The sequence below is a fragment of the Oryctolagus cuniculus genome, chromosome 16 (genome assembly GCF_051225735.1).
Source record: "Oryctolagus cuniculus isolate XC-2025 breed Fujian yellow rabbit chromosome 16, ASM5122573v1, whole genome shotgun sequence".
In the NCBI taxonomy this organism is placed as follows: domain Eukaryota; kingdom Metazoa; phylum Chordata; class Mammalia; order Lagomorpha; family Leporidae; genus Oryctolagus; species Oryctolagus cuniculus.
In genome coordinates, this window is record NC_142882.1 from 54,992,417 (window position 1) to 55,218,727 (window position 226,311).

Below are 226,311 nucleotides of genomic sequence, written 5' to 3' on the forward strand. Positions count from 1 at the left end.
AGCAGCTCCTGGCAAAGCTTATATTGAGTAAAATTTTTTTGTTTCATGACTGCCTTCACTCCACATACCATCACTCACAAATATACACAGCTGGTTTTTTTTTTACATAACTGTTTTATTACTCTAGTAGGTCAGATATTAAGATATTAATATATTAAAGACTGGAAATTTAGAATGTCAATTTTTAAATATTTTATTTATTTGAGAAAAAGAGAGAGAGTGCTCCTATACATTGGTTCACTCCCCAAATACCCACAAAAAGTAGGGAGAAGAGGTAAAACCAGGAGCCAGGACTCAATCCAGGGCTCCCAAGTGGATGGCCCAGACATAATTACTTGAGTCATCCCAATATTGGAGCCATCTCAGAGTGCATTAGCAGCAAGCTAGAATCTGGAGCCGGAGCCAGGTATCGAACTCAGGCTCTCTGATACAGGACACATGCATCTTTCTCCTCCCATCCACCACACACACACACACACACACACACACACACACACTTTATTTGAAAGGCAGAGACAGAGCGAGAGCGAGAGCAAGAGAGAGAGAGGGAGACCTTCCCTCTACTGCTTTCACTCCCCAAACACCTGCAATAGCTAGGGCTGGGCCAGGCAAAAGCCAAGAGCCCAGAACCCTATCCAGATCTCCCATGTGGGTTACAGGGACCCAAGTAATTTGAGCCATTATCCACTGCTTCCTCAGGTGTGCATTACCAGAAAGCTGGATCAGAAGTAGAGCAGGGACTCAACGCAGGGACTTCACGGTGGGACTCAAGCTTCCTGACGTGGACTGTCAATTTTTAAAATCCTAAAAGCAATAATTTTACCATAGAAATACAGGTGGATACCTTTAATATATTAGCAATTATACGGACAGATAACTTTTGGATTTTATCTCAAACACCAGTGACAGATCAATTAGGATTCATTGGGGCCAGGTGCTGTGGCTCAGCGGGTTAACGCCCTGGCCTGAAGCGCCGGCATCCCATATGGACGCCGGTTCGAGACCCAGCTGCTCCACTTCCAATCCAGCTCTCTGCTATGGCCTGGGAAAGAAGTAGAGAATGGCCCATTTCCTTGGGCCTCTGCACCCATGTGAGAGACCTGGAAGAATCTCCTGGCTCCTGGCTTCAGATCGGCACAGCTCCAGCTGTTGCAGCCAATTGAGGAGTGAACCAGTGGATGGAAGACCTCTCTCTCTCTCTCCCTCTCTCTCTCTCTCTGCCTCTCCTCTCTGTGTAACTCTGACTTTCAAATAAATCTTTAGAAAACACAGGATTCATTAATAAATTTGATAAAGCAAAGATTTCTGGGTAGTTTTTAAGCATAAAAGCTTTATAAGGCTCCCAGAAACGTATTAGTGCAATTGCAGGTACACACTGATTAGATCCATGTGCACTGAAACGTTTCCAATACATTGTCTAGCAGCACGTTGCAGGAGAATCCAAAATGAAGTGCAAACATGAGTTGCTTGAAGCACTAAAATGAATCACTGTTGTGGGCACTGACAGTCCAGTGATGGAAAAATTATTCCAAGGAGATATGCTTTATCTACACCTTACCTAACACACTTCTGATCTAACAAAAACTACATAAATTTTAAATAGTTTGAAATGCTTACAAAATTTAAAATAGACATTAACATTTTAGTTTCTTAGGTTGCATTTTAGTTTCATTTAACATTTTAGTTCTTAGGTTTTCTGCCACCATAATTTGGGGATAAGTAACTGTTCAACTTTCCTGTTTCTGGGCTAAACAACAAACAAAATGGTTCTGTGGTCTCAGGGGAATACAGCCAGTTCACAGAATTGTCTGCATTTACACAGGTCAGTAGATTTCTGTGTCTATAAAGGTTCTTAAAAATACACCAAAATACACCTAAGGAAAAAATCAGAACAAAAACAGTAGAAGATTTAAAATAATTTTAAGAGATAAGAAATAGCTCATGGGGTCTAGAGCATGGTATAGCAGGTAAAGAAAGCAGCCACCTGCAGTGCCAGCATCCCATATGAGTACTGGTTTGATTCCTGGCTGTTCCACTTTTGATCTTGCTCCCTGCTAATGTGCCTGGGAAAGCAGCAGAAGATGGCTCAACTGCTTGGGCTCCTACCACTCATGTGGGAGACATGCATGGAATTCTAGGCTGCTGGCTTCAACATGGCCCAGTCCCAGCTGTGGCAGCCATTTGAGGAGTGAACCAGGAGATGAAAATCTCAATTTCTCACTCTCTCTCTCTCTCTCTCTCATTCTACCTCTCAAATAAATAAATCTTCTTTAAGAATTATCACTTTTTTAACATAATAGAAGAATCCACTAACAATTTCTTTTAAAAGTTATCTCTTGGGCCGGCGCTGTGGCACAGTGGGCTAAGCCTCCGCCTGAAGTGCCAGCATTCCATATGGGTGCTGGTTTGAGTCCCAGCTGCTTCACTTCCAATCCCGCTCTCTGCTATGGCCCGGGAAAGCAGTAGAAGATGACCCAAGTGCTTGAGCCCCTGCACCAGCATGGGAAACCCAGAAGAAGCTCCTGGCTCCTGGCTCCTGGCTTCAGATTGGCTCAGCTCCAGCTGTTGCAGCCATATGGGGAGTGAACCAGCAGATGAAAGACCTTTCTCTCCTGTCTCTCCCTCTCTCTTACTGTAACTCTACCTCTCAAATAAATAAATAAAATACTTTTTTTAAAAAGTCACCCCTTAGTACATTTAAGATGTAACTTGATTTACAATTTTACAGTAACTATATTCCTTGTTTTGATTTGGTTTTGTTTTTTGGTCATCAAGGATGCAATGGTCAAACAAAGAATGGAGCCGTCTGGAACCTCAAGATTATCCACATTTTTATTCTACTGGCATCTTTGAAATGCAATGATCTGGTTAATGGTTCTCAGGTTAACATTTTGATCAAGTTCATATATACTTGCTTCATTACTTTACTATTGCCTGAAAGAGACAGGAAGCAAACTACAATTCACCCAAACAAAAAAAGATCACTGAAATTTAACAAATATCATGACATGTATGAACTACCACACTGGGCTCTATTGTACTTATAGTAAAAAGTTCAATATTAAATCATAAAAACAATTGTGGAGTTATCAACTAATCTTTCAGCTACTTACAATATATTATTAAAAAGCAATAATGCCAATACAACTTAAACTACATATGTTCAAAATGGATAAAAATTTCAGAGAACATATATACTACAATCAAGTTAAACATCTAATCTCTTGGTCTTTCAGTGACATTATCATAGCCAGGCGTTAACCATGAGTATGTCCTGAGTGCCAGGTACTTATCCTTACTACAATCTTATGTGATACTGTGATAATTTCTATTTTCATAAATTAAGAAACAGGTTTAAAGAGAAAATAAATTTCCCAAAGTTATGGTGTCAACCCAACCTTTAAACTAGGTATGTATGATACAACAATCTGTGCCCTCAACCACAACAGCACTATTTGTCCTTGAGATGATGAAATACAACATTTATCCTCTTTAAAGCCCTTGGAAATTTAATATGCAGATACTAGAAGTATATCTAACCTGCCTTGACTACTACTTGATATTATTTAAGATGCCAGGACAAAATACAGTAGCATAACAGGATACTTGAATTATAAGGAGGAAAATAATTAGATAATAAAAACGAGGCCGGCACTGTGACTCACTAGGCTAATCCTCTGCCTGCGGCGCCGGCACCCCAGGGTTCTAGTCCCGGTTGGGGTGCCAGTTCTGTCCCAGTTGCTCCTCTTCCAGTCCAGCTCTCTGCTGTGGCCCGGGAGTGCAGTGGAGGATGGCCCAAGTCCTTGGGCCCTGCACCCGCATGGGAGACCAGGAGGAAGCACCTGGCTCCTGGCTTCAGATTGGCGCAGCGCGCCAGCTGTAGCAGCCATTGGGGGGTGAACCAATGGAAAGGAAAACCTTTCTCTCTGTCTCTCTCTCTCACTGTCTAACTCTGCCTGTCAAAAAAATAAATAAATAAATAAATAAAGATAATAAAAACAGAGAAAAAAGGAAAGGCTAAGACCATACTAGCAATCAAATGAGTGCCAAAGGAAACTATCAAGAGAAATTGTAGCCCCACTACTATTAATCATAATAAGGAATAACTAATGGCTTCTAAGCACCTATAAATTAGGATTATATGTTTAGAAACAAAAGCAGCAATTCTCCAGGTTGACCTGTGAGGAAAGTTGATGCACATACCTGTTTTCTGAACCTCCTATCTCCTTCGACAATCTCTGATAAGTCTTATTTTTCTCATGACATTCAACATGTTTAGACAAATAAGTCAGTGATTCTCTAGATCTCTATTCCATATTTCAGACCCCCTCTCAAATAGCTTTGACTAATATTCTCAAAGCCCTTCGTGTTCAACAGACTTGATCTTTCTTATCTACTGTCCCATCTTCTTTACAGATGGTGTCACTTCTTTGAAAAAAGAACCCACTAAGCATCCGGGTTCACCTTCGGCATACTCATGAAGTCTGTCCCTGGTTCTCCATATTCCCTCCCAGTACTCAGTCTCCCTGCCCCACCCATCAAGCAGACCAACAGCCTCCAGCTGGGTCCTTCTCAGGCCCTTGCTCCCCAGAAGTGAAGCAGGCCTTATCTTTCTTCTCCACTTTCAGCTCTCCTCCCACATTTCTCATAAATCCTTATCTCTATTTGCTTAATTGTTAAACTAACATTTATAAGCTAATTAACAATACCAATCTGACAGGTATTTTCTTTGTCAAACCCAAACTTTATTCTTTATTTCTATGGTGGTTGTCTAACCCATTATCACTTCTACTAATCATACTAACCAAAGAGTCAAAGTAGTAAACCTGAGATATACCTACTAATCCTCAACTACCCATGTGTCTTTGTATTGGGATAGAAAGAGAATTTGGCCTGACTTCAGGAAAAATCCCATGGTCCACTGCCACAGGCAAGTGTGTTGGTTGTCTATGTAGGCACACATCTTTGACAAACTCCTCATATTCTTAAGACAGCATCAGGGCCGGCGCCGGGGCTCAATAGGCTAATCCTCCACCTGCAGCGCCACCACACCAGGTTCTAGTCCCGGTCGGGGTGCCGGATTCTGTCCCAGTTGCCCCTCTTCCAGGCCAGCTCTCTGCTATGGCCCGGGAGTGCAGTAGAGGACGGCCCAAGTCCTTGGGCCCTGCAACCTCATGGGAGACCAGGAGGAAGCACCTGGCTCCTGGCTTCAGATCAGCGCGGTGCACCGGCTGCAGCACGCCAGCTGTGGCGGCCATTGGAGGGTGAACCAACGGCATAAGGAAGACCTTTGTCTCTCTCTCTCTCTCACTGTCCACTCTGCCTGTTAAAAAAAAAAAAATACAGCATCGGGCCTGTATGGTGGCATAGTGGGTGAAGCTGCCACCTGCAGTGCCGCCATCCCATATGGGTGCTGGTTCAAGTTCTGGCTGCTCCACTTCTGATCCAGCTCTCTGCTTTGGCCTGGAAAAGCAGTAGAAGATGGCCCAAGTCCTTGGGCCCCTTCACCCACATGTGAAACCTGGAGGAAGCTCCTGGCTCCTGGCTTCGGATCAGCCCAGCCCAGTTGCAGCCATCTGGGGAGTGAATTAGCAGATGGAAGACCTTTTTCTCTTTCTCTCTCTGTCTCTGTCTCTGTCCCTGTCTCTGTCTGTCTGTCTGTCTCTCTCTCTCTCTCTGCCTGCCTCTCTATAATTCTGCCCTTCAAATAAATAAATAAATCTTAAAAAAAAATAAAAGACAGTATCAACCCTACCTCCAATTCTATTACCTAAAAAGGTATATGGCCAGCCCATAAATGGCCACATGGAAAAACTATATACCGAGTAGAAGCCAGAGAATATTTTCTAAACTTCTTGTCCATTCAGTACTATTACAAGAAACACAGGTAAAGTATGTACAACTCAGCTACTCTTACAATTTGGGGGCTAAAACACTTAATGTCTACAGACACCAAGTAAAGTATTTAAAGAACAGCAGGACTGGGAGGTAACAGAGGAGTATGGAATACAAACTGGAGACAGTGCATCTAAGGGGATGACAAGCAATGCAAACCCAGTGTTGCCAGATCATCAAGTCATTCCAGAGAACGCAGAAATCTGGGTTGGTACACATTTTCAAAGAAAAAAAAATACTGATTCAGCCAAACCAAGGTCAAATTTGGAAACTTGGCCTACCAATGTGAGACCCCTGCTTGAGATACTTTAAATGCTGTTTTAATTTTAAACCAATCCATCAGAGTCAAGAGAGTTGTATGTCTAGATTAGGAGTTAACAAACTTCAGTACAGAGTCAGATGGGCCACATTCTAGGCCCTGTGGAAACAGTCTCTGTCACAACAGCCAAGCATGTTAACAACGGGGACATGTTCTGAGAACGGCATCAGAAAGCAGTTTCACTGCTGTGTATGCGTCATACAGTGTACTTACCCAAACTAAGATGCTTACGAGTCCCTGGGCAATATAATCTGACGGGAGCCCCATCATATAATATGTGGTCCGTTATGTGGTACACAATTGTACTTAGTGCTGTGCTGTAGTAACAGCCATAGGTGATAATATGCAAACAAATGGGTATAGCTGTGTTACAATAAACAAAAATTTATAAAAATAGCAGGCCAGATTTTCCCCATAGGCCATAGATTGCCAAACCCTCCCTGATCTAGACTGTTATTCTGTCCCACATAAAATGACTCATTCTGAATGAACTGTTTGGCATTGTGCTACCTTCCTATGTGGACAGGTTCCAGGGAAGAACTCCAGTGTTACTGAATATGTGCTTGAGCATTTTGTTGACCACATTATGACATCCTTTTTTGAGCCCCTTTGGAAGAAATTTCACCAGATTCTAGTACTATTAAGAGATGCAGTTCTGTTGGATTTTATTTTTATATCAATATACACAATAAATCTTGCATCAGATCAATTTTCTCTCTTTGCATTGACTGATAGAAAGCTCAGAGCCAAATATTCATAAGTGGTTGAGCTCCTGCAAACGCCAGAGGATTTATGATATGCATTTGAGAGACAAATATTAATAGTACCTTCACTTTAGTTTTCCTCTCTATTCTCCCTCTCTTTGTCCTTGATTTCTCAAGTCAATTAACATACGTATCCTCTGTTAACTGCCCCAATTAATTCTTACAGAGCAATACAAGTTAGAAGAAACAATAATAATAGAAAGCAGGTCTATTCAAGACAAATTAAATTCAAATAATCTAAAACTCTATTATTTTGGCCTAATCTACACAATTCTATCTTTTCAAATAGGCGCTAAAAAGTAAATGTAGGGACAGGCTTTTGGCTGGCAGTTAAAACACCAGATAGGACTCCTGCATCTCATTTCAAAGCACGCAAGGTCCTTACCTGCCTCTTGCTCCTGGCTCCAGCTCTTTGCCAATGCAGACCCCAGGAGGCAGTGGTGGTGATGGCTCAAGTCACTGGATTCTCACCACCAGCCTCAGATACCTGCACCAGGTTTCCAGCTCCCATTTGTGGCCTCAGCCACACTTGAAGGCATCTGGGGAGTGAGTCAGCACATGGGAGAGTGCTCTCTTATGCTCTCTTTCTCCCTCAAATAAATAATTTTTTAAAATGAAAAGTATAGGGGCCAGCGCTGTGGCGCAACAGGTAAAGCCCTGGCCTGAAGTGCCAGCATCCCATACGGGCGCCAAGTCCTTAGGCCCCTGCACCCACGTGGGAGACCCTGAGGAAGCTCCTGGCTTCGGACCGGCGCAGCTCCAGCTGTTGCAGCCATCTGGGCAGTGAACCAGTGGATGGAAGACCTCTCTCTCTGTCTCTACCTTTCTCTGTAACTCTGTTTTTCAAATAAATAAAATAAATCTTTAAAATAAAATAAAATGAAAAATAAATAATTGGTTTTCCTATTTAGTCCTTTCTACCAAAACATTGCCAAAGAGAAAGAACAGAGACTGGCATTGTGGTGCAGAGGGTTAAGCCACCCTTTGGGACACCTGCATCTCTTAATGGTGTGCCTGGAGCACCTGGGATCAAGTCCCACCTACGATTCTTCCCATCCAACTTCATACTGTGCCTGGAAGGCAGCAGATGATTGTCCAAGTACCCATATGGGAAGCCAAGATGGAATCTCTGGCTCCCAGCTTTGGCCTAGCCCAGCTCTGGTTGTTATGGGCATTTGTGAAGAGAAGCAGCAGATGGAAGAGATATCTCTTGTTCTCTGTCTCTCCCTCTCATTTTGTCACTTAGCCTTTCAAACAAATAAGTAAATCTTTTTTAAAAGAAGACAGAAAGAATAAAATAGCTAAGCAGAAAATAGGTTTAAGGCCGGCGCCGCGGCTCACTAGGCTAATCCTCCGCCTTGCGGCACCGGCATACCGGGTTCTAGTCCCGGTCGGGGCACCAGATTCTGTCCCGGTTGCCCCTCTTCCAGGACAGCTCTCTGCTGTGGCCAGGGAATGCAGTGGAGGATGGCCCAAGTGCTTGGGCCCTGTACCCCATGGGAGATCAGGAGAAGCACCTGGCTCCTGCCATCGGATCAGCACGGTGCGCCGACCGCAGCGCACTGGCCACGGCGGCCATTGGAGGGTGAACCAACGGCAAAAGGAAGACCTTTCTCTCTGTCTCTCTCTCTCTCACTATCCACTCTGCCTGTCAAAAAAAAAAAAAAAAAAAGGTTTAAAAATTCAATAAAATCCCATCAAGGTGGCATGTACCAATGCCATCTCACTAGTCCCAGTGATCAATTTCTGTTCACAATTGATCATAATGATAGGACTAAGAACCAAAGGGATCACATAAACAAGACTAGTGTCTGCAAATACTAGCTGATAGAATAAAAAAGGGAGAGAATGGTCCAACATGGAAAGTGAGATACACAGCAGACCCATAGAATGGCAGATGTCCTAAACAGCACTCTGGCCTCATAATCAGCCCTTAAGGCATGTGGATCGGCTGAAATGCCCATGAGAGTATTTCAGGCATGGAAAGCCAAGACACTCTGGGGGCAAAAAAAAAACCTAAATGAAAGATCTCCACAACATCAAAGAAGGAGGTACCTTTCTCTGAAGGGAGGAGAGAACTTCCACTTTGACCATGGCCTTGTCTAAATATGATCAGAGTCAGTGAACACAGGGGGCTTCCATAGCCTTGGCAGCTCATGACAAGAGTCTAGGGTGATTACTGATGCCATAAACAAGAGTGTCAATTTGTTAAGTCAACAACAGGAGTCACTGTGCACTTACTCCTCATGTAGGATCTTTGTCCTTAGTGTGCTGTACATTGAGATTTAATGCTATAACTAGTACTCAAACAGTATTTTTCACTTTATGTTTCTGTGTGGGAGCAAACTGTTGAAATCTTTACTTAATGTATGCTAAACTGATCTTCTGTATATAAAGAGAATCAAAAATGAATCTTGACATGAATGGAAGGGGAGAGGGAGTGGATAAGGGGAGGGTTGCAGGTTGGAGGGACGTTATGGGGGGGAAGTCATTGTAACCAATATTCTGTACTTTGGAAATTTATATTCATTAAATAAAAGTTAAAAAAAATTCAATAAAATTTTCACTAAGTGAAAAATTACTATTTATTAAACATTCAAATATTTCAAATAAATATGAATTAACAGTCGATACAGTTAGCCTTATCAACATTTTTTTTTCATTCATTTCTTCTCTTTAAAAATCAGTTTAAAGGGGCTGGCACTGTGGTGCAGTAGGTTAATCCTCCGCCTGCAGTGCTGGATCCCATATGGGCGCCGGTTCTAGTCCGGGCTGCTCCTCTTCCAATCCAGCTCTCTGCTATGGCCTGGGAAAGCAGTAGAAGCAAGTCCTTGGGCTCCTGCACCCACATGGGAGACCAGGAAGAAGCACCTGGCTCCTGGCTTCATTTCAGCGCAGCTCTGGCCATTACATCCACTGGGGAATGAACCAACGGATGGAGGACCTTTCTGTCTCTCCCTCTCACTGTCCGTAACTTTACCTCTCAAATAAATAAATAAAAAAATCTTAAAAAATAAAAATCAGTTTTTTAAAAAAGATTTATTTATTTGAAAGTCAGAGTTACACAGAGAGAGGAGAAGCAAAAGAGAGAGAGAGAGGTCTTCCATCCAATGGTTCACTCCCCAGTTGGCGCAATGACTGGAGCTTTGCCGATTGGAAGCCAGGAGCTTCTTCCAGGTCTCCCACGTGGGTTCAGGGGCCCAAGGACTTGGGTCTTCTACTGCTATCCCAGGCCATAGCAGAGAGCGGGATCGGAAGTGGAGCAGCCAGGTCTCGAACCGGCGTCCATATGGATACCGACGCTTCAGGCTAGGGCATTAACCCGCTGTGCCACAGCGCCGGCCCCAAAAATCAGTTTAAAATTTAGGAGGCTAAATAATGATTGCAACTTATTGCTTGATGACAGTGTTTTTCTATAATGAACTGTATGTCTAAGACTGTTATCTATCCTAGTCATACATTTTCCCCTTCTCTCTATTCCTGCTTCTACACCATCTAAGTTCAACTGTACTTTCCCATACCCTGCTTTGTAGTGGGTATCTGTTTTTGCCTGCTCTCAATTGATTCTTCTTTCTTTAAGAAATTTTCCTTTGGAGAACGGCACACCCTCTCTCCCCCAGTCTCTATGTGGTTTAGGTGAGGCTGACCTCACCTCTCTCTCCCCATTCTTTCTTTTTTTTTTTTTTTAACACAGCAGGATGTGTTTTTGCTTAATTATTTATATTTTTTTGAAAGAGAGCAAGAGAGATCTTTCATCTTCTGGTTTGCTCCCCCAAATGCCTGCAACAGCCTGCGCTGAGCCATACTGAAGCCAGGAACTCCATCCAGGTCTCCCACCTGGATGGCAGGAACCCAAGTACTTGAGCCATCACCTGCTGCCTCCCAGAGTTTACATTAGCAGGAAGCTGGATGGGAAGGGGAGGCAGATTTGATACCAGACCCTCTGATATGGAATGTAGGTGGCGGCTTAACCTGCTCCTCTCTCCCCACTCATTTATGGGCACTGACCCACTTCTGGACAGTTGAAACAACACACATACACACACACACATGCACAGGGCAGAGTGACTGATTCCAAATAAGCACATGACCCAAGCCAAGGACTTCTACTGCGACTATGGAGAGATCCCTCTTTCCATGGGCTACTAGACCAGTAGAAAACATCTAAGAGCTGCTGGTGGCTGGTGGTCATCTGTGCCTCAGTTCTGTGGGCACAGTCTCTCCTAGAGGAAAGCAAACTGGGAGTGAGGATACTCTACAGTTCGAGCATCTTCGTAGATCCCAGTGGACATAAAGCAGGATGATAGCCCCCTCCTCTCATAGGTGAGTCAATTAATTCTCCTTTCAACTTCCTGCTTAAACCAGCTTGATTTGAGTTTCTTTTTCTGTCTCATTTGTTAAAAGGGTTCTGACCAATCCATCCCTTTACCATACTGTTTCACAAGTCTGAAGTACTATTACCTCCATGTTTAATATGTCTGAAGCCTTTTATTCTCCCAGATGTGACTCATCTCCACTGTGAAGTCCATCTTCATTCCAATTACAATTATCATCTTCTTTTTCCTTCTGTGTTTTTTGTAGTGGTGATTATACCCATCTGCCTTGAATTACAGTTGATATTTACATCCCTCTTTGCTCTATTAATTTATAAGGTCCTTAAAAAGGAAATGACCTATTGGCAGGCACCGTGGCTCAATAGGCTAATCCTCCACCTGCGGCACTACCACACCAGGTTCTAGTCCTGGTCGGGGTGCTGGATTCTTTCCCGGTTGCCCTTCTTCCAGGCCAGCTCTCTGCTGTGGCCAGGAAGTGCAGTGGAGGATGGCCCAAGTGCTTGGGCCCTGCACCCCACAGGACACCAGGAGAAGCACCTGGCTTTGGATCAGTGCGGTGCGCCGGCTGTAGCGCGCCAGCCGTGGCGGCCATTGGAGGGTGAACCAATGGCAAAGGAAGACCTTTCTCTCTGTCTCTCTCACTGTCCACTCTGCCTGTCAAAAAAAAAAAGGGGGGGGGGGGGGCAATGACATATCAATCATTTCCCCTCCCCAGTCTAACCTAATAGTAAAATCTGTTGAATTAAACTTTTATTCCATATAGCACTCTACCTAAAACATACATTGTTACCCTTTCTTACTACTTATTTTTAAAAATCAGTTCCTTACCTCCTATAAGACACATTTCCTTTTTACAAAGAAATCCTATTCTAAGCATATTAAAGGTTTATAGCACACATATATTCCAGGGCATAGATCCCAGGATACCAATACCAAACAAGTCCTATCCAACGATGGAAATATATGTATATTGCTTTTCCCCATGGTAAGATATATTGGTATTTTTGATAGTAAAATATTATGTTTATTAACCTCCTTTAGCATTAAAGAAAGTGATGAAAAACTCAGAGGTAGTATTGAAAAGTGAGGAGGGGCTTTTGGAGGGCTTTACACAGAAAGACACAAAAACACATCTCTGAGATGTGGTGTTGTTTCTGATAAAGTCTGTAAGCATGACATTAAATGTTTATGCTTCTTAGGCATGAGAAAGAAGGAGATGATATTTAAATTGCATTACCCTTTTCTCTAGACAGACCAAATGAAAAGCTTTGAGACTGTCCCTTTCATATGAAAATATAATTAAATATCTGATTATAACATCAGAACCTGAAACTATATTTAACAAGAAGTGTGGAATTAGAATCTCTCAAGTTTCTCTGTAGTGAAAATACACCTAATGTTTACATTAAAACATAACTAAGACTATGGAAGAAAATACAGAGAAAAATACAGGAATCCAAAGACAGACCCAGAAATCATTATAGTTTGGGACTACCATAGTAACCCCTCTCTGAGTCCAGATCAATGCTTCTATGTGTGGTAAAGGACCAGTCCCCAATACTATAAGGCATTTTTTAACAAACCAATATTTCATATAAAAAAAGAAAACCATCAAAAACAATAAACAAATTACTAGGAAAAAATGATCACATACTTGGATAAATTTATCCACATACTTGAATGGCAAATTGCTATAAGCATTTCAAAGTGCTTACTCTCAAATGTTGTACCTAGGTTGTCCCACACAGCCCAGTGACAAGCAGGTCACAGATCAGGACCAGTCTTCAGAGCACACCTGGGACAGCAATGCTGAGAACATTCATGCGACTTTCGGGGGACACAGGAAAAACACCAACAACATGGCCTTATAAGGAGAAGAAACCAATTCAAAGAAACAAACTAACTTCCTTTTTGAAAACTAAAGATAGGAAGCCAGATTTCCAAGATGATGATCCCAGCACCCCAAGTTCCACCACCACAGCTCTGCCTTTACAGAGCCCGGCTCCAGAAAGTTAACAAAATAATCAACGTAGAACATATGTTCTTAGAAGTAATTTACTAAAGTAAAAAAAGACATGACAGAAGAACCATGTGATTATATATTTATATGTGTAATGCAACGAACAAGATCATGATTACATCTCAAAGGCATGAATCATGTTGCTAGAAATCAGTTGTGCTATTATATGCCATCACACAAAGCAAGATTTTTTTTTTTTTACTTTATTTGAAAAGCAAAGAGAGAGAAAAAGGAAGGAATCTTCTATTAGCTGATTCGCCCCCTACAAATGCTCAGGCAGGGCTGGGCCAGGCTGAAACTGGGAGCCCAGAATTTCACTGAAGTCTCCTATTTGGGTGGGAGGGTCCCAAGCACTGGGACCATCACCTGCTGACACCCAGGGACTTGGCAGGAAGCTAGATCTGAACTGCACCACAAGGCCTACCCTGAGAATTTTTTTAATGTTTATTTATTTTTTTCTTCTACTTGAAAGGCAGAATGACACAGAAAAAGAGAGATATCTCCCATCAACTGGTTCACCTTCCAAATGCCTGCAACAATCAGGGTTGGGCCAAATGAAAGCCAGGATCCCAGAACTCCATTCAAGTCTCCCACATGGATGGCAGAGGCCCAAGTACTTCAGCTATCATCTGCTGCCTCCCAGGGCACATCAGAAGGAAGCCGGCTTGGAAGCTAAGTGTCCAGGACTCGAACTGGCAGCTTGATAAAGTTTGAGGGTGTCCCAAGTGGTGACTTTACCCTCTGTACCACAACACCCACCTCAAATACTATAGGATACAAGAGTTCACTGAGCTGAAAGACACAGCAAGAAAAACAGCTTTTGACATTTGCACAATTTTTTATATACACAACTATAAAAGTAGCCTATGATCTATTTTTTTAAGATTTATTTATTTATTTATTTGAAAGGTGGAGTTACAGGGAGAAGGGGGGAGAGACAAGAAAGATCTCCCAGCTGCTGGTTCACTCCCTAAATGGCCTCAATGGCCAGGGCTGGGCCATGTCAAAGCCAGGAGCCCAGAGCTTCTTCTAGGTCTCCCATGGGTGGAGAGGCCCAAAAACTTGGGTCATCTTCTGCTGCTTTCTCAGGCACATTAACAGAAACTGGATTGGAAGAGGAGCAGCCGAGACTTGAACCAATGACCAAATGGGATGCCAGCATCACAGGCAGTGTCTTTACCCTCTACACCACTACACTGGCCAACTATCTTTTAAATAGTGTATTAATCTCACAATTCCCTAGAGTAAAAGAATTCAGTATTTTGAAGAACCTCTTAGTCTCGAGTTAAGAACACTTCAGCAGCAAGCATTTAGCACAGCAGTTAAGACACTGCAGGGATGCCTGACCCCAAAGTGCTTGGGTTAGAGTACCGGCTCCGTTTCCTATTCCAGCTTCCTGCTAATGTGCATCTTGGGATAGTAGTTGGGTCCCTGCCACCCAAGTGGGAAGCCCAGATTGACTGGCTTCGGGCTTCAGCCTGACCCAAATCATGCTGCTGCAGATATCTGAGGAGTAAAACAATTAATGAAAGATCTCCCTTAGTCTGTCTCTGTGTCTCTCTTTTGACTTTCATACAAAATGAAGATAAATAAATATTTTATTTAAAATTTTTGTACTTCAAAGATACTATTAAGAAAGAGAGAGGGGCTGGTGCTGTGGCGTAGTGGGCTAGGCCTCTGCCTGTAGTGCTGGCATCCCATATAGGCACCTGGCTGCTCCTCTTCCAGTCCAGCTCTCTGCAATGGCCTCCGGAAAGCAGTAGATGACCCAAGTGCTTGGGCCTTGCATCTGCAAGGGAGACTCAGAAGAAGTTCCTGATTCCTGGCTTTGGATTGGCCCAGCTCCAGCCTTTGCAGCCATTTGGGGAGTGAACCAGCAGATGGAAGACCTCACTGTCTCTGTCTCTCCCTCTCTCCATCTGTAACTCTGCCTCTCAAATAAATAAATAAACCTTTAAAAAAAAAGACTCATGGAAGAAAGAGAAATAACAACCTACAGATTTGTGGAAAATATTTATAAATCATATAAATCATTATAAATCTGATAAAGGACTAGGATCTGGAATATGATAGGTCTTCAAAATGTTCATGGAAAATGCATAGTATAAAAAATCTTTACAGATTTCAAAATTTTTCTCCAAAAAATTTTTTTTAAATTCATATTTATGAACTTTTAAAAGATGTCTTCTACATAAATAAGTCAGAATGTAAAAATAAAAAAGCAACCCAACTGAAAATTTTTAAAGGGATTTGTTTAAATTTTTATTTATTAATTTCAAAGGCAGAGAGTCAGAGAGAAAGAGAAGAAACAGAGAGAGACAGAGACAGAGATCATTCATCTGCTGTCCATGACATAAATATCTGCAACAGCTGGGACCAGGCCAAGCCCCACGGGTGGCAACGACATAAACACTGCTGCCTCCCAGGATGTGCATTAGCCGGAAGCTGGAACGGGAGCAGAGATGGGACTTGAATACAGGCACTTCAATATAGGATGCAGGCATCACACACAGCATCTTTGTTTGCTTATTTGTTTTAAATATTTTTTACATTTATTTCAAAAGGAGAGAGAAAGAAATCTTCCATCTACTGATTTTTTCCCCAAATGCCTGCAACAGCTTGAGCTACTTCACCCATGACCTACAGTCAGACCTCCCATTCAAAGGGAAAGTCTTCCAGGACAACAGAAGTATCAAAGCCCAGGAATCCCACACAAACTATTCTGCTCAACCAAGTCCTTCGCTCATTAACATGAATCACTAACCAAAGCTCACCGTATTTCTGAAGAAATGACACAAGGGAAAAGAATCAGTGAAGAGGCAGGATGTCTACATCCCACATCCAGAGTGTCTGGGTGCATTCAATTCTCAGCTCCAGCTCCTGGTTCCAGCTTCCTGATAATGTGCATCCTGGAAGGAGGCAGGTAATGGCCCAAGTGCTTAGGTCTCTGCCACATATGGGAGATCCACACTGCGTTCCCCACTCCTGGTTTCAGCCTGGCCTAACCCTGGCTGTTGGAGGCATTTGGGGAGTGAACCAGCAGATGGAAGGTCTCTGTCTCTGTCTTCAAAACAAATATTAAGGAAGGAAGAAGGATGGTCATTTAGTATAAATTCACAAGTAACCATGCTGTGCAATAACCAAAACATCTTCACCACTAACCTGGTGCTGACATCTAAAGATCTTCAAGGGGCCGACTCTGTGCTCAGTAGGTTAATCCTCCGCCTGCAGTGCTGGCATCCCATATGGGCACCAGTTCTAGTCCCGGCCACCCCTCTTCTAATCCAGCTCTCTTCTATGGCCTGGGAAAGCAGTGGAGGATGGCCCAAGTGCTTGGGCCCCTGCACTTGCATGGGAGACTGGGAAGAAGCACCTGGCTCCTGGCTTCGGATCAGCCCAGCTCCAGCCATTGCGGCCATTTGGGGAGTGAACCAACGGAAGGAAGACCTTTCTCTCTGTCTCTCTCTCTCACTGTCTGTAACTCTACCTCTCAAATAAATAAATAAAATCCTTAAAAAAAAAAAAAAAGATCTTCAAGTGATGCTTGGCCTTCCTTAAGACAATGCCCCATGAACATGCAAATATTCCTAGGAGAAATTTTTCAGATTCCCCCATCCCTGTACTTAATGCAGAGTTTTATTTGAAAGGGAAGAAACTGTGGAAAGAGGTTCAAAAATCTGACAATGGCCCACAAACAGCAGCCTTGAGAAAGGAGACATGTACTTCAAGAAAGTCACAGCCTAATGGTCCCAACTGATGGTGAAATGGCACTGGAAGCAGAGGCAACTACACACAGGAAGTATTATGTTTTCCTATTTCAAGGCACTGCTTTGTATGACATCTGGTCACCCACATGTACATGCAGCCCCTCAAGTGCAACTGCCTGGTGTGGTTCACCTTCCTTTTCAGCTGCAAAGGTTGATATGATAAACGCCTCTCAAAAGGACCTTCTCCAGCTGTACTGCATACCTGGGGATCTTGCTACAATGCTGGTTCAGATTTTGGAGGTCTTTAGTGGACACAGAGATTCAGCTTCTCTACAAGCTCCTAGGTGATGCAGATACTGTTGCTTTGTTGGTCATACTTTCAGGAAGAAGAGGCTAAAAAATCCACCACTTTTCCCTGCAATATCCACTGCACTAACCCAGGCTCTCGGCTCTCGTCAATACCGCTGAACCAAAAGCAGCAGTATCTCAGCTGGAGTAGAGGGGGAAAAGCAGGGGTTTTGAAAGCAGAGCAGGATCCCTGGAGTCAGAGCCATGAATTCCAATTCCAGTTCTGCCACATAGTAGCAGTGTGACTGCATGACATCCGGCAATTACATCACCTCTCTATTCCTAGGTTTCTTCAATTATAAAATAGTGATAATAACATCTACTTCACAGATATGCTGTCAAGATTGAAAACAAATAATGCAGCAAAGCATTTAGCTTGCTGCCTCCTCTAGATGGTCTTTGCCTTAATTCAACCTACATTTAAGTGCCAGGACAATAGCCATCAAATCTATACTCATCCCATCCGTATATTGCTTCAGGGAGCTCTTAATGACCAACAAATCTAAAGTAAACTCTTGAACTTATCCTGGCATTCAGTTCCCACCTATGCTGTGCACCAACTCCAAGACCTCCTCCTCTCCTTCCTACTCAACGTTGACTTGTTATCCTATATAACCTGTCTTCTCCAGGAAAATCACCTCGTTACCACTAGGAAATTCACTGATTCTGAAATGAGTACACAAGCATTTAGTGTCTGGGGAATTTTCTGAGCAAATATTTGGTACAAATCCTTTGCTGCACAGACTAGAATTATTTATTTATTTATTTATTTATTTATTTTTTGACAGGCAGAGTGGACAATGAGAGAGAGAGAGACAGAGAAAAGGTCTTCCTTTGCCGTTGGTTCACCCTCCAATGGCCACCGCAGCCGGCACGCTGCGGCCGGCGCACCGCGCTGATCCAAAGCCAGGAGCCAGGTGTTTCTCCTGGTCTCCCATATGGGTGCAGGGCCCCAGCACTTGGGCCATCCTCCACTGCACTCCCGGGCCACAGCAGAGAGCTGGCCTGGAAGAGGGGCAACCGGGACAGAATCCGGCGCCCCGACTGGGACTAGAACCCCGGAATGCCAGCGCCGCAGGCGGAGGATTAGCCTAGTGAGTCACGGTGCTGGCCCACAGACTAGAATTTAAAAATCCAGAAAGGATTGTTTCCTTTGGCAACAAAACAATCACCACCGAATATGAAAAAAATGGTTTCTGGACTTCTACTCCAAGCATTCCTTCCAGCGTCTTTTCCCACTCTCTTTAGCAAGCTTCAAGACCCACAGAGAACTCAGATGAGGGTCTCTCCCTCAGAGAGAATCAAGACGGTAGAACAAGGAGGGCGCTTACTGCTTTAGTCTAGGGAAAGACAGTTTAAGAAAAAAAGTGTAGAGAGCGCAGTCTCAGGGAAGAGTTAGGGAGAAAACCAGAGGAAACTCCATGCAAATTAGAGGGACACTGTGGACCTATGTGGAGGGTGTGGACACTCACTCCGGACCCCAGCAGCCAAAAGCCTCAGCACCAGCTTTGGAGTGAGGTGAGACCAGACTGCAGCAGCCTAAGCCACTGGTGATAAAGCTGTGGGAACAGCCTGGTGGGAGTCTGGCTTGGAGTCCTGTGGGGAACCATGTACCTACCAATGGGGGGGGGGGGGGGCGCAACGGGGGCATGTTTCTCTCTCCTTAACCATCCAGCACCAGCATTCTCTAATTAGCCAAGAGAGAGGGCAGGCATCATTTTGGACATATGTAACAGCTGCACTAGCTCCTGTCTGAGCACCCAGCAACTAGCTAGAGAAGACACCTGAGTCTGGCTGGGAGAATTGACAAAGGGCTGGGTGCTCGTGACTGTGGGAGGCTTGTGTGCCAGAACTATGAAAACACTTGGCTGCATGGGAGGGGGTGTGGCTGGGACTTTGGGCAGTCACTGTGGGCAGCTCCACATGCTTGGGGCTCCCTGATTCCCTGGTGAGGGTCATTGCTGCAGGATTTGTGTACACACCGAGGACTGCATGGATCCTTTATGTGGTTCTTGCGGTAGCCTGGATGAAAAGTGTACCCACTAGGGCTAGTGCCCAGGTATTGGTCTCCTTATAGGAGAGGGTAAGCATGAGACTACACCACAGAACTGAACAAACTTTCCCCTCTGATAGAGAGAGAGAGAGATTTACCACGCCCAACTTGGGTGTTACCTTAGACACTCCCCTCACCCTGGAGCACTGAACAGAGCTCCCTGACCACACCCAGCACACGCCTCTGGGTATTTACTAAAAGATGGACACTGCACTAAACCACCCAGGCATAGCTCAAAGATAGAAGCCTTAAGGATCTCTGTGAGAGAGACCCCAGTAGAAAGATGTGGTCATCAAAGAAGGATGTTCTTTTCTCTAAAGGGAGGAGAGAACTTCCACTTTGCTTATGGCCTTGTCTAAATACTGACGGAGATTGTGGAGTCAAAAGGATCCCATGGCTTTGGCAGCTCATGTCAAGAGCCTCAGTGATCACTGACATCAAAAATAAGAGTGTTAATTGTTAAATTAACAACAGGAGTCACTGTGCACTAACTCCCCATGCAGGACCTCTGTCCTCAATGAGTTGTATTATGAGAATTAACTATAAAACATGTTCTCAAACAGTTTGTGTGTGTTCGAGACCTGGCTGCTCCACTTCCAATCCAAGCTCTCTGCTATGACCTGGGAAAGTAGTAGAAGATGGCTCAAGTCCTTGGGCCCCTGCACCCATGTGGGAGACCCAGAGGAAGCTCCTCACTCTTGGCTTCAAATCAGCACAGCTCTAGCCATTGCAGCCATCCGGGAGTGAATTAGAAGATGAAAGACCTCTCTCTCTCTCTTTGCCTCTCTTTCTCTCTGTGTAACTCTGACTTTCAAGTAAATAAATAAATCTTTACCAAAAAAAAATGGTGCTGGGAAAACTGGATATCCACATGCAGAAGCATGAAGCAAGACCCCTACCTTACACCTTATACAAAAATCCACTCAAAATGGATTAAAGACCTAAATCTATGACCTGATACCATCTAAGTATTAGAGGACATTGGGTAAACCCTGCAAGACATTGGCATAGGCAAAGATTTTTTGGAAAAGACCCCAGAGACACAGGCAATCAAAGCCAAAATTGACAAATGGGATTACCTCAAATTGAGAAGCTTCTGTACTGCAAAAGAAACACTCAAGAAAGTGAAGAGGCAACTGAGAGAATGGGAGAAATTATTTGCAAATTATGCAACTTATAAAGGATTAATAACCAGAATACATAAGAGATCAAGAAATTCAACAACAACAAAACAAACAACCCAGTTAAGAAATGAGCAAAGGACTTAAACAGGCATTTTTCAAAAGAGGAAATCCAAATGGCCAACAGACACATTAAAAAATGCTCATGAACACTTGCCGTCAGGAAAATTCAAATCAAAACCAATGAGTTTTCACCTCACCCCCATTAGAATGGCTTTCATACAGAAATCAACAAAAAACAAATGCTGGCCAGATGTGGGGAAAAAGGTACCCTAATCCACTGTTGGTGGGAATGTAAACTGTTACAGCCACTGTGGAAGACAGTTCAGAAATCTGAATACAGACCTACCATGTGACCCAATCATCCCAATCCTGGGAATTTACCCAAGGGAAATCAAAACAGCACGTGAGGCCAGCGCCGCAGCTCACTAGGCTAATCCTCCACCTTGCGGCGCCGGCACACCAGGTTCTAGTCCCGGTCGGGGTACCGGATTCTGTCCCGGTTGCCCCTTTTCCAGGCCAGCTCTCTGCTGTGGCCTGGGAGTGCAGTGGAGGATGGCCCAAGTACTTGGGCCCTGCACCCCATGGGAAACCAGGAGGAAGCACCTGGCTCCTGCCATCAGATCAGCGCGGTGTGCCAGCCGCAGGGCGCCGGCTGCGGCGGCTATTGGAGGGTGAACCAACAGCAAAGGAAGACCTTTCTCTCTGTCTCTCTCACTGTCCACTCTGCCTGTCAAAAAAAAAAAAAAAAAAAAAGCATGTGAAAGAATTATCTGTACCCCCATGTTTATTGCAACTCAATTCACAATAGCTAAGATATGGAATTGACCCAAATGCCTGACAACTGAAGACTGGATAAAGAAATTATGGAATATATACACCATGGAATACTAAACAGCAGTTAAAAAAATGAAATCACATCATTTGCAACAAAGTGGATGAAACTGGAAAACATCATACTTAGTGAAATAAGCCAGTCCCAAAGGGACAAATACCATATGTTCTCCCTGATCTGTGATAACTAATAGAGCACCTAAAAGATAATCTATAGAAGTGAAATTGACACTTCAAGATGCAATGACTTTGAACAGCCCTTGTTTCCACTGTTGAGGAAGTTTTTTTTTAATATACAATTTGTTGTATTCTTTACTTAGTATAGATTAGTTATGAGTATAAAGTTAATTGAAGATAGATCTTAGTAAAAAATAAGAATGGGGTTTGGGGGCCGGTGCTGTGGTGCAGCGGGTTAAGGCCGTGGCCGGAAGCGCTGGCATCCCATATGGGCGCCGGTTCTAGTCCCGGCTGTTCCCCTTCCAGTCCAGCTCTCTGCTGTGGCCTGGGACAGCAGAAGATGGCCCAAGTCCTTGGGCCCCTGCACCCGTGTGGGAGACCCAGAAGAAGCTCCTGGCTCCTGGCTTCAGATGGGTGCAGCTCCAGCCATTGCAGCCAATTGAGGAGTGAACCATTGGATGGAAGACTTCTCTCTCTCTGCCTCTCCTCTCTCTATGTGTAATTCTGACTTTCAAATAAATAAATAAATCTTTTTTAAAAATAAGAATGGGAATAGGAGGAGGAAGAGCAGTGGGAGTGTGGGTAGGAGGGCAGGTATGATGGGAAGAATTATTATATTCCTAAAGTTGTGTGTATAAAAAGCATGAAGTTTGTATTCCTTAAATAAAAGGTTTCTGGGGAAAACAAAAAGTCTCTCCCTCAACAACTTACCCTACAAGCTCTTAGAAATTTAGGCATAAAGTTTATGCTTTGGTTTATTCCACATGGGACTAAAACATATGACTGATTCAGTCAACAAATCAGAGAGTAAAAATCAATGAAACCAATTATTTGCCTTGGTATAGACCAAATCAATAAGACATTGCAACATACAGTATTTCTTATTTTTGGAATGTGCCTTACTCTAACTTAGATTGCTAGTTACTTTAGCTTAGGTGATTATCTTCTCTTTCCATCTAGATTACATGTTTCTTGAAAACAGGAACTTTATCTGATTCATCTTTGAATCACTCATTGCCCTATCCAAGAATCTTGCTCCCTCCTTTGAGTACTATAAAAATAAATGTTAATTTACTGGATTAAAGAGCATGTTTTTTCATAATGTTGGTTTTTCTTACCTCTACATTCTTATTTAGCCAATTTTTGTTACGGTCTTCTTTGCTTGCTAAATTATTCTGATATAGTCTCCCAATCAAAAGCAAAAATATTAGGAAGATGATCCTCAAAGGCTACATGTTTTCTCTTACTCTTACATACCTTTGCAACACAAAAATGTGTCACATGTGGATTTTGTATCACCAAGCACACAAAACATATCATGAGTTAAAAACATTTTCTGGCTGGTGCCGCGGCTCACTAGGCTAATCCTCTGCCTGCAGCGCCGGCACACCAGCTTCTGTCTCGGTTGCTCCTCTTCCAGTCCAACTCTCTGCTGTGGCCTGGGAGGGTAGTGAAGGATGGCCCAAGTGCTTGGGCCCTGCACCCACATGGGAGACCAGGAGGAAGCACCTGGCTCCTGACTTCAGATCGGCGCAATGCACAGGCCGTAGCGGCCATTTGGGGAATGAACCAACAGAAGGAAGACCTTTCTCTCTGTCTCTCTCTCTAACTCTGCCTGTCAAAAAAAAAAAAAAAAAAAACCTACTTTTTATCACTTCTCCAAACTATAATCCTCTCATTCCACCAAAATACTTGAAACTGTGCTAAATATAACAGCTTTGTTCTTATACTGCTAAAATACAAAGAAGCTAGATTTGGTATATTGAAATAACCAAAACAAAAACAAAAATGTAATATTAATATATGTTACATACACAAAAATATTTCTCAACTTGCAAATGAATCTAAATTCTTAGAATACAAAAATATAATTTAAATATCAACACCCACAATATAATCATAGAAAAATACTCTAAAAGGTTACTTATTCAAAAAATCTGTCTCTTATTTATTTATTTGAAAGGCAGAACACAGTTGGGGTGGAGAGAGACACAGAGAGAGAGAGATCTTCTACCTGCTGGTTCATTCCCCAAATGCCCAAAAGAGCCATGCTAGGCCAGGCTGAAGCCAGCAGCCAGGAATTCCATGGGAGGCAAGAACCCAAGTACTTGGGCCATCATCTGCTGCCTCCCAGGTACATTAGCAGGGAGCTGGATCAGAAGTGTGTGGGGTAGCCGAGACTCAAACCTGGCATGCCAATATGGGGTGCAAGCATCCCTAGCAACAGGTTAACCCACTGCACCACAATACCCACCCCTACCTAGTTTTAAAGTTGTTCACATTCTATTGATAACACAGAAAAAAAAAAAACAAAACAAAACAAAACAAATATCTATTCTTTGGCTTTTACAAGAAATGATTAGTGCTATGCTTTTTTTTTTGTGGCCCCAAAAAATCCTCAAAAGTTAAATTTATGTGTGTATATGTGTATGGGTTTACATCTAAGTCTGTTTTAGATGCACTGTGAGAGCTCATCATTTATAGGCATCCTGGGGACAGTCCTTTTCTAAGCAAGCTTTTAGAATAAGTGACTTACATGTCATAAAATGCCATATTATTATACACTGGATTTTCTTAAAGAATACCAAAAAAGACAAAACAACATTATTTAATGTTACAAATTATGATCAAAATAGCTTAGCCTTTTTCTAAATTCCCAGGCTGCAAAAAGTATTTCCATTCCTAAACAGGTTTTGTTTTGTTTTGTTTTGTTTTTTGCATTTTAAGCTTTTTATAGGAGAGAGAAAGTCCTATCTAAAGGACAGAGAGAAATCTGAGTTCATACAGAGTACCAGGAGCCAGCCACGTGGAGGAGCATCTAGGCCTGGAGGCATGGGCCAGGTGGCCCAAAGGTGATGCACTCCGGAGGCACAGGGCCTCATGGACCCACACCAGCAAAAGGCCAGAAAGGAAAGAAAAAAAGGGGGCTTGGCACACCGTGTCCCAGGCTTTTAATCCACTTCCAAAGGGGAGTGGTTAATTAACCTGATTGGCCGGTGGATGCACAGGTGTGGCCAGGTCACACAGAGGCGTGGTGAAACAAATATTTTTTACAAAACAAAAAACAAAATAACAATGTTCTAGTCAATGACCACAGCTCTCAATAACCTGTGCTGTCTGAACATTTTTTGTTAGGTAGATACCAGGGCAATAAACTGCTATTTTGTGTCTTCTACTTCACTTTAGCCTTCCTACATTCACACTCTAGAGGTTGCAGGTTCTTATCCACAAAGTGATTTTGGTCTAGGCTGAATGAGATTTGTGACAAATGTCCACAGGGACCCTTCGACCTATCATCGATGGGCAGAGCCAATAGATGTCTTCTCGCTTGCTGAATCCCTTCACCTCACCTCAGGGACTGCCCACAGTGCTGTATGGTCAGAATCTTTCTTTCACCAACGACAAAAATGAATGAAAAATTAATTTAGAATAGAAAAATGGGAACCCAAGTCATTATAAAGTGTCTAAAGGCTACTCTACAACTACTTCCTTAGTGGCCAAATATTTCAACACATGTACAATAACAGATTCCTCCTTAAGGTTTTAAGTCTCATTATCTCTAATTTTATCTTATTACTGACATGAACCATTTATATTAACATCCCAGTATACCCAGCTACACAATAACATAGGACTTCTAACGATGATCTACAATAGTCCAGAAACCAACATGATTTGTTTTTTTAATTTTCCTGAAAAAATAAGGCATAAAGCTTATAAAATGAACTTTCGATATATATCTCTTCTTAATATTACATCAAAATGAAACTCCAACACACATAAAATACAGACTCTTATGCATTTTCCTAAAAGGTAATTTAGCATGTCATTTTTTATATTTTTGATATTGGTCTTAAAATGTATTGTTCCTCAAAAAATAAATAAAGTATTTCCAAAAAGAGAGGAGCAAAAATTATAAAATCTGACATTTTTATGCTACAAGCTATACAAAAAAAATCTGCCACTGTTTCTGTTACAATCCTAGTCATCAATAAGGTACATTTTTTTCAATGTACCACTCAAAAATCAATTATATCAACTCTTTTGTATAGAGAAGCAGCACACCTTTCAGGCAACTAGTATTAATGAGTAGACATGACTATAGAATCTCCATCTGTTTCTCTGACAAAGCTGTGGCTACTCTAGTCTCTCATTGAAATTCCATTAATCTGGTGTACCAAGGTCCAATGCGAAAATCAAAACTCCATCTAACCCTTTATCAGCTCACAATAACCTACAAGTGAACTCTGCCTGTTAGCATGCAGCAAGTTATGATTTTGCTATCAATCAGGCAGTTGGCCAATAAAAAAAAAAAAAGCAGGCTGGAAACAGTGTTGTCTGGCAGGGTTTGGAGACTTTGTTTTTGTTTTCTGTTTTCATCTCCATTCAATTTCTATAGGGTGTCTGGACCTTGTGAGATTATGCATTATTCTCCTTGGCTGTGATTTAATTGCTACCAGCAATCAAGTCGAAGCCTCACTGAAGTGTGCTTGAATTTCATTAGAAGATATAACTTATGCTACTTTCCTACACTACCTAATAAACCATAAAGAAACCAAAACACATATGGCTTGAGGGAATAACTGGAAAATTAGGTGGCCATTTGGGAACTGAGTGAACTTTTGAACCAGAGGAACAGAGAAAAAGAAATATTGAAGGGAAAGACAGACTTAGAATGCACACAGAGATGTGCAGGTCTGACCTTTTCAATACCTTGAAAATTACATTAGCATTATGAAAAATACATATCATGTTTAGAGTTTATAATCCATCAAAGTTCAGATACTTTGTTAGTGCCTACCATAAGGTAAAAGTCAAAAGGACAAAACAACAATCTGATGTGACAAAAGCCCTTTTGGTGACCTGGGCTAATTTGGTTATACTTATTGTTAAATGCTTTATCCTTTTTATAATTAATACATCATTAGTCTGAGGCCACATAGTAAGAGAAAATTTATTCCACCAAAAAGAGAATACATACCAAATTTAAGTTGCAGATATGATGACTTGATACTTATTATAGAATGAAAGGTTCAAGTGAAAGTTTGAAAATTAATTTATAATATTATTAGAAGAAAATGCAAAACTATCAAAAATAATATGATTTATATATCAAAAAATGAATAAACTAAAAGTTAACCTTCCATCTACTTAACCATTGCTTAAATACTAATATGCACTAATATTTAATCAAAAATTGATGTTCTACATGTTATTTAATCCTGTATGATATTCCTGTAAATCTGGTTATGAAAACAGCTGATAAACTATTTACTCTTAAGCAAGAAAACACAATAATCATATCAATGCATGATTAACAACAATTTTTTTTCACAAATTACTAGAGGATTTCTGGCTCTCAAAGATATGTAAATGGCAAATTATTTTTAGGCTGTAATTTATAAAAGGATATACATAGTGCTACCCTGAAGATAAAAATATCTGTTATTTAGAGAAATATCTAGTATATATGTATGTGTATGTGTATATGGATATGGATATATTCTCTCAATATTTTGTTGAATATAAATATTATCTCTCTATGTGAATATGCACACATACACTCATTCAAATCTCACCAACATTTTAAAGAGGAGCAAAACAAATAATTGTAATATATCTGAAAAACAGTATAACTTAAATAATATTTTTTTGTTTCACCTGAAAATATTATTTTATTATTAGTAGAAATGCTTTTGAAGATGAGGTTAGACAGGGTTCTAACCTCATGTTCTGTTTTGGATAATAAGTGTGAGTGAGAAGAAATGTGCACCTCTTTAAAAGATAGAGAATATAAGAGAAAAAAGATCCCCTCCCTTAAAGATAGAAATTAAATATTTGCCAAAGTATAAAATTCAACATAAAATGGATATGATTATTGCGGCTACACATTGTACAAAGTTCTGGATATAGGAAAAAAAAGATTGTTTTGTTCTGAATCAGTGGTTAGAATGTTTATCACTTATGCATGTACTTGACTTATCCCTGTTCTGCAATAGACATAATTTTATACCTCATAAAAGCAATTTATGTTTCCAAAGGGAATAATCTGGATAACATAAAATGTGGAGTGCTCTGTTGCAGGAAGCATATTTTCATTCAGCAATTGTATTTAGAGATGGAACTGCACAGTTTGATCATCATATCGTGGCAGAAGGCATTATTCATTTCTGTGTCTATGTGAAACTTTCAGTGCCACAAATTAATATGCATGGCTAATTTATCGACACACATTCTTAATTTATAACTATGGATCACTCTTACAAGATTTCTATAATACAGCTGCACTCAACTGGCTATGACAGAGAAAGCATACACTCTGTTAAAATAAGTTTCACAACTTCGGTAGTGTTCAATAGTTTTTAGAAATTACTAAGAGATAAACAATCAACTGTATTGCTAATTCAGTTAACACAGAACACTGTAACATCACTGTATAATGTGGGGCATAAAGTGACAATCATAAAAATGAAAATGTGTATTAAAAGAAGCATTTGCTAAAACCCTGTCTCCATGTGAGAAGGCAATGTAGCAATAATTAATTTAATATTTTATGAACTCATTTTGTATGAGAGTTTTCAGAAAAAAACCCTTGTTCATTATTTATAGGATAAATAATACAACAAGCCATTAGGAAGCACAATAAAATTAAGCAAGAATCTGATAATATTAAATTAACCAACAAACTGTTACTAATAATATTCACACAATGACACAAGCCTTCTCCTAAAAATTCTGGTAAAGATTTGCTAGAGAAGCAACGAGGTACTTAGGAAAACCTCGCTGAAACCACTAGAGAGAGCTCTTCTGCTCTGTAACCAGTTCCGGTAAAGGTAAGTGATCAGAAGCCCCCGTGCTGCTAAGACCCCCGCGGTGCCTGGAGCGAGAGCGCCGGGACCCGGACGCACAGCCCGGGGAGAACTCACGTACCCTCCGAGGGGGCCTCGTCATCTTTATCGTACCGCTCCGAGGCCAAGGACGCGGTGTCTGGAGGCCGAGCTAAGGGCTCATCATACTCTTCCCCGTCGTCCTCGTCACCTGGGAAAGAAGCACAGAAACGCCTTTCACAACGCGGCTCTGACAGGACTGTGGCGGGAGGGCGAACTTGCCGAGGGAAACCTGTTGAACGAGGCAAAGCCAGGTCCTGGCTCAGTGCACAGCCTCTGGAACCGAGAGACAGAGCTTTCGAAGGTCCGAATACAGCTGTGACACAGAGAAAACAGTCTCGAGTTTATGATGGTCTCTACAAAGAGGGCAGAAAGTAACTGTGTGAGTGTCATAAAGAAAAAAAAAAAAACCCACAAAGTAACAGTAGAAATGTATAATATTATAGTAAAGTAGAAAGTATGGCAGAGAAAATAATTCAAGCACTTCAATTCTTATTCAATAATTTGCAAACTCATGATGAGAATATGATCATTTGAGGTCCTATGAACATTTCACGCTGCTATTAAAAATCACAGGGTTACATCAGAATAGATTTAAAATAGTTGCATTTTTGATAGTAGGAATCCACTGTGGGGGAAAAACTGCTTTAAAATTCCTATAATACTTTTAAATTCAAGCCAGGTGATTTATAAACGAAACATTATGTCCTGGCCAGTTTCCTACTTGATTTATAAATGCTAGGTTGGTTTGCTCACGTGTTTTCATTTGTTTGTTTTGGGTCATTAATTTTCATTATAGGAGCCAGCAACACGGTGTAGTCGGTAAAGCCACTGCCTGCAGCGCCAGCATCACATACGGGCGCCAGTTCAAGCCCCTGCTGCTCCTCTTCTGATCCGGCTCTCTGCTGATAGCCTGGGAAAGCAGCAGAAGATGGTTGAAGTGCTTGGGCTCCTGCAGCTGCATGGGAGACCTGGAAGACACTCCTGACACCTGGCTTCAGATTGGCCCATTTAGACTGAACCAGTGGATGGAAGATCTTTCTCTCTGTCTCTCCTTCTCTCTGTTTGTAAGTCCACCTCTCAAATAAATAAATAAAATAAAATTTTTAAAAATTTCATTATAACATCTTATGGTTTAGGTTTTTCTATATACTCCATTTAAATAATTTTTAAAATTTATTTAATTGTGTATTTATTTGAGACATAAAGAGGGAAGTAGCGCCAATCTTCTGGTTCACTCCCAAAATGACTGCAAGGATTGGAGCTGAGCCAAGGACAAAGCTTGGAACCAGGTCGCCCACATGGGTGGCAGGGACCCTTGTCACCTGAGTTATCCCTGCTGCCTCCAGGGTCTGCGTTAGCAAGAAGCTAGAGTCACAAGCCAGAGCTGGGAGTTAAACAGCGTGTGATGCAGCTGTCTTAACTGCATGCTCCAACAACTTCAACAACTTTTTTTTTTTTTTTTTTAGGAAAACATTGAATCAGGCTATTCATGAGCCCTGTTGTATACAAGTATAAGCACTCATTTTTAACCCAGATTCAACACGATGAAAAATGTTATGTTTCATACTCCATAAAGTATCAAATTGTTGACAATTCAAGAGATAAACCAGCCACCTCAAGAGTGAACCAAAACGCCTGGTGAAAATTCCTGCAGGGACCCCAGACTCCTATGGCATTACTTTTAGACATAGATCCTGGGCAGATCAAATTAAAGTTACCAAAAAGACACTCTCTGATGCCCATACGGGATGGGTGTCACCCTACATTTCACCACATTTTGGTACAGGAAATAGCCTCTTTTAAGACAACACTATTGAAATAATTTAAAAATTAAATATTCATTTCTGTTTCCTTAAATTTTGCTATTTCATGGGCAACTGTCACCTTAATCTGAAAAAGTAAAGACTGGGACATCTCATATTAAGGCAATCAGAGCAGAATATAGAGAAGGCTGCCTTGTTATCCTTAGGAATTATACATCTCTTTAAAAGAAAGGGAATATAAGAGAAAAAAGATCCCTTCCTTTAAAAATAGAAATTAAATGCCAAAGTATAAAATTCAACATAAAATGGATATGATTATTATTGCTACACACTGTACAAAGTTCTGGATATAGTAGCATTAACCAAACCAAAATTCCAAGGAACACGTACATATATTACTAATTCTTCAGATCTTATTTTTTTTCTTTTGAGATATGAGATGTTCAAAATATTGCTTTTGAGAGGCAAAGAGAGAAGAGCAAGAACAAGAGACAGAGCTCTCATCTATTGGTTCACTCCTCAAAAGCCCACAATAGCCAGGATTGAGAAAGGGCCAAGGGCCGGGAGCTAAGAACTCAACACCAGGTCTCCTGGGGTGGCAGGGACCCAAATACTTCAGCCATTACCTGCTGCCTCTGAGGGCTGGCACTGCTGGGAAGCTAGGACTGGGAGCTGGAGCCAGGAATTGAATCCAGATACTCCAATATGGGACCATGGGCATCCTAACTACTAGCTCACATGTCCATTTCCCAAAGTACTCTTCAGAACATCCAGTGATCTCTTACAATGTTTCTCTTAGGGAAAAAAAGAAATGTGTTGATTTGGAATAAAAGAAGGAACCTCATAAAGTGCTTACAAAAATATTGTGAACATATTACAACAGTTCATGAACTATGCAGTAGAGATCACAAAATTCTCATGACTCTTAGCTGATAGAATATCCTTAGATTCTTAATGAAGTAACAACTTCTACAGAGTGAAATTTCTAAAAAACAGTAAAATCAAAGAAATAATGAAAAGATTTGGAAAAATTTCAGATGGACAGGCTTAAATCTATTTAACACTATATGGAAATAAGCTGAAAAATTAAAAATATAAACATTTTGAAAATCAGAAGTGGCTTACTATCATTTGATAGATTCTAATATACATTTTCTGTGTATATACATCAACATACACACACATGTACACAAATGCCCTTACCAATATATTATATGTACCAAAAAGATGATTATTAAAGCTATAAACTCAGTGACACTTAATTAGAGTTAAAACTGGTCACTGACATGTTGAAGATTTCTATGGTTTGGGTTTCTTTTTAAATACTTTTCAGATTATATATTAAAGTGAAATTGTCTTCAACCTAACCATTCTAAGAACTGAAGCTAATTGCAAGTATTGTTTTTAAAAGTCGGTGTGAAGTTTGTATGTATCTAAGACAAAACAAATTAAGTACTGCTACTCCCCCCAATCCCAAGCTTCTTTCGCGTTCTTTCGCGTGAACTCAGAAAGTCAAGAATCTCCGTGGGTCTCCGAGCACATACTCCCTCTCTAACAGCTGCATTACGTGGAAAGGACACATTCTGTCTCAACACGGCCTTCTCCATCCCACGGTTGCTCAATGATGAGGCCTCTGTTCCTCCCCCTCATAACGAGCAAAAGCCGCTGTCTTAGAAAGAACTTCAACTGAACACAGGGGTCGCTGTTGAGTAGTGCAAAGCCTTTTTTTCTCCCCAGGGGCTGACTATTTGCAGCTATACCTGCAAAGACTTCTATAAATTAAAAGGTAAATGTTCAACTTGTGTTTATGTAATAGAAAACTGAACTCCAAATCAACAATGGGCATCAGGTAAATGTATCCAATACAATTTACAGACATAATTGAAAGCATTACAGACTAATCAGACATCTAAGAGAAAAGCATGCTCAAATGAAATGGCTACAGAATCATTAGTTGGCAGCCATTCTATTACAATCACACATAATGTCAGTGGTGCCCTGAGCCTGTGCCAATGACAACAGCATAAATTTTGCATCTCATTTCTGTGGTCATAAAATTAATGATCAGTTTAAAAATACTTCTTTGTAAAAGTTATTGCACAAAGAAAAGACATGAATGTGTCCCTGTTATGTACTCACAAGGATAATTATGGGGTTGTTGCTCGTTAATATGGCTTCCTGTTTCCCTAGAAAAGCATTTGATTTATCCCACAACTTTCAGAAGTTTAATTAATGATACAAAGTTAACAGTGTAAAAGACAATGGGCCAAGACTTCCCTGCCTATAATTTCAGTGGCAACTTTATATCACAGTAAAATCAAGGCTTAATAGTACCTCAGAAGCATACTTCTCTGAAAATCATTTTTAAATTTGTAATAGTGGGGTTCAAATCACTATGAGCCATTCTTTCTTATCTGGCTCATAATCAATTAACATTTTCCTAAATGCCTAGAGATGTGGCCCAACAGCAACTGAAGGGTCATGAGCACCATAACCAGTGAAGCTGACTGATCCAATCCACTGCTGGCCTTGTCAAACAGTCCTATTTTACATACGTCCTGGTAAACGTTCAACTAAATATTATACCTAAGATTTGGATGATAACTATTCCCTCTTACACATTGTGAAAGACAAATTTGGTGGGAAAATTTACTCAAGTGAGGCAAACTCAATTGTAATTCACTACTCAGTTCACTTGTTCAAACTAATTTCTCAAGTAATAATATACAGCTTCAATTATAGAATGAAGCATTTAACTTCTCATTTCTTAAGGGAGGTTAATTTTTAAGATTGTGAGGAATACAAGTCACTACAAACAAGATACTTCCCCCAATTCTTCTACAACGGGAAGGCTATTGATAGCAGACAAATCATAAAGACAATTTCTTGCATCAGACTGAGGCAGAGCTTTGAAAGGAGGCTATCATTGCTCAAGCACTGCTTCTGCAATACATTTCTCCCACAACCGGCCCCCCATGATCTCAAACATGCTTAACAAGTTTGTGCAAGGCCAGAGGTGGAAGGGAGTGGTGGAAGGAAAAAGTTGCAAGTTGATTGCTCAGAATTCACCATGGAGCTAACTTTCACAGGAAAATATATACATACTATGCTAGGAGCGATAAAGGAATAGAAATTGAACATGAACCAAACTTTTGATTTTTCTGTTATTCTTTAGGATTTCATTATGAGAAACTAAAGTGGATCCCAAACTGAATCCCTTCTTACCTAACCATCCTACTGTTTCAAACAAAAAATAGTTAGTTCATTAATAAACTTAAGAAATACTACAAATGAGAAGGTGAAAGGAAATCATTTTCTAAGTAACTGATGTATACTTAACAGTATCAATGGAGTCTTAAGGGTAAAATCTATGAAATAAAATTTTCTGTAACTAAAGGAAAAGATTTCAAAGTAGAAAATGAGTTATACAGCTGTAGCATCTACAGCAATATATTCACACCTTTCAAATTTACACATTTGAAAGACATTCTCTTGAAATACTTGTCTCATGTTAACGTGCAGAATCTTCTTTTAATAATTTACAATTTAATAATTTACAATTATTTAAAAACTAATAATGAAACAAGGTTAACCCAATCTTCCTGACAAAATTGAATCTAAGAATATGTATTAATAGAATGATTGACCTACTATGTGTCATACATGTAGTATTTTCATATTACCTTATTTCAGTCAATCAGTCTATAAAGAAAGGAAACATACCTAAATCATTATTGTAGTAAAATTAGACTAATATAAGGTCAAGATACAACTACAATATAAGAATCTGTTATCATGTACTGTATCATAGACTTTTCTAGTTAAAATTCCGTAAGTCTTTACTCCAATAGCAATATATTCTCACAGCAAAAATAATTACTTCAAATCACATTTAAGGGACTGGAGACCTTGTGATGTGACAGAGAGCAATTCCATAGTAATCACATAGCGCAGCTCTAGTGCATAGAGCCTACATGCTCCATGCATGCAGGAAGACACTTTACAGCAGTAGGCTATTTTGCAACCTGGAAACCAGGTTTAGATAGTTCCTCTGTCTTGTACAGCACTCTGAAGGATACAGGAAGGCGCTCTGAGATAAAATAAGCAATATTTCAAATGGATAACAGGGACTAGACCAAGCAAGAAGTGTTCTTGCCGATCAGATTCAAATATTTCCTAAATATAAAAAAAAAATTAAGAAATTTGGAAACCCAATTGAGCATTCTCCTAAAGTTCCAATTCATCAGACCTCCTCAATGAAGAATACAGACTGAGTACATAAGGAGATAAAAGAAGAACCTGAATAAATCATACAGAAATGAAAGGGGAAGTTTCAAAACAACAACTTTCTATGGAAATGAAAATAAATAACAAGTGGAAAATTAGCTTAATGGACATGTTTTAATATCTAGGAGCCACTGTAATAAAACAATTTTCTACCAACACAAACTATTCCAACCAAAAAAAGAAAGGTAGAAATGCAAAAAGGAAATCTAAGATCTCTGCAATGTTTCTACAGTCTTATCGATTCAGTTTAAGAACTGAAATACTTCAAACTGAAATTCTGCATTGTTGAATCTCAGGAGGGGTGATTATCTATGATGTTTGAGAGGATATGAGAGAGAAATATGAAAGGGTGATAGACAACTGTATATGTTAGAGAAATCAGTAACTGACATTAGAAATGAAAAACCTGAATTAACTTATTTTACTTAAGAACTCTACACCTGATCTCTTTCTCTCATAGCAATGGTATTAAAATGGTACTTAACCGTCATTTTAAAAAATAAGGGTATGTGCAATAAGTAGGAGCATAAATGTAAAAAGGAAGAAAACAGCTCTGTACACTTCATTGTTACCCTATAATGACGAGAGGGGAGAGAGACAGAAACAGAGAAATAAGAAAACAGCAAGAAGGAATTCTGCCCAGACCTCCTTGAAAGATAATCCAAAACCCTAAGGGGAACGAACTTGAAAGGGGTTGGGGCAGCTCCGCCAACACAGAACTGAATTTACTTGGTGCAGAGATCTGATACTAAAGCCCTGTTTTTAAAAGGAGATGTATCTTGAACATTTGCTTTCAACTCCTAAATCTGTACCCTCTACCATTCCTAACCAACTACACACATAGTCTTTTTAGAACAAAGCTGAGTATACTTTGAAGGTTCCATGGCATAAAATTACTCAGCTTCTCATATTTCTCCAAAGTATACATCTAATATATTCACAGGCTAACTTTTGAGCATGCACTCTTGATGAGTAGCTAACTCAATACAGCAGTATTGAACTACAAATGACTTATTCAGAGGAAAATGATTATGGGGACTCTCTGAATTCCATGTTATTTGAACTCTTATTCAAGGATCATTTTTCAATTTCTATCAAATACTGTATAAACCTCCATTCTCTATGGAGACAAATAATGTATCTCAGTAATGTAATTTTAATATCCACACACCTGAACAAGTTCTAAAACAGAATACCAAGGGGAAAGTCTCTTCACTATTACTGAACCATATGCAATTATACAATGACTTCATATTATCATGCTTTTTCAGTGTAAAAATTTTTAATGTGCAAATAATTAAGCCACAATGACAGTTCCATAAATAATCACTGCAACCAAATATGCCTTTTCAGAAGAGAGGCAGAATCTAGTGCCTAATATTCTTCCATAAACAGTGAACTATACAAAAGTTATCATAATTAAGACAGACAAGCTCATTTCTATATTCTACTAAGCAACATGATTAAACCCATAATTTAGGATTCACTGTACTTGTGGAGTGCCCTGCTCTTCTCTTTATTTAATAGTTTTAAAAATCTTAATATGGAAAAAAAAAAAACCCGATTCCTTTCAACCACACCAATCTCAATGATTAAATGTGAAAAGAAGCTGTGACTTCATTTTAACTGATTTTAGGTTTGTCTGACTAAGTACTTGGTTTACTGAAACTGTCACTAGCCTCTCACTTCTCAGTTGGCACAAGCAGGAGTTACTCTGTGGGGTCTGCTAACTCCACTTGGAGATGCCACACTGCTCCGCTAACCTAGATTCTAGCTCGCTGTCGGTTAACTGACCTCTGTGGTGACCCCGTAGCAGTGTCCACAAGCTGTCGGTCTCGACCTCTGACTGAGCATCATGGGAGCAAGGGCTGCACCCCGTCTCCCTCTCAGAACTGAGGGCACGAAGCAGCAGAGACTTCCTGCACCTCCCTGCTCTGGTTTGCAGTGGCTAAGCAGCTGTCCTTCAGATCTGAAGGAAGACAATCAGGCCACCAGCACTCTCATGCAGTTACCAAAAAACGGAACTGAATTCCCAGCCTTCAAAATGTCTATGGCACACACTGAATACAAATCAAACAAACCATAAGAAAAATTAAAACTAGTATTTGGAAAAGATTTTCTTCATCTTCTCAAACAACAATTTACACCTTTTAAAATTAAAAAAAAAAAAATCCTTCAAAAACATGACCTGTGAGCACCCGGCCACAAGCCCTCCCACTCCCACCGCTACAAAACCATTTCGGCAGGGTTCCATGGCACCAGCTGCCATCTCACCTCTGTGTCCTCTCCCTGCCTGTGCGTACACCTTCCCTAGCACATTGCTGCCATAACATATTCTAGGAAGCACACAACCTAAGAATGTTAAGTATAGAAGCTGCCTGCATTGCAAGGCTGTGCAGAGCAGATTCTGGGTACGCCTTTTAATTTTTTTCTCAGCAGGGGGAGCTAGCACTCTCATCTTGAAGGTCTAACTACATGGAAATTTAAATCTTGATTCCAAATATCAAATTTCAGGATATGTTAGATTATGCTACTGAAAATCTCACAGAGGAAAAAAGCTTTCAAGTTTAACAAACTTGAAAACTTACCTTTGTCCTGAGATTCCTGAAGATAGCTGCAAAATAAGGAACATAATATTTTAAAATGAGGTTGAAAAATCAAAAATAGACCTATCAGTGACAATAATTCAAGTCCAAAATCTAAATGATAAACATACATTGAGAGCAAAAACTATTTCTTGTCCTGAAATTACAATTCCAAAAGGCTTGGGAATTTATAATAAAACTATTTTAAAGAGGTAAGTATAGTAATAAGATGATGATATATTAATATATTTAATAACTACAACATACAATGCACTTATTCACTTAAAGTAGTAACAATAAAAAGGATTCTGTTGTTCCGGGTTTTGGACATTTTCCATATTTATTTTAAAATCCTCAATCTACCTATGGCTATTCACTTACACCAAATATCCCCCTCACATAATCAAAATAAATGGTAGGATATTGCCAGAATGCTAGAAAAATACATAATTAATAACTTTTACCAAAAAAAGGGAATTATAATAAGCATGTTTGTGTCTAAAAGCAGTGGAAATAATTTTTGTGCTTTAAAAAAAGGTGGTGTTTAAAAATAAATACCAGTTAAATTAGAACACAAAATACTTAACTCCATGATAACCAATTCCTTATTAAAATATTAATTACAAAGTTATTTCTAAGAAAGAAGTTAGTAATAAAAGGCAAGTGACTTACGTAGACTTTACATCTTTTATCTTCTTAATAAGGGAGTCTCTCTTTTCCTTTGCTTTCTTGGATAAATTTTCCCCTTTCAGTATGTCTGCTACAAATGTTTCAACATCTAAACCATGAAATATAAGAAACAGAATACAAATTATAGGAAAGAATCATTTTTTGTGAAGACAAATAGGACAATGATTGTTTCTACACATAAGTGTTAATATCTGCACCATTTGTTATAGTTATTTATCAATCCAAAGCATAACAGTTTAAGTATGTTTCAAATACTAAGTTGGACAAATCTATTTACCACTTAGCTAATAAAATTTGTATGCTCTACTTATGCTTAGCACAGCAAATGCTATTTGGATGTTGGCATCATTAAACCAGGAAGAAGCATACAAGTTTTAATAAACTATGGTGCCCCATAAAACAAATTAGCATACAAAAGCAAGCACCACACTTTAATGCAAGTATTGCTATCATTTCACAGCATCTTGTGAGTTCCTGTGTGAGCAAGTCATTCACAATATTATATCAATATAAGCTAATGTTTCTGGCAAGGCTCTGTTTTTTCCAGCGTAATCCATTTTCAGGTATACATAATGTTTAATGCTTTAAAGGAAAATACAAACCCCTTTTTTTCTAAGCAGCATTCTCAAACCAAGACCTCCTCCTCCATACCCACCCCAACCATCTGGGCACCCGTAAGTAAAACTGATAACCAGTTGTGTGGTTCTGCCAGCCCCTGCTTCCTGCCTTGGTCTCACCACCTGATGTGTGTCTTAAATAAAGGAAGGAAGGAGAAGAAAAACAGATTCCTCTACTATTTAAACTATAGGACCCAAGAAAAAGATTTCTATAGCCTCATATACCAACTCTCCATAGGCTCTTTTAAAAAATCTTAGTAAACTTCTAAAGTACTCTGATATCTGGTTCTCTCTTGCTTAAAATCCCAACAAATCCTTGCTGGCTTAATTTTTATAATAGCTCCATTTCTTATTGTTCATGAAATGCCATGCAACTTAAATTCCTTTTATTTTCAGAATTTCAAAGCTCATTTTGAAATATCTGATACAGGGGATACCATTAAGACATGTTCAAGTAGGCATGGCAATAGCCATCCATATCGCACAATGAAGAGATGGATGTATTTTTACTTTCTTTTTATTTAACTACTTGGTCTCTCCTAACTCTCTCTGATTAAAAGCCAGCATCAAAAGATAATATTGAAGTAATTCAGAGTAGTATAAGAGTCTCTCATCTGTACTTACAATTAACTATTTAAAACCTAGAATATGGGATAGAATTTTGGAATCGATTTTTTATTAAGAAGCATTTTGAGCCAGTGAAGAAAACTGATTAAACTGTTAAACATTCCCAATAAATGTGTAACGGTAATGCTTCACTAAATCAACGCAACAAGCAAAAGAATTAAAATTAAATTCTCTGATAATCTTTAAGAACAGCTTCTGATTTGAAATCCACCAATGACTAATGTGTTAGAAGTATCACTATGAAGTGAAAACAAAATGTCACAGCCTCTCCTTCCTTGAGTTGGCCGCATTCGGAAGAGGGACAGGGTCGCCATGCAGCACCCATGGTTCTAAAAGGAGTTCAGAACAATGCAGCGCATGCAGGGCGTGCTCTCCAGGTTTTGCACGCAGGGCAGCCAGCACCCTGGGGTGGGAAGTTCAGGGGCTCCCCTGAGGTGGTCCAGGCAGTGCACACGGGAGGAGGGGCACCCCGGCGCTCGCCCTCCGGACCCCAGTTCTCGGGAGCACGGCTGGCGCGAGGACGGGCGAGGGGCTGCCTCGCCTCGCGTCATCTTCACTCAACGTTTGCCTTGAGTATTTGATCGCCCTTCTACATTTTCATTATACAATCCAAGTTTAAACAAACAGGATCTATTTTCTATCTCCGGAAGCAATAACGGGACGAATTACAGCCCAAGAGTTATTTCTTTAAAAGGTCACAGCAGTTCTAGAGAAACTTCGGGAAACGAAAAAGGCTGCAACGCCCCGCACAGGTGTCCTCACACTCCCCAAAATTGTTTCCAAAACACCGACCCCGCAACTACCTTAGAATGAGCCGTTTGTGGAAAGTGGGGACCCCAGGAAGCCGCAGTCAGAGTGGGTAAGGACACAGAGTTGTACTTTCCCAGTAGTTTCTGAGATGTATTTATTCCCAAGCTTTTTCCAGAAAGGGGCTTAAGGCAACCGAAAGGATTTGATAGATAGTGGCTTCTTGTTAATTACCTCTCAAAGGACAAAGTAGATAGGAAACGCTTTGCCGGGTTTTGTTTTGTTTCGTGTTTTTGGCAAGTTTGGAACTTTAAACTGGAAGCGCTCCCTGCAATAATCTTCGTTGGTTGCCGTCAGGCTGCGTTAACATTTAAGCTCTGAAATCTGTTTGTTAAAAATCGACATCCGGCCCGTTGATTTTCTAGTCTTACGAAGCCGGCCCCTTCCAGGCTCAGGGGGGCCGGGAGGCGCGGTGGCCTCCGGCGGGTGCCTGCGCGACGGCCGAGCGAGCCGAGCGGTCACTCCGGCTGTGCCCGGGGATGCTCCGCTCTGCCCTCGGAACCCCGCGGTTCCCGTCCACCGAGCTGCGAGCTGTGAGCAACGCCGGGGTTTGGGGCAGCGCCCTCGCCAGACAAATGGGGCTGGATCTGTGGCTTTGTAGCTCAGAGCCAGGGTAATATTTCAAAAGCAGGCAATAAAAGTCTTGGGCGAATCAAGCTCTCGTCTGCCTGGATGGAAAAGAGATTTGAAGCTTTTTATTGTGCCCTAAATAGCCCTGCAAACGGTAAACTGGCAAGCGCGGGAGCCCTCTTCTACCTTCCTTGCGGGGTCGTGTCCCTCGGTTAATGTGTAGATCGCGCTGACTCCTGACGGCCCGTAAGTCGGGGAAACGCTCTAATGTGATTACAAGGAAAGGTCAGCCTGCCTCCCTCGCCTCTGGCCTGCTGAGTTACGATGCCTCTTCCCGGGGGGAGGGGTCCACTCACTCCCGCGCGCCCCCGGCCGGAGGAGAAAAGAGGAGAAGCCGGGGGGGGGGGGGGGGGGAACCTGGCCCGTAAGGCGCGGGAAAGGGGGGTGCCCTCGGTGCGTCGGGTCGCACGGGCACCCACCCCAGCCACGCACCCTACAAGTCTGCTGCCTTCTGCCTTCCACCGCAGCGTCACCCCGGCCTCCATCTCCCTCCGCCCCCCAAGTTATCATCAGGAAAAGTCGCAGTAGCCAAAGCAAACGCAATGTGGGGTTTTGCTCTTCCTACACCTGAACATGGTCAAGAATCCGCTTCCTCTCCCCGTCCGTCCGGCAGAGGATCAGGCAGGGAAGGCCTCGGAAAAGATGGGATTTACAGCGGCTCTGTAGATCATTGTTAAGTTGTGAAAACAAAAATTTAAACATGACATGTTCTGGGTCAGCAGTCCTTAAACCCTTTATGTTAGAAATCTCTTAATGGCCACCGAGCCCCCTGAGAGGCAAACATTTAACACCTGGTTTTCCCCTGGAGTGGGAGATTGGGGGTTGTACATATGGACCCCCCCAGAAAAATTGCCACCCGGTCCTCACCTAGGATCTCAAGTGGTTGGCACAGGTATGTATGTATCTAATTCACCCAGGCCACCTGCTCTCCACCAACTTTCATAGAGATCCCATGGTGCAAAGTGCAACCACACAAGGTCAGAACAACTTGTAAATCCTTGAAATGCAAAATAACTGTTGGCTTCTAGATACTGAGTATACAGCATATGTTCCCACTCTCCAAGAGAACTGAGGCTTCACCACTTGTCCTCACATCATCCCTCCCTAACAGCCTGGTGTAATACCTGTAGGACATGCAGGCTGGAGGTGCCAAACCGTCTTCCTGCCTACTCCCCCAACAACCCAGTACCCATCCACACACACACACACACACACACACAGCCTCTGGCCTGAATTACACAGTGGGAGGAGACAGGAATTGGGCTGAGTCTATCACCATTTGCTCATATCCGTAAAATAAGGGTAACACCAATCACACAGGACCCCAAATGGGTTTACTACCACATCTTGCTACTTTATGAACTATATCAGATTACACTTTGAATTCACTGAGATGTGCCGACAACAAGTTAAAGGCAGTACAGATCCCAGCCTAGAATTTAAGCCAAAGTCTGAGAGAGACAGTGAGAGAGAGACAGAGAGAGAGATGCCTTGTTTCTCTCCATTTAAATGGGGGAATGGTCTGACCAAACAGCTACTGTTCAAAACATGAAAATCAATTAAACTGGGCACATGTAGATCAATGGAATCAAATGCCCAAAGTTGGAAAATGGCTAGCTGAAGGGTTATTGATTGTTCTTATAAACATCTTTCCTAGCTCTTTTATAGGTTATGGTTAAAGTGTGGATTTTCCAATATGGAAAAGGAGATGTGAACAAGCACAGGAGTTCTCATACACAATGGGTAAAACACACCTGGTTCTTCAACCACCTGACGAAATTTTTTAAATTGGCTTCAGAGGCTAAGTGATTAATTTTGATAGAAAACTGGGCTGTTGAAAGATAAGGCTGAACATCTTTCAACCTCTAAAAGATGACTCTTGATAAATAGCATTTTACAATTATCAGAATCTTTTTACCATGCATTTTCAAAGAAGCCACAGTGAATAACACATTAGTCTGAGATTTACACTATATTCAACACTAGGCAGCATCTATTGTAATATGTTCAGAACTTGATTGAAAAAGAAATGTAAACTCAGTGGAATGAAAAAGATAGACTTGGCTTTAATTGAAAAAGACAAACTAAGTGAATAATGAGTATATAAAACCTAGCCTATGCCATTTTTATCACCCATATATGACACTTAATCTTAAATTTATGAGAGGCAACTGAACTGTGTTTCAAATCACCAGAGGCTTTTCCTACTGTGTTGTTTCTACCTTTTTTCCTAGTCATACTTCAATGCTAGTAACAGTAGAGATATACTCATCTGGAAAGTTCTCATATTCTACTCATTTTTTAGTACTGAAAGAATCCTCTTTTTAAAGCAAACAAATGATCAATATGGATTGAGTCCCTTTAAAAATTGTACATAGTATCAAGTGCCTAGTTTAGTAATAATCTTAGATGGAAACACTTCCGATGAAATCCAAGCCAAAAGATCCTATCTCAAGAAAAAGTAGGACATTGTATGCATAAGACAAGATAGGTAAATAATTTCCTGACACCATATCTTTAATGTACCTATATTATATGACCTATACAAAAAACTATAAACATCTACTCCCTTGATTCACAAATACATATTTCTGTTTATAGAAGTGAACAGCTTACGGGTGACATAGGCTGATTCCTTTTTGAGACTAAATGTTCTCCTATCAACTTTATGCTGATTAGTTATTGCTGCCAAAATGAGGCAACCTTGTTGATCTGTAGAATGATCCAAGTGCTACAAGAACTAGGTGACTATTGGTGACTCAGTAGGTGGCACTCTTCCCTTTATATACTCAGCAATGCCCCAGGAGGAAGTTACAGTACACTAGATACATCACAAATAATCCTCATAGGAAAAATAAAACCAAAATGTTGACCAAATTGTAAATGAAACTTTGGAAAGGTGAAAATCAAACTGTACTATATTCAGCATTGAAAAAATGTGGCCCTTATTTCAACTGAATTGCATTCTTTACCTAGTGCCCCTAAAGGGGTTATCGATTATAACATGTGAAGGTTAAAAATAAATATTCTGCAAATCCTCAATAGGAGAAAAATACAATAATTCTAATCAACATTGCCATGTGAACCGAATCTCAAGGTCACTTTGCAGAAACCAGGTAACCACTTCATTTACTATTTGTTGGGCTTGGTTCAGAGCACTGAGAAATACTACTTTCTTCTTCTAATACTGTTTTCATTTTCTAATTTAATAAAAAGAAAACAATATCCTCTTACAGCCTTAACATTTGTTGTGCTAAAATGAATGAATGACAATGAATTAGAATATCTGATTGCAAGCAGTTAACAAGCCAGTAAAGGGTAATCAAACAAATTAAGGCAGGTAGAGGACAATGGTTCTAGTTCTCTCCAACTTTCTTGCCTATCTGGAGGGAAAAACTCACATAAACTAAGACTGTTCTTGCAGTTTGTCCTAGACAAAACATATGAATAAGAAGATCAAATGGACAAGATTTGGGATTTTCTTTTGACTTTTACTATCCAGGTTAAACCAGTTTTTCCATTGCTTGGAGGAAATAAACAAAAATATCAAGTGTTGCCTGTAATACATATGGCATTCAAAATTTGCTTTACCAACAAAATTCTGTAAATCTTTTTCTATTTATGATACTGAAAGAATAACTCAACACTTTTTAATACAAATATAGGCCCTTAAGATTTAATGTACTGAATCTATAGAAACTATATAGCTACTATTTCAAGGACATCATTAAATGTGAGTTAAGAATTATAAGGTCTTTTTTTGCACTTCCTTAGAGAGTTTTCAAAATAAGGAAGAATGCGAGGGGCAATGCTGAAAAGTCAACCTAAAACTGCCACAATCAGAAAGAAAAATTATAATGAGAATACATTTGAGCACTTACTCCTATCAAACAGTTGAAATGTCTGTTAAACATTTCATTAAATATTCCCTATAATGCTGTGTGTCACATATAATGATTTGCATAACAGGCAAATAGAACACACAGAGAAATGTCTAAGCATCATTATTTTGACAGCCATTGGCTTTTGACTTTAGATTGTTTTTTCTTGAAAGCAAAGGACCGTAAGCTCCTTAAAGTTTTAGTTCCTTATCTTCTCTACCTCAGAGTTCCAACACAGAGCCTTGCACTCTCAGCGCACTCCACGGGTAACTACAACCACCACTCTCAGTATTTCCTTCTTGGTTTCAATGTGCTAGGCAGACCAGCAATATCCCCAAAATTCACGTTGTGGTTTTACAATTCTAAATCTAATCATGCACTATTACCCAATACTTTTGAAGGATGAAAATTATCATACACAATCCCGACAATATTTTTTTGGATAAAACATGTGAAATAACTGCTATGAGCATCTATCCATGCATCCTTTTGTACCTCAAAAAATTTTTAATTACCATCAAACATAAAATGTTAACAATTTGCTTTGAATAAATAAAAAACACTTGAAAAACACTGGCTAACATTTATAAATGTATGTATGACCCCCAACTCACATCCATACTTCTTGAAAGTAGCCTCTGAAAATTAAGTGTAGCCCCAATTTATAACCCCCAAAGTGTTAATGTTTTACTATTTGGTTTTAATACTTTTTGAATGTTAATAAGGAATTTGCTTTATTAATATGAAATATTGAAAATGTCAGTAAAATGTCTTTTAAAAAAGCTGATTTCAGACATTATACTTGTATATTATCTGACTCAAGTGAGAAGACAAGTTTATAGGAAGTAAGCATTGGTAGGTAAACATGTAACTGAGAGCTTTTTAATCGCACACATGGGGCCACCTGAAGTACCTGTGATCTATGGGAATCAGAGCAAAGGTCTCCTAACCACATTTCACACTACCTGGGAATGTATGATTAGGGGCCCAAATGGCACACTGACTGCTGTGGGAGCTGTGAGGTGAGGTTTTAAAAATTGCAACCATAGCCTGCATTTTATTTCTTAAGTTCAAATCTACGCACCTGGAATATCCTGAAAATGGTGATATTTATTTTTGGAATAATGATGAACACTTCTCTAGCCAGGTTTTTAAAACACTATCCTAAACAAACAATTTCAGAGTTGTGTAACATTAAAAATGTTAACTGCAGTAAAGCAAAGCTAGCAGTGAAACTTCCCTTGAATGGAGTAAAAACTGCCTTAAATCAATCTTCACAGTGTTTTCAATTTCCCTTAGGGGTACCCATTAATGACAAGCATTTCTTAGGGGGAAGGAGTATCCCACCACAAATGCATTCATCACACTGTATCGTGGTCATAAAACCTAAGTCTGCATTCAGACACTTAATATTTTTAAAATTCTATTTATGACGCTAACTACCAAAATAGTCTAACAGCCTATCAGGAGATTTGGTCTCACACAACGATGGCAGGCACTTACTGCTTCCAAAGTTATATTTTAGATGATTTTGGTTTTTCAAGAGTTAAGATAAGCAGGCTGTGACACAGGCATTTAAGAGAAACTCTTGTAAGCCACTTAATTTGAAAGATAGGTGTTTTAGAGGCAGGTGGAGTAAAAAAACGATCCATTGAGTTTCCAGAATCCTGAGATATACAACACAAAAGAAACGATGGCAAGAATTCCAGGGCTTCGGGACAGACGTGTTCCCCCCTAACAAGCGCAGCGGCACGCCGTCGCCCCGCCGCGAGAGGACGCAGAGCCCACGGCCAGCATCCCCCCGGGCCACACCTCTCAGCCTCAGACAAGTTCCCGTAAGTGGCCGTGCAGAACTGGAAAGGGGAAGACGCGGGTGCGAAGCCGGGCACTCCGCGCGACACAGGAAGCTGGACCGCGCACACAGCCTTCCTGTTTCGCTGCGGTGTGTCCCTGGGGCTGAAGACAAGTGGCCATCTGAGGACCAGGCCCCGCGCCACAGTGTTCGGGGTGCGTGGGGGGTGGGGGGCTCAACGTCCAGGAAAGCAGGGATCTGGGAAATAACCAACTTCCCCACCCCCTAACCCCAAACACCTGTGGCGCCGGCGTCGGCCTGCACCCCTACCCCTCCGCCTCGGCTGGCGCGGCCTTCCGCCCCCTCCCCAGGGCTCGCACGGGCATTCATTCACCATCATTCTCTCACGAACACGCACACAGAACCGTGCTAATCTCGTCAGTGTTGCTGATCCCGCATCGGCTCTCCTCACACGCTCCCCGCCTCCCGGTCCCGGTCCCGCCCCCGCCGGCCAGAAGACGCGGGAGCCGCGAGGAGGGGAGGATGCTGAACGCTTCTGTCCCCGCCGGCTCGCCGTCCCTCGCCCCCGCCCCGGCGGCGTGCCCGCCCCCTTCCCGCGCGTTACCTGCCAACAGGTTCCTAATCTCCTCAGGGAGGGGGTAGGGAGAGGCGGTGCTGCCGGGGTTGGGCATGTCAAGGAGCGCGGGGCGTGAGGGGAGAGGATCTGTGCTGACAGGGGGACTGAGGGGCTGCGATCTAGGCTCGGGCTGGCAGTCCCGGTAGGGACAGCGGAGTTACCAGACCGGACTCTGCCAAGGCCTGGGCTCACAACAAGGAAGTCACTGACTCTCCAGCCAGCGGCGGCTGGACTCTCGGCCCGGCCCCGCCCGGAAGATCGGGGCGGGGCGATGGGCGGGGGAAGAGGCGCGCCGGGCCCGCGGGATCCAACTGCGCATGTGTGTCCGGGGGTTTTCCTGGCCTGGAAAGAAAGCGCCTCTGGACAAGCCACGCCCACCGCTACTCTGGGAAGCGGGAGGAGGAGCGGCTGGTGGGAAGGGGGCGGGGTGGGTCTGAGTCACCTGATCTGGCGTCTGAAGCGCCTGGTCACCATTTTGGGTTCTGGCACCACCGTTTCTGCAGGATTGTAGAAAATAATGTATCCGTGTTGCTTGGAAGATTTCCGATGTTCTTGAAATGGCCAGCCCCGCTGAGGTTCAACACCTGTCCCGGTAACACACAGGGAGTTTCCAGCCGTCCTAAATGATCGTGCCGTCCTTTGTCTTGTTGAGTGAAGGTAACAGAGACCCAGCTTCCGCCAGTCGACCCTGAGACGCCAGTCCAGAGCCACTTTGGAAAGCGTTCTGATTGGCTCTTCCGTTACTTTTCTCCCTAATTCCTATTCTTGGAGTGACTGATTTCTCCCACTACGAAAGAAGAATGGGTAATTCGAGGCACTATCCTTTGAGGGCAGAGGAAAAAAGCAGAAAAACACAGATACACTGTTAATCTGCAGGTATCCAAAAAATCGCTGTGGTGATGAGTGAAATAAAATTATACAGTTGGCTCACTCGAACTTGACCATATAATCAACACTATCTTTGATTTCTAAATGTTCTTGAAGGTTTTTTGGCTCCTTTAATAGTGTGCCTCTCAACAATTGAAATCACTGAAACCCTAGTTAGCGCTTAACCATATTTGTCATCAAGTTAAATGAATACATTGGAGCCACCGAAAAGAGTAGAGACTCATACAGGAAGTCTTAAAAGCTTTCAGTGAGTGTCCATTGTGTATTTCTCTTACTAAAAATATGCTTGGACACAGTGCTCGCTGGGATGCCCCCAAGAGCACATCCGGTCTCTACTGGACAAAACCTGCCACAGAAGTGGCAGCTCGTCTACTTCAGCCTTTACCTGCATTTCCCTTGGTGGAGACAACAGCTCTTTCCTAGGTGCTGCTGCGATGTTTTGAACATTGTATCACGGCTGGTCAACATTACCTAAACTGGAGTTTGCATCACAGCCACAAACTACTGCGTCGCTGATCCTCAAATCTCAACCCCAGAAATTCGGATTCAGTGTATTTAGAGTGCGGCTTGAGAGTTTGCATGTTAAACAATCCCCACGGGTGGATGCAGGGCATCCTTCGACTTCATTGGAGAATCATTTCACTACTTCCCAGATCCTAGAGGGCACAAAATTTGCCATACCTTATCTTTCATCCCCAGCTGGAACTCTAAATTGAACATTGAACATAGAATAATGGCTTTATTAACATATAATGAAAAAAATTTAGTACTAGCAAAAGATTAAGTACTCAAATGCAGTGTAACATTTTTGTCTAATTAAGAGAGAACACCAAACCCTGTCAAAGAAAAATACACATTTTGGAGTCCACATCTTGCCTTGCAAAGTAAGACAAAAGCTTTGTGATTGAAGTAAGACAAACAAAGCAATAACAAAACCACTCCCAAAACACCTAGTCCCCAAAATAGAATCTGAAATTCTTAACTAGATTTAGAAATGTGACCAGTTATAGAAAGAGTGCTACGGATCAGAACTTTTTTTATGGAATCATTTTATAATATAGGTCTTCCAACTTCAAAGAATTGAAAACTATTACTTTTTTTTTTTTTTTTTGTCACAGGCAGAGTTAGACAGATTCTGTTGGTTCACTCCCCAAATGGCCGCTATGGCCGGCACGCTGTGCCGATCCAAAGCCAGGAGCCAGGTGTTTCCTCCTGGTCTCCCATGTGGGTGCAGGGTCCAAGCACTTGGGCCATCCTCCACTGCCTTCCAGGGCCACAGCAGAGAGCTGGACTGGAAGAGGAGCAACTGGGACAGAATCCGGCGCCGGCCAGAAACTATTACTCTTAGACTACAGAATTATTTGCCTACCTAAACAAGGAAGAAACTATTTCATGGATATCTTATAATAGTGAGGATTCTTCCTCCTATGTTACAGTTATCAAACATAATTCTTAGTCTTGTCATTTTTTTTATTAAACCAGGCCCCCAAATGTCCCAATCCTTTTTGCCTTCTGATAGAATTGACCATCTTTTTTTTTTTTTTTAATTCTTGTGCTTCATTTATTTATTTATACTCCACTCATTCCACAAAGAAATTGAGGTAATTTAACAGACAGCTTTTCTGGAGAGGATCAAATGGACAGTGTCTCTACTGCTCATTATGACAAGTCATTCTTGTTAGTGAGAGACAGGAAACTATTAAGATTGCCTTAAAATATATAGCCTTTAGTAGACAAAATGAAAAAAGCAACAACAGAAAATGGACTTTTTGTGTGAAACACATTCCCCCTATTTGGAAAACCATTCTCAGGCATAGGTCCATGATGGATTTGCTTGGGCAAAGCTTTGTATACTCTATCATTTTTACTGTTTATCGTAAAAGTTACAGGAATTGATTATAAGAGGAATAAAGAGCAACTAAAAGAAATATATTCTTATTTCTCTTGTTTCCAAAACAGTAACTAGGAAGGAAATCAAATCATACTTGACATTCTTTAGTAATATTAGGTAAGAAATAATAATAACAGATGAAACTTTAAATTTCAATCTCAAGGAGGTAGTAGCCTCCTTACCATTCTTCAAAAGAGGAGGCTAAACTCTGGGAATTTCATAATTTGTCTTCGCAAAGTAGATTTTCCAGCTGAAAGACGATACATATATATCCCTGTAACTGCAGCTCACTCACTTCTTCCTGTCCTTCAAAATTAGTCTTGGAGCACTGAATAAGTATTTGCCCACAGGCCTGGGTTTAAAAGGCTCTAAATGAGCGTTGAAGAAAGCAGTGAGCCAAAACACCCTTGACTTTCTCTTCTCTCTAATCTTCATTTTTGTTTGGTTTTCATAGGCTCATGGAAGAAAGATTATATTTCTGTTGAGGTATTTTTATTAGTTATCTATTGCTGCATAACAAAATTTAGCAGCTTCAAACACATAATCTCACATGGTTTCTGATGGTCAGAAATCCATCAGCACCTTAGCCAAATGGTTCTGCTTGGGGTCTCTCATGCGGCTGCAGGCTGACTGCAGGCTATAGGACGGCTCACAGCTGTCTGAATACTTGTCACGGCTGCAGGATCCGCTCTGAAGACGGCTCACCCACGAGACCGTTGGGCAAAAGCCTCAGTGCCTCACGACATGGACTTCTCTACAGGGCTGTGTGGCTGTCTTCAAGATAGGGTAACTGGCTTCTCCCAGAGCAAGTGATGCAAAAGATAGAGCAACCAATATAGATCTGTACTATAAAAAGTAAAGGACAGATTAAATAAAAGAAGCAATTGAAACCGCATTTACTTTTGCAGCTTAATCCATTACTTTTTTTTTTTTTTTTTTTTTTTGAGAGGCAGAGAGACATAGGCAGAGACAGAGAAAGATCCTATCCGCTGATTCACTCCCCAGATGCCCACAACAGCCAGGGCAGGGCTCAGCCAGGCTGACCCTAGGAATCAGGAATGAAATCCAGGTTCTCCCAGGTGGCTGGCGGGATTCAGTCTTTCAGGACTCAATCTGCTGCCCCCCAGCTTCAGTATTAGCACATGGCAGAGTCGAAGCCAAGACTTGAACGCAGACTCTCTGACACGGGATATGGGTGTTCCAGCTGCTCAGCTGAACACCCGCCCCTTTTAACTTCTTTTTATTTATTTATTTTTTAGAAACACATTTTTTAAGATTTATTTATTTATTCAAAAGTCAGTTACACAGAGAGAGAAGGAGAGGCATAGAGAGAGAGGTTTTCCATCTGCTGGTTCACTCTCCAGATGGCTGCAAAAGCCGGAACTCCGCCGATCCGAAGCCAGGAGCCAGGAGCTTCTTCCCAGTCTCCCCTGTGGGTGCAGGGTCCCAAGGACTTAGGCCATCTTCTACTGCTTTCCCAGGCTATAGCAGAGAGCTGGTTTGGAAGTGGAGCAGCCGGGTCTCAAACCGGCGCCCATATGGGATGCCAGCACTGCAAGTGGCAGCTTTACTCACTATGCCACAGCGCCAGCCCCTTAACTTCATTTTAATCTGTTGTCTTTCAAGTCATCTAGTAAGGGACCTTTTAGGAGTTCTTAGAGAGATTTGATTTTGTTTTCTAAACTCTTATCTCTCTGTTCATTTGACTCTTCCAGTGCTAGGAGATATGAATTGTACATTGTATGGCAGTCAATAAGGAAAAAATTACATTCTCCCTGGAGTTAACATAAAGTTATTTGCCCTTAAAAGATGTGACAATAAAACCCTTCAAGACCAAAAGGTTTGGATGGATGCAGCTCACACTTTGAGTTTTGAGGTCATAATTGTTACTAATCTTATTACTATAATTGATTAAGGTAGCAGGATAAGCAAACTCATTCTCTTTTGCTCTCCATCTTATTTGCTTAAACACAAACATACTCTGCCCTGCTCAATCTTTATTCTTTTTAATTTAGTTTTTATTTTTATTTGAAAATCAGAGAGAAATCGTGCATCAGCTGGTGAATTCCCCAAATGCCCGGAACAGCCAGGTCTGGGCCATAACAAAGACAGGAGTCAGGAACTTCATGTGGGTCTCCCACATTTCACAAGGACCCAAGTACTTGAGCCGTCACTGCTGCTTCCCAGAATGCATTAGCAGGAATCTGGGTGGGAAGTGGTGCAGCCAGGAGTCTAACAAGCCCTCCAATATAGGCTGCAATTGTTCCAAGAAGCAAGTTTACCATTGCACCAAAACCTCGCCCCTCAGTTATTTTAAAATAATAAGCAATATAATATGGACTGAATTGGAGTTATTAACAAGATGTTGTGTGTCTTTAGGGTTTTGTCAGTCGGGAATGCCATAGGATAACTGTCTGTCCCATTCCACGCTTGTCAGAGGGCTGGTCCCCTGCCAAGTCACCAACTCTCTTTAACTACATTTTCCTTTTCCAAACTCAATGCTCAGGGACCTCACCACTGTAAAGTCATCTTTGATGATAATCTGCTTCAACCTTATGTCCGAGGCATTAGTAACTGAGTTTCTCCTACCTAGTTCTCAGACCAGATCCTTACCTTGCCTATTTTTTTTTTTTTTAAGGTTTATTTGTTTATTTGAGAGACAGAGTTACAGAGAGTAGTCTTCTACCTGGTGGTTCATTCCTCAGATGGCCGCAATGGCCAGAGCTGGGCTAATCTGAAGCCAGGAGCCAGGAGCCAGGAGCTTCCTCCAGGTTCCCCATGCAGGTGCAGGGCCATCCTCCACTGCTTTCCCAGGTCATTAACAGGGAGCTAGATGGGATGTAGAGCAGTCAGGACTTGAACCTGTGTCCATATGGGATGCTGGTGCTGCAGACCAAGTCTTTTAAAAAAATTTAAATTTTTATTTATTTATTTATTTTTTGACAGGCAGAGTGGACAGTGAGAGAGAGAGACAGAGAGAAAGGTCTTCCTTTGCCATTGGTTCACCCTCCAATGGCCGCCGCGGCTGGCACGCTGCGGCCGGCGCACCGCGCTGATCTGAAGGCAGGAGCCAGGTGCTTCTCCTGGTCTCCCATGGTGTGCAGGGCCCAAGTACTTGGGCCATCCTCCACTGCACTCCTGGGCCACAGCAGAGAGCTGGCCTGGAAGAGGGGCAACCGGGACAGAATCCGGTGCCCCGACCGGGACTAGAACCTGGTGTGCCGGCGCCGCAAGGCGGAGGATTAGCCTACTGAGCCGCGGCGCCGGCTCAGACCAAGTCTTAACCTACTAGTCGGCTGTGCTGACCCCAACCTTGCTTGATTTTTGAAAAGGGACAAATCCGTCTCGATCTAGCCCTCTTGGACTGAACTATGGCTCTGCCTTACTATGACAGTCCTGATTAGGGTGATGTCATATTCTACCCGCATCTCCAGAAATGAGCTGGAACCAAATCCCTGTCTTGCCTTCTATTACTCACCTGGCTTGGTTCCCAAGGTGTTTATTTACTGCCCCTGTGCAAATTTATTTACTAGGAACATTCCAAGAAAATGTTTTTTCATTACTATCTGAAATTTAATGCAGATTCCCTCCTCTCCATGTGAACTGTTTAACTCCTTCTCTGTGGTGTGTGAGGTTACCTTGAACTGTGAACAGTGCATAAAAAGACAAAAAACTTGGAGCCAGCGCTGTGGTTCAATGGGTTAAGCTGCCAGTTGCAGTGCTGGTATCCCATATGGGTGCCAGTTCCAGTCCCAGCTGCTCCACTTCTGATCCAGCTCCTTGTTAATGGCCAGGGAAAGCAGAAGATTGTCCAAGTGTTGGGCTCCTGTACCTACGTGCATCTTTGTTTAGATGGCTTTAGATGCTTGGAATTAGGTACACTACAGCTTTTGATGACAGACAATTGTGGTGGTATTTGGGAATTTAAAACATCCCAAGGGAAGGCAGACTGCAGAGCCTCCCAAGGAAGATTTCAAACAAGACAGGTGCTAGTGGGTGGGCTTTATTCCTTGTGCGCAGCTCTCCATTCCAGATGGCGCGGGGCCCCACAGCGTCTTTACCCGCATTTAGTGAAGAGAATCCTCTAGGAGAATGAGACTATAGAACATGGTGCCTGATTAGTTAAACACTGAAGGACTCACATTTGAGCTTTGAATCAATATAAATTATTGCCTCAATATTGACTATTTACTGTTTTCTCTACCACTACCCACATGAATTATTTTTGTTACAGGAATTTTATTTTTGTTACTATAGTTATTAAACACAGAAATTTAGGTGAAATATGTGATCTTCTAATATACTTCCACAGAACATTACATAGTTAGGTTCTAGAACACTAAGTAATTAAAAACACACCTGAGCTTCTTTCTGCATGTAAAGACAAAAATAGCAAATTGTGACCAAAGTTCTCCCTGTTGTTATAGTACATCTATTCTCACTAGACAATTTTAAAATACCAAGCTGTCTTCAGCAACAGTAATTCAGTGGGTTTGTGCTTAATATATTCATGAAGGGCTTTGATGGATTTGAGAACTATAAGCAGCTGTTAACATTAAATTGCCATTTAATTTTTTTCAGTGACTTTCAAAGTTGTCAATATTAAACAGTCGTGCTTTACAAATGACTACTCTAAGACCAATAAGAGTAAAAATAAATAAAATTTAAAAGGCTTAACCAAAGACTTCCATTGTTCTGTAGTGTCCCACTACTAGGCAAACAGCAAAATAAAAATGTGTTTTTATGGGACTTTAATCACTGCCTTATTTAGTTGCCTACAATATGCATTGTATATTACCATGCAAAGAAATTCTTCCATTCCATCCTTTTCCTTGCCATTTAATTTTTATATTTTTTCTTTATCTCATTCATCAAGTCCATGCCCAATCCTATTTCGTATTATAAAACAATTTCTTACCATCATCCCGAACAGTATAATTTGAAGACACTTTTACTTACATAATCTGGATTTCAAGTCTTCTTTCCTTTCCAGGGAATTACTTCAGTGTGGCTTCATAGACTGAATTTTGGTAAGCAAAGAAATTCAATATTGTTGACATCCACCCAGTCTTCATAGTTTAGGGACTACCACAGACATGTCTGTGACACAATGAAGGATGTCAAGAATTACGCCATTTCCCAGTGTTCTACAGGAACATTGCTGTGTGTTGTGAACTTAGCTTCTTATTTTGTTTCTTTGTTTTGCCCACAAAACCATATTGTTACTTTCAATATGGTGCCTCCACCAGGAGCCACATGTAAGCCAAGACAAGGACAAACCTGATTGTTCTCCAGCTATCTTGTTTTACATTTCTATGAGCATTTGGTTGTAATTTTTTAACAACCATCTTAATTTTTTCAGAAAGGAAAAAAATCATTTTTATTTTATTTTTATTTATTTACTTATTTAAAAGAATTAGAGACAGAGACAGCGAGAAAGATCTTCCATCCACTGGTTCACTCCCCACATGGCCACACTGGCCAAAGCCAGGAGCTTCATCCAGGTCTTCCAGGTGGATGCAGGGGCCCAAGCACCTGCGGTGTTATGCACTGCTTTTCCCTGGTACATTAGCAGGGAGCTGGATCAGAAGTAGAGCAGCCAGGACTCGAACTGGCTCCCATATGGTAGACCAGAGCTGCAGATGGCAGCTTAACCTGCTGAGCCACGGCGCTGGCTGCAAAATCATTCTTGTATCTTTAGGTAGTGCTGTAAAATACACTGATTTTTTAATCTAGAAAAATGAATGTAACTTGCTGCAGCACAAAAGTGGACTTCCTGAAACACTCCTAAAGTACAGACTTTCTTTTATTGTACTTGACTGCCACCCATGAGAAGAGGACATTCCTCACTCATATTTTCAAATAAAATATAGCTGTGTATTTGCTGGGGAAAAATAACTCCTAGACATGTGGAACATTTTTAGGGACACATTTTTTTTTTCATAAACAGAAAACACACTGCCCACATTGCAATTCACCTGAGGAAAATATGTTTGCCTATGCTTTTCTATATAGAAAAACACCTCATATATCTGTAATACCTGCACTGTTATGCCACCACCTACACAGAGTATTCAGAACACACATCAATGTGGCAAGGTGAAACATTTTAAAGTCAGTCAAATAACATTTTCATTTAAAAATATTTATTTATTTTCATATATTTGAAAGGCAGAGAGAGACAGAGACAGAGATCTTTTATCTGCTGGTTCACTCTCCAAACACCCACAATAGCCAGACCTGGGCCAAGTAAGGCCAGGAGCCAGGAACTCCACCTGGGTCTCTCCATTTGAGTGTCAAGGACTCAAGTACTTGACCATCACCTGCTGCCTCTCAGGTGTGCATCTGCAGGATGCGGGAACGGGAAGCAGAATCAGTACTTGAACCCAGGAATTGTGACATGAGATAAAGGGATCTAAAGCACATTTTAACCACTGTGCCAATCATTCATCTCATACAGCTGCTTCTGTGGACCCCTAACAACAATCTCTGACAAACTATGTACTCAATAAAAATTTGTTCAGTTAAAGGGACATCAGTGTACATTAGTTTGGTGAATCAGGTTAATCAAATCTTTGCCATCCATATCAACCACAAAATGACCTCAAGTTATATCTTTCCTATGCCATTTATTTCCTTTTTTGGAAATGTCTAAGAGATCCCCATAAACGGAAAAGGATGGAGGGTTAGCATCCAACTTTGTATAAATTGGTTAATGGTAGTTGTTAAACAGTTGTTGAATATATGATACATAAATGCTATCTAGCAGTAAAATAACCATAAGTGAAGGAAGATAAGTGAAGATAGGGAAAGAGGAAAATCTAAGAACTGTATGGTAACAGTTAGCTGTTGCTGGGGCCAGTGCCGTGGCTCTGCAGGTTAAAGTAGCGGCCTGCTGCAACAGCATCCCACATAGGCACCAGTTCGAGGATTAGTGGCTCCACTTCTGATCCATCTCCCTGCTAATGTGCCTGGGAAAGCAACAGAAGATGACTCAAGTCCTTGGGCCCCTGCCACCTACATGGGAGACCTGGAAAAAGCCCCTGGCTCCTGGCTTCAGACTGTCACAGCCCAGCCTGTCACAGCCATTGGGGAGTGAACTAGGGGATGGGAGATTCTCTCTCTCTCTCTCTCTCCCTCTCTCTCTCCCCCTCTCTCTCTCTCTCCTCTCTCTCTGTAACTCTGCCTTTCAAATAAATAAATCTTTTAAAAAAAGTCAATTTTCAAAAAAAGTAAACATAAAAACTATTTTAATAAGAAAAGCCTTTCAATGAAGTAGCTATGTTGTGCAGAGTCTCTAAAAAAATGCCATTTAAAAATAACCATGTGTTAAGTTAAAAAGTTACCCAGTTTGGCCAGCGCTGCGGCTCAATAGGCTAATCCTCCACCTGCGGCGCTGGCACCCCGGGTTCTAGTCCCGGTCAGGGCGCCGGAGTCTGTCCCGGTTGCCCCTCTTCCAGGCCAGCTCTCTGCTGTGGCCCAGGAGTGCAGTGGAGGATGACCCAAGTCCTTGGGCCCTGCACCCGCATGGGAGACCAGGAGAAGCACCTGGCTCCTGCCTTCAGATCAGTGCGGTGCGCTGGCCGCAGCGGCCATTTGGGGGTGAACCAACGGCAGAGGAAGACCTTTCTCTCTCTCTCTCTCTATCTCTCTCTCTCTCACTGTCCACTCTGCCTGTCAAAAAAAAAAATAATAAAATAAAAAAAATTATCCAGTTTAATCATAGTGACCTCCAGTACCTCTATTCCAAACTCATAGAACAATTCCTTATTATTTCTACTATGAGTGAATGTTCATCTGCAGAAACTTAATACTGAAATTCTTCAATAATATATTTACTGATTTTTTGGAGATTTTCTGCCTTTATGTGATTGCTTTCAGTAGCAACAAATCAGAAAGCCATCCTAAATTTCAGATGCAGCAGCACTCATTTGGACTGAGCTGTTATTTGAAGATATGTAAAATGAAAGTCTGCTACTAAAATATACCTTCTGATCAGCTTGACTCAGAAGTATACCTTTTTTTTTCCTAATTACTTTAACATCTTTTCCATGTGGGGCAAACATATTCAATTTCTCCTTTTTAGTGATCTACGTGATTATAAGATATACAATAAATATGAAGCATTTATTGTTTCTCTACAAATATTCACACCTGTTTTATTTACATGGTATTGTTATATTATATGGCAATGGGTTCCATGTAAGTAACTAAATACTAATTTTCAAAACAGGAAGTCTTGGTCAACTCTTCATGTAAATACAAGTTATCTCATTAAAGTCTGCATTAAAGTCTGTTAGGCATTAACTTCACTTTTTTCTGTGAAATCACTCAATTAACATTGTACTTCTCAGTGAGTTTTATATGTAAAATTTGAAAACAATAAGACTAGGAGATAAAAATCTCTTATCAGGGTGGTACATGAATGTATACTATAAGGAATTCCTTTATTTAGAAAAATATGAGTACTGTGAAAATCACCATTGGATATTTTGGAGCCACATTAAGCTACTCAAGGAATAAAGAAATTGGGGTGAGGGGATGGCATTGTGGCACAGTTGGTTAAGCCAGCACCTGCCATGCCAGCACCCTATATGAGTGCCAGTTCGAATCCCAGCTGCTCCACTTTCGATCCAGCTCCCTGATAATGTGCCTAAGAAAACAGCAAAAATGGCCCAAGTTCTTGGGCGCCTGATACCCACGTGGGAGACCCAGATGCAATTCCTGCCTGTTGGCTTTGGCCTGGCACAGCCCCAGTGGTTGTGGCCATTTGGGAAGTGAACCGACAGATGGAAGATGTGAGTGTGTGTGTGTGTGTGTGTCTCCCCCTCTCTGTAACTCTGCCTTTCAAATAAAATAAATAAATTTAAATTTAAAAAAAGAAGAGAGGCCAGCGCTGTGGCATAGAGGGTAAAGCCACCACCTGCAGTGCTGGCATCCCATACGGGCACTGATTCAAGTCCTGGCTGCTCCACTTTTCATCTAACTCCCTGCTAATGTGCCTGGAAAAAGTAGTGGAGGATGGCCCAAGTGCTTGGCCCCTGCACCCACGTGAGAGACCTGGATGAAGCTCCTGGCTTCAGTCTGGCCAAGGTCTGGCCATCCATTTGGGAGTGAACCATCGGATAGAAGATCTCTCTCTCTCTGCCTCTGCCTCTCCTCCCTCTCTGTAACTCTGCCTTTAAAATAAATAAATAAATATTTTTTAAAAAGTTACTTGCTTGGGCAAGAGTCTCTTGGAATAGAAAACTATAAAAAAAGAAATCTGAGATGGCATATTTTTATATTTGTATAAATAAAGGCAAATGCCCTGTTATGACATCACACAACATGACTGTTCACACATTCTTCAGGATTAAACAAGGCTAATTTGTGTCTATTATGACATACTTATCTTACTTCATTACAGAATAGTAGAAACTGGTAATACAGCAAGTGTAAGAACCCAGGCCTCATTTTGCATTTTAACTGTACTATAGAAAATGTTTTCCACGGCTAGCGCCGCGGCTCACTTGGCTAATCCTCCACCTGCGGCACCGGCACCCCGGGTTCTAGTCCCAGTTGGGGCGCCGGATTCTGTCCCGGTTGCTCCTATTCCAGGCCAGCTCTCTGCTGTGGCCCAGGAGTGCAGTGGAGGATGGCCCAAGTCCTTGGGCCCTGCACCGGCACGGGAGACCAGGAGGAAGCACCTGGCTCCTGGCTTCAGACTGGCGCAGCGCGCCGGCTGTAGCAGCCATTTGGGGGTGAACCAACGGAAAAAAGGAAGACCTTTCTCTCTCTCTCTCTCTCTCTCTCTCTCTCTCTCTCTCACTGTCTAACTCTGCCTGTCAAAAAAGAAAAAAAAATGTTTTTCACTATAATGCCTATTTTTTAAAAAGATTTATTTTATTTATTTGAAAGACAGAGTTACAGAGAGAGGTAGAGACAGAGAAAGAGTCTTCCATCTGCTGGTTCACTCCCCAAGAGGCCATAACAGCCAGAGCTGAGCTGATCTGAAGCCAGGAGCCAGGAGATTCTTCTGGGTCTCCCGCACAGGTGCAGGGGCCCAAGGACTTGGGCCATCTTCCACTGTTTCTCCATACCATTAGCAGAGAGCTGGATCAGAAGAGCAGTTGGGACACAAACCAGTGCACATATAGGATGCCAGCACTGCAGGCATCGGCTTTATCTGCTACACCACAGTGCGGGCGCCTACAATGCCCATTTGTGTTTTGTGCTTTATATCTGTGTTGTCCACACACACACAAAAAGCAGTTTGTATATTCTTAATAGATTTTCAACAGGTGGTGGTTTTTCTCTTTAACAGACTCAGGGAAACTTAAAGCTGGTGCATTCGTTAGTGTTAGTGTTGACTGCCGATGACAAAAGCCCCAAGCACAGAGGTTTACGCAAGATAGATGGTTCTTTCTCTTTTGTTTTAATATCCCAAATAGGCAGTGCTGGACTAGTTATGCTGCTCCATCGGCAGAGACTTTGGCTCTCTCTCTGGTTGCTTCATACTGTGATCTTGTCCACCAGGAACAGCAGCCTTTGTGTGGCAGGAGGAAGACAGGAGTTCACAGGAGGAGCACAGGGCTCACAGGCCAGGAGTCCTGGCCTCCTCTGGAGGGGGCAGTTCCCAGGTGCCCAGGACAGTCCCACTTACACCTCATGGCCACACTAACTCAAAGGGGTCTGGGAAGTATTTACTCGGGGTGGTCCCATGCCCAGTTAAAAAAAAATCTAGAAGAGGAACAGTTATTAGGGAATGACTAACATTCTGCCACAGATGTTGAGTATGTTTCTTCTTGCTCAATAACAGCAGATCATAAACACAGCGGATGCCAGCATTAAACTCTGAAATCCTAGTTTGTATAAAAGACAACTTTTAGGAATTGCTTTCCTTCTGTTTGCCGCCTGCTACTAGCACCTGAGCTCTCCTCTGCTGGTTGAGTGTTTTTGTGTGTTACAAAGTCTGTTCCAGGGCCGGTGCTATGGCAGAGCAGGTAAAGCCACTGCCTGCAGTGCTGGCATCCCATATTGGTCCCAGTTCAAGTCCCTGCTGCTCCATTTCCAATCCAGCTCTCTGCTATGGCCTGGGAAAGCAGTAGAAGATGGCCCAAGTCCTTGGGCCCCTGCATCCATGTGGGAGACCTGGAAGAAGCTCCTGGCTCCTGGCCTCCTGGCTCCTGGCTCCTGGCTTCGGATTGGCCCAGCTCTAGCTGTTGCAGCCATCTGGGGAGCGATCCAGCGGTTAGAAGACCTCTCTCTCTCTCTCTCTGACTCTTTGTAACTCTGCCTTTCAAATAAGTAAATAAATCTTTTAAAAATAAGTAAATAAAAATAAACAGTCCATGGTCTGCCAAACATCGAGAATAAACTTCCAAACCAATCCACCTCACTTAAAAAAAAAAAAAGTCTATTCCTTTGATTCTCTGATCTGGTTTAATACAAACTATCTTCACAAATTTAACTGTGGCATTTTCTGAACTTGGAAGACTAGCAATTTGTTTCAAGATCTAGAAAATGGGAAAATTAATTTGTATCTGTTTTTTCATGTATGACAACAGGCTCAAAAATAGAATTGTAATACTTTTTAAAAATTTATTTATTTATTTATTTATTTATTTATTTGAAAGTCAGCCCAATTGGCCACAACAGCCAGAGCTGCGCTGATCCGAAGCCAGGAGCCAGGAGCCTCTTCTGGGTGTCTCACACAGATGCAGGGGCCCAAGCACTTGGGCCATCTTCTACTACTTTCCCAGGCTATAGCAGAGAGCTGAATCGGAAGTAGAGCAGCTGGGACCCGAAGTGGAGCAACTGGGACTCGAACTAGTGCCCATATGGGATGCTGGCACTACAGGCGGCGCCTTTACCTGCTATGCCACAGCGCCGGCCCCTCTAAAATGTTTATACTTATTTTCAACCTAGTGTTCTTAAATATAGCTATAAACAAATGTATCAAATAACTTGTTATTCATTTGCTCAGAATTTCCGTATTTATTAACTATTAATCTAATTTATTTTCATAGCTTTCCTATGAATTCAATATATTAAGCTCTCAATTCTATAAACCTAAAAACAAAAATAAAGAGATTTTAAGGTGCTCAACAGTAACTGGATGATGTGTTGGGAATTGAACTTAACTTCCCATCTCATGGTAACATTATCTAGTCACTGACCTACACTTTCAGGCTAATCAGTTCCAACTTTTAGTATATGTGCCCCTGAAGTGAACACTCAGCCTAATTAGTTAAAAAAAATAATAAAGGGGTGGCGGTTGTGGCACAGCAAGTTAAGTCACCAGTTGGGACAACTGCATCCCATATCTGAGTGCCTCCACTTCTGATCCAGCTTCCTGCTAATGAACTCCCTGGGAGGCAGCAAATCATGGCTCAAATACTTGAGCCCCCCAACCCTCGTGTGAGACCCAGATAGGGCTCCTGGCTCCTGGTTTTGCTTTGATCCAGCCCTGGCTATAGGGGGCATTTGGGGAATGAGTCAGCAAAAGGAAAGTGCACTCTTGCACTCTCTCTTTCTCTGTCTCTCTTGTCACTGTGTCTTTCAAACAAATAAAAAATTTAAAAAATTAAAGCATACAGAAAATTAATAGGAATGATTTGAATATTGAAGAAATGTGAGTATCAAATATCAGTCACCATCCCAGTCACATAATGCATTCTCTGACTTATAGTGAAAGTCATATTTATGACCAATTTGGCATGGGGTGTGTGTGTGTGTGTGTGTGTGTGTGTGTATGTGAATCAACTGGGACTCATTAGCCAACTGCTATGGAGACTAATAAAAGACACCACTACTAAAAGGCATAGCACACTGGAAGCAATGCAATTCCTGTATTTTAGAGATTCTGAGAAATGCTTTATCTTTAGTTTCACAACTCATCACAAAATCTCTGTGGTCCCTGGATAGCCAATGTGTCTAGTTCTGCATTATTACTTGGGAGACAAAAAAGCACCTCTGGTATAGACAGCTCTGACTCTGGAAGATGCAGTCCTGACCTCAACTCTGAAAGTCACCCCATGGAGTAGCCAGAAACTACAAGAAGCTTATATGAGGTTTAAAGTTACAGTTCTGCTCTGCCACAGAAGTCTGATGGCCAGAACTGTCCCTCCTAATGTCCCTTAGGATGCCAAATCTTTCCCATAGTTCTTACTTAAATGTTTTAAGAGAGGTTCATTCCCTGCTGCTATTACCTCTTATGTTCATGGTTGGCCTTTACCTACTGACTTAGGGTAGGGATTTATAGTACAGGGACATCTTTGAGTAAGAAAAATGGATGCTCTTTTCTCTGTTGAACTAAATAATAACCCTGTTCTAGTAAGAGCTATAGAACCAGGTTGTCAAATTCCCATTACATTCAATTCTCTGGGTGTAACCCTACAGGGCAGGACCAGAATTGTATCTACTCAACTGATGCTCACTGCTTTCTGCAAGGTTGTCAATGGATGAAAGTGAAACTGTTAGGTAAATGTCTAGATGGCTAAAAACAAATCTGGTCAATTGGAGAATCTCCAGATAATAGGCTGAAAATTTCCCTTTGAAACTGAAAGCTGAGGTCACAGAGGTACAACCTCTATGTCCTATGAATATGTAAAAGGCAAGAAAGAGGCTAAATACATAGGCTGGGCATTCATACCAATTTTGTTTATAAAATTTCATCTTCTTTTGCAGCTTTGTATTCTCTCTTTGTGATGCCATTCAATCCCTATTATTAAATCCTAATGGGTTTTGACAGTTTCTATTGGATTGGATTGTGTTGGATTCAAGGTATCTTACGGATTTGATTTCCTTTGTTTGTGATCTTGGATAAGACACGACTTTGTGCAGAATAAACTGAAGTGTGAATGAACAGATGGGAACATGACCTTGTGTGGGTGAATGAGGAAAAAAAATCAGTAACCTGTACCTTGCCTCCATCACTATTTGCAGTTTTAACCCTGTGCTGTATTGCTTTGGAGTGAGACAGGGTAGGTCTGAAATTTCAGACCTGTCAATTTATGAAGGTACTTGGACAAGTTATTTACCCTGCTTTCCGAGGCCATTAGCAGGGAGCTGGAATGGAAGTGGAGTAGCCGAGACTTGAGCTGGTGCCCATATGGGATGCCAGCATTGCAAGCAGCAGCTTTACCTGCTATGCCACAGTGCCAGCCCCTTGGGGGCATTGTTAAAATTGCAATATCTGAACAAATAAATAAGAATCTACAGAAACTGGACTTCAGCATCAGTATTTTAATTTTAATCTCAGTGATTCCAATGTGCAGCTTCACTTGAGAATTACTGACCTTGAACAAAATCTACTTGAGTCTCTTAATAAGCATTTGCACCTGCTCCCATGGAACTCCACATATTTATTGTAAAGCTCACCGAGCAGGCTCACAGCAGATGACCCTGCATCTGCGCTAAGGACCAGGCCGCTAGCACTCCTTGATACTGAGCATTCCTTGCTGGTCCTTCCCTATTCCAGACCACTCCATCTAGGAAAAGTGTGTAATCCCAGTTCCTACTGGAAGTCTTCTACAAACACAAGAAAAAAAGACCTGAAGAGAAGTAGACACCACTGATGGGAATGAACAAAGACAGAAGGGACATGGATCCTTGGTGGAAGGAGCTGTTAAGTCAATCCACCCAGAAGGCTTGGCTAGCTCTGTAAGGCTACTATGGGCCAAGAAACTTCCTTACTGTTCAAGTTACTTCAAGTTGGGGTTTCTGTTTCAGCCAAAAGCATTATTGCATTGTATCATCAGTCTGCAGTGCTCTTGAAATCAATGGCTCTAGATCTTATCTGTCGTTATCAGATGTCAGAAATGACATAGTACAAACCCGAAATATGACATATTTTTAGAATATCCAGTCACAATGTTCTTGTCTCAGTAACACAGACAATGGAATTTAAATGTTGCACAGCTGCAAAAACCTAGACTTTGAAATATGACACATTTTCAAACTGTATTCTGATCATTTGACTCTTTTCTTCTGGTGTGGCTTCTAGCAGTGCAAACTATATTACATGAAATTTCCTTATGGTGTTATTTCAATGAATTTTCACAGTACAAATGAGTCCAAGTCCTAGGTCCTGAATATGCCCTTTAAATTTAATGACAACTGTGATATTACCATAAACTACTAATACCTATCAAATTTTATCTATTGAAAATATATGAAACTCCATTTCTTCAAAATATGCTTCCCAAAGTACAGAAGAGTATAAAAAAAAAGGGGGGGGGGAAGAATCTGCCTTTTATGGGGGGCGGCGCTGTGGCTCAGGTTAAAGCCCTGGTCAGCAATGCTGGCATCCAATATGGAAGCCAATTCAAGTCCCAACTGCTCCACTTCTGATTCAGCTCTCTGCTATAGCCTGGAAAACAGTAGAAGACGGCCCAAGTCCTTGGGCTCCTGTACCTGCTTGAGAGACCTGGATGAAGTTCCTGGATCCTGGCTTTGGATCTGTGTAGCTCCAGCCATTGAGGCCAATTGGGGAGAACCAATGGATGGAAGATCTCTCTCTCTCTCTCTCTCTGCCTCTCTCTCTCTCTCTCTCTCTGCCTCTGCCTCTCTGTAACACTGCCTCTTGAAAAAAAATCTGCATTTTTATTTGGACATATACACATTAGGAAACTGTAGAAATTATGAACAAAGGTTAGTTTGGTTAGCAGGGGTAAGGGGACTGGGTAGATTGGGATTTGGGGAAGAAAAATTCCTATGTACTCTGAAATATACTTTCTAGTCTTTGGATGTGTGATTATATTACATATGTATCCTTTAAATCAAAATATCACTTTAAGAAAAATAAATTGAAAAATTCTAAAATATACTTTTTTTCCATTTTATTTAAGAGGCAAAGAGACAGAGAGAAATCTTCGATTCACTGGTTTACACCCTTAATGCTTGCAACAGCCAGGGCTGGTCCACATGGACAGCAGGGACCCAAGTACTTGAGCTGGTGTCTGCTGCCTCCCAGGGTATGCGCCAGCAGGCAGCCAGATCAGAAGCAGAGGAGCTCGGAATCAAGCCAGGCACTGATATGGAAGGTGGGCCTCCCCAGTGGCATCTTAACTACTGCAGCAAATGCCTGCCCCTAACGTATACTTCTTACCAGAAGCACACCCACATATATTAATTGTTCTGCTATGGAGAATCCACCAACAAAAGAAAACCTACCTTCTCCACTCACTACTACACTAGACGTTCAGCTGAAACAACACGAAATGAAGCATTTAGAAGCCCGGATGCGGATTGCTCCTGACACAGTGATCCCATCCCATCACGACATCCAGTACATTGAGCTCACAAACGACCCTGAAGCACCAAGTATCTAAGAGTAAAACAGTCAGAGAGAAGGGGAAGGGGCCGGCGTGTGGCCTGTGGCACCAGCATCCCATATGAACGCCGGTTCAAGTTCTGGCGCTCCAGTTTTGATCTAGTTCCCTGCTCATGCACCTGGGGAAAGCAGTAGAGGCTGGCCCAAGTGCTTGGGCCCCTGCACCCATGTGGGAGACCTGGAAGAAGCTCCTGGCTCCCGGCTTCAGCCTGACCCAGCTCTGGCTGTTGCGGCCATTTGTGGAATGAACCAGCAAATGGAAACTCTCTGTCTCTCTCTCTGTCTCTGTCTCTCTCTCTCTCTCTCTCTCTCTCTCTATATATATATATATATGTATATATATATATATATAAACTTCTGTTTTTCAAATGATAAGCAAATCTTTAAAAAGAGACATGGCTAAAGGTAGGAATAGAAAGAGGCTGAGTTAACACTTCAGCCTACTTCTGAAGAATAGGCACTACTAACAAATCTTACAACCAACAACTAGATGTCATACAAATGACACATCAGTAGTGACTGATTAGAGCTCAGCAAAGGTTGTTTACATCGCTGTCTTCCAATTTGCTCCAGCTGTCATTCCAAACCAGTTCTTGTCCTTGACTTTCCTCTCTAGACAGTGGAATCCAATCCTAATAACAGCAATAACAGTGCCAGCTAGCACTTCTTATTTATTTATTATATGCATCTCCTACCAAGTATATATTTTAGGCTGAAGCATTTAAAAGGCACTCACAGATCCAATCAGGTTCATTACATATAATATAATATATATTATATGTCTTATTATATATATCTTATATATATTATATATAAAAATATATCCCTTGAGGGCTGGTGCTGTGGCACTGGCACCCACATGGGTGCCAGTTCAATTCCCAGCTGCTCCGCTTCTTCTTCTTTTTTTTTTTTTTTTTTTTTTTTTTTTTCAAAAGTCAGAGTTATACACAGACAGAAGGAGAGGCAGAAAGAGAGACAGGTCTTCCATCCACTGGTTCACTCCCCAACTGGCTGCAATGGCCAGAGCTGTGCCAATATGAAGCCAGGAGCCAGAAGCTTCTTCCAGACCTCCCACATGCATGCAGGGGCCCAAGGACTTGGGCCATCTTCTGCATTCCCAGGCCATATCAGAGAGCTGGATAGGAAGTAGAGCAGCTGGGACTAGAACCGGTGCCCATATAGGATGCCAGCACTGCAGGCGGGAGCTTTACCCACTACGCCACAGCACCAGCCCCAACATTTAAGAATATATAGATATATGTGTATATTCTTAAGGAATATATATATCCAGGAAAAAGCGCCTGGCTCCTGGCTTCAGATCAGCGCAGCACTGGCAGTGGCAGTATATAAGGTTAAGTCTAAAAAGCATACTGTCAAATGGTACATAAACTCGTCAGAGTCATGTAAAAATATCTGCACGGGGGCCGGCGCTGTGGCACCAGCATCCCATATGCACATTGGTTCTAGTCCTGGCTGCTCCTCTTGTGATCCAGCTCTCTGCTAATGGCCTGGGAAAGCAGTAGAGGCTGGCCGAAGTGCCTGGGCCCCTGCACCCGCATGAGAGATCCAGAGGAGGCTCCTGGCTCCTGGCTTCAGATCGGCCCAGTTCCGGCCATTGCAGCCATTTGGGGAGGGAACCAGCTAATGGAAGACCTCTCCCTGTCTCTGCCTCTCACTGTCTGTAACTCTACCTGTCAAATAAATAAATAAAACCTTTTTTAAAAATCTGCACATGCACGAAGCTCAGAAGATGAGACGTGGTTGGGAGGTGGTGCAGCAGTTAAGATGCCACTTGGGACACCCTCATCCCGTATTAGAGTGCCTGGGTTTGAGTCCTGTATCCACTCCTGGTTCCATCTTCCTGCTAATGTGCACCGTGGGAAGCAGCAGTGACACTTAATACTCGGTTTCTTACCACCCATGTGGGAGACCCAGACCGAGTTCCAGGCTCCTGGCTTTGGCCTGGCCCAGCCCTGCTTGTGGAGGGTATTTGGGGAGTGAACCAGCAAATGGAAGATCTCTGTCTGTCTGTCTGTCTCTGTCCTTCTGTCTCTTTCTCTCTGGCTTTACAACAAATAAAAAAATTTTAAGTAAAAAGATAATATGCAAATTTTAAGGTTGTTGTATTAGTAGTATGGAATAACAGGTGGCTTTTTTTTTTCATTTTCTCAAAATTACCTCCAGTCCTCTTGCTAACGCACGTATTATTTTAACTTACATTGGTCAGCATTTACGTTCAGCTGCACAACAAATTCCAACACAGTGGTGAATTCAGTTTGCACTTTGTTCCTCTCTCATAATACAGGCCTCTAATGTTTTGGCATTGACCTTGGAAATAGGGGAGTTGGGGCGGGGGAGGGGAAAACCTTCTAAGTTACTGAGGAAATATCTTCCTCATCACTAATGTGTCCATTTAAACTCCTGTCCGGCTCTTCTTCCCAGAACTTTCAGAGTTCAATATCATAGCTGATAGCGTTAACAGAAACCATCCTACCTGGAGCCGTAATAATGAATGGTGAATTGTTACTTCGCCTGCTTCTAGTCTGAGGCATTTACAGGATCCCCTAATTTCAGGTTTTACCCCAGGGTAAATCTTTGAGAATGGAAGTTCAGCCACCCACGAGAGAGATCTTGTTTTAAATTGTTTGGTGTCTTTTCAACCAAACTTAGTGTTACATGAATATTCAATAAGAGCTCTTGATACATGCCTTATAAATAAACCAGTACAAATATTTTAAATACACACTGGAGGTCAGTCAAGCAGGTGTAAATATAAATGAAGACAAATGTGAGGAGACTATTCTTCCGGCTACATCATTAGAATCATTGCCTCAGAACTACAGTTCCAGCTGAGGTGTGAGGGGACGTGGATGGGTTGTACAGAGTGTCTGGCATGCTAACGCTCATAACATATCCTCACCAAGGGCACAGAACATAATGCACTATGTATCACATTACTGCCAAGCGAGGCACACGGACGCCAGTCGAAAGTCAATATCATTCATATGTTGCCTGTGATAGTGGCACAAAATCTGAACTTTCACACCAATTAAAGAAATCTTTTCTTTACAGAAAAAAGAAATGGTAATAATCTTAAAGGCTAAAACAATCACCAATTTCCAAAACAAAATCATATTTTCCCCGTAAACGAGACCTTCCTTTTGGGTGCTACATTAGTAGATGGCAGCACAGTCCCTCCAGCCGCCTGGTAGTGTCACCTGTTTTCTTTTTTTGTGACAGGCAGAGTGGACAGTGAGAGAGAGAGAGACAGAGAGAAAGGTCTTCCTTTGCCGTTGGTTCACCCTCCAATGGCCGCCGCAGCCGGCGCACCGCGCTGATCCGATGGCAGGAGCCAGGTACTTATGCTGGTCTCCCATGGGGTGTAGGGCCCAAGCACTTGGGCCATCCTCCACTGCACTCCCTGGCCACAGCAGAGAGCTGGCCTGGAAGAGGGGCAACCGGGACAGAATCCGGCGCCCCGACCAGGACTAGAACCTGGTGTGCCAGCACCGCAAGGCGGAGGATTAGCCTAGGGAGCCACGGCACAGGCCCACCTGTTTTCCATCACATTGCCAATGTGCAGTGAGGCGCTCACGAGTGCCCCCATCATCTCCTCTCCACCAGGTGACAGCCAGTAACTGCCTAACTCTTCTCTCCATCAAGAGCATACGATCTGAATTCCCTCCCTGCAGAATTCAAGGCATAGACCAATTTGGATTCATTCACTTTTTTTAAAAATTTACTTTTACTTTATTTATTTGAAAGTGGGGGGGGGGGAGAGAGACAGAGTGAGAGAGAGAGAGCTCTCCCATTTGGTGGTTTACTCCCTCGATGCCTATAGTGACAGAGGCTGGGCCAGGTTGAAGCTGGGAACTAGGAACTCAATCCAGGTCTCCCACATGGATGGCAGGGACCCAACCAGTTGAGCCATCACCATTGCCTCCTAGGTGTACACCATCAGGAAGCTGGAATTGGGAGCAGAGCCAGGATGCAAACCCAGGCGCTTCAATGTGGGTTGTGGGTGTTGTCCCGAATGGTGTCTGAACTACTGCTCCAAATGCCTGCCTCTTATCTCACTTTCTAACATTATGACTCATAAAAACCCCAAGCATACCTGATCCCTAAACAACTAAAAAAACCTACATACCTTATTGCTGTTCCTACCATTCCAAGTATAAAATGCTAAAATATTCCTTCCTTCTTTAACAAAATAAAAATTCAGATACCTTCTAGTACTTGGTTCAGTTGCCACTTCCTTAGTTAACCTTACCTTGAGACTGTTAGCAGGCACTCCTTCCACCTTGCTCTCATGACATTTGGCTTATTTTGTGTGGTATTGACAGTAAGATATTATAAGGATATAATAAAATAAAAATATGAGCAGCATTATTTTAAAGGCCTTATTATGTTCCAGGCACTTTGTTGAGCAAGCATTAATTCATACAGCTATAACCATTACTATTCAGTGTTATTGTAGCATCTACAAGATTAAGTGACTCATTTGAAGTAGAGCAGCTGGAATTGGGAAACTCAAATCTATAGTACTCTGTTTGAGACTAGTAGTATTTATAATTCTGTCTCTCCAGCTAAACATGAAGCTCTTTTTCAGAAAGGCAGACAGACAGACAGAAACACAGAGAAGTCTTCCATCCACTGGTTCACTTGCCAAATGCCTGCAACAGCCAGGTGGGCCAGACAGAAGCTAGGAGCCAGGAACTCAATCCAGGCCTCTGACATGGGTAGCAGAGAGCCAATTACTTGGGCCATCACTGCTGCTTCTCAGGATACAAGTTAGCAGGAAGTTGGAATGTAGAGTGGAGCATGGGACTTGAACCTGGGCACTCCAATACAGAAAACAGATATCCCACTGCACCAAATGCCCAGCCCCTGGGAGCTCCTTGAGATGTGGGTGTAGCTTTGTAGTTGTGTGTGCCCACAGTGCCTAATGCCATGTTTTGTGCATAATAACTGCTCAGATTCTTTAATAAATAAAATGGAAAAGAGTATGTGGAAGTTTGACACCACCACTACAGTTTTCTTACACTACTTCTTCCATGGCTATCCTCCTCCTCCCCAACTCATCATTACAGTTCACAGAACCTGCATACAATCCCTACAGCAGCGGTGGCCATCACAGAGCACCATGATTCACACTGGCTGCACCGCGCTGAGAGCTATGCTGTGCAAGGGCTGCGTGAGGAGCAGGCTAACACAGACGCGGCACTAGAGACTCGGCTAGAAATATGCCAGCAGTTTGAGCTCCTTTCCACATGACTAGTGACAGTTTTATCTAAGCTGCAAGCACTCCAGCCCTCCAAGCATTAGTACCATAATATTTATTGAGCAATAACAATCGCTCCATGCAATTCAGAATGTTGAATTGGGCATCATCTTTACCCAAGAGGCTTGTAATTTAAATTCTACAGGCCTAGGGAAGCAGAAGAGATAAGAAGGCAGTGGCCTTCTCCCCTCTATCTCCCATCCCCTTGGTGTTCAATAAACAACGCAACATTCCTTCAACAAGTCAAAGTACTCCTGGATAAGGAGTTAGGCACTTGGTGCAGACGCATTAGCTCGCTAAGGCTAAGATGATGGCATACAGTGCGCTGGAGGAGTGATTTGCTAGGCAGACACTAGAGTCCCAAACAAGTTAGTACAGCTTTCAAATGTGCTTTATAGGGGCTAGCGCTATGGTGCAGCGGGTTAACGCCCTGGCCTGAAGCGCTGGCATCCATATGGGCGCCGGTTCTAGTCCTGGCTGCTCCTCTTCCGATCCAGCTCTCTGCTATGGCCTGGGAAAACAGTAGAAGATGGCCCAAGTCCTTGGGCCCCTGCACCTGTGTGGGAGACCTGGAAGAAGCTCCTGGCTCCTGGCTTTGGATCAGCGCAGCTCCAGCCATTGCAGCTATCTGAGGAGTGAACCAACAGATGGAAGACCTCTCTCTCTCTCTGCTTCTCCTCTCTGTATAACTCTGACTTTCAAATAAATAAATAAATCTTTTTTTTAAAAAAAGTGCTTAATATTCTAACTAACGAAATCTATGATAAGAGATCAAAGATGCAGCCAATGTTGGCCCTAGGAAAAAAATCCTAGAAAAGCTGGAAATATAAATTGTACCTCTTCTGAGAGCACCATCTTCTGCTTTCTTCTATGTGCTCCTTTTAGTCCATCAGACTCCACCCTATTTCTGAGTTCAACCAGTCTCTAGTAAACTTTTAAATGGCAATGAGCCTATTAAACATTACATCTTAAAGTTAATTTAAAAAATATTTATTTGAAAGGCAGACAGAGATCTATCCATTGGTTTACTTACCCACTGTCTACACAGCTGGAGCTAGGCCAGGCCAAAGCCAGGTTTCTATCCAAGCCTACCATGTGGGTAACAGGAACCAATATTATTACAGGGAGCTGCTTCCCCCCACGGTACGCATTAGCAGGAAGCTGGAATGGAGAGAGGGTTGGGATTCAAACCCAGGCACTCTGATATCAAATGCAGGCATCTCAAGTGAATTATTTTTTTTTTCTTTGACAGGTAGAGATATAGACAATGAGAGAGAGAGACAGAAAGAAAGGTCTTCCTTCTGCTAGTTCACTCCCCAAATGGCTGCCACGGCTGGCGCTGTGCTGATCAGAAGCCAGGAGCCAGGTGTTTCCTCCTGGTCTCCCATGTGGGTGCAGGGTCCAAGCACTTGGGCCATCCTCCACTGCCTTCCCGGGCCACAGCAGAGAGCTGGACTGGAAGAGGAGCAACCGGGACTAAAACCCGGCACCCATATGGGATGCTGGCGTGGCAGGCAGAGGATTAACCAAGTGAGCCAAGAGGCACCAGCCTCTCAAGCAAATTCTTAAATGCTGTGCCAAATGCCTGCCCCAATTTCTATTTCTATCAAAGTAATACATGTATGTAATTTAAGAACTAGCACATAACATAAAGCAGTTTCTTAGGCCATAGCACCCTCAATCTCTATTTCTGATTCCTTATAGTAACCACTTTTAATTCTGTTAGCTATTTCTTTTGGGGTTTGCATTCATCTTCTAAATAATATATTGTTACTTCTTGACTTTTGAATTTTTAAACATTATTTCATTCTATAGAAGATGAGCTACCTCACTTAACACATCTATCACCCCCCTACACACACACACCTAGAAGCATACACATATTTCTCCTTCTCAACTTTCCAACATAATTGCAGCCTATGCTCAGGTTAAATTCATAATTAAGGTTTACATAATTTGAGTCTATAAAAATTATTGACAAATCTCTCATAGAGTATATTATATTTCTTGTACAACTTTATTTCTCATGAGTTTGTATTTGCTTCCGATTTTTTGATTGCTTAAGTTTCTTTATACTGATCACAATCCCATTCTCAAACCCTGAGATCTCAATGTAGTCAAACAGCTCATGTCACCCATCAGCTGAGCTTGTTTCTTGGAGACTTCCTTGGGGACTTCTCTGTCTTTCTTTTTCCTGCAGTCAGGAGTGACGGTCTTCTAGGTTGCTGGATACCTCCCACCGCAAGGCTTCCTTTCGCCAATGTCCTGGCAACTCCCTTTGCCTCTCTCCTGTGTTGGAGTCCTTGCCTTTTGCATTCTGTACTTCTCTCTCTCTTACTTTATGCTTCATTTTCAACAGAGCGTACCCTCTTATGCTTTCTTGGAGAAAGATACAGGGGCAGCAACTCTGTTGACCTTACCTATCTGAAACACATTTACTCTCATGTTTATACAAAGAGTATAGGCTTTTATTTTAGTAAGCATTTTCTCTTAGAATTTTTATGGCCTTTCTCTACTGTTTTCTAGTTTTAGCATTTACTAAGCAGAAAAACTGAAGGCCAAGTAGTTAGTGACAGAACTAGGCCTCCCTCCCACATCTAAATCCAATCTCAGGAATATTCTTTTCCTATACTACCCAGCCCCCGTGTATTAAAGTATGGAGGAATAAAATGAAATGAATTCCAGCAGTATTTGTCATTTCCTGAGGGGCTCATTTATAGACTTAAAGCTTAAGCAAATAAGTAAAATTATAATGGTAAAATAATCAAGAAATGTGGTTAATTTCAGAGGCAGAGTCCCTCAAATCACATAGCATAACTGCTCATCTATTTCTACTCAATGTGTCAAACTGGTAGCACACCCTGAAATTCCTTGGGATTGCAGAAAGCAGGTGATGGGAGATAATTACCCACGGGTGTCTCATGTTTCTGCATATCTTACCAGCAGAAACACTGACAGTCTTTGTTCCAGACTATCTTCAAGGACATATGTGTAGCAAACAGCCATGAGACATACAGATAATGCCTAGTTCTGGAGCAAAGGGCAAATTTGCTTTCAGCCCTGGACTGTAGAGATATTGTCTCCCGGAGTAAAAGACGGATACATACACTGGCTGTTATAAATGATTTTGGTTCTCTAAATTTAGGGTTCCAGGTGAGGTGTTGTGGCACCCTGGATTAAGCAACTGCTTGGAACACTCACATGCAGTATCAGAAGGCCTGTTTGCCCCTGCTCCTCCACTTTCAATCCAGCTTCCTGCTTATGCACCTGGGAAGGCAGCAGATAGTGGCTCAAGTACCTGGATTCTACCACCCTCATGGAAGCTCTAGATAGAGCTCCTGGTTCCTGGCTTCATCCTGGCCCAACCACAGCTGTTGTGGGCATTTGGGGAGTGAACTAGAGGATGGAAGATCTCTACATCTTCCTCCCTCCCTCCCTCCCTCCCCCTCTCTCTCTCTCTCTCTCTGTGTGTATGTGTGTCTTACTCTTTCAAATAAATAAATAAAACCTTTAAAAATAAAATAAATTCAGAGTTGCACACCTGTTGTACTTCCCTTTGCAGGTGCAAATATTACCGGATGCGTTGGCTGGAGAGGGCTAAGGCTCAGAGAACTGGAACAAATGCTGATCCTCTAGCTATTGCCAGTGCTGTGTGTAACAAACTCCTTGGTCTCTGACCCAAGGGACTCCTGTCTTCTGCCAGCACCCACGAAACTGTGGCAGGCTAGCTTGTTAGCTTGCAAATAGGATAAGATTCCAGACCCTTTTCCATTCATGAGAGGAGTGTATCCAAAAACATGAAGAAACGTTTCACAAGGATGTATAGATCTAAAGTGTTTCGTGTTTTACTTTTACCTTTTAAAATAAGTTATTTGAGAGGCCAAGAGACACAGAGAGAGACACTCACAGACAGAGCCAGACAGACAAAGAGCTGCCATCTGCTGGTTCACTCCCATGCCTGCCTAGCAGGAGCTGGGATCACAATGTAAGTCTGTCACATGTGTGGCAGGGACCCAATTACTATAGCCTTCACCTGCTGCCTCCCAAAGTCTGCATTGCTGGGAAGCTGGAATCAGGAGCTAGAGATGGGAATCAAAGCCAGGCACTCTGATGTGGGACATAGTTCTCCTCACTGCTGGGCTGAATGCCCGCTCCCAAGAGTTTCCCATTTTAAAGAAAACAATTGTTTTGGATTGGGAATACAGAATTCAAACCTAACCATAGCCTGGGAGTCTGGAATTTAAATACATTTGAGATTTGACTTCAACAAGTTAAATATTTTTGCAATGAGCCTAAAGAGCTTACATGTTTCTTATTAGCATTCATTATTTTTATGATCAAGTATCCTATATTTTTGCAGAGCTCTTCATAGAACTTTTATCTTCCAATATATGACCATTTGGGAGGTAGCAAGAAGGCTCCCTTACAATTAACTAAAGCCTTCAGGGACTATTTCAATTATTCTTGTAGACTCACAACACAATAGAATCTCTGAAATGTCTTAGAAATCCTTAATTTGAACCACAATACCAGGAAATGTCGTTTGAATATATGGCCTTTTATTCACTCCTGCTTTCAGCGTCATTGGCAATACCATTAAATTATTTGAAGACTGAGAATTCTGACCTTGTAACATGATTGATACTCAGTATTACTGCAAATTAACCTTCCTCATCACTGTCATGCTTCAAATACTCAGATGAAACTTAGTGTCAAGAAGAAAACACCTGCTTGCCATCGCGCAGCTTGTAGTTTCGACCCAATGAGAGAACAGTTCGGAGCCTAGCACATATGAGAGTTGGTCTCTGGTGTAGAGATCAACTAGAAAACTACAGGAAAGTCCCAGGAGGGATCAAAACATCACTATGATGAATTTATTCTATAGTTGTGGTAAAGGATTTAGGGAAATGCTATTCAAATTCCAGCTCTGCTCAGACCAATCATGAAGCTTTGGGCCTATTTTTTTTTTTAACCTTCTCTGAACTCAACTTCTTTGTCTGAAAACTAGTTGTGATAATACCCATCAATACTGTTTTGAGAATCACAAAATATTGTTATGTGCAAAATTTCTGACACACGAAGAACTCCTGACTAAATGAATATACATTGAATTCAAATTCAGAGAAGTCCTGGAACAGTATTAGATCTTCCAGATAAAAATAATATGGACTCCTTAGACCTTCAAAACCTTGATGTCTCTGCCAACTTAAAACAGGAAACCAGTTTTCTCCTTTTGTTAAGAGAAGTGCTTAACACCTTCAATAAACAAGCCCCAGCTGGCTGTGGACAAAATTAGAAATTCTGCAGTGAGCTACAAGTTAGCTTCCTGACTGTGATTGTTATAGTAGGATGAAAACAGAAATAGATAAATGTGTTAATAGAGAGCCTTGGATATCAAGTAAGGACATTGGACTTCATTCTGTAGGCAAGGAGGAAATGGTTAATATTTTTAAGTTAAGGGATGACAACTTAGGGAAAATTATTCTGGTAGTGATGCAAAAAATGATATGGTGGTAGTCTGGTGGTCAAAGAGTAAAGTAAGGAAGTTCAGTGGGAAGGCAATTTAAATATTCCAAACCAAAGACATCAGGCATTCAAGTCATGATGTTGTATTGATGTATCTGATGCGAAGTCAAAACACCTCTTACTGGTTATAAACTGCTCATGGAAAATGAGTAAACATTTACCCTTCAGATGATATAATGTGTTTATTATATCTCGGTCCCAGTAACCACTCTGCAAAATAATTCCTTCAAGTAGCTGATAGTTTTACAAATTGTGCTTAATAATATGGATCTCGAGATTCATCTAGGTTTAAAACAGACATTTTTTAAAGATTTATTTTTCAATTATTTGAAAGAGTTACAGAGAAAGGTAGAGAGAGACAGAGAGACAGAGACAGAGAGACAGAGAGGCAGAGAGGGAGGTCCTTCCATCTGCTCGTTCACTCCCCAAATGGCCCCAATAGCCAGAGCTGAGCTGATCCAAAGCCAGAAGCCAGGAGCTTCTTCCAAGTCTTCCACACAGGTGCAGGGAGGGACCCAGCACTTGGGCCATCCTCCACTACTTTCCCAAGCGCATTAGCAGGGAGCTAGAACGGAAATGGAGCAGCTGGGACTGCTCCACTTCCGTATGGGATGCTGGCGCTGCAGGCCTGGGCTTTAGCCCACTGTACCACAGCACTGGCCCCTAAAATATATTTTTAAATAAAGTTTATTTTAACACAAACTCTTCAGTTTTGAGAGAACAGAAAATTTATATTGAAATGACGAGATAGAGTTTGAGAGTTCAGTGAAACAAATGAAAGTTTTGGCATGAAGATGTTGGTTTACAAACATGTTAGTAACTTTTTCGTGTGACTGGGGTAGGAAATAGGCACTGACTGTGAGTCCCACGATTGCAGACCCACACAAACGCAGAAGGCTCACAGGTTGCAGGGAATTGGGACTTACACATGAGTTATGCGGGGCAGAAGAAATCATCTCAATATTTGTGTTCCATTTATGAGTAGAAACTCATCCTCTCAAATATTGCCACAGTTTTCAGCAAGCAAGATCATTTAGGTTTGCTGTCTCAGGGGCTTTTAAGAAATATTGGGTGGACATTACTGGGCTCATGTGCCTGTTTCCTTCTGTCATTTTTCTCTTTGCTGACCAAAGGAAATTACAAACCATTATGTGCCACTGTGCCATCATTACAGATTTATGAGAGAAGTAAATGACTCCTCTTATGGATTTAAGCATGCAGAAGCCTTAGGAGATGCTTTGCTCCAAATATAATTCCACTGCCCACTCCCAAAACTGATCTCTTTCTAACTTCCTCCTCCTCCTCCGGAATCAACGCAGAGGAAAGAGAGTATTACCCACCCTCCCCCACCCCCCGGAAAACTTCAGATGAGCTACCAATGCTGCGTTCAGTTCTTCAGACAAATTCATAGTTGTATTTTATATTCATCTTCAGGTAAGTCTTTAAAAAATATGCCAGTTCCTTAAAAGTAAAATCAGAGGTATAAAAGCGCACGTGCAGTAAATCATTCCCCTCCAGGTATGACATTTTCAATTGAACCAGATCTCAAAGACTGAGGACTAAGAACCGAGTGTTTTCCAAATTGGAAATTTTCCAAATTGGAATTCTCAAATAAAATCTGGGACAAGTTAAACTCACCCTGAAGGCCTAGAGAAACATAGTTCCATGAAGACTGAAGAACTAGTAAGCCAAATGCACAGTGTTAGTATCACAGTCTTGATAAGGTAACACCGTAAGCAACAGGGAATCAAAGCCAGGTACTGTGATGTGGGATGCTTAACTGCTGGCTAACTGCTCCTAGATTTTGTTTCTAATTGCATAAGGTTAAAAAAAAAGAGAAAGAGAGAAATGATTGAAAGAGACAACTGAGCAGTTATCCTGTTGAATTCGTAAGCAAAATAAAGCAACTACGACTTGACAGCTGGGAAAACAGTTTCCTATTTCTGTATCTCTGGCCACTAAAAGTTTCTCAGAGTAAGAACTGAGTTCAAGGTAAAGACTCAAATCAGGGGTGTGGCTGAAAGACCATTTGTTAAACCATTTAGCAGTGAAAGACGGAGCCCAGAGTGTTCAGGATGTTGCATTACAGCCTAACTGCGGTCTAACGGCAAAAGTGGCCTCGTTAGAGTCAGGGTTGTGCTCTGTGTAGAAGAGTTTTACTAATAAAATCCCTGCCAGCCTAGACTAAAACAGAGTGAGTGCAAAATGGAAAGATTCCTTAGGGTCCCCAATTTGCTGTATTACAGTAAGTAGGCCAAGAAAGTTGTTACCCAGCTACAAACATTAAAGTTTATTGTTGTTATTATTATTGTAAAGAAAGAGTATCTCAAAGGGTGGAAGAAAGAACCCTCTTCCTCTGAGAAGAACCTCAGGATGACAAGCTACAGGGTCACCCTTGAGAGAACTGGGCCCTCATTGGGGGACACTCCAGTCTTTCTTAAAGGGAACCAAGCAACACCTGTGAGGCTAGGCTTCAGAATGACCAGGGACCTCTGACAGCCAGTCTTCCTCTGTTTGAGTGAGAGTGCTTATTGCAATTACCGTGTTCCTATCTCACTGTTTCACAGCGGGTATGGGGACAGCTGAGTTCCCGAGGAGCTGCACTGAGAAGCTGCACTAGGAGAGCTCATCCACGCGTGGACGAGTGGCACATCACGATGCCGGACTTCGAGCCTGATACCCGAAGATCAAATAAGGCATGGGTGGCAGGTGTCTCATGAAAGCAGGGATTTTTCTTAGTTTTTCTCTTTGTTGTGTCCCAAACACTTAGAACAGGTCCTCAATAAATATTCATTGAAATAAAGAATAAAGCCTTCTTCACGTCATTGTACTTTGTATTGTTTTAGCAGACACTTGTGGTCTTCAAAGCCAAAAACACAAGACAATTGCGATCTAAATGTGGTGTCCTGGTCGCAGAAGCAGTGAATACTTTTGAAAAGAAGTAAAAGCCCCATGTGGATCCAGGGTGTCACAGTCAGAACCGGCCTTCAAAGCTCTTCAGATGATCAGCTTGTGCCCTGATGCATAAGATTCTGTTAACTTCACCTCCCTATTCATAACTATAGCATCATATCTGCCCATGAAGTTATTTAGCCCTTTCTAAGTCATCTGTTGACTGAATCTATCACCCCACCCCCCAGGGCAGTCAGCTCCACAAGTTGGCCATACACTGGGTGAAAAACTGTGTTTTATTCTAAATTTATGGCAGTCATTAATTTTGCAGAAGGAGTGACCCTTGTCTTAATCGTTGGAAGACACAAAATTAAGTAAATTGAGTTGGCAATAAGGATGTCATTTTAGCAGTTTTGTATGGTAATGTTCCATTTATCATATGAACATGTGGCTGTGTTAGAAAGATATGAATACCTAATTATTTCCCTTTTCAATTTTTGCCTTCACAGGAGGACGGAAAGGAAATTTCAGGATAGAAATGAAGGGAAAAGGAAGAAAAAAACAAATAAAGGATGTGAGTAAATGAGATTGTCTAGATTGTGCACTGCTACTATTCTGCTTGGGTTCCTTTTAAATTGCTATGGTCTAAGATAATAAGATAAAGGAAATTGATTCAATCAGTTTCAAAGCTGAAGTTTTCCTGGGTGGCCATAACAAGTATTTGACTACTTCTATCCCTTAGGTTGGAAATGGAAGAAGAAGGATTTGCTCTTGACAGAATCTTATTCTTGAGGCTAAGGTTGTCTTTAAAACCGTTAACAAAGTATTTTCTAATATAATTACCACATGGTATTTAGGCATGTGTGTCATTTTTCTCCGGGTCTAGCCCATGCTATTGAAGTGTGTAAGGTCAGCTAGTAAGGGGCACTTTGCTGCCTGCTGCATGATCAATCAGGTTGGGGGCCTCGGTGGGATTAAGCCTTGGAATAAACAGGATTTATTTGTTTAGCTTTGGCGATTCAGAAGGGCTTTACTCATTGTACTAATCACACATTTTCTGAAACACAAGATTCTGTATTATTTAAGGTTAAACTCTAAGGGAGCTCTTTCAGCAACTATAGCCAAGGGTACTTCAAAAAGCTTGTGGAAAATGGAATTAAGAGTTAAATTTATTTTGTTGCAAAATATTTTGAAATTCATGCATATGCGCGCTCCTCAAAAGGTCCATAAAATGCATATTACAAAAAATTATGCATGGATTTCAATTTTTTTACACCAAAATACTCTGCTTTTTGTTTTCTTGGTTTTTGTTTTTTGAGAGGCAGAGAAATACATACAGAGCTCCCATTCACTAATCGACTCTCCAAATGCCTGCAACAGCCAAGATTTGAGCCATGCTGAACTCAATCCAGATCTCCCAAGTGGGACCCAACCACTTAAGCCATCACCTGCTACCACCTAGGTTGTACGTTACCAGGGAGCTGGAAGGGGCAGCAGAGCTAGAACTCAAACACAAAAACTCCAATATGGGATGTGGGTGTCTCACCCAGCAGTTTAATTGCTCTGACAAATACTTGCCCTAGAATAAACCTATCTTGTAATTTAATTTTGTATGAACTTTTTGAAGTATCTTTATACAATCATAACATAAAGCAAGAAATGATGGACATGAGAGAGTTGCCCTCTTAGATATTTTAGGGAATGAAAGGTTGGGCAGCCTTGCTGCCTCAGCTCTGCCTCAGTTGTAACATTTGGAAAGAGAATAACCCTTTAGTATGGGTCCAAATTATGGCCACTTTAAAATTTCATCCAAGGGGGTGGGCTTTTGGTGTAGCCAATAAGCTGCTGCTTCTGACACCCTCATCCTATATCGGGGTACTTGGGTTCCAGTCCCCATTCTGTTGCAGATTCCAGCTTCCTATTAATGCATACCCTGGGAGGCAGTAGGCAAGTGCTTACGTCCCAGCTATCCACATGAAAGATGTAGTTTGAATTCCCAGCTGCCATCTTCAGCCTGGTCCAGCCCCAGCTGTTGCAGGCATTTAAGAAGCGAACAATGGATGGATGGGAAATCTCTCCCTATCAGTCTCTGCCTTTCAAATAAATAAATAAACAATAAATAGTTTAGAAAAAGATTTCATCCAAGGCTTTGTTTGCCCAAACCCAGAGAAATCTGCTCCTCTTCCAACGTCAGGAGCACTAGAAAGATTATTTTACCCTGGGCAGCACTGGTGAGAAAAGCAACTTAGAAGTGTACAAGAACTTCTTCCTCCATGATCTGCTGAAAGATAAGTAACTAAAGTCTTGCCAGTGGTGCAGCCTTCAATGCATAGGACAACACTCATGAGTATGTTGATCCAATATACTTTAAAAATGTTATTTTCCAAAACATATGAGTTCAGTTTTCTTTCTTTTTTAAAAATATTTTATTTATTTATTTGACAGGTAGAGTTACAGACGTGAGAGAGACAGAGAGAAAGGTCTTCGCTCTGTTGGTTCACTCCACAAATGGCTGTGACGGCCGGAGCTGCGCCAATCCAAAGCCAGGAGCCAGGTGCTTCTTCCAGGTCTCCCAAGCGGGTGCAGGGGCCCAAGGACTTGGGCCATTATCCACTGCTATCACAGGCCATGGCAGAGAGCTGGACCAGAAGAGGAGCAACCAGGACTAGAACCGGCGTCCACATGGGAGGCTGGTGCCGCAGGCGGAGGATTAACCCAGTGCACCACGGCACACTGTTTTCTTTCTTTTCTTCCTTCCTTCCTTCCTTCCTTCCTTCCTTCCTTCCTTCCTTCCTTCCTTCCTTCCTTCCTTCCTTTCTTTCTTTCCTTCTTTCTTTCTTTCCTTCTTTCTTTCTTTCTTTCTTTCTTTCTTTCTTTCTTTCTTTCTTTCTTTCTTTCTTTCTTTCTTTCTTTCTTTCTTTCTTTCTTTCTTTCTTTCTTTCTTTTCAGGCAGAGTGGACAGTGAGAGAGAGAGAGAGAGACAAAGAGAAAGGTCTTCCTTTGCCATTGGTTCACCCTCCAATGGCCGCCGCGGCCGGCGCGCTGCAGCCGGCGCACAGCACTGATCCAAAGGCAGGAGCCAGGTGCTTCTCCTGGTCTCCCATGGGGTGCAGGGCCCAAGCACTTGGGCCATCCTCCACTGCACTCCCTGGCCACAGCAGAGAGCTGGCCTGGAAGAGGGGCAGCCGGGACAGAATCCGGCGCCCCGAACTGGGGCTAGGACCTGGGGTGCCGGTACTGCTAGGCGGAGGATTAGCATATTGAGCCACGGCGCCGGCCGGGCACACTGTTTTCTTAGTTTTCTTTCTATTATGACACATAATTATAATTTTAGGTCACATAATATGAGTTTGGCCAGAGGCATGGAATAATGCCACTATTGCTTCTATCCTACTAATTTTCTATTCTTTGGAGATATTTTTATACTTTGTGTGTCATTCTGTCACGCAGAATATGTTATAATGATTATATTTATGAGTCTAGCCATTGGGAGTGGGAAACTGATGTATTGTGTAGCCTTGCACCTCACGTGTAGCTGAATTATAACCCAGATCTTAACAGCCAAGAAGTCTGTGATCAGAGAAAGAAAGGATTTCAAAACATAAACCATGTTCTTGGCATTAGCCTCGAATACTGGACATTCATAACCCACAAATGCCCAGACTATAAATTTGCAAGTTGAATTAATACGGCAGTAAAAGTCACTCTTCTGAAAGCTGCACTTGTAAAATATTTATAAATTCACATGGTTGTTTCTGGCAAATAACTACATCTGTCAGCTCTGTCTCTTGGCTCCCAAAGCAGCAGGGTTGGTGTCTTGTGTAATTCACAATATGCTCATAAAAATTATTTTGGAAAAATCAAGATGGAAGATATTTTGTTCTATAGGGAAATATATCTGCTCCTCCAATGGTTTGGTGTTACTGTTTGATCTCCTGAGATCTTTTCTCATCACAGCTTTTTTTCTGAACAAGTTTTCATTTTATTGGACTTATCTAGTTTCCAAATTAGCAGGCAAGTCCTGTGGGATTGTCTTAAAAATCCCACATTAATATGTACAACACAGTGGAATGTTGCAGTCCCTGGGTCAATATGTACAGCAATGTCACATAGTGAAGGAATTTTCCATGTATTATCTCCCTATGGTTTTTAGGAGACCTTTCACACAGGGGACCCTCAAGATAGACCTGTCTAGACAGTCTGATTTTTCTTAAGATAGGAGAAAAATAAAAAGAGAAAAGACGCAAGATTACATGTTCCTACAGATGGAGGTCACCTATGGTCATACATTTTAGTGCATTATTTCTGAGGGGAAAGCCCTCCAAATCATGCCAACTAACAGACTGAGTACCTGACTACAAAATGTGCCATAATATTTATGTTTATACAATTTTTACTGCCCGCTTTCTTCTCCTTCCCTTTCACTCACCAAAAGATGAATTAGATTTACAATCTAAACATAATTGTTTTACAGACAGAATGGTTAAAGGTGAGATTGGAGATATAAAATACTACAATACACTATAGTCCCTAGCTTTTTCTGAGTAAAGCATCCCTTTAAGAACCCAATGAAAACTTTGGGGTCTTTCCCCCAAAAATGCAAGTGATTACACTCACACAACACAAACTTTTGCATATCCTGATAATATTCCACAAACTGCCATAGAGCAAAGGGAAAGAAGATGTGTATTAGGAAACCAGAATAAAAGTACTAAGCATAAAATTTAGCTCTAATCTTTGTAGGTAAGCCAGGAGAAGAATTAACTGGATTGTATAGACCCAGTGTTCCATACAGAAAAACATTTCAAGTTTTCAAGGGATATATTTTAAGAGTAATTTACCAGGTAGATGGAGTGCTGATTAGTTTTTAAATATCCAACGAAGAATTTTTCAAAGATTTATTTTATTTTTATTTGAAAGTCAGAGTTACAGAGAGAGAGAGACACTCACACAGAGAAAGAGAGAGAGAGAGAAAGAGAGAGAGAAAGAATCTTCCGTCTACTGGTTTACTCTCCAAATGGCCACAACAGGCAGAGCTGAGCCAGGCTAAAGCCAGGAGCCAGGAGCTTCTTCCAAGTCTCCTATCTGGATGGCAGGGGCCCAAACACTTGGGCCATCTTCCATTGCTTTTCCCAGGACATTAGCAGGCAGCTGGATAGGAAGTGGAGCAGGCTGGACTCTAACCACACCCATATGGGATGCCAGCTTTGCAAGACAGCGGCTTTATCTGTTAAACCACAACCCCAAGCCCCAACAAACAATATTTTTAACAGAAGTTTTTTAAAGGTACAAAACTATTTTTCACATCAACATTTTTGCATTTTCCCTTAATAAATCCTGATTATATGTTTATTAAATAATAATTTTTATGAGTAGTTACACCAACTGAACTTAGGTAACCTGGCTTCTGGATTTGATCTGCCATAGCAGCAAATGGTTTCCCTTTGGAGAAAGCTCCAGCATTCACAGAGCACAATACACCTGCAGAGGTCTTTGTTGAACTACAACCAAGAAGCTCTAGTAATAGCAAGGCCTCCTGGGAAATTGTGCAGACTCACCAACCATGCACCTTGTAGGTTTCCATGCCAAAGAGGTGACTCTAAGCAAGGCATCAAGATACACAAGTTCAAGGCCAGCCCTGTGGCATAGCAGGTAAGGCTGCTTCCTGCAGTGCGGCATCCCATATGGGTGCCAGTTCGAGTCCCAGCTGCTCCACTTCCAATCCAGATCCCTGCTATGGCCTGGGAAAGTAGTACCAAAGATGGTCCTAGTCCTTGGGCACTTGCACCCACATGGGAAACCCAGAGGAAGCTCCTGGCTCCTGGCTTCAGATCAGCACAGCTCTGGCCATTGCAGCCAACTGGGGAGTGAACCAGTGGATAGAAGACGTTTCTCTCTCTCTGCCTCTCCTTCTCTCTCTGTGTAACTCTGACTTTCAAATAAATAAATAAATCTTTAAAAAAGATACATGAGTTCAGGTATCAACCAGATGACAGCGGACTGAAGTCCTGCCCCACTTAATTTCCGCACACTGTTGAGAATCCTCTGGCTTATTCATTGATCTTTATTCATGCTTAAAACCCTTCCAAGCAGGTGCATCCACTGGGAATAGGAATATGATTCCACAGCACGTGCTCCATCATTGAGGAGCAGAAGAGCTGGTTAGGGAAACACAAAGCTAAGGAAGGGAAGGAAGAGTACTCTTGCAACTTGCAAGTAGTGTTACATAGAAATGGATTGTTGGATTATGCTGATCCAGATCCACCAAATCCTATTATGATGACCAGCAACCCAAACCACATACATTTTTTTTTTTTGACAGGCAGAGTGGACAGTGAGAGAGAGAGAGACGGAGAGAAAGGTCTTCCTTTTTGCCGTTGGTTCACCCTCCAATGGCCGCCGCGGCCGGCGCGCTGCAGCCGGCGCATCGCGCTGATCCGAAGCCAGAAGCCAGGTGCTTCTCCTGGTCTCCCATGGGGTGCAGGGCCCAAGTACTTGGGCCATCCTCCACTGCACTCCCGGGCCACAGCAGAGAGCTGGCCTGGAAGAGGGGCAACCGGGACAGAATCCAGCACCCCAACCAGGACTAGAACCCGGTTTTTCGGCACCGCAGGCAGATTAGCCTAGTGAGCCGCGGCGCCAGCCACCATATACATTTTTAAAAAAGAAATTTCATGTAAGTTTTTTTACACCATTATAGAATGACATTTTACCATACTAAAAGAAAAAAATCTTGTTAAGATGCTTAATACAGAAAGATCTGGTATCATCTGTCGAAAGAATGTCAAATAGCCATTGTTCCCTTCCACAAACGGAGGAGTGTGGTTGGAGACTGACTCTATGGGATTAGTTACTTCTGCACTTGCTGTAATACACGAACAAGTTGACAACATTTCATACCATTGCTTGGGACATAAGCAGTGGCTAGAAAATTCTAAGAACAGCAGCCTTTCTCCAGAACTTTCTTTTGGGTGACATCTGGGGTGAATTAAGTCGCTGTTCAGTCCCAGTGTTAGCTACAGAAGTAGAGGTGTAAATGTGCTTTCCAGGAACTGTAGATTATATGGTTATGATGTAGACCACTTTTATTAGTAGCTCAAGTACCGCATTTCCAGAAATATGAAGAATGACAGCAAGGAAAAAAGCCTTTAGAGCTTAAATTACAACCACATCTAATGAACTCAGAGGTGTTTTTCACTTACTAGGGTATTGCTTTTCAACTCCTGTAGCTTAAATGAATCTAGTGATCATAGCAGTAAATATGGGTTCCAGAGGTGTCCCAGGAGGTGTCATTAGTCACATATTACATCCTTTTCTAATCTGTACACTTTCCATGTTTCCGAGTTTCACAGGACTGCTGAAACCTCCAGAATTTCATGTTTCCCTCAGCAGTCTGCAATAACCCTTAGTCTGAATGACATGTATTATTTCCTCAGCAAACATGTGATGTGGGAAGCTTAGTAAAAGATTTATTGTAAGAAACAGCTCGATGTTTTATTTCCTCCCTTAATTGAATACATTATTGCTCTGTGTTTAGAAATGCTGTGTTGATGTATTACACCTCAGAAGTACTATGCACATGCCATCTGCAGTGGGGAGGTTTATTAGACTACAAATCAGGATACAGATGTTGCAGGGAAAGCTACGTATGCTAAGTCATAATACATTACAGCACATTTTAAATCTATAAATCAGGGTGGTCCGGCAGGTTTTCTTTTTAAAAAATTAGACATAGGTATTTATGAGAATTCAGGAACTAGGAAGCCCTGTCTGTCATTAGACATCTGATAGGTAAAGTGATAAGCTGCTGAGGTGGGGGGTATGACCCTGTAGAAGGGAAAAGGGACTAAGTAACTTCGAAAGAAAAATCTCCCATTCTCACGCCTTAATATTAGTGTAAAAGGTCCATATTTAAAGTCAGCACTCTGAAGCAAAGAAGCAGATAGATCTTTCGGGACTATAAATGATCACATCTTTATTGATCTATTTCACAAATTTAGATTTTCATCCATTTATTTAAAGAGCATTTATTGAACACCTGTTACTGACTAGGTGGCATTGTGGCTCTGGGATTTCATTAAAATGAAGCTCACATGCATTATTTTGATGCAGAAGGAGTTATTGAATTTCCCTTTTCTTTCTCCAACAGTTGAAAGTTAGGGCCTAAAACTGGACAAACTGCCTTCAGAATATTTATGAGAATCTACCAGCTCCTTCGTAGGGAGAAAGAATGAACCGCCAAAGCTGGGCCGCTGCTGCCACGGGACTGCTGTCCCGAGAGATGTTGTGATTCTCCTCCATTAGATTCTCAAGCATACAACTCAATTGCATCAATCTTAAATAAATAAAATCCAGGATGCTCACGCTTTCAAGAAGGATTAATGTTCTGTAGATCTATTGATCTTCTGCACTCTTCTTAAAGTATCCGGGGGAATCATTAGCAACACTTTGTCCTGATCTACTTGCCTGTCCTCCGAGCCTCTTCCAGCTCTCCACAGATACATCTGCACTTTGTTCATCATGTTTATTCTGTAGATAAAATCCAAATGTTCCTGGCATTTATAACTGCGGGGCTTAAGACTTTTAAAAATTAGATTAGACACGCCCTTTAAATAGAGTGTAGGGCTGCTAGAGAAGTGGTCTCCTCTTCGCTGGGCAACATTTGGAAAGGAGTCTACGAGCACAGGCAGGCAAGAGCAGTGAGTCCAGAGACCACTGTAGGGACTGTCGTTGGGCCGCAGGCTAAGCTTCCGGGGCAATGCCAGATTCCCATGTGAGCGCTCCAGTCTGGTTCTCTGCTAATGTGCCTGAAAAAAAAGCAGAAGATGGCCCAAGTGCTCGGGTCCCTGCCTCCTATGTTAGAGACCTGCATGGAGTTCCAGGCTCCAGGCTTCCGCTCAGTGCAGCCCTACCTGTTGCAGCCACTTGGGGAGTGAACCAGTAGATGGAAGATTCTCTCTCTCACTCTCTCACTCTCTCTCACTCTTTCTCAACTTTGCCTTCAAATAAATAAATAAATCGTAAAGAAAAAAGAGAGGACACTGTAAAAATGAACATCTCATCCAGAAAAAGAACATCTTACTTCCTAATAAGTAAAGTGGTGATGTTTTTAAAAGATTTATTTATTTATTTAAGGGCATAGCAACAGAGAGAGAGAAAGAGAGATCCATCTGCTGACTCACTCACTAGATGGCCACAGCCAGGCCAGATCGAGGTCAAGAGCCAGGAACTCCAGATTATCTCACATGGGTGGCAGGGTCCCAAGTGCTTGGGCCCACTTCCACTGCCTCCCCAGCCACATCAGCAGGAAGCTGGATCAGAAGTGAAACAGCCAAGACTCAAGCCAGCACTCTGCTATGGGATCCCAGTGTCACAAGCAGAGGCTTAAACTGCTCCACGACACCAGACCCTGGTGATTATTATTAACCATATATGTTTGTATAACAAGTTTGCATGGCTCTGTCATGTATACTACCATGTGCTGTACTAATGAGGATTCATGGATTCATGCATTTTTTCTATTTTTATTTTTTGACAGGCAGAGTTAGAGAGAGAGAGAGAGAGAGAGAGAGAGAGAGAAAGGTCTTCCTTTTCTGTTGGTTCACCCCTCAAATGGCTGCTACAGCCAGTGCGATGTGCCGATCTGAAGCCTAGAGCCAGGTGCTTCCTCCTGGTCTCCCATGCGGGTGCAGGGCCCAAGCAGTTGGGCCATCCTCCACTGCCTTCCTGGGCCACAGCAGAGAGCTGGACTGGAAGAGGAGCTACTGGGACAGGACCGGTGCCCCAACCGGGACTAGAACCCGGGGTGCCGGTGCCGCAGGCAGAGGATTAGCCAAGTGAGCCGCGGCGCCGGCCGGATTCATGCATTCTACAAATATTTAATAACTGCCTATCAGGTGCCAGATGCTTCACTTTGTACTGAGGACAGAAGAGTGAATAAGACCAGTTCTCAGAGCACTCATTTTCTAGTTGAGGAGTAAGATGTGAGCCATTAGATCATTATAAGGGTTATGACGCAGACATGATGAAACACTAAGGCAGCATGCGGTTACTGCTATCACACATCGTTTTACAGTGAAAGAAACTGATCAAAAGTGTGGATACTAATATTCTAGGACTGGTTTAACAAGTGAGAAACTTTGGGGCTGGCATGGTGGCACAGTGGATTAAGCCACCACTTGCAATGCCAGAATCCCATATGGTGCCCATTTGGGGAGTGAACCAGTGGATCTCTCGCTTGCTCGCTTGCTCACTCTCCAAGTCTCTCTCTGTCTTTCCTCTCTCTCTCTCTCTCTGGCACTGTGTTTTTCAAATAAATAAATTTTTATAAAATAAATAAATGAATGAATGAGAAACTTTATTAAATTACTTATCATAATGCCAGCCCATAAACGTTATTACTACAGAGGCAACATAGAGTAATATTTCAGAGCATTGGCTTTGTATGGAACTAGTGAGCTTGGATAATAGCTACTTCTGAATGTGTGTATCCTCAGGAAAGTGATATGACCCATCTAGATCTCAGCTTCCCCAGAGCTAAATGGGAATAACAGTCAAAACCACTTCCCAGAGTTGTTGCTTTAAGGATTAATTTGTTATACAAGCTCAAAAAATGTTATCCAAGGCAAGGATCAAAGCCAGCAAGAGGTCTGAAAACCTTACATCATAGCAAACTTTCTGCTGAACTCTCAGAAAAGAGAAGTCATTCAATTTTACTGTGGGGAGGAGAGCCCTCCAGCAGAGCTCAAGGTAGCAGAAGACAGCAGTATTCAGCATCTTGAGCATCTGGGGGCAAACTGACCTGAAGGCAGGGGGACCATGAGAGACGGAGAGCATGGAACCCGTGGGGCAGGCTGATGGGATGTGGACAGGGTCGGATTCGACAAACAAATGAACAGCTTATGGAAGACAGGAAAGCTATGCCATCCACACATCTTGTTCCTTTTCTAGCACTAGATGTGGGATAAACTTTCCAGCATATCCAACCCATATTTTGCTAAATTGGGGCATTATTTTTTATTTAAAAATTTTTGTTTTAAAAAATTCCTGGGCCGGTGCTGTGGCTTGCTTGGGATTTAATCCTCCGCCTGTAGCACCAGCATCCCATATGGGCGCCAGGTTCTAGTCCCGGTTGCTCCACTTTCAGTCCAGCTCTCTGCTGTGGCCTGGGAGGGCAGTGGAGGATGGTCCAAGTGCTTGGGCCCCTGCACCTGCATCGGAGACCAGGAGGAAGCACCTGGCTCCTGGCTTTGGTTCAGCGCAGCGCAGGCCGTAGCAGTCATTTGGGGAGTGAACCAATGGAAGGAAGACCTTTCTCTCTGTCTCTCTCTTTCACTGTCTATAACTCTACCTGTCAAATAAAAAAAAAAAAAAAAAAAAAAAAAAGAATTCCTGGGGCTAGTGTTATGGTATAGCAGGTTAAGCTGGTACCTGTGATGCCTGAACCCTTTAAGATCGCCTGTTTGAGTCCCGGCTGTTCCACTTCTGATCTGCCTGGGAAAGCCGCAGAAGATGACCCAAGTGCTTGGGTCCTTGCACCCACCTGGGAGACTGGAAGAAGCTCCTGGCTCCTGGCTTCAGCCCAGCATAGCCCTGGCTGTTGTGGCCATTTGGGGAGTGAATCAGCAGATGGAAGATCTCTGTCTCTGTCTCTCCATGCCTCTCTCTGTAACTCTTTTTTTTTTTTTTTTTTTTTTTGACAGGCAGAGTGGACAGTGAGAGAGAGAGAGACAGAGAGAAAGGGCTTCCTTTGCCGTTAGTTCACCCTCCAATGGCCGCCGCGGCTGGCGCGCTGCGGCCTGTGCACTGCGCTGATCCGATGGCAGGAGCCAGGTACTTATGCTGGTCTCCCATGGGGTGCAGGGCCCAAGCACTTGGGCCATCCTCCACTGCACTCCCTGGCCACAGCAGAGAGCTGGCCTGGAAGAGGAGCAACCGGGACAGAATCCGGCGCCCCAACCAGGACTAGAACCCAGTGTGCCGGCACCGCAAGGCGGAGGATTAGCCTAGTGAGCTGCAGTGCTGGACTCTCTAACTCTTTTAAACAAATAAATAAATCTTTTAAAAATTCCTAAAATTTTATGCATAGAGTTTAACTAAATAAGAGCACCCAAAATAGTTTAATAATTACCTTTGAAGGTGTTTAAGAGAAATACCTTATTTTTTTCTTATTCATATTCCCACAAAAGAAACTCTTGGACATGGAAAGGCAGATATTGGTCCATAACATGTCTCAAAATTCTAGGTTTTCAGATTTGCTACTTTTCATTCTTTTTTTTAGAAGTTGGTGATTTTGATACTCCTTTCACACATAATGGGATAGAGTTGTACAATAATCATCACAATTCAATTTTAGAACATTTTCAAAGATGAAGAAATTTTAACATGTTTTTAAAAAAAGATTTATTTTTATTTATTTGAAAGGCAGAGTTAGAGAGACAGATCTTCTATTTCCACTAGTTCACTCCTTAAATGGCCACAATGGCCAGGGCTGAGCCAGGCCAAAGCCAATAGCCTGGAACTCTATCCAGGTCTTCCATGTGGGTGGCAGGGGCCCAAGTACTTGGATCATCTTCCACTGCTTTACCAGATATATTAGCAGGGAGCTATAATCTGTTCTTTGAATGTTGCCACTTAAGTGGACTTCTGTTCTTATACCAAAGATTATCTGAAGCTTCTCTCTATAAGTAAGCATCTTAATCACCAATCACCAAGTGGCTTCTTCAAACCTGAATATAGTTTACTGTTTGAGTGGGTAGCTTCCTGTGAAAGAATATACGTGTTGTCACTCTGATAATATTAGTTATGCTATAGGTTAATTCACTATATTAGAGAACATTTGGGAGACAAAGTACTTTAAATTAAGACTTGTTAGGTGGCCGGCACCATGGCTCACTAGGCTAATCCTCCACCTTGCGGCGCCGGCACACCGGGTTCTAGTCCCGGTCAGGGCGCCGGATTCTGTCCCAGTTGCCCCTCTTCCAGGCCAGCTCTCTGCTGTGGCCAGGGAGTGCAGTGGAAGATGGCCCAAGTGCTTGGGCCCTGCACCCCATGGGAGACCAGCATAAGTACCTGGCTCCTGCCATCGGATCAGCGCAGTGCACAGGCCGCAGTGCACAGGCCGCAGCGCGCCAGCCGCGGCGGCCATTGGAGGGTGAACCAACGGCAAAGGAAGCCCTTTCCCTCTGTCTCTCTCTCTCACTGTCCACTCTGCCTGTCAAAAAAAAAAAAAAAAAAAACTTGTTAGGTATAATTACAAATTTCTGCTATACATCAACATCACAAAGGTAATTCACAGCTAGTTTTGGCACTGTGGGTAACCTTTTGAAAAAAAAAAAAAAACATTGTTTGTTCCATTAGCTATTGAATCAGTCTTTGCACACTTGGATGTATAAGCATGCAAAATGGAAATTTTTATTCTACATATGAGCTGAACTTTCCATATGGAACAAAAGTTCTTTAAATACATATGGTAAATTCAAATGTACTCCTCTATAAGGAAAATTAGTGTGAGAACAAGGGCAAACACATACCCTGTAACAACATGGCTAAATTCTTCCCTCACTATCCTTCCCAATTCCACAGTACTTGAACATGATGCAAAAAGAACTTTATTTCAACAAAAGATCAAATACATAGAAAATCCTCCAAAAATAGGTTATTCTTTCATTCCTAAGTTAATAAGCCAGCAAATACAAGACTGTATTTGACTGTATTTGGCAAAATCTCATGTGCTTTTAGATCCTATGGAAAAAAATAAAAGGAAAAAAGAATTCTTCCAGCTTCTTTATGCAGTTTTCCATCAGAGCACTGATTAACTGGTGTTTGTACATAATGATGACAGAGTGTTTAGATTGGTTCATTGCTTGGCACTGGAGGGCACTGCCCTGGAGTCTTCCTCCAGTTCAATCTTGAATAAACAAAAGTCCTTTTAGTTTTCAGTGCGCTAACTTGGCTCAAACCATACCATGAATTACTTTTGTATGAAGACTGCCATAAAAAAAATTACTACATAATGCTCCACTGGCAGTTAGAGTCAGCACACGCTAATGCAAGCATGTTACGCAAGTTAAAATAAACAGCAGAGAATTAGGTGTGAAAAAAATATTAATCAGGTGTGTCCATCTGACCGCTATAACTTTAAAACATTTGTAGAGCAAAGCCAATTTTTGTCAAGGTCACTTACAGCTCAGAGAAAGTTTTTCAGCTTCAACAAAAATACCCAAGAAACAAAATCAGGACAAAAAAAAAAGACATTCAAATAGATGTGTTTCATCTTATAACTCCTTCATGATGCATGATAAACATGAGATTTCCACGTCATTATTCTCTATGAAGGTGTTAGTCAGATGAACCCCAGGACCCCAGACCAAAGCAATACTTGGTAAATAAAGATTTCCCCACATCATTAAAATTTATCTGAGAGCCAGTGTGGCTTTTATTGGGAGAAGTCACAAGAACCTGCTTGGGCCTCTAAACACAAGCAGTCCTGCGAACATGAAAACACTCCTGCTGGTGTTACATCAGGGTATTGTGATACAGGCTGCAGCAAGGTTACCAGGAGGATTCAGATCCCGTCCTGATATGCACATCAGCCCTCTCCATCCCCACTTTCCTCCTCTGTTCAGAGAGATTAAACAGCTAAACTCAAGTCAAGACCTGGTCTTGCCACTTACCAGGTCTGTGACTCGAGTCGGCTTATACTATATCTAGCAGCCTTTTCCAGAACACTCCAAAAAAACATCATAAAAGCGACAGGGATGTTGAAACCGAGCTTACCGAGAATGGAAGAACAAAATGGTGGGCTGGTAGCTCATAATTGGGGAATTTGGAGCAGTCCACAGCTTCTGAGTGATATACCAACAGGCTAGGAAGGTCAATTGTAGTTTTCCAATTATAAGGGTGATATGGATAGTATCCAAAGGCCAATAATGTTAGCTAGTTTTTTTCCATAGATTCTTACAAGACTCTGGCATCTGAGAGAAAAGGAAAAAGTGGATGGGAGACAACCAAAAGCAATGGACTGCATATTGACTGAAGGACCCTTTATCTTCAGTTTACAGTGAGAAGGAAAAGAACCATGTAAGACTGCAGTGGTGGCACAAGAAGGTTCTCTTCCTAAATAGAAAGAATACTGCATAGGAAGAAAGTCTCCACAGGTCTTCCTTCCTGTTCTCAACCGGGATGTGGAGGCTGAAGCCATAACTATATTCTGTTCAGGAAAATGAAGAGCAGTTGGCTCTGTAAGCATTAGCTCACTAAACCAGCACAGGGAGATACCTCCTCCAGACTTCTTGTTTTATAAGAAATAAGAAGGAGGCCAGTGCTGTGGCGTGGTAGGCTAAGCCTCCACCTGCGGCACCAGCATCCCATATTGGCACCTGTTTGAGTCCAGGCTGTTCCCTTTCCGATCCATCTCTCTGCAATGGTCTGGTAAAGCAGTGGAGATTGCCCAAGTGCTTGGGCCCCTGCACCCGCATGGGAGACTGGGAAGAAACGTCTGGCCCCTGGTTTCGGCCTTTGCAGCCATTTGGTGAGTGACCCAGCAGATGGAAGACCTTTCTCTCTGTCTCTCCCTCTCTCTTTCTGTAGTTCTACCTCTGAAATAAGTAAATAAATCTTTAAAAAAAAGAAAAAAGAAATACAAAGCCCCAATTTTTCAGATCTCTAAAGATGAATTTTCTGTTTCTCACAGTCAAATACATTGTATATGGTACTTTCCTTATTTCTTACCTCTACTTGAATGACCTGAGATGGGATTCATGCCATTTTTTAAAAGATTTATTTATTTTGTTTGAAAGGCAGAGTCACAAAGAGGCAGAGGCAGAGAAAGAGAGAGACAGAGAGAGACAGCGAAAGTCTTCCATTTGCTGGTTCAATCCCCAAATGGCTGCAATGGCCAGAGCTGAGCCAATCCAAAGCCAGGAGTCAGGAGCCAGGAGCTTCTTCCAGGTCTCCCCCTGCATGAGTGCAGGGGCCCAAGGACTTGGGCCATCTTCTACTGCTTTCCCAAGGCCATAGCAGAGAGCTGGATTGGAAGTAGAGCACCCGGGACTTGAACCAGTGCCCATGTTGGATGCCGGCTCTGCAGGTGGTGGCTTTACCCACTACGCCACAACGTGGGCCCCCATGCCATTTTATTTTAAAATTGGCTTTATTTGAACAAAGTTTCTAATTATCAACCACGACAAGGCAGCGTGTTGCTCAGCTGCTCTAACATAAAAGGTGGGAGTCATGTACTGCAGTAAGTATTTTGCATCCAAATGGTTTATAAATTGAAAACATAGGTGAAGCAGAATGGTAAAAATCAAATACAGTCTCTCACCTACTTGTTCTTCTTTCTTTCTCTCTCTGCTACATGTCATTCAAAGAGACATAAACAGACACCACTCTATCATTTTTGACACAGTCATATTTATGATGCAAAATGTATGCTGAAGTTGTGTAACCATTTGGGTTCCTTAGTCAGGAGGATTAAACCAACTGTGTACACAAGCCATCTTTTCCTGTCGCATCTCCTGCTACACAGAAGCCTGTTCTAGCCTCAGACTCCCTCCGACATCAGCTGCCATAAGCAGTAACTGTCACTGGTATTCTAGTGCTTTACATATGGACACTGTTTGACAACATTTCAGAATACCTTTACATCAGTTCTCCCCCTGAAGGCTCAAAGCTCTGCCACGTACCAGCTATGAAGACTTGGATGAAGGGGCCGGGGCTGTGATTCCTTCAATATGTAGCTATTTACTCCCTTTACAAATATTTTGGAGTTTCTGTCCTGTATCAGGAGTTGTGCTAAGTTCTGTGGAAATTTAAAGAAGAAGGGCAGGCGCTGTGGCATAGCGGGTAAAGCCTGCAGTGCCAGCATCCCATATGGGTGCTGGTTCAAGTTCTGGCTGCTCCACCTCTGATCCAGCTCTCTGCTATGGCCTGGGAAAGCAGTAGAGGATGGCCCAAGTCCTTGGGCCCCTACACCCATGTGGGAGACCCAGAAGAAACTCCTGACTCCCAGCTTCGGATTGGCGTAGCTCCAGCCGTTATGGCCATCTGGAGAGTGAAACAGCTGATGGAAGACCTCTCTCTCTCTCTCTCTCTCTCTCTCTCTCTGCCTCTGCCTCTCTGTTACTCTGCCTTTCTTTAAAAAAAAAAAAAAAGATTTGTTTATTTACTTGAATGAGTTATACAGAGAGAGAGAAAGGTCTTCCACCCACTGGTTCATTCCCCAGTTGGCCGCAACGGCCGGAGCTGCGCCAATCTGAAGCCAGGAGCCAGGAGCTTCCTCCAGGTCTCCCATTCAGGTACAGGAGCCCAAGCACCAGGTATAGAGGTGGCTAAATACCACTTTACGAAGCTCCTGCTGTTGTCCAAAAAAGTCTGAGACAAGCTCTGCCCTTAGGAAAGCATTCTCCTCATATGTTGCAGTAATGCAAAGAGGAAATACAAAATTGTTTTCATCCTGTTTATGAGTGAAACAAAAAAATTTTGCTTGCCCTTTAAACACATTCTTCGGTAAAGATAATGGCAATCTGAATTATGGATTTTTTACTTTTTCATTGTTTAAACCACTTGATTCCATTTTCTTTTCCTCTTATTGCTGAGCACTGAGAATTGTTTTGTTACAAAATGTATAAAAATGTCACTGTAATGTTCTTGAGATACTCTGGCTTTCAGAGCCACTATATACACCGTCTTTACTTTCAACAATTAATCCTTTGCCTAAAGGGGAAAAGAAGACAATCCCTCATTTAAATGATCAGTGGGAGAGAACTCACACAGAATAACCAACAACTCTCACAAGTCTATCATCTGGAACTTGCAGAATGTGAAAATGACACCTCAGAGACAGAAATGTCAATGTGTTGAGATCCAATTCCCTGTCTTTCCCGGGCTTCGAGCACCATCGCACACTTCCCGTCAGCCTTTGAGCACAAAACACACTGCCCTGGTTTTTCACATCCACCACCTTGTTTTATTCCCATCACAGTTCTTTCTGTCACCTCAGGACACTTCCAACAGCGACAAGGGGCAAGAATAGGGGAAAAAGGGTGGTGCTCCACCAGAACACTGAGTTAGGAGTTTCCGCTCCAAAGTACTTCCTGTCTGCTGCTGTGCCTGAAATCCCACCATTAAATCCCACCATTAGGTTTGGAGTTTCTTCAGTCTGGTTTTCAGAAATCAGATCCTCCCTAAGCTGTAATCAAACATGACCTCAGTCTTGCAGATGATGGGAGCGGAGAACTCCAAGAGGGCAGGAGGAAGGACAAGGGAGGCCAGAGCACGCAGTGCCTCATCCAGCAGGCCTTGCCTCTGCGGAGGTCACTGCTTCCAGCTCCCAGGGCTTAGCAGGCACGGCAGGTCTGCACTACGTGACACCGGGATTTCACTCTTTGTTTCCTCAGTTAGTCATCTCCTACCTACCATTTTGCTGGCTTCTGATAAAAGACTGTTTTTTTAACATTCTGTCCACCCCCTACCAAGACTAAAACAGTAAGTCAGTTTTCTAGTTATCACACAGTAAGTGGAGGAATCAAGATTTGAACTTTCGCAAAGTTACTCTCAATTACTACTCAGTATTTTTACACAACTATTCTAATTCCATGCACAGTCAGGAAGTAACGCAGGAACATTTGTTTTGGAGGGCAGGTGTTTGGAGCAAGGGTTAAGACATCACTTGGAAAATACATGTATCCCACATCAGAGTGCCTAGGTTTAGTCCTAGCTCCACTCTGAATCCCAGCTTTGTGCTAGAGCATGCTGTGGGAGGCAGAGGGTGGTAGCTCAAGTTGTTGGCTTCCTGCCACCCATGTGGGAGACCTACTTTGAGTTCTTGGCTCCCAGATGTTCAGACACTGACTCTCTGCCTTTCAAATAAGTTTAAAACAAAGAAGCACATTTACTTTGGGTACCCCCAACCAACCACTCACCTTCCAAATACCATTTCCCTAATGTCTTCTCAAACCTGATATCAGGTGCTAAATTTTTTTTAGATTTATTTATTTATTTGAAAATATTTTTTATTTATTTATTTGAAAGGTAGAGTGACAGAGAGAGGTGGTTGATTCCCCAAATGATTACAATGACCAGGGATGGGCTAGGCCAAAGCCAGGAGCCTGGAACTCCATCTAGGTCTCCCATGTGGGTGCAAGGGCTCAAATACTTGAGCCATCTTCTGCTGCTTTCCCAGGCACATTAGCAGGAATCTGGATCAGAAGTAGAGCAGCTGGCACTCAAACTGGTGCTCATACAGGATGCCAGTGTTGTGGGCAGCAGCTTAATCCACTGCATCACAATGCTGGCCCCATAGGCGCTTCATTTATACCTGGACGAGAAAGAGCTGCACCAGTGGCTTTCCCATATAATCTTCAGTTAAATAAAAACCAGTAATTTAAATTAAAACCATGTTATAGAAAACCAAAGTAAAACTACAGGCTCTGGCCTTCATGTCGCAACTACAATCCCTAAGTACACAGAGTCACTAAACGGTTTTTACTCCATTAAATTAACAGGTTTAAAGGAAAGGTGGCAGTTGACTTGTTACAGAAACCTGTTTTCTGTTTGATGCTGCACTTCTGTGCATTTGTGTCATGGCTGATGCCGAAGACCCAGCTTAGCACCCAGAGTTCTCTTCCTTTGGTTGGGGTCCCCCTGAACCCAGTCTTGTTCTGCCCCAAAGGGCTCAGCCCCGTGACACCCAAGTTTTACCTGCCTGGTATTCCTGATTGGGATTTTGCTCAGCTGGCTTTTTGAGTGGTTTTGTGATGAGAGAACCCAGTGCTGGCTGTGGTCTCATCTGTTCTTAGGCCTTGTCTTTTGCTGCTCGCTGTGATAAATCATCTCCACGTGTGGCCCACAACCCCTGCTGGAGTGCCTGAGATTGGCTCCAGGCTCCAGCTTCCTGCTAATGCAGATCCTTTGAAAAGACAAGAGTGATGGCTTAGGTAATGCGAGACCTGGACTGAGCACCTTGCTTCTGGCTTTGACTGGAGCCCAGCCTTAGCAGGGCTTTTGAGGAGTAAGCTAGTGGTTTGGAGTTCTGTTTCTGTCTCAACATCTGAAATCTGTGGTGTAGGCTGTTCAGAGGCACCTGTGGTGCAGCCATACCCTGTCTGTTCTCAGGGCACTGTGGCCACACCCCTCACCTTTCTCGCCTTTTCCTCCTCTCTCAACTGTAGGACACACCAAGGGTTGCTCCCCGCCCCCAATTTCTACTAAGGACAAATTGGACCCAGAAAGTGACAGATGCAGGGAGATAGGTGTGGAGGGAGTGGATGCTGGTTTAGTGTTTTTATTTATGGAGACGGAGAGGGTACTTCAAGGCTTTACGATTCGGCTTTGAAAGTGACGGCCTGACTCTCCCCAGCTTTGCCCCTTCCTGCTGCATCACTGTGAGAGTCCGCAGCTGGATGTTGAGTCTGTGCGAGACATTTTTACAGAAAATGTGTTCCGTGACTTCTGAGTGCATCCATGGGGTTAACTCTGCAGGAGACAGCTCTAGGGGGAAAAAGGATTTGCAGGTATTGAGTGTCGAACCCTGTGTGTGTCCCTGAGTGTCACGTGAGTGCTTGCGGGACAGGCGGCCACAGGACGCAGGTGGGAGGGCTGCTCTGACCAGTGACCATGTCCCTGTGCTCCCCAGACCTAAACATACACCTTTGCTACCAGATAATTGTTCTTTTACTACGAGAATTTCTACTTACAGAAATGTATTTTGAAAACACATACTTTACACGGCAATTTTGTATCCATTTAAACTAACCTTTGTATCAATAAAGCACTGTTGTTCAGAAAAAAAAAAAATTAAAACCATGAAGACTTAACCTTAGAATCTCAAGCATGAGGGCCAGCGCTGTGGCGTAGCCAGTAAAGCCATCGCCTGCAGTGCCAGCATCCCATATGGGTGCCAGTTTGAGTCCTGGCTGCTCCACTTCCCATCCAGCTCCTTGCCAATGTTCCTGAGGAAGCAGCAGAAGATGGCCTAAGTGGTTGGGCCCCTGTACCCGCATGGGAGACCCGGAAGAAGCTCCTGGCTCTTGGCTTCAGATCAGCCCAGCTCCAGCCATTGCAGCCATCTGGGGAGTGAACCAGTGAATGGAAGACCTCTCTCTCTGCTTCTCTTCTCTCTGTATATAACTCTGATTTTCAAATAAGTAAATAAATCTTTAAAAAAAGCTCAAGCATGATTGAAGATAAAGTTGGCCCCAAATATGACTAAGTGGATATAGAAGAAATACCAAACTGAAACATGTTTCCAGCAATATATTACTATAAATAAAACCGTGGCCTAGAATTGATTTTATTCCAAGCTCCTAATTTTAATCAGCAAATTAATGGTCTTAAGTCTCCATATTATGGGCCATTTGATGGGATATTTTATCCAAAAATATAAATTATTGTAGTGCTTCAAAGGGAGGCACTAAAAGAATGGTTGCTAGCCATAAGTCCCCTGGTCTTGATTTAAAGAAAATGTAGGGGGAAAGCCCTGCTTTTTAAATTCTTCTCTGTCTAGTTTTCCTGACAAACCTGTTTGATGGGCGTCAGGGACCTGAAGCAGAGCTTCCAGGGAAAAAGTAGCCATCACTCATGCTCCATTGGATTTCTATGACAGAATGATCACATTCTGCAGAACCTGGCATAAGCACATCATTATTAAGCCTTGCCTTAGCATTTCTTAACTGATCACGGATGCTGCGGTCCTTGGTGGCTTCTCTCTTCTGGCACTGCTTGTAGTTATTTGACCTTTTCTCAGTGGATAATCCACACAAAAAGCCCTAATTACTTCCCCAGCTTTGACCAGCCAGCAATGTGAATAATCAATGACACTCATTTAGGTATTGCACAATCAGATGCTTATGGTGTTTAAAGAACATTTTTCCATTGACCTGCCACAGCTGTAGGACAATTACAAGCAGCAAAGCTGCTGTTGTAATCACAAGATGACCAGGTGACCTTGCGGGTTTAAAGTTGATGACTGGGGCCTTGACTGGGGCATAGTCATGATGCAGAACAGATTTTGGGTGAGAAAGGAGGCTTCATTGTATACTAATGTGACATGCTCAGCCCCAAGAGCAATGTTCTGAAATATTGACAAGTCACAAGACTCATATTGGCAAGTAATATTCAATGCTTGTATCCATGATTTCAGATACTTCTTCCTATGAGACATAAAACAGTAAATAAATAAGATTAGAAAAAAAGCTAAACTCTTGCCACACCTTTTTCTACACTTGTGATTGTAAATATGAAGATAAAATTGGAATAAGGTTTCCTATCTACATAGATATTTAAAGATTTATAGGATGTTAATTGTTTAAGTATATTCAAATTGTCAACTTTATCCATAAAAATCAATGTTTTTATTAATTATTAATTAATAATCATTAATTTTTTATTTATTTGCAAGGCAGAAGAGATAGAAAGACAAGAGATAGACAAAAAAAGGCCAAGCTCTTGTTCCCTTGTTCACTCCCTAAATGCCTACAATGGATGAGGCTTGGCTAGGCCAAAGCTGGGAGCCAGTAATTCAGTGCAGGTCTCCCATGTGGGTGCCAGACTCTACTACGTGAGCCATCACCTGCTACCTCCCAGTGTGCACATTAGCGGGAAGCTAGAATTGGGAGCAGAGCCAAGACTTGAACCAAAGTACCCTAATATAGGATATGGGATCCCAACAAGCACCTAAATTACTAGGCTAAACACCCACCTCACAAAGATCAATATGAAAAAGATGTGAAGTATGTGGTTCTTTGAAATTATGACTAGTTATCAAATTATATATAAAGCTGAACTATCAGCTCTAGGAAAATGGAACATGACATTTCCAAGCACGTGTTCCTGGAAGACAGTCCTCTGTTGAAAATCCTCTGGAGACAAGGAAGCACATGCTATCCTCCTCTACAGTGCACACAGCACAGTGGAAGTTTTAGAGGGGCCAGCGCTGTGGCGTAGCTGGTGAAGCTGCTGCCTGCTGTGCCGGCATCCCATGTGGACACTGGGTTAAGTCCTAGCAGCTCCACTTCCAATCCAGCTCTCTGCTACGGCCTGGGAAAGAAGTACAAGATGGCCCAGCTTTGGCTGTTGCAGCCATCTGGAGAGTGAACCAGCGATGGCAGACCTCTCTCTCTCTCTCTTTCTCTCTCTCTCTGCCTCTGCCTCTCTCTAACTCTGCCTTTCAAATAAATAAATAAATCTTTAAAAAAAAGTTTTAGAATATGCTTCTCAAAACAACTTTGGGAAATGCTACCACATAAGTCTTCTTTTTCTTGTGTTTTACGATCTTAGATGAAAATTGAATTGGTAAATATCGGTTCTTGCTTCAGAACATGAACGAATAGACTTTCTACCTTACATTGGAACTCCCTTAACATTTTCATTAGGTTGTGACTTACAGTGTTTTTTTTTTTTAAAGAACACAAAGCAAGATCAGTAAAAAGCAAGAAAATAAGTTGACAGGACAATGTGACAGGTATGTTCCTGGCAGAAAAGAAGAAAAGAAAGTGTCCTAAACTAGGGACACAAAGAGGAGACTGGAATGGAAAAAGTTGCAGATGAATGAAAAGGAACGGAAGGTGGGAGGTCACCGCACAGACCACCCTCTCCTTTTCTCAACCTCAAAGCTGTCCTGATTTCATCTGGCAGAAGAAGACAGACCAGCTCATCAGCATGCAGTTGATGATTTACCCAGCCTGCTGCCAGAGACAGCACTGTCTAAAGACACAGTGGAGAATGAGGAAAAACAGGCAGACCCCAGAGAGTGAGCCAAGAAAGCAAAGCATTGAACAAACTCACACAGCAAAAAGAGGGCGAATCTGATGGTGTAATCTTGATCAATCCCCAAATAGTGGAAGTTTTTACATCCGGGGCTCCTGGGATTTGTAATGAAGTTCTTACTGATACTAGCAGAATCCAATTCAAAATCTTTGTAGTGAATGAGCTGCATTCTTTTAAAAAAAAAATTTTTTTTAAAGATTTACTTATGTATTTGAAAGAGTCACAGAAAGAGAAGGAGAGACAGATCTTCCATCCACTGATTCTCTCCCCAAATGGCTGCAAAGCCAGGACTGGGCCAGGCCAAAGCCAGAAGCCAGGAGCTTCATCCAGGTCTCCCACGTGGGTGGCGGGGGCCCAAGCATTTGGGCCATCTTCCAATGCTTTCCCAGGCCATTAATAGGGAGCTGGATCAGAAATGGAGCCACCAAGACAGGAAATGGCACCCATACGGAATTCTGGCATTGCCGGTTGCCAGCATAACCTGCTACACCACAATGCTAGCCCCAAATTAGCTGCTTTTTAAACACCATTTTAGCCTTAGTACACTTCACTAAGCTTTCCTTTAGGGAAAGCCTCCTTGGGTGATATTTATAATAATTTCTTCATGCATGCTATTGCTTTGTTGAAAATAAGGCCTACATTTTTGGGGGTTCTGCAGCACCCCAGGATTAAGGTAATCATTACTCCACCACTCTCTTTCCAGGACCCAATAACCTCAGACAACGGTTTCTAGTTTATGATGTGTTTGGGGAATTTTTGGCTTTTGGCATCCACAGATGTCCAACAGAAACATTAATTGTTAACGTTATTAAAGTCAGTAGAGGCAGGCAGTTAGAGACACAAGGGGCAAGCAGGTGGAGGCAGAGACAGCAACACCAGAAACGTTTACTCATGCAAATTGCTGACTACACCATTTCTTCTGCAATGTTGAAAAACTCAGACTTGTAAATAACGGCATCCAAGTGAATGTGGCAAGACAGTATGCAGCGCATACTCAGGATTGTTCTCCTGGTCACACACTTTACCTCCTCTAATCCTATCACAGCACACAAAGCCTTTATATTCCCAGTAGCAATTTAGATCTCGCTCTAAATCTAAGCAAGACATTTCCAGGAGGAAAATACTTGAAAGAAAAGGGTTCAGGAAGCCTGCATCCAGGGAGTAAAATATATTGCCATCTGGCTTCATATTGAACCCTCGAGTCCTAAGAATGTGAAATTTTGAGACATGGTGTATGGGAGATGTACTATTTTCAGCCAATGTCATTTTTAGCACTTTGCAGAAGACAAAACTAGGCACAGCAAAGTAAATGACAGAGATTGCAGTATGTAAAGAGAACAGCACAAAGGGGACATATAAACATTTTAAATGTATAACAAGATACCTGCAGATCTAATTATTAAACTTTCATATCATTCTCCTTAGTGTAAGAAAATACTAGCTTTAATGTAAATATCAAAAGAAATACAATCACCTAGGAAAACAATTGTAAATAAAAATCCTAGGGGTCATAATCTAAATGCCACTTGTGTATATTTAAAATAGATGCTTATAACACTCAAAATTCAAACCCAGAATCAGAAACAGCAGGATGGTTACATCAAAAGTATTTGCCTTGAGGCCAGCATTGTGATGTAGCAGGTTAACCCATTGCCTGAGATGCCAGGATCCCATATGGGTGCTGATTCATGTCCCAGCTGTTCCACTTCTAACCCAGCTCCCCACTAATGGCCTGGGAAAGCAGCAAAAGATGGCCCAAGTTTGGGGCCCTGCACCCACACGAGAGACCCAGAAAAAGCTCCTGGATCTTGGCTTCCGCCCGGCCCAGACCTAAAGGTTGTGACCATTTGGGGAGTAAACCAGCAGATGGAAGAGCTCTCTCTGTAACCTGGCCTTTCAAATAAATAAATAAAAATCTAATTAAAAAAAAAAACTAAGTTCTCCCTATTAAAAAAAAACTTCTTTATAAAGTATTTGTTGTGCATTTGTGTCTACTTAGGATTGCTGAATCTCCTGGGCATTATATGAATGATCTGGAGAAAAGACACCTACTTTTCTTATTTCTTCTCCAATTAAACTGCTGTATACAAGAAGGCAGTCTCTATACTCAGGATGGGTTCCTGCATGATTGAGAAACCAGTTCAAAGGAATGCTTCTTGAACTTGCAGCAACTTAGCAACTCATTATTATTTTCATCAAACCAACCAAAACTTTCTTGATATAAATACAGTTTCTTTTTCTAATCAGTCAGCATATCTGAACATTAAAGCGTGTTTGATTTTCCCAGAGTTTTGGTTGATTGCTTGCTCTGAGGAACTTGCCTTCTTTCATACAGTTAATAGAATTTGGGAAAGGTGCTATAAGAAAGCTCTGACAATGCAATGAGTTTGTTTACCACGCATTTCCAAGAAAAAACGTTGGTCAGTCACTTGGGTATTTTTCCCACAGGAAGCCAAAAAATCTGAATGTCACAAACACTCATATATCCTTGCATATTTGACAGATGCTAAAAATTGGACCAGTTAAACTATATAAAATATTCATAATATCATATGAAAATGTATTCCAACTTTCACTTGAGCTTGCCAGGAACAAATCTCTGCTCAGTCCCTTGGCTGAGAATCTATCTCCTGACCCAGTAAGGCAGTAACTTTAGCAAGAGATGGATATCATTGACAGCTAGTAACTTGACTCTACGTTTGAAAATCTTTGGGGCCCGGACTCCCCTAAGGTGATCCAACTTGGGGTCAAAGAGGGACAGGCTTCTAATACACTGTTGTGTAAAAGTTGTTAGAAACTGGCTTCCTTCTTCTTGGAAGTTCACAGCAGCCCTGGCTACTCCTCTGTCGTGCCCTAGCTTTTGCTTTCCTGCAACATTCAGGTCCCAAGGTATCAGCCTATCAACCATATTCTAGGAATGGCTCTGGGAATGGAAGCTGTTGTACAATCAGGCAATTTAGGAATATCTTAAAGATTATCTAATCCAGAAATGCTTAAACCTTCCCAGGTCATTTTTCACAGTAACCTGTAGTCCAAAAGTAATGACTAACAATCCCAGTCATTAAGTGTTTAGGTACAAACATTCTTTTTTTTTTTTTTTAAAGATTTATTTATTTATTTGAAAGAGTTACACAGAGAGAGGAGAGGCAGAGAGAGAGGTCTTCCATCCGATGGTTCACTCCCCAGATGGCCGCAACGGCAATCCAAAGCCAGGAGCCAGGAGCTTCTTCCTGGTCCCTCATGTGGGTACAGGGGCCCAAGGACTTGAGCCATCTTCTACAGCTTTCCCAGGCCATAGCAGAGAGCTGGACAGGAAGCGGAGCAGCCGGGTCTCGAACTGGCGCCCATATGGGATGCTGATGCTTCAGGCCAGGGCATTAATCCACTGCGCCACAGCGCCGGCCCCAGGTACAAACATTCTTGTATTCATGAACTAACAACTTAGGAGGTGTTTTTAAAAGCACATAAATTAAATTAAAAGAAAAACATAATTTATTTAATTCTTAACCACAATTATATGCAAGATACATAAACTTGTTCAAAAATGCACATCTAAAACCTTGGACCCAAACTGGATACAACCATCCTCCTTTCTTGTTCTTTACTGATTTTCATAGTACTTGCTTTTCACCACAGCAGTAGCCCAAAATCCAGCTTTGCAAAGAAAAGACATAACGCGTTAACTCTCTAAAGCTATTGTTTTCCTGGTGTCTAAAAGATGTTAAGTATCATTGTTCTTTGCAAAATTTTAAATTTTAATTAAATTTTAAATTTTAAGTAGCCCACAACATCCTTGTTAGCTTATTGCAGCACCCCCAAGACATCCAGACACACACTTTGGGGATTGCAAGTCCAGAAAAATGTTACATTTCATGGGTAATCAAACTAAGACTAAGGACAGTAAAGGAATTTTTCTAAGATTCTCTAGCTAGTTATAAGCGAAATCAAAATAAGAAGCTATGTTTAAAATACTGAGAATTTAATTAGATCCCACAAAAATTTAATTAGATCCCACAGATCTTGAACCTGCAGAGTAAATCTATGTACTGGAAACTCACCGCAGGTCTTTGCATTAGCTGCCAGACGGCCCTCCACCTGCTGATAAGAAGGCAGGATTAATCGTAGAGCTAAGAGTGGCGCTGTCTTCAGACTGCATCCAGGAGCCCTCACCACAGCAGTTCCCCGCTTCCCTTGATCACAGACCCTCTTTCTCTTTCTCCTTGTGTCTCCTCTTCTTGTTCTTTGGTGTAGTTTACCTTCAGAGAGCACATGCCTTTAGAAGACCCAGTTCCTGCAGACAAGAGCTTATTAGATGGCTGCTATTTTACTTCAGCATTCCTTCTTCCCTTCTTCCTTGTAAAAGGATACACAATTTTTTGTTGAGCTATTTACAATAAAGATTACATCCTCCAGACTCTGGAGCAACTAGATACAGCTATATGACTAATTTCTGGCTGATGGTATATAAGTAGATGTAATGAGTACAATTTCTGTAAAGTGTTGTTGAGAGAAGGGAAGTGCCTATTTCTCGCTTTCTACCTGGTGGCTGAAATGAGAACTTGATAGCTGGAGTTCAAGCAGCCATCCTGGACCTCAAAGGGGAAGCTGGATATTGAGGATGATGAACCAACAAAACAGAAGGAGGCTGGTCCCTGTTGATGTTGGGCCCTGGCCTGTTGCCCACAATACTAAACATAAATAAGAAAGAAAATACATTAATGTAGTATTTACACCATTGTTATTTCAGGGTTTTTGTCAATACCAGCTAAAACTTGTACTAGTAATACTTTTTTTTTAAGATTTATTTATTTATTTGAAAGGCAGGGTTATAGAGAGGTAGAGGCAGAGAGAAAGAGAAAGAGGTCTTCCATCTGCTGGTTCACTCCTCAAATGGCCACAACAGCCAGAGCTGCGCCGATCCAAAGCCGGGAGCCAGAAGCTTCTTTCTGGGTCTCCCATGTGGGTACAGGGGCCCAACGGCTTGGGCCATCTTCTACTGCCTTCCCAGGACACAGCAGAGAGCTGAATCAGAAGTGGAGCTGCAGGGACTCAAACCAGTTTCCATATGGGATGCTGGCACTGCAGGCGGTGGCCTTATCCGCTATGCCACAGTACCGGCCCCTAGTAATACATTCTTAACAATATAATGTATTTTACCATAACTCCTATAGATTTTTATTGTCTTACATTTAAAATGTGTAAAGTTTTAGGAAACATAGCTCCAGACACTGGTCACCAGTATATGAAACCAAACTTACTCTTACTTCCTTAAAGATTTTTTTTTTATTTTAAGATTTTTATTTTTAAAATTTTAATTGGCTTTTAACATCCAATATAGTTCAAAGATGCAATTCTAAGAATATAATGATTGGGGTTGGCACCACCTGCAGTGCTGGCATCCCATATCAAGTCCTGGTTGCTCCACTTCTGACCCAGCTTCCTGATAATGCTCCTGGGAAAGTAGCAGAACATGATCAAAGTGCTTGGGCCCCTGCATCCACCTAAGAGACTGGAAGAAGCTCCTGGCTCCTGACTTCGGCCTGGCTCAGCTCTGGCCATTGTAGCCATTTGGGGAGTGAACTAGCAGATGGAAGATTCTCTCTCTCACTCTCTTTCTCTCTGCCTCTGCAGAGAACTTCCACCTGCTGGTTTACTCCCCAAATGGCCACAACAACTGGGGCTGGACCAGGCCAAAGCCAGGAGCCAAGAGCTTCTTTCAGGTCTCTCATGTGGGTGCAGGTGCCCAAGCACTTGGGCCATCCTCTGCTGTTTTCCCAGGCACATTAGCAGGAAGCTAATGGAAGTGGAGCAGCTGGGATTTGAACAGGCACCCATATTGGATCCCGACGCTGCAGGCTGGGGCTTTAAAATACTGCACCACAGGGCCAGCCCCAAATTCTTTTTTTAAAAAGATCTATTTTATTTATTTGAAAGGCAGACTTTTCTCTGTCTCTCCCTCTGTCTATAACCCTGCCTCTCAAATAAATAAAATATTTAAAAAATTAATAAATAAAAGTTGTTGCTGTAACATAGTGAGCTAAGCCACTGCCTGCAGTGGTGGCATCCCATTACAGGCACCAGTTCAAGAACTGGCTCCACCTCTTCCTATCCAGCTCTCTACCATGGCCTGGGAAAGCAGTAAAAGATGGCCCAAGTGCTTGGGAGTGCTCCCCATGTGGGAGGTCCAGAAAAAGCTCCTGGCTCTTGGCTTCCCATAGGCCCAGCTCCAGCTGTTGCTGCCATTTGGGGAGTGAACCAGGGAATGGAAGACCTTTCTGTCTGTCTCTCCCTCTGTCTGTAACTCTGCCTCTCAAAGAAAGAAAGAAAGAGTTACAGAGAGAGGGGGAGATAGACAGAAATGTCTTCCATCCACAAGTTCAAACCACTCCCCAAATGGCCACAACGTCTAGGGCTGGGCCAGACCAAAGCCAGGAGCCAGGGGCTTCATCTGGGTCTCCCACATGGGTGCAGGGGCCCAAGGACTTGGGACATCCTCTGCTGCCTTCCCAGGCACATCAGCAGGGAGCTGGATCAGAAGTAAAGCAGTCAGGACTTGAACCAGTGCCCGTTTGAGAAGCTGGCATTGCAGGCAGCGGCTTTACTGCTCCACCAGTTTGCCATCCCCAAGAAAAATATACAAGATGTTAGAGTATACAACATGGTTCAGCTCTGCATAACATTTTCATAGTCATAATAAAGTAAGCACCAGATATTAAACAAAGAGAAATTACAACATAATTGGTGGGGAAACTAGAAATGTACCACCAGGCAGTAATGAAAAAACTGATGGCTACAAAAGTAAAAGAAAGATAAGTTCTGGCCAGCACCGCGGCTCACTTGGCTAATCCTCTGCCTGTGGCACCGGCACCCCGGGTTCTAGTCCCAGTCAGGGCGCCGGCTTCTGTCCCGGTTGCTCCTCTTCCAGTCCAGCTCTCTGTTGTGGCCGGGAAGGCTGTGGAGGATGCCCTAAGTGCTTGGGCCCTGCACCCACATGGGAGACTAGGAGGAAGCACCTGGCTCCTGGCTTTGGATCGGCGCAGCACACCGGCCACAGCATGCCAGCCATAGCAGCCATTTGGGGGGTAAACCAATGGAAAAAGGAAGACCTTTCTCTCTGTCTCTGTGTCTCTCTCACTGTCTAACTCTGCCTGTAAAGAAAGAAAGAGCCGGCGCCGCGGCTCACTAGGCTAATCCTCCGCCTAGCGGCGCCGGCACACTGGGTTCTAGTCCCGGTCGGGGCGCCGGATTCTGTCCCGGTTGCCCCTCTTCCAGGCCAGCTCTCTGCTGTGGCCAGGGAGTGCAGTGGAGGATGGCCCAGGTGCTTGGGCCCTGCACCCCATGGGAGACCAGGAAAAGCACCTGGCTCCTGGCTCCTGCCATTGGATCAGCTTGGTGCGCCGGCCACAGCGCACCAGCCACGGCGGCCATTGGAGGGTGAACCAACGGCAAAGGAAGACCTTTCTCTCTGTCTCTCTCTCTCACTGTCCACTCTGCCTGTCAAAAAAAAAAAAAAAAAAAAAAAAAAAAAAAAAAAAAAAGAGAGAGAGAGAAAAAAAGAAAGAAAGAGAGAGTTCTTATTTTCCACAGTAAATGGATAGTGCCTAAAAATAAAATATCAAGAAGTAGCAGAATAAGATTTAGTGACGGCCGGTGCCACGGCTCAGTAGGCTAATCCTCCGCCTTGCAGCGCCAGCACACCGGGTTCTAGTCCCGGTCAGCGCGCCGGATTCCGTCCCAGTTGCCCCTCTTCCAGGCCAGCTCTCTGCTGTGGCCCGGGAGGGCAGTGGAGGATGGCCCAAGTACTTGGGCCCTGCACCCCATGGGAGACCAGGAAAAGCACCTGGCTCCTGCCATCGGATCAGCGCGATGCGCCGGCCGCGGCGGCCATTGGAGGGTGAACCAACGGCAAAGGAACAAAGGAAGACCTTTCTCTCTTTCTCTCTCTCTCACTGTCCACTCTGCCCATCAAAAAAAAAAAAAAAAAAAAAAAAAAAGATTTAGTGACACAGAGCCAAATATCACCAGAAAAAACTGAAAAAGTTAGAAGTGGTTTCTCCCAGGGACTGGGAGGTGGGGTTAGGGTGGAGAGGAAGGAACAGGAGGAGTGTCCACTTAGCAGAGTACAGTCTGTGGACAATTTAACTGTTTAAAATATGTGGAGGGGTGACCTTGACACAAATTAAAACTACACTTGATATAACCCCCAAAAGAAATACACTCTCACATGGATTCTGATTGTTTGGCATGCTTTATCAGGTAAATTTTTCAAATAATGATTATAAACAACACATGATTTGAGAATTTTAAACTGTTTAAGAAATAAAGACATTATTTAACTTACCAAATTCAGTTGGTAAGTAAAAGTGAACAGATTTTAAAAAACTGATTATTTTTAAAGTACTCAAAATTCCTCTACTTTGTTCTACTCTGTTTAGATCATTACTACTAAGAAGAACTTATCTAAATACTAACCACTTCACTTGATCACCTAAAACTACTTAAAAGATCTAATGGAAGAGTGTTTATATTATGGAAGACAATATGGTAAGATAGTTAATGTAAGAATAAGCTCTCTCATTAAGTAGGTCATCCAAAGAACAACATGTACTAAGTACTCCTAGAGTCCAGCTAAAAAATATAAACAAATGAAAGATGAACACGTGCATGTTACAGTTATAAATAAATATGACAATGAAAATATTGTTTTAATTGGACATCCCGTACTTGCTCAAATTTATTTTTTCTGTACAAAGTGTCTTTTGAAGTCTGTCAAACCAGACACATGTTTTTTTAAATGTCCTGGAGTTTATATGAATTGTATACAGGCTTTCATTTGAGGATTTATGCTGATAGTTGACAACCAACTTAAAGCTGGATTAATTAGCATTTTTACTCCCAACACACCTACCTTGGCATTCTGTTTTTTAGTTTTGACACTCCTCATCCAAATGACAATCAGTTTGTGGCACCAGCATGTCAGCCAGGGAGAGGTTCATAAGCTATTCTGTTACCCATTTTGCTAAAGAGAAAAAAAATGTGCTATTGGTTAATGTAATACTAACTATATTTTGAAACTGTGTCTTAAATTAAATTAGAAAATAAATTTGAAAAATCAGAAGAGCTAGGTGTGTTGAGCTGCTTCCCTAACTAGTCTATCACGCAGCTTCCTCTAAGACCACAGGTCTCTCCCTGCTCGTAAGCCACATTATTTGCTTCTCAAATCACCAACCTGAGAGCACTGTACAATTTTATCTGTCTATATTCTATTTCTGCTTTATGCTGCAGTTATATCAGAGCTATATAAGAGTGTGTTTTCTATCACTACAAAGGCCAGATAAAATAGTTTAACTACTACATCAAACTGGGGAATTATACATATAAATTATCTGCTGTCTATAGATTGTGTCTATAAAAGATAAAAGCATTTTTCCCCTTCCAGAGAGAATATTCCCAATGACTTTGCCTCACACATAAATTGTCTTTTAAGGGACCAGGTGCAATGGGCAAAGACTTGGCTGTCTTCCCAACCCAGCTTTGAGTTTTGATTTCCAATGTACATGTCGAGTTAGGAATCACAGAAATGCAGAATTTGGAGTTTAAAGACACCGAGTCAAGAATTGTTTTCTTTCACCTTTTGCCTTAGGGAAGAGAAAGTGGTGGAGGAATGGCACTTGGGGGAAGTCATCTGAATTGAAATGAATTTAATTGCTTTTCCTGTGGGTTTTCCTGCCTCCACAAGTGGCTGTAAGAGTATTCTCTGTCTCCACAGATCTATATCAGTGGGAACAGAAGAGGAACCTAGAATTTGGACACTTCGTTAAAAATCCAGGCATTTCTCCAGCTTTGTTCCAAATTCTCCAGCTTTGTTTCAAATGCCCACGATTCCACTGGACACATTTATGTGACATGATCAGATGATTGGTAACTGGCAAAACATCATGATGACAGTAGCTCACTTCTCCCAAACCAGTTTGGAAGTGTAGATCCACACCTGCATGGGACTTTGGGGTAGAGATGAGATTCTACTCCATTTCTTCATTGATAAGATATTGAACTCAGTGAGGTCTACTCTAGAGAAATGTTGAGAAGACAAGAAATTTCTAACTAACTAGGAAAGGAAATAGCTAGAAACAGAGGCTGCCTTGGGTATGGCTCAGACCGAGAAAGTAAAACCTCCTTACACTTGAGTTTGTGCATCTGTCACTGTGCCCAACAGGTGGTAATCAAATGAGAAGATCCTTTCCATGTTCTGCTCTATGTAAGGAAGGCAGTGCAACCCCAAGCATTTCGATGGACTAAACTTAGGTTTAAGTTTAGTAATAACCTGCAGCAGAATCTCTCAGCACACTATTATCCTTGGATGGCTGCTAAATTAGAAATTGAAGAGACACCGAGCATTTGCATATGCTGTTCCATCATCTAGAATGTTCTTTTCATGGCCAGCTTTTCATTCATGAGGTCTTTGTATAAATGTTACCTTTAAAAGGAGATCTTTCTTTATCACCCTTTGTAAAGTGGATTCCCGCAACCTCTACCCCCAGTTATCATCCATCATAACACTTTGTTTATCCCTTTTATGGAATTATTACACAATTATTTTAATTATAATTTTTTCTTATCTCTCTCCCCATTAGAATGGAAACTTCCAATTGTATTTCCAGGAATTAACAAGGACTTGAAACACAGTATACCTACTAAGAATACCTCGTATATACCAAATAAAGATTTATGAGCAAATGAGTACAGCAGATTACTGAGAAGTTTTACTTACACATTTAAAACATTTTATTTTGGGGACCGGCATCATAGCATATCCTATATGGGCACCGATTCATGTCCCGGCTGTTCTACCTCCAAGATGGCACAAGTATTTGGGCCTCTGCCCACCCACATGGGAGACCCAGGTGAAATTCCTGGCTCCTGGCTTCATCCTGGCCCAGCACCATCAGATGGAAAATACCTCTCTCTGTCTCTCCCTCTCTCTCTGTAACTCTTTCAAAATAAATAAATATATCTTTTAAAGTTTTTTTATTTTTGTTAAGTGTATCAGTTTTTACTATGAATAAAATCAGTCAGCTTTTACTGTTATTTATCAATAACTCCAAGGTCTGATGCTGTGGCATAGTATGTTAAGTATCTGCCTGCAATGATGGTAACTTACATAGACACCAGTTCAAGTCCCAGCTGCTCCACTTCCATTCCAGCTCCCTGCTGATGGCCTGGGAATGCAGTGGAAGATGGCCCAAGTCTCTGGGCCCCTGCACCCACATGTGAGATCCAGAAGAAGCTCCTGGCTCTTGTCTTCGGATCAGCACAGCTCCAGTCACTGAGGCCATTTGGGGAGTAAACCAGCAGAGGGAAGACCTCTCTCTATGTCTCTCCCTCTCTCTGTCTGTAACTCTACCTCTCAAGTAAGTAGATACATCTTTAAAAAAAAAAAAAAAAAAAGGAAGAAAGAAAGAATGTGCCATTTAAAAAATAATAATAATAGGGGCTGGCGCTGTGGCGCAGTGGGTTAAAGCCCTAGTCTGAGGCACCAGCATCCCATATGGGCGCCAGTTGTAGTCTCGGCTGCTCCTCTTCCGACCCAGCTCTCTGCTATGACCTGGGAAAGCAGTAGAAGATGGCCCAAGGCCTTGGGCCCCTGTGCCCATGTGGGAGACCCTGAGGAAGTTCCTGGCTCCTGGCTTCATATCGGCGCAGCTCCAGCCATTGCGTCCATCTGGGGAGTGAAGCAGCAGATGGAAGATATCTCTCTGTGTCTCTACCTCTCTCTGTAACTCTGTCTTTCAAATAAATAAAGTAAATATTATTAATAATAATACTAATAACCCCAAAAATCTCAAACAAAGAGAGATTGGCATTATGCCACAGCAGGTTAAGTCACTGCTGGGGATACCCACATCCCATGTCAGAATGCTGGCTCAAGTCCTTACATCTTCGTTTCTAATCCAGCTTCCTGCTAATACACAGGAGGCACCAGATAATGGCTCAAGTGCTTGGGATCCACAAGCGAGACTCAGATGGAATTCCAGATTCCTGGCTTCAAGCTGGGGATCCCTGGCTATTGCGGGGATTTGGGTAGTAAACCAGTGAATGGAAGGTCTGTCTCTCTCTCTTACTCTGACTTTCTTTTTTTTTTTTTTTTTTTTTTTTTTTTTTTGACAGGCAGAGTGGACAGTGAGAGAGAGAGACAGAGAGAGAAAGGTCTTCCTTTTGCCGCTGGTTCACCCTCCAGTGGCCGCCGCCGCAGCCGGCGCACCGCGCTGATCCTGGCAGGAGCCAGGAGCCAGGTGCTTTTCCTGGTCTCCCATGGGGTGCAGGGCCCAAGCACCTGGGCCATCCTCCACTGCACTCCCTGGCCATAGCAGAGAGCTGGCCTGGAAGAGGGGCAACCGGGACAGAATCCGGCGCCCCAACCGGGACTAGAACCCGGTGTGCCGGCGCCGCAAGGTGGAGGATTAGCCTATTGAGCCACGGCGCCGGCCCTCTTACTCTGACTTTCAAGAAATAAGTAAATAAACATTAAAACATGCACACAAAGATTGTTCCTTGCTCTCTTTTCAAGTAAACTGCAGTTTGGGTTGTAGCTTTGCCCTAGTGGCCTCCATTCCTTGGCCCAGGCTAGGGTGGTGACCCTACCTGGGACAGCCTCTATATCATCTCATTCTCATGGCAGAGGGAAAAGTAGAACTTCTAGAAACACATGATGTGGTCTTCAATTAGGGCCTGGCATACAGCACTTCAGCTCATAGGAAGATGTTCCCAAACAATAAAACTTACTGAGAAATAATACTGTTGATCACAATAGGATATTGCTCAGAAACTGCTATTAATAATCCAGAGCCTTTGTTTAGATTTTGTATCCATTCATTCTTTTTACTTTAAAGATGTATTTATTTGAAAGTCAGAGTTACACAGACAGAGAAGGAGAGGCAGAGAGAAAAAGAGAAGTCTTCCAACCACTGGTTCACTCCCCAAATGGCCACAACAGCTGGAGCTGTGCCGATCCAAAGCCAGGAGCCAGGAGCTTCTTCTAGGTCTCCCACGTGGTACTTGGGCCATCTTCTACTGCTTTCCCAGGCCATAACGGAGAGCTAGAATTGGAAGTGGAGCCGTTAGGTCTCGAACCAGCATCTATATAGGATGCTGGTACTGCAAGCGGCAGCTTTACCCACTATGTCACAGTGCTGGCCCCATTCATTCTTTTTTTTTTTTTTTTTTTTTTTTTGTGACAGGCAGAGTTAGACAGTAAGAGAGAGAGACAGAGAGAAAGGTCTTCCTTTTGCCGTTGGTTCACCCCCCAAGTGGCCGCCACGGCCAGCGCGTTGCAGCTGGTGCGCTGCACCGATAGAAAGCCAGGTACTTCCTCCTGGTCTCCCATGCCTTCCAGGCCACAGCGGAGAGCTGGACTGGAAGAGGGTCAACCAGGACAGAATCCGGCGCCCCGACTGGGACTAGAACCCCATGTGCCGGCGTCGCAAGCCTAGTGAGCCGGGCGCCGGCCTTTTTTTAACCTTTTTTTTTTCCCATTCATTCTTTTTTTTTTTTTTTTTTTTTTTTTTTTTTTGACAGGCAGAGTGGACAGTGAGAGAGAGAGACAGAGAGAGAAAGGTCTTCCTTTTGCCGTTGGTTCACCCTCCAATGGCCGCCGCTGCAGCCGGCGCACCGCGCTGATCCGATGGCAGGAGCCAGGATCCAGGTGCTTTTCCTGGTCTCCCATGGGGTGCAGGGCCCAAGCACCTGGGCCATCCTCCACTGCACTCCCTGGCCATAGCAGAGAGCTGGCCTGGAAGAGGGGCAACCGGGACAGAATCCGGCGCCCTAACCGGGACTAGAACCCGGTGTGCCGGCGTCGCAAGGTGGAGGATTAGCCTATTGAGCCACGGCGCCGGCCTCCCATTCATTCTTAATTCACCGTGTTTCTTACATTGCAAAGAGCCCTGTCAGAGATCCTCTGTGTCTGAAAAGTTAAGACCTGCAAGTGAGAGGTCCTTTTATTCTGTGTCTGTTTGGTTGTGCCTCTGCAATTCCTGGGCAGTGGCCTGAGTATGTGACAGACACAAACCTGTCTTCATTTGTACAAAGGAAGCCAGGGCCTCAGACTTCAGAGGACGGTTGGTTCTGCCAGTATCAAAGGAAACTGGCATGAGAAGTTCCTTCCACAAAAAAAGTTATCCCACAGAGTGAATGACTGGATTGCAGAAAGAGAGGCCATCTCTGGTCTAAATCTTCGAGGTGAGACTTAAGTAACACATCTCATCCTATAAACCATATTTAAATGAGGTTAATCTGTCACAAACTATGCAGGTATTCAATTTTGATTACTAGTTTAGATATCTATCTTTATTCTGCATTTCTCTCAAAGATTCCTCTAAAGGTTTTTGGCTTAAGGTTACTGGAGTTGTTGAAATGGCTAATTGAGATGAAGTTTTTGAACTATGGTGTTAGCCAAGGTAAAAAGGAAAATTAAACCAACAACAACTCTCAACTGAGAACTTCTATGTTGCAAGTTTTTCTGTCTTGTAACCTTTCTCAATCTGTTATCATGTAGAATTATATCCTGTACATTAGTGTGGATTTTTGTTTTGTTTCATTTTCTTGAGAGGCAGACAGACACAAAGAACTCCCACCCCCTGGTTCATTCCTCAGTATTCACAATGGCTGGGACTGGGCTGGGGGAAAAAAACAGGAGCCAGGAATGCAATCCAGATCTTGCACAAGGGTAGAATGAACCCATTCACTTGAGCCATCACTGCTGCCTCCCGGGATCTACATTAGCAGGAAGGAGGTCAGGAGCTGGAGCTGGGAACTGAACACAGGTAGTATGATGTGGGCCACGGGCATCACAACCACTAGGCTAAAGGCCTACTCCTGCATGGTATTTTTTGCAAGAAATTTTCTTCCAAAAATCATTTACAATATGCTATGGATTGAATAGGATATGACTCCTAAAACCATGCAAACATTTAAAGTTTAAACCCGAAAGTCTTATTTTAATGGGTGGAAATTTACTCCAATAATGGTATTTAGAAGCTGGACATAGTGGGTGTCCTTGGGTCATTGGGAGTGGGTCCTCAGAAGGTAGTTCTCACCAAAGGGTTGGTTACAAAAGCTGGAGACAGGCTTCCCGGCTCACTGTGTGATTGCGCCTCCACACGCTCTACCCTGGTCGTCCTCTGGCCTCATCAGATGGCCAAATCAATGGGACCCAGCCCATCTTGGACTGTGAGCCTCTAAAATTGTAAGCCAAAATGAACTTCTCTCCTGCATTCATAGCTTCTTTCAGGTAATTATTGCAGAAATGAAAAGCTGACCAATACAAAATGTAAATCAAAATCACAAAACAATACATACATTTTGGAAAACGTTGAATACGTATGGCCGAGAAAATTAAAAAAAAAAAAAAAAGTGAGCTCTACCAGTTTTGCTCTGGGAGTGCCACCAATCATATTACTCATCAGCATGGGTACAGAACCTGAGATCAAAGTCTCTCTGGTGCCATAGATGGCTCCTAGGGGCCCGGGACAAAGAGTACGATTATCATCACATTGAGATTTCTGTTTATTGTTCTGACCTCTTCCCAGGTCTCAGTTGTCTTATCTTCCCTTGTAAATCTTTTTTTCTAGATTTTTAGCCATTTTTTATTATCTACCACTTATGCCTAGGCAAGTCTTCACATCAGTTTAGGAATCAAGACTTATGGAAAGTAACAAAAGTATGCATATAGTATATAAACAAAAATATGCTCCTCATCACAAGGTTTTTATATTAATATCAAAGAAATCTCTGAAGTGTCCTATATGCAGATTTGTTTAAATGGGCACTCCAAGAAGGAACAATCACCTCATTATTTGTCATTTTTTTCAGTACTTAAAATAGGCAACGGAAGAAAACAACAAATTAGGCCCTGCTACAAGAGAAACAGGACCAGATTCTTTTTCTGTTTCTCTTCCTTAGAGACAACTGCATCCATTTCAGATTATTTTAGTCCCTGCTATGGTTCAATCAACTCTAATAGTTACGGAATGTGAAATGTCTACATAAGATTGTGAGAGACATTTTTTTTCTTACTAGAGTCACTACCAGATGCAAACAAGGTGATATGTCCCTGCAAGCTACTGTTGCTAAATTGTGAATAAAGGAAAAAGAAAGACTGATCTAGATAATACATCTAAGATGCTTGCTGAGTGAAATGTCAAGTAGATTCATGTCTTGCCTTGTCCATCATCAGCCAATCAATGACACTTGAACCTGGGATGACCAGGTCAACTTGCCAACACTGTTACCAAGTGGGAGAGGGAATGCATAGATCACCTCTCAGAATAACAATTACTATGTGGAGCTATGGTAATTCCACAAGCCCTGGCCATTGTCTTGCTTAGCAAGAGGCTTCCTATGCTCCCACAGCTAAACAGCAGCTCACTCAGATCTTGACATAAGGAAACAAAAGGGCCTTTGGGCTATCAACTCCCTGGTGACCCCGGTCTGATCAGAATTGAATTTCACTCTGCTTGGAACAGGTTGAAAAGAAAATAAAAAGGATTACAGTAAATGAGTCTTACAGAGCTGGTGTTTTTCTTTTGCATATAAATGGATATGAATATGAATACAGTCAATAGATAGACTTCCGGCATCTTCCTCCCACTCCACCTATCCCAGTGACATTTTTTGTGAAGTGACTCAGACTAGAAGGTCGTCATAAAATATAAATCCATCATATTCCTGTTTGGGATCAATACTACGTATTTACTGTTAATTTGTCATGCTTTCATATGTATACTTGTTGTAGCCTCTAATCCTTAAATTTGCTGTGGAGATCTGAAGTTTTCATCAAATCCCCAAGATCAAAAGCCTTAAAATTTTTGTTCACATTTACATTGAAAGCTTACAAAGTTCTCCAGGGGGAAATGGCGCTAAGAGCTTCTTCAAACTCTTGTTAATTGTTAACTGGCAAAGCCTGAGGGTGAAATCTCAGAACTTTGTTTTTACAGGGGAAAAAAATGACATTAATTTTAAGTTTTCCTAAAGCTCAAATGGTGAATATGAACAGTATGTTTTCTCATCAGCTCACTTAAAATGTAATTGTAATTGTTAGTCACAGATAAAATAGCATATAAAAACATCACCTTGTTTTCTCTCTCTAGAAGATGGATGGAGAGCATGTCTGAAGGATCATAACTAAGGCAAACTAAATGGGAAAACTGGTATTTTAGGCACAGTATTTTAAATCACTCAAGTCTCCAAAGAAATTTTCAGTAACAGCTGTTGCTTTGATCATCCTAATACTGTTGAAAAATAATGTGTAAAGTTACATTACTGTATATCTCCAAAATTAGCAACGAGCTGAAAGACAAATATAATTCTCATTTTTTATCTTCCTGTCTTAATACAGGATGACTCAATTAACAATGAAACCATGTGAAAAGACAACTTGAGTCAACTCAATACAGAGAACTGGTATTTAATCATTTGAAATTATAAGTCCAAGTATATAAAAAGTATATGTGTTTATTAGTAAACTAGATCATTATTGTATTCCAGTGAAATAAAATTGAATTAATCACTTATAAAAAGAATGGCTATTTCTGGGGCTGGTGTTGTGGCATAGCCAGTAAGGCCGCCACCTATGATGCCAGCAACCCATATGGGTGCCAATTCGTATTCTGGCTGCTCCACCTCTGATCCAGTTCCCTGTTAATGGCCTGGTAAAAGCATCAGAGGATGGCCCAAGTGTTTGGGCCCCTGCTACCCATGTGGGAGACCAGGAAGAAGTTCCTGACTCCTGGCTTGGGTCTGGCTCAGGCTGTTGCATTCATCTGGGGAATGAACCAGGAGATGGAAGACCTTTCTCTCTGTAACTCTGACATTCAAATCAATTAATTAATTAATTGTTTTTTTTAAAAAAGAACAGCTATTTCTAAAAACATTATTTGTATGATAAAAGTTGAGAATTATTACATGAACACCTCTCAAAAAACTCAGACTTTGCAATAAGTTTACAGCTAGAGTTTTCTGCATCCCCACTCATGATCCCAGATACAGATGACATTCTGCATGTAAGATACACCAATGGAAGGATTTTCACAGTAAAAGACCACCTCCACTTTAAAATAGTCAATGATATCATGGCGCTATCATTTTTTTAATCTATGAAGCAAGCTACTTAAGAAATTCATACTATAAAAAAAAACAGCATAAAGATCATCTCTAAAAGAAAAAATTGCAAATCTTTTGTGTTTGCTTAGTACTGAATATCCAAAATATTTACTTTGATTCAGGAGGTAATGAAAAGTGACAGAGAATTTTGCCCCATTTCCTGGCTAGATTTCCAGTATGTAACATGGACTGTAGATTCTAACATTTCCCATTTCCTATTTCCTGTAGAGACTGAGTCAATGCACTTCCATGCCTGTAGATTTCAGTTTCTAACAGTCAATGACTAAATGATCGGTAACTGAATGTTTCTAAATTAAGCTTTTAGGAGGAATAACTGTCCAAAAGGAACTCATTTAGCAACTCACTTTCTACATGAATATTTGTCATTTACTTTCCTTGTGCTTTCTTTAAGTGTTTATTGTAGTTAGGAGAAATTTTTTTCATTTCGGTTTGTTTTTCTCTGATTGGCCTAAGCTGTAACATTCTTGGAAATGCCAGTCAGGGGAAGAAGTGCACTTCCAGGAACATGACCACAGGGAAGTGATTTGGCTTACACACAGGCGTTTTAATAAAGTGCATGCAGGAACAGACTATTTCTTAAGACCAAGGTGGATGTTAGTCTGCCCAAATTGCAATTTCAAATCAAGATGCTACTGCAAACGTGTAAGTCTATTTCCTTAGCTCAACTTCACTATTTTAATTCTCTATGTGATGCAGGGTTAAGGATAAGTTATGGACAGACCCCAAAAAAGCTAATAATTTTACTCCAATTTCTCTTTTCTTTTAAAATTTGCTATTATCTACATACATTCTTCTCTGAGAAAAGGTAACCACATTGACTTAAATTATACCAGTGATCATAGCCTTTTGGTCTCCTTAGGGCCCACCAGAGACTAAATTTGCTCCTGGTGGTGGTAAGGGGCAGAAACGTAAAGGAAGCCCCTCTTCTTTGTTCTGCTAGAGGTAAGTGACATTTTCAGGTACGTCGCACAATTCTGCATAAGATCTCACTTGCTGGAATTCGAGCAAATTATGTGCAACTTAGCTTCAGCATTACTGAATTTTAAAATATCATACTTCTTTGGAAAACAATTGCTGATAAGGAGCTACTCTCAATCATCTAAATACTTTAATCACCAGAACACTATTGTCTAACTGCCCGTGAAGGGCTAATGCTGGTAATAAAATGCTGCTTAGACGTTTGATGGCTGATACTCCACTAACACTCCTCGTTTCCCACTTTCATATTCATGGATTTCTTGGGATGCTGTTCTGAAATCATTACTCTCCTGGATTCTTCTCTGATTACCCTTAGAATTTACCAGAGCTCCTACATAAGATTCCAAATAGCATTAAATATCAAGCATACTGAAGTTTGAGTCACAGAAATGCACCAAAGGATAAGCAAACTAATTACTTCTCCTATCTCAAGATAATAAAAGACAAACTGAATAGATCTTGCTTTCTGTTTGCCCTTGGTGTCCCAGTTTTCTATTTTTTCCTTTTTAAGATTTGTTTGTTTGAAAGTCAGGGTCATGGTGAGAAAGAGAGACAGAGGTCTTCCATTCACTGGTTCACTCCCCAGATGGCCGCAACAGCTAGCACTGGGCCAGGCCGAAGCCAGGAACCAGAAGTTTCTTCCAGGTCTCTCATGTGGGTGGCAGAGGTTTAAGGACTTGCACCGTCCTCTACTGCTTTTCCCAGGCCATTAGCAGGGAGTTGGAGCAGAAGCGGAGCAGCCAGGTCTCAAACCAGCGCCCATATGGGATGCCTGTGTCACAGGCGGTGGCTTTTAGGTGGTGGTTTTACCTGCTACACCTCAGTGCTGGCCCTCAGCTTTCTATTTTTAATGAATCTTCACTAGATCATAAGTGAAGACAAAGTTGGGAACAAAGAGCCACTGAAATTAAACCAAAGATGTTTAACTCCCTAAGATCTCCCTTTAAAACAATGCAAAACATTGTTTGTTCTGAGAATAAAGGCAAGAGAAAAGCTGTTTTATTCGCATGTGTGCCAGGCACAGGTCGTATGGTGGGAGCTACCCACAGCACATAATCTGGAGAACTCAGGATTATAACGTTCGGAGTTTCTGTATACTGTGCTGACATCAGTTTTGACAGCTGGTCTGGATAACTGTCTCAGAGGACTTAATTTGACACTAACTATAGGTGTGTTAGTTTCCTACTGCCACTGTAACAAATTACCACAAACCTTCAAACAACTGAATGGGTTTGTGGACTCCCAAAGTTCCTATGTAGAAACCCTAATGCTCAGCAGAGATGGGGTGCTTGGGTGGTAATGAGGCCAGGAGGGTGGTGCCCTCATAGTGGAATTAGTACGCTGCAGAGAATCATGGTAAACTGCTTCTCCTCTTTGTGCACCACCGTATAAAAATCAAGGAGAAAACAGCCATGTGCAAACCAGCAAGTGGCTCCTCGCCAGACACCAGACACCCTGATCTGGAGCTTCCCAGGCTCCGGGACTGAGAGCATAAACATAGGGCATTCTTGTTGCAGCAACCCAAAGATGACACAGACTTCCTCTGTGACAGTTCTGGAAGGCAGAAGTCTTAAATCCGTTTCTTTGGTAAGGATTCTTTTCTCCGCCATGGGCCATTTGGAAATTCACAACTTCCTTCACGGGTCATTCAAATTTATTAACTTAAAAATTATCCTACTATAAATTTATTGAATTTTAAGTCCTGCCTGCAGTTGCCCTGGTAGAGCCAGACCAAATAAGGCTGGACGTTCCCTACTCCTGGAAGGTCAGGGTGTCATTAAGACTGACTCCTTCCAGAGGTTCTGAGGGAGAGCCCCGTTTTGCAGCCGTTTTTCAGCTGCTAGCTGCTGCCTACATTCCACAGCTTGTGGCCCCTACCTGCATCCTCAAAGCATATCACTCTAGCTCTCTAGACATCACCATATAGCCTTCTCCTCTCTCTTTTCCTACCCCTTGCATTCTTTTAAGGACTTTTGTGATTACACAGGGCCCACACTAATGAACCAGGACAATCTCTCCATCTCAAGATCCTGAACTGGCCAGCACCACGGTTCGCTTGGCTAATCCTCCGCCTGCGGCGCCGGCACACCGGGTTCTAGTCCCGGTTGGGGCGCCGGATTCTGTCCCGGTTGCCCCTCTTCCAGGCCAGCTCTCTGCTGTGGCCAGGGAGTGCAGTGGAGGATGGCCCAGGTGCTTGGGCCCTGCACCCCATGGGAGACCAGGAGGAAGCGCCTGGCTCCTGGCTTCAGATCGTTGCAGTGCACCAGCCGCAGTGGCCATTTTGGGGGGTGAACCAATGGAAAAGGAAGCCCTTTCTCTCTGTCTCTCTCTCTCACTGTCTAACTCTGCCTGTCAAAAAAAAAAAAAAAAAAATCCTGAACTGAATTATACTTTCAAAGTCCCTTATGTCACACAGGTAACAGTTACAGGTTCTGGGTGTGGATACTTTTGGGGACCATTATTCAGCCAACCACACTAGGCTAGGAGGATCTGGCCTAATGAGGAGGCTACAGAAGGGAGCAGGGCTCTCCCAAATGCTTAGCTCCAAGGCCATATCAACTACGCATGCACAGCCCTGAGTGTGCAAGGGGCAGAGCCGGGAACATTTTCTAACTTCATAATTCATAATAATAAATGATAGCATAAAAGGAGCTGTGTAACACGCAAAACAAGACATATTTAAGCCAAAGTGAAGCACAGGTCAGACTGCATATTTTACAATGCAGAATAATTATTATAAAGCATAGGTCAGAGACAGGATGTAATTTTAAATAAGTGGTGTTTTAATCACAATGTCTACTAAAGGAAGAAGCTAATCTTAAAAAGAAAAATGAGGTGTAGCTCCGATTATTTTAAGGATTAAATGAGACAATTTATGTAAGACACTAAGCATAGTCCTAACACTTAGTAAATGCTCAAAAATGTTAATTATTTCTTCCTATGCTCTGAGATAAAAGCCATTTTCTTTTTCTTAGCTTGCAATGATGAATCTACATATAGTTCATTCCTTGTCAGAAAAGTTCTTGCATTTCTACACCTAAAGAGGGTGCTGACACTGAGCTAAGGGAAATCTCACAAGACAACCTTCCCCAGCAAGCCACTAGAACAATCCTTGACAGGCTTTGCTTTCCCGAGATGACCTCCTGTTCCCAGGTTAAAGTTGAGGAGCCGGGCATCAGCTGCTACTTGGAAAAGTGCTGAGTGGCTGATGTGTGCTGTCAGCGTTGTCCAAGAGCAGCCGGAGAATATCTGTGCGGCCCCTCCTTCTCCCTGGCGTTTGGCAGACTTACATGGTGACGCTCAGGAAGGTGGGAAGTGATGAAAGTGCACGGTTCACTCCAGCTGTATCACAGCCCAGCTTCAAATGCCATCTTCCCCACAGTTTAATGAACTCGTAGAAACAATAATGAAAATGACAAAAAGAAACCACCATCTGAAGGGAAGCCTAGTTATTGCTGCTCTGTTCCCAGTTCTCCCACTAGCTGACCTGTAGAAGGCTAAGTGGCACCTTTCCCCATCTGGAAAATATGGGGAGTTATAATTATTAAATAAAAGCTGCATAAAATACACATCTGTATCAAGAAACAGGTAAATAGTGGGTGATTTACCTGTGGGAGTCTTGCCCTCGCCCTGACCTGACACAATGTAAGTTCACCATTGGCTGGATGACTTTCACTTTGTCTTCTCCCTTCAGCACTCTGAACCCAAGAAAGACTTTTTCCTTAACTACTCCCACTTATCTGTTAAAATCCTCTGACACAATCCAGCAAAGGCAGGAAGAGGCACACATCCCGCAAGTCAGAATTGTCTACTGTGTTCATTCTTCTAAAATGTTTAGAAGTCACTTTTTTTCTATCACTCCAGCAGCCAAGTCCATTTGTACTCCGCTTTGCTGCCAGGCCATCATGCTCCTCCCTCGTTTTCAATCCAATGTGTGCTTAATGTGAGATATAACAGGCAGAATGAAGTATCTTGGATTTAAAAAAAAAAAAAAAATCCACTGTGGGGTAGGCGTTTGGCCTAGCGAGGAAGCCATTGCTTGAGATGCCTGCGTCCTTTATTGGAGTCTGGGGTTGTCATGGCTTTGCCCCTCATTGCAGCTTCCTGCTAATGTGCACTCTGGTGGTGTCAGATGGTAGCTCAGGTAGATGGGTCTCTGACACCTGTATGGGACACCCCAACTGAGTTTCAAGCTCTTGGCTTGATTACACACATTGGGAGAGCAAACCTGCAGATGAGATGTCTGGCTGGCTAGCTCTCTCTTTCTCTCTATCTGCCTCCCAGATGAAATAAAATGAAAAACAAAAAAGTTTAACCCCACTGTGAAATGCTCTTAAAATATGTGACAAATAATACTCCACTTGCATCCTCCAAACAATACTGAGGAAAATGTGTAAGTATCCACATGTTAGCAAGCAAAAGTTACAGAGTAGACCAAAAATCCAAGACTTGGTCTTCTAATTGAAAACAATGACTCCTTATCTGAACAATCATCACTTGCAGATGATCAACAGAAACATCCTGATTAAGGATTAGATGAAGATATCTAGCTTTAGAGCTAAAAAAAGGTTGGAGATATCAGGTGGTAAAAATAGTAGTTTTAAAGATCTTAAAGGTGAGGATTAGAGTTCCCTTTTCAAGGTTATCGATTCAACCGATTCAACGGAAGTTTGGGGCAAGGTAAACTGCCTCTGCATAAATTGTTATCTTTTCAGAGAGTGATTACCTTATCAAACAGTTCAATAGGTTAACCATCTCACCCAAACTCAAGACACAGAAACATGAAGGGCACCAGGATGCAGAAAGGGGAATGTCATAAAAATGGGAAAGTTCAGGAAAAAGGGGACATTTAATCAACAACACCAACTTAGAAGGAAAAGGTAAGCTGGACCCCATTTATTATGCCAAGTTAAAGACTAAAGTCTATTAATATTTCCTGCCCAGGGCTTCAAAATTTTTCTCACTCTTCTACCATCTTCCAGTCTCAGACAATGACATTAAACACACAACAATCACCTAGTGAGACAGCTGGAATATGTACACCATTTTTCTATTTCCTTTAGGTCTTCCTGGCCCTCCTGAAATCTAATAGGAACACAGTGTCATACAGGAAAATGAGTCCATCGCATCTACTTCAGACTTACTTTCATATAACGTATTTAAAATACTCCTGTAATTTACTTGAATACCTATGTCCAACAGGTAATAAAGAGAATGAGTAGTGTGTATCAATGAAGCAACAGAAAGGAACTGGTACCTCCCGCTCCGAATCCTTGTATTAATCAGCTTTGCATTACTACAAAAAAAAGGGGGGGGAGGGGGACTGAGGCAACTCATTTTATAAAGAGAGAAGGTTTATTTAGCTCACAGTTTTGGAGTTCACATCTAAGATGGGTGGTAGGGACCCAAGTACTTGAGCCAGCACTGCTGCTTCCCAGGGTGTGGGAAGCTGGAATAGGAAAGTGAAGCCAGAATTCAAACCTATGCACTCCACTATGGAATGTAGGCACCCCAAGCAACTTCTTAACCACTGAGCCAAATGCCAGCCCTGATAAAGTCTTTTAATTTGCATTTTCAAAGCCTTTTTAATAATCACTTTCTGTGATAAATGTGACTGTGCATTCTTATAAATGGAAGGTTGAAATAGGAGAGCAGTTTGTATGAAATCTCAAAGGTCAGAGCTTGGGAAAGGACTGAGTATCTGTTTTATTTGCAGCACTATTTCCAGTTGTTTCACCTTTTTTCCATTTCAGTTACCCCAGGGTCACTGACAGAATTGAAATTAAAACTGGGAGCACAGTACTCTGTGCGATAAAACTATTCTTCTGGCAAACTTAGCTAAGGAAGAGAGTGGTTTGATTGCTTCCTAAACAGGATTTGCTTTGAACAAAGCTATACATTCACACATTCTAACAAAACAAAAAGTACAAACAGAAGAACCAATATTTTATAGTTTCTGCTAACACTTGTTTGCTTTAGAGTCAGGAAGACAAGCCTCAGATGGAAACATGCCACAAATAAACAGGCAGAAAAAAAGAAACAAACAGGGAGCAACTTTGGAGAACCCGTCCTGGCTTTTGGGGAGTCTTATAGATTATGTTGAAATATCCTTATCTTAAAGGGTATTTCTACGACCAAAAGGCCCTGAGTCTGAGTAGGACAACACAGCCTCTCACTCTGTCTTCTGTTGTTGGGTCAGCTGGATTCCAGCAGTCTCAGTGATATCCTGAGAATCCAGGAAAAGTTGAGAAGCCCTGTACCTTGGGTTGAGACAGCCGGTCTCTGATGACTGCTTCTGTCTGTAGCCACACTGAAGGTTTCGTACAGGATTGCTCTCTGCTCTCCCTGGTATCCAGAAGAGCAGGACAAAGGGAAATTGATTGTTCCAAGGTCACTGGAGCACTTTAAATTCATGGTCGATCCATAGAGCACTAAACCCAGGGTAAGTAGTAGAGGTGGTGGTGTTAAGAACATAAACTCTAGAAAGACAGGGAATATGTTTTGGATGCGGCCCAAATCTCTCCTTGGGATAACACGTATCTGGTAGCTTTGGGATCCACAAGGAGGGAAGGCCTATACTTCCGGGAATGGAGAATCTCTACCTGTACTTCTGGGGAAGAAAAGTCCTTGTCAAGGTCCCTGCGGGTGCCTAAAGGTCAACCAATGAGTATCAGACCCGCCTCAACCTTTAACTCCCACACCCTGAATCTATAAAAGGAGCTCTCCCAATCTCCGACGCGCGACTTCCCCGGCCCCCGCTCTGTTGGGACCATGGAACCTCGCCCAGGAGCAGAACCCCAATAAAAGCCTGTGAACTAATTGATTCGTCTGCCTGGGAAGATCTGTTACGTGCTGGACACCTTGCAGTATCTATGTCTGAAAGAATTGAAAGCAACTAACAAAGGTTATAGCAAAGTTGTAGGATACAAGGTTAATATGCAAAAGTCAACTGCATTCCTTTATACCAGCAATGAACAAGTGGAACTTGAAATTAAACAGTCCAGGGGCTGGCACTGTGGTGTAGCAGGCAAAGCCTCCACCTGCAGTGCCCCATCCCATATAGACACCAGTTCGAGTCCCAGCTGCTCCACTTCTAATATAGCTCCCTGCTATGTGTGGGAAAGCAGTGGAAGAAGCTCCTGGCTCCTGGCTTTGGATTGGTGCAGCTCTGGCCATTGCGGCCAACTAGGGAGTGAACCAGTGGAAGGAAGACCTCTCTCTCTCTCTCTGCCTCTCCTTCTCTCTCTGTGTAACTCTGACTTCCAAATAAATAAATAAATCTTTTTAAAAAACCAATCCAATTTATATAAGCATCAAAAAATTGAAATATTTAAGTATAAATCTAAAAAGTAACAAGATCTAGGTGAGAACTACGGCATTCTGATGCAAGAAATCAGAGAACTAAATAAATAGAGAAATAATATATGTTAATGGATTCATGGATAGAAAGACCCAAGGGGCCAGCACTGTGGCATAGCGGGTAAAGCCTCCACCTGCAGTGCCGGCATTCCATCTGGGCACTGGTTTGAGTCCAGGCTGTTCCACTCCTGATCCAGCTCTCTGCTATAGGCTGGAAAAGCAGTAAAAGATACCCCAAGTCCTTGAGCTCCTGTACCCACATGGGAGACCGAGAAGAAGCTCCTGGCTCTGGCTGTTGCAACCATTTTGGGAGTGAACCAGCTGATGGAAGACCTCTCTTTCCCTCTTTCTCTACTGCTCTGTAACTCTGCCTTTCAAATAAACAAGTATATCTTTAAAAAAAGAAAAGAAAGACTCAATATTGTCAATATTTCATTTTTTCTAAACTTAATCCAGTTTTAGTGTAACCTCAATTAAAATCCCAATAAGGCTTCTTTGTGGATACTGGAAAACTGATTCTAAAATTTTTATGGAGAGGCCAAAGACCCAAAACAGCTAACATGCTATTGAAGAACAAACTTGGATGACTAACACTATCCAACTTCAAGACTTACTGTGCAGCTATAGTAATCAAGACAGTGTGGTATTGGTGAAAGAATTAACAAATAGATCAATGGAACAGAATAGAAAGAACAGAAATAGGCGAGGCATAAAGGATTTTTAGAACAGTGAAAAAACTCTGTGTGTTACTATTGTGGCAGCTACACACCATTACATATTTGTTGAAACCCACAGCAGCATCAAGAGTGAACCATGCAGTAAACTATGGACTTCAGGTGATAATGATGTCTCGGTGTAGTTTTTTGTTTTTGTTTTTGTTTTTGACAGGCAGAGTGGACAGTGAGAGAGAGAGAGAGAGAGAGAAAGGTCTTCCTTTACCGTTGGTTCACCTTCCAATGGCTGCTGCGGCCGCTGGCACACCGCACTGATCCGCAGCAGGGAGCCAGGTGCTTCTCCTGGTCTCCCATGCGGGTGCAGGGCCCAAGCACTTGGGCCATCCTCCACTGCACTCCCTGACCACAGCAGAGAGCTGGCCTGGAAGAGGGGCAACCGGGACAGAATCCGGTGCCCCAACTGGGACTAGAACCTGGTGTGCTGGCGCCGCAAGGTGGAGGATTAGCCTATTGAGTCGTGGCGCCGGCCTCGGTGTAGTTTCATCAGGCACAGGAAATGTACCACTCTGGCAGGGATGTTAGTGGGGCAAGCTGTGCTTGTGTGGAGGCAGAAGCTTCATGGGAAACCTGCATTTGCATCTCAAGTTTGTTATGAACCTAAAAGTCTTTAGCTTCTTTTTTTTTTTTTTTAATGAAATCAACAGTTGTGTTGGCAAACCTAATGTTGATCTAATATAATTATAGCCCTGTCATCTCAAATTTAGTTTTCTCAAAAGATTGTACTCCTAACATCAAGGTCAGGAAGAACATGATGGGGCAAACTTTAAAAGGAGGTATGAATAAGCTTTAAGTCTTTTATGATGTTTTTCAGTTTAACTTCAGAACTACTAAACACTAACACAAGTGCTACAGGCCTTGAGCTCCACAAACAGAAGTTAGTAATCCTACTGAGTGTCACTACTCATTCAAATTAGAGGGAAACACACAGACTTTCCATCATATTACGTACATATGTAGATTCATTCCATTTCCTCTAACCAAGAATAATTTATTATGTTTGTCAATGTCATTATTTCTATTTCCATAAAGTTCACCCAGCTATAAATGGTCACTTTAACAAGTAGTTTATTTTCTGAATAAAACTTAATCCCCCAAAATAAAATTGCCTTTGAACTTAAAATAAAAGCTTTATTAAGAAAAGTCCTTTTATTGCTTCTCAGCCTTTTGGCTAAGACCAAGTGTAAGAAAAGTCCTTTGAAATGATATAAAAATCACCACTCTTCATTATCTTTTTTCCCCCTTGGAGAACTCTCTAAATGCATAACAGCCTCATCTGCATTTGCAAATAGGAATCCCACAACGGAAATGGGGAGCAAAGCTTAGTTATTAGGTCAGTTACTTAAAAATATTTGAGAGCTTGCATTACTTCAGCCATTACAATATTGGCTAAGAGAGCTTTAATATGCAAGACAGGATGTGAGATGCTTAGCTGATCCAAATGCCAGTCTATGGATTTGAAAGACTAAAGATCACATCACTAGAAGGTTGACAGAAGTGACACTTTGCAAAGTGCCAATGATTTATGCCAATGTCTTCCTTGATGATACTGTTATAGACAGCACTGTCATTAAAAAGTCCCTGCTGACTTCCTTCTACATTTATGGTGCACAAATTATAGGTGAGCACAAAGATCGAACCCTCCCTGCCTTTTAGATTCCAACGACCACGTTATTCCTCATTTAGGTTGGTTATCACACAAACCCTCCTCCTTTCTATTTGCTTCTTATTTTGGCTGTAAACACAGCAATGAGAAGGCAAGGACTGAAATTTATCTGGCTAAAAAAAATATGAAACAAACATTCCCTGAAAGTTCCCACAACCACAACTAGAGAAGATATTTTTCAAGTCTCAAAAGTCTTTTACAATCTGCTCTTAATATGGGGGGGGGGGGGGACTTACTGAATACAGTTTTTAAAGAGCATATCTGAAAGTGAGGCTCTGAAGTCAACAGCTGGGAACACTGCAGACTGCCCACCCCCACAGTGGGATGTGACCTGAGCTTTTCCTTAACAACTCTAACCTCAGCAAAAAGATGTGATTTTTTTCTCTACTTAATTTAAAAATGTTCTGCTACACTTCTGCCTCATATATACAAATATTTATCATGTTAAAGTTTTTAAAAATACTCTGAAGGGGATTTTTAAGTGGTCTTATCCTAAAATTCTGTTTATAGAGACTATTCATTTTGTCTGATACACATAGAAAAAAGTACTCCAATTTTTGTGAACTATCCTTAATTTACTGAAGTGATGGGTGGTTTAAGGAACTAGATGCTGTTTTTATTTTTTTTAAGACCTGTTTTCAAAAAAGATTTATTTATTTATTTATTTGAAAGGTGGAGCGAGAAAGAGAGATATTTCATCCACTGTTTCACTCCCTAAATGGTCACAATAGCTAGGACTGGGACAGGTTGAAGCCAGGAGCCCTGAGCTCCATCTGAGTTTCTCATGTGGGGGCCAGGTACCATCTTCCAGAGCCTTCCCAGGTGCATGAGCAGGGAGTGTGATCAGAAGCAGCGGGTGTGGCAAGCAGTATCTTAACCCTCTGCACCACAATGCCAGCCTCCTTGCTGTTTCTTTTCAATAAGGATTACAATAGATTTATAGCTTTTTTTTCCTAAAAAATCTCAGATAAACCCAGAAACATTTATATGTTTAATTTATTTGAAATGTATACTTTTAGTTTCTTTATGTCTTGACCCAACAGGAAAATAGATGACTTAGAAAATACAGTGTGAAAAGAGAATGCACAAATGATTTAATTGCAGCTCTATAACAGCCAGCTGTGCTTCCACAGGCTCTGTATCCACAGATGCAACCACCCACAGATCGAAAATATCCAGGAAGAAGTACTCACTGAACATGTACAGACTTTAATTTCTTGTCGTTAATTCCTACATAATATAACGATTCACATTATGTTAGATTATAAGTAATTATAGATTAGATTATAAGTAATCTAAAGATAATATAAATAGGAGGATGTGTGCAGATTATATCTAAACACTATGCTGTTTTATAAAAGGGACTTGAGTATCTGTGGATTTTGTTATCTGCAGGGGTCCTGGATACCAAGGGACGACTGCACTTGGAGTCTATATTGTTGGCAGAACTCTTTCCTCATTAGGCTGTTAAATATACACGTGCACCAATGAGTTCACACTGTGCTTTAAAAGCAGAATTTTTCTAGGTGAAAACCATCATAGATTAACTTTATTTAAACAATAGCTACTTTAATTTTTTAACAAAAGATGAAATAGAAAGCTCTAAGATGCATGACAGCATCAAATCAAGATTTACCATTTAGAAAACTGATCACATTGAGAGTTAAAAATACATATTACTTTCTACAACATAGGCTAATAGCAAAGAGGCAAAGGAAAAAAGCTTCACACAGACAAACCGGGACTTAACGACTCCTTCAGTCCCAGGAGATACACAGTGGAAAGCTGAGACACCTGTCCCAGCAGGCTGATGTGTACAGTACAGCAGATAGACCAGCACGCCATACGAGTGATGGGAATGGAGGCAAATGTTAAATCACTGCCCCCAAACAATTGTCATTAAAATGATATGTTTTAATCATACAAATAGTGCATTCATATGTCTTTCTTATTAATAAAAATATTAAAAATAATAGATAAAGTTCAACCCTTATGGAGATTCCAGACCTTATAAAATCCATTTAGGGGCTGGTGATATGGCATAGTGGGCTAAGCCTCTGCCTGTGGCCCCGGCACCCCAAATGGGTGCCAGTTTGTATCCTAGCTGCTCTTCTTCCGATCCAGCTCTCTGCTATGGCCTGGGAAAGCAGTAGAAGATGGTCCAAGTGCTTGGGCCCCTGCATCCATGTGAGAGACCTGGAAGAAGCTCTTGGTTCCTGGCTTCAGATAAGCCCAGCTCCAGCCATTGCAGCTATTTGGGGAGTGAACCAGTGGATGGAAGACCTTTCCCTCTGTTTCTCCCTCCCTCTGACTATAACTACATCTCAAAAAATTAAATAAATAATTTAAAATATTAATAAATAAATCCATTTACATATTAGAAATGACCTAAACATCAATCAACATAGAAAAATAGATAAATTGTGTTATATACACACTAGGAAATAATATGCAACTTTTGAAAAATTATTTATTTATTTGAAAGTCAGAGTTACACAGAAAGAGGACAGTTTGAGAGAGAGAGAGAGAGAGGTCTTTCATCTGCTGCTTCAGTCCCCAAACGGCCGCCATGGTGGAGTTGTGCCAATCTGAAGCCAAGAGCCAGGAGCTTCTTCCGGGTCTCCCACGTGGGTACAGGGACCCAAGGACTTGGGCCATCTTCTACTGCTTTCCCAGGCCATAGCAGAGAGCTGGATCGGAAGTGAAGCAGCCAGCACTTGAACTGGCGCCCATATGGTATGCCGGCATTGCAAGCGGTGGATTTACTGCCACAGCACTGCCCCCCTCCTTTTTTTTAAAAATATGCAACTTTTTAAAATGCACTAATATGGACAAGTTTGTTTCTAAGACAAACTGCTGAGTCAAAACAAATTACAAAGGCAGGTGTTATAACACAGTAGGTTAAGCTACCAAATGGGATGCTCATAACCCAGATCAGAATGCCTAGATTCAAGTCCTGCCTCTGCTTCTGATCAAGCTTTCTGCAAACGTCCACCCCGGGAAGCAGCAGAGGATGGCTCAATCACATAGGTACCTGCCTCCTGTGTGGAAGACTCAGATGGAGTTCCTGGCTCCTGGTTTTTGTCTGGTCCACCCTCGGCTGTTGTGGGCATCTGGGGAGTGAACCAGTAGATGGAATTGCCCACTCACTTTCTCCTTCTCTGGCTCTCTACTTCCAAGTAAAAAAAGATAAATCAATAATTTAAAAAAAAAAAAGAGAATGAAACACCCTCACTCATGTTTAAATTCTAGAACTACACATACCCTGTGATATTATTTATGTAAACTTGGTCATGATTATAAAACAATATTAATGCTCATCCTTGAGAATCTTCTTGTGGATATCAGTACCTATGGGTGAACTTTTGAAGGTTTTCCAGTGTCATATACTATTAACTTACTTTTCATTTGATTGTGCTTTGCAGAACCATCTGCGACATCATGTATGCACAGAATAAGCACTCAGTGAATACTACTCAGATAAATACCTTTCACCAAATAAGACTAGTGGTGAAGGGTGACAGCTATAATTCTTGAAAATACATTTCAAAATGCTGAGTAATATGAGATTAACTATAAATGCTTATTACCTGCTTTCAATAAGAGAAGAGCAGTGGCATTCTTGATTTACAACCTCAGAGTCTTCATGAATACACAAAGGCTACTGGTCCATCTCTCACGTATTGATAATCAGCAATCTCTTACAGGACTTAGCAACAACTTTTTGGTGCCTTTTAATTATTTTATTCTCTACGTTTCATGTTCACTATGTTGCCTGGGAGAAAAGAGGAGTTATTTAAAAAAACAGTCTTAGGCTAGAGAGCAGGTGTTTGGCCTAGTGGTTAAAAGGCCACACGGAAGCCTGCATCTCATATCGGCCAGAGTGCCTGAGTTCGAATTCTGGCTTTGCTTCCAATTCCAGCTTCCTAATAATGAAAACCTTGGGGAGCAGCAGTGATGGCTCAATTACTTGGGCCCCTGCCACCCATGTAGGAGACCTGACTCCTGGCTTTACCCTGGCTCAAACTGAGGAGTTGCAGGCACTTGGGGAGTGAACCGGCAGAGGGAAGATCTCTCTCAGTCTATTTCTCTTGTCTTTCTGCCTTTCTAATAAAAACAAATGAATAAGTAAAAATTTATTTTAACAAATTTCTCAGGTTGGTCATTTGTACCTCCTTATAAGTAACTATCCATAGTTTAAAAGAAAACATGCTCTTGGCCGGCACCACAGCTCAATAGGCTAATCCTCCACCTGTGGCACTGGCACATCGGGTTCTAGTCCTGGTCGGGGCGCCGGATTCTGTCCCGGTTGCTCCTCTTCCAGTCCAGCTCTCTGCTGTGGCCCGGGAAGGCAGTGGAGGATGGCCCAAGTGCTTGGGCCCTGCACCCGCATGGGGGACCAAGAAGAAGCGCCTGGCTCCTGGCTTCAGATTGGTGCAGCGCACCGGCCATAGCAGCCATTTGGGGAGTGAACCAACGGTAAAGGGAAGACCTTTCTCTCCGTCTCTCTCTCTCTAACTCTGCCTGTCAAAAAAAAAAAAAAAAGAAAAGAAAAAGAAAAAGAAACATACCCTTGCTTTGTCTAAAGATATCACTTCACTGTATCCATCAATAAATGGTAATCTAATACAGAACCTGAATTAAGTTATGGGGTAAAGTTTGACCGCTCTTTCAAATCACCCCAGCTTGCTCCTTCTTATGACCCACATTTATAATTTTTCTAACCTAACAGAAGACAAGAGGATGTTGTGTTTTGTATCTAAGGCCTATAAAGCCTACAATGAATAATTTTCACACTATAATGATTATAGATAATCTGAAAATAAGTAATAAAGTGATTTCTTTGTAATCTTAGAAGGATAACACAGGTTACATCATTTGAGTGACCAAACTTTAGTCCTGTTATAAACGAATCATCTGCAAAAGAATTTTTAAAAATAATCCTCACAGAGCTGGTATTGTGACATAGTGGGTTAAGCTGCCACCTGTGATGCTGGAATCCCATATGGAAGCCAATTTGAGTCCCAGCTGCTCCACTTCCTACCCAGCTCCCTGTTAATGTGCATGGGAAAGCAGGCAAAGATGGCCCAAATCCTGGGGCTCCTGCACCCACGTGGGAGACCCAGATGAAGCTTCTGGATTTTGGCTTTGTCCTGGCCCAGCCCTGGCTGGCCATTGTGGCCATTTGGGGAGTAAGTCAGCAGATGGAAGATCTTTCTCTTTGTCTCTCGCTCTATATATATAACTCTGCCTTTCAAATAAATAATTGAATCTTTTAAAAAATAATCCTCACATTTATGTTTCTCTGCCTTTCCACTGTATTTTTCATACAGAATAAGGTCAAACCTTCTCAGCTGCTCTCTGGCCTCAATCTAACCTCCAAATTGTATTTCCGATCATTGTGGCAAAGATAGCACATGTTCCTACCATTCCATAATTTTATGTTCTGAGCATTTTCCCCCAAAAAAGCTCTTTTAGAATATAGTATTCCTGGGGTCTGTGCTGTGGTATAGCAGGTTAAGCCACCACCTGCAGTGCTGGCATCCCATATGGGTGATAGTTTGAGTCCCAGCTGCTGCACTTCAGATCCAGCTCCCTGTCAATGTGCCTGTGAATGCAGAAGAGGATGGCCCAAGTGCTTGGACCCCTGCACCCACATGGGAGATCTGGAAGAAACTCCTGGTTCCTGGCTTTGGACCAATATGGCTCTGGCTGTTTGGAGTGTGAACCAGTGTATGGAAGACCTCTCTCTCTCTCTCTTTCTCTCTCTGTAACTCTTTCAAATAAATAAATAAATCTTTAAAAACAATAGAGCATTTCTTATGCCTAGAATGCCTGTTTCTCATTTTTTTCTCACTTAAAAATTATTTATTTCATTCACTTGAAAGGTAAAGAGACAGAAAGAGAAAGGTCTTTCATCTGCTGGTTCACTCTCCAATGCCCACAAAAGACAAGGCTGAACCAGGCCAAAGCCAGCAGCCTGGAGCTCAGTCTGAATCTCCCAAATGAGTGGCCGGGACTCAAAAATGTGAGCCATCAACTGCTGGCTCCCTACACATTAACAGGACGCTGAAATTAGAAGCAGAGCCAGGACTATAAGCCAGGCATGCCAAAAGGGGATGCAAAAGTCCTAAGCCTGGTCTTAACCACTGTGCCAAATGCCTACTCACTTCCTTCTTATTTTTATTGCAAAGCTCTATAGCTTCTTTAAGACCCACCTTTCATGCTACCACCACAGTAAAGCCTTCCCTATTTCCACTAAAGTAAGTGACCACACACCTTGCACTTTTCTCCCCAGTGGGATTTGTCTTTCATTCTGTGCTTATCCCCTTACTAAATTCTGAGTTTCTTGATGGCATTGTCTATATTTTCTTCATATTTGCATTTCCAGAAATTAATTATAGCACCTTCCTTAAATAGATGCTCACTAAATATTAATTGAATTAAGGAATATCTGTTCATTATTCTCTCTTGCCTCCCCAAACAGGACCACATCCAATTGCTCCAGCTCAATCCTGGCTGCACAGGAATGATAAACCACTTGATGACAACACAGAGAAGATGCAGAACAACCACAGGGACCACAATGGATATTACTGGGATGTCTATCTTGGCCAATGAATAGGAAATTCACAAAAATTTTCTTGTTTCAGAATACAACATTTCTCTGTAACACAAAATGTCTTCATTGCTCGACAACCCGACTTTAAAGTCAGAAGTTCTTTATTCCAGTTCACATCATTGGCATAGTAAGAAGAATGATCTTAGAATATTAATATTTTTAAAAATCAAGTTTTCTTTTATTTAAAAAGAAAATAACTGAGAACACTAACCTAAGGAAAGGAGCCAAGAAAAATAATCTCAAGCTATCAGAGAATTAGGTTATTTTAACTTTTCAAACTGTCTAAGAACAAAACGCAATAGAAAAGCCATTTATTCTCCTTATTCAGATCATTCTTAATAAAAATATAAATAAGCAGTTTCTACATTGGTTCATTCTTTTAAAAAAAAATCATTTACAGGGGCTGGAGCTGAGGTGTAGTGGGTTAGGCCACTACCTGCTGTGCAGGTATCCCATATGGGTGCCAGTTTGAGTCCTGGTTGCTCCACTTGTGATCCCTGTTGATGCACCTGGGAAAACAACAGAAGATGGCCCAACTCCTTGGGCCCCTGCACCCATGTGGGAGACCCAGAAGAAGCTCCTGGCTCCTGGCTTTGGATCATCCCAACTCCAGCTGTTGCAGCCATTTGGGAAGTGAACCAGTGAATGGAGGACCTTTTTCTCTGTCTCTCCCTCTCTCTGTCTGTAACTCTACCTCTCAAATGAATGAATAAATCTTTTAAAAAATAATTTACATATTTATTTCTGAAACAGATAGATATAAAATGGGAGAAACAGAAAGTTCTTATCCACTGGATCATTCCCCAAATGCCTGTAATCAGGACCTCAATCCAGGTCTCCCCTGTGGGTGGCAAGGAGTCCATTTACTTGAGCCATCACTACCGCCTCCCAGGGTCAGTTTTAGCAGAAAACTGGAGTTGGGAATCAAACCAAGTCACTCCAATTTGAGACACGGGCATTTTAGCCACTTGGCCAAACATCCACTCCTCTATACTGGTTCAATTTGAACTTTCAGGTAGCTTCAGTACAAACAGAGAGTGAACAATTCACTGCCTACTTTATTTTGCTGGTCACCTGTAGACTCAGATACTTTTGTTTACTGTAAGTGTGCTCTGAGATCATCAGAAACACTTGAGAACTCTGCTCCAAACTCCTCAGGGGTGCCGAAGGAGTACCTCTGGAAAAAGCGCTTCACCGATTTATAGAAAGGTTAGCAGCAGGGCCGTGCAACTGATTAGCCATAAAACTAATGAAGCTCAAGCTTCTAGCAATGTGCTTCCACGCTGACATGTTGCTATGAAATCTGAGAAGTAAACGCTTCATCTCAGTCAGGTAAGACCATATCCCTGCCCACTCTGCCTTTCCTTCCCTCAGGTCCTCTCACGCCGGTGCTGCCGGAGTGCCTACCAGATGCAGAGAGCCAAGGGGAGGCTAAGCTGGTGATCCATCTTGTTTGGGCTTACTCAGCTATTCGTGTGGCTTGCAGTTGTTGTAAGTAAGTTATTACCAGCTGTTCTGAACGTAAGAATGACTTTAAGGGATATATCTACTGTCCATTATGCTAACTACCTCATATTATAACATGAAGGTACAGGGCTAGCGGTAGTTTTGCCCTGTGATTGGAGAGAAGCTGTGTGATGGAAGATACCATTCTCTGTTTTTTAATCATGCTTGCACTGTGCCCTCCGTTTTTGTTATTTTACCTCGCCTTCCTCCAGGAAAACTCCATGTTATCCAAGATGAGACCAAATGCCTTCTTCTCAGAGGAGCTTCCCCAAACATGGACTAAATCTCCCTTTTTTCCACTTTACTGCTTTTTGTTTACCTCTACTTAAACACTATGTTGTATTTTAGTTACTTGTGAATACAACTATCTCTTCCACTAGATTGCAAACTCTTAAAAGGCCAGAAAATGGTTACTTAATTTTGTATTTCCCACAACACCAAACATGGTGTCAAATCACAGTGCCTAGAAAAAAAATTTTGAAGATTTATTTATTTATTCAAAAGGCAGAATTACAGAGACGTCTAGAGACAGAGACAGAGAGGCAGAACCAGAGAGAGAAGTCTTCCATTTGCTGGCTCATTCCCCAAATGGCTGCAATGGCTAGAACTGGACTGGTCTGAAGCCAGGAGCTGGGAGCTTCTTCCAGGTCTCCCACATGGGTGCAGGGGCCCTAGCACTTGGGCCATCCTTTGCTGCTTTCCCAGGCACATTAGCAGGGAGCTGGATCAGAAGTGTAGTGGCTAGGACTCCAATCAGCACTCATATGGGATGCCAGTGCCACAGGCAGCAGGTTTACCCACTATGCCACAGCACTGGCCCCAAAAATCTTGATGTGAACTTAATTTTCTACATTGGTCTGCTCTTTTGTTGATGTAAAACTGGATATATTTATTTGTCTTATCCACTATTTCTGATGTTAGAACAGGGCTTCTCCACAAAGATATACAGATTACAAAATAAATGTACTTATATAAACACACATATATCATTGATATGTAAAACAATTAAAAATCTAGTAATCTAAGTCCTAGTGGCTTTATAAATGAAGTTCTAGCTAGTAAGTTAATCTTTGCAAGACTAAGGGCTTAAAAGAAGACAGAAAAGACCACTGAAGGTCACAATTTACATATTGATCTAACTGTATGCTTATTCTGTTACAAACATGTAATTAACTTTGCTTTTATTGAATTTTGGTTCTAAACCAATTTTATGAGTAACAGTTTCACTGGTAATTTCAGTGAAATATGAGAGACAGATGTTAGTTAAGAAGATACCATGTATATTAATCTATATAGATAACAGATTTAACAAATGTTTTGCTTTGTAGGCACTGAATTTGATCGAAAACTGTGTTCCATTATTATAATATTTTGGGGGCAGGAAGTATTTCACAGTTGAGATTAAATTTAGCCTAAAGAGTGTCATACAGAGTATACACATAACTAAGCCATAATTAGACAGCATTAAGTCCTTATCTGGTGTGAAGGATGGAGAATAAATTGTAATAATTCAACTTCTTTCACTAAATACTGGAGTTTGTTTGTTTTTTGTTTTTTTTTTTTTTTTTTGTTTTTTTTTTTGACAGGCAGAGTGGACAGTGAGAGAGAGAGAGACAGAGAGAAAGGTCTTCCTTTGCCGTTGGTTCACCCTCCAATGGCCGCCGCGGCCGGCGCACCGCGCTGATCCGATGGCAGGAGCCAGGAGCCAGGTGCTTTTCCTGGTCTCCCATGGGGTGCAGGGCCCAAGCACCTGGGCCATCCTCCACTGCACTCCCTGGCCACAGCAGAGGGCTGGCCTGGAAGAGGGGCAACCGGGACAGAATCCGGCACCCCGACCGGGACTAGAACCCGGTGTGCCGGCGCCGCTAGGCGGAGGATTAGCCTAGTGAGCCGCGGCGCCGGCCAATACTAGAGTTTTTAAAGATGTCTTTCTGGGGGCCAGTCCATGGTGTACTGGGTTAAGCCTCTGCCTGCAGCACTGGCATCCCATATGGGTGCCAGTTCAAGTTCCAACTGCTCCACTTCCAAACTAGCTCTCTGCTATGGCCTGAGAAAGCAATGTAAGATGGCTCAAGTCCTTGGGCCCCTGCACCCACAAGGGAGACCTGGAAAAAGCTCCTGGCTCCTGGCTTTGGATTGGCCCACCTCCAGCCATTTTAGCCATCTGGGGAGTGAACCAGTGATGAAGATCTCTCTCTCTCTCTCTCTCTCTCTGCCTCTTCATCTCCCTCTTTGTAACTTTGCCTTTCAGGTAAAACAAATAAATCTTTTTTAAAAACCATACATATATATACACATACATATATATGTATATATCTGTATATGATGTCTTTCTGGTAATCAGTGATAACAGTAGAAAGCAAGCTGATTTGGGAATCAATGGCCTTAAGGTGAATCCTGGCTGTGCTGTTTATTAGTTGCCCAAGTTTGAGCTAGATGGTTTAACCCAGTTTCTCTGGGTTGTTTGCACATGTAAAATAACATTCAATATTAATATATTATCTATATTATTGGTCTATGCTGAAGTGTCAATGAATTCATTCATTGATTCATCAATATATATTTAGTGCCATTAGGTATTATGCCAGATAAAGGATATTAAAAATGATTTATAAATTTCAAAGCCCAATAGAAACATAAAGGGGATTATTTAATCTGAGAAAATGTTTGATTTGAAAAAACATACTTGATTTGTCATTTAATTTTGAAGTAAGAAAAATAAATGTATTGGGGCTGGTATTTGGCCTGGTGGTTAAGACACTGGTTGAGAAGCCCATGTCCCTTAGCTAAGTGGCTGGGTTAGTACATGGCTCTGTTCCTGACTCTAACTTTCTGCTAGTGCAGACCCTGGGACACAGCAGTGGTGGCTCAAGTGATTGGATTGAGTTCCTGGTTCCCAGCTTCATTTGGGAGTGACCCAGCAGATGGGTGCTCTCTATCCCCATCTGTCTCTTTCTCTCTGTCTTACCTCCAGCTCCCAGTCTAGGCCTCTATGGGCATTTGGGGAGTGAACCAGCAGAACCAGCAGCTTTCTCTCTCCCTAGCTGTCTCTTTGACTCTGTCACTCAAATAAATAGATTTTTTTAAAAAAAGGAAAGAAACATATATGTGAAACTTTTGTTACATCTATTTAAACATAAAAAAAGACTGTCATTTTGACTGATACAATGCTCAGTTTCCATGGCCTAGGTAAAAATCCAACATTCCAGCATTTTTCTTTTAACCTAACTCCAAAGCTGAACTTAGCCAACATACACAGGAAATTCTAAGCATGTGTGTGTATACATAATATGTGTTTTATGTATGTATGTGTATATATATGCGTACATGTACACACACACACACACACACACACACACATATTTGACAATCCTACTCCAGGCCTTAGATTTGCACATAGTTGAGTTAGCACTGTTGCAGACTGAATGCAAAGGGACTAGACAGAAGACATATTTGAATAGGCTCTAACCAACACCAATGGAAGTGCTAACAAGAGGCAAAGTTAGTAAAAATCACTAAGGTTCCTGTTTGCTCCTTAAGAGAACTGAGTGTGGAGGGAAGAATGCTAAGCGAGGTTCTCAGAGTCAAAGGTTTCCCTCTTTTCCCAGGTGGATGTCATGGTGCAGCAGGTTAAGCTGCCCCTTCAGACATGCACATCCATATCAGAGCGCCAGGTTCAAGTCCTGGTTACTCCACTTCAGACCCAGCATTCCTGTAATGCACCTGGGAGGCAGAAGGTGATGCCTGAAGTGCAGAAGTCTCTGCTGCCCATCTGGGAGACCTAGATGGAGTTCCTGGCCCCTGCCTGTGGCCTGGCCTAGCCCTAGCAGGCATGTGAGGAATGAACCAATAGATGGAAGATCTCTCCCTCTTTCTCTCTCTCTCTCTCTCTCTCTCTCTCTCTCTGTCACTCTGCCTCTCAAATAAATAAATCTTTAAAAAAAGAAGGGAGGGATGGAGGGAGAAAGAGAAAATTCCTAGGGCCAGCCTTGTAGCCCAGCAGGTTAAGTCACAACTTAAAAACAATGACATCCCCTATTGGACTGCCCTTTCAAGTCCCCGCTGTTCTGGTTCCAATTCAGCTGCCTGCTAATGCACCTGGGAAGGCAGCAGATGATGGCCCAAGTGCTTGGGGCCCTGCCATCCATGCAGGAGACCCAGATGGAGTGCCTGGATCCTGGCTTCAGCCTGGCCCAGTCCTGGCTGTTGCAGTCTTTTGGGGAGTAAACCAGCAGATGGACGATCTCCCTTTCTGTCTCTCTCCGTGCTGCTCTGCCTTTCAAATAAATAAATCAATCTTTAAAGAGAAAGAAAGATATCCCTCATTTCTGAAAAAAATATTTCTCTATACTTCTGCATATGCAGTTTCTCTCCCAAAAACTCTTCCCCATATATTCCTAGAAAAATATTTATTTCAAAACTCAGCTCAAATGATACTGCTTTCTCTGGTTCTCTCAAAAAAACCAGAATTACTGGTAGTTAACTTCTCCATTATAGAGCATGGAGTGCATGTGCCACCATACTGATTAGCTGAATTTACTTACAACTTGCTTGTCCAGTCAACAGTCAGTGTTGTACAAGAGTGCAGGTTGTTCAAACCATTCACAGAAGTAAAATCAGGCTGTTTCTCTAAAGAGTTGAATTACAGGTACACCTGTAAAGACATCACTACTGCTAATGAACTACATTTTTACTAGAAATGACAGTATTAGGACAGGTGCTGTGGTGCAGCATGTTAATTAAGGTGCTACTAGGGACATCTGCTTCCCATAATGGAGTGCTGGTTTGAGCCTTAGCTACTCCACTTTTCATCCAGCTCCCCGTTAATGCACCTGGGAAGGCAATGGGTGATGGCCCAAGTACTTGGGCCCCTGTGCCTATGTGGGAGACCAGGATGGAGTTACAAGCTCCTGGCTTCAGTCTGGCCTAGTCCCAGCTGTTGCAGCCATTTGGGGAGTGAACCAGCAGATGGAAGATTCTCTCTCTCTCTCCCTCCCTCTCTCTTCCCCTCCCTCCCTCTCTCTTCCCCTCCCTCCCTCTCTCTCTTTTCCCCTCCCTCCCTCCCTCCCTCCCTCTCTCTTTTTTTCTGTTTCCCTCTCTCTCTCTCTCACATACACATTAACTACCATTCAAATACATAAATCTTTAAAAAATTAAATAAAAAGAAATGATAGTATTACACTCAAATTAGGCCAGAGGAACATTCATTCTACTCACTTTGAAGTGATGTTCTAAAGCATTTACACATTTGAAGCCCCAGAAGTTTACTTCATTGACCTAAAATCTGAACTGCCTCTGAATGTGGGACAATTTGGAGAGACTATGTGGTGAAGTAGTTAGCAATCAGAAAACCTGGATTACAGTCCTAACTCCATAGTCTTGCAAGTCACTGAAACTTGGGCCTCAGCATACCTTATCTTAAATAAGAGACTTGGGAGACCGGCATTGTGGCATAGCAAATCAATCTGCTGGGTGCAAAACCAGCATCCCAAATGGGCACTAGTTCATGTCCTAGCTGCTCGGCTTTCAGTCCAGCTCCCTGCTAACGTGCCTGGAAAAGCAGTGGAGGATGGCCCAAGAACTTGGGCCCTGCACCCACATGGGGAGACCCAGATAATACTCCTGTTTCCTTCTGCTTGGCCCAGCCCCAGGCATTGTGGCCATTTGGGGAGTGAATGAGCAAACGGAAGATCTCTGTGTGTGTGTGTGTGTGTGTGTGTCTGTGTCTGTGTCTGTGTCTGTGTCTCCCTAACAATGTAAACTCAGGAACAGGATTTACATGCAAATATGACAGCACAGGAACCAAAGAAAAGTCCCTGAGCCAGTGAGCAAATAGGACTCTCTTGAAACCTCTGTTTCTCTTCTACCTTCACTCTTAAAAGTCACCCAATCGAGTTTGATCTTACACCTCTGCCTCCTTGTCTTTTCCTGACTGCTTCAAACTAAACCATTCTTGATTTCTCTTCTGGATCAAAAATCCATAGTAATTATAAAAATAAATATCTTGGGCATTATGCATTATTGTCACTCATAGACATTGCCGAGGACAGTGTGCGATTAAAAAGACATATAGACTATGTTTCTTCATTGCATGTATGTGTGTATTTATATATTTTTTAAATTTAATTTGTTTTCTTCACATGCACATACACACACTCATAAAATACATTATTTGAATCAACATAGTATTTCATTATTACTACTTCATCATTTTATATCTTGGTTAAATATATAATGGTTTTCCAAACTACTTAACTTTATTGTGAAAATATGTCTTTACTAAGTTAACACAAGGTACTAACTATAGGATTTGATTCTTTTAAAATTACTAATAATCTCTTGACAAAAAAATGTTTTAGAGGGGCCAACCTTGTAGCAAGTTAAGCCTCTGCCTGGGACACGGACATCCCATATGGGCCCCAGCATGCTCAAGCCCAGCTATGGGGCCAATGCTGTGGCACAGCGGGTTAAAGCCCTGGCCTGCAGCACCAGCACCCCATACGGGTGCCTGTTTGAGTCCTGGCTGCTCCTCTTCCAATGCAGCTCCCTGAAAATGCTCCTGGGAAAGCAGCAGAAGATGGTCCAAGTCCCTGGGCCCATGCCCCATGTGGGAGATCTGGAAGAAGCTCCTGACTCCTGGCTTCAGATTGGCTCAGCTACAACCATGGCAGCCATTTGGGGAGTGAACCAGCAGATGGAAGACCTCCCTTTCTCTGTCTCTACCTCTCTCTGTAACTCTTTCAAACAAATAAAATAATATAATAATTTAAAAAAAGAAAGGTAGGCAGAAGCACCTCAATTGTTAAGTGGATTTTGAAATATGGAAATTTCTTAACAAACAACAAAAAAAGACCCAGGTGCTCCACTTCTGATCCAGCTCCTTGCTAATGCACCTGGGAAGGCAGCAGAGGATGGCCCAAAGCACTTGGCCCCCTGCACCCACATGGGAGACCCAGAGCAAGCTCCTGGATTCTGGCTTTGCCCTGGCCGAGGCCTGTCCATTGTGACCTTTCAGGGAGTGAACCAGCGGGTGGAAGATCTTTCACTTCCTCTCTTTCTCTCCCCCTCTCCCTGTAATTCTGTCTTTCAAACAAATAAAAATAAATCTTTAAAAAAGGTTTTAGAGGCCGGCGCCGTGGCTCACTAGGCTAATCCTCCGCCTTGCGGCGCCGGCACACCAGGTTCTAGTCCCAGTCAGGGCACCGGATTCTGTCCCGGTTGCCCCTCTTCCAGGCCAGCTCTCTGCTGTGGCCAGGGAGTGCAGTGGAGGATGGCCCAGGTACTTGGGCCCTGCACCCCATGGGAGACCAGGAGAAGTACCTAGCTCCTGCCATCGGATCAGCGCAGTGCGCCGGCCGCGGCGGCCATTGGAGGGTGAACCAATGGCAGAGGAAGACCTTTTTTTTTTTTTTTTTTTTTTTGACAGGCAGAGTGGACAGTGAGAGAGAGAGACAGAGAGAAAGGTCTTCCTTTTTGCCGTTGGTTCACCCTCCAATGGCCGCCACGGCCGGCGCGCTGCGGCCGGCGCACCGCGCTGATCCGATGGCAGGAGCCAGGAGCCAGGTGCTTTTCCTGGTCTCCCATGGGGTGCAGGGCCCAAGCACTTGGGCCATCCTCCACTGCACTCCCTGGCCACAGCAGAGGGCTGGCCTGGAAGAAGGGCAACCGGGACAGAATCCGGCACCCCGACCGGGACTAGAACCCGGTGTGCCGGCGCCGCTAGGCGGAGGATTAGCCTAGTGAGCCGCGGCGCCGGCTGAGGAAGACCTTTCTCTCTTTCTCTCTCTCTCACTGTACACTCTGCCTGTCAAAAAAAAAAAAAAAAAGTTTTAGAGATCCAAACGTCATAGTTTGAAAAAACACCTCTAGGGGGCCGGACCTGTGGCGCAGGAGGTTAACGCCTGGCCTGAGGCACCGGCATCCCATATGGGCGCCGGTTCAAGACCCGACTGCTCCACTTCCATTCCAGCTCTCTGCTATGGCCTGAGAAAGCAGTGGAAGATGGCCCAAGTCCTTGGGCCCCTGCACCCATGTGGGAGATCCAGAGGATGCGCCTGGCTCCTGGCTTTGGATGGGCGCAGCTCCAGTCAATGGGGCCAGCTGGGGAGTGAACCATCAGATGGAAGACCTCTCTCTCTTTCTGTTAGGAAACTGGCGCTGTTTTAGCCAGGTGGCCGCTTGGCCCAGCTTCCTGAGCCAGGCTCCACCCCCATCCTAATGGGATTCGATGCTCCTGCTTCCCTGCCTGCCCTCAGGCAAAGTTTTAAAAGGACCTGTTCCTGCTCCTCTGGGCTCTCGGTCCTTCTCTCCTGCTCTCTCTTGGCCTCTCTTGGCTCCTCTCCTCCTCTCATCTCTCTTCTCCCTTCTCTCTCTCTCTCTCTCTCTCTCTCTTACAGTCTCCTTCTCTTTTTCCTTCACTGTCCCTTCACTCCGGTCTGTAGGGTGTTCCCCAATAAACCCTTTCTGTTACTCCAGTGTCCGGTGTGTTTTGCAACAGCTAACATTAATATATAACACTTTCTCTCTGCCTCTCCTCTCTCTGTGTAACTCTGACTTTCAAATAAATATAAATCTTTAAAAAAAGAAAAAAACGCCTCTAATACATGATACAGTATTCATAGGTGAAAGTTATGAGATCTGGGACTTGGTTTAAAATACTTCTCTACCACTCTTCACAAACAGTGGGAAGATCCATGAAATAAGACTGTCAAAATTTATGATTTGGTAAAGCTGAATTTTATTCAATTTTTGTATATGTTTGAGCTTTTCCATAACAGAAAGTTTTTAAAAATATATATTTTAAAAATATAATTCCTAGGGGTGGGTTTTTTTTAAAGATTTATTTTATTTATTTGAAAGACAGAGTTACAGAGAAAGGTAGAGACAGAGAGAGGTCCTTCATCCACTGGTTCACTCCCCAGATGGCCGCAACGGCCAGAGCTGCACCAATCAGAAGCCAGGAGCCAGGAACCTCCTCTGGGTCTCCCACATGGGTATAGGGGCCAAGGACCTGGGCCATCCTCCACTGCTATCCCAGGCCACAGCAGAGAGCTGCATCGGAAGAGGAGCAGCCAGGACTAGAACTGGCACCCATATAGGATGCCGGCATTTCAGGCCAGAGCTCTAACCTGATGTGTCACAGCGTTTGCCCCGGGATGGGTTATTAAGACACCACTTAGGACATCTGTATCCATATCAGAGTGCCTAGTTTAGAGTCCCAACTCCACTCTGGATTCCAACTTGCTGCTTGTGCACATTCTGGGAGGCAGTGGTGAAGGCTCAAGCACTTGGGTCCTAGCTACCCATTTAGGAGATCCATGTGCATTCTGGTCTCCTGACTTTGGCCTGACCCAGCCTCAGTCATCTGGGCCTAGGCAGTGGGGAGGGTTGAACCAGCAAATAAAGAAGTTTTTCTCTCTCTCATTCTCTCTCGCTCTCTCTCTCTTTCTGTCCTCTTGAAATAAATAAATTTATTTTAAAAATATAGACTTCTATGCAGTGCTGGGCACACAGAAAATTTTCAGCACATGTATGCTGAATAATATAGATTACTATAACTTTTGTTAAGATTTTTTCTTCCTACCCCCTTTGGTGCTTGTTCTACATTATATAATTTTTTCAAACTTATTTCCTTATGTGTGATCTGGAGATCATGTCAGAAGGTGAAAGGTGGATAGTACATCACTAACAAGTACATTTGCAGAGTGTTCACTATACAAACACACAGGCCTCTCTCTCTCTTTTTCTTTTTTTTTTTTTTTTGGACAGGCAGAGTTAGACAGTGAGAGAGAGAGAGAGAGAGACAGAGAGAAAGGTCTTCCTTTTTTCCGTTGGTTCACCCCCCAAATGGCCGCCACAGCTGGCGCACTGCACCCAAAGCCAGGAGCCAGGTGCTTCCTCCTGGTCTCCCATGGGGGTGCAGGTGCCCAAGGACTTGGACCATCCTCCACTGCCTTCCCGGGCCACAGCAGAGAGCTGGACTGGAAGAGGAGCAACCGGGACAGAATCTGGTACTCCAACTGGGACTAGAACCTGGGGTGCTGGTGCCGCAGGCAGAGGATTAGCTTAGTGAGCCTGGCGCTGACACAGGCCTCTCTTTAACATAAGACAATAGCACCTACTGAGAAACATCCCTTGTTTTTCACAGGGAGATGTGAAAAACAAAGCCCATTCCCATATATAGAAAATCCCCTTTATCACATTTGTACTTATTACCCCAAGTTTTAATTTTACTGTATTTGATATCACTTTCTTACTGTATGAATCCAAATGAGCCTACTGCCATTTCAGGCAACACCAAACCACACTGATTAAACCACTATGTATTAATATAGGGAACTGGATACTGCTTTTGAAATGATCTGTCATTCACAACTACGACTTTTTATAACATTCAAACTGTGTTCATTGTTCCAATGTGATCACTCAATTTCCCCTAAATATTTATGTAAATGCTTATCTATGGTAGTCTTTTAAGAGCTTAATTTCTTGTCACTATGTAGAAATTGAAAAAGAGGCTTATTCTGGAAATAAAAGTCATTCCCTCCTAAAAGAATGATTTCAAAGGCTTTATTAGTGAAAATTTCACCAGGAAGAATCTAAAAAATCATTTAGTCCAGCCCTGCCAAGACAACCACAGGCAGGACTCAAAATTCAATAAATCTATAATGGGCTAATTTTTAAGTTGATAATTTGTATGGCCTGCAAATGATGTTATAAATACTCAAATGGCCCTTGGCAGAACAAAGCTTCCCCAGTCCTGCTTTAGGGAGTAGAGTATGTATGTTAACAAAAACATTTCAATTAAATATTTCTACCTATAAAAGAACCTGAGATCAATATTTCTTGCTTCGCTTTTTTTTTTTTTTTTTTTTTTTTTGACAGGCAGAGTGAATAGTGAGAGAGTGAGACAGAGAGAAAGGTCTCCCTTTTGCTGTTGGTTCACTCTCCAATGGCTTCCACGGCTGGCGCGCTGCGGCCGGCACACCGCGCTGATCTGAAGCCAGGAGCCAGGTGCTTCTCCTGGTCTCCCATGGGGTGCAGGGCCCAAGCACCTGGGCCATCCTCCACTGCCTTCCCGGGCCACAGCAGAGAGCTGGCCTGGAAGAGGGGCAACCGGGACAGAATCCGGCACCCCGACCGGGACTAGAACCCGGTGTGCCGGCGCTGCTAGGTGGAGGATTAGCCTAGTGAGCCGCAGCGCCGGCCTCTTGCTTCACTTTTATAAAGTTTTTGAGCTCTTTTGACTTAAGAAACCGAACAATTTGATTTAAAATATTAACCATGAATAAATCCTTGTTTGTGAGAAAACACTAATAATTTGGGAGCTATTTTAATATGGATATGTTATTATTTAAGCTGATATTTCTTTTTTTAAAAGATTTATTTATTTATTTTCTTGAAAGTCGGAGTTACACAGAGAGAGAAGGAGATGCAGAGAGAGAGAGGGATCTTCCATCCTCTGGTTCACTCCCCAGATGGCCCCAACAGCTGGAGCTGCGCCAATCTGAAGCCAGGAGCCTCTTCGAAGTCTCCCATGCAGGTCCACTGCCCTCCCAGGCTATAGCAGAGAGCTGGATTGGAGGTGGAACAGCCAGGACTTGAACCGGCACCCACATGGGATGCCAGTACTGCAGCTGATATTTCATATCACAGGTATAGTTAAGATTCTTTCCCTCAGTATTATTTTAAAGTTTAAATTTATTCATTTAGTTAGTTTTTTTTAATATTTTATTTATTTTCTTGAAAGAGTTACAGAGAGGCAGAGGCTCAGAGAGAGAGAAAGTCTTCCATACGCTGGTTCACTCCCCAAATGGCTACAATGGCCAGAGCTGAGCCAATCCGAAGCCAGAAGCCAGGAGCTTCTTCTGTGTCTCCCACATGGGTGCAGAGCCAAGCACTTGAGCCACCTTCCACTACTTTCCTATGCCATAACAGAGAGCTGAATCAGAAGTAGAACAGCCAGGACTCTAACTGGAGCCCATGTGGAATGCCAGCACTGCAGGTGGCAGCTTTACCCTCTAGCTTTACCCTAGGCAGCCAGCCCCTAATTAGTTATTAGAAGGCAGAGTAACAGAGAGAGTGGGAGTGAGAAAAACAGGTTTTCTATTCACAGGTTCACTACCCAAATGCTCACAAAGCTTAAGTTAGGCCCGGTTGAAGCCAGGAGCCAGGAACTCCATCTGGGTTTCCCACAAGGGTGGCAGGAACCCAAGTACTTGGGCCATTATTGGCTGCATCCCTGGTGCATTAGCAGGAAGATGGACCAGAAGTGGAGGTGGAGGCGGGCGTTGTGGCATAGCAGGTAAAGTCACGGCCTGCAGTGCCAGCATCCCATATGAGCGCAGGTTTGAGTCCTGCTGCTCTGCTTTTGATCCAGCTCTCTGCTATGGCCTGGGAAAAAAAGCACAAGATGGCCCAGGACCTTGGGCCCCTGCACCCATGTGGGAAGACCCAGAGGAAGCTCCTGGCCCCTGGCTTTGGATCAACACAGCTCCCACCATTGTGGCCAATTGGGGAGTGAATCAACAGATGGAAGATCTCTCTCTCTGTCTCTCCTTCTCTCTCTGTATAACTCTGACTTTAAAATAAATAAATAAATCTTTTTAAAAGAAAGAAGGAAAATGTCCTTATTTATAGAAAGTGTTTGCTGAAGTATTTAGGGGTGAACTGTCATATTGTCAAAAAGACAATAAGCAAAATATTAACAACTGGTTAATTTAACTGGTGAGTATAACTTCCTGTATGCTCAGAATTAAGCAAAATAAAAACTTTTAAAAATGGTCTTTCTTAGTCTTAGGTACTTTACTTAGACATGCTAAGGGGTGATCCAACAGAACAATATCTGAGGACTGAGGTACCCTTTTGACCTAGAAGTGTACTTTTTAAACCAGGTTACTTACTGCCTAAGGGCTCTGGGCAGAGGTTGGGGGGTGGGGGGTGGGAGGGAGACACAATGAGAACCCAAGCCCATTGCAAAGATATCAGTGATGGTTATCATCACTTCTGCGAACTGCCGCACCCTCAGCACACAGTGTCCTCGGCCACCTCCCCCAGATCAATATGGCTGTCAATGACAGATGGTCAAAGCATCCCCATCCATGCAGGTCATTCTTAGTTCACACGGTCCGCAGGATTTAGAAGTCTTGTGTCATTACACTGTCTTTAGAAAACAACCTAGCCATTAAAGGCGGAAGCAGGGTAATGTTGTATGTCAGGCAGTGCACTGTTGACAGTTTAAATACACTCAGAAAGCTGAAAATGTGTTGATTTTCTGTGTGCTACAATTACATTTTTACTAGCATTTACTATCATTAAAACATAAATGCACGTTGAAAGCAAAGCTATAAAAAGACTTTCTGTCACAAAGCATTTCTAGACACACCACAGCTAGGAAGAAAAGGTAATGCTGTTCAGTACCGATTTGATCAAAATTGTAAGTCCTGTGGAAAGAAGAAGGGACTTTTGGTTCAACTATAATTTTTAATGTGGTTTATACGTCACAGAATCTGATTTGGGATGCATTTAGTTTGGAGAGAGCACATGAATGGGGCACCTACCATGAAATAATCTTTTCAGTAACCTTTAATGAGGATACCAACAACTTTCTAATCATTGCTAGATGAACATCCTTTTAGTAAATGGCTGAATATTTTCACTGTTAATCATTCACCCTGTCCCTTGAGCTACCTAAGGTAAAGTATCAACATTTTTGCCCCAAAAGGCTTAAATGCTCAAGCAACATAAGGGAATATTGATGAGGCCCTAAATTTACTACAAATAAATCTCTCCTCCCTATTTCAGTCTTTAAATAAAGACTGCTCACTAGAAATTAGGATCTAAGTTAAAATATTTCTACCCATAGTCACTAAATTGGTTGCAGATGCATAGAGAAATTGATTTAACTAATTTCAAGCAATGCTTTGGAATATATTCAGCAATGTATATTTTACAGACAGATAACAGATTTATTACTACCATGGGACAAATTCCCTCCTAGCCAAGTACTGCTGACTTCATTTTCTGAGGGCTGGACTTGGCCCAAAGTGTATTGACACAACATTTCCCTTCACGGATGCATTTCCGTGAAGAGTTGTTGGAGTGGAAACCCGGACACAGCGCTGCCGTGGGAGGCAGGAGGAGTGCATGGCTCAGCACTGGTGAGTGATGTGGTCACTGAACGCAGAGGTCCAGTTCTGGAGGAGAATGTAAACATGTTTTTAGAAAGAGAGAAAAATAATTTCTTTAAGTAGAAACTTCCCTCAGGCAAGTCTCAAAAATAAATGGTAACATTTACATAGTAGTTGCTATAATGCTTCCTCAGTGACAAGAAAAGGAATTCAAAAATCAAAGAATCTTAGCCTCTAGAGCAAGCAGGGGAAAGCCCTGGCCTTGAGTGTAACCTCTCCTGGCTAGACCATGAAGAGTTTTCTATACCAAATGTCTTTTGAGCCTCCCTTCTTCACCATCGAGAGTGACAAACGCAGCTGTGCAAACAGCAGGAATGTGTCCCTGTGGGGAGATGCATGCTCTGCTCCTCCTGTAGGAACTCCTTTAGGACACGGCCCCTCCTCTGAGGCTGACCACGAGATTCTGGACAAAGGTGGATTCCAGCAGAGCGGTGGGGACTCTCCGACAGCAACAAGGGGAGGCCTGCACAGCCTCAAGAAGGAAGGGGGGACTGAAAGCCCAGTAACTGAGGCTTCAGGAGACACAAGCTGAGAAAGAAAAAACTGCTGCTCTTTCCTTCTATCCACTTTTTTAAAGATGTATTTATTTATCTGAAAGGCAGAGTTATACATAGTGACAGATCTTCACCAAACGGCCAAGGCTAGGCCAGCCTAAAGCCAGGACCTGAACTGGCACCCTATGGGATACTGGCCTTGTAGGCGGTTACTTTAACCCACTCTACCACAACGCCAGCCCCACCTTCTGTCCATTTTTATATATTTCTCTCTTTTTCCTCTCTCTTTCCCCACCCCTACCCCTGGCCACCACCCTGTGAGGAACACAGACATTGATGTCACTGCTAGGATTTGACTCACAAGCCATTGTGTATGTATGGTATGATTTTGGTAATCTATCCAAACTTCAGCTTCTTCATCTGTAAAATGGGTAGAACAGTAACTGATAGAGTTGCTTAAGGAGTAAGATAATATAAAACACACAGCAAGTGTCTGGCTCAAAACAGGCACTTGAAAAAGGTGTTTGCACTTCCCGTCCTTTTTCTTTTATTCTTTTAGTCTATCTTCCTTCTAAACTTTCTTTCATGTCTGATAAAACTTTGGGCCCTTTTTTCAGTACTCATTTACTATGGGTCAGTAACCTTGGATAGGAAAATTTCCACTCCTCCCTCCCTGTCTGTCTGTCTGTCTGTCTCTCTGCTTCTCAAAAAAAATTTTTTTTAATTACTGATAGGTATTTAACCTAGAGGTTAAGATAGTTAAGACATACATGGATCTCCCATATCGAAGTACCTGCATTTGATGCTCAGCTCTGGCCCCTGATTCCAGATTCCAGCTAATGCAGACTCTGGGAGGCAGTGGTGATGGCTCAAATAAGTGGGATCCTATCACCCATGTGGGAACCTGAATTCCCCACTCCCAGCTTTGGCCCACCCAGTTCTGGCTGTTGCAGGCATTTGGGGAATGAATCAGCAGATGGGAGCCTGCTCTCTCCACCTCCCATCCCAGATCTCTGCCACCTCTTTCTGTCCCTCTGCCTCTCAAATAAATAAATTTTAATTTTTTCTTTAAAAAAAGGTTTTCTGCTACCTGGAGTAAGTGAGATATGCAGTTACAGGGCTGCTTTCATGGTAGTTTTGAATCGTCAATGACTGAGTTTCCCGTTGACCTAATAAGGAACTATTTTCATAACAGAAAGTTTTGTAGAATCTGAGAATTAAAAGTATGCCTGGCTCCTGTTAATCACAGATTGTTACACTTAGATTTCCTCTAAAACAATGATAAAGAAGTCAGGCAGAGACTCCAAAGTGCAGAACAGACTTCTACCCAACCTGAGCCCTGGTACAGGCCTTGTATCCTCTCCTACACAACAATAAGACCTGGGCTCAAAGGAACTGGCTTATTAAGAGCAAGTGTTGAGAGCAGAGAAACAAGTCTGAACTGTAGCCATAGAGAAAAATAAATTCTGTTTTCAAAGTGAAATGAATCACAGATTGAATTTCAGCATTTGCTAGTCTTGAATTACCAATGCTTCAAGTCCTGTGAGGTGGACTTTTTGAAGATATGGAAGGAATCCCAAATTCACTGTAGTAAGGATACATAATATTAAGGGGTGGGGCACTTGGCACAGTGATTAATACACTACTTGGGATGCATACAACACCTATCAGAGTGCCTGGGGGTTTGAGTCTCAGATCCACTTCCTAGTCCAGCTTCCTGCTAATGGTCATCCTGCAGGTGATCACTGCAGTACCCATGGTAGGAGGCCCAGATGGAGTTCTGAGCTCCTGGCTTCTCCTGCCCAGCCCTGGCTGCTGTGGGCATTTGGGGAATGAATCAGCAGGTGAAGATCTTTCTCTGTCTCTGTGGTTGTCTCTGCCTTTCAAATAAAATGAAAAAAAAATTAGGTATTTTTACACAAGAATTCAGGGGTAGGAGAAAGAAAGTAAGAGGAAGGGAAAGAGAGGAGGAAGTATCCACTCAAGGGGAAGTAGTGTTTCTCTTTCAGTAGCCTCCAAGAGAGCACCCTTCCACGGGCAGTCTGGACAAACAAACTGAGATTGTGAGTTCCTGAAAGACAGGCATCAGTTGCTGTCACTAGCTCCTCTCCAAACAATAACCGCTAATGGAGATCTAGAGAATGAGCTTTCCTCACAAAAAGCCTCAGGAGCTCCAGAAAGTGCTATCCTTTCCCAGAGAGAGAGCTTCAGCCCAATGGCCTTGCTGCTTTGACCCAGCACATGGCTGGGAGAAGATCAGGATTCAGAGAGATTAAAAGGCAGAAATCTGGCCTAGTGACAAAGACAGTAGTTAATGCGCCTATGTCCCATATCAGAGTACCTGGGTCCAATTCCTGGCTTTGGCTCCTGAATGCAGTCTTGCCAGTGCGGATCCTGAGAGGCAGCAGGTACTGATTCAAGTAGTTGGGTCCCTACCCATATGGGAGACCTGAACTGAGTTCCTGGCTCCTGGCTCTTGACCATTTGGGGAGTGACCCAGAAGATGAAATTTCTTTCTCGCCCCCTTTCAAATAAATAAATAAATAAAATTTTAAAGAGAGACAGAGAGAGAGAGCAGAGAGAGAGAGATGGGGAGAAAGGAAATCAGGAGGTAAGAATAGACAAGCACTCTTTTCGATTATTTCAGCGTGCTTTTCATCCAAAGAAAATGGGACTTTTGGCACAGACATTTGGTGTAACAGTTAAGATACCACTTGGAACACCTGCATTCCATATCACAGTGCCTGGGTTTCTGTGCTAGCTCTTCTGATTCCAACTTCCAGTTAATGTACACCCTGGGAAGCATTATAAAATGGCTCAAGTACTTTGTCCCTGACACCCTTGTGGGACAGCTGAATAGAGTTCCAGCCTCCTGGCTTCAGCCTGGCCCAGCCCCAGCTGTTGTAGGCATTCAGGATGTAAACCAGAGGATGGAAGATCTCTCTCTCTCTCTCTCTCTCTCTCTTTCTCTCTCCCTCTGTGTTTCTGCCTTTCAAATAAAAATTTAAATAAATAAATTGAAAACAAGAAATTTTAAAAAAGGAAAAGGAATACTGTTGGGAAAAGGTATTGTGGCACCCACAACCCATATTAGAGGGCCTGTTTATACTTCCAAGTCCTGCTTCTATTTCCAATCCAGCTCCCTGCTAATGTACCTGAGACAGTAAGTGATGGCCCAAGCACTTGGGACCCTACCACCCATGTGAGACTCAGATGCTGTTACCGGCTCCTAGCTTTGGCCTGGCCCAGCCCTAACTGCTGCAGGTAAATAGGGAGTGAACCAGTGGATAGAAGATCTCTCTCTCTCTCTCTCTCTGTCTTTTCCTCTGTCACTTTTTTTTTTTCAAGTAAATAATTTTTTAAAAGATTTATTTATTTATTTGAAAGTCAGAATTACACACAGAGAGAGGAGAGGCAGAGAAAGAGGTCTTCCATCTGATGCTTCACTCCCCAATTGGTCACAACGGCTGGAGCTGCGCCAATCCGAGGCTGGGAGCCAGGAGCTTCCTCCGGGTCTCCCATGTGGGTGCAGGGGCCCAAGGACTTGGGCCATCTTCTTCTGCTTTCCCAGGCCATAGCAGAGAGCTGGATCGAAAGAAGAGCAGCCGGGACTAGAACCGGGGCCCATATGGGATGCCAGCACTTCAGGCCAGGGCGTTAACCTGCTGCACCACAGCGCAGACCCCCAAGTAAATAAATCTTTTTAAGAATAAATAAATAGAATATAAAAAGTTTAAGGAAAAAGAGACTTTTTCACCTCTTCATAAAGTGAGACAATGAACACAACCTTTCCACAGCACTCTGTTTTTAGTAGATACTTAAATGGCACATGAATAAATTAATCTACAGGTAAATGCTATTTAGGTTGTGGGAAATTTGGATTAGAGATAAAAATCTCCGTATCACACTCACTTTAGCTTTTCTATTTTTTTTAAGATTTATTTTCCTATTTTTTAAATTTTATTTATTTAATTTTTTTTGACAGGCAGAGTGGACAGTGAGAGAGAGAGACAGAGAGAAAGGTCTTCCTTTGCCGTTGGTTCACCCTCCAATGGCCGCCGCGGCCGGCGCACTGCGCTGATCCAAAGCCAGGAGCCAGGTACTTCTCCTGGTCTCCCATGGGGTGCAGGGCCCAAGCACTTGGGCCATCCTCCACTGCACTCCCTGGCCACAGCAGGGAGCTGGTCTGGAAGAGGGGCAACTGGGACAGAATCTGGCGCCCCGACCGGGACTAGAACCAGGTGTGTGGGTGCCGCAAGATGGAGGATTAGCCTGTTGAGCCACGGCGCCGGCCTGGCCCCTAGTTTTTCTTTCATCAGTCCTTTCTTTTGAAGAACCTCTGTCTCCCTCCCCCTTTTTCCTTATTACCTGAGTTCATTTCCAGTAGAGAAAAGTTAATGTGGCCAGCAGGAAAATTTTCTAGCTTCTATACCAAAATACTCCCAGGAAAAATATACCTGATTTACAACCACAACATATTCAACCGGTTATCTTAACTATAAAGCTAATGGAATGATTGTTCCTTTAGATATTTCCCTAATTTTATGTGAGTAATAAATACCCCCTTTAATGACTGTAGGATCTAATCATTTCCAAATGACTGATTTTCATTGAAAGCTACCATACATTTCCTTTATGTAAATAACTAAATATTTCTAAATTGTTCCATTACCATGTAGAAAAACATTTTTATTTATTTTTAAATTGCTGGGGAGTGTTTTATAAGCATATTGCCAAAAAACAAACTTTTTAACAATTGTCTAGGCATTTTATGTTCAAAGATGCAATATTTATACAGTAAAAACCATATTAAAAGCCAACACAAGCTTCTATAAGTTTTTCTTTTTAAAGTTAAGCTAAGAAAATATTTTTCAAATATGTTGAGAAATCTTTGCATGCCAATTCCATATCAAAGTTCTAGGCGTTTGCATTTCTATGGAGCAGAGTTCATGAACTCCTGCTAACCGTGTTAACAATCTACCAGGTTTGTAAAGACCCAGCAGGGGTTAGAATTAGAGGGCCCTGCCATCAACATCAATAACAGGAGCAGTGACACTCGGGCCTTTTCCACTGTTCTCTCAGCAATTCGGGGACTGACTGAAGTAATTTCAAATAAAATCCAGAAAAAAACATTATTTCAGAGTTTGTTTTTAAACAGTGAGCCTATTTTAAAAATTACATATATGTGTATATGTATATATTATGTATGTTAGTACACATACAATGTTGTAATAGCCATACTTCTTATTTCAAAAAGTCTTACCACTCTAAAGAAATCTTGAGTTCAAATTTTCATTTAATACACAGGGAAGAAGGTATGAATGAAATCACAAGTATTTCCCTGGGAGGCGGGAAATGCCTTGAATCCCTCATTCAAGATGGAGCCTGCTGAATAACTGATGACTCAAGCATTTTGTTGTGTTCTGGGCCCAAGGCAGGGGGTAAATCAATTCAGAGCTACATAAAAAACAAAGGGAATATGCCTGAGTTTACAGATATATATTAGAAGCTAATTTAAATTCTTAAATAAAAAATAAAACTTTGTACAATAGGTTTTTTTATCTATGGACTTCAACAGGCAGGAAAACATATTCCCTTCCCACTCACTTTTTTAAAAAAAAATTTTAAGATTTATTTAGGCCAGCGCCGCGGCTCAACAGGCTAATCCTCCGCCTTGCAGCGCTGGCATACCGGGTTCTAGTCCCAGTCGGTGCGCCGGATTCTGTCCCGATTGCCCTTCTTCCAGGCCAGCTCCCTGCTGTGGCCAGGGAGTGCAGTGGAGGATGGCCCAAGTGCTTGGGCCCTGCACCCCATGGGAGACCAGGGCCTGGCTCCTGCCTTCGGATCAGCGCGGTGCACCGGCTGCAGCGCGCCGGCCGCAGCGGCCATTGGAGGGTGAACCAACAGAAAAGGAAGACCTTTCTCTCTGTCTCTCTCTCTCTCACTGTCCACTCTGCCTGTCAAAAAAAAAAAAAAAAAAAAAGAGAGAGAGAGAGGTCCTCCACCTCTGGTTTACTCCACAATTGGCCCCAATGGCCAGAGCTGTGCTTATTCGAAACCAGGAGCCAGAAACTTTTTCTGGGTCTCCCATGCGGGTGCAGGGGTCCAAGGACTTGAGCCATCCTCCACTGCTGTCCCAGGCCACAGCAAAGAGCTGGATTGGAAGTGGAGCAGCCCAGACTCAAACCAACACCCAAATGTGATGCTGACACTGCAGGCGGTGGTTTTACCTACTATGTCACAGCCCTGGCTCCTCTCCACTCACTTTTTAAACAATTCTTATATATAATTTCCTTTCTTCACTCCCTTCTCCATAAAAGCTGATTTTCTTTTTTTTTTTTTTTTTTTGTGTGTGTGTGTGTGTGTGTGTGTGAACTGGGTTATTGAGATTTCCCAGAAAAGGGAAATATTGAAATACAAAGGCTGATTTAACTTTTAATACTCTGGTATTTTTCTCCTCTTTCTTTTCAGAGGCCCAAGTTGTATAAAACATCTGTATTTCCCCTTGCTGCTTGTGGTGGGAAGACATTAGAACACATGACATCAGTTTGTTCTGAAGATGAAGGCAATATGATAGTGGAATCCAAAGCAATGCTTATTCCATGGTGAAGTCATCATTAAGACCGTCTATAGGTTAAACATCTGCCTGTGGCACCAGCATCCCATATGGGTACCAGATCGAGTCCCTTCCTGCTCCACTTCCAATCCAGCTCCCTGCTTGTGGCCTGGGAAAGCAGTAGAAGATGGCCCAAGTCCTTGGACCCCTGCACCCACATGGGAGACACAGAAGAAGCTCCTGGCTCTTGGCTTTGGATCCACCCAGCTCCAGCATTTGTGGCCATTTGAGGAGTGAACCAATGGATGCAAGACCTCTCTTTCTGTCTCTCCTTCTCTGTGTCTCTCTGTAATTCTGCCTCTCCAGTAAATAAATAAATCTTTAAATAAAAAAAGACTATCTATATAAGATTTTCATCCAAGTCTTCCGGATCTTTACAATTTAGAAAGCTCAAACACATTATCTAAATATTTATAATGCCCAAATTTGTTTTCCTTTCACTTCATCATCACTGTAGCAGTTATTGCAAACTAAGCGATGACTTTTGTGAATTTTACAGGGTTCTTGCTAACTATCATAAATTAGGCTAACTAATAAACTCAATTTGGGATCCTTTCAGAAAAAGCTAATTCAATATGGTCAAATGAGTGAATTCAAAGCTTTTAAAAAAAGTGAATTCATAATAATCTCAATCTTATGCATCCCCAACTTCAGGAAGAAAAACTATGGTAGTCACAGTGATTTACAATAGGGAGCTAAATTGACTCCTTTCTAAATTATCATATGTACAAACCCTGCCTTAGGGGAAAGCACTATGTTACTTGGATTCCATGGACAAGCTATTTATATCTGAAGACATTCCAACTGACAAATAAGAAAGTACAAAAGAGCGAGTAAGTTAATGAGAATATATAGGAAGGATTTACCAGAGTCAGCAACTTTTCCCCATTACTTTCTTTCTACATTTACTTCACCACAGCAAACAGTCACAGCCGAAACCAAACTGTTGTTCGACCTGGTGCTTGACAATTCCATTTCTGGTGCAATGTCTTCCTTAACAAGAACGATGTATTTTTCACTTTTAATTTGCTTTAAAACTTGAGTTTTTTCCACTTCCTTTAATTTTTTTTAAGATTAAAAAAAAATTTATTTGAAAGGCAGAAAGACAGGCAGGGCTCTTATTCACTGGTTCACACCCCAAATGCCTGCAACAGCCAGAGCTAGGCCAGCCTGGAACTCCATCTATGTCTTCCATGTGGGTGGCAGGGACCCAAGTGAGCCACACCTGCTGTCTCCCAGAGTGCCCATTAGCAGGAAGCTGGAATTGGAAGAATTTCCAGGTCTCCGACCTAGGCATTCCAATATCTGATGAAGGCATCACAAGCAACATCTTAACTACTATGCCAAATGCCTTTCTTAATATCAATATTTTAACAAAAGAATTTGCTTTACTAAATTGTGAATATTTTTTCAACATTCTTAAAACTGCATTTTTACTGGTTAAACATACATTTAAAATTTACCTATAACCATTTTTTTAAAGATTTTATTTATTTATAGTTGAAAGGCAGAGTTACACAGAGAGAGAAAGAGAGGCAGAGAAAGAGGTCTTCCATCCATTGGCTTACTCCTCAATTGGCCAAAACAGCAGCTGTGCCTATCAGAAGCCAAGAGCCAGGAGCTTCCTCCAGGTCTTCCCACATGGATGCAGGGGCCCAAGGACTTGGACCATTTTTACTGCTTTCCCAGGCCATAGCAGAGAGCTGGATCAGAAGTGGATCAGCCGGGACTCAAACCGGCACCCATATGGGATGCCAGTATTGCAGGCAGTGGCTTTATCCGCTATGCCACAGCATCAGCCCCTACCTATAACCATTTTTAAGTGTACAGTTCAGTGGCTTTAAATATATTCACATTACCACATAACCATCACTGCCATCCATCTGAAGATTACATATTCCCAAACTGAATTTCTGCACCCCTTAACAAACAACTTCCCAGGCTCCCTTCCTCAGTTCCTTGTAACCATTCCACTTTCTGTCTCTATGAATCTAACTACTCTAGGTACCTCATATAAATGAAACCATACAGCATTTGTCCTTTTGCAACTTATTTCATTTAACATGTTTTCAAGATTCATCCATATTGTACCATGTGTCAGGATTTCCTTTTTAAGGCTGAATAATACTCTGTTGTCCTCATATATACATACCACATTTTGTTTATCCTTTCATCTATCTATGAAAATTTCAGCTGCTCTCACCTTTTAGTTATCATGAATAATACTGCTACGAACATGGATATAAGTATATTTGGAGTCTCTGCCGTCAGTTCTATAGCATACAGACCTAGAAATAGAACTGCTGGATCATACAGTAATTTGTAGTTCAATTATTTGAGGAATCCCCATACTGTTTTCCATAGCAGGTGTACCATTTTACATTCCCACCAGCAATTCACAAGAGTTCCAATTTCTCCATTACCTCACTAACACTTATTTTCTGTAGAATAGAAATTATCCAGGTAAAGAGATGGGTTATGGGGGCTGGCACTGTGGCATAGTGGGTAAAGCTGTCACCTGCATCCCATATGAGTGATGGTTCGAGTCCTGGCTGCTCCACTTGTGATCCAGCCCTCTGCTATGGCCTGGGAAAGCTGTAGAAGATGGCCCAAGTCCTTGGGCCCCTACACCCAAGTGGGAGACCTGGAAGAAACTCCTGGCTTCAGATTGGCACAGTTCTAGCCGTTTCAGCCAGTTGAGGAGTGAACCAGTGGATGGAAGACCACTTTCTCTCTCTGGAACTCTGTCTTTCAAATACATAAATAAATCTTTAAAAAAAAAAAAAAGCCTATACAAAATTTGGGAGAATACAATAAGATTATCCACATATCAATCACCAGCTTAAAATAAATAAACACACATATAGCCAGTCTTGTTTTATCTAAAATTGCCACCCATTTACTCTTTTATTTATCTTGAACATAATTCCAAATATCTTAACATTTTATACATTAATACTTCCATTTGTATCTCTAAAACAATAATTTAATTTTCTTATTTGAGACAGAGAGCACTCCTATCCACTGGTTCATTTCCCAAATGCACCCAGTATCTCAAGCTGGGCCAGAGTCAAAGCCAGTAGCCTGGGAACACAATCCAGGTGGTTGGCAGGAAATCAATTACTTGAACCATCACAGCTACTATGAGGAATTAGATGGGTTAACAGGCAGTTAGGTAAGGTCCCTGTTGGAATGGAAAAAGGAGACAAGATATCTTCAAAAGAAGAAAAGAAAGTGCTTGTTCTCTCCTGGAGATAGCTTCTAGCTGCACATGGCTTCATCATGAAACCTGGGTGCTTGCTGGAGACAGCCCCGTGATACTCCCTGATCCCAGCTCTACCTGCTATACCACACTGCTCACCCCTGAATCTGGATTCTTAAGAGACAAAAAAGCTGCTTTGGTTAAGTAATAGTTTTACTTAAGCATTTTACTGTTTTAGTCTTCATAGAAGGGAAAACAAGTTACTCAATTTGCTTTTTCTCCAGTTACTTTAATGTCACAAAGTTTAAAAATATTTTTCTCAATGAATCTCAGAAAAATTTCCCAAAGTAACAAAGAACCCAGAACATGTCCCAATGAGCTCCTTACATACAACTTAATACACTCCAAAAAAATTTTGCTCTAATATTTTTATCCATAGAATATGCCCATTGAAAAGTCTTCCTTTAGAAAAAGAGGGAGAGAGAGAGAGAGAGAGAGAGACGAGACAGACGGAAGAGGGATGGAGGAAAGGAGGGAGGGAGGAAGTAAAATTATACTATTAGAATTGTATCTATGGAGGCGGGCGCTGTGGTGTAGCAGATAAACCTGCAGCCTGCATTGCCAGAATCCCATGTGGGTGCCAGTTTGAATCCCAGCTGCTCTACTTCCGATCCAGCTCTCTGCTTGTGGCCTGGGAAAGCAGTAGAAGATGGCCCAAGTCCTTGGGTCCCTGCACCCAAGTGGGAGACCCGGAAGAAGTTCTTGGCTCCTGGCTTCGGATCAGCCCAGCTCTGGCCATTGCAGCCATTTGTGGAGTGAACCAGTGGATGGAAGACCTCTCTCTCTCTGCCTCTGCCTCTCTGCAGCTCTGCCTTTCAAATAAATAAATCCTTAAAAAATACATCGTTAAAAAATTTAAAAGACAGAAAAATACATCCTTAAAAAAGCTTTTTTAAAAATTGTATCTATGAACTACATTGTTCTCTTTGTATTCATATCATATTAACACAAGAATTGATGAGAATTGTATTATAGTAACTTTCTTGAATTTGCTGTGACCCTGAGAATCTAACTTAATGAACTCCTTAAATTAAAAAATTAAAAATAAAAGTTTAAAAAGTTTCCATTGAAAATCAACATTAGAGACATCTAAGAGCAAGCCTGTCATTCTTTAGCTCCTTTTTTTTTAAGATTTATTTTATTTATTTGAAAGACAGAGTTACAGAGAGAGGGAGTGTAAGGCCGCCACAAAACACACCAAACATCGGAGTAAGGGAAAGAGTTTATTGGGGGAAACTCAACAGACTGGAGGGAAGGGGCAAAAAAGGAAAAGAGGGAGAAGGAGAGTATAAGAGAGAGAGAGAGACAGAGACAGAGGTCAGGAGACAGGAAGAGAAAGAGAGAGACAGAGATAGAGAGAGAGACAGAGACAGAAGTCAGGAGATGGAGAGGAAGAGAGAGACATGAGTGTTCAGGAACAGGTCCTTTTAAAACTTTGTCAGGCTCGGAATTGGCCCTTGAGGCATTCGGATCTGGCTGAAGAGCCTGTGAGAGTAGTTTAGGCATGGAAAGCCAAGACACTCTGGGGAAAAAAAAAAAAGGACCTAAATGAAAGATCTCTGCAAGTGAGATCCCAGTGGAAAGAACGGGCCATCAAAGAAGGAGGTACCTTTCTCTGAAGGGATGAGAGAACTTCCACTTTGACTATGGACTTGTCGAAATAAGATCAAAGTCGGCGAGCTCAGAGGGCTTCCATGGCCTTGGCAACTCATGACTAGAGCCTGGGGAGATTGCTGACGCCTTAAACAAGAGTGTCAATTTGTTAAGTCAACAACAGGAGTCACTGTGCACTTGCTCCCCATATAGGATCTCTGTTCTTAATGTGTAGTTCAACATGAATTAATGATATGACCGGTGCTCAAACAGTATTTGGTAATTTGTGTTCCATGTGGGGGCAAACTGATGAAATCTTTATTTAATATATACTAAATTGATCTTCTGTATATAAAGATAATTGAAAATGAATCTTGATATGAATGGAATGGGAGAGGGAGCAGGAGATGGGAGGGTTGTGGGTGGGTGGGAAGTTATGGGGAGGAAGCCATTGCAATTCATAAACTGTACTTTAGAAATTTATATCTACTAAATAAAAGTTAAAAAAAAAAAAACTTTGCCAGGGGGCAGGCAGAGAAGTAGGTGCAGCAAATCCCATTAGGATGGGGGTGAGGCTTGACACAGGTGGTTGGGCCTCGTGGCTTTCAGCAATGGCACGGGGGCTAGAGCCAAGGATGGTGTCAGGGTGTAGATTCCACCATAGATAAGACTGTGCCATTTTACTAACATTCCCCCTCTTTGTTTTTTATAAAGCAGAAGTTATATGGGATTACATTAGTCCCAAAAGTCCAGGAGGGGTAGAGGGATGCTGATCTGTTTTTAGTAGCTCCTATCTTCATCCCCAATCAGAACCAATATTTATAAACCTCAAGCCAGTGTTTCCTTGACATTTTTCTCTCCTTTCATCTGGTTTTTTAAAAACAAAAGAGAACTAAAAAAAAAAAAAAAAAAAGAAAGAAAGAAAAGGAAAAGAAAAAAAGGCTTCAGTGCTACATGTGAATATCAAAAGTAACATTGTTAGCTTCCTTAACAATGTGTATCTTGAAATTCTTAACAAACTTAATAAATTAAAAATATATTTCACTATCAACCCATAAAATAGCATTTGTGTAACACTGATATAAATCATACATTTCACTTTTCAGGCATATTCCACTGTAAAATATATTGACAGGATCCAGTGCTGTGGCCTGGCTGGTGAAGCCACCACCTGCATTGCCAGCACCCCATATGGGTGCCGGTTTGAGTCCCAGCTGCTCCACTTCCAATCCAGCTCTCTGCTGTGACCTGGGAAAGCAGTGGAAGATGGCCCAACCCCTTGGGCCCCTGCACCCAAGTGGGACACCCAGAAGAGGCTCCTGGCTCCTGACTTCGGATCGGCCCAGCTCCAGCTGTTGCAGCCATCTGGACAGTGAACCAGCGGATGGAAGACTTCTCTCTCTCTCTGCCTCTGCCTTTCTGTAACTCTGCCTTTCAAATAAATAAATACATTTTCTTTTAAAATTTCATGGAAAATGGAATTAAAAGAAGTTTATTTTGGTGCAAAAATTTTTAAAAATCCATGCATAGGCCGGTGCCACGGCTCAATAGGCTAATTCTCCGCCTTCGGTGCCAGCACACCAGGTTCTAGTCCCGGTCAGGGCGCCGGATTCTGTCCCAGTTGCCCCTCTTCCAGGCCAGCTCTCTGCTGTGGCCAGGGAGTGCAGTGGAGGATGGCCCAAGTGCTTGGGCCCTGCACCCCATGGGAGACCAGGATAAGTACCTGGCTCCTGGCTTCGGATCAGTGCAGTGCGCCGGCCGCAGCGCGCCAGCCGCGGCGGCCATTGGAGGGTGAACCAACAGCAAAGGAAGACCTTTCTCTCTCTCTCTCTCTCTCTCTCTCACTGTCCACTCTGCCTGTCCAAAAAAAAAAAAAAAAAAAAATCATGCATAGTTTTTTTCATAGTGTGCATTTTCCATGAACTTTTTGAAGACCCTTACATATGACTACTAACCTTAAAAAGTCTAAGATTAAACTACCTCTTGATCTTGTCACAAAATAAGCACTTAATAAATTACTATATATCACGTGTTTAATAAATGTCATTTCTATTTTAAATAGTTTACCCTTTACTGAGGCTTTCTATTTGACATGTGCCCAAGGTACAAAGACAGATCTTCTCTCTTGCTCTTTGATAAGGTGTCAGAGCTTTCTTAAAGGTTTGGGAGTGAAGCTGTTGAACTATTTTTTTTCTATTGCAAGTTATATATGAGAATTGGTAGCAGCCTGTTGAAAGAACTTTACCTATGGATAATAGCCCTTATCTCACCCCTATCTATCATGCTATCAATTTCTTCATTACAGGAGTTTACCTTTGGGCAGCTCATACACCAGCTGTCAATCTGTCTTCACCCTGAGACTGCAGCAAACCAAGCTCAGGTGTGTTGAGGTTTCACCAGACTAGACTGTCTTCCTTCGTTTTCCAGCTAGAACAGGTGTAGTCAAAATGCAAGCCTCTGGCACTCCAGATGTGCTCCATCACAGGGCAGAGCCAAAACTTTTTTATCCCTACCTCCAATGTCAGAACTTCACAGGTGGAGATTTTCTAGATTTCACCTCTTGCCCTAGTTTTACCTTTGCCCTCCCCCCACCACTCAACTCTTCACTAAAGCATTTAAAATGGCAACTTTGAAAAGACTAAAAAACTCAGTATCAACCAACAGAGGAATGGTCTAAGAAATTATGTCACATAAAATGAAAATGCATTATAACAGGTAAAAAAGAAAATAAGGGGGCTCTCTAAATAATAATATGGAAAGATTTCCAAGATATGTTAGGTGAAAAAGGAAGATGCAGAATAGTATTGCATCTTGTGTTTAAAAAAAAAAAAAAAAAAAGGAAATAGGGGCCTGCGCTTGGCGCAGTGGGTTAATGTCCTGGCCTAAAGCGCCGGCATCCCATATGGGTGCCAGATCTAGTCCCGGCTGCTCCTCTTCCAATGCAGCTCTCTGCTATGGCCTGGGAAAGCAGATGGAATACTTCTCTCTGTGTAACTCTGTCTTTCAAATAAATAAAATAAATCTTTAAAAAAAAAGACACATAATGGAATACCTGCATCTCATATTGGAGTGCCCTGCTCAAATCCAGCTTCCTACAAATACACACTCTGAGAGGCACCAGGTGATAGTTCAAGCACTTGGATCCCTGCTACCCATGAGAAGAACTGGATTGAGTTCTGGGCTCCTGACTCAGGTGTGGCCCAGCCCTGGCTTCTGTGGAGGATTTGGGAATGAATTGGTGAATGGAAGATATTTCTATCTCTCTGCCTTTCAAATAAAATGAAAATAATTTTAAAAGAAAGTAGAAAAGGAGAAAAACATTAGTATTTTCTTCTCTGTTCATAAAGTAACTGGAATGGAATATTAAAAATCAACAATACTGATTACTGGAGTTTGGTGTATGAGAACTGGGCTTGATAAAAGACAGAAGTGGAAAGGAGAATTTCATGGTATGCAAGAATACTCCAAAATGTTTGTGGAAAATGCTTATTTTAGTGTAAAAGGGTTTAAATTCATGCTCAGTTTTTTCATAATACCAATTTTCCATGAATTGTTTGATGATCACTTATGCCTGCTTACTTTAAAAAAAATTTTTTTTGACAGGCAGAGTTAGACAATGAGAGAGAGAGAATGACAGACAGAGAGAAAGGTCTTGCTTCTGTTGGTTCACCCTCCAAATGGCCGCTACGGCCGGCACACCACACTGATCCGAAGCCAGGGGCCAGGTGCTTCCTCCTGGTCTCCCATGTGGGTGCAGGGCCCAAGGACTTGGGCCATCCTCCACTGCACTCCTGGGCCACAGCAGAGAGCTGGCCTGGTAGAGGGGCAACCGGGACAGAATCCGGCACCCCTACCGGGACTAGAACCTGGTGTGCCGGCGCCACAGGCGGAGGATTAGCCAAGTGAGCCACGGCACCGGCCCATTTTTAAAAATTTTTAACTACATTAATATATTGCCTGTTAAAATTTAAATTAAAAAATAGTAGATTTATTCATGGTAAGGAGGGTAAAAGAGGGAAAATACTAAATCTCATTCTTAGGCTACTGGCATTATAGTTTGGTGGAAAGAATAAATTAGCTAGGAGGTGGGGCAGTTTGGGGGTGGGAGGGCAGGTACAGGAGGAAAAACTGCTATAATCCAAGAATTGTACTTATGAAATTTATATTTATTAAATAAAAGCTTTCTATTAAAAATAATAAATTTGCAGGAAAGGAAACAACAAAATTCAAAAAAGCACTAATGAGGGGCCGGTGTTGTGGTACAGCGAGTTAAGCTTCTGTCTGTAACACCAGCATCTCCTACGGGCACCAGTTTGAGTCCTGGATGCTCCACTTCTGATCCAGTTCCCTACTAATATGCCTGGGAAAGCAGTGGAAGATGGCCTGAGTACCTGGGCCCCTACTGCCCATGTAGAAGACCCAGATGGAGTTGTAGGCTCCTGGCTTTGTCCTGGCCCAGCCCTGGCTATTGCAGCCATTTGAGGACTAAACCAACAGATGGAAGATCTCTGTTTCTCGGTTTCTCCCATTCTTTCTCTCTCTCTTTAACTCTGCCTTTCAAATAAATAAATAAATCTTTTTTAAAAAGCACCAGTGAAAGAAATTAAGATTGGTTCTGGTTAAAGGCCAGGCTAAAACAGCTCCAAAATTATCTACCAATCCCATAGCTTTGTTGAATTGTATCTATGTTTTAAAATTATGCCCAAAAAAATCAAAATTAAAAAAAAAAAAGTATGCCGAAAGTATTTTGAAGACAAACTGCACTGTGGCAGGATTTAGTGTTCTTTCCTTAAGCATTTTCTTCACATTTACAGAAAATACCCATGTGTTTCCTTCTTCTCTTTATTTATTTATTTATTTTTTTTTTTTTTTGACAGGCAGAGTGGACAGTGAGAGAGAGAGACAGAGAGAAAGGTCTTCCTTTGCCGTTGGTTCACCCTCCAATGGCCGGAGCGGCCGGCGCGCTGCGGCCGGCGCACCGCGCTGATCAGATGGCAGGAGCCAGGAGCCAGGTGCTTTTCCTGGTCTCCCATGGGGTGCAGGGCCCAAGCACCTGGGCCATCCTCCACTGATACCTCTGATTCTAATGGCAGTATGGTGAAGTATGATGCACCTGCGCCCAGGAGCAAAATTGACAGCCCCAAATCCTGCTTTACCTCTTAGTGGTCATGGTCTGTGCATATTATTTAACCCTATGGTGCCTGCTTTCTTCCTCTGTACAGTGAGGATAAGAACAATATCTACCTCATAAGTCACCGTGAGAGTTAACTGAGTAGTTAAGAAACAAAAGTATGGGGAACAGCGCATGGGCCACAGTACAAACCCTGCAAATGTCTGCTGTCTTACTTGTTCTTCAACTGTTTTGCTGCTTGTCTTTTCTTTAAAAGTGCTTTCGCCTGGGCCTCATACTTAGCCTTCCAATTAAACCTTACTCTCATTTGTCCTCTCCTTTCCTGCCACCTTTCTTTTTAAAAAGAGATGGAATCACTAAAATACCCCTGCAGAATTTTTGAGACCAGATCATCTCAAAGAAAGATATTCATAAACAAAGAATATGGTGCTTGCCAGGAAAATTCAGAATTTAAAATGTTTACATAAAGATAATGCCGCATATAACTTTTTTTGTTTTGTTTTGTTTTAAAATATTTATTTTACTTATTTCAAAGACAGAGTTAGAGAGAGAGAGAGAAAGAGAGAGAGAGAGAGAGAGACCATCCATCTGCTGGTTCACTCCCCAGATGGCCACAATGGCAAGGGCTGAGCCAGGCCAAAGCCAGAAGCCAGGAAATTCATCTGGGTTTCCCACCTGGGTTCAGGGTCCCAAGAACTTGGGCCATCTTCCGTATCTTCTGTTGCTTTCCCCAGCACATTAGCACAGAGTTGGATTGGAAGTGGAGTAACCAGAACTCGAACCAGCACCCATATGGGATGCTAGCATTGCAGGAAGCTATTTAACCCATTATGCCACAGCACCAGCCCCAAAGCCTCGTATTTCTATAGCACTGTGTGAACCCACAGGTTATTTCATTAATCCCCTACAATAGTCCTTTGGAACAATCAAGGCACATATGCAGCAAATGAGGTTAAAAGGGTTACTTGAAGCTAAATTGGATATTGCAAGTTAGCGCCAATATCCGAGCGGCTTGGTCAACAATAATTCATTAAACACCTGCAATTGTGGCCCCTGTATTGACTTCCAAATTCCAAAATGATCTCTGAGTTTACATGGGATGAAACACCTCTTAGTTCCACGAAACTTGGTGACTGTGCTGCTGAAAAGCCATTGTAGCAATACATGGTAGAAAAGACTAGGCATTCCCTAGCAAGAAGATCTTGGGCAAACAAGTTAACCACTCTGAGCCAATTTTTTCTTCCCTAAATGTGTGATTAATACTTACCATTAAGTGTTTGTAAGGGTTAAATGAGAGAATGAATATAAAAAATAGTTTGCAAACTGTAAAGTTCCCTTACAGGTATTAGTTTTTGTGGTTATCTGATTTAGCAGCGTAATGCAGGATCAGCTCCAGTGGAAGAAAAAAAAAAAGCTTGATAGAAAAACATCCCATGATACCCAGCCCTTAAAAGACCTCCCAGGGAGAGTAGCAAGATTACAAAAACTCCCACTGCTTCCCCTGTGGAGGGTACCCACTGAGCCAACAGAGGTAGGCTGCTTGGGTCAGTCCCATTCCAGCAAATGTGTTACTTTCCATTTGCTCCAGCTGGTGGTAAGAGGTGAGGGGGAGGAGGAGGGGGAGGGACAAACCAGACAGCTGGCGCGACATGACACAGAAAGATCTATGTCTCATGTTAAAAAAGAAAAAAGAAAAAAACCTGTGGGAAACACTGGGAGAAAGAAAAGAAGCAGGCAAGTGCTTGGGGCATTTCAGCTGGTAAGTGAGAGAGAGAGCAGCCCCAAGCCAGATGCAATCCACACCCTCCATCTGCAATCAGAGAGTGACTCACACGTCAGGGAAAAGTTGTCTTCCCTTGGGGGAATCTTGAAGGCTGTCAATGTTCTAGCCATGAGAAAACAAAAAAATCCATATAGAACACTGCAACATGTGGAGGCCTGATAGGGCGCAGGGAGATGTTGTGTGAGAGCCTGACTCTTGCAGGCAGCAGGGTGAAGTGGTGTCGTCTGAGCCTGCTTGGAGACAATCTGCAGTCAACTAAGCCAGCCGTCAGTCAGTGCACATCCCAGCTCCACTTGCTTACTTAACGCATGTGATCCGAGGCTGCTTAATGTTGGTGAACTGCTTCATGTCCCCAGCAAAGTTGCCAAACTTTGCTAAGATTCAGTTTCCTGATCTGCAAAATAACAGCTAGTAATAGAACCCTCCTCAAGGATGTTTTAACAATTCATTAAAACGAAGTCTATTAAATAGGAAGTGCCTGGCATTAAGTAAGCAGTTGATAAATGTTGGTTATTAAAGAATTATTTGAAAAGGCAAGTTTACCAGCATACCTAGTTCCTAGGACCTGGAGATAGGAAGTGCAAGCGGGACAAAGTGAAAACTTCCTGTAGCATCAAACATGAAAACAGAGTTGGGCACTGTGGCACAGCAGGTTAAGCTGCCACTTGGGACCTGCGTCCTACATCCCAGTGCCTGGTTTGCCATTCAGCTATTCTCCTTGCAATCCAGCTTCCTGCTAATGTGCATCCTGGGAGGCAGCAGATAAAGGTTTACGTCCCTGCTGTGGGAGTTCCAAATGGAGCTCCAGGCTCCTGGCTTCAGCCTGGCACCTGTCCTAGCTCTGGCTGTTGTGATCATTTGGTGAGTGAACCAGCAAATGAATCTCTCTATTTCAAAAAAATAAACATTTTTTAAAAACATAAGAACAAGCTTTGCACACTTACTGATAATCAAAATAAATTTCAATGTTTCTGTTTCATAAACTATTTTAAACATACTGAACATTCATCTAGAAAAGCAACAATCCCAGGGATTAAGTACTGAGAATCTGAGCTGTTAGATTCCAGTTCCGGGGCCGGCACTGTGGCACAGTGGGTAAAGCCGCCACCTGCAGTGCCGGCAACCCATATGGACACTGGTTCAACTCCTGGCTGTTCCACTTCCAATCCACCTCTCTGCTATGGCCTGGGAAAGCAGTAGAAGACGGCCCAAGTCCTTAGGCCCCTGCATCCACGTGGGAGACCGGGAAGAAGCTCCTGGCTCCTGGCTTCGGATCAGCGCAGCTCCGGCCACTGTGGCCATCTGGGTAGTGAACCAGCGGACAGAAGACCTCTCTCTCTCTGCCTCTCCTTCTCTCTGTGTGTAACTCTTTCAAGTAAATAAGTAAATCTTTAAAAAAAAAAAAAAAAAGATTCCAGTTCCACCCCTCACTAGCTCTGGGACCCTGAACATGTCTAAGCTCTGTGCCTCTATTCCGCATTTTTAAAATGAGGAAGACAATAACATCCACCCACTAAATTGGAGTGGGGATGAATTGAGACCATGCATGTCTTAGTACAGGTCCTAGTCCAGTGCCTGGCAGATGTTTCTTTCATGGTATAAAAAGAAATCAAGGGGCTATTTGTTAGCAAAGTTTAAAGCCTATTTCTAAGTACGGAAAGTCTTTCTATTGCAGTAAGCTCTTGCTCTTATGATAAGTAACTTTATCTTTAAAGAAATTTATCAGCCTTTTCTAGAAAGAAACAGTTTACTCCAGGTATCACAATACTTTTAGATTGACATATCCTACAATCCAGCTGTCATTATTGTGCTTTAACTAAACTAAGAAATTCGGAGCTGGTGCTGTGACGTAGAAGGTTAAGCCTCTGCCTGCACCACCAGCATCCCATATGAGCACCGGTTCATGTTCCAGCTGCTACTCTTCCAATCCAGGTCTCCTCTATGGCCTAGGAAAGCAGTGGAAGATAGCCCAAGTGTTTGGGCCCTTGCACTCGCGTGGGAGACCCGGAAGCAGCTCCTGGCTCCTGGCTTCGGATCGGCTCAGCTCCGGCCATTGCAGCCAGTTGGGGAATAAACCAGTGGATGAAAGACCTGTCTCTGTCTCTCCCTCTCTCTGTCTATAACTCTGCATGTCAAATAAATAAATAAATCTTTAAAATAAAAAAAATCAGGAAATTAATATGAGGTAATTGAAAAATGCAGGTTGTCTTTGAGAGATTCAATATTCTGATATTTATATATTATTTTTATCAGGTCATTGCCACAAAAACAATTAGGTAAATGTTGCAAAAAATCAAACAAAACACACTTGCTCAAACGTTTATCAGTCTTATAAGAATTCATCAACATATCTTAAAAGTTACCCAGTTGAGGGCCGGCACCGTGGCTCACTTGGCTAATCCTCTGCCGGCACCGCGCCGGCACCGTGGGTTCTAGTCCGGGTTGGGGCACCAGGTACTAGTCCCAGTTGCTCCTCTTCCAGTCCAGCTCTCTGCTGTGGCCCAGGAGGGCAGTGGAGGATGGCCCAAGTGCTTGCACCCACATGGGAGACTTGGAGGAAGTACCCAGCTCCTGGCTTTGGATCGGCACAGCACCAGCTATAGAGGCCATTAGGGGAGTGAACCAACGGAAGGAAGACCTTTCTCTCTGTCTCTCTCTCACTGTCTATAACTCTGTCTAATAAAAAAAAAAGTTTCCCAGTTGAGTAAAATTTAGTAACAAAATAAAAATGTACACCAAGCACATCAGAAAATATAAACACACCTATTTCTTCTTCATTCAATACACATTTCTGAATGTCCGAGTCAGCCACTGCCCTCTGTTTTAAATCAAGCATTCTGCATGTGTTCACTTCTATCAAGTTCTCTCACTTATCAATATCTACATCTCATTCAAATTTTCACATGATCTGATAATACTGCCATCTGGTTAAATCAGTTCAACATTAAAAACCCTGTCACTTTAAGGATTCATCATGTTTTCCATTAACATTCCTCTCTGGGTTTATATACCTGCTCTGTGCTGTAGGATGGAGCATAAATTATCTGCCTTCAGCAAAACGAGCAGCTGAGATGCCCGGCTGCCTGACAGTGCTCGTTAGGCCATTCGCTACTGCAGGCACACGCTACAGAGACTATCTGCCTTTCAGCTGTCTTAAGGAAAGTCAGTGGTTCCAGATATTGCAGTTTGGTCATCTAGTACGAAAAAAGAGCCTCATACTTAGTACACAGGGGTTAGTTCACAAGCATGCTGAAAACAATTCTGGGATTTTTTTCTAAACTTTTATTTAGTAAATATAATTTCCAAGGGATATTTATTTTTAAAGAACAGTATCCCTATACTAAAAGACAACCACAGGATACTATAAAACCATATTTTTAGCAAAATCCTTCTAACAACAGCCTAAAAAATGATAAGTATATCTATACTATCCTCTTTTATGTTTCCTTTTAAAATTTTTATTTATGTATATTCATTTTGTTTGAAAGGTAGAGATACACAGAGAGACAAAGCTCTTCCACCCGCTAGTTCACTTCCCAATTGCCCACAATAGCCAGGGCTAGGCCAGGTCGAAGCCAGGAGCCCAGAACTCTATCTGGGTCTGCCATATGGGTGGCAGGGATGCAAATACTTGAGCCACAATCTGCTGCTTCCCAAAACTCAATAGCAGGAAGCTTATTTGAAAGTGAAGCAGCCAGGATTCAAATCAGGCATTCCGATACGGGACACAGGCATCCCAAGCAGCATCTTAAACTGCAGTGCCAAACTCGTACCCCAATAAGCATATTTTAAAACACAAAAATGTTGTTTATTTAGCTCAAAATTATTATTCAAATATCATCTCTTCAGTCTCCTCACATTCATTTGCTTGTTTTCTCTGTGATACTTGCAACCCCACCCCTCTGCCTCTCAGTTCCCTCCTTACCAATCCTCGGGAAGTCCTGTTCCACCTCACACAGCCTAGCTCCCCATTACTGCCTCTCCCCCTCACCGCAGCCCCCCACACACAAAATGTTTCCACACAGCTCTGGCTGGAAGAAACACCCAGAGAAGTCTGAGCACCAACTCACTGTCCTTCTGACCTCTTGTGCCCTTTTTCCTAGACTATCTTGTTTTGTAGTTATCAATGTCTCTACGTCTTCTTTCAACTTTGAGTTTATTCATCTGGCTTTTCATATGGGACCATCCAAATTCTGTTATGGATCATGAAAGTGAGCTCATTTAACACATTCATGGCTTATGTAACTCAAGCTAGCAACCGTGAGTAGAAGTATCTGCCCTGCTGCACTGCAGTTTACCACGCTATCAGATCAGATCAAACATGTGAAAACCACTGCACACGTGTCTCTGTGCACTCAGGTTGTTATAAAAGTACTTTGGATTAGGTGATTCACAGGAAGCGGAAGCTTATTGCACTTGCTCAGTTCTAAAGGCTGGGAAGCCCAAATGAGGCCATCAGCAATGTGTGTCTGGTGAGGGCTCTTGGCTCCTGCTGCAACTTCACACAGCAGAAGGGAAAAAAGGCTCCCTGAAGCCTCTTTCTTAAGAACACAAATCTCATTTACCTCCCAAAGGCCCCACCTCTTTTTTTTTTTTTAATTTATTTAATGAGCATAAATTTCCAAAGTACAGCTTATGGACCACAATAGCCTCCCCCCCCCCCCCGTGTCTTCCCTCCCATCCACATCGCTCCCCTCTCCCACACCCTCTCCCCTTCCCCTTCACATCACGATTAATTTTCAATTATCTTTATATACAGAAGATCAATTTAGCGTATGTTAAGTAAAGATTACCACATTTTGCTCCCACACAGAAACACAAAGTGTAAAATACTATTTGAGTACTAGTTATAGCATTGATTAAACACCTAAGAGTAATTGTGTATTAATTACAGAGCTCAACCAATAGTTTTAAGTAGAATATAAAATGCATCTTTTGTATTGTTGTGGCTGCCCCCGAACTCCCTCCCTCCATGGCCCTCCCCTCACCCACTTCCTCTCCCATCCCGCCCTTCATCACGTTTCATTTTCAGTTACCTTCATAAACCGAAGATCAATTTAGTATGTACTAAGCAGGGATTTCAACAGGTTGCACTCACACAACCGAACCAGGTATAGGGTATTGTTCGACTAGTAGTGTTGTTTTTGAGTTTCATAGATAAACATATTAAGGACAGAGATCCTGCGTGGGGAGCATGAACCCAGTGACTCCCGTTGTTGATTTAACAATTGGCACTCTTATTTATGACGTCAGCAATCACCCGAGACTCTTGCTATGAGCTGTCTAGGCTATGGAAGCCCCTTGAGTTCACCAACTCTGAATTTGTTTAGTCAAGGCCATATCACAGTGCAGGTTCCTTCCTCCCTTCAGAGAAAGGCGCCTCTCTCCTTGATGGCCTGATCCTTCTGCTGGGGTGTTGTTCACCAGGATCCTTCATTTAGATTGTTTTTTGCCACCGTGTCATGGCTTTCCATGCCTGTGAGACTCTCATGGACCTTTTAGTCAGATCCGAATGTCCCAAGGGTTGATTCTGAGGCAGGAGTGCTGTTTTGGGCATTTGCCATTCTATGAGTCTGCTGTGTGACCTGCTTCCCCCGCAGGATCATTCTCAACCCTTTTGATTCTATCTTTCATTATTTGCTTACACTGGTCTTATTTGTGTAATCTCTTTGACACTTACCCTATCTTTTGGATCAGTTGTGTATTTATATTTGTCTCTTTACCAAGTGTGCTGGCATTGGTACCTGCCTCCTTGGTAAGATTGAGTTGAAATCCCCTGGCACATTTCCAGTTCCACCATTGGAGGTAGGTCTGAGTGAGTATGTGCCGTCCTATATATCTCCTCCCTCTCTTTTTTTTTTTTTTTTTTTTTTTATTTTTTGACAGTCAGAGTGGACAGTGAGAGAGAGAGAGACAGAGAGAAAGGTCTTCCTTTGCCGTTGGTTCACCCTCCAATGGCCGCCGCGGCCAGCGTGATGTGGCCGGCGCACCGCGCTGATCCGATGGCAGGAGCCAGGAGCCAGGTGCTTTTCCTGGTCTCCCATGGGGTGCAGGGCCCAAGCACCTGGGCCATCCTCCACTGCACTCCCGGGCCACAGCAGAGAGCTGGCCTGGAAGAGGGGCAACCGGGACAGAATCCGGCGCCCCGACCGGGACTAGAACCCGGTGTGCCGGCGCCGCTAGGCGGAGGATTAGCCTAGTGAGCCGCGGCGCCGGCTCTCCTCCCTCTCTTATTCCCATTCCCATGTTCCACAGAGATCAATTTCCTATTAATTTTTAAACGCCTAAGAATGGTTGTGCATTGATTGCAGAGTTCAACCAGTGGTCTTGTGTAGAGCATACCGAGCAACAACAACAACAACAAAAATACTAAAGGAACAAAATAGTAAGTTTTTCCTCAACAGTCTAGACAAGGGCTGCTCATGTCATTGTCTCTCATAGTGTCCATTTCACTTCAATGGGTATCATTTTAGGTGCTTGTTTAGTTGCCATTGATCAGGGAGAACATGTGATATTTATCCCTTTTGGACTGGCTTATTTCACTCAGCATGATGTTTTCCAGCTTCCTCCATTTTGTTGTGAATGCCCGGATTTCGTTGTTTTTTACTGCTGTATAGTGTTCCATAGAGTACATATCCCATAGTTTCTTTATCCAGTCATCCGTTGATGGACATTTAGGTTGATTCCATGTCTTAGCTATTGTGAATTGAGCTGCAACAAATATTGAGGTGCAAATGGCTTTTTTCACCCCTTTAATTCCATTTGGGTATATTCCAAGGAGTGGGATGGCTGGGTCCTGTGGTAGTGCTATATTCAGGTTTCTGAGGACTCTCCATAGTGGCTTTACCAGCTTGCATTCCCACCAACAGTGGATTAGTGTCCCCTTTTCTCCACATCCTTGCCAGCATCTGTTGTTGGTTGATTTCTATATGTAAGCCAATCTAACCGGAGTGAGGTGGTATCTCATTGTGGTTTTGATCTGCATTTCCCTGATGAAGGCCCCACCTCTTAATATGGTTGCACTGGAGATTAGGGTTCAACAGATGAATTTTGAAGGGAGGAGACACAAACATCCAGACTAAAACACAGTCTTAAACAAGTAATTTGACAACACTCATCAAAAGCCTTACATTTTTTCACTTTTTTATTCACTAATTATACTTCCAATTATTAATCCTACAGAATCATTGTAAACATAGAGTAATTTTTTTATTAATTTATTTGAAATTCAGAGTTACATAGGGAGAGAGAAGGAGAGGCAGAGAGAGAGAGAGAGGTCTTTCATCCAGTGGTTTGCTCCCCAAATGGCCGCAACAGCTGGAGTTGTGCCAATCCAAAGCCAGGAGCCAGGAGCCAGGAGCTTCTTCCAGGTCTCCCACGCGGGTGCAGGGGCCCAAGGACTTCGGCCATCTTCTACTGCTTTCCCAGGCCATAGCAGAGAGCTGGACTGGAAGTGGAGCAGCTGAAACTCGAACTGGCACCCATATGGGATGCTGGCACTGCAGGTGGCAGCTTTACCCTCTATGCCACAGCACTGGCCCCGACATAAAATAATTTTAAGAACATCGATGCTTGAGTATTATTTATGGTAACAAAAACTGTGAAATAATTTAAACATTTGACAAAGGGGAACAGCTAAGTAAACTACTGTACACTGAATCCCCACAACATTTTACAACCATTTTAAAATCATAGAAATTAAAAGATGATGTAATAAACATGAGGAATATTTAAGATGTAAGGTTAAAATTAAGAAATGTAATATCATAATCATACATATAGTTTAACAATATGTAAAAAGAAAATATCTACTCACAGAAAGAGTCAATTAGAAGGAAGTAAAACAGCCGGCGTCGAGGCTCAACAGGCTAATCCTCCGCCTTGCGGCGCCGGCACACCAGGTTCTAGTCCCGGTAGGGGCACCGGATTCTGTCCCAGTTGCCCCTCTTCCAGTCCAGCTCTCTGCTATGGCCCAGGAGTGCAGTGGAGGATGGCCCAAGTGCTTGGGCCCTGCACCCCATGGGAGACCAGGAGAAGCACCTAGCTCCTGCCTTCGGATCAGTGCAGCGCGCCGGCCGTGGCGGCCATTGGAAGGTGAACCAACAGCAAAGGAAGACCTTTCTCTCTGTCTCTCTCTCTCTCACTGTCCACTCTGCCTGTCAAAAAAAAAAAAAAAGGAAGTAAAACAAAGCACTAATAAAAGCTATCTAGAGGTAGAGGAAAACAGGTACATTTTATTCTTTGTATTAGTTTGTCTTTTCTAAATCTATTGTATAAATACATAATGCTTCAAAAATAAAAAGATAAATGTCCAACAGTAGTTTAAGAGCTACATGGCAAACTATTAATATTTTTTCTTTGATTCTGTCACTTTGTTACTGTATATAAGCCCTAGAGTAGCTAATTTTCCTAAATAAAAATAAATTACATTATATTGTATTATTATAAGTTATATTTGTTACACAATCAAGAAAAAATTTCAATCAGATTTCTCTAGCCTATACTAAAAAACAACCTCTGAAGGGAGGAGCGAATGCCCACTTTGATTATGGCCTTGTCTAAATAATGTCACAGTTTGTGGATTCAGAGGGCTTCCATAGCCTTGGTGGCTCATGACAAGAGCCTCGGGTGATCACTAACATCATAAATAAGAGTGTCAATTGTTAAATCAACAACAGGAGTCATTGTGCACTTACTCCCCATGGAGGACCTCTGTCCTTAATGTATTGAACTATGAGAATTAACAGTAAAACTTGTCTTCAAACTATATACTTTGTGTGTCTGTGTGGGTGCAAACTGTTCAAATCTTTACTTAGTATAGAGTTGATCTTCTATATATAAAGATAATTAAAAATGAATCTTAATGAAGAATGGGATGGGAGAGGGAGTAGGAGGTGGGATGGGAGTGGGGGTGGGAGGGCGGGTATAGGGGGAAGAACTGCTATATTCCAAAAGCTGTACCTATAAAATTTGTATTTATCAAATAAAAGTTTTTTAAAAAAAGAGGTCTTCCATCCACTGGTTCACTCCACAAATGGCCGAAACCACTGGAGCTGTGCTGATCTGAAGCCAGAAGCCTGGAGTTTCTTCCGGGTCTCCCACGTGGGTGCAGGGACCCAAGGACTTGGGCCATCTTCTACTGCTTTCCCAGGGCATAGCAAAAAGCTAGATTGGAAGTGCAGCAGATGGGACTTGAACCGGTGCCCAAATGGGATGCCGGCACTGCAGGCAGAGGCCTTACCTGCTATACCACAGCACCAGACCTTAACCTCAATAATTTTAGGCAGTGAATTAGAAAGCTACTCCTCCCCTTTTTATTATCCAAGGTGTTACCACCTGTTGTGACAGCCTGTCTTCTGGCTCTACATGTGAATCATAAATGCTAACATTATCTTTAAGACTGTTTCAGAATAGGCAGCAAACTGACTTTGATGTCTGAAACTTATGCTTCTTAAGTAACACTGTTCTGTTTTAAAGAATCACATTTCCCCAGGTGGTTGGCAAACTTAAGTACTTTTCTAGGTCATCACTAAATGTAAAGGTTAACAAATTTTTCAAATGCAGATGATATTAAATGTTTTCATGCTAGGGCAAATGTTTGAGAGAAGAAAACAAGGAAGGAAAGAAACTATTATCTATCAGAAATCTCATTCTAAAAAGTCACATTTTTAATATAAGGGATTTTGCATTACCTTAAATATAAAATTCAAAATATTTGCTTCTCGTTTTCAGGCACTTTTCATGTACTGTTTAAAAACACATCTCTTACTGGAGATGGAATTCACATTCTTTCTAGTAATATATATGATGATTTAACTTACGTAGAGAATAATCTCTATTCTAACCCTAGAATTTATCCCAAACCTACATCTTCCTTTTAGAGCACTTGAACAAGGGGACTGCTCTATTTGACCATGGCTATTGCTCTCTCCCAAGTTAATTTTACTACTATGCTTTTTCATTCAATGTATTCACTCACATCTAACTGACCCACATGCCTTATCAGGTGCTCAAATCAGGTCAAGGAGAAGAGCTTCAAGTGATGCTATTTTAAGAGGAAACAAAATGCACTGAAGCTAGAGCAGCTCCTATTCTGTCAAAATGCACTGTGACTTTGGCACACATCACCTTTTACCAAAAGGAGAAACAGCGATAAACGGTTTAGGTAGTCCATTCCTGCAGAACGGTTTGGCTGTTTTGCTTTGGATATGCATTGAAACATTTTTAAACAAAAATATGGTTAATACAGAGAACCATATATTCTGTTCACTGTTGAATTTAGAAATTACTTGCTTGTTACAAATAGTCATCCAGTTCTTTAAAGGACAAGAAATGGTCTATTTTACCTTCGTAAGCCCAGTATTTTTCACATTGCCTGCACATTGTAGATACTCAATAAATGTTTGTTAAACCAGTGCTACAATAACATAATTGACTTATTGAAAAGCAATTACCAAGCTATACCACATTACAATAGACACACTGTTGGTAATTAGCTAAGTTTTTTAGTGCAAGCAGCTGAGATCTAGGATTCAATTTTCAAAAGGATCTTTTGGCATTATTCTGATCAGAATTTCATATTTTGTTGTAATAAACCATCTCTTCCATGAATGCAATGAGAACTAGACAAGCAGAGAAATAGTTTAACATAATTTATTACTACTTGATGACATATAATTTAAAAATTAAACTGATAATAAATGAACTATGTAACTTTATGATATGAAAATTCCAGTATTTCAGGATGGACATTTGGCTTAGCAGTAAAGACACTGGTTGGGATGCTCTCGTTCCATACTGGGGTGCCTGGATTCCACTCCCAGCTCTGCTCACAATTCCAGTTTCCTGCTAATGAGCACCTGAGAGGCAGCATGTAATGGCTCAAAGTAATGGCCCACGTGGAAGAGCTGGATTGAGGTCCCAGTTCCTGATTTCAGCCTTGTCCAGCCCCAGCCACCGCAGGCATTTAAGGAATGAATCAGCTGATGAGAGCTCTGTCTCTGCCTCTCAAACAATAAAAAGAGAGAAGAGAGGGGAGGGGAGCGTAGGGGAGGGGAGGAGAAGGGGGGGGATTTGAAAAGTGCATTATCAATTAAAGAAAAAATATGAATGGATGCAAGACATATAACCTAAAAAATACCATCTCCAAGGACTCCCAAGTAAACTGTCATGAGAGGAGCTGATTTCAGGAATTTGAAAGCAGGAGAATTGTAATTGTATTCAAGATTTCACTAGCTCTAGTTTCTCAGGAAAGTTAACCAGCTTCTGTCTGCACATTTTCTCCCTGTGAAAGTGAAGATAATGATACTTACTGCTTCACAGGGGGTGCCATGTAAATTAATTGGTTAATGTTCTTAAAGCACTGCCTAAGTGCTAAATGTTATCATTAGTGTGCATTGTATATATCTTTACAATTATCTGCCACCTTAAAATGCTATGGCTTGTAAGGGTGCCTCTCTCCTGGAATATTTACAAAAGGTTAAAGAAAGTTCAATAAGTGAAAAAAGGCATCTGGGCAAGTTAGAGTAGAAGAAAAGGAAATTTGGAATTTGGCACTCTTTATTACATGCTGCTTGTTACACAAGTTACTGATCTCTTAAAATTGTACATCATTATGCTAGAAGAAAAAAATTTTAGCCACACACTTTTGAGTTACAAAATGTATTACACAGTTTTAAGAAATCAGTTTATAATAAAATTAAGCAGTTAAATTATTAATTGAGGTAGTTATAACTTATTTTTATAATTATTAATTATAATAGTTAAATAATTAATCTGATTAACTGATACTCTCTGATATCAATGAGACCAGATCCAATAATGCTAATCTTTGCTTTTATTGCCATTAATGTCTTAGAATATTCTTTCGAAGAAAAATGTTTAAATGCACAGAATGAAATTTCAACTGAATTAATAAGAACAATAATAATAATAATAGTGATAGTAAAACTTTATGTTTTTACTGTGATTTACACTGTACCAGGTGGCAAGAACTGTGAAGGGTTTGTGGCTTCACCCTATTGGAAATTAACAATTCAGCCTTCCAGTTTCATGGATGCTGGCAGAAGCCATAAGCCCCCAAGATCATAGACAAAAGATAATAAATTACTCAAAGCAATAGCAGTAGCCAAAGCATCTTCTTTTATATTGTCCCAGATCTACAAGCCCCAATTTCTACAAGGTGGCCCAGCATGGTTCAGAAGACACCTGCATATTCTATGTGTTGTATTACAGGAGAGGAGGAACCCTGAGTTTAGAAAATCCTAATCTTCTCCCTCTGCCCCAGAGATACTCTCCCTCCCAAAGCTATCCACTATGCCGACATCACGAAAAAAATGTCCAGAATAAAAGGCTAGCAATGCCTCTGCTCATAAGACATGCATAAATGTTAGAGAACTAAGAAAATTATGTCCAACTACTAGTGATCATATACTCTGGTTTGCTTATGATAGTCCTAGCTAATAACTATTGTCTCAGCTTAATTACTAAAAGCACCTCCTTTAAAAAAAAAAAGATTTATTTATTTATTTGAAAGAGAGGGAAGGAGAGGCACAGAGAGAGAGAGAAAGAGAAGTCTTCCATCCGCTGGTTCATTCCCTGATTGGCCACAATGGCTGGAGCTGCACCAATCCAAAGCCAAGAGCCAGGAGCTTCTTCCAGGTCTCCCACGCAGGTGCAGGGGCCCAAGGACTTGGGCCATTTTCTACTGCTTCCCTAGGCCATAGCAGAGAGAGCAGAAAGCTGGATCAGAAGTGAAGCAGCCAGGACTTGAACTGGCACCCGTATGGGATGCCGGCAGTGCAGGCGGCGGCTTTACCCACCATGCCACAGTGCCAGCCCCAGCACCTCCTTTTTTTAAGATTTATTTTTTTTTTGAAAGGCAGAGTGACAGAGACAGAGAAAAATTAGGGGTGGGGGAGATCCTCCCAACCAGTGATTCACTCCCCAAATGCCTGCAAGAGCTAAAGCTGGGCAGGTGCTAAAGCCAGGAGCCAGGAATAGATTCCAGGTCTCCCCATGGGTGGTGAGTGCCCAATTACTTGATCACTCACTGTTGCTTCCCAGGGTTTGCATTAGCAAGAAACTAGGGTCAGTTGCCCAGCTGGTTACTGAACCCAGGTACATGGATACGGAACACAAGCATCTTAACTACCAGGGTAAATGCCCACTCCCACACTTGTTATTCTTTTAAAAAATGTCTCTGCCTGGTCAGAGTACTTCTAATCTCAATAGTTAGAGTTCAAACAGCACAGGAGAATGGAGGTCAAAGGGGATAAGTCAAATCATGCACATCATTTTAGCAATCAGGAAATGAAGAGGAATTCAAGCACTTCTTTAGAAAGAGTTTAATTCCAGAGAAATTAAAAATTAATTTAGCTAAAAGTGGCAACTGAAATTTTCATGTAACTGGTGTAGCTTATTATTTTACTCAAATACTTGTCCATCTTCACTGAAAAATCTCAGGTAATTTTTACCTTGTGTGTTCCTGAAACAAAAACATTTTCTGACTTTTCATTCTGAGTTATAAAGAATAATAAAAATGTACAAAGTGTTCAGCTGCACCCAGACAATCCCCTCCTGCCAGGGTCCCCACCTCTCTTACTCCTCACATAGTTTAAGCAATTGACTTAACAGCACTCCACTCCCATCGCCATCTATTTCCTCTGCTCCCCACCCTTGGGCTCAACTATGAGCCACATCTCTACAATCAATTCTGACCTCAGAAAATAATGATTCAGTGAATTTAAACTCAATACTACACAACCAAGCTCAATTTATCCCTCCTGACCAGTCCAACTAGCCCCATCTGTCAAGAGTAAAGTGTCTTATTCCATAGGCTGTTGTGGTCCACCCACATCTCCATTTACGTTAAGTGAGTCTTTGATAGTGTTCCCTGAACTTGAGTTGGTTCTTCAGTCTCTAGGTGTTTGGGGGTGAGGACCCTGCCAGGATCTGGTCAGGCTCCTCCCAAAGGAAGAAGAAACACCTGCACCAGAACCCTTCCCTGCAGCAAGGGTTTTATAATGCCAATCACAGTGTGCTGATTTCAAATACCACATTTCCTTTTTCTCCTTTCATTTTATTTGAAAGGCAGAGACAGAGACAGACAAAGAGACAGAGGTAACTTCTGTCACTGGTTCACTCCCCTAAATGCTTACAGCAGATGGGGCTGGGCCAGGCTGAAGCCCGGAGCCTGGAACTCCATCTTGGTCTCCCCCTTGAGTGACAGGGTCCCAAGTACTTAAGCCATCATCTATAGCTTCCTAGGGTGCACATTAGCAGAAAGCTGAAGCAGCCTAGAAGCTGAGACTCTTACCCCAGGCAACAAGCAGTGACTAAATGAACTAGCCAAATGCATCCCCAAAACCGTGTTTTTAAATTCTCTGTACCTGTGTTTTGCATACCTGTTGAGAAACACCATAATCCCCACATGGGACTTTCAATATACAAATAATTTTACTGCCACCTCATATACTATGGAGTATCCACCAGCCCAAACTTCCCCTCTAAACCCACCCAGAGTTTCTCCTGATAATAACCATTTCAAAAACCTACGTTTAATCGGAGTCCTACGCCTTCCAACACTGTAGTTCTGCCTCAAGTGCCCTGTTCGTATTTTATTCTAACACATCAATGGTAATTTCTGTGATTCTGTTCTCCTTTAACAACTATATCTGATGAATCAATCACATGATCACAGCAGGTTCTCAGTATGAAAGCAAAAAAGTTTAACGAACAGTCTGTGTCACAAAATAGACTCAGAATGTGACAGATTACTAGAATGCCTGGACCTTGAGTCCTTGGGAAATTACTTTAATCTCAATGTAAAATAAAATTATAAAATTCCATAGTAAAACTTGCATTCACATTATAATTGCAATTATGTAAAAAAATCATGGATATGAGCAGAACCTAAAAATATACAAACAGTATTGCACTTCACACACAAGCGAAGATTTAAGTTAGAGTAATGTAATTATGGGATTCTTTTCTCTTTTAAAAAATATTAATTTAATGGAGCTGGCATCAAGGTACAATGGGTTAAGCCCCTGCCTGCGATGCTGGTGTCGTACCTGAGCACCAGTTCAAGTCCCAGCTGCTTCACTTCGGATCCAGCTCCCTGCTAACACACCACAGAAAACAGCTGAAGATGGCCTTAGTGCTTGGACCCCTGCCACCCATGTGTGGCCATTTAGGAAGTGATCCAGCAAATGGAAGATATCTCTCCTCTCTCTCTTTCTCTGTAACTCTGCCTTTCAAATAAATATATTTATTTATCTATTTATTTATTAATATTTTTTTAAAAATCCGTTTTGGCCAGCACCACAGCTCGCTTGGCTAATCCTCCGCCTGCGGCGCCGGCACCCCAGGTTCTAGTCCCAGTCGGGGCGCCGGATTCTGTCCCGGTTGCTCCTCTTCCAGTCCAGCTCTCTGCTGTGGCCTGGGAAGGCAGTGGAGAATGGCCCAAGTGCTTCGGCCCTGCACCCGCAGGGGAGACCAGGAGGAAGCACCTGGCTTCTGGCTTCGGATCTGCGCAGCGCGCCGGCCGTAGTGGCCATTTGGAGGGGGAAACCAACGGAAGGAAGACCGTTCTCCCTTTCTCTCTGTCTCTCTCTCACTGTCTAATTCTGCCTGTCAAAAAAAAAAAATCCATTTTGTATTTTGAAAAGGAAAAGGAAATTATAATGTTTGTCATAATACTTTGTAAGCATGCTGAGATAATTCAGTGGAAAATACTGTAGTTATCATTGCCTTCCTTGTTGATGAGCTCTCCCTTAATCAAATTTGGCTTAGCTTTGTACTGATTGTAGAACATTCCCCCTTTCATATGCACATGTGTGTTTCCCAGAGACCCCAAAAGGTTAGCAACTGTTATATATCATTATATACTAACAGTTTGGTCTAGTGGATAAGGACTCAATCAGCATTCTTAATATCTTCCCCTTTAGCTCTACAGCCCTGGAAAGCCACTTAACATCTTTCACCCCTTTCACCCCTCTTTCTTTCTTTCTTTCTTTTTTTTTTTTTTTTTTTTGACAGGCAGAGTGGATAGTGAGAGAGAGAGAGACAGAGAGAAAGGTCTTCCTTTGCCGTTGGTTCACCCTCCAATGGCTGCCGCGGCTGGCGCGCTGCGCAGATCCGTGTGCCAGCGCCGCAAGGTGGAGAATCAGCCTAGTGAGCTGCAGCGCCGGCCCTCTCTTTCTCTTTTAAAATGAATAATAATTATTGAATTAGGAAAATATCTATAAGGGATATTTATATTATGAGGCTTCAGTGAAAAATGAATATTGAATGTAAACTAATGTACTATAAATACCCAGTTCAGCTAACATACTTCTCTGGTAACTCATATAATATGTGAAATTTTTATGTGATAGAAATGGATTATAACTGAGATTATTGAATATGGAATTTAATTTAAACTATTAGTATATAAAAACACCCTTGCTGAATATGAGAACAACATTTTGACACATGTTCAAGAACTGACATGTAAAAATAGTAAGTCTTTCCATGTGCCACAGTCAGGATTTACAATGGTAAAGAAAAGATTTTCTTTCAAGAAAATGTAACATTCTTCTAATACATATGGTAGCAATTCCATGGATTCACCAACTGTAACAATAAACGTAAAAAATCCTGCTTTCTCACAAGTCATTGAATAAATGTTGCAGCAAAGATTAATTACCAGTCCTACTGTCTAAAAAGTGTAACTTCAAGCTGTTAAATGAGTGAATAGAGATCTATTATAACTTTAACAAGAATGTTACTCACCATGGGGATTGCTGCTATTAACAGTAGGAAATGAATCATTTAAAGACATTGAAATTGAATGGAAATGTTTTTCAACCATTTAAATAAAAGTTCTTGTTCTTCACAATAAAACTTGCTTTTGCTAGCTTCTATATTACAGGCCCTTATGCAAGATTCTCCTGATAGTGCCATTTAAGATGACTTCTTAAAAAGTTTTAATGTAGAGCCAGCGCCGTGGCTCAATAGGCTAATCCTCCACCTTGCGGCGCCGGCACACCGGGTTCTAGTCCCGGTCGGGGCGCCGGATTCTGTCCCGGTTGCCCCTCTTCCAGGCCAGCTCTCTGCTGTGGCCAGGGAGTGCAGTGGAGGATGGCCCAGGTGCTTGGGCCCTGCACCCCATGGGAGACCAGGAAAAGCACCTGGATCCTGGCTCCTGCCATCGGATCAGCGCGGTGCGCCGGCTGCAGCGGCGGCCATTGGAGGGTGAACCAACGGCAAAGGAAGACCTTTCTCTCTGTCTCTCTCTCTCACTGTCCACTCTGCCTGTCAAAAAAAAAAAAAAAAGTTTTAATGTATATGAAAGGCAGTGTGACAGAGACAAAGAGAGACAAGTAGAGAGGAGAGAGAGAGAATATTTCATCTACTGGTTCACTTCCTAAATGCTATGGCCCAGGCTGGGCCAGGCCACAGCTTGGAGCCAGGAACTCCATCCTGGATTTCCCATATGGGTGGCAGGAGCCCAAGCACTTGGGCCATCTTCTGCTGATTTCCCAGCATTAGCAGGAAGCTGGATCAGAAGTAAAGCAACCAAAACAAGAATCTGCACTCCAGACTGCATTATGGTGCAACAGGTTAAGCCAGTGCTTATAGTCCATATTGGAGTGCCAGTTCTAGTCCTGGCTGCTAATACGCCTGGGAAAGCAGCAAATGACCTGAGTACTTGGGCCTCTGCTACCCACATGGGAGACCCTGATGGAGTTCCTGGTTCCTGAGTCCTGGCTTCAGCCTGGCCGCAACTGTCATGGCCATTTGGGAAATGAACCTGTGGATAGAAGATCTCTCTCTCTCTCTGTCTCTCCCTCTATCTGTCTGTAACTCTGTAACTCTGCCTTTCAAATAAATGAACTCTAACAACAACAACAACAACAAAAAAACAGAGTCAATGTGTTATCACACAATATCTATTACTGCCAACTACCCACAACAACATTCAACTGATTTCTTTTCATTGGTTTATATTATATTAGACATATTGATAACACACATCAACTTTCATAAAAGATCATGAAGAGAGCCAGCACTGTGTTAAAGTGGGTAAAGCTGCTGCCTGAGTGCCAGCACTCCATATGGGTGCCAGCTCCACTTCCCATCTAATTCCCTGCCAATGGCCTGGAAAAGCAGTGGAAGATGGCCCAAGTGCTTGGGCCCCTGCACCTGTGTGGAAGACCCAGAGGAACCGCCTGCCTGGATTTAGATCGGTTCAACTTTTAGATCAGTTCACTGCTTTCCCAGGCCATAGCAGAGAGCTGGATTAGAAGAGAGGCACCTGGGACTTGAACTGGCATCCATATGGGATTCCTGCATGGCAGGCAGAGACTTAACCCATTATACCACAGTGCTGGCTCAATAAATAAATCTTTAAAAAAGTAAAAGGATCATGAGGTCTTTGCAAATCATATAATGGAATTCAAATTTTTATCTGAAGAGTAATTGAAGCATTCTAAAGCAGGGAGCAACATCATCAGGTTGGATGTGTTTGAAATGTTACCCTGCAAGATGCAGAACAGCACAAGGGAACAGGACTAAGGGCAGGGAGTCCTAAATGAGAACCACCCACCTGAATTTCAAGAATGGCCATGAACACGAGGTAAAACAAGCAGAACTTAATTAGAGCTGCTTATTAGATCTTGTCCCCTTTTATTTATATGCATTTTCCATATGGGGAAGTGGTTCAAGCTATTTCACATTAATTATTGATGGAAGCACTACCTTGCTCCTATATATCCCCACATGTAGGAAGATTTAAAGAGTTAAAGCTTCAACAAAGTCACAGCATACAGATAAAGTAAAGCATCAGAATATGTGGCACGTAATTTCTTTTGTTCCTTTTACAGTTAGTAATATATAACATACATAATATGTAAGGAATAAAACAGCTGACAAACAAATACTTGTTTGTCCACATACCTGAAGGAATATGGCACCAGCCTCCCTGTGGTCATTCTCTAAAAGATATAATGGTTTATAATAGTTATTAAGGCCTTTATTTTTTTCTGACAATTTCTACATGTCAAAGCCCATTATACTCATGTACTCCTTAGCTTATTTCAACTGCCATCTCCACATGTAGTCATCTCAGATTCCAGATCCCAGAGGGAACAAATCCTTTCCCCTTCTGAATTCTCATGTTCCTTTTAGGACATTGCTACTTTGTATAAAAAGCTTATCTCCTGTAGATGATAAGCTCCTTGTATACAGGGTCCCTGTTCGTTCTTCTTTAATTTTTTTAAGATTTATTTGTTTATTTGAAAGGTGGAGAGAGAGAGAAAGAGAGAGAGAGAGAGAGAGAGGGAGAGAGAGAGAGGGAGAGAGAGATTGGTCTTCCATCCACTGGTTCACTTCCCAAATGGCCACAATGGCCAGAGCTGCGCTGATCCGAAGCCAGAAGCCAAGAGCTTCTTCCAGGTCTCCCACTTGGGTGCAGGGGCCCAAGGACTTGAGCCACCTTTTACTGCTTTCCCAGGCCATAGCAGAGAACTGGATCGGAAGTGGAACAGCCAGGTCTCGAACCGGCACCCACATGAGATGCGGGCACTAAAAGCAGCAGCTTTACCCACTACACCACAGTGCTGGCCCCTCTTCTTTAAATTTCCACAGAAACTTAGCACAACTCCTGACACAGGACAGAAACTCCAAAAATATGTGTTAAATTAATAAATCAACAGCTACATATTCCCAATTGTTCCTGCCACTTTGATTGGTTTCACCTACTCAATGTCAATGGGAACGCTCCTGGGAACCTTCTGAATTATAGATTTGGGGAACAACTTTGTCAAAACTATACCAGATATTTTACTCAGACAGTTACTGCCAAACCACATGTCCAAACTTTGATTTACAATCTCTCTGATAATAGTCCTAATGAATATTTGGCACAAAAATTCCCATCACCAGTTACTTTTGGAAGCTGGTTATCCCTGCATATCAAATTACACATAAGAAATTGGCTCAACCTACCCAGACTATGAGGCAGGTGTTGAAACCCAAAATAGTAGTGAAAAACATTAATTTGGAAGTACAATTTTAGATCAAAACTAACTCAGTCAGAGCATTCCTTACTTTCCAAGCCATTGATTGGTTCACAGACACAAGATCTCTATCAGGCCAATCATCAGGAATAAGGAGGTTCAGATATTGGACTTATGCTTATGTTAAGGGGAAAGAAACAAAGTGAACTTTTTTCTAATGACTTTGGCATTAGCTTGATGTGTTCTTCTAGTTGATGTGCAGCCCAACAATAAATCAAATCTAGTAGAAGGTAGCTAGATCACCACTGGAGGCAAAAAAAAAAAAAAAAAAAAAAAAAAAAAAAAAAAACAGACTGGTTCTAACGATATCACATGAGCCCTGACTAGCTGCCCTTGAAGACTGTCCCTGGCCTTTCAGTTATGTGAACCAATAAATTACCAAAGAGCTCTGACTGATCTATAGCTTAATCATTCTCTTCTGTAATTGAACCAAACTGTATAGTCAGAAAACTTGAAAATAGTGCTTTCTAAGGTTGCACTCCAAAGGATGATGAATGAATTTAAAGTATAACTCTTATTTACAAAAAGAAATTAGTAAGTCTGGAAATGTGGCTTCATGATCATTAATCTGTGATTAATTCAACCAATATTGCATGCCTACTTCGTGACCATGCTAAGTGCTGATTCTAGCAAGATCAGGGCAGCTTAGCAATGGGAAATGTAGTCCTTAAATGTTTCAGTTTGTTCAACTGACATAGTTAGCTCTATTTGAAATTTTTATAACAAAACATTTCAACCAGTTACTGGCCCAACTCCCTCCTAGATGACTGGGTTCAGGTGACATACTCAGGTTGTGATTACAAATATAGGAGCAGGCGTTTGAGTAAGTGTTCCTCTGGTTGCTAAGCCTAGAAACAAAGTCCCCAAGATGGCTTCCAGAAAGAAAACAGAAACCACACAACACAATCCCGCCAAAGCAACAAAGTGAGAGCATGAAATGGAAATAAGTAGGAGCCACTGGAGAAATCAGTAGCAACTCTTGGTAGAGAAGATAAAAGGAGATGGAGAATCTCTAAGACCTTGATTATTGCATCTTCAGTCAACATCTGGTGAAAGGCTGTGACAATGCCAAACAATTTCAGAAAAACAGTAGAAAAAATACTGGAGAATCATTGGTTATTTTTTCTTTTTCTTTTATTTTTTTACAGGCAGAGTGGACAGTGAGAGAGAAAGAGACAGAGAGAAAGGTCTTCCTTTTCCGTTGGTTCACACCCCAATGGCCGGCACACTGCGGCCAGCGCACCATGCTGATCCGAAGCCAGGAGCCAGGTGCTTCCTCCTGGTCTCCCATGTGGGTGCAGGGTCCAAGGACCTGGGCCATCCTCCACTGCCTTCCCGGGCCACAGCAGAGAGCTGGACTGGAAGAGGAGCAACCGGGACAGAATCCGGTGCTCTGACCAGGACTAGAACCCGGTGTGCTGGCACTGCAGATGGAGGATTAGCCTATTGAGCCAAGGCGCCAGCCTATTTTTTCTTCAGTAAGAAAAACTCATCTAAATGGAAGTCAAAGGTCATTAGGAAGAGAAGGAGAACTCACAAATTTCTTATCCTGCTACACGGTTTTGCTTCTTTAGGTTATGAGATAGAAATGGTGATTTAGCACCCAGCACCATGGCTCACTTGACTAATCTGCCCTGCGGTGCCGGCACTCCAGGTTCTAGTCCCGGTTGGAGCGCCGGGTACTAGTTCTGGTTGCTCCTCTTCCAGTCCAGCTTTCTGCTGTGGCCCGGGGGTGCAGTGGAGGATGGCCCAAGTGCTTGGGTCCCTGCACCCACATGGGAGACCAGGAGGAAGCACCCAGCTCCTGGCTTTGGATCGGCACAGCACCAGCCATAGCGGCCATTAGGGGAGTGAACCAATGGAAGGAAGACCTTTCTCTCTGTCTCTCTCTCACTTCTATAACTCTCTCTCTCTCTGTTTCTTTCTCTCTCACTGTCTAACCCTGCCTGTCAAAAAATAAAAATAAAAGAAATGGTGATTTAGCAATCAACACCCATCACAACTTCCTTCTAGTATGCCTTCTAGCACCGCAGAAGCTAGAAAGCAAAAAACTTTATTCCCACCAAACTCCTTTGCAACAAAGTCTGGAATCAGGAACCACCAATTAGATGCAATCATGGGAGAGCTGGAAGGTGAAAAGGAGGAGAGGCAATCACCTTGCTTCCTCAGAAGGGGAGATAGTGGGTTTTTCTGCAGCAGATTTCCAGTGAGCAGTTGGGGAGGCTACTGTGGTAAGCTGTTGAAATCTACAATTCCACAGCAGTCTCCTAATTCCCCACCTTCCTGATAAAGTGTACCCTAAAATTTCAGGCTCCTGTAAGCCCAACCTTGAGCTCATTATCCTAATTTTATAAGGACCTAACTCCCTATAATTGTCTTTCTTTTTTTAATAATTAGTAAGGTTTCTGCTTCCTGAAACTAAACCCTGAAATAGTCTACTTCTTGGGGACAGTGCCATGGCATAGTTTAAGCCTCCGACTGCAGTGCCAGCATCCTTATGGGCACTGGTTTGAGTCCTGGCTGCTCCACTTTTGATCCTGTCCCCTGCTAATGCACCTGAGAAAGCAGCAGAAGATGGCTCAAGTGCTTGGGCCCCTGCATCCACGAGTGGAAGACCTGAAAGAACCTCCTGGCTTCTGACTTAAGATCAGCCTGCTCCAGCCATTGCAGCCATTTGGGAAGTGAACCAGCGGATGGAAGACCTCTCTCTCTCTCTCTCTCTCTCTCTCTCTGCCTCTCTGTAACCCTGCCCTTCAAATAAACAAATCTTTTTTAAAAAATTCTACTTCTTACATTACAGATATGTGATGATAAATAAGTCAGGTCAAAGATGAATCCCATATACAAGTAAATGTTATTTTGGCATAAAAAAATAGTACTTGTGGCACAGGAGGTTAAGCTGCCACTTGTATGGGAGTGCCAGTTCAAGTTCTGGGTGCTGTACTTCCCATCCTGCTTCCTGCTAATGTGCCTAGGAAGGCAGCACATGACAGCCAAGTATTTGGAATCTTACCACCCAAATGGGAGACCCAGAGGGAGTTCCTGGCTCCTGGCTTCAGCCAGGCCCAACCTTGGCCTTTCCAGGCATTTGGAACATAAAACAGTAGATGGAAGATCTCTCTCTCTCTCTCTCTCTCTCTCTCTCCCCATCCCCCCTTTTTCTGTCATTCTGCCTTTCGAATAAATAAATAAATAAATCTCTTAAAAATAGTACTTAGAAAAGCATTGGGGTGCTTTGCAAGTGCACAAAGTGGTAGAGTACATAAAGCTCCATGGCAGCCAGTGGTAAGATTATGTTACTGCCCTCAGGTAGACAGGTTTCCATGGGGCAAATGTCCATAATGCCAAGCCATTTGTTAGCAGTGCTAGCCAAGTTAATGCGGTCACTCCTACTTACTTGTTGTCATTTCCCCATTGCAGGCACTTAGGCCTGATGTGAAACATTAATGAATTGAACAGGTCAACAAATACAGTGGTCTGGTCAGGATGGAGCTGTTTGTAAAAGGTTATGAATCAGATTAAAAACCCTCACTGTCACAGAGCCAGAAAGGCAATACACTTCCCTTTGCCACAGATTCCACAACACTTTTCAAAGAAAAACTGTTATGGAAACCCAGATAGCAATATTATTAGAAAGCATCACCAATTAGGATATGCAGATCACTGTGTTTACCACATCAAAAGCACAGCAAGGAATAAAAACCATGAAACGCTATCCTGAGAAAAGCATGGGCTTCAAAGCAGACCCAGTAGTTGCATTTGACACCCTCAACAGCCCTGGAAGGAAGATGATTCAGCTAAAAGCTGGCATTTGTGACAATTTGATTCAAAACCTTTATCAATTTTTAGCACTATAATTATGAGGCAGAAGGCTCCCCACCTTCACCTGCCCCCATGGACTCAGAGTTACAGCCTCAACTCTATCCTGTACTTAGTGCTACACAAGGTCACAGATCCCCCAAAAGTCTTGGGAGTGCAGTTCCCATACTGCTGCCGTTGAAACTTGCAAAATTACTCTGGCAAATTCCAAGCATAGGCTCCACCTGCGAGCTTCAGTAGCCTTGGAAAAACTCAAAGACCTGAACAAAAAGTTATTACGATTGTTATTGTTTATGAATAACTACTAAATAAGTTTTAACTTGGAAAACTTGCATTTTCACTCATTGATATGTAAACATTTTAATCATTATGTATATAGCAAAGTACAAATAATTTTTTTAACATTAATATATCTACTACTTGTTCAAGAGAATCCTAGGAAAAGAAGTGTTACAAAAGACGAAACAACTGGGGAGGAGGGGCAGTGCTGTGGCATAGCGGGTAAAGCCGCTGCCTGCAGTGCCAGCATCCCATATGGGTGCCAGTTTGAGTCCCAGCTGCTTCACTTCCAATCCCGCTCTCTGCTATGGCCTGGGAAAGCAGTAGAAGATGGCCCAAGTACTTGGGCCCCTGCACCAGCATGGGAGACCTAGAAAAAGTTCCTGGCTCCTGGCTTCAGATGGGCACGGCTCCAGCCATTATGGCCATCTGGGAAGTGAACCAGTGGATGGGAGACCTCTCTCTCTCTGTCTCTCCTCTCTTTCTCTGTCTGTCTGTCTCTCTCTCTCTGCCTCTGTAACTCTGACTTTCAAGTAAATAAATAAATCTTAAAAAAAAAGATTAAAAACCCCAAAACTCTCCAGTTTAGGCACTGAAAGATAATGAGGTAGTCTATATTCCTATATTCCTCAGTTCCTCTAAATATCTATCTCCTTATTAACTCTGCTTTTTTAAAATAACTAGCACAGCATTAAAATCACATAGCATTTCTGCAGCAAAGAAGCATGGCAATCAAGGCCAAATCCATATTCAGCTCTGTGTCTCCTCCAAATTATCATTATTGACCCAGCAAAAGATTTAAGCATGGAATTGTAAACGTAAGCATACCTTAGAGGTAAAAACTACCAAAAATGAGACAAAGAGAACATTTTTATCATAAAATGCCACATGTGATTTTAAGCACTTTAGAATATATTGCTCCATTACCACAAAATTAATTCTTAATGTATGTGTGTGTGCAAAATGCATTTATACATCTTTACAAAGCAGGAAGCAGCTAAAATAAACATTATGCATTCACAACTCTGTTTACTTCAAAATGCGTAATAAAAAAGCATGGTGTTTGCATCACTGTTTGTCACCTATGTATATATCAGACCTTGCAAGTGATTCTGCAGTTGCTGCACAGTGGGAGCCTCCAGGCCTGTAAGATATCTGATTCCTGGCTCCGTAACAGATCTTACTCCTGCACCCAGCAGTGCTCAGGGTCATTCTTAGGTCATGGTGGTTAAAGATGGCTGTCAATTCACTGCTTGGGCTAGGTTTCAAGTCTCCTTTATCTCTTACATTGAGGATTCCTAGTGATCGCTTAGGATATTAGCCATACCATCCATGTGCTTCTTAATGGTGTGTTTTGTAGCACCAAAGTAATTATATTAAAAGCTCAGTGTGCTGTATTTGAAAGTCTGTTACTCTTTGAAAGCTAAGAACTGGAACAAATATACTTTTATCTGAATAAATAGTCATGGTTCTATGCTGCCTTGTAAATTTTAAAAGGGGAGAGGGGTTATAGTAAAACAGGTTGAAACTAGCTGATCCCTCCCTTTCTCAGCACAAAGGTAATTACTATTCAGCCAAAAAATACACAGTAAAAAAAGAATAATTACATAAGAAGACATTATAATCCTGAGAGTATCTACCTAGTGTTTTTATTTTGATGAATACCCTTTTGGACCTCCATGCCTGTGCAACTTAATTTTTGTCACAATTCTCAATGGCTAAAGGGAAGATAAGCCTTAACTGTAAATTTGTGCATGCTTTATTGCCAATGCAATGCCATGAACACATTTAACAGGATTGTCATTCCATCTAATTACTCTGTTTTTGACATGGATCTATCACAGATAGAACCGATGGCACAAGTTATATGAGGCCCATAAAAAAAAAAAAATCACTGCTTTCTCTTTAAGGGATAAGTGTTTCAGTGTTTTTCCATATTCTCTTGGGCTATGTGCATTAGGTGAAGAAAAAAAATAAAGCCTGGTAATAGAATAACCATTCTCAAATTACTTCCTTCCCATCTGAGTTATGTTTGTGATATTACAATGATCCATACAGTTTTAATGGGAGGCCAGTGCTGTGGCATAGTAGTTTAAACCTCCGACTGCAGCAGCGTCCCATATGGGCACCACTTAGAGTCCCAACTGCTCCACTTCCAATCCAGCTCCTTGTTAATAGCCTGGTAAAACAGCAGAAGATGGCCCAAGTGCTTGTACCCCTTGCATCCATATGGGAAACCTAGAAGAAGCTCCTGGCTTCAGATTGGCTCGCTCTGGCTATTGGGGCCATTTGGGGAGTGAACCAGCAGATGGAAGACCTCTCTCTCTCTGTGTCTCTCCCTCTTTCCGTAACTCTACCTTTCAAATAATAAATCTTTAAAATATGCTTACGTGGGGGCTGGTGCTGTGGTATAGCAAGTGGGTACCCATATGGGCATTGTTATCCCATATGGGCACCGGTTTAAGACCTGGCTGCTCCACTTCTGATCTGGCTCTCTGCTATGGCCTGGGAAAGCAGTAGAAGATGGCCCAAGTGCTTGCACCCATGTGGGAGATCTAGAAGAAGCTCCTGGCTCCTGGCTTTGGATCCAGCTATCACAGCCAGCTGGGGAGTAAACTAGCAGAAGGAAGACCTCTCTCTCTCTCTCTCTCTCTCTCTCTCTCTCTCTCTGCCTCTGTAACTCCTCCTTCCAAATAAATAAATAAATCTTTTTAAAAAATGCTTATGTGGGCCGGCGCCGCGGCTCACTAGGCTAATCCTCCACCATGCGGCGCCGGCACACCGGGTTCTAGTCCCGGTTGGGGCGCCGGATTCTGTCCCGGTTGCCCCTCTTCCAGGCCAGCTCTCTGCTGTGGCCAGGGAGTGCAGTGGAGGATGGCCCAGGTGCTTGGGCCCTGCACCCCATGGGAGACCAGGAAAAGCACCTGGCTCCTGGCTCCTGCCATCGAATCAGCGCGGTGCGCCGGCCGCAGCGCGCCGGCCGCGGCGGCCATTGGAGGGTGAACCAACGGCAAAGGAAGACCTTTCTCTCTGTCTCTCTCTCTCACTGTCCACTCTGCCTGTCAAAAAAAAAAAAAAATGCTTATGTGGGTTAGATCTGTGACATATAAAGAAAAACAACAAAGAAGTAGACAAAAACAGAAGAAAGCACTTTCCCAAATTAAACCTATATTTAATTCTATTATATTTGTTATTTCTCTGGTTTTTCTCTGCACTGTTTAAAAGTACTCATTACACTTTCCTCTGACACGGGTAAAGAAAAGCTCAGGAGTTGGACACTAGGTTCAGGATTTGTGCAGATGGACTGGACTATGAAGGAGGTATGGTAATAGCTGGTCATTGCCAGAGATCTGCAAATGGCAGTGAGAGGCAGCCGGCAGCTCTATTCAAGTGAGAGAGTAGTGGTGTGGCGCCTGGCATCCCAGCATGTGTAGCCAAATGGAAAGGTGCCAGATATTGGTTGGAAGGGCACAAAACACCGGCTTTCTGTTCCACAAGTTGAGGGGAGGAAGAGCTCCAGCAGCACAGCATCAGTGTTTTATGTGGTCACATTAAACTGTCTGCTGCCTGAGTTCATTTTCCACATCTAGTTTATGACTCACTAAATAAAGAAGTTAGTGTCTTCTTAAAACGTCTCCATAGCCTCACTCCCCTGCGAAAAGGGGGGAAAAATCTGAATTTCTAAATGTAATTGCAAATCAATTAACCAAATAGATGATTAATAAGGGCATCTCCTTTGTTAGCCTTTGTAACTTGAAACTGCCATTGAAAATATGTTCATATTTATTTGGTAATTGATCAAGTGAAAATATTTAATAAAAATATTCTGCCAGGTGGTTCCATCCTAAGCTTCTTTTGTCTTTCAATAAAGAAATGGTTTTATGCTATACCAATAGGGTGAGATATTCAAAGAATTAAATCAATAGGCTATAAATTATATGTAAAAGAAAACATCAGGCCACTGCCCTGACACAACAGATTTATTATTGAAGTAGGTAACTCTGTAGCAATTTGCTACATTAGTTTTTATAAAGTAAGAGACAGGGAGAGATCAATGATAACTTTGGCTTACAGTTGCTTTTAATGGTTCATTTATAACAGCTACTTATCTCCTATTATTTTAGCTTGCTATAATAATGTTAAGCCAAGAAAAAAGAAGATAATCACCATTATGGGAATATATATTTAATTCAAGTCTGACCGACTATTCTTTAATCTGATTCATGTATTTGTAGAGTGGCCAGAAATAATCTAAATGCACAGCAATTCTTAGGTCCACATAAAAACCCCATTACACTTTCTACTTTAGGTTCAGAGTACAAAAAATCTGGCAGTTTCGGCTGTACTTTCCTATGCATGTTACTAGATGAACAGCCAAATTGCAGGGCTCACCCAAAGTCCCCCAACTGAAACCTGTCTGGGGCTGTCACTATCTAGGGTAACAGCTAAATCCTAACTGTACCCTTTGTTTCCTGGAGACCACTGTCTTTGCAAATAAAAAGCATATTTTTGTTCCACACAAGCACATGGACCCACACTCCATTTGAGGATTTCCTGCAATCACCTTTGTCATTCCTGAATAATTGTTTCCCTCAGTGGAGGTTTGATTCAGGTTTCCAAAGGCCATGGCAAATGTCTCCATAAGCCTCACTTCCCTGTATACAAAGGAGGAATAAACTTGTGCACTGTTTTCAACAAAGGTGAATGAAGAAGGTGCTACCAATCTCCTAGATAGTCTCATTCAGGGAAGCTGAGACATAATAAATATTAAAGGGAAGGAAGAAATCACTGAATCAGGAGGGATAGCTCCCTACCACCACCACTATGGTGAAACGGTAAGCAAAAAGGAACTCAGGTCCTTCAAGCAACACAAAATGGCTTCACCATCATTGCCCCTGTTGGTCTCTGCCCAGAGACCTAAGGAATCTGGCTGATCACTCCCTGATTCTCCATACCTCTGAAGGGCATTATTAACTTAAAAGTTAGCTTGCCTTGGCAGGGCCAAACATTCCCTACCTTTGCTCCACACTCTCCAGAAAGGCTAACATTAACAAGATCAACAATGCCAACCACTGGCAAGGTTACAGAGTAACTGGAACTCTCATATATTGATGGTGGGAGTATAAACATAAGCCCAGCCTAGGATTCAACAATGCTACTCCAAGAGATAGGAGTGCACAGTCTTACCAAAAGATACCAAGAAGAATGCTCATAAAAGACATACTCAGAATATTCCCAAATTAAAAACAAACGAAAATGTTATCATAATAGAACAATAAAACATGGCATATTGATATAATGAAATACTATACAGTGATTTTTGAGCCGGCGCCGTGGCTCAATAGGCTAATCCTCCACCTTGCGGCGCCGGCACACCGGGTTCTAGTCCCGGTTGGGGCGCCGGATTCTGTCCCGGTTGCCCCTCTTCCAGGCCAGCTCTCTGCTATGGCCAGGGAGTGCAGTGGAGGATGGCCCAGGTGCTTGGGCCCTGCACCCCATGGGAGACCAGGAAAAGCACCTGGATCCTGGCTCCTGCCATCGGATCAGCGCGGTGCGCCGGCTGCAGCGGCGGCCATTGGAGGGTGAACCAACGGCAAAAGGAAGACCTTTCCCTCTCTGTCTCTCTCTCTCACTGTCCACTCTGCCTGTCAAAAATTAAAAAAAAAAAAAAAGGAACAGAAAATAGCTCAGCAGTAGCCAGTTGCTTTGGGTAGAAAGAGTGGATTAACGGCAAAGGGGCACCAGGAAATTTTTGGGGATGATGGAAATGGCCTATTTGGACTGTAGTGATGGTCACATGACTGTACCAGAGTACTTCAAAAAGTTCGTGGAGGGGCCAATGTTCAGTCTAGCGGTTAAGACACCAGTTAAGACACTTACATCCCACATCAGAGTGCCTGGGTTCAATACTCAGCTCTGGCCAGAATCCAGCTTCCTGCAAAGCAGACCCCGAGAGGAAGTAATGATGGCTCAAGGAATTGGTTTCTTGCCACCCACATGGAGGACCTGGATTGAGTTTCAATGGGCATTTGGGGAGTGAACAAGTAGATGGGAACTCTTTCTCTTTCATTTCTCAAATGAAAAATAAAAAACTTTGGGTAGGTGTTGTGGCACAGTAGGTTACAAAATGGGACACCCATATTCTATGTCAGAATGTCCAGGATCAAGTCCCACCTCCACTTCCAATCCAGCTTCCTGCTAATGCATTTCTGGAGGCAGCAGAAGATGGTTCAAGTGCTTGGGCCCCTGCCACCCATGTGGAAGACTTGGATGGAGTTCTGGGCTTCTGGCTTCACTGGCCCAGCTCTAGCTATTCCGGACATTTGGGGAGTAAACTGGAGAATGGAAGATCTCTATCTCCCTCTGTCATTCTTCTTTTCAAGTAGATGAAAACAAGTAAACATTTTTTAAAGATTTATTTATTTATTTGAAAGATAGAGTGACAGAGTTGAAGAGAGAGAGAGAACACAATAGATTGATCTTCCATCTGCTTGTTCACTCCTTCCCAGAAATGAACATTCCCAGCTGCATTATGTGGAAGTTGGATTGGGAGCGGAGTACCTGGGACTTGAACCAATACTGCAATATGGGAAGCCAATGTTGCAAGCAGTGGCTTAATCCATTGTTCCACAACACTGGCTTCCATAAAGATTTTTTAAGTCAATAAATAACAATTTAGAAGTCCATTAAGAAATGAAATTAAAAGTATAAGTTTATTTTTATCTACACATAACTTCTGCTGCAGAAAATTTTTGTCATAGTAAGTGGAAAATGCATATTTTAAAAAACTATACATGGATTTCAAAAAAAATTGCACCAAAATAAAATTATATTTTTAATTCTGCTGTTCCACAAACTTTTTGAAGACAGTCATCAAACTATACATTTAAAATGGATGAATCTTATCATAGCTAAATTATAACTCAATATCTGCTTTAAAAATATTCATCAACCTAAGATAAATGCACTTTATTGGCTTTACTGTACTATATGTATGCTATACTTCAATTTAAAAACAGTTTAGGGGCTGGCATTGTGATGTAGCAGGTTAAGTCACCGCCTGTGATGCCAGCATCTAATGGGCACCAATTCAAAATCTGGTTGCTCCAATTGCAATCCAGCACTCTGCTAATGCTCTTGGGAAAGCAGTAGAAGATGGTCCAAGTACTTAGGGCCCTGTACTCATGTGGAAGACCTGGAAAAAGCAACAAGTTCTGGCTTCAGCCTGCCATAGCCTTGGCTGTTGTGGCCATTTGGATAGTGAACCAACAGAGGGGAAATTTGTCTCTCTCTCTCTTTCTCTCCCCTTTTTTTCTCTCCCCCGCCTCTGTAACTCTGTCTTTCAAATAAAAAAAAATAAAAATTAGTAAGTAAAAAATATAGGTTAAATGGGTTGTAAGACATGCGCTCCAGTCCAAACTCTGCTCCTGGTTGGCTACATGAAATACATAAGTTGCAACTACTGAATAGAAATGCAGAAAATGTTAGGTCTGGAATAGGTCTGAGGTACACACAGTCTCACGTGGACCCAGAAAGATGAAGTGATCCATGAAACACCACATAGTGACTCTCTTGTGAAGCCAGAAATGAAAACTTAGGATATCTGACTGTCAGTCTCTAATTCAATTTCAGCTCAACGGTATTTTAAAAAAAAAAGGGGGGGGGGGATGGGGGTATGAAGCTGATCATTTGGTACTACAATAAGCAGTAAATTTTCAGCCAACTGTGTAGACCAGGCATCTGTTTGCTTCCAAAGGTACTGAGAGAACAAATCAGAAGTTTCCAAGTACTTTGAGCTACTTAAGCAGCCCTACTTGAATAATTTGAGGCATCAGAGGCAATGGAATATAATCAGACAATCAGACACCCTTTGATAAAAGAAATTTACCATAAAATGTAGTTTAAAACAGCCCTCACGTGGGGGATCCAACTCACAATCAAATCTTGGTATATCTTCTCCCCTTTCTTGTCTGGGGCCATCTCCAGTATCCTTGTCATGAAAAGTCCTTAAACTGTTCTACTGCTTAGGGGATGAGATATTTTAGGGTACAATCTAGATTATGTGATCCCTTAATTTACTTTGAAAATGTAGTTCCTCGGTGATGAAGTCAACACTTTTCACTCTGATCTTCAAAAATCCTATAAAACAGTGTTTGTGTACTGCAGAGTTCCCAACAATGTTATCACAAAACTGTGGACATGTGCAGTTGTGCCATACTTCTGCCTAAAACTGAGACACTAAGGAAGTGTGGAATCATGGCCCCTAGTTTCCCTTTCTATGCTCTGTAGCTACCTACATGACCTTTTGAACCCTTGTCCTCTCCCGCCCCCACTAAGAGCCAAATACCAGCTTCTCCCTGACCTCCACCCCCTGTCAAAACAGAAAAGACTCCAGTACCAGTTATTTACACTTTTTGATTGACTGCTTGGTTACACTTTAGTTTCAATAAGCTTTAGTCCCTATGCTAATTCAAGCACCAGTTACATTTTAAGCCATTTTACCCTTCATCTTCAATGAAAGGCCAACCCATTGATTCACTAATAAAGAATTTTGAAATTCAATTTAAGTTCATAAGCGAGTGAGAAACTATTTTAGAAGCAAGGAAGAATCTGAAATCCCACTGTTGTATTCCTAGCCTTGGGGAGTCCTGAACTACTCAGAGCAGCTGAGAGGGCTGCAGAAAGAACCCAAAGGATCATTTGCTCATTTACTTGTCATTCATGCTTTTAGCAAGCATTTACCAAATGTCTACCATGCACCACATGCTGTACAAAGCAGAGAGAACCAATAGTTAATAGGACATGGTGTGCATCCTGGAGTAGCGTACAATGAGTCATGAACAAGTTAAAAGAATTTTAAGTCCAAAAGTGAGAAGTGCTCTGACAAGTAGAAAATGCTCAAGGAAGAGCACAGAGCACGGATTCAGTCTCCCAGGGGAGAGTCAGAGGTTTCATAGAGACAGCCCTGTGAGCCCACCTTGAAAGAGTCTGACAGGCCTAAAGCCAAAGGGAGGGTGAAAATGGGCTCCCTGAGCGTTCTGCCTGCAAACACGAGAGGATGTGAGAGGGGAACGGTTACCCTTGTTTGTGCAGAGGAAATTTAAGGCAGGAGAGGCTAGTGCCAAACCCAGTGTCTCCTGCAGTCACAAACAGCTGCTCACCCGCTTCCTCTCATCTGCAGTCATGTGGAGAGACTAGTTGATGACAAGTCTTCTCAGGATACCCTTAGCTACTTTCAGGGCAAGACAAATGCAAGCATTTTCATACAACTCCATGCTCAGCTTACACTAGCTAAAAAGTTGTTTTTGCATCAGGACATACCAATGGAATATAAATGTTATCCACATCCTTTAATATGGCTACAATCTGGTTTTGTTCCATTTCTGGCCTTAGAATGGGGCTGGGCCTTTTTATGTTAGGAGGGCTAGGGATGGGGGTGGAGGTAGCCGGTAGCAGGCAGAGGGGAATTCCTGGAACTGGTCTTTCAAGTGTTGGAGCAACTGGTCTTTCAGGTGGCCATGGTGAGTGGGCTTTGAAGGCAACAGGGTGTGAGATCCAGTTGAGATTCAAGGGCAAGGAACACATTCCTATGTTTATCTATATTCTGGGCAATGAGCAAGAATGGCTGAGGCTTATGTCTTTGTTACCCCTATTTTCTTTTTTAAAGACTAGATCTAGAGAAACTGACCCACTTGAAACTGTATCAACTTGAGAGCATCCTCAGGCTTTGTCTAAAGAATTTCCCAAAAGCAGATCCTCTTTCACCTAAGCATAAAATCTCTCAGGGTCATTTCCATCTATCTCATCCTTTCTGATTCACAAACACTTAAACAGCTCCAAGTTTCTACAACTTTTTTACTCTCTCTTTCCATTCCTTCAGTTTCCATGCACTGGTGACAGCATTTCTCAGACACCTGTCTTCTTGGGCAAATATCATCATAAAACCTTAGCAGTTGAGTCAAATTACCTGCTGATTGCAATGCTCCAACCAGAACTAAAGGCTTCCTCTCAAGTTGTACATTTTGGAGAGGGAGGAATGCTATCTCCAGTTATATACAGGATTTTCATAATAAAATCCAAAACCAGAAGTTTAAACATCTAAATTATAATAAAAATATTACTAAGTAGTAATTAGGTAATAACTGACTTCCTTTACAATTATTTAATAGAGAGAGACTGCACTCCCATCTGCTGGTTCACTCTCCAAAGGCCAGTGAAGCTAGGGACCAGGAGCTCCATCCAGGTCTGTGATGTGGGTGGCAGGAACTCAACTACTTGAACCATGACCACTGCCTCCCAGGGTCTGCATTAGCAGGAAGCTGGAGTCAGGGGCTGGAATCAGGTATCTGAAGCCAGGCCCTCCAATATGGGACATGGGTTACTTACCTGCTAAGCCAAAAGCCTGCCCCTGCTCTATAGGGATTTGTAAATTCTTTGAAAAGGGACAGCATCTCCTATCTATAAAATTTTATATCATCCCTTAATAGATGTTTTAATTAATGAAGGAGCAAAGTAATGAGATAAAATTCAAGTATGAGGCAGAAAGACAGAAACCACATTAAAGAGATAAGAGCAAAAGTTCCAAGTGGGGGTAGGGATAGAATCAGTAGAGGTCAGGAAGAGGTGAAGCCAGGAAGAATTCCTAGACTCAGGAAAGCAAATCTATAGGTGCCTATCAAAGGCACCTGCGGCCAACAGGCACCAAACCACCCAACTCACATAATTGTAAATGCTCAACACAACAAATGCCTTCATGTCATTCTCAAATAAATAAAAAAATGAGAGAGTGAAAGAAGAAGGGGAGTGAGGGAAGGGGCAGAGAGAGAGAGAGAGAGAGAGTAAAGGTAAGAAAAACCAAAAAGAAAAACTGTGATCAGTTAAGCCAATTATGGGAAAGAGTATACAGTGTCATTAAGACTGAGTGCTCAGGTGTTTAACTCTTGAGAGTAAAAGGTCACTAGCTGACCTCTCACCCTAAGTTTCCTCTTCTGCAAAATAGGGATTATAGTAGTACCTATACCTCACAGGGTATGGGGAGGATTTAAATGGGTGAATCCATGTAAAGTGCTGAGCACAACGCCTAGAACAAGGTAAGCAATCAATTCAGCCCAGAAGTATAAATACTCAAGCTCACAAAATTTACTTAAGGTTGTGAAATAAAATAGGAAATAAATTCTATTTTCCAACACAGATAAATTTGTGTTTTCTTTGTGGGCAAAGAAAAGGGCCACCTTTTGCTTCACTTTTTTTTTTTTTTTTTAATGTATTTGTTTAGGTTTAACAAGGCAAAAAGTATATGCATTAAAATAGTCCAAAGTTGGGGAAGGAGAGAATGGAATTTGAAGGAACTGACATCTGGCCCATCATCTATGGATACTCTCTAAATCACACCGCCCCACTTCCCTCCCACAATTCCAGGGCACAGCCCACAGGCCCCAGAAACGTTTCTAAGCTCCATTGCTTACATTTGGTAAATCAGTGTGTATGCATCAGGATTCTCAGTTGTTAGCAACAGAAACTGACTACTGGTATTTTAATTGGAACAGGAACATAGGAGTAGCTTGCAAAATTGCTAGGAAGACTGGGAATCATACCTAAAAATGAAAAGTTTAGCTGTCACAGCCAAAGCTAAACATCACCACAGTTTACTGAGGAAACAACAGCCCCTGCCCAGGCCTTTATGCTGACACCTCTACTGCCAACCACCATCACTGCCGGATGCCACCCTAACACCTTCACCACAGCTGTGCTGCACATGGAGAAGCCCACCAAGAAAGCAAGAATATGGCCTTTTTAGACACACATGAGAAATTCCATAAACACAAAAGGCTTAGATTGTAGCCAACTCTGCTCAAAGAGAAAGAAAAACAGCTGAAGTAACAAGCAGTAATATACCTACTGTTTAAATCAGTCATTAAATAAAAGTATGCCACATGTGGAGTGGGCATTGTGCACAGTTAGTTGAGCTGCCTCTTGGAATTCCTGCATCTCATTTTGGAGTGCCAGGTCGAGTCACAGTTGCTCTGTTTCTTATCTGGCTTCCTGCTAATAGACCTCGAAAGGCAATGAATGATGGCCCAAGTACTTGGGTCCCTGCCATCCATGTGGGAGACCCAGATGGAGTTCCAGGCTACTGGTTTTGGCCCAGCCTAGTCCCAACTGTTGCAGGCATTTTGGGAGTGAACAGGATGGAAGATCTCTCCCTCTCTCTCTCTCTCTCTCTCTCCCTTTCTTTCTCTTTCTTTCCTACAAATAAACAAATCTTTTTAAAAATAAAATTATGACTCATGAACACCAAAAATATTTGTGACATGCCATTAAGTGAAATAAAAAGAGTGGCAGGCATTTGGACTGTAGTTAAGACAACACTTGGGGCATCCACATCCCCTATTGGAGTGCCTGGGTTTGAGTCCCAGCTCTACATCCAATTTCAGCTTCCTGCTAATGTGCACCATGGGAGGCAGTAGGTAGGTGATGGCTCAAGTACTGGGATTCGTATGGAAACACAGGAGACCTCAAATAACTAAAGCAATCTTATACAACAAAAACAAAGCTGGAGGCATCACAATACCAGATTTCAAGACATACTACAAGGCAATTATAATCAAAACAGCTTAGTACTGGTACAAAAACAGATGGATAGACCAATGGAACAGAATAGAAATGTCAGAAATCAATCCAAACATCTACAACCAACTTATATTGACCAAGGAGCTAAAATCAATCCCTTTAGCAAGGACAGTCTCTAAGACAAATGGTGCTGGGGAAACTGGATTTCTGCATGCAGAAGAATAAAACAGGACCCCCACCTTACACCTTTCACAAAAATCCATTCAGAATGGATTAAAGACCTAAATCTATGATGTGATACCATCAAATTATTAGAGAACTTTGGGGAAAGCTTGCAAGACATTGGCACAGGCAAAGAGTTCTTGGAAAAGACCCCTGAGGCACAGGCAATCAAAGCAAAATTCACAAATGGAATTACATCAAATTGAGAAGGTTCTGTACTGCAAAATAAAATACTCAGGAAAGTGAAGAGGCAACTGACAGAACGGAAGAAATTATTTGCAAACAATGCAATTGATAAAGCACTAATAACCAGAATATATAAAGAGATCAAGAAATTCCACAACAACAAAACAAACAACCAGTTAAGAAATGGGCAAAGGACTTACACAGACATTTTTCAAAAGAGGAAATCCAAATGGCCAATAGACACGTGAAAAAATGTTCAGGAACACTAGCCCTCAGGGAAATGCAAATCAAAACCACAATGAGGTTTCACCTTACCCCAGTTAGAATGGCTTTCATACAGAAATCAACAAACAACAAATGCTGGCCAGGATGTGGGGGAAAAAAGTACCCTAATCCCTGAGATGGGAATGTAAACTGGTAAAACCACTATGGAATACAGTTTGGAGATACCTACCATATGACCCAGCCATCTACTCCTGGGAATTTACCCAAGGGAAATGAATCAGCAAATAAAAGAGTTATCTGTACCCCCATGTTTATTGCAGCTCAATTCACAATAGCTAAGACATGGAATCAACCTAAATGTCCATCAACTGAAGGCTGGATAAAGAAATTATGGGATATATACTCTATGGAATACTACACAGAGGTTAAAAAAAATGAAATCCAGTCATTTGCAATGAAATGGATAAATCTGGAAAACATTATACTTAGTGAAATAAGCCAGTCCCAAAGGTACAAATACTGTATATTCTCCCTGATCTGTGATAACTAATAGAGCACCTAAAAGGAAATCTGTAGAAGTGAAATTGACACTTTGAGAAGCAATGACTTGATCAACCCTTGTCTTGACTATTGAGGAAGTTTTTTTTTTCTCTTCCTCATACTATTTGTTGAACTCTTTACTTAATGTAGAGTTAATCATATGTGTATAAAGTCAATTGAAAATAGATCTCACTAAAAAATAAGAGTGGGAATAAGAGAGTGAGGAGGAAGTTTATAACTGTAAAGCTGTATAATTCTGCATTCATTCCTACGGACTTACATCTAAGTGTACAGTTCAAAAACTTGCCATGGGACTCCAAATCCCATTAAGCTGAGTGGTAAAAATGCCATCTTAAGTGTTAAAGTGATCATATAGATAGGATTAAGTATTAAAGGGATAATATAAATATGATCAAGGATCTGGTAATGATAATATAAAGAATTAAAAAGGAGAGAATGTTCCAAAATGGGAAGCAGTCCACACAGCAGACTCATAGAATGACAATCGTTCTAAACAGCAATCTGACCTCAAAATCACCCTTAAGGCATTCTAGTCTGGCTGAAAAGCCCATGAGAGCATTTCAGGGACGGAAAGCTAAGAACTATGGCAAAAAAGAAAAAATGTCCTACCTGAAAAATCTCTGGGAGTGAGACCTGAGTGGAAAGAAGGGACCATCAAAGAAGGATATACTTTTCTCTGAAGAGAGGAGAGGACTTCCACTTGCTTATGGCCTTGTCTAAAAACTGACAGAGACTGTGGATTCAAAAGGTTTTCATAGCCTTGGCAGCTCATGTCAAGAGCCTCGGGTGATCACTGACAGCAAACATAAGAGTGTTAATTGTTAAATTAACGACAGCAGTCACTATGCACTTACTTCCCATGCAGGACCTCTGTCCTTAATGAGTTAGTTGTATTATGAGAATTAACTGTAAAGCTTGTTCTCAAACTGTGTGTGTGTCTGTGCGAACTGTTGAAATCTTTACTTAGTATAGAGTTGGTCTTCTGTGTATAAAGTTAATTTAAAATGAATCTTCATGGAGAATGGGACAGGGAATGGGAGAGAGGAGGAGGTGGGGTGGGAGTAGGGGCGGGTATGAGTGGAAGAATCACTATATTAATAAAAACTATGGGAACTATTTTTTTTTTTTTTGACAGAATGGACAGTGAGAGAGAGAGACAGAGAGAAAGGTCTTCCTTTTGCTGTTGGTTCACCCTCCAATGAGGCCGCGGCGCCGGCAAAAGTTATGGGCTGCGTTGGCCGAGAATCGAACCCGGGTCAACTGCTTGGAAGGCAGCTATGCTCACCACTATACCACCAACACTAACTGGGAACTATTTAAAAAAAAAAAAAAAAAATTGGGACGCTTGCAACCCATACAGGAGTGCCTGGGTTCAAGTAACAGCTCTGCTACTGATTCTAGCTCTCTGGTAATATACACCATGAGAGGCAACAGTTCCTGACAACGATGTGGGAAACCCAGTTTGACTTCTGGGCTCTTGGCTTAGACAGGCCCAGCTTTGGCTGTAGTGGGCACCTGGTGGAGCGGAATAAACTAATAAATGAAAGATTTCCCTTTGAGGGTCATCACTGTGGCATAGCAGGTAAAGTTACTACCTATGAAGCTTGCATCCCATATGGGCACCTGTTCATGTCCTGGCTGCTCCATTTTTTTTTTCTTTTTAAGATTTTACTTATTTATTTGAGAGGTAGAGGTACAGACAGTGAGAAGAAGAGACAGAAAGGTCTTCCATCCACTGGTTCACTACCCAAACGGCCACAACGGTCAGAGCTGCACCAATCCGAAGCCAGGATCCAGAAGCTTCTTCTGGGTCTCCCATGTGGGTTCAGGGGCCCAAGCACTCGGGCCATCTTCTACTGCTTTTCCAGGCCACAGCAGAGAGCTGGATCAAAAGAGGAGCTTCCAGAACTAGAACTGGTACCTATATGGGATGCTGGTGCCACAGGCGGAGGATTAACCTACCGGCACTGGCCCCTGCTCCACTTCTGATCCACTCCCTGCTAATAGCCTGGTAAAAGCACAAGAAGATGGCCCAGTGCTTTGGCCCCTGCTACCCCTGTGGAAGACCCAGATGAAGTTCCTGGCTTTGGTCTGGCTTAGCCCTAGGCGTTTTGATCAATTAGGGAATGAACCCGTGGATGGAAGATCTCTCTTTGTTGTCTCTCTCTGTAACCCTAACTTTCAAATAAATAAATTTTTTTAAAAAAGTTATGTGTTTGTATGTATCTTTTCTGTGTCTCACTGCCTACCAAATACATTTTTTTAAATAATTCAGAATTGCCGGTGCCGCGGCTCACTAGGCTAATCCTCCGCCTAGCGGCGCTGGCACACCGGGTTCTAGTCCCAGTCGGGGCGCCGGATTCTGTCCCGGTTGCCCCTCTTCCAGTCCGGCTCTCTGCTGTGCCCAGGGAGTGCAGTGGAGGATGGCCCAAGTGCTTGGGCCCTGCACCCACATGGGAGACCAGGAGGAAGCACCTAGCTCCTGGCTTCGGATCAGCGTGGTGAGCTGGCCGCAGCGCGCCAGCCGCGGCAGCCATTGGAGGGTGAACCAACAGCAAAGGAAGACCTTTCTCTCTGTCTCTCTCCCTCAATGTCCACTCTGCCTGTCAAAAAATAAATAAATAAATAAATAAATACATAATTCAGAATTGTAGACACAAAATAATTGCCTCTAAGTAAAATATACAAAGAAACAGACTCAACTATAGAAAACTATAGAATATGATGATAACTTTGTATTCTTTCCTTTTTAATAATAATTTTACATTTATGGGGCTGGTATTGTGCCATAGTGAGTAAAGCCAATGCCTGCAACACTATCATTGCATATGGGCATCTATTCATGTCCTAGTTGCTCTGTTTCTGATCCAGCTCTCTGCTAATGTGCCTAGGAAAGCAGCAGAGGATGGGCCACCTGCTTGGGCCCTTGCACCCATGTGGAAGACTATGAAGAAGCTCCTGGCTCCTTGCTTTGACCTGGCCCATCTCCGCTCATTGGGATAATTTGAAGAGTGAATCAGAGATGGAAGATCCCTCTCTCTTTCTCTGTGTCTTTTTCGGTGTGTCACTCTGCCTTTCAAATACAAACAAAATAAATCCTTTTTAAAAATTTACACTTATGGGGCCGGCGCCGTGGTTCACTTGGCTAATCCTCAGCCTGCAGCACCAGAATCCCATGTGGGCGCTGGGTTCTAGTCCCGGTTGCTCCTCTTCCAGTCCAGCTCTCTGCTGTGGCCTGGGAAGGCAGTGGAGGATGGCCCAAGTGCTTGGGCACCTGCACCCACATGGGAGACCAGGAAGAAGCACCTGGCTCCTGGTTTCGGATCGGCGTAGCTCCAGCCGTGGCGGCCATTTTGGGGGGTGAACGAACGGAAGGAAGACCTTTCTCTCTGTCTCTCTCTCTCACTGTCTGTAACTCTACCTCTCAAATAAATAAATAAAAAAATACACTTAGAATGTTATATTACAGAACCATTCTCTTTTTCTACTTGGCTGTCATTACTGTATTGAAGTCATTGTTACTATGAAGCCTTCAATTCTGACAACAATAAAACCCCACAGATAGAAATATAAACTTTTTTCTAGGCATGTATATAATTATATATACTTCATTTTATAAAACTAACGTTGTGGCACAATCGGTTAAAGCCCTGGCCTGAGGGGTCAGCATCCCATATGGGCTCTAGTTTTAGTCCCAGCTGCTCTTCTTCTAATCCAGCTCTCTGCCATGGCCTAGGAAAGTGGTGGAAGATGGCCCAAGTCCTTGGACCCCTGCATTCATATGGGAGATCTGGAGGAAGTTCCTGACTCCTAGCTTTGGATTGTCTCAGCTCCGGCCATGGCAGCTATCCGGGGAGTGAACCAGCAGATGGATGTCCTCTCTCTGTGTGTCTCTGCCTCTCTCTGTAACTCTGTCTTTCAAATAAGTAAAAATAAATCTAAAAAAAAAAAAAAAAAAGATTGAGGCTGGCATTGTGCACAGTGAGTTAAGCCACCATCTGCATTGAGCACAAGTTCATGTTCTGGATGTTCCACTTCCAATCCAGCTCTCTGCTAACAGCCTGGGAAAAGCAGCAGATTGACCCAGCTCTGGCCATTGTGGCCATCTGGGGAGTAAACCAGCAGACAGAAGATCTCTCTCTCTCTTTCTGTAATTCTGCCTTTCAAATGAATAAATCTTTAAAAATAAAATAAAATAAAATTTAAAAAACACTAAGATCATTCATATCGTACATAGATACACATGGGGACAGGCATTTGGCCCAGTGGTTAAATGACCAGTTGGGGTGTCCACACCTATATCAAAGTGCTTGGGTTCAAGCCCTGACTCTGCTCCAGTTCTAGTCTCCTGCTAATGTGCACCCCAGGGGGCAGTAGGAGATGGTGCAAGTAGTTGGATCCCTGCTATCCATGGACTGGGTCCATGCTTTAGCCCATCCCAGGCTATTCTCTATAGAATGGTTCTATAATCTCATATTATAAATGTAAATTTTTAAAATTTACATTTGAGGTGTAAACCAACAGATGGGAACTCTGTCTCTATATCTCTGCTTCTCAAAAAAAAAACAAAACAATTTTTAAAAAAATTTTAAAGAATTTACAAAAGGGAGTGAATAAAATGGATTACCCAGTTTCTCTTTATCCATAGTGCAGGAAATGTGGGGAGCAGCCGGACTAGACTGAGTTACTGGAATTAAGACTTATTCTATGCATCTGCTCTCCCACAATATGGCGCTGGGAGAGAAGTAAACAGCTTCCGCACAGCTGCCTCCAGTTCAACTAATAGACTGTAGGACTTGCTCCTGATTGGAGAGCGGCGTACTCGGCGTGTGGGCAGCCGAGTTGGGATTGGCGGAGGAGGACTATAAAGGAGGAGAGAGACGGCATGCACCAGGAACATCTATGGGGAACATCTAAGGGAACCCGTGCAGCCCCCGAGAAAGCCGGCCGGCGGTGTGCCGCTCCCCTGCGGAAGTGGGGAATGCGGCCAGGGGGAACTGCCCTTCCACGGAGGTGGAAGGGATAGTAGCCAACCCGGGAAGAACCAGCAGCAAACCCGGGGAGGGCCGAGCAGACGAAAGAACAGCGCAGGGTCTTGTGTCGTTCCTCCACGAAGAGGGGGAGCGACATAATGGTGCCGTGACTCGGATAGGAAACCTAGCTCGGATAGGAAACTTAGGACGGATATGAAACTTAGGAGGGAAGAAACGGGAAGAACTAGGGAAAATATCGGAGAGAGAAACTAGCAAACAGCCTAGGGAAAAGCCGGACGAAAAAGGAGCCGGAAGAAGCTATTGAAAGCCTAGGCATAGACTCGGATACGGACTACGGGGGGAAGCTGGGAGAAATCTCTAAGGTCGAAAGCGAAAGTGAAAGCTAGAACAAACAGACTCGGACGTGGACTGTGGGGAGAGGCCAGGAGAAATGAGGGAGGAATATCGTTGGAGGAAAGCTTGGGGAAACATACCGGGTAGAGAAAAATGTTAGGGAAATTGAAGCCGCGGGGGGCAGGCCGAGGCGGAAACGGAAGCCACTTTGGGGTTCTCAAGTTAGCCCGGGAATAGGGGGCGAAAAGTTGAAACCAGAAGCTGAAACGTGAGCCAGGTTGGGATCCGTCTGATTAGCCCGGGGAGCAAAGGACGGGAAGCCAAACCGTGGGGCGGAGACGTACGCTGGGTTGAATTCGCCAGGCTAGCCCGGGGAACTTAGATTGAATGCTAGTGGCGGACACGTAAGCTACGCTGTGTTACTCCCGGAAGCCGCCGCGTGCAGAGCACGGGGCGTGAATAGATAGGGAACGGGGCTGGCGTAGGCCGTGGTGCAGACGCGAAGGGCGTGGAGACCGCGGAGCGCGCGAAGCCAAGCCGCGCAAAGCCGGGAAGCCGCGCAGATGAGAGACGCGGGCTGAAGCGGCTCGGCGGGAAAGCCGCGGAGAAATAGCCTCGGGGCGGAGCCTGCCGGCAGGGCGAGGCGCCGGGAAGCTGCTGAAGCGGCTCGGCGGGAAAGCCGCGGAGAAATAGCCTCGGGGCGGAGCCTGCCGGCAGGGCGAGGCGCCGGGAAGCTGCGGGGATAAGAGAAACAGAAGTTTAGAAGTAAGATGAGAAAAATAGGAATGCTGGAAGATAGAAGTAAAATGGGAGAAATAGGAATGCCCGGAGATAGAGAAATAGAAAGGCCTCCCCTCAACATGGCAATTAGAAAGTTTGGATTCGGTTTGCCCGATTAGTGAGGCGATGAGCACCTGGGCGGCTAGCAGCTTATGCGCCGCAGGTCACCGAAGACAGGCACGAATTAACATCAGTAAGGCTTCCCCACAATACCGCAATTAGAAGGCTTGGATTCGGTCTGCCTGATTAAGGCGGTAAGCGCCAGCAAGCAGCTCGACCAGAGTATGAGCTGCAGGTCACCGAAGATAGGCACGAACCAACACTAATAAGTCTCCCCCACAAAAAGGCAATGAGAAGGCTTGGATTCGGTTTGCCTGATAGGTTTTGTAAGCCCCTGCGGGCAGAGCAGAGCATGCGCTGCAGGGCACCGAACACAGGCACGCATCAGCGCCTAAAAACCTCCTCACAATGGCGAAGAGAGGACCCGGATTCGGTTTTCCTGATTGATAGGACTTGTAAGAGCCTGTGGCAGCTCTAGCAAGTAGAGCAGAGTGTGTGCCGCGGGACACCGAAGACAGGCGCGTATCAACGCCAAAAATAAAAAGAAAGGGGGATCTGTGGGGAGCAGCCGGACTAGACTGAGTTACTGGAATTAAGACTTATTCTATGCATCTGCTCTCCCACAATATGGCGCTGGGAGAGAAGTAAACAGCTTCCGCACAGCTGCCTCCAGTTCAGCTAATAGACTGTAGGACTTGCTCCTGATTGGAGAGCGGCGTACTCGGCGTGTGGGCAGCCGAGTTGGGATTGGCGGAGGAGGACTATAAAGGAGGAGAGAGACGGCATGCACCAGGAACATCTATGGGGAACATCTAAGGGAACCCGTGCAGCCCCCGAGAAAGCCGGCCGGCGGTGTGCCGCTCCCCTGCGGAAGTGGGGAATGCGGCCAGGGGGAACTGCCCTTCCACGGAGGTGGAAGGGATAGTAGCCAACCCGGGAAGAACCAGCAGCAAACCCGGGGAGGGCCGAGCAGACGAAAGAACAGCGCAGGGTCTTGTGTCGTTCCTCCACGAAGAGGGGGAGCGACAGGAAAAATATGAGCTGTTGCCCATTCTGTAGAATTCTCAGAAGTAGGAAGGAAAAAAATCATGTGTCCAAATATCTACTTATAAACCTGCTTATTCCTGAAAACTTTCAGATCTTCAATATTTAATTACTATTAATTAATCTTCAATATTTAATTACTGCTTAACATAATGTGGATCAGAAGTGGAGCAGCCAGAGTCCAACCAGAGCTCTGATATGGGATGCCAGCATTGCAAGTGGCAGCTTAATCCACTGTATCAGAACACCAGTCCCTGCCTGTCATTTTAAATACATACTTTTCTTAAAGTTTATTTTCCTTTTTATTATTTGAGACACAGACCAAGACAGAGAAAGGTCTTTTCCACCAGTTCACATCTCAAATGCCCACAATGGCAAGAGGGCCAAAGCTAAGGTCAGGAACTCAATCCAGTTCTCCTAACTACTTTAGCCATCATGAGCACCTCCAGGATCCATATTAGCAGGAAACTGGAACCAGGAGCTAGAACGAGGTATAAACCCCATGTACTCCAAAATTGGGCTGTAGGACCCCCAAGTGGCATCTTAACTGCTAGGATAAATGATCACCTCTAAATACATATTTATGGGGCCGGCGCTGTGGCGCAGCAGGTTAAAGCCCTGGCCTGAAGCGTCAGCATCCCACATGGGTGCCGGTTCGAGACCCGGCTACTCCACTTCCAATCCAGCTCTCTGCTATGGTCTGGGAGAGCAGTAGAAGATGGCCCAAATCTTTGGGCCCCTGCACCCCCATGGGAGACACAGAAGAAGCTCCTGGCTTCAGACTGGTGCAGCTCCAGCTGTTGCGGCCAATTGGGGAGTGAATCAGTAGATGGGAGACCTCTCTCTCTCTCTCTCTCTCTCTCTGCTTCTCCTTCTCTCTCTGTGTAACTATGACTTTCAAATAAATTAATTAATTAAAAAATACATACTTACAGGTATATTAGAGATGTAAGTATTTTTTCTTACCATTACTGCTGTTAACGTCCTTCTGCACCTCAGTTTCTGTACCTGTAAGATGGAGAAACAAGATTAGATGAATTCTAAAGCCTTCTTAGACTCTGTAATTCTACATATAACTAAATAATATCAGCAATCATGTCTGTAATTATGCCAAGTCCTTGTTCACTTATTAGAGTTGGAAAAGTAGGAAAAAGCAAGAGCATTCTCTTCTACATACATGCAACTCTTTCCCCACTTAATGTCAGTTGAGTCCTGAGAATGACTGGCTTCTGAAGACTGGCTTTGTAAGTTTCATAACATATTCCTTGTTGAGTCTAGTTTCTCTGGTTATTGCTAGTCAAGAGGTGTTAAGTTGTAAACTATGAGGATTAGTCCCTGGGGTAAAAATAAATTATTCTTTTCTTTTTTCTTTACATATAAATTGTGAGTGGATTTGCAGTATATAAAATATCCAAATGAAAACTGGGAGGTGGAAAATCATACTGCCAACCATATGGATACCAGCTTTCACAGAAACAAAACATCTGGACTTTATGTTGAATATTTCCATTTCCATTTCTGTCCACATGTTAGGCATGCCAGACACAACCCATGAATACAAGGGTGTCTTTCTTCTCTCTTAATTCCAGTAACTGGTGTTGGATATGAAAAAAAAAAAATGACTTTCACATAATTAATTAGACTTCTCTTTGACTTTGTTGCTAAATTTAACTTCTCTCTTTAGGTTTGTTTTCATTCAGGTATTTGTTATTTGCTTATCTACCCAAGAAGACATAACATATTTTGCATATATGTCTATAATTTTTCCAGCTAATTTTTTAATCAGTGAGCAACTACCCATTCTAGTAGCACTGATTCAAAAAAACTGGTAGATTGGGGCTAGAGTGCAGCAACCTATGACATCATCCTATATGAGCTTCAGTTCAATTCCCAGCTGATTCACTTCTGATTCAGCTCCCTGCTATGTGCCTGGGAGAACAGCCCAACTGCTTCCATTCTGAGGAGACCCAGACCCAAATGGAGCTCCATGTTTCTGGCTTTGGCTTGGCCCAGTCCTAGCCATTGCAGCCATTTGGGAAGTACACCACTAGATGAATGATCTCTCTCTTTCTCTCTCTCTCTGTAACTGCTTTTAAAATAAATAAGTCAATCTTTAAAAAAAAAAAAAAAGTAGCCTAGGGCCGGCGCTGCGGCTCACCAGGCTAATCCTCCGCCTTGCGGCACCGGCACACTGAGTTCCAGTCCGGGTCGGGGCGCCGGATTCTGTCCCGGTTGCCCCTCTTCCAGGCCAGTTCTCTGCTGTGGTCAGGGAGTGCAGTGGAGGATGGCCCAAGTACTTGGACCCTGCACCCCATGGGAGACCAGGAGAAGTACCTGGCTCCTGCCATCGGATCAGCGCGGTGCGTAGGCCGCGGCGGCCATTGGAGGGTGAACCAACGGCAAAGGAAGACCTTTCTCTCTGTCTCTCTCTCTCACTGTCCACTCTGCCTGTCAAAAAAAAAAAAAAAAAAAAAAAGAGTGTGGGCTCTGGATTCAGTGGATGAGTTAATTACACAACATCTTGACCCCTTTTCCTTATCAGTAAAATAATAATAATATCTCCTTCTTGGGGCCGAGTATGAATTACATGAGCTAATACATGTAAAATATTCAGCACAGGGCTATCTGAAAACATAGGAAGTTTAAGTCACCTACCCCAGCTCAGACTGTGAATGAGAAAAGACAATGTGGGTGCCCTGAATTCCAGGTCGGGGCACTCTCTACTACTGGAAGTCAAGGTCCCTGCCCTCAAGAAGCTTCAGATCATGTGAGGAGTCAAGACTAACACAGATTATTAGTTTAGTTTGCCAGCCCCAGTCCAGTGCCCTGTAACAAAGCTTCCTGGTGAAAGCCGGAGTTGTGAAGAGGACCGCGGTAGAAAGAGGGACAGAGTACAGGAAACTTTCCAGAAGAAAAAAGGTGAGGACTGCCGCAAAGCTTGAAGGCAGTTTGACTCAGTGAGTGAAGGAGAAGTAACACAAGGACGCTTCCTCGAAGCAGCCGACGGAAACGTCACCCATCGCACCTGCAAGGCGCACCCCTGCTGCTGAAAACGACTGAGCGGAACCAGGAGGGGAACGAGTATGTGACTAAACGAAGCCCGTTCTGACATCTGGGGAGGATCTTAAAAAGATGGCCCAGGGGGCGAGGTTCCCGACCTGGGTCTCTTCCCTTGGAAGCCACGTCTGTCCTTCTTCCTCTCGGGCTCGGGCTTGGAGAATGGAGGCCCTCACAGGAGTCAGGCAGTAGCCCCACGCTGTTGGGCCCCTCCTGCAGCGCACCTGGAACCCGGGCGAGGCTGGCTGAAAGAATGAGGAAACTCGGGGCCTCCTCGCCCTCGGCGACAAAGCGCTGCCCTTCGCAGCCTCGGTGACGCACCCCTCTTCGCCACCCCAGGGCGCGAGCGGCCGAACACGCACGCCCCGGCCCGGCCGGCCGGAGCCGCGACGCTCGCACACGACACGCCAGGGAAAGGCCCGGATGCTGCGCCCCTCCTGGGTCCCAGGAGAGGTGACGGAGGGAGCGGCGGCGCGCAGGGAGGAATTCAGAGGGAGCCGACGGGGCGGCCCGGGGAAGGAAAGTCGTCATCTTCTTGGTGTCGGAGCGTGTGGGAGGCCTTGCGCCATCCGCCTCAGGCAGCTGCACCTGGCCGGCCGCCATGAGCCCGGCGCTGAGCCTCTCGCCCGCCCTCCGTGGCGCTGGCAGAGCCGGAGTTCGCGCGGCCGCCGCCTGAGCGACTCCGTGGCGGGAGTCCGGCTTTTCCCGAAGCTGTCCCCTAGCGCGTCCTGAAGGAGGAACCCTATTTGTTCCTCACAGTGAAATTCTCCTTCGTATTTTACCACAGACGCCTTGCTGATGCTTCAGAGGAGAGAATGTCCGTACCATTTTCAATCATGGCTTTCTGCACTCTCGTCATGGTTCTGTGGTGATTGTTCTTTTAAAACGAAGCACGTCGTAATTTGTAGAATGTCCATAGCGGCTAAGAAGCATCCTAGTTTGTAAAGAAAAAAGGTGTTCGATATTTTTTTCTTTATTTTCTGTTTCAGGCAGTTGCATAGGTTTCCCAAGCAGTTAACCCCACAAGCCTAAGATGAAAATCCAAAATAATCTGACTTCTATAGAGGAGGCTCATGACTCGACATTTTCTCAACACCTTTTTAATAAGAGTAAAATGTAATAGGTTGTTTAAAAAGCAGAGATGTATGTTTTAATTGTGTCTGGGACGTTGTGAAGGAAATATTCACCTTTTCACTTATTTCTAGTAAACTCAAAATGAAATCTTTCAAGGATATTTTCCAGGTTATAATTAGGGTTTAGTTTTGGGGGAAAAAAAAAAGAAACTGCAAACGCATTCGCAGGCTGTGCCTGTGGACGGCAGTTCTTTGCTATTTGGTTTGCAGTTGTGCAAGTGAAGGTCAACTCTATTTGATGACTGGTGTTACTAAAAATAACGCTGCAAAATCTGACAATTCCAGTTCTCTTCAAATACTGACAGCCATTGATGTCCCTTTGGGCAACAGGTTCCCCTGAGACCTGTAGGACCCCATGGGAAAAAGATGTAAGAGAATGTGGCTAGTTGTGTTGCAAGGAAATGCTGTTAGTGGTTTGGGCTTGAGGGGTGTGTGGGGGTGGGGCAGGTGAGTGAGTCGTGGAGGAAAAACACAAGGGTCAGAAGAATGCAAGAGGCATTTGCTGTGCTACAAACTGGATAATAAAAAGCAAGCAAACAAAAAAGATGCAGGGTAGGAACCTTCCCTGGAATTCTGCTTGCTTCTGTAAGCCCTGTCCAGCTGATGCTGTGGGCAATTTAATGGAGACTGAACTTGGGTGCAGGAACTCTTTCATTTATTCTAACTTACTCTAGGTTTTAAAACCAAACAAATACATATTTGTGTGTTGACTCTTACCTACCCTCACTGCTTTTATATTTTAAGAATATTTAAAGGTACATAACCCAATGTTTGGTTATTCAAACAAAATAATAGAAACACTCATCTTGGAGATTGTTTCAAAGGGCAAGGAGTCCTGATGACCTCAAAATTTTAAATATTTGATTGAGGGGATGGCCAGTAAAGCAGAAATGGACAAAAGTAGATGATATGCAGCTGGACACAAATCACAAAGACTAAGCTGGAGGAGGGACCAGGGTAAATCTGTATTTTAGAATTAGAAAGTGTGCTGAATTTGGGCTCTAAGCTACCTTGGTTGTCATTCAGGAAGAGCACTGACACTGGGCTCTCAGTCAAATCAGTCCTCCTTTGGAGACCTTTTCCTGATCCATAAAATAAGAGGATGGGTAGTTCTGCTTATCCGGGCACAAGGAATGCTAAGGCAGAACTTCTGTGTGCCCTCACAAATGCAAGCACAAATTAAATTTATCAGCAGCAGAGGGTCACCAAAGTTAGCCATCCAATGAGTAGCTTATCTGATATCCTGATAACAGCATGCTAACTTGTGTTCTTGTGTGTATTGAAAAAGCCACAGCATTGCTGAGAGAAAGAGCGGTATTTTACAGTCTCACCCAGTGTAAAGAAAGATGCTGTCCCTGCACTGATTTCAGACTTTTAAAACCAAAGGGTTGCATATTTCTCAAAATAGTAAATTAGACTCAAAAGCCTAGAGCTTCTAACTTCAAGAATAATTATTCTTAAGAAAGAAAGTCAAACAGCGGTGACCATTTTTCACAGACGTGCTTAGCCATCAGGAAGGCTTAATAAATCCCTATTTAGTATGCATTTATGCAGTGATTACATGAACTTTGACCTCTGAGGAGCTGTAGCAATTAGCTTCAGTGTCCAGCATCCTCTACCCACCATTCCCCATTGGCTCCTTGGGTATTCTTTTTTCATCTCTCAGTAGTTCCTGCACTAGGAGGACATAAAATTTCAAAGTTGACTTTCCTCCTGAAGTATTTGCTTCTGCACAAACCAGTTCCCCTTGCTCTCCCCCAGCTCCCGTCTGAGCAGTCATCTCAGCTGAATGTTGGGGCTCTCATTGTCGATATCACTCAAATGCAAATAATCTCAATTCACTCTTGCCCTGTACAAAGATAAACTCTAATGGTCCAAAAAGCTTCATTCCGTAGCTCGTGGCATCTGAAATAAATTGAATCTCTTCTGTCAGACTAATTTAATGTTTTTTTTAAATATTCGGTGTCATTTATTTTAAGTCAAATGAAATCTAGTAGATAGAGGAAGGGGCAGGAGAAGGGCAGCTCGAAACTTAAAAAAAAAAAAAAAAAAAAGAAGAAGAAGAAGAAAAACCGGGAAAGAGGAAAGTGTTTTAAGCTTCTAGTAAACATTGTTTAGCAAAAGAATACTAGGAAAGTTGCCCCTTTCCCAAAGAGGGATGGAACTGTAATTGTTGCCTTTAGCTGAGAGCTCAGATAAACCGCTGGGACGCATTCTAAAGTGACCCATCACTGCATTCATCTCCTCTTGAACTTTCGGTGAACCTGAGATTAAACAGGGGTGAGCAGCTAAGCAGTTTGTTGTTAGCAGCCTTTTCAACAACCCTTTCAGACTGAGTAAATATTGATCGGTTTGAATCTGATTGCCCCAGAGGAAAACACCACCGCATCTGAATAGCCCCCAAAAGTAAACTTTCAAAGGTGAAGCCCCGAGCAGACTGCAGAACCACAGCCAGACCTCCCCTCACCCTAGCATGGGGACACCCTGAATTTTGGGATTGCTTTGGATGAATGTAGAGGAAGTGAGGGGAAAGCATTTGGAAACTGGAACTGTCAATTAATCCTGTGTCTCTAATTGAGACCCTTGTTTCCTTTTTAAATTTATCAATAAAACGTTTTCTGTTTTTCCTCTTTATATCCTTTCAGTTACCATTGCTGTCATTTTTCAAGGAGCTAACTGTGTTCCTCAGAGACCAAAACAGAAAAAGAGAAACCTTGAAATAGGATGTGTTAAGCGCCTTTGATTTAATCGATTAGGACAGCTAAAAAGATACAAATGTTTTCCTTTTGAAAGGTATATTAATGTTTCCTAAATGCATTGCTTGTTAACTGATTTATTCCACGACCTAGAGAAGGCTGGGGATGTTTAGGCATAATTTATCGGTCTCCTTGCTCTCAACTACATTAAAACCAGCACCTTGAAGATTGGAATCTCCGGGATTCCAGCGGGTCGGGCCCTGCTTTTAGATATTGAAATCAAGGCAGTGGCATGCATGCAAATGACACTTTAGCACATTAAAGTATTTGGAAGCCAGCCATCTGTTTTGCTGTGTGGCCTTACACTAATAAACAAAAGATACAGTATAAGGCCAGGCGGGAAATGAAAGAAAGGGTTGGCCGTCTTTGAAGTTCTCCTCCATCCACTAGAGTCTTTTAGAGGCAACCTCAGACCCCAGCAGCCGAGGGGAGGGCACCCGCGCCCTTGATATGGCCGCAGCCAGCGCGCCTGTGAAGTCCAGGCTTGCCTCCTTTAACAGGGAAGTGCAGGAACCCTCACGCGGGCTCCAGCAGGCCTGCCAATTCCAAGTTTTTGCAGGGTTTTCTCCCCCAGCCCATCCCTTCTAACACACCCTTTGAAGAGGAAGGAAGTCATATGTCTATATCTGTTTGTAATGCTGTAAATTTTCTGCACTGCCCTTGGAACTAAATGAAAGCTTCCAAAAATGTGTGAAAGTAAAGGGTAAGTGGTAAGAGGT

The 226,311-nt window shown here is 42.6% G+C and overlaps 1 protein-coding gene and 1 long non-coding RNA gene across 4 annotated transcripts in view; both read right to left on the minus strand.

Moving 5' to 3' along the window:
- The window catches only part of SKAP2 (src kinase associated phosphoprotein 2), a 182,281-nt gene extending 135,176 nt beyond the window's left edge, over positions 1 to 47,105 (minus strand). Inside the window, exons 1-4 of one of the 3 annotated variants that reach the window (XM_002713727.6) lie at positions 46,827 to 47,105; positions 37,830 to 37,935; positions 37,161 to 37,186; positions 28,563 to 28,670 (exon numbers count right to left, since the gene is read on the minus strand). In XM_002713727.6, coding sequence (XP_002713773.1) covers positions 28,563 to 28,670; positions 37,161 to 37,186; positions 37,830 to 37,935; positions 46,827 to 46,893 — 307 coding nt within the window. In that variant the 5' untranslated portion in view covers positions 46,894 to 47,105. Of the gene's footprint in view, positions 1 to 28,562; positions 28,671 to 37,160; positions 37,187 to 37,829; positions 37,936 to 46,595; positions 46,769 to 46,826 lie in introns of those variants that run through there. The other 2 variants (XM_051853255.3, XM_089315443.1) reach the window with 2 other exon arrangements.
- Positions 47,106 to 106,485: 59,380 nt separating this feature from the next.
- On the minus strand, positions 106,486 to 222,562 carry LOC103349489 (uncharacterized). Its single transcript, XR_016222636.1, has 5 exons — positions 222,529 to 222,562; positions 221,805 to 222,431; positions 219,613 to 219,654; positions 112,309 to 112,419; positions 106,486 to 107,691 (listed from the first exon to the last, which is right to left on the minus strand). It is a non-coding gene; the product is annotated as an uncharacterized LOC103349489 (long non-coding RNA).
- Between the last annotated feature and the right edge of the window lie 3,749 nt (positions 222,563 to 226,311).